The following is a 288,358-nucleotide window of genomic DNA, read 5'->3' as shown; positions in this document are numbered from 1 at the left end:
CGCTGCAGAAGATGTAGACGGAGCTGCCTCCTGGTCAGACTTTGAAGGCGTGCACACCACTCACCGCTTACGAGTATATTTCTTGCCAATGTCCAGTCTCTAGATAACAAGATAGATGAGATTAGGGCAAGGGTTGCTTTCCAGAGAGACATCTGGGATTGTAACATTCTCTGTTTCACGTAAACATTGCTCTCTCTGAATATGTTGTCGGAGTCGGTACAGCCACCGGGATTCTTTATGCGTTGCGTCGATGGAATCTTTCTGGGAAAAAGGGCGGGGGTGTATGCTTCATAATTAATGACTCATGGTGTAATTGTAACAACATACAGGAACTCAAGTCCTTTTTTTTCACCTGACCTAGAATTCCTTCATCAAATGCCGACCATATTATCTCCCAAGAGAATTCTTGTTGGTTATTGTCACAGCTGTGTATATCCCCCCAACAAGCTGATACCACAACCGCCCTCAAGGAACTTCACTGGACTGGAAACCATATGTCCTGAGGTTGCATTTCCAATCAACATATTCATTGTAACAGGGTAGCCTAGTGGTTAGAGCGTTGGGCTAGTAACCGGAAGGTTGCAAGTTCAAATCCCTGAGCTGACAGGGTACAATTCTGTCATTCTGCCCCTGAACAGGCAGTTAACCCACTGTTCCTAGGCTGTCATTGAAAATAAGAATTTGTTCTTAACTGACTTGCCTAGTAAAATAAAGGTAAAATATTTTTTTTATTTTTTTTTAACTCGTGCGGGCAATACACTGGATCAGTGCTATTCTAAATTCTGCAATGCATACAAGGCCCTCCCCCACCCTTCTGCAAATATGACCATGACTCCATTTTGCTCCTACCATCCTATAGGCAGAAACACAAACAGGATGTACCCGTGACTATGCAATGCTGTTCTGACCAATCGAAATCCACGCCTCAAGATTGTTTTGATCACACAGACTGGGAATTGTTCCGGGCAGCCTCAGAGAATAACGTTGATTTATACGCTGATTCGGTGAGTGAGTTTATAAGGAAGTGCATTAGATAATGTTGTACCCATTGTGACTATTAAAACCTACCCTAACCAGAAACTGTGGATAGATGGCGGCATTCGCGCAAAACTGAAAACGCGAACTACCGAACTTTAACCATGGAAAGATGACTGGGAATATGGCAGAATATAAACCTTGTAGTTATGCCATCCAAGGCAATAAAACAAACAAAATATTGGTATAGGGACAAAGTGGAGTCGCAATTCAAAGGCTCAGGCACGAGACATATGTGGCAGGGTCTACAGTCAATTATGGACTACAAAAGGAGAACCAGCCACGTCACGGACACTAACTGACGTCTTGCTTCCTGACAAAGTAAACACCTTCTTTGCTCGATTTGAGGATAATACAGTGTCACCGACGCAGCCCGCTATCAATGACTGTGGCTCCCCCATTCTCTGTGGCCGATGTGAGTATGACATTTAAACATGTTAACCATCACAAGGCTGCCGGCCCAGACAGCATCCCTAGCCGCGTCCTCAGAGCATGCACAGACCAGCTGGCTGGTGTGTTTAAAGACATATTCAATCTCTCCCTATCCCAGTCTGCTGTCCCCACATGCTTCAAGATGGCTACCACTGTTCCTGTACCCAAGAAGGCAAACATAACTGAACTAAATGACTATCACCCAGTAGCACTCACTTCTGTTATTATGAAGTGCTTTGGGAGACTAGTCAATGATCGTATCACTTCCACCTTACCTGCCACCCTAGACCCACTTCAATTTGCACACCTCCCCAATAGGTCCACAGACGATGCAATCGCCTTCACACTGCACACTGCCCTATCCCATCTGGACAAGAGGAATACCTATGTAATGCTGTTCATCGACTGCAGCTCAGCATTCAACACCATAGTACACTCCAAGCTCGTCATTAAGCTTGAGAGTCTGGGTCTCAACCCCGCCCTGTGCAATTGAAGGAAACAACATCTCCACTTATGTGATCCTCAACACTGGGGCCCCACAAGGGTGCATGCTCAGCCCCCTCCTGTACTCCCTGTTCACCAATGACTCCGTGGCCATGCACACCTCCAGCTCAGTCATTAACTTTGCAGATGACACAATAGTAGTGGGCTTGATTACCAACAATGAGGAAACAGCCTACAGGGAGTGTGGTGTAAGGAAAACAATCTCTCTCAACAAAACAAAGGAGATGATCGTGGACTTCATTAAACAGCAGAGGGAGCACACCCCCCATCCACATTAACGGGACAGCAGTGGCGAAGGTGGCAATTTTATGTTCCTTATCGTACACATCACAGACAAACTGAAACGGTCCACCCACACAGACATTTTGGGTGAAGAAGGCTGAAGAAATGTAGCTTGTCAACTAAAACCCTCACAAACTTTTACAGATGCACAATTGAGAGCATCTTGTCGGGCTGTATCACCTCTTGGTATGGCAACTGCAAGGCTCTCCAGAGGGTGGTGTGGTCTGCACAACGCATCACCAGGGGCAAACTACCTGCCCTCCAGGACACCTACAGCACCTGATGTCACAGGAAGGCCTAAAAGATCATCAAGGACAGCAACCACCTGAGCCACTGCCTATTTACCCCGCTACCATCCAGAAGGCAAGGTCAGTACAGGTGCATCAAAGCTGGGACAGAGAGACTGAAAAACAGATTCTATCTTATGGCCATCAAACTGTTCAACAGCTGACACAGAGACGCTGCTGCCTACATACAGCCTCGAAATCATTGGCCACTTTAATAACTGGATCGCTAGTCACTTTAATAATGCCACTTTAATAATGTTTACATATCTTGCATTACTCATATCTCGATAGTGTATTTTATACCATCTATTGCATCTTGTCAATGCCGCTCTGTCATCTCTCATCCATATACAGTTCATATACATATCCATATACAGACAGACAAAAATGAGAAAAAAAATCCAGAAAATCACACATTGTAGGATTTTGTTATGAATTTATTTGCAAATTATGGTGGAAAATAAGTATTTGGTCAATTACAAAAGTTTCTCAATACTTTGTTATATAATCTTTGTTTGCAATGACAGAGGTCAAATGTTTTCTGTAAGTCTTCACAAGGTTTTCACACACGGTTGCTGGTATTTTAGCTCATTCCTCCATGCAGATCTCCTCTAGAGCAGTGATATTTTGGGGCTGTTGCTGGGAAACACGGACTTTCAACTCCCTCCAAAGATTTTCTATGGGGTTGAGATCTGGAGACTGGCTAGGCCACTCCAGGACCTTGAAATGCTTCTTATGAAGCCACTCCTTCATTGCCTGGGCGGTGTGTTTGGGATCATTGTCATGCTGAAAGACCCAGCCACATTTAATCTTCAATACCCTTGCTGATGGAAGGAGGTTTTCACTCAAAATCTCACGATACATGGCCCCATTCATTCTTTCCTTTACACGCATCAGTCGTCCTGGTCCCTTTGCAGATAAACAGCCCCAAAGCATGATGTTTCCACCCCCATGCTTCACAGTAGGTATGGTGTTCTTTGGATGCAACTCAGCATTCTTTGTCCTCCAAACACGACGAGTTGAGTACTTGCTTAAGCAGGGGGACACGTCTGGCACTGCAGGATTTGAGTCCCTGGTGGCGTAGTGTGTTACTGATGGTAGGCTTTGTTACTTTGGTCCCAGCTCTCTGCATGTCATTCACTAGGTCCCCCCGTGTGGTTCTGGGATTTTTGCTTACTGTTCCTGTGATCATTTTGACCCCACGGGGTGAGATCTTGCGTGGAGCCCCAGATCGAGGGAGATTATCACTGGTCTTGTATGTCTTTCATTTCCTAATAATTGCTCCCACAGTTGATTTCTTCAAACCAAGCTGCTTATCTATTGCAGATTCAGTCTTCCCAGCCTGGTGCAGGTATACAATTTTGTTTCTGGTGTCCTTTGACAGCTATTTGGTCTTGGCCATAGTGGAGTTTGACGGTTTGAGGTTGGGGACAGGTGTCTTGTATATTGATAACAAGTTCAAACAGGTGCCATTAACACAGGACAGAGGAGCCTCTTAAGTTACAGGTCTGTGAGAGCCAGAAATCTTGCTTGTTTGAAGGTGACCAAATACTTATTTTCCACCGTAATTTGCAAATATATTTTTTCCTTCTCATTTTGTCTGTCATAGTTGAAGTGTACCTATGATGAAAATTACTGGCCTCTCATCTTTTTAAGTGGGAGAACTTGCACAATTGGTGGCTGACTAAATACTTTTGCACAACTGTATTATGTAACTGGGAGTCTCGTGAGTGCAAACATCTTAAGATTATCAAAGGTAAGCGATTCATTATATTGCTTTTCTGACTTTCGTGACCAATCTACTTTGACTGCAAGCTATTTGTAATGTTGTCTGCTGAGAGAGATGTCCTTACATAAACGCTTGGTATGCTTTCGCCGAAAATCTTTTTTGAAATCTGACACGCCAGGTGGATTAACAACAAGCTAAGCTGCGTTTTGATATATTACACTTGTGATTTCATGACAATTAAATATTTTTAGTAATTTATTTGATTTTTGGCACTCTACAATTCAGCGGATATTGACAAATGATCCCATTAACGGGATGGGTGCATCAAGAATTAACGTCTGCTAACCACGTGTATGTGACCAATAAAATTTGATTAAACTTGGTAAATACCAACCTGCTTGAATTTACCGAATTGATCCCGAGGGTTGTTCATTGTTTGACCAATTCAGGGCTGTAATGGTTTTCTTCTGGGGAAAGAGAGGCGATCCAAAACGCAGCGTGGTTACTTGTAAACATCTTTAATAAGGATGAACAATCTACAAAACAAGAAATGTGAAAAAACCGAAACAGCCCTATCTTATTACCTTCAATACCATTCATTCTTTACAACTCATAATTTTCATACATACTCCAATAATGGTATTTTAATTTTAACAAAACAAAAACCCCAAACAAAACCTCAGGGGAGCATCTTCCCTACCCGTCACCCTACAAACTACCTTTCCCTATCTCCCCGTCCCTAATCTATCCCCTTACAAATCTAAATGACACCCAGCACTAAACCCCCCCTTCCACCTCTCCCGAGCAGCATGCTGCCCCCACTTCCTCTCCTCCCTCTTCATCCTGCCCCTCAAATCTCCTTCCACCCTCCTCACTATCCCTTCCACCCCCCAATCTCTCCCTGTCTTCACTATGTTCTGCCTGGCTTCCCTCAGCCCCCGTTTAAAGAGACTCACGAGAAGCCAGAGCAAAAACCTGTCCCTATCCGTCCCTCTCGCTCTCCCTACACCTCTCTCTAACCTGGCCCACGTCAATACAAAATCCCCCCGTACCAAACCTAACAACACCCGTGCCCTAGCCCATACTACTCCGGCAAAGGCACAGTCCCAAAAGACATGGAGCACAGTCTCCTCCCTGCCACAAGAGGATCTTGGACAGGTGGGGGATTGCACCAAACTATACCGGTACATGATGGAACATACCGGCAAGCACTTATGGAGGCTCAACCAATTCAGGTCCCTGAGCCTGTTGTCCAGACCCCGCGCCTGCACTCCCTCCCAGACCACTTCCGAGATGCCCACTACAGGCGCCGGACTCCCTGCCTTTCTGACCTCCTCGTACAGGTGCCTGTGATCTAAACCTACTCAGGCAACTTCAACCTCAGGGTGGGCACACAGCCACTTGGCCGCATGACCAAAGTGCCACGGCAGCTGTTCCGCCCGAGGACCCGTGTTAGACCACACCATTATGCTTCTCGCCTGATACAAGAAGAACACCCGCAGGAGGTAACCGGACGGGTGTATCACTGTATGAGCAAGCTCCGTTAACAAGAAAAAAACAAAAATTGCGTCCAGCTTGAGGGGGAAATGTGGTACCCCCCTACCTCCCTCCCCGATGGGACAGAGCATGCGTGCCATGGCGACCCACTCGCACCTGCCACTCCACATGAACTGAAACACAAGCCTCACTAGAGGCACATCCGTTCTACCGCGCCATCTTCCGAAAAACTTGACGGAAGACTTTGCATGGTTCAGAACCGCTCCCGACGCTCGGGTGAAATCCCCAAAGATGGCAAGGGACCTTGTCAGGCACGAGTCCTTGCACAGCAGCAAGGAAGTGTCGTCGGCGTACTGCGTCATCTTAAAACACAGCCCACCACTTCCAGGGATCAACAAGCCTTCCACCCCTGTGTCTGCCCTAATGGCAGCCCCCAGAGGCTCCATGTACAGAACGAAGAGGATAGCCGAGAGTGGGCACCCCTGCCTGACCCCAGACGAGAGGTCCAAAACATCACCCAAGTGACTATTTACACTAACTCGGCACCCCGCTCCGACATATAATGTACGAATCCATCCTATGAACTTCTCCCCAAATCCTAATCGACCTAACACTCTGAATAAAAAGGATCTATTCACGCGATCAAAGGCTTTCGCCTGATCTAGCGCTGCTACCATTAAAGGCAGTCCTCTATCTTCAACCCAAGCGATGGAGTCCCTGATTAACTGTAGGTTCCATCTAATAGAGCGGCCCTCTACCCCGCACGTCTGATCCTCGACGACGTAGGGAAGGGCTGTGCACAACCGGTCTGCTAAAACCTTTGCAAGTAGCTTGTAATCTACACACAGCATGGTCAACGGCCGCCAGTTGCCAAGGTCTGTTACTTCCCCCTTCTTATATAAAAGTGACAGCACACCAACAGCCATTGATCCCCCCCGGGACCCCCGTCTCAACGATGGCCTTCGAGACTTCGAGGACCACTGGTCCAAGTATACCCCAAAACTTGAGATAAAACTCAGCCGGCAGCCCATCCATCCCAGGCACCTTCCCTTTTCCCATCCTCCGAAGAGCGCTCTCAACCTCTTCAAGTGAGATCTGGGCCTCCATCACTTCTCTAATGTCCTCCGGCAACCGCCTGGACAAGTGTTCTAAAAACACATTTCCCTGCTCTAAATCTATTTCCCTTTCCTTAAATAAACCTTGGAAATGATCAGTTGTCACCCTGACCATATCCTCTGGTTCTCTAACTATACTACCATTTTCTTCCCTAACACCATGCATTACCTTCCTACTCTGTCTGGCCCTAACCGACTTAAAGAACATAGCAGAACAAGTCTCATTGTGTTCTAGAAAGCCACTATGCGCACGCTCCAGAAAAGCTCGAGCCTTCCGCTCCTGCAACTCCCTGAGCTGCGCCTTTAGGGTTGCGGATCCCTCCCAGTCAAACAACCCGCCGAGGTTGCCTGCCTCGTACTCGAGTTCAATTAACCTTTGGATACGATCCTTCCAAAAGTTTCCCGTCCTAAAGGCTCCAACTCCTTCTCCTTCCAAGCAAACCGAATCGTGTTGGCCTGCCCAATCCCAGGGACCGACCGTGTTGATGTATTTTGCACCATCTCCGTAAGGAGAATGGCACTTGTTCTCTTCTCTTCCAAAACAAGGAAAAAATAAAAACCAAAGTGACTGAGCCTATACTGGTGCAAAGTAACACAGAGACAGGAACAATCACCCACAAAACCCAACACAAAACAGGCTACCTAAATATGGTTCCCAATCAGAGACAATGACTAACACCTGCCTCTGATTGAGAACCATATCAGGCCAAACATAGAAATAGACAAACCAGACACACAACATAGAATTCCCACCCAGCTCACGTCCTGACCAACACTAAAACAAGGAAAACACACACGAACGATGGTCAGAACGTGACAAGGGCCCTTTCCTTGCGGCTTATTGCCAGCTCTTGTCTCTCTTGAGAATATTTCCAATAGACTAAACTGAGCCACAGCAGAGACAGAACATATTCCCAAAACACACTCTCCACAGAGGTTCAGTTATCATAAAGCTGCCCTGCAGACAAACGGAGAACAAGAACTATCAGGAGATGCTCTGGGATGTGACTTGGTACTATAGTGTTACTGTTTATCAAATGGCACCCGATTCCCCATAATGCACTCCTTTGTGATATTCTAAGATGACATCGTTTGTCAACCATTATGCCCTGTTGGCTGTGACTTGTAAGAGTGCTTTGATTTGATATTCATCGAGTGAGCAAGCCATTAGTATTTGCCTGCATTCACTACTGCCACAAGCATCTGCAGTGTTCCATACACGAGGGTACAGACAACAACCTCTTATTATCTCTGGATGAGAGCTCTCAATAAAGATGGAACACTGAACTGAATATATAATATCTCTGTGGGCAAACACTGTGGGGCCATACTTGCGAACATAAGCAACCATTTCAATTTAAATGGGTCCTCCAGCTCAAAATGCGTATCAGCCAATGAAAGGCATTGATTTACTTGCATGTGATAGAACGCATAATTGTAGCTGGTCCCATCAGATAACATGGCACACGTTAGCACATAACATGGCACATGTTAGCTCTATGCTAACTTTTTCATTAGCCTATGAAAGATCTTAAACTTTATATCCACCAACCAATGGCATTTCTTAAAATAGGTCAACCCTAGCCTCTAGAGAGAATTTAAACCTACAAATTCAAGGTTTACTTGTTACATTGGTGTGTAACAAAATGTCATGTGCCAATATTGAACTGATGCATCCTTGACTAGGCTACATTTTCACACATGACAAATTCCCACATTTTTGTTGATCAATTTCACACATAAATGAGGTCCTTACAATGTGTAAGTTTATTGTACATCATTAAATCCATAAGGCTCTTCAATTTTTTTAAATCAAATAGTAGCCATATCATTATCATCATCGCTTCTCTGTGGTACTTGATACACCCCTCGCTTTTTGGTTGAGGAAAACACTGTTCACTGCCAGTCCTTATGCTCAATTCAAAACGCATGTGACGAAGTGGATGATTATAACAATGCATAGCGTTTAGCATGCATGTAAGTGTACCCTACAAAATAATATCATAATGGTAGCCAACTGTCTTCCAACATTAAGACTGTTGATTTTGAGTCCTGCAAAGTTCTTTAAAATAACTACAATACTGCCATCTGTAGGATGATAACGAGAGTGCACATTACCTGATGTACACTTTGTAATGCTCATGTTTTTTTTCCGTAAAATAACGTATATATGCTGAAGTAGATGATTAAAAATGCCTTCATTTAGGTGTACACATCCATGTAATATAGCCTATTCAATGTGATTATTAGACAACAGAAGTGTGTTTGTGTGCAAGGTTGAAGAAAGAGGTAGCTCCTTTATTAAATTTATTCATAATCTTCATTTTCAAGCTGTTGGCTCTAGGCATCCCTTTTCAACACACTAACAGTGCTTGGCTTAGGCAGGAGCTCACTGGAACTGAGTACAGGCACCACAAATTTGTGCAGTTCCTGCACCTAAATATAAAGAGTACCGGCACACAAAATAGATACCGGCACTTATTTTAGTCCGAGTCAAGAACTCCACACTAACATAATGGATGGGGCGAGTGGACTCATCCGAGATTCGAACTCTTCCACCATCTCTTCCCTTCATCTGCGACAATTACATGGACTAGGCACTTTACACAGAGAGTAATTTGACCAGTGGGTCAAATACATGTGATAGTTGCTTTGATTATCAGAACATTATTTTGGACTTAGGTATGTTAAGGAACATGTCCAACTACTTCAATTATTTTAATTGGCTGATGCACTTGTGCCAGGATATAATCAGTGCCACCTGTTGAAGTTAGCATAGGGCTAATGTGTGGGACAAGCTACAATTGAGAATTTGTCACAATAAATCAAATCAAACTTTATTTGTCACATGCGCCGAATACAACAAGTGTAGACCTTACTGTGAAATGCTTACTTTACAAGCCCTTAAACAACAGTGCAGTTCAAAAAGAGTTAAGAAATTATTTACCAAATAAACTAAAGCAAAGAATAATTAAAAAGTAACATAAAAACGAGGCTATATTTATTTCACCTTTATTTAACCAGGTAGGCAAGTTGGAAACAAGTTCTCATTTACAATTGCGACCTGGCCAGCATACAGGGAGTAGCAGTACCGAGTCAGTGTGCAGGGGTACAGGTTAGTTGAGGAAATTTGTACATGTAGGTAGTGGTCAAAATTAACGATTTTAATTGGCTAATACACATTTTGAGCCGGAGAACCCATTTAACTAAATGGTTGCTTATGTTTTCAAGTATGGCCCCAGTTGACTCGGAGGAGAGAGGGGTGATGAATGTGTCAGTCATTGTCATTTGTTCTGTATATCACACTTGGACTATAGTTTTTTTTTTTTTTTTGTAAATCAGCTTGAATTGGTATACTTTCAACTTTTAGCTTTCCCTTTAACAAACAGTACAGCACGTAGATGTTATGTTTCAGTAACCCCTGCCCTAACCCTTCTCTGTTTGCTCTGTTTGCATGTTGTCTGCTGTCCTCCACAGATCCAGACAGAGCTGCAGAATGAGAACCAGAGACTGAAGGACGAGAACGGAGCCTTAATCCGGGTCATCAGTAAACTGTCCAAGTGAGAGGAAGAGGATGATCCAAGAATCATTTCCAATTTTTACCCCAACTACACCATCACCAACCACCAACCACCGCTACATTCAAATCATGACAGGAATGACAGATGGGCGCCAACTTTAAATCCGTTTTTGATGCCCCTTTCACTTTTCTCCTCTGTTGATGGTTGTATTGTACACATAGTTCACACACAGCATATTAGCATATATTATTTTTAAATGTATTTATGGATTGTTATAATGCATACTCATATCGTCACAGCACATTATACTGTACGGATGTCTACGAAGGTTTAATCTATGAACTGGTGTAACAGTTGGTATATTATGATGTTCTATGTAACTAAGTTACATTAAGTTACATTTCATGTTTATTTTTAAACTGCACCACCTGAAAAGTCTCCTGAGCCTTGTATAAATGATTTATAATCCTTTTCGATGCTGCAATCCAATGCAATCTCTTGTATTCACTGTCATCAAATGGTCATGTGTGGTAATGCATCTTACTGTAGGCCTCTGCGGTAAGATGCATGTATGCATGATCGACAACCAGGTTTGGTACACATTTGTAAACACTAATAAAGCAGGTAAAGATTATATGGAGAGGTGAAATTGAAAATGTAATACCAAGACTATGTTGTTTGCAAACGACACAAGACGAGCATACTTAAAAGACCTTTATTTCCTATGATAACATATAGATACGTCTGTGGAGACATTCCATGTTTTGGTTCCCTTGAGGTTCTTAATAATATCACATTGACTGATATATTGATACAAGAGCTGGAGGATATGTAGTCTTTTTGCTGGACAACAACATGTTTGTTGGTAGGGAAATAAATCATGCAATCCACAAAAGGCACAACTACTGACACACACACACATACGCACACCTCTACAACGAGACAAAAAAAAATCACGTTCAAGCATTTCCCTTGTCCATGTTGTTGAATAGTATAGAAGGAGAGGAGGGAGTGAGGAGGAGAGGCAGAGGGGAACAGTTCTTTGGAAGTTGTGAAGTATGGTGGCCATGGAGGATCAAAACGCTATGCATAAAGAGGAACCCTATTTCTTTTTTTTAAGCAGCAAGGTTGGCAGTATTGCATTGCGAATGTAGCTCTGCTCTGTTTGGGTCCGCCCCATACTCAAAAGAGTTCCATAGACCCAGGAAGACAGGGATTTTGTTGCCTGCATTGCAGTAATTTGAAAAAACCCACTCAGTTTCTGTTGTTCACTGAGAGAATGTTAGAAGAACACAGGCGCTATTGGTCCTATTGCAAATACAACTTTTAAAAATGGACAGAATAATGGTCTATAAAACAATCATAATCAACCCAAGCATACTCAATAGGAGGGATCCGGAAAACATGTGAGGAAGTAACAGTATTCATTCATCACCACAATTAAACTCATAATTTGAGTAATAACTGCATAACTGGAATGGAGGTTATACTGTATGGGTTTTATGGGTTAAATAAATCAGATGTATACTTGCGATCGGTGTATTAAAGAGCATGGAGAAATGTACGTAATTTTGCAATCGAGTAACATTTCACTATTTTTCTGCTATTGGCTCTTTATGCTAACATAAAACATTGTTTTGCATTCCATGTGCAAATTATACGACTGACTGAAGGTTCATTTAAACTTTTTCCGAACATAGGTATGTATTTGATCATCCCAAAAAGCCAAGCAGTCATTGGATTTAATACATGCCGAGGCATGTATATCTTACAATATTAACTCAAAGTCATGCCAATAATGTTGGTAAACATAACCACTATTATCATGTTAAGTACCTATATATAAGCAAAACACATATTATATAATGTGAGGTGAAAATCCAACAGAGCTGGCACAGGTGATTTTATAGAGGAACAAATCTAATATAATTCACATATAAATATACTTATTCCGTAGATCATTTTTAAGCTATTCTGTCATAGGAAAGTGATAAAGTCTGAACCAGCCACTCTGTTAATATCTCTATAAGGTTTTTTATATGAGTAGCAATATACCTTTGCTCAGAGTATAGATACCTAAGAGGTGTTTTAGGTTTGGTTACTAACCTCACAGATGAGCTCTAATGTTTCAGTGCTCAAGTTGTATGGCTTTTCTTCTTATTTTGATCAACATACTAAAAAAAAGACACATTTAACTGTTATATTAAGCATTGAATGACAGCAAGCAGAGGTCTACTCAGGGTACAAATATATAAGAGGTATTGAAAGAGGGCTACAAGTCCATGCTTTGACTTCTATGCGGTGAGTTATGAACCTGTCACTAAACAGTCTAAGGAAGGTCTAGTACTTGAACTTACATTTGTGTAGTACCGTCATCTGACTTAGTAATGGGCCAATACTGGCCAACACAACACAACAGATACAAAGTATGTTTGATAAGGCAGTTATTACAACCTCTGGCAGGATAAATGAAGGAAACACTTGTGGTACATATAATTACAAAGCAAGAGAGCTAGTGAATGTTGTCCTGTTGCAATAAATACACAATGAATCATGGCCATAAAAGACCATGCACACATACAAGTGAATGCAGGACATGTTAGTAATATTGCATTTGTACTTGTAGTATATAGTAAAATATTTAGGGTTGACCACAGTAGACAGATTGAAAGGATTATACAATTAACACATACTAAAAACAAGCATGCAACATTTTTGGTCTGCTAAATGAATACCCACACAGTAAAAATCAACACTTGAATTCCAGGCAAGAAAATAGCCTCTAAAACCCATATAACTATGCAGACATACGTTGAGTCCCATAGCCTTTAGGGAAAATACATCAAATGTACAGTCAATGCATATTTTCTCTCCGTTTTATTATCAAAAATGACATTGGACACAAACACAATATAGTTATGATTCCTCTTTAAAACATGCTGATATTTACAACATTGTATAAGATGCATGCTGTATTAACACATTTGCTCAATGCATAATGTTTACAGAAGGAAGAGAGGGGGGGGGGCAAAACTACAATGGACTAATTAGCATCCTAACGTTCACCCTCCTTTCAGTTTGATCAGCTTATATACAGTGGCCTCTTGGACATCAAAATCATAGGATGTCTGAACGAACAACGCCCTTGGGAAAAACAGGTTTGAATAAACAGCAGACAATACACAATGTTTCTGTAGTTTGGCATCAAACAGTAAGGGTTACATACTAAGCAGGTTGCTGATGAGCGTGTGGTGCAAAAGCCAAAGGCCAATTGACATGAAGATTTGCACAAGGCATAAATCATGCTTACTTTACTCTCGTTTGTTTCATGCAAAAGCTGCATTTGTATGTACCGGTTGCTTGACGAGTACCTTTTCATCATTACAAATTGAGCATCCAAAAAACGGAATGAATAACCACGCCGCTAGATTCATCCTCCGCAGAGAGAAATGGACGCCGGGCCTTTCATGCAAAAACACATTTCAACTGAGAAAACATCCCCTCCAGTATGTTTGTATCAGTCATTTCAGAGATGCACTGTGATTTACAATTCACAGGCAGTGGCTGTAACAAGCAGATGGTCCCATTTTATAACATATGCCCCTTTCATCTTGATAGCACTAATGCCAAAAATGAATTCACAACAGTGTACAGGGTGTAATGTTGTTTTAGTAGAATATGATTCATTGTTTTTTCTTTATTTTCTTGAACATAAATCCTCAACAATTTGTATCTTTGACTTAAATTAGTAAAGGGTCAAATGTGTTTTCAACGACAGAGATAAACGATTTCTTAATTTTTACCTTGGCCATGGATAAGTAAAGACGTTTACATCCAAGTGGTCAAAAAAAGGTCTGCAACACATTGGCAGTTTCCTTGGACTGTGTCATTATGACTTTTTCCAGGTATACAGTTTATCTCAGTGCACATTAAGTTGAGAGCCTACTGTACTTCACCAAACTGTTTAATCAAAAAAGGCACCCATGAACCCCTCCCAGACTGTGTATCAATCCGAAAGCCATAACTGCATAGAAATGATGTTTGATTAACTGCAAAGTCAATTTTTTTGCCACAATATGGCTCTCTCATATGTATGGGAATACATATAATAATAATAATAATACTACTACTACTAATAATAATAATAATAATAATAAAATTGGAATAACAAAAAAAAACATTGCATTGTGAAGTTCTGTTAAAAAGATATTCTGGAATGAATTGCTGCCATTGTATTAACTTTATACCATCTCACCTAAACCCTTTACATAAGAAGATTTCAAACGGTTCAGTATGAGACATTTACTCATTCTACAGAAAGATATGGCACACTTATGGTTTGAGAACAAGATATATGCTATTAGGAATCGGTTTGGCATGGTTTATGCAGAGCAGAAGGTGCATAAGTAAAGCATGCATAATGTTCTAGCAACTAAATGAAGAAGCTATAACCATCCCTTTCATTGAGCCATTCTCTAAGCGTTCATTATCAGCATCTAAGCATCTGGTGCTAAAAAGCATGCTGAAATGAAACACAGATCCATTTATCAATCAATCAATCAATCGTTCAATCTCCCTCTTCTCACAATACACTAAATATGTGAAATGCTATGATGTTGAAAAAGTGTTGTTTATGTTCTTCAATTTAACTATGAATAAGCTGATATTCTAGATGTTTCTTTTTTTTGTTCAGTGTTTCAAGTTGACATGACAGAATCATGTGCAAGTCATGAGTTTCATGCAGTGTAGGAGGGTTGGGGAGGGAGGGTTTCTGAGTTGGTTAGTTGGTAATCAAATCGGCCAAATTAAGTTACTTTTTTGCATTTAAACCTGCCAGCGCCGCATCTATATCCTCCTCCTGTTGTAGTGGATGCCACTGGGCAATGGGACGCCTGGGGTTAGAGAGCATGTCAGACCAATGCTTCAGACCAGGGCCCGTCGCCTTGCTTCCCACAAATATCTTCCCAATGGCGTCATTCTTGCCAATCTTGTCATAATCAAACACTGTCACCACCACCAATATTTTCTGAGGAAAGAGAGAAAAAAAGAGGAAAGAGAGAAAAAAATGTTTATAGTAGATTGTGCACTCACATAATCAAGTAACCATTCATATTCAAGCCTCATACAGTAGGTATTAAACCACTAGGTCTTTAAATAGGGCTTAAGATTTTCTTTCAAAATTGGGTTGCTGTAAATGTGGTTGTAGGCATACAGTAAAAAAACACCACTTCAACAAACTGTATGAAAAAATATAAATCCTTTGCTCGTCAAATATGTAAAGCCTTCTATACCTGCATCATGTCCATTGGGATCTCAAAGCTGAAGGACTCGTTGTAGTACGGATTCAGAGTGTTCTTCTTCACCGTGGTCTTCTTCTTCTTCAGTTTCTTGCCGCCCTGCAGCAACGCGATCTTCACGTAGGGATCTGCAAAGAAAGACCAACAGATATTTAATCACTCATTTCATGTTTCATTGCATTGCTTCGGTAGAGCAAAATTGTGAGGTGATTATGAGTTGCTTGCTAATTAGAAAAATAACTCAGAGAGCTCATTAATGTAACACACAGTAATGCAATGTCTGCAAAGAAATCAGAGGCCCTGCATCACTGAGATGTTTAATTAATGGCAGATTGGCATGCCTGCTCGATTGGAAAGGATCTATTGTTATGTCCAGTGGTTTGCCCTACCAGACAGTCCACCCACAAGATTGTTTTTAACAGCAGACACACTAGACATTTTTGTTCCCAAAATAGTACCAAAATAGGGTTATTTGAATGGTGACCCTTTTTGGGGCTTTTTAGACTACTTTCTTGAAGGTGCTATGTAGAACCGCCTATTAAAGGTTCTATAAAGAATCAGTTCTATCATGGGACGGTTTCGAATAGCATAATAAACATTTCACCTCTGTAACAGTTATCTACAGGTAATTAGTATATGATATGCATGATGATGATCTGTTTTTAACATTGTTATGCTACCGTGTTGTAGTATGGGGTTGATCATGCTGAGTTACTCTCACCTGGGAGTTGTATCAACCTGACTCAACCATGTCAAATGATGAAGTTAGTCCAAAAATATAAACTCGAATATACTTGCAGACCCTTCTCACTGACGGTATCGGACTAGCCACCTCAACAGAACCCATGAACATAAACACACAGACACAATACAGGTAGAATAAAACAACAAAATAATAGGTACCACACAGTAAGTGAAATAATGCAACATAAAGAACAGGAATTCATAATTACCCAGAACCATCTAGCGAAGGACAGCTTCAACATTGTAAAGATCAATTTGGAAGGGAAGGGTTCGACACAGAGAAAGGTTCTTTGAGAAGACATGGTTCTACAGAGAACCATCACTCACTGCAAAGAACCTCTCAAGAACCCTTTAAGAATCTCAAGAGTAAACTGTACGTCCAGTGGAAGTCTTAACGTACCAGACAGTCCACCCACGTCCATCTTCTTGAGGTTCTTTGCCTCCAGGATACAGACAGTGAGTTTGCCAGCGGTGGGCACGTAACGGAGAGAGATACAGATGTCTCCCAGCTTCTCAGGCTTCATGGAGATTAAGGACAGAGAGAGGGCAAGCACAGAGAGAACAACGACACAGAAAGGGAAAGACAGACAAAAAGATATGAAACAATTGTCAGAGTTTGGCAGTTGTTACTTCTGATGGGGCAACACTCCCGTCCAACGATTACCTTAGTTCAATCAATTAAAAGATAAATCAACTCATAAATTATAAATAGCGTGAATAGATTGTTTCTTTTCAGCTCATACCTCCTCTTTGTCTGCACTCTCTAAATCCTTCCATTCTTCGATGGGCTGTCCCAGGTCAATGGTGTTCATCGGGATCTTCACCTCTCCAATGATGTCATGCTTGGAGAATCGGTCGTAGTCAAAGACTGACATCACCAGGGTTTTCCCACCGAGCTCATCATACGGTAACTGATGAAGGAACACATCAACGACAACAACACCACAACACAACAACAACACAGCTTAATTATTAAGTCTGAATGTAAAACCACATGTCCCTCTTCGTAAATGTCCACACTTTATGTCTCACTATGTCCACACTCACAGTATGTGCTGTCAATAAAACATTATTATTATGATTAAATTTTAAAGTAAACATAAACATATATTATTTGGTGCCATGGGCTGCTGGCAAGACATTGATTGCCGATACATTAGTAATACAGAACAATGGCAGCCAACATACACAGAGTTTTACAACACAGAATAGGACAGGCAGAAAATGGGTTAGGCTGGATTATAATGTGTAGCTTTGTTTTCACTTGGAAAACATCTAAGGAGAGATAATTTATTCAGCTCTAAAGCATTAAAGCATAATTATAGTATACCATATGGGATCTGTCGATTCTATCCAGCTCTTGCAGACCAGGAGTATAATACATTATAGCATGTTTAGACATTCCTTTTCCTGTGGTAAATTGGCTCAATGACAAATATAAATAAAAATACATTCTAAAGAGGTTTTATTTGAGTTGCGAATTGCTCTTTCATTCCAATTAAATTATTCCTTTTGAATTCAATTACAATTGGCCAGACCACACAGCATTTTAATTAAAATCGAAGTAAAGGAAGTAGAGCTTTATTCAGTGAAACTCATGTGGCATATTTATTCTACACATACCAATACCATATAGCACAAGGTTTAAAATCTCCTAAAACAATTTTAAATAAACAGTGGTCTGGAAATATTCTAAAATCATGTTGTGGGTTGTCTATAATGATTCATAATTCCCTTAATGTCTTTAAATAGCAGAAAAATATATATGCATTTCCCAGAATGCTAATGCATCAAACACTGCAGTATAGAAGGGAACAATCTAACATCTGGGTCATTTCACCAATTTGGTGCCTTTTGAGAAGTGTAATTTGGTCCCCAAAAACATTTTATTTTATTTAACTTTCTGTCATAAAGAGCATAAAGAGCACAGATTCAACTTAATACAAAAATGCTACAGTAAGAGAATAGTAAGTGACAAATAAAGTAACAGGGTTGACTGTGACAGGGTTGACTGTAACAGTGTTGACGATTTCATCTTAAATAGGCCATAAATCCCCTTGTGACGGGGAATGGGAGCTTGTTGTGTGCAACGGGGAGGGGCAATTGGATGCAAGCTTATATTTGTATTTATTTATCGTTAAAACATTTCTAGCCTGTCTATCTATGGGTAACAGGTTTGACGTGTTATGCTCGACCCGCTCATTTTTCCAGCACAAAACATTAGAAAAGGACTAAAAAGAGTAGAACCAGCTCACCTGCTTTTACACTATGATTTTACTATTAGACGTTCAGTGTTTCCGTAAAAAAAAAAACTACTACCATGTTAAAAAGAGAATTCAGTTCTCGTAACAGGGTTGACCGTAAAGCGCAACTGAAGGCAATAAACAACTTCTCTGATAGAAAACGGCCTGTGTGTCATCAATATAAGTCAGAAACATTTATTTGAGTGTCCAAATTGACTACAAAGTGTAAATAGGATCGTTTTGTTCATAAAGACAGCCTCATCCAAAACAGTGTTTAATGAGCAACAGACTGAACACATGCGGAATCATTCGCTCTTTGAAGCTGGAATCTGTAGCGGTGAAACCGCCACGTCCGTTTGCGATATTACAACAACAAAGACGTTACTTCAAACATCATTGCCCATGCGGAGTACTTACTAGGATTTTTTTCTAACACGATGCTGGATGATCATTTCCTCAAAACAAAAGAATAACAATTGCGCCTGGGACGGTCAGTGGCACTTTTTCACCTATCGTGGATCTGCCAGTGAAATCCTGAGAATGAGAATTTCATGTTTCACGTCTCAGTTCAATTGGTTTGAACTGCTTTGAATAAAATTATACACTCGGTGTACAAAACATTAAGAACTCCTTCCTAATATTGAGTTGCACCCCATTTTGCCCTTATAACAGCCTCAATTCCTCTGGGCATGGACTACAAGGTGTCGAAAGAATTCCACAGGGATGCTTGCCCATGTTGACGCCAATGCTTCCCACAGTTGTATCAATTTGGCTGGCTGGCCTTTGGGTGTTGGACTATTCTTAATACACAATGGAAACTGATGAGCGTGAAAAACCCAGCAGCGTTGCAGTTCTTGACACACTGAAGCTGGTGCGCCTTGCACCTACTACCATACCCTGTTCAAAGACACTTCAATATTTTGCCTTGCCCATTCACCCTCTGAATGGCACACATACACAATGTCTCCATTGGCTCAAGGCTTAAAAATCCTTCTTTAACCTGTCTGCTCATCTTCATCGACACTGATTGAAGTGGCGTTAACAGGTGAAATGAATAAGGGATCATAGCTTTCACCTGGATTGACCTGGTCAGTCTGTCATGTCTATCACTAATGGCACCAGAGGAGATGGCTGCCGTTTTACAGGCTCCTATCCAATTGTGCTATTGTGCATGTTGTTTTTGCATTATTTGTAACTTATTTTGTACATAATGTTACTGCCACTGTCTCTTACGACCGAAAAGAGCTTCTGGATATCAGCACAGTGATTACTCACCTCGTAGTGAGCAAATATTTTTTTAGCGAGTCGGATGCAAAGGATTTACTTCAGACACCGGACAAGGCCCAAATCCCCGCCATTCGCAGGAGAAAGAGACAGAGATATCGGGGACGTAGTTTGGAGTAAGGATTTGACAGCAAATGGGTAATCCACCTCTACCATCAGTCCTATTAGCCAATGTGCAATCATTGGATAATAAAATGGATGAGCTCCGATCAAGACTGACATACCAACGAGACCGTAATATCTTATATTTCAACGAGTTGTGGCTATAAGACGACATGGATAACACGACATGGCTGGGTTTTCCATGCATTGGCATGATAGAACAGCTGCCTCCGGTAAGACAAGGGGTGGCGGTCCGTGTCTATATGTAAATAACAACTGGTGCACGAAATCTAATATTAAGGAATTCTCAAGGTTTTGCTCGTCTGGGGTAGAATATCTCAAGATAAGCTGTAGACCAAACTATATACCAAAAGAGTTTTCATCTATTTTTTTCGTAGCTGTCTATTTACCACCACAAACCGATGCTGGCACTAAGACCGCACTCAAACAGCTGTATAAGGCCATAAGCAAACTTGAAAATTCTCATCCAGATTGCGGCGCTCCGAGTGGCTGGGGACATTAACCTCTTTGAACTCTAGGGGCGCAATTTCATTTTTGGATGAAAAACGTTCCCGTTTTAAACAAGATATTTTGTCACAAAAAGATGCTCGACTATGCATATAATTGCTACTGTTCGAAAGAAAACACTCTGACGTGTCCAGAAATACAAATATCTTCTCTGTGCGTGCCCTTTAACGTGAGCTTCAGGCAAAACCAAGATGACATGGCATCCAGGAAATGACAAGGATTTTTGAGGCTCTGTTTGTCATGATCTCCTTATATGGCTGTGAACGCAAGAGGAATGAGTCTGCCCTTTCTGTCGTTTCCCCAAGGTGTCTGCAGCATTGTGACGTATTTGTAGGCAGATCATTGGAAGATTGACCATAAGAGACCACATTTACCACGTGTCCGCCCGGTGTCCTGCGCCGAAATTGGTGCGCAAAAGTCACCTGCCAGTATTTTTCCAAACAATACACAGAGTAAAGCAAGCTTCCACGAACTGCATGTCAATGAAGAGATATGTGAAAAAACACCTTGAGGACTGATTCCAAACAACGTTTGCCATGTTTCGGTCGATATTATGTAGTTAATCCGGAAAAAGTTTTACGTTGTAGGTGACTGCATTTTCGGTTCGTTTCAGTAGCCAGGCGCAATGTAGAAAACGGAACGATTTCTCCTACACACAGAAGCTTTCAGGAAACACTGCGCATTTGGTGTGTAACTGAGAGTCTCCTCATTAAAAACATCAGAAGCTCTTCAAAGGTAAATGATTTTATTTATTTGGTTATCTGGTTTTTGTGAAAATGTTGCGTGCTACATGTTATTCAAAATGCATTGCTAGCTTTGCATACTCTTACACAAATTAGTCCATTTCTATGGTTCAAAAGCATATTTTGAAAATCTGATGACAGTGTTGTTAAGAAAAGGCTAAGCTTGAGAGCAGATGCATTATTTTCATTTTATTTGCGATTTTCAGAAATCGTTAACGTTACATTATGCTAATGAGCTTCAGGCTATAACTGTATACAGGGTTTTTTCATAGCCAAACGTGAACAAAACGGAGTGATTTGTCCTACACAAATAATATTTTTTTGAAAAACTGCACATTTGCTATGTAACTGAGAGTCTCCTCATTGAATACATCCGAAGCTCTTCAAAGTTAATGATTTTATTTATTTGGTTATCTGGCTTTTGTGAAAATGTTGCGTGCTACATGCTACACAAAATGCTATGCTAGCTTTGCATACTCTTACACAAATTAGTCAATTTCTATGGTTCAAAAGCATATTTTGAAAATCTGAGATGACAGTGTTGTTAAGAAAAGGCTAAGCTTGAGAGCAAACGCATTATTTTAATTTTATTTGCGATTTTCAGAAATCGTTAACGTTGCGTTATGCTAATGAGCCTGAGGCTTTAGTCACAATCCCGGATCCGGGATGGGGAGTTTCAAGAAGTTAATGCAGGGAAACTTAAATCCGTGCAACCAGAGGAAAAAAATAACTCTAGAACACCTTTACTCCACACACAGAGATGTGAACAAAGCTCTCCCTCGCCCTCCATTAGGCAAATCTAACTATAACTCTATCCTCCTGATTCCTGCTTACAAGTAAAAACAAAAGCAGGAAGTACCAGTGACTCGCTCAATACAGAAGTGGTCAGATGACGCACATGCTAAGCTGCAGGACTGTTTTGATAGCACAGAGTGGAATATGTTCTGGGATTCTTCCGATGGCATTCAGGAGTATACCACATCAGCCACTGGCTTCATCAATAAGTGCATTGACGACGTTGTCCCCACAATGACCGTACGTACATACCCAACCAGAAGCTATAGATTACAGGCAACATCCGCAATGAGCTAAAGGGTAGAGCTGCCGCTTTCAAGGAGCTTGATCCTGACCCAGACGCTTATAAGAAATCCCGCTATGCCCTCCGACGAACCATCAAACAGGCAAAGGGTCAATACAGAACTAAGATTGAATCATACTACGCCGGCACCGACGCTCGTTGGATGTGGCAGGGCTTGAAAACTATTACGGACTATAAAGGTATTCACCATAGTGCCCGCAATGCTCATCACTAAGCCAAGGACCCTGGGACTAAACACCTCCCTCTGCAACTGGATCCTGACGGGTCGCCCCCAGGTGGTAAGGGTAGGTAACAACACATCTGCCATGCTGATCCTCAACATGGGGGCACCTCAGGGCTTCACGCTCAATCCCCTCCTGTACTCCCTTTTCACCCATGACTGCATGGCCAAGCACGACTCCAACACCATCATTAAGTTTGTCGACAACACAACAGTGGTAGGACTGATCACCAACAACCATGAGACAGCCTATAGGGAGGAGGACAGAGACCTGGCAGTGTGGTGCCAGGATAACAACCTCTCCCTCAAATTCATCAAGACAAAGGAGATGTACATGGACTACAGGAAAAGGAGGGACGAGCATGCTCCCATCTCTGGAGACTGAAAAGATTTGGCATGGGTCCTCAGACCCTCAAAAATCTCTACAGCTGCACCATAGAGAGCATTACCGCTTGGTATGGCAACTGCTTGGCCTCTGACCGCAACCCACTACAGAGGGTAGTGCATACAGCCCAGTACATCACTGCCATCCAGGACCTCTGTACCAGGCAGTGTAAATGGAAGGCCCTAAAAATTGCCAAAGACTCCAGCCAGCCAAGTCATAGACTGTTCTCTCTGGAAACTCACGAAAAGCAGTACCGGAGTGCCAAGTCCATGTCCAAAAGGCTTCTTAACAGCTTCCACCCCCAAGCCATAAGACTCCTGAACAGCTAATTAAATGGCTACCCATACTATTTGCATTGACACTCCCCCCATTTTTACGCCACTGCTACTCTCTGTTTATTATCTACGCATAGTCACACCTCTACCTACATGTACATATTACCTCAATTACCTATACTAACCTGTGCCCCCCGCACATTGACTCAGAGATGGCCGCCTCGCTTCGTGTTCCTAGGAAACTATGCAGTTTTTAGTTTTTTTACGTGTTATTTCTTACATTCGTACCCCAGGTCATCTTAGGTTTCATTACATACAGTCGAGAAGAACTACTGAATATAAGAGCAGCGTCAACTCACCATCAGTACGACCAAGAGTATGACTTTCGCGAAGCGGATCCTGTGTTCTGCCTTTCACCCAGGACAACGGAATGGATCCCAGCCGGCGACCCAAAACAACGACTTCGTAAAAGAGGGAAATGAAGAGTTCTTCTGGTCAGACTCCGGAGACGGGCACATCGCGCACCACTCCCTAGCATACTTCTCGCCAATGTCCAGTCTCTTGACAACAAGGTTGATGAAATCCGAGCAAGGGTAGCATTCCAGAGGGACATCAGAGACTATAACATTCTTTGCTTCACGGAAACATGGCTCACTGGAGAGACGCTATCGGAGTCAGTGCAGCCAGCTGGTTTCTCCACGCATCGCACAGACAGAAACAAACATCTTTCTGGTAAGAAGAGGGTTGGGGGCGTATGCTTTATGGTTACCGAGACGTGGTGTTGAAACAACAACATACAGGAACTCAAGTCCTTCTGTTCACCTGATTTAGAATTCCTCACAATGAAATGTTGACCGCATTATTTACCAAGTGAATTCTCTTCGATTATAATCACAGCTGTATATATTCCCCCCCAAGCAGATACATCGATGGCTCTGAACGAACTTTATTTGACTCCACATATCCTGAGGCTGCATTCATTGTAGCTGGGGATTTTAAGAAGGCTAATCTGAAAACAAGACTCCCTTAAATTGTATCAGCATATCGATTGCGCAACCAGGGCTGGTAAAACCTTGGATCATTGCTATTCTAACTTCCGCAACGCATATAAGGCCCTCCCCCGCCCTCCTTTTGGAAAAGCTGACCATGACTCCATTTTGTTGCGCCCTGCCTTCAGACAGAAGCTAAAACAAGAAGCTCCCGCGTTGAGGTCTGTTCAACGCTGGTCCGACCAATCTGATTCCACGCTCCAAGACTGCTTCCATCACGTGGACTGGGATATGTTTCGTATTGCGGCAAACAACAACATTGACGAATACGCTGATTCGGTGAGCGAGTTCATTAGAACGTGCATTGAAGATGTCGTTCCCATAGCAATGATTAAAACATTCCCAAACGAGAAACCGTAGATTGATGGCAGCATTCGCGTGAAACTGAAAGCGCGAACCACTGCTTTTAATCAGGGCAAGGTGACCGGAAACATGACCGAATACAAACAGTGTAGCTATTCCCTCCGCAAGGCAATCAAACAAGCTAAGCGTCAGTATAGAGATGAAGTAGAATCGCAATTCAACAGCTCAGACACAAGAGGTATGTGTCAGGGTCGACAGTCAATCATGGATTGCTCCCAGGCAGACTAAATAACTTTTTTGCCCGCTTTGAGGACAATACAGTGCCACTGACACGGCCCGCAACCAAAACATGCGGACTCTCCTTCACTGCAGCCGAGGTGAGTAAAACATTTAAACGTGTTAACCCTCGCAAGGCTTCAGGCCCAGACGGCATCCCCAGCCGCGCACTCAGAGCATGCGCAGACCAGCCCTGTGCAACTGGGTACTGGACTTCCTGATGGGCCGCCCCCAGGTGGTGAGGGTAGGTAACAACATCTCCACCCCGCTGATCCTCAACACTAGGGCCCCACAAGGGTGCATTCTGAGCCCTCTCCTGTACTCCCTGTTCACCCACGACTGCGTGGCCACACACGCCTCCAACTCAATCATCAAGTTTGCGGACGACACAACAGTGGTAGGCTTGATTACCAACAACGACGAGACGGCCTACAGGGAGGAGGTAAGGGCCCTCGGAGTGTGGTGTCAGGAAAATAACCTCACTCTCAACGTCAACAAAACTACGGAGATGATTGTGGACATCAGGAAACAGCAGAGTGAACACCCCCCTATCCACATCAATGGGACAGTAGTGGAGAGGGTAGTACGTTTTAAGTTCCTCGGCGTACTCATCACATACAAACTGAATTGTTCCACCCACACAGACAGCATCGTGAAGAAGGCGCAGCAGCAGCCTCTTCAACCTCAGGAGGCTGAAGAAATTTGGCTTGTCACCAAAAGCACTCACAAACTTCTACAGATGCACAATCGAGAGCATCCTGTCGGGCTGTATCACCGCCTGGTACGGCAACTGCTCCGCCCACAACGCTCTCCAGAGGGTAGTGAGGTCTGCACAACGCATCACCGGGGGCAAACTACCTGCCCTCCAGGACACCTACACCACCCGATGTCACAGGAAGGCCATAAAGATCATCAAGGACAACAACCACCCGAGCCTGTTCACCCCGCTATCATCCAGAAGGCGAGGTCAGTACAGGTGCATCAAAGCTGGGACCAAGAGACTGAAAAACAGCTTCTATCTCAAGGCCATCAGACTGTTAGACAGCCACCACTAACATTGAGTGGCTGCTGCCAACACACTGACTCAACTCCAGCCACTTTAATAATGAGAATCGATGGGAATTGATGTAAAATATATCACTAGCCACTTTAAGCAATGCTACTTAATATAATGTTTACATACCCTACATTATTCATCTCATATGTATACGTATGTACTGTACTCTATATCATCTACTGCATCTTTATGTAATACATGTATCACGAGCCACTTTAAACTATGCCACTTTGTTTACATACTCATCTCATATGTATATACTGTACTCGATACCATCTACTGTATCTTGCCTATGCCGCTCTGTACCATCACTCATTCATATATCTTTATGTACATAATCTTTATCCCTTTACACTTGTGTGTATAAGGTAGTAGTTTTGGAATTGTTAGTTAGATTACTCGTTGGTTATTACTGCATTGTCAAAACTAGAAGCACAAGCATTTCGCTACACTCGCATTAACATCTGCTAATCATGTGTATGTGACAAATAAATTTGATTTGATTTGATTACCGATACCCCCTGTATATAGCCTTGTTACTGTTATTTTATTGTTGCTATTTAATTATTTTTTATTTTTTATTTTCTTATATTTGATTTATTACTTCAATTCATTTTAGTAAATACTTAACACTTAATTTTCTTAACTGCATTGTTGGTTGAGGGCTTGTAAGTTGAGGGCATTTGTTGGTTGAGGGCATTTCACTATAAGGTCTGTTGTATTCGGTGCATGTGGCAAATACAATTTGATTTGATTTGATTCTAGTGATTTGTACACTGATTGTACTTCCTTTAAAACAAATGTAACTCAAATTCTCCTTCCTGTGGGGTGTGGTCAATACAAATTAAATTTATATTCATTGTTTGAATTTAATTATATTCCTGAAATTCCAAATAAACCCCAACCCTGATTCTAAAGGCATGCATAGGATGTCATATATTGTAAATTCTCTTAACTCTTCATGGTCTCTAGTCAACCTAGGTCCAATATTACCAATTTGTATCTTTTGTATCTAGGTCTCTACATGACGGTTATGCTAAGAGAATAGACAGTGGTGGTAAGATTGGAAACAGTGCTTTCGCACTGACCCTGAGAGTCATGTGGAGTCTCCGTGGACCTCATTAAGTAGTACAGAAAGCTGAAGTTTGTACACAGGCTCGAGGATACATAGCAGGCAGGCAGACATGGCAGACCAGCACTGCTCTACAATATCATGTGAACACAGCAAGTCTTCACAATGAAAAATAAATGTAGGCTTCAACCACAGTCTTAATTTTGGAAAATGGATACCATGTATGTTTACAACACTAAAACTGTTACATTACATTTAGTTTGAGACTCTGCTGTCCTAGCCTGACAATATCGTATCAGCATTATAGTTTGGCAGGATGATTGATGCCTTTTCCATTCCAACTAACTACTGTACAGTTCTGGTACAGAAACTGTGCTATGGACTTACCTTGAAAACAAATGATTCATTGAAGACAGGGTTCAGGTTTTTCTTTTGAACCTTGGTGTCAAACTTCTTCTTCTTGTCTGGGAGGACATAGACCTTAACGTACGGGTCAGAGGTGCCTCCGCTGTCCATGGATATAAGATCTGCAGCTTGGAGTATTCCCACTGTGAGCTTTGAGGGGAGGGGCACAGGGGGCAGGTGTCAGAGACAGCACTGAGACAAACCAACAGTATCAGGTGGCAATCTCAACATGTATTCATGTACTTATGTGTGCCGATGTGCTGAGACAAGCCAACAATGTCAAGTCAGGTGAAAAACCTAAATGCGTTCATGTATTAATTTGTGCCAATGCACGCTTCCTGTCACTGCTGCAGAGAAATGCTGCAGTCTTGTTACATAAGCTTGTGGTCTGCAAGCTGACAACCTAAAACTCCAGCAATAATCACCACAGCTCTCTAAGATGACCAAGACTAGATACAAGCTACCCACACGAGAGCTGCCAAATGTATTTGCTGCAATGTCATAAGAAAGTCACAGAATATAATGTTACAGTAGTTTTGCATCTTTGAAAAAAGGGGTGCCGGTGATAAGTGTCATCGATTATGTTTCAGTTGATTGATTCAGTTAGAAAGAAAGGACTTGCTTTAATGTACATTCTGATCTCAAGCCCTGATCCTGTGTCAGTGACTCATAAGGGACATCCTTGTTTCAGAATGACTCAGCATTTTCTTTCCTCTTGGATGTCACAGTGCCAATGTCCTGCATAGCAGACATACTCACTGTCATACTGACTCTAGCCATTAATTCCCAAAAATGCTGAATATACTAGATACCCTCTCATTCCCAGAACCCTGATCCCGATTCACCACTCTCTTGAATATTTAGTTTAATCAACCATAATTCCAACAATTGCCAGCTGTCACTCCTCAAAAGTGTCGCTGTGCAATTCTGCTGATGTTTTTACATAGCAGCAGTTTTTTTGCTAAGCTTATATAAGAATCAGTCCTGAATTAATTGTCAACTCTATAGACACTTTAGTTCTGAGAATTTACACTGTATCAAAGTCACTTTCCAAGATCAACAGAGAAAATACAAGTGTGACTTGTACTAAGCCGAGTCATTTAGTGTGCCTTGCTTTAACTCATTCACCACCAAGACTGCCAGTCTATTCTATGGATAGCCATAAATCTGTAATTTAGACTAACTACGCCTTCAACCTCTAGAATTGATGGAGTCTTACTGATAGACTGACAATGCTACAAATATTGTAATGTGATAAAACAGTCTAATGCAGGTTTTTCTGAGCAGTGCCAGCGACGATTAAAAGGGGAACATGTCGGCCACTGACTGACCTTATTGTCTTGGAAATCATAGTCAAGTGAGTACTGCAGTTTGCCGAGCTTCTCCTCCTCTTTCTCCTCTTCCTCTTTCTCTTCCTCCGTCAGCCCTGTCTCACCTTCGTCATCGTCGTCGTCCTGTTTCTGCAGTGGTGGAACACAGGACACAGGGATCAAGAGATGAGGGGCCAGGGTTAAGTTGTAGCAGCCAGAAGGAGGGCGCCCCCAGCCCACCCACCACAGACAGCATGCCACAGACAGACAAGTGGACCTCCAGGAGGCCTTGTGTTGCGTTGCTTTGCGCTGCATAGCACCAGGGTTTGTTGCATTGACTTGCATTGCGTAGCACCGGGACCTGCTTGTTTTTTGCTCCCGCTTACCTGCTCCTCACCTGGTGGCAAAGTGGAATATACCATCCCGTCTCTAATGCCATCGAGGACTCAGGAATGATATTTGGTAGCTTGAATTCAAAATGTCCTTTGGTGACACAATTGGTTTACCCTGTATTTTACTTCTCAAAAAGACGCTTACCCTGACGTCTTTCCCAAAATATCCCAAGGAAATAGCTAACCGAGAATCCCAAAAGCAGAGCCTGCATAATCTTAATTGCTTCCTTGTTATTTCATTTATGTGTCACCAAGGAATGTTCCTCTCAAGTCAGGTCACCATTATTCCAGCCAAATGGTAGCTACAGGATTAGATAAGGGCATAGCCGGCTATGTGGATAATGTAGAAACAGTATTTCAGTGAGATTTCAGTTATGGTAACCCTGTTTCTGACATGTTCAAGTTTGCATGACTGTTTCATCTGCAAAACTGTGTTTAAAAAATAAAATTGTTCTCACTCTTCATTGAGTGACAAAGTAATTGGGGTGCAGATGAAACATACTAAGATTGAAGATTGATTGGTCATTCATGTATTACTGTCGTCCTCATGTCCACAAACAGCCTACCATGCCCTTTGTCACATGCATACAGTATATTATTAGTGTTAATCGTGGGTTGCGTTTAAACTATGTTCAAAACTTTCCATAGTGTGGTTGAGTTTGTCATAATAAGCGATGCATTATTTCAGTCCTTTCAGTTCTCTCTCTCCGGGGTCTATTTAGCAGACCATAGCTTTCTCAGTTACATTCTCAAGCCATCATTACAAAACATGTTAGAAAAGCAAAGAAGAAACGACTTTCATTCCATGAACCCCCCCCCCTCATCATCATCATCATCTGCCCATGGGCCAGAGAGCATCACCACGATCCTTCCACCTACCGTAAATCAGGGGTCCATCACAGTCAAGAAACACGGTGCACACATAAGACACCGAGCGAGAAGGAGGAGAGCAGAGAAAGGAAGAGGTTTGAAGTTACGACACACCAGAAAACAAACACTGTAGGCAGTCAACAACACAGACGACACTAGGATGATGAAAAAAATGACACACATTGTCTGTTTATTAAGAAAAAGTCCTACTTCCAGGACCATCTTTCACCATGTGGAGACAATTAATTGATTGTTTTAATTAACTGGTGCATTAGGGCCATCTCAACAATATCAGATACATTCAGCCTGGAATTAAGCAGGAGCTCTTTTCCTCCCCCCTGTTTATTCTGCTCTGTCTGAGATGTGGCTCCTCGGGTCCATAGGCACCATATCCATTGTTCTTAAGCATTGAGGCCAGCTTACCCTACAGAAGTAGGGTCTTAATTTGATTCTGTAGCAGTCATCCGCTTATTGGAATGTCACGTATGGCACGGCTCCATTACTTTCTCTACCCATTACCCACTGATTACCTAGTCCCTTCCCCATAACAAAGTGTGTAATTTTTCAATGTATGTCACAATGATGTGGGGAAGAGTGGGGTAAGTTGAGCCAAAGGGTTAGTTGAGCCACCCCTTGTTTCTAGGAAACCACACACAAAATGAATCACATGACCACATTTTTAGGAAGAGATCATAAGTCTGTCTGTGAAGGAAGAAGCCACATGGACAAAAATTGTTATCAATTTAGGTTAAAAAAAGTCAAATTACTTTGTTGTTTTCTTGATTCTTGTATCTAAACCAAAGTAGATGTTTTTAAGATTGGTTTGTACATCAGTTGGGGTCTCTTTATGCTACAATATGAGGTCCTAATTCTAGCATGAAATTGCATCCTTGTAGCTGTGTGGGCAATAGTCAAAATGTTTGCCTTGTGGTAAGTTGAGCCAATGGCCATGGGGTAGGCCTAAGTTGAGCCAATGACCACCATACCCCATACAAATTATGATTGCATTTTGCCAGTTGTATGCATTATATGCATAGTATTTTTGCAATGTGTCATGCATATGAACTCAAGATAGTGAATTTTTGTGGTTACAGTCAGAGCAGACATCACCATGTCCCGTGTATGCAAATGGAAAAACAAGCAGAGGTATTAACCCCCTTAAAGGTTGTTGAGAAACCCATTCGAGCAGTAGCAAGAGAACACACATTTGTGTGTTCGAAGAGGTACATCGAAGAGGTACATTAACAAAAAAGAGAACTAACATGTACAGTACCTGTGCAAAAGAGAGGCAATTATATAGTATCAGAGTCTGAGCATGCTAAACATATCAAGAATCTCGCGGATCAGTTTCATTGGGGTTAGAATCCTCAAATGCAGAGAACTTGCCTATGAATTGGCACATTGAAAAACATCCATGTCCTCGACAACTGGTCAAGAAATGGAAGGATAAGTGACATTGAACAATATACCACACCCACATTCCATTAATTAAACTTTGACAAACCAGCGCCATCACCCATTGACACGGAAAACACCATCACCCCACTTACCCTAAGGCGGCTCAACTTACCAAGAGACCACATTTTTTCGGGACAAGGAATGCTTTCAAAACTGTTATGTTTACATGAATTCTGATTATTTCCAGGGATACACAACATCCTGAAATATATCTATATATTTGATAGAAATAATACTACATTTCCCTAGTAATGCTGAGTGTAAAACATGGCTCAACATACCCCACTCTCCCCTACAGCACACTTTTTAAAATGATGGCAACAACAATATCAAGAGAACAGGTAGGATAGGGGGTTATCGACATGTCTCCCTAAAAATGTTGTAAAGTGCTGTTGATGAAAGGTCAAAGGTTTTTACTGATACACCAAGGAATGCTTAATGACCATTTGTTGTTGGTCCAATCGACATAGATATTGACAGAAATGTTCCTGAGTCCCTTCAACAAAAGAAACAGTTCCATAGTAAATAAAACAGAAAGCTTTACTGGTATGTAGTGTGTAGTTTAGTAGGCTAATAACTCTTGGGAGATACACTACCTGATCAAGAGTATGTGGACACCTGCTTGTCGAACATTTCATTAATATGGAGTTGGTCCCCCCTTTGCTGCTACAACATTCTCCACTCTTCTGGGAAGGCTTTCCACTAGATGTTGGAACATTGCTGCAGGGACTTGCTTCCATTCAGACACAAGAGCATTAGTGAGGTCGGGCACTGATGTTGGGCAATTAGGCCTGGCTCGCAGCCGGCGTTCCAATTCATCCAAAAGGTGTTCGATGGGGTTGAGGTCAGGGCTCTGTGCGGGCCAGACAGTCAAGTTCTTCCACACCGATCAAGACAAAATATTTCTGTATGGACCTCGCTTTGTACATGGGGGCATTGTCATTCTGAAACAGGAAAGGGCCTTCCCCAATCTGTTGCCACAAAGTTGAAAGCACAGAATCGTCTAGAACGTCATTGTATGCTATAGCGTTAAGATTTCCCTTCACTGGAACTAAGGAGTCTGAACCTAGCCCGAACCATGAACAACAGCCCCAGAACATTATTCCTCATCTATCAAACTTTACTGCCAGCACTATGCATTGGGGCAGGTAGTGTTCTCCTGGCATCCGCCAAACCCAGATTCTTCCGTCGGACTGCCAGATGGTGAAGCATGCTTCATCACTCCAGAGAACGCGTTTCCACTGCTCCAGAGACCAATGGCGGCGAGCTTTACACCACTCCAACCGACACTTGGCATTGCGCATGGTGATCTTAGGCTTGTGTGTGTCTGCTATGGAAACACATTTTATGAAGATCCCGAGGCAGTTTGGAACTTGGCAGTGAGTGTTGCAACCGAGGACAGAGGCGTTACGCGCTTCAGCACTCTGCGACTTGTTCTGTGAGCTTGTGAGCCACTTCGCGGCTGAGCAGTTGTTTCTTCTAGACTTTCCCACTTCACAATAACAGCAGTCACAGTTGACCGGGTCAACTTTAGCAGGGCAAAAATTTGATGAACTGAGTTGTTGTTAAGGTGGCATCCTATGTTTTTCCTATGGAGATTGCATGGTTGAGGGCTCAAGTTTATACACCTGTCAGCAACGGATGTGGCTGCAATAGCCGAATCTACAAATTTCAAGTGGTGTCCACATACTTTTATGTACATATAGCGTTTGTCTGTCAGCTATGCCAAAGTCATTTCTGGTCATGTTTGTCTACTCTCATCATCAAAAAATAAGTATATTGTTGCTTTTTACTAGACAGATGAAATAAGAACCCTGAGTGTGATATAAGTTATGTCTTTGGGAGTTGCCTGTTCTTAGTGAACTCAGCTGAGTTTATAAGCGGAGCCTGAAGCACCATACCTCATCCCCTTTCATGTTCTTCATGTTGAAGCCGTCCTTTCCCTTCTTGCCCTTCTTGTTCTTCTTCTTCTTGCAGCAGCACTTCTTTATAATGCAAAAGCAGCAGGTGAGGATGAGGAGGGCGGCCACCACAGCAATGGCTATGATAGCCCAGGAAGGGACTGCAACACAAACACACAGTATTGGTTAGATTAAGCTCCTTTGAGCTCTTTTTCACCTTGGGCTTTTCTGTTCCAGCATTATACCATGCATATTACATGAATATGAGTCAGAAGTGGGGGAAAAAACAAGGAGGACTTACGTGGGATCTTATCGATCTCGTTCAAGAATTTGCTCTTGATCTCTTCGAACATGTCATTCTTGGACTCTGTACCGTTGCCTGGGGGTTCAGCCACTGTGGTGGCGATTGCTACGGCTGGGGCCGCGGTCATGGTGGCACCGGTGCCCGTGGGCTCTGGACCCACCATGGCCTCAGGCTTATTCTTAAACAAGTTCCACTTCATCGTCAATGACTAGGCCACACACACAGTCCCTGGGGCAAGGCACAGACACACAGAGAGGGACCGTCAGTTGTTATCACCAGCAGCACAGGCAATGAAGTGCGTAACCTTTAATATAACACACACACACACAAATGCATAAAAGTAACAAAATGGATGATATCCCAGGTGACTCATTGTGACCAAACTCAATGCCTTATCGCTGTGTCAGACATTAGAACAGCACATAAAATGACAAGGCTGAAGAGGTCCATAGGGAAAAGGACTTAGTCCACATCTCAGGATAAAAATAATTGTGTATAATATGCCAGCCAGTAGGCCTGCATCCTTAATGTGCTATGAATTCCTGAATAAAATTAACTCAGAGATGAAAAAGCTAATCTCATTTGTTTGAGAAATGAGACACAGTATCTTAAAGATCCAATGCAGTCATTTTTATCTCAATATCAAATCGTTTCTGGTTAACAATTAAGTATCTGACTGTGATTGTTTTCAATCACAAATAAACAAAAAAATATATTTTTTGCAAATATAAATTTCTCAAGCAATACTTTTTCTGGGACTGTCTGTGAGTGGTTTGAGGGGTAGGGGAAAACTGAAGAAAAAAAGAGCTTTTATTGGCAGAGAGGTTTGGAACTCGCTTTCTTATTGGTCTATTAACTAATTGACTGCATGGTGATGTTACCAGGTAGGCCAAAACTCCATCCCACCCAAACAGGCTGACATTTCAGATGGTCTTTTCAAACACTAAAATGGCAAATATTGGAAAGCTTCCGCGGTCATCCCACAATTCAAACGGGGAGACACTCTAGACTCAAACTGTTATAGACCTATATCCATCCTGCCCTGCCTTCCTAAAATCTTCGAAAGTCAAATTAACAAACAGATCACTGACAATTTCAAATCCCACCTTACCTTCTCCACTATGCAATCTGGTTTCTGAGCTGTTCATGGGTGCACCTCAGCCACGCTCAGGGTACTAAACAATATCATAACCGCCATCGATAAAAGACAGTACTGTGCAGCCGTCTTCATCGACCTGGCCAAGGCTTTCGACTCTGTCAATCACTGCATTCTTATCGGCAGATTTAATAGCCTTGGTTTCTCAAATGACTGCCTCGCCTGGTTCACCAACTACTTCTCAGATAGAGTTCAGTGTGTCAAATTGGAGGGCCCGTTGTCCGGGCCTCTGGCAATCTCTATGGGAATGCCACAGCGTTCAATTCTTGGGCCGACCCTTTTCTCTGTATATACAGTAAGGGAAAAAAGTATTTGATCCCCTGCTGATTTTGTACGTTGGCCCACTGACAAAGAAATGATCAGTCTATGATTTTAATGTTACGTTTATTTGAACAGTGAGAGACAGAATAACAAACAACAAAATCCAGAAAAACGCATGAAAAATTGTTATAAATTGATTAGCATTTTAATGAGGGAAATAAGTATTTGACCCTCTGGAAAACATGACTTACTACTTGGTGGCAAAACCCTTGTTGGAAATCACAGAGGTCAGACGTTTCTTGTAGTTGGCCACCAGGTTTGCACACATCTCAGAAGGGATTCTTTTCCCTTTAAGAGTGTGCGCCAAATCTCAGCTCATTACCTGTATAAAAGACACCCGGGAGCCAGAAATCTTTCTGACTGAGAGGAGGTGAAATACTTATTTCCCTCATTAAAAAATGCAAATCAATTTAGAACATTTTTGACATGCGTTTTTCTGGATTTTGTTGTTGTTATTCTGTCCATAACTGTTCAAATAAACCTACCATTAAAATTATAGACTGATCATTTCTTTGTCATTGGGCAAACGTACAAAATCAGCAGGGGATCAAATACTTTTTCCCTCACTGTATCTATGATGTCGCTCCTGCTGCTGGTGATTCTCTGATCCACCTCTACGCAGACGACACCATTCTGTATACATCTGGCCCTTCTTGGACACTGTGTTTAACAAACCTCCAAACGAGCTTCAATGCCATACAACACTCTTTCCGTGGCCTCCAACTGTTTTTAAATGCTAGTAAAACTCCATGCATGCTCCTCAACCAAATACTGCCCACACCCGCCCGACTAGCATCACAACTCTAGACAGTTCTGACTTAGAATATGTGGACAACTACAATCAAATCAAATTTTATTTGTCACATACACATGGTTAGTAGATGTTAATGCGAGTGTAGCGAAATGCTTGCGCTTCTAGTTCGGACAATGCAGTAATAACCAACAAGTAATCTAACTAACAATTCCAAAACTACTGTCTTATACACACAAGTGTAAGGGGATAAAGAATATGTACATAAAGATATATGAATGAATGAGTGATGGTACAGAGCAGCATAGGCAAGATACAGTAGATGGTATCGAGTACAGTATATACATATGAGATGAGTATGTAAACAAAGTGGCATAGTTAAAGTGGCTAGTGATACATGTATTACATAAAGATGCAGTAGATGATATAGAGTACAGTATATACGTATACATATGAGATGAATAATGTAGGGTATGTAAACATTATATTAGGCAGCATTGTTTAAAGTGGCTAGTGATATATTTTACATCATTTCACATCAATTCCCATTATTAAAGTGGCTGGAGTTGAGGCAGTGTGTTGGCAGCAGCCACTCAATGTTAGTGGTGGCTGTTTAACAGTCTGATGGCCTTGAGATAGTAGCTGTTTTTCAGTCTCTCGGTCCCAGCTTTGATGCACCTGTACTGACCTCGCCTTCTGGATGATAGCGGGGTGAACAGGCAGTGGCTCGGGTGGTTGTTGTCCTTGATGATCTTTATGGCCTTCCTGTAACATCGGGTGGTGTAGGTGTCCTGGAGGGCAGGTAGTTTGCCCCCGGTGATGCGTTGTGCAGACCTCACTACCCTCTGGAGAGCCTTACGGTTGTGGGCGGAGCAGTTGCCGTACCAGGCGGTGATACAGCCCGCCAGGATGCTCTCGATTGTGCATCTGTAGAAGTTTGTGAGTGATTTTGGTGACAAACTGAATTTTTTCAGCCTCCTGAGGTTGAAGAGGTGCTGCTGAGCCTTCTTCACGATGCTGGCTGTGTGGGTGGACCAATTCAGTTTGTCTGTGATGTGTATGCCGAGGAACTTAAAACTTACTACCCTCCCCACTACTGTTCCATCGATGTGGATAGGGGGGTGTTCCCTCTGCTGTTTCCTGAAGTCCACAATCATCTCCTTAGTTTTGTTGATGTTGAGTGTGAGGTTATTTTCCTGACACCACACTCCGAGGGCCCTCACCTCCTCCCTGTAGGCCATCTTGTCGTTGTTGGTAATCAAGCCTACCACTGTTGTGTCGTCCACAAACTTGATGATTGAGTTGGAGGCGTGTGTGGCCACGCAGTCGTGGGTGAACAGGGAGTACAGGAGAGGGCTCAGAACGCACCCTTGAGGGGCCCCAGTGTTGAGGATCAGCGGGGTGGAGATGTTGTTGCCTACCCTCACCACCTGGGGGCAGCCCGTCAGGAAGTCCAGTACACAGTTGCACAGGACGGGCTTGATGATGAACTTGGAGGGTACTATGGTGTTAAATGCCGAGCTGTAGTCGATGAACAGCATTCTCACATAGGTATTCCTCTTGTCCAGATGGGTTAGGGCAGTGTGCAGTGTGGTTGAGATTGCATCGTCTGTGGACCTATTCCAAGCAAATTGGAGTGGGTCTAGGGTGTCAGGTAGGGTGGAGGTGATATGGTCCTTGACTAGTCTCTCAAAGCACTTCATGATGATGACGGAAGTGAGTGCTACGGGGCGGTAGTCGTTTAGCTCAGTTATCTTAGCTTTCTTGGGAACAGGAACAATGGTGGCCCTCTTGAAGCATGTGGGAACAGCAGACTGGGATAGGGATTGATTGAATATGTCCGTAAACACACCAGCCGGCTGGTCTGCGCATGCTCTGAGGGCGCTGCTGGGGATGCCATCTGGGCGTGCAGCCTTGCGAGGGTTAACACGTTTAAATGTTTTACTCACCTTGGCTGCAGTGAAGGAGAGTCCGCATGTTTTCGTTGCAGGCTGTGTCAGTGGCACTGTATTGTCCTCAAAGCGGGCAAAAAAGTTATTTAGTCTGCCTGGGAGCAAGACATCCTGGTCTGTGACGGGGCTGGTTTTCTTTTTGTAATCCGTGATTGACTGTAGACCCTGCCACATACCTCTTGTGTCTGAGCCGTTGAATTGAGATTCTACTTTGTCTCTATACTGACGCTTAGCTTGTTTGATTGCCTTGCAGAGGGAATAGCTACACTGTTTGTATTCGGTCATGTTTCCGGTCACCTTGCCCTGATTAAAAGCAGTGGTTCGTGCTTTCAGTTTCACGCGAATGCTGCCATCAATCCACGGTTTCTGGTTTGGGAATGTTTTAATCGTTGCTATGGGAACGACATCTTCAATGCACGTTCTAATGAACTCGCACACCGAATCAGTGTATTCGTCAATGTTGTTGTCTGACGCAATACGAAACATATCCCAGTCCACGTGATGGAAGCAGTCTTGGAGTGTGGAATCAGATTGGTCGGACCAGCGTTGGACAGACCTCAGCGTGGGAGCTTCTTGTTTTTACAATTACCTAGGTTTCTGGTTAAACTGTAAACTCTCCTTCCAGACTCACATAAGCATCTCCAATTCAAAATTAAGTATAGAAACAGCTTCCTATTTCGCAACAAAGCCTCCTTCACTCATGCTGCCAAATATACCCTCGTAAAACTGACTATCCTGCCTTCACTGGTCTCCCCCAAAGCCAACACTTACTTTGGCCGCCTTTCCTTCCAATTCTCTGCTGCCAATGACTGGAACGAATTGCAAAAATCACTGATGCTGGAGACTGGAGATATCTCCCACTCTAACTTTAAGCATCAGCTGTCAGAGCAGCTGACATATCACTGTACCTGTACACAATCCATCTGTAAATAGCACACCCAAATCCCTCATCCCCATAGTTATTTATTTATGCTCTTTTGCACCCCAGTATCTCTACTTGCCCATCTTCATCCGCACATCTATCACTCTAGTGTTGATGCCAAATTGTAATTCATGGACTATTTGTTGCCTCACCTCCCTAATCATACTACATTTGCACACACGGTACATATATTTTTCTATTGTGTTATTGACTGTACGTTTGTTTATCCCATGTGTAACTCTGTGTTGTTGTTTTTGTTGCACTGCTTTGCTTTATTTTGGCCAAGGTGGCAGTTGTAAATGAGAACTTCAACTGGCCTACCTGGCTAAACAAAGGTGAAATACAAAATATATAAATAAATGGAAAATATATTACATGAAGGTCAATGGAATCAAATTCTATCAAGAAGACCCTCAGTCCCTTGTGAAAGTCAATATCAAACATTACAGAATTACATCACAGTCAGTTAGGGATTAAACACAAATTTATGGTGGGAGTTAATACAAATTCTACTTGAAGTGGAAAATGTGCTAGATGAATATGGCTCACTATTCAAAATTAGTTCCAAAGAGGGCTATCTTCCAGTTATAATGAATGATCTGTTACCTCTGAAGACTTAGGTGATTATAAGTGTCTTCTGAAACAATGATCTCCACAAAATTGAAATGAGGCACTTGTGACTGAAACCTCCTTCTTTCTAGCAAATCCTAATAGGATTAGCATGGATACTGTACTGAAACAATTTACACTGTGAGTAGGTGAGATGGAGAGGCTGATTGGGAATTATCACCTTTGAATGCGTATTAGACCAACGGTTATAGCCTCCGGTTATTGCCAAATGCTCTCCCAAAAGTTCTCAGTAGTTGCCATTATCGTGTAATGATTCATATTTACAAAATGTATAACTGAATGACTTCTCAAGTCTAATAAGGGACATTCTCATTACAAGTATCAACAATGTGACGGATGAGATCACTGTGCAAATACAAAGATATACAGTGGTGTAAAGTAACTAAGTAAAAAAACGTTTAAGTATTACTTAAGTAGTTTTTGGGGGTATCTGTATTTTAAATATTATATACTATTTTTTAACATTTACATTTACTCCATTACATTTCTAAAGAAAATATGTTCTTTTTACTCCCATTCATTATCCCTGACACCCAAAAATACTGTCAAATTCACGAGAACTGTCATGCCCTGCCCGTAGATTGCTTTGTATGTTTCTATTTTTGTTTGGTCAGGGTGTGATTTGGGTGGGCATTCTATGTTTGTATGTCTAGGTTTTTGTATTTCCTTGTTTCGGCCTGGTATGGTTCTCAATCAGGGACAGCTGCCTTTCGTTGTCTCTGATTGGGAATCATACTTAGGTCGCCTGTTTTGCCACCTTAGGTTGTGGGTAGTTAATTTCTGTTTAGTGTTATTCACCTTGCAGGACTGTTTCGGTTTTCCTTTTTTGTTGTTTTGTTTATTCAGTGTTCAGTGCAATTATTAAAGATGAACACGTACCCTGCTGCATTTTGGTCTGATGATTCCTCTTCCAATGAAAGCCATTACAAGAACACGTGGTCATCCCAGACTCGCTAAACACAAATGTTTCATTTGTAAATGATGTCTGAATGTTGGAATATGCCCCTGGCTTTGTTAACATTCGTTTACAATTGTGCCATCTGGTTTGCATACTATAAGGAATTTGAAATGAATTATAGCGTTTACTTTAACTTTTGATAATTAAGTATATTTAAAACCAAATACTTTTAGACTTTTAATCAAGCAGTATTTAACTGGGTGACTTTCACTTACACATACAGCATCTGTCTTCTTTAGGGATTTCTATACACTACAAACATACTGACAAAATCAATTCTCCTCTCAGGCCTTAGCAAGCTTCATATAATTCTGTGCCAGTTCTGTGTTGCTCTCATGGGCAGAGACAGGAGGGAAGAATAGGGAATGTACATTAGAGTCTGACAAATTATGTCCCAGAATTCAGAGCTACACCCTGGTCACTCTCAGGGGTGATACCAGCATATGATTAACATTTACAGATCACGTTGATACTCTTTGTGAGTCATGCTCATCTTTGATTGGGTAGGGCTGAGCAATGGCACAATAGAATGAAAAGGGTGCCTCTAACCTAGAGCCGGCCACTCAACAATGTGTAAAATAAAGAGCTATTTGTTCCCAAATGGGCATTGTTCGGCTCTGTGTCCCTATTGTCCCTATTCTGTTGTTCTCCCAGGAAAGGATATCTAAGGTGAAAAATGACACAGGCATAATCCTCTATTCTGCACATATGGAATTGGTTGTAGATCCGTTACTCACAAAATCAATAATGGCAGATGACGAGAAGAGAGTAGATTTGCAACTCACAAGACAGAGGCATCTCTTAAATCCTATTCGTCTGGTAATAGGTTACCCCGATCCATCTCTCCTGACATCTACAAACACTCTCTGGAGAATTCGCTGATGCAAAATACCATTATTGGAGAATGATGGTTTACAATATTTTCATACACAGTGAAGGAGTGTTGGTTTGTAAACTATTGAAAATGGATAGAAACTAGATATAATATATGTATACAATGGGGTTGTAATGGTAGTGGTGTGTGTGGGGGTGTTTGTGAGTGCGTGCGTGCGTGTGTATGTGTGTGCTTGTGTCAAATGAAATGTTGTTCTATTCAAGTGCTATTCAAGAGCTTTGGGCTGTTTTTCTGCAAAGGGACCAGGACGACTGATCCGTGTAAAGGAAAGTGTAACGGTTCTCGTCTGGTGAAGGAGAAGCGGACCAAAATGCAGCGTGGTATTTTTGATACATGTTTAATGATGACGAAAAAACACGAACAATACAAAAACAACAAACAGAACGTGAAAACCTATACAGCCTATCTGGTGACAGGAACAATCACCCACGAAATACTCAAAGAATATGGCTGCCTAAATATGGTTCCCAATCAGAGACAATGATACACACCTGCCTCTGATTGAGAACCACTCCATACAGCCATAGACTTTGCCAGATAACCCCAATAAGCCACACACCCAACACCCCACAAAACCCCAAGACAAAACACACCACAATAAACCCATGTCACACCCTGGCCTGACCAAATAAATGAAGACAAACACAATATATTACGACTAGGGCATGACAGAACCCCCCCCCCAAGGTGCGGACTCCCGGATGCACATCAAAACAATAGGGGAGGGTCCGGGTGGGCGTCTGTCCATGGTGGCGGCTCCGGCGCGGGACGTTAATGTCTTAATCCCTCCTCCTCGCGTCCTATGATAGTCCACCCTCGCCGCAGACCATGGCCTAGTAGTCCTCACCCAGAACCCCACTGAACTGAGGGGAAGCTCGGGACTGAGGGGAAGCTTGGGACTGAGAGGAAGCTCAGCACTGAGAGGAAGCTCAGCACTGAGAGGAAGCCCAGCACTGAGAGGAAGCCCAGCACTGAGAGGAAGCACAGCACTGAGAGGAAGCTCAGCACTGAGAGGAAGCCCAGCACTGAGAGGAAGCCCAGGCAGGTAGTTGGATCCGGCAGATCCTGGCTGGCTGGCGGTTCTGGCAGATCCTGGCAGACTGGCAGATTTGGAAGAGTCTGGTTGACTGGCAGATCTGGAAGAGTCTGGCTGACTGGCAGATCTGGAAGAGTCTGGCTGACTGGCAGATCTGGAAGAGTCTGGCTGACTGGCAGATCTGGAAGAGTCTGGCAGCTCTGGCGGCTCCTTGCAGACTGGCAGCTCCTTGCAGACTGGCAGCTCCTTGCAGACTGACAGCTCTGGCTGCTCCATGCAGACTGACAGCTCTGGCTGCTCCATGCAGACTGGCAGCTCTGGCTGCTCCATGCAGACTGGCAGCTCTGGCTGCTCCATGCAGACTGGCAGCTCTGGCTGCTCCATGCAGGCTGGCAGCTCTGGCTGCGCTGAACAGGCAGGAGACTCCAGCAGCGCTGTAGAGGAGGAAGGCTCTGGCAGCTCTGAACAGGCGGGAGACTCCGGCAGCACAGGAGAGGAGGAAGGCTCGGGCAGCGCTGAACAGGCGGGAGACTACGGCAGCGTAGGAGAGGAGGAAGGCTCCGGCAGCGCTGGAGAGGCGAGGCGCACTGTAGGCCTGATGCGTGGTGCTGGCACTGGTGGTACTGGGCCGAGGTCACGCACAGGAAGCCTGGTGCGGGGAGCTGCCACCGGAGGGCTGGTGTGTGGAGGTGGTACTGGGTAGACCGGACCGTACAGGCACACTGGCGCTCTTGAGCACTGAGCCTGCCCAACTTTACCTGGTTGAATACTCCCGGTCGCCCTGCCAGTGCGGCGAGGTGGAATAGCCCGCACTGTGCTATGTAGGCGAACCGGGGACACCGTGCGCAAGGCTGGTGCCATGTAAGCCGGCCCAAGGAGACGCACTGGGGACCAGATGCGTAGAGCCGGCTTCATGGCATTTGGCTCGACGCTCAAACTAGCCCGGCCGATACGCTGAGCTGGAATATACCGCACCGGGCTATGCACCCACACTGGAGACACCGTGCTCACCACAGCATAACACGGTGCCTGCCCGGTCTCTCTAGCCCCCTGGTAACCACAGGAAGTTGGCGTAGGTCTCCTACCTAGCATCACCATACTCCCTGTGAGCCACCCCCAATACATTTTTGGGGCTGACTCTCAGGCTTCCATCCGCGTCGCCGTGCTGCCTCCGCATACCAGCGCCTCTCAGCTCTCACCGCCTCCAGTTCTTCTTTGGGGCGGCAATGTTCTCCAGGCTGATCCCAGGGTCCTTCTCCGAACAATTCGTCCTCCCATGTCCATTCCTCTCTTTGTTGCTCCTGCCTGTTACCACGCCGCTTGTTCCCGTTGTGGTGGGTGATTCTGTAACGGTTCTCGTCTGGTGAAGGAGAAGCGGACCAAAATGCAGCGTGGTATTTTTGATACATGTTTAATGACGACGAAAAAACACGAACAATACAAAAACAGCAAACGGAACGTGAAAACCTATACAGCCTATCTGGTGACAACAAACACAGAGACAGGAACAATCATCCACGAAATACTCAAAGAATATGGCTGCCTAAATATGGTTCCCAATCAGAGACAACGATACACACCTGCCTCTGAATGAGAACCACTCCAGACAGCCATAGACTTTGCCAGATAACCCCACTAAGCCACACACGCAACACCCCACAAAACACCAAGACAAAACACACCACAATAAACCCATGTCACACCCTGACCTGACCAAATAAATGAAGACAAACACAATATATTACGACCAGGGTGTGACAGAAAGAATGAATGGGGCCATGTATCTTGAGAATTTGAGTGAAAACCTCCTTCCATCAGCAAGGACATTGAATATGAAACGTGGCTGGGTCTTTCAGCATGACAATGATCCCAAACATGCCGCCCAGGCAACAAAGGAGTGGCTTCGTAAGAAGCATTTCAAGGTCCTGGAGTGGCCTAGCCAGTCTCCAGATCTCAACCCCATAGAAAATCTTTGGAGGGAGTTGAAAGTCCGTGTTGCCCAGCAACAGCCCCAAAACATCACTGCTCTAGAGGAGATCTGCATGGAGGAATGGCCAAAATACCAGCAACAGTGTGTGAAAAACTTGTGAAGACTTACAGAAAACGTTTGACCCCTGTCATTGCCAACAAAGGGTATATAACAAAGTATTGAGATAAACTTTTGTTATTGACCAAATACTTATTTTCCACCATAATTTGCAAATAAATTCATTAAAAATCCTACAATGTGATTTTCTGGATTTTTTTCCTCATTTTGTCTGTCATAGTTGAAGTGTACCTTTGAGGTCATATCCCATGCAGTTGTCATACCAAGTGGTGATGCCAGTCAAGATGCTCTCAATGGTGCAGCTGTAGAAAGTTTTGAAGATCCGAGGGCCCATACCAAATCTGTTCAGCCTCTTGAAGGGGAAGAGGCGTTGTTGTGCCTTTTTCATGACTGTGTTGATTTGTGTGGACCATGACAGTTCCTTAGTGATGTGAACATGAGGAACTTGAAGCTCAAGACCTGCTCAACAACAGCCCCGTCAATGTGGATGGGGGCATGCTCGCCCCCCCATTTTCTGTAGTGCATGATCAGCTCCTTTGTCATGCTGACATTGAGGAGAGATCTTGTCCAGGCACCACATGGCCAGGTATCTGACCTCCTTCCTGTAGACTGTCTCATCATCTTCGGTGATCGGGCCTACCACCGTTGTGTCATCTGCAAACTTATTGACGGTGTTGGGGTTGTGCGCGGCCACGCAGTCGTGGTGGAACAGAGAGTACAGGAGGGGACTAAGTACGCACCCCTGAGGGGCCCCTGTTTTGAGGGTTTAGCATGACGGATGTGTTATTGCCTACCCTCACCACCTGTCAGGAAGTCCAGGATCCAGTTGCAGAAGGAAGTGTTTAATCCCATGTAATTAGCTTAGTGATGAGCTTGGATGGAACAATGGTGTTGAACACTGAGCTGTAGTCAACAAACAGCATTCTCACATAGTTGTTCCTCTTGTCCAGGCAGGAAAGGCCAGTGTGGAGTGGAATAAAGATTGCTTAATCTGTGGATCTGTTGGGGCAATTTGGGAATTGGAGTGTGTCCAGGGTGTCAGCTCAGTCATATCCTTACATAGTCACTCCTATCATTGAACATCCTTACCCCCCTTTGACACCCAGGTGGCGATACGCATCTCTGTGTGCTGGCAGATATTTCAACTTGGATGTCAGCCAACCACCTCAAGCTCAACCTTGACAAGACAGAGCTGCTTTTCCTACCGGGAAGGCCTGCTCGCTCAAAGACCTCTTCATCACTGTTTACAACACCACAGTGTCGCCCTCCCGGAGTGCAAAGAACCAGGATGTGACCCTGGAAAACACACGGTTGTTCTCTGCAAACATGAAAGCAGTGATTCGCTCCTGCAGGTTCAGGCACTTGTCCTCTCCCATCTGGACTACTGCAACTCGCTGCGCACCCCACTTGTGCCATCAAACCCCTTCAACTTATCCAGAATGCTGCAGCCCACCTGGTTTTCAACCTTCCCAAGTTCTCCCATGTCACCCCGCTCCTCTGCACACTCCACTGGCTTCCAGTCAAAGCTCGCATCCACTACAAGAACATGGTGCTTATCTACGGAAAAAGCAAGAGGAATTGCCCCTCCCTACCTTCTGGCTATGCTCAAACCCTACACCCCAACCCGAGCACTCTGCCACCTCAGGTCTCTTGACCCCTATAGGAGGGCAGCTCCTGCTCCACCCAGTTCAATCTCTTCTCTGTCCTGGCACCCCAATGGCGGAACCATCTTCCCCCTGAACCTAGGAATTATCTTCTGAAAATAACTGAAACCCTAACTCTTCAAACATTAAATATTCATCCTACTTACCTGGTGACCTCCCAGCCATCCCAAATAATAGTAATAATAAGACATTTAATAAACCTGAACCAACACTTGCACTCGCTTTGGATAAAACCGTCTGCTAAATTACTAAAATGTATATGTAAAGATGGTGTTGATGTGAGCCATGACCAGCCTTTCAAAGCATTTCATGACTACAAATGTGAGTGCTATGGGGGGTTTGGCATTTAACAGGTTACTTTGACATTTTTTGGGGACAGGGACTATGCATCTAGATTTTACAGACTGGGTCAGGGAGTGGTTGAAAATGTTAATGAAGACACTTGCCAGCTGGTCAGCGCATGCTCTAAGTACGCCTCCTAGTAATCTGTCTGGCCCTGCGGCCTTGTGAATGTTAACCTGTTTAAAGGTCTTACTCACATCAGCTACGGAGAGTGTGATCACACAGTTGTCCGGAACAGCTGGTGCTCTCATGCATAGTTCAGTGTTGCTAGCCTCGAAGCGTGTACATAAGGTATTTATCTCGTTTGGTAGGCTTGTGTCACTGGACAGCTGCTGGGTTTGCCTTTGTAATCTGTGGTAGTTTGCATGCCCTGCCACTTCCGACGAGCATCAGACCCAGTGTAGTAGGTTTCGATCTTAGTCCTGTATTGACTCTTTGCCTATTTGATGGTTCTTCGGAGGGCATAGCGGGATTTCTTATAAGCATCAGGATTAGTGACTCACTCCTTGAAAGCGGCAGCTCTGGCCTTTAGCTCAGTGCGGATTTTGCCTGTTATCCATGGTGTCTGTTTGGGATATGTACGTACAGTCACTGTGGGAACAATGTTATGTGCCTGTATGTATCTTGTTGTCTGTGTGTGAGAGGCTCTCCAATGCAGCAAGCTTCCCAGAGGCAAGGCAATTGGGCAGATTTGGCATACATGGCTGGCAAACACAGAGCTTAACCCTGATTACATGTGTCCTCACTGGGGACAAACAGACACACACAGGCCTACAACAGTTATTCACTGACGCTAGATCCAGACAGCCTAAGATAACCATGTGCACCCCATTTTGTATACATTTTACCATCAAGAAGAATATTACATTGTCAAACCAACAGCTTTGTGTAGTCTTGTTTGGATGTAAAGAGATGCTTCAATGCAGCTGACATATTATAACATATATGATTCAGAATTGTTGTGTTGTGTTGAACTGTACAGTTCTTTACCTAAGATACCAAGCATAAAGGCAATGGTATCTGTGGGAAATTAATTGTCTAGAGTGGCAACAGTCAGTGAAATGATCGAAACATGGGTCAGCAGCAACAGCGAAACAGTATTCTGTCAAGTCTGTGGCTGGGATTCAATGCAAGGTGCCTTATAACACACGGCTAGAGGTAATTTACGTTTGAGCCGACATATTCACCACCAATGCAAACGGCCCAGAAAATGCCTTTGAAAGCCGCATCGTGGGCTGTATAGTGTGCTGCTCTATAATGCACCTTGGATTGAATTCAGGACTGTGTCTTCATTGACCTATAGTCCACAAATCAATAGACTGTGCATCTTCAAAAGGTGCAGTGTAGTGTTCTAAAAAGCTTAAAATAGCTCGAGGCTATACGATACCCCACTCCGCAAGACGTGGTCCATTCAAGGCTACTTGTGAAACATTACAGGAGACAAACTAGTTGTTGCTGAGCAAATCAAATCCAGCTGAATTGCCTCTGTCTGATATCCAGTCACTTTACAGCCGGCCTGAGGCCATGGTAGCCAATGGAGTTTGGGATCTGACCAATCAAATGACTAATTGTTTTACTTTACAGATAGAAGGAAAATGACTAATATCGACATAGCTGCTTCCACCATGCCCTCTCTTGTATCGATATATGACAATCTGAACAGATAAGGAGAATTATATAACAAATTAAAAATTATTACATTAAATTATTCCTGCCAAACAAATGGACATAATACATCACAACTGATCATAACAGTCCTAACAGTAATTCCCACAGGCTATATTCCAAAACTGTATAATAGCTTACTGTCCTTGTCTCACTCTCATCTTGTTCAGTGGCTGTAAGGCAAAAGAGACAAGAAAGAGACAAGAAGAGAAAGCTATCCATTCTATCTAGGTCAGTAGTATCTACCTCAAGCCTGCAGGTACTGCAGGTACACTTACATTACAATTTCTGCATCTCTGCAGCTCAGCACTGGACAGCTCCACTTAGTTAGTCGCAAACCTGAAGCCCCAGATACACACCGATTTTCAGATTCCTAGGACAAATCTTCAAATGACAGAACCATTGTCATTCTGATTCATTTATAATAAAGAATGTACATTATGAAAGTTGTCCCAAAATGACCTGAATTGCTATATCATCTGCTGGTTATCCTTAACAGGGAGGAAATGAGAGTGCGGTAGAAAGTCTTACCAGTCTAATGTGATATTCGCACTGCCTGGGTGACCCATCCAATAATCAGGCTCGTAGGGCTAACGTTTCAGTGTCGTGGTAACATCCCCTGAATTCTCCCATAAGCAGAGACTGCAGTCTCTCCTCTCACTTCTCTCCACTGCAGCAGAGCAGGTCAGTACTCTCCCTCTCTTTCTAGCCCTCTTTCTCCTGTACACACCGTCTCCCCCTTTCCCACTCTCAATCAAATACCCCCCTCTGTCAATTCTCTCCTCCCTCACCGTCTCTCTCTCAACATACACAATCTCTCCAAATGTCTCTCTATTTCTCCCTCCCTCTCTCGCTCTCTCTTTCTCTCTCCTCATTTGTGATGCTGCTCACACAGTATGCTACGCATCGGTCTAGCATCTGATGGAATGGCCATCGTAAAGGATCAAAATGCAAATCCACTTGTCTCTGTTCTTAGGGGTTGTGGAATGGCTCACTGATTTACTGATAGGAGAAAGGGATCGAAGAGGGAAGAAAAGAGCAGCATGGAAGGAGAGCGACAGAGACGAGAGGAAAAAGAAGAGAGAGGGGAGAGGGAGGGAGATAGGGGTGAGGATATAGGGAAAGAGAGAGAGAATGCGGAGATGAGGGATGTGGTTACTGCATCTTTTTGAAAAGGGTGCTGTTTCTAAACTATTTAAAGTTACACTGAAGTTAAAAGGGTAATACCATGCACTGTACTGTGTATACCAATATTTCATCTTCAGCATACGACCATGAATAAATATTCAGTCCTCCATCTGTAGTGTTTGATATGCCAGACTAGGAGTATAAAATCACTCATTATAGGCCAAGAAACCCCTTTTACAGTACCTTTAAAGTACCAGTCAAAAGTTTGGGCACACCTACTCATTCCAGGGTTTTTCTATATTTTTACTATTTTCTACATTGTAGAATAATAGTAAAGACATCAAAATTATGAAATAACACATAAGTAATCATGCAGTAACCAAAAAAGTGATTAAACAAATCAAAGTATATTTTATATTTCAGATTCTTCAAAGTAGCAACCCTTTTCTTGTTTCATGTTTCTGTGGCTGTAAAGGTAATGGTATTGTAAACATGTCACCTTAACGTTGAACTCTCAAGTTATTTAAATGCGCCTTGAGGTTATTGTCCCCACAGTACATGACAAGAATAGGAGTAAGTAAGTCTGCCCTACAGTATGTGAGTCAAGATTGTGCTTAAACTGATGGTGAATTACATTTTGTTTTGTAACACAAGGCAGTTTTGCATACCTTATCCACTCATCCATTTAACTCCAGCTGAAATAACCATTGCAACATATTGTGTCCTTTCATTTGTACAACAAAGTGGCAACATAACAGCAGTATTCATGTTCTAACAGATGCTGCCATTTCCTTGCACTCTCATCCCCTCTAGTTTGAGTCAAATCCTCCATCAGCATTCCAGTGAGGTCTTCTTGGTGGAAGAATTCTATTTCTGCTCATTTCCAGAACTCTCACAAGGCGCCTCCTGAAAGAATACCATGGCTCCATCCGCATTAGTGTGGAATTGAACAGCTGGTGAAAGCCAGGCCACTTAGCGAGCACTGCTATGTCGCTGCTATGTTTCAGCATGTTATGACTCATTTTCACCAGATGGGGGCAGTAGTTAACTCACAGCTCACGCTGCATCACTTTATGTTAATCTGCTCTGTGCATGGTCGGTTATGGCCTTGGCTGGAGGAAGTAATGAGTTGTTGTTGTGCTGCGTTCCGATTCACTAAACCTTCCCTACTCCTCTTCAGCTCCCTACCCTCACTCCCTACCCACTTACTCACCCCCCCCCCCTCATTTATTTAGAAGCATTGGATTGTGGTTTTGCCCTAGCACTGCACAGCTGATTCAAATAATCAAAGCTTGATGATGAGTTGGTTATTTGAATCAGCTGTGTAGGGGTAGAAGAAAAAAAACAAATTATGCACCCAGGGAGGGCCCCAGGACCGAGTTTGGTAAACCCTGTTTCGAGGGAGTTCCCTTAACACTAGTCTGTTCCTTTTAAATCGATGAGATGGAGTGCACACTTTGGGGAGGAGGGGAGGAAATCAGGCCTCAGCCAGGCTCTGGGTAGAAGTTGGCCATAGGCACAGTTCTAGGATCAGTTTACTCTCCAATCTTAATCGTGATCCGTTAGAGGGGATGTGTTTAACACCGGTCTAGGAACAGTTTACTCTCCTATCTTAAACCCAATCCATTAGAGGGCGAAATGTTTAACACAGATCTAGGATCAGTTCAGTCTCCTATCTTAATACCAATGCATTAGAGGGGGAAACATTTAACACAGATATAGGATCAGTTCAGTCTCCTATCTTAATCCCAATCCATTAGGACAGGAAACATTTAACACCAATTGCGGCACATCATTTGAAATGTGAAGCAAGTTACAGGATGTTCTCCTTACTATGAACAGTTTCATTTAGACACTTGTCAAGAATGTATTGCCTTCAAATAGCCTAATGTATAGACAAGGGATGAGCAACTCCAGTCCTCAGGGACCTGAATGCTGTCAAATCAAATCAAATTATATTTGTCACATGCGCCGAATACAACAGCTGTAGACCTTACAGTAAAATGCTTACTTACAAGCCCTTAACCAACAATGCTTTATGAGTAAAAAAAAAAGATAAGTAAAAAATAGAAAATAGAAAATAAAAGTAACAAATAATTAAACAGCAGCAGTAAAATAACCATTGAGGCTATATACAGGGGGTACCGGTACAGAGTCAATGTGCGGTGGAAACGGTTAGTCAAGGTAATTTAAATAATATGTACACTACTGTTCAAAAGTTTGGGGTCACATAGACATGACATTGTTTTTGAAAGAAAAGCAAAGAAAATGTGTCCATTAAAATAACATCAAATTAATCAGAAATACAGTATAGACATTGTTAATGTTGTAAATGACTATTGTAGCTGGAAATGGCTTATTTTTTAATGGAATATCTATAGTACATATCAACAACCATCACTCCTGTGTTCCAATGGCACGTTGTGTTAGCTAATCCAAGTTTATCATTTTAAAAGGGTCATTGATCATTAGAAAACCCTTTTGCAATTATATTAGCATAGTTGAAAACTGCTGATTAAAGAGGCAATACAACTGGCCTTCTTTAAACTAGTTGAGTATCTAGAGAATCAGTATTTGTGGGTTCAATTACAGGCTCAAAATGAAGATTTTTCTTCTGAAACTCATCAGTCTATTCTTGTTCTGAGAAATGAAGGCTATTCCATGCGAGAAATTGCCAAGAAACGGAATATATCGTACAACGATGTGTATTACTCTTTTTACAGAACAGTGCAAACTGGCCCTAACCAGAATAGAAAGAGGATTGGGAGGCAGGTTCATTAAACAGTACCCACAAAACAGCAGTCTCAACATCAACAGTGAAGAGGCGAATCCGGGATGCAGGCCTTCTGTTGGAGTCGTGCCTGGCCATGCAGTCATGAGTGAACAGGGAGTACAGGAGGGGACTGAGCACGCATCCCTGAGGGGCCCCTGTGTTGAGGATCAGCGTGGCAGATATGTTGTTCCCTACACTTACCACCTGGGGGCGGCCCCTCATGAAATTCAGGATCCAGAGAGAGGTGTTCAGTTCCATGGTCCGTAGCTTAGTGATAAGCATTGAGGGAACTATGTTGTTGAAAGCAGAGCTACAGTCAATGAATAGCATTCTCACATAGGTTTTCCTTTTTTCCAGGTGAGAAAGAGCAGTGTTGACTGCAAAAAAGATTGCGTCATATGTGGACCTGTTTGGGCGGTATGCAAATTGGAGTGGGTCTACGGTTTCTGGGATAATGGTGTTCCATAAACTAGTCCGTTGAGAAAGGCTAAAAGTATTGTCTTTGTGATAACAGCAGGAAAATATCATATTAAATGCAAGCATTTTTTTTCAGAAGCTAATTAGAACAAAGTGTCCACTCGGGATAGTTTTATCTAACAACCTGTTTTATCTCTATCACCTTGTTCCAGTCCTGCACACATTGAATTACCATGGGCGGAATTCAGACCAGAGATAGGAAAGTGTATATGGAACATTATTACCTCTTTGTGCCCTTCTTCTGTACTCGTATTCTGAGCCAGCGCCAGCAAGGTACGCATTTGGGACGGAGATCAAATAAATGGACGTGAGAAGGAGGTGTATCTACAGACACGTCGTATTCTGACCTTGATTTAATTTCCTCATAATTTCGTCAACTTTACGCTTGAGGAAGTGATGAATAAGGTTGAGCAACCTGTCGGTTCAAGTGGAAAAACATCTAACAGATTTTTTCCCCCATTCTCCATTCACTGTTATTTACAAATTGATAAGGGATATTGATAAGAGCTACGGTAGATCAATTAGTAATCAGTTTGGATAAGGGGATTGTAAATATATATAGTAACACTGTTTTAGATCTATTTTACCTTATGGTGGTTGGAGACAAATGTGAACCCAGTCACATGGCAGCAAACTGAAGCCTATCAACATGACAGGTAGGGGGGACTCTAACCCTGACGCTGATAAGAAATCCGTGCTATGCCCTCAGATGAATCATCAAACAGGCAAAGCGTCAAGATTAAGATTAAATCATGCTACCCTGGCTCCGATGCTCGTTGGATGTGGAACGGCTTGCAAACTATTACAGACTACAAAGGGAAGCATAGCCGCGAACTGCCCAGTGACACGAGTCTACCAGATGAGCTAAATTACTTCTATGCTCGCTTCGAGGCTAGCAGCACTGAAACATGCTTGAGAGAATCAGTTGTCCGGACAACTGTGTGATCACTCTCTCCGTAGCCAATCTGAGTAAGACATTAAAACAGGTCAACATTCACAAGGCCAGACGGATTACCAGGACGTGTACTCCGAGCATGTGATGACCAACTGTCAGGTGTCTTCACTGACATTTCAACCTGCCCCTGACCGAGACTGTAACACCAACATGTTTCAAGCAGACCATTATAGTGCCTAAGAACAGTAAGGTAACCTGCCTAAATGACTACCGACACGTAGCAATCACGTCTATAGACAGGAAGTGCTTTGAAAGGCTGGTCATGGCTCACATCAACACCATTATCCCAGAAACCCTAGACCCACACAATTTGCATACCTCCCCAACAGATCCACAAATCCTCATGGGTGTGGGCTCAGTCCCCTCCTGTACTCCCTGTTCACCCATGACTGCATGACTACAAAACCATAATTGAGTTTGCTGATGACACAACAGTGGTAGGCCTGATCACCGACAACAATGAGACAGCATATAGGGAGAAGGTCAGAGACCTGGCCATGTGGTGCAAGGATTACAACCTCTCCCTCAACATTATCAAGAAAAAGGAAATGATAGTGGACTACAGGAAAAGGAGGTCCGAGCACACTCCCATTCTCATCAACGGGGCTGTAGTGGAGCAGGTTGAGAGGTTCTTGTTCACATCACCAACAAACTATCATGGTCCAAACACACCTGGACAATGGTGAAGAGGGCACAACAAAACATATTTCCCCTCAGGAGACTGGAAAGATTTGGCATGGGTCCTCAGATCCTCAAAAAGTTCTACAGCTGCACCACTGAGAGCATCCTGACTGGTTGCATCACTGCCTGGTATGGCAACTGCTCGGCCTCTGACCGCAAGGCACTACAGAGAGTAATGCGTACGGCCCAGTACATCACTGGAGCCAAGCTTCCTGCCATCCAGGACCTCTATACCAGGCGGTGTGAGAGGAAGGCCCTAAAAATGGTCAAAGACTCGAGACTCCGGTCATAGACTGTTCTCTCTACTACCGCACGGCCAAGTCTAGGTCAGAGAGGCTTCTTTAACAGCTTCCTCCCCCAAGTCACAAGACTCCTGAACAGCTAATCAAATGGCTACCCAGACTATTTGCATTGCCCCCCCTCCCTTTTACACTGCTGCTATTCTCTGTTTATTATCTATGCATTGTCACTTTAACTCTACCTATGTACATATTACCTCAATTACCTCGACTAACCTGTGCTCCCACACGTTGACTCTGTACTTGTTCCCCCTGTATATAGCCTCACTACTGTTATTTTACTGCTGCTCTTTAACACAATTTTATAAATCTATTTTTTACTTAACACTTCTTTTTCTTAAAACTGCATTGTTGGTAAGTAAGCATTTCACAGTAAGGTCTGTTGTATTCGCACACGGTTACAAAGGTTGATGTCGGACGGCAATAGAATGTTCATGACGTCTCTGGGACAAATGTCGATCGACGTAGTATAACCCAGCCTCGTAATATAACCCAGCCTTAAGTATGGAAGTCTTTGGTTTAGTACATGGCCTCACATGTGACTCCTTAAAGAGACAAGTGGGGCGAAGGCTTAAGAAGGTGTGAACAATGCTTCATGGGTGTAAACAAAGAAGAGCTCTCCAGAAGGTTTACAAAAACTTTCAAAGCAGAATTACTTTCCCATTATTCCTCAACTGTAGTAGTGTATGATATACCATTTTCTAGCTCTGAGTCTCTACTTTTCTCCAATGTAAAAACACCATTACAAATTTTGCTACATAAGACCGAATCAAGCCGGTCAGTCACAAATGTCCATTCATTATAATCCACATAATAATTCACATTTCCTGTTTCTGCAGGATTATTTTCCTGCTGTAGTAAACTGGCTCAAATTAACATATATCTGTAATTGAACAACTGCATGGCAACTTTCAAGATGAATCATACAACTGTATTTTTTGATTCACCCAAATATTTTGTGTGTAAAGACTCTCTCAACCTGTTTTTTATGAAGTAGGTTACGTTGCTAAATAAATACGTTGCTAACCCTAAATAATCCACAAGATAAGATTCATTTTTTATCTACTAATTGGTGCTGAAACTGAGATGTGCATAGGCCTATATTTTGATGGCTTTCCTTAATTGATCCCAACCCTTTAAATTCTGAACCTGTTCTCTCTATATGTTATAGTCTGTCAAGAAAATTCAAACTAAAAGGTACACAATATTTAAAGGGATGGCTTTAGATACATGTACTGAAAACCCCATTGAATGAAAACTCCATGAGGAAACCTGTTGGCAGCAAGTAGGAGTGTTTTCAGCGGTTGAATTCAATTTACTCAGTGCGCAGGAAAGACATACACTTCTTAAATCTGAATCAGGCCCCATGTGAAGAGGCCATTTTCATGATCTGTTTAAAAGTTGCTTTTTATTTTGTGCCTATTGAACAGGGCCATGCTTAAAATCTGAAGCCAACAGACTACAGAACAACACCAACCCAAATGCAGAGAAATGGCTGACCAGAGGAGGCTTTTTAGATGTCACTTGTCTAAAGTTTGTGGTGGATGGATTATTATCCTCTGTTCAAACAGACCAATAGATCTAGAGAGAGAATGGGGGTATATAGCCTGTATGTTACATACATCAAAACTGGATCAATATAAAGGACCTTGCTCATAAAGAAGAGGGCAGTTTAATCATGAGTCATGACTGAAGATTTTACAGCAGACATGCGTCAACCATGATCCAGTACACTCTTAGAAAAAAGGGTTGCACAAGGGTTCTTCGGCTGTCCCCTTGAAAAACCCTAGTTGGTTTTTAGGTAGAACCCTTTTGGGTTCCATGTAGAACCCTCTGTAGAAAGGGTTCTACATGGAACCCAAAAGCGTTATAGCCTGGAACCAATAAGGGTTATTTAAAGGGTTCTCCTGTTGGGACAGCCGAATAACACTTTTAGGTTCTAGCTAGAACCTTCTTTTCTAAGAGTGTACATGGTAGTGGGTGAGTTAGTATGTTCTACAGATTGTGGCAAACAACACCGTTGCTAATGAAGCTTTATTGAAGAATGCAATATTTTGGAGCAGATTGTTCATGGGCTGTTCAAAGAATACACTAACCCCATTATAGTAATTAACCTAATTTAGATTACTTGATGTTACCAATCAACATCAAACAACAAATACAGTATGCCTGTAAGATGAAGTCAGAGTGATGACGGCAACCAACCAGATTCAACCAGTCATCATTATCGACTCAGAAGCTCTAGTATGATGGTGCCATTTGACATGAAATTCTGCAAGGTCAAAGTGCAGCTGCCGCGGCAACCCAGGAAGCATAACAGTGGTCTGGAGCTCGTTAATTATTTATCCCCAAGGATTCCCCTCCCCTCTCTGCAGTATGGGATGCCGCCCGCCTCCCCTCCCTTGGCCCCGGCCCCCCTTCTCTCCTGCTCCTCCAAACCAAACCAAATGCCCTGCATATATCTGTAAGAGAAACTCAGTCAACCTGGACCTGAAACCAATGTTTCATCTCCGCATGAGCGGTTCGGTTATGCCCTGGGAACTGCTGAGCTAAGACAAGATAACAACCAACCAAAATCAAAGCGACAAATAATAAACCCAGACCGAAGTGGCAATGTGTGGTGGTGCTGAGTTGCGTGCGTAGTACAGGGTGCTTGTAGTTGTCAATGTTATTTGGGCCACGTTTCACTCCCCTCCGCTGTGACTGCAAAGAGGACAGGGAAAAGACGGCATCCTCTCCAGCACCTGCAGGCAGCACTGCAATGCAGGGGTTTAACATAGAAATATGAAGCTAGAGAGCACACAGGCAAAAGGAGTCTGCCGATTGCTTCTCTCCACTCCACTCTGTCTCTTCTCTCTCTCTCTCTCTCTCTCTCTCTCTCTCTCTCTCTCTCTCTCTCTCTCTCACACACATATTGCACAAACACACACACATGCAGGAATGGATGCAATCACACACACACACACACACACACACCCACACACACACACACACACACACACACACACACACACACACACACACACACACACACACACACACACACACACACACACACACACACACACACACACACACACACAAGTTCAGCCCCTCTGATTATGTTCCTTGCTGATGTACTTGACAAGCAAGAGTGTTTCTATCTCTGTGATAAGAGCATGCAGGGCAAGCATTTTGTATTGTGCACGAGTCCTAAAATGGCCACATTATGTCAGCAGGGGCTGCTAGCAAAACAGAGAGAGAAAAAAGAGCTGAAGCATAAATGATGCTGCTCATTTCCAGAACGTAATTCCTGGCTGGCAAGAACCACTCTGGTTAATTCTTATTCAAAGTATACAATATACTGTATATTAGGCAAATAAAGCTCTACAATAAAGTTCCAAAATCAACTAATGCTGAGATATATAAAGATGGAGTTTGATACACACATGGATGAGCTCACAAACACACTTCTCTCCAGCTGGGCCCCTCATAATGCTGACAGTGAAACTGCAAGACAGCCAAGAGCAAAACTAGGGGGGTGTGGTCTACAAATGGTAATAATGAACAGATAGTTCCACAGTGAACCCGCAGCAGTAGTCTCAGTAGTAATATACAGTAGCATTGTAGCTAGCTCTGGAATGACTGTGTTTGACTGATGATATCATTGTTACAGTTTGGCCTGAAGCTGATACAGTAGACTATCCTGAACAGACAAACTTGTAGCAGTGCCGTAGGTCTAATTAACAACAGTTACTCTCAGAGAGATTATACGATGCTTATGATCGCTGCATTCATAAACAGACAGAGCATGGATCAATTGGACCAATGCAAACATCAACACACAAACACAGTTACTAAGTCTAGATCTCTGATAGATGGCAAATGAGCAAGCTCACATCAAATCGATATCCCGACCTCACCAGGTTTACACCAATATCTGATAATAAAGTAAAACTAGAAAAATACATTTACAGAAGTAAATGTGGTGGGCTTGTTAGTCTTGAAGTATCTATGGTTGTGAAATAATAGTATTGTGGTAGAGGTAGTGCTGGAAGTAGTAATTGCAGCATTATCAATGGTAGTAATAGGATTTTCATAGGCTGTGTGTTAGTTATAGTGACCTATTTTGGACTGGCTTGTAGGTGTGGCATTATTATAGTGGGTTATAGTGGGCTAGTTTAGTAGGCTAAGGTGAGTATCATCATAAGCCATATACATGTGTTTTTATATTTTCGTTTGAACATTCTGAAGGTTTTGTGGCAGTGATTTTAGTTTAGAATGTTCAAGCCCACATTCCACCATTGAAATGAATAGGGACACAATTTATAAAGTAGGAATGGTAGCTTAAAGCTGTTGAAGCTACTTAAGTTGAGTCAGTCTGTACATGTCAGCATTGGGGTGGTGTTTGCAGCTGAAACAGATGAAGAGCAGTGGTTTATCCCATTTGCCCTTTGAAAGCTATGGATCTTTTATGCAAATTGTACATGATTAGTGTTCAAAATGTTATCAAATACACTCTTTCAGACCAGTCTGCTCAATTTAAAGTTTGAATGGCATTTCTAGCTTAAACAGCTGAACACTGCTAATGACCAGAATTTTTCCCATTCAAGTCTATGACACCGGAAAGACATTAAGATTATGCAAATACAGATGTAGGCTCTTATTTTGATCACCCTGTAGCAGCAGAACTTTTGCTCCATTTGCAGGAAATGTAAAATTTGTAGTGTATTTGAGGCTTAAAAAGGCTTCTGAAGTTCCATTTTGAAATTTCAGACCCCTACAAAAATGACCAATTATAATCCAAATAATAATTTTCATTTAATGTTGCAGCATTATTGTTTTCCTGCTGTAGCAAACTGGATCAAATTAACCCTGGGAGGGTCTTGTTTCGCATTCATGTGTGTCACGCCCTGGTCTATATTTATTATGTTATCTTCATTTATTGGGTCAGGCCAGGGTGTGACATGGGTTTATTTGTAGTGTGTTTCGTCTTGGGGTTGTGTGGGGTGTATAGATTAGTCTATGGCTACCTGAGGCGGTTCTCAATCAGAGTCAGGTGATTATCGTTGTCTCTGATTGGGAACCATATTTAGGTAGCTTGGGTTTCACTGTGTGTTTGTGGGTGATTGTTCCTGTCTCTGTGTTTGTTGCACCAGTCAGGGCTGTTTCGGTTTTCGACGTTTGTTGTTTTGTATTGTTCATGTTTTTTCATCATTAAAGATGTATCGAACGAATCACGCTGCATTTTGGTCCGATCCTTGTTCCACCTCTTCGTCAGAGGAGGAGTTGGAAGAAACCCGTTACAATGTGCTTATTAAATATTGTTGGTAATACATTCTTCTTTTTTTAAACAATGGCAACGCTACAATTTCTCTCTTCGAATTTGAAAAGCCATAGTCCCATCAAACGTTAAGGCTGTCTTGATAAGAGCAAGGAACCATATTGATATAGCAGTGCTCCAAGAAACACACCTGTTCCAAAAGGACGCACATAGAATAAAGAACTATTTCTATAAACTGGCTGACTCCATTTTGCTGATCCCTGCCTACAGACAGAAACTGAAACAAGAAGCTCCCACGCTGAGGTCTGTCCAACGCTGGTCCGACCAAGCTGATTCCACAATCCAAGACTGTTTCCATCACGTGGACTGGGACATGTTTCGTATTGCGTCAGGCAACAACATTGACGAATACGCTGATTCGGTGTGCGAGTTCATTAGAACGTGTGTTGAAGATGTCGTTCCCATAGCAACGATTAAAACATTCCCTAACCAGAAACCGTGGATTGCTTGCAGCATTCGCGTGAAACTGAAAGCGCGAACCACTGCTTTTAATCAGGGCAAGGTGACTGGTAATATGACCGAATACAAACAGTGCAGCTATTCCCTCCGTAAGGCTATCAAACAAGCTAAGTGTCAGTATAGAGACAAAGTAGAATCTCAATTCAACGGCCTCAGACACAAGAGGTATGTGGCAGGGTCTACAGTCAATCACGGACTATAAGAAGAAATCCAGCTCAGTCACGGACCAGGATGTCTTGCTCCCAAGGCAGACTAAATAACTTTTTAACACTAGCATTGAGTGGCTGCTGCCAACACACTGACTCAACTCCAGCCACTTCAATAATGGGAATTGATGGGAAAGGATGTAAAATATATCACTAGCCACTTTAAACAATGCTACCTAATATAATGTTTACACACCCTACATTATTCATCTCATATGTATACGTATATACTGTACTCTATCATCTACTGCATCCTTATGTAATACATGCATCACTAGCCACTTTAACTATGCCACTTTGTTTACATACTCATCTCATATGTATATACTGTACTCGATACCATCTACTGTATCTTGCCTATGCTGCTCTGCACCATCACTCATTCATATCTTTATGTACATATTCTTTATCCCCTTACACTGTGTATAAGAAACTAGTTTTGGAATTGTTAGTTAGATTACTTGTTGGTTATTACTGCATTGTCGGAAATGGAAGCACAAGCACAAGCACAAGCATTAACATCTGCTAACCATGTGTACGTGACAAATAAAATTTGATTTGATTTGATTTTATATCAGCCACCCAAAAAGGTGTAACCATTATGATACATAGGAAACTCAAAATCACCATCTTGAGTAAAGATGAAGACACAGAAGGCAGAATCACTTTCCTTAAATGTATCCATAATGGAAAAAATATTGCCTTTATTAAAGATACACTAAGCAGAAATTGCTCCACCATTTCCTGGTTGCTAAAATGCAAATAGTTTGCCTAATTTTAGTTTATGTCACAAAAAAAGCAGTAAAGTGCAGAGAATCATTGTATCATCTAAACCGCTGTGAAATATATTTTCCATAACCAAAGATATTGTACTTTCAGCTGTTTGAAGCTGGTGTACAAAATCGAAAGTAAAAGATGCAAAATGAAGCACTGCAAGCATAGAAATAGTGCACATAGAACAGATCTACTGCTTCATAGACTTGCTTTCAATGATAATTACATATCCATAACACATAACACATAACACATAACCCAATTTGGTTGGGTTGCCCAAAAAGTTACATATTGCAGCTTTAATGTGTATGCTCCAAATTCATAATGTTCTATTACATTTTTTGATTCTCTGAACAGCATATTCTTAGAATTAACTGAATTCCATCTGGTTATTGGGACAGACATGAATTCCATTTTGAACATATGGGCCAAATCTAATACGACCAACTACAATCCACATGCAACCAAGGCTCTCCACCATATCCTCTCCGATTAATATACTCCCAAAATCATATTTTTTTGTGTATTTATCTCACGATGTAGAAAAAGCTTTTGATAGACCAGAGATATGACCATTCTATCTGTCTTGGAATATATGGGAATAGGCTCCAATTTCCGAATAGGCTCCGTTAACAATCCCTAGAAGCAGCAGACAAGGCCTTTCTATTTAATTATCTATGGAACCCCCTGGACCAGGCAATTTGTCAATCGAAGGAAATAACACCAACTTCCCTAAACTCCACTGATCACTTAAACTCATTATACTCAGAAAATATTTTACTGTACGCATTGAAGATCATAGTTAAATTCAGCTTAATCTCAAATCTCAAATGTATCTAACCAAATCAGCCCTGATGTCTCTCAAGACCCCGAAGGAGGACTCCATCACTACTTATGGAATCCCAATTGTTTCCCATTTTAAACATTTGGGAATATATATATATATATATATATATATATATATATATATATATATACACAGTATATCACAAAAGTGAGTACACCCCTCACATTTTTGTAAATATTTGAGTATATCTTTTCATGTGACAACACTGAAGAAATGACACTTTGCTACAATGTAAAGTAGTGAGTGTACAGTTTGTATAACAGTATACATTTGCTGTCCCCTCAAAATAACTCAACACACAGCTATGAATGTCTAAACCGCTGGCAACAAAAGTGAGTCCACCCCTAAGTGAAGATGTCCAAATTGGGCCCCAATTAGCCATTTTCCCTCCCAGGTGTCATGCGACTCGTTAGTGTTACAAGGTCTCAGGGGTGAATGGGGAGCAGGTGTGTTAAATTTGGTGTCATCACTCTCACACTCCCTCATACTGACTGGTCACTGGAAGTTCAACATGGCACCTCATGGCAAAGAACTCTCTGAGGATCTGAAAAGAAGAATTGTTACTCTATATAAATATGGCCTAGGCTATAAAAAGATTGCCAAGACCCTGAAACTGAGCTGCAGCACGGTGGCCAAGACCATACAGCGGTTTAACTGGACAGGTTCCACTCAGAACGGGCCTCGTCATGGTCGACCAAAGAAGTTGAGTGCAATTTACCCCATTCTACCCCACTTCATTGTGACATACATTGAAATATTACACACTTTGTTATGGGGAAGGGACTAGGCAGGCAGTGGGTAATGGATAGAGAAAGTAATGGAGCCCCATCATTTGTGGCATTCCAATTAGAGGATTATTGCAACCGATGTAGGATCTTAATTTGAGCTAGTTTGCTACAGCAGGAAAATAATCCTGCAGAAATCAAACATTTTATTTTTCACGTGCCAAATAGAACAGGTATTTCACCTTACAGTGAAATGCTTACTTACAAGCCCTTAACAAAAATTATGTTTTATGAAAAATACCTAAAAATGTAAGAAATAAAAGTGACATAACTAAAGAGCAGCAGCAAAATAACAACAGCGAGGCTATATACAGGCAATACTGTATATACAGGCACCGATTAGTCAAGGTAATTGAGGTAATATAAACATGTGGGTAGAGTTATTAAAATTACTTCTGCATAGATAATAACAGAGAGAAGCAGCAGCATAAAAGAGGGGGGGCAATGCAAATAGTCTGGCGAGCCATTTGATTAGATGTTTAGTAGTCTTATGGCTTGGGGGTAGAAGATGTTTAAAAGCCTCTTGGACCTAGAGTTGGCGTTCTTTTACCGCTTTCTGTGGGGTAGCAGAGAGAACAGTCTATGACTAGGGTGGCTGGAGTTTAGAACATTTTTAGGGCCTTCCTCTAAGGCAGCCTGGTATAGAGGTCCTGGATGGCAGGAAACTTGGCCCCAGTGATGTACTGGGCCGTAAGCACTACCCTCTGTAGTGCCTTGCGGTCGGTGGCCAAGCAGTTGCATTAACAGGCAGTGATGCAACCAGTGATGCTCTCAATGGTGCAGCTGTAGAACCTTTTGAGGATCTGAGGACCCATGCCAAATCTTTTCAGTCTCCTGAGGTGGAATAGGTTTTGTCGTGCCCTCTTCACGACTGTCTTGGTGTGCTTAGACCATGATAGTTTGTTGGTGATGTGGACACCAAGGAACTTGAAGCTCTCAACCTGCTCACTACAGCCCCTCAATGAGAATGTGAGCGTGCTCGTTCCTACTTTTTCTGTAGTCCACAATCATCTCCTTAGTCTTGATCCCGTTGAGGGAGAGGTTGTTGTCCTGGCACCACACGGCCAGGTCTCTGACCTCCACACCTATATGCTGTCTCGAGGTTGTTGGTGATCAGGCCAACCACTGTTGTGTCATTGACAAACTTAATGATGGTGTTGGAGTCGTGCCTGGCCATGCAGTCATGAATGAACAGGGAGTACAGGAGGGGACTGAGCACGCACCCCCGAGGGGACCCAGTGTTGAGGATCAGCGTGACGGACGTGTTGTTACCGAACCTTACCACCTGGAGGCGGCCCTTCAGGATGTCCAGGATCCAGTTGCAGAGGGAGGTGTTTAGTCCCAGGATCCTTAGCTTAGTGATGAGCTTTAAGGGCAATATGGTGTTGCATGCTAAGCTGTAGTCAATGAATAGCATTCTCACATAGGTGTTCCTTTTGTATAGTTGTGAAAGGGCGGTGTGGAGTTTGATAGAGATTGCATCATCTGTGGATCTGTTGGGGTGGTATGCAAAATGGAGTGGGTCTAGTGTTTTCAAAGCACCTCATGGCTACAGACGTGAGTGCTACTGGTCAGTAGTAATTTAGGCAGGTTACCTTGGTGTTCTTGGGCACAGGGACTATGGTGGTCTGCATGAAACATGTTGGTATTACAGACAGAGAGAGTTTGAAAACGGCAGTGAAGACACATGTCAGTTGGTCAGCTCATTCTCAGAGTATGCCGCCTTGTGAATGTTGACCTGTTTAAAGGTTGACCTGTTTAAAGGTCATTGACAGTGATCACACAGTCGTCCGGAACAGCTGATGTTCTCATGCATATTTCAGTGTTACTTGCCTCCATGCAAGCATAGAAGTAATTTAGCTCGTCTGGTAGGCTTGTATCACTGGGCAGCTCTTGTCTGTGCTTCCTTTGGTAGTCTGTCACAATCTCTGCCACATCCGATGAGCATCGGAGCCGGTGTTGAATGATTCCATCTTAGTCTTGTATGTACACCTCGCCTGTTTGATGGTTCATCAGAGGGCACAACAGGATTTCTTATAAGCTTCCGGGTTAGAGTCCCGCTCCTTGAAAGCGGCAGTTCTACCCTTTAGCTCAGTACAGATGTTGCCTGTAATCCATGGATCCTGGTTGGGGTATGTACGTACAGTCACTGTGGGTAAGAAGTCATCGATGCACTTATTGATGAAGCCATTGACTGATGTGGTGTACTCCTCAATGCACCGGAGGAATCCCGGAACATTTTCCAGTCTGTGCTAGCAAAACAGTCCCGTCGCTTAGCATCTGCTTCATATGACCACTTTCTTATTGACAGAGTCACTGGTGCTTTTTTGCATGTCAGCAGGAATCAGGAGGATAGAATTATGGTCAGATTTGCCAAATGGAGGGCGAGGGAGAGCTTTCTACTCTTCTCTGTGTGTGGAGTAAAGATGGTCTAGAGTTTTTTTTCCCCTCTGGTTGCACATTTAACAAGCTGTTAGAAATGAGGTAAAACGGATTTGAGTTTCCCTGCATTAAAGTCCCTGGCCATTAAGAGCTGGATGAGCATTTTCCTGTTTGCTTATGGCGGTATACAGCTCATTAAGTGCCAGCATCGGTCTGTGGTGGTATGTAGACAGCTACGAAAAATACAGATTCAACTTCTCTAGGTAGATAGTATGGTCTACAGCTTATCATGAGATAATCCATCTCAGATGAGCAAAACTTTGATACTTTCTTAGATATCATGCACCAGCTGTTGTTTACAAATATACATAGACCGTCAACCTTTGTCTTACCAGAGGCTGCTGTTCTATACAGTCGATACAGAGTATAACCCGGCAGCTGTAAGTTATTAATGTTGTCGTTCAGCCACGACTCAGTGAAACATAAGCTATTACAGTTTTTAATGTCCCATTGGATATAGGTGATTTTAGTTCGTCCAATTTATTATCTAGCGATTGTACGTTGGCCAATAGTACGAATTGCAAAGGCAGATTAGCCAATTATCGGCGGATCCGGATTCCTCTTCCATCTTTTTCTCCTGCAAATGACGGGGATGAGGGTTTGTTCGGGTGTCTGGAGTAAATCCCTCTCGTCCGGCTCATTAAAGAGAAATTCTTCATTCAGTTCACTGTTCTGATTTCCAGAAGCTCTTTTCGGTCATAAGAGTGTAACGTCTGCTTCCATTCAGCGCATTCTCGGAGTACACGTCCTCGGAGTAAACCGTCTGGCCCTGCAGCCTTGTGAATGTTGACCTGTTTAAAAGTCTTACTCACATTGGCTGCGTAGAGCGTTATCACACAGTCGTCCAGAACAGCTGATGCTCTCATGCATATTCCAGTGTTACTTACCTCGATACAAGCATAGAAATAATTTAGCTCATCTGGTAGGCTTGTGTCACTGGGTAGCTCTCGGCTGTGCGGCCCTTTGGAGTCTGTCACAATCCGTGCAACAGCTCACTTCCCAGCCCACCTTCCAGCTTACACTCTCAAACACATAGATCCCCTGAACCCAGCTCACTCTCCAGATCTCAATCACCTGAATTCTGATCACCTGTTCACACACCTGTATGTCGTTACACACACTATTTAGTTCAGTTCTTTGCACCCCATCATTGTGATGTATTGTTTCTTTTGACACATTCTATTCAGAGCGCTGCTAATTTCCCTATTAGTCCTCCCGTGTATTGTAGTTTTTGGCCATCCTCACTAACGACACCTTTTTGCCTATTCCCTGTATGTACTTTTGCCTGTACTTTTGCCTTTCCAGATTTCCTGTCATCAACCTATTGCCGGATCTCCCGGACTACGTTATTAGCCTTTTCCCTGCCTTTACTGTTACCCTTTTGGAGTCCATGTGTATGACCTTCTGCCTGCCCCTGGACCCAGCTACCTGCCTCCTCCTGTGGTCGTTTACTAATAAACACCTGCTGAGCCCTGCGCTTGAAACCAGCACTCTTTCTCCCATCATACTCATTACAAAGAGATGGTAGCAGCAACATTATGTACAAAATAATCTGAAAAATGTGAGAGCCTATAAAACGGCAGGCATTTCTCCGGTGCCGCTCAAACATATCTGCAACAGGAAATGTGAATGCTTGTGTTTCTAGCTCCAACAGTGCAATAATATCGAACAAGTAATATCTAACAATTTCACAACAATACACACAATACACGCAAATCTAAGTAAAAAAATGGAGTTGAGAATATATAAATATAAGGACGAGCAATGTCAGAGCGGCATAGACTAAGATACAGTATATACATATGAGAAGAGTAATGCAAAATACATAAACATTGTAAACATGGTGATCAAGTTAAGACTACATCTGTAGGGTAGGCTGGCCTCAATGCTTAAAGATAATGGATATGGTGCCTATGGACCCGAGGAGCCACATGTCAGACAGATCAGAATAAACGGGGAGGATTGTGAAAAGTGTTCCTGCTTAATTCCAGGCTGAATGGGTCTGATATCATTAAGAGTGCCCCATCCACCAGTGACAGTTAATTAAAACAATCAATTAATTGTCTCCACATGGTGAAAGATGGTCCTGAATGTTGGATTTTTTTTTACAAACAGGCAATCAGTGTGTTATTTTTCATCATCCTAGTGTCGTCTGTGTTGTTGACTGCCTACAGTGTTTGTTTTCTGGTGTGTCGTAGCTTCAAGCCTCTTCCTCTGTCTGCTCTCTTCCTTCGCCTTCTGTGTCTTATGTGTGCACCATGTTTCTTCTTCTGGGGTTTGACCGACAAGCAGCTCTACACTCTTAGAAAAAAGGGTTCTAAAAGGGTTCTTCAGCAGTCCCCATATCAGAACCATCTGTGGAAAGGGATCTTCAAAAGGTTATCCTATGGGGAAAGCCGTAGAACCCTTTTAGGTTCCAGCTAACACCCTTTTTTCTAAGCGTGTAGTTTCCAGGGGGGGGTGGGAAGGGGTGGAAAACATGATTTCCGAGAGTGGGGGATAGGGGATTTGGATGGAGACATGTTGGCTGGATGAGGTTGGGTTGGGGGAATGGGATAGGAGGTTGGCAGTGGAGGCCCACTTCTTTTTTGGTTTATTTTCCTGTTTATACTGAATGTATTAGTTCTTTCAAATATGATAAACATTTATTTTATTTTCTCTCATTTTTTTTTATCTTCTTTTGAGTGGCAACCCAATGCATACACAATTAATAGAATATATATGGAATTATATGAATTAATATATGCTTGTGTGAATTGGTCTATATGGATAGTCCTAAATTGAAATGTTTCTTACAGAAGAAATATGAAATGCATATGCATAAGCATGGCAGCAATTGAAAGGATTTGGAGTTGAGGGTCAAACATTACACTGTTGATTTTTATGTGCATTTTACATTTACTATACTTTTTCCTGTATTTGTTGGTAACAAAATCTGAAAATACATTCAGTAACATGATAAGAGTATTCCTGAAAAATGTGGGGTAGTTACAAGGGTTTGAGTGAGAGAAATAACTAGTGTTGGGAGCTGTCCCCGTTTTGGTGCTGCAGGTGGTAGCGGAAGGCGAATAATAATAATAATAATAATAATAACAATAAGTATGAACATTTTATAAAATTAGGTGCCACTCCAGAATCTCCCAGAAGTGTTCAATTGGGTTGAGATCTGGTGACTGAGACGGCCATGGCATATGACTTTCATGCTCATCAAACCATTCAGGGACCACTCGTGCCATGTGGATGTGGGCATTGTCATCCTATATGGGCCAAAGTAATGGCCTGATCAGCATTTTTATACATGACCCTAAGCATGATGGGATGTTAATTGCTTAATTAACTCAGGAACCACACCTGTGTGGAAGCACCTACATTCAATATACTTTGTACCCCTCATTTGTTTACATAATTTTGGCAGTTACCTATACATGCTCCATTCCCCAACTGTAGTTACATGTATTGACCTTACAGCTCTGTTATAATTAACAGTGAGATCAATTGTGAAATAAGAGGAGTCGTTTTTAATTACTCTTTCACTAAAACATATTTTATATATAAACTGACCTCCGAAACATCTAACCACTGGGAAGACTAAATTAAGATACAATTATGTGAAATAGAACATACTCTGATCATTTAAAGTAATAGGTGTATTTATGGGAATTCTACAGCATGGGTTCTTGCATTCCTGAATTTCTTTCACATCATCAACAGAATACTATGCTAGTCACCGCCTGGTGACATAAATAGGGCTATATTTGGGTAACATAAAATAATGTTTTAGTATAAAAACACTAAGACTTCTGTAATCGCAGCAGTAAAACACTGTCGGATGCACAGTAAAATATCGTACATGTGTTTTGTAGATAGCACTGCATTGTAGGTAAAATGCTGATTTTTTTTGTTGTTGTTTGTTTTGTTATTAACTGTCATTGGAAGCCTTCTGTAAAAATGACTCTAACATACTGTATTTATTAAGCCTACTGTAGATTCAAATTATCAGTTTCAGGTGCTAACCTCATGCTGTAAGGTGAGACACATGAAACTCATCTTCATGAAACTCATCTTCTTGAAGCGGCTGTGAACTGGAATAGTATTTTCAGCAGCTGCTGTGTAGGTACCATGACTTGTTTATAAGTATCTTTATTGCTAGCCAACGTTGAATTACTGCATGTTTTCTTAGCTAACCTAACTAGCAAGCTGGCAAACCTTTGCTAATAATAATTCTTGTTTGGGATAGGGGGCAGTATTTGGAAATTTGGATGACTGAGGTACCCAAAGAAAGATTTATATGGAAAACACTCAAAAGTTTCAAAAACTGTTAAAATAATGTCTGTGAGTTTAACAGAACTGATATGGCAGGCGAAAACCTGAGGAAAATCCATCCAGGAAGTGGGATATTTTTGATGTGGGTACTTTTCAATTGAATGCCTATACAGTCTGTAATGGGTTAGGACCCAGATTGCAGTTCCTATGGCTTCCACTAGGTGTCAGCAGTCTTTAGACATTGTTTCATGACTGTTTTCTGAAAAATGAAAAAGAATGAGACTATTTTGTAAGTGAACTGTAGAATGAAGCAGAGCTGGTTTGCGCGCCCCTCATTGTTTTTCCTTTCTATTGAATTCACTATTGTCCGGTTGAAATATTATCGATATTTAAACAATAGAAAACCTAAGGATTAATTATAAACATCGTTTGACATGTTTCAACAAACTTTACCGGTAATATTAGGATGCATTCTTCTGTATGTTGTGACCGCCTTTGAGCCATTGGATTACTGAACAAAACTTGCCAACTAAACAGAGTTTTTGGGATATAAAGAGGGACTTTATCGAACAAAGCAAACGTTTATTGTGCAACAAGGACTCTTGTGACTGCAACTAGATGAAGATCATCAAAGGTAAGTGATTCATTTTATCGCTATTTCTGACTTTCATGACTCCTCTACTTGGCTTGAAAATGTTTGTATGCTTTTGTAAGCGGGGAGCTGTCCTCAGATAATCGCATTGTATGCTTTCGCCATAAAGCCTTTTTGAAATTTGACACAGCGGATGGATTAACAAGAAGTTAATCTTTAAACTGATGTATAACACTTGTATATTTTATGAATTATGTGTACTTCTGTATTTTGAATTTGGCACTATGCAATTTTAACCGGATGTTGTCGAAGTGGGTCGCTAGCGGAACGCCTATCCCTAAATTAAGGTAGGCTACAACGCAAATTGCCATAGAAAATAAATTGAGCACTTATTTGTGGCGGTTATGTTTTCACCATTACTACAGAGAAAACAACTTTTTTTCTGGCAGTTCAAAGGCATAACATGCTTTTTTCTTGGATTGACGGGCCGCATCTTACACATAAACCATGTTGTGGGCGATTAAACTACTTGCGAACCACTAAAGCCATTGTGAATGACCAGTGGACTGGTGTTGTATCAGGTGCCTCCCAGCTGTAGGGTGCTTGTCACTGCCCAGCTGTAACACAGTGTAACACAAAATTCCCTCCCATGATTATATTTCAAGTAGGATAGCAGTCTACATAATAAATAACTAATATTGGTAGCCATCTAGATGTCACTGTGATACAATCTACTTAATGGGGAGAGCAACAACACCAGGACACAGTGTCAGCCGTGACCGGGAGACCCATGAGACCCATGAGGCGGTGCACAATTGGCCCAGCGTCATCCGGGTTAGGAGAGGGTTTACCCGCCCGGGATGTCCTTGTCCCATCTCTCTCTACCGACTCCTGTAGCGGAGCGGGCGCATGCATGGTCGCCAGTTGGATGGTGTTTCCTCTGACACATTGGTGCGGCTGTCTTCCGGGTTAAGCGAGTAGTGTGTCAAGAAGCATTGCGGCTTGGCAGGGTCATGTTTTGAGGATGCATGGCTCTTGACCTTCGCCTCTCCCGATTCCGTACGGGAGTTGAAGAGATGGGACAGGACTGTAACTACCAATTGGATTTCACAAATAAAAAAATAAAACTTCCAGATTATGTCAGAGTTTTCCAGTTATCAATAATGACAAAAATACAGCATCATGCCTGCTGAGTAAGGCCCTACATTTTTCCTGTCAGGTAAAATTGTTCAGGAAAAACTGAGGGCCCTTCTGAAAACTACTGAGAAAAATCAGCTATGAATCTGGTTTACGCCTTACGTCTATCCCCCTTAGTTTGAGGGATAGACGTCACCACAGGTGTCAGAGCAAACTCTTTTAACCTCTCTGGGCAACCCGACACGCAAGCGTCCCACCTTGCCAACAATAAATGCAAATGCGCTACGCCAAATGCTAATAGCACTTGTTAAAACTCTAACGTTCATTAAAACTCACATGCAGGGTACTCAATTCAAGCTACACTCGTTGTGAATCTAGCCAACAAGTCAGATTTCTAAAATGCTTTTCGGCAAAAGCATGAGAAGCTATTATCTGATAGCATGCAACACCCCGAAATACCAGAAGGGGACGTAAACAAAAGAATTAGCGTAGCCGGCGCTACACAAAACGCAGAAATAAAATATAAAACATTCATTACCTTTGACGAGCTTCTTTGTTGGCACTCCTATATGTCCCATAAACATCACAATTGGGTCTTTTTTTCGATTAAATCGGTCCTTGTATACCCAAAATGTCCATTTATTAAGACCGTCAGATCCAGGAAAAACACCGTTTTTAAACCCAACGTTATTTTTTAAAATTAAAAAAGTTGTCTATAAACTTTGACAAAACACTTCAAACTACTTCCGTAATCCAACTTTAGGTATTAGTAAACGTTAATAAACGATCAAATTGATCACGGAGCGATCTGTATTCAGTAGCAACAAGTTTGGAAAACGTAGTAGACTTTTCCGGTTGCATTTTTTCCAGCTGTGGACCAGAAGACCGGATGTGCCTATTGCTCAGATGACCAAGGATTTAGTTGCATCGAAATCACAACACTGGCGACATCGTGTGGAAGCTGTAGGAACTGTCATCCCATCCTTAACTATTATTCCTTCCAATAGACAATACAAAGACTGGCGGATTGATTTTTTTCTCCGTCGATTTTGTGACCAGGTTTCCTTGCGATTTCGACCATGGAACACGTTCTCTTAGAGTCACAGACATCATTGAACCAGTTTTAGAATCTTCAGAGTGTTTTCTATGCACACATACTAATCATATGCATATACTATATTCCTGGCATGAGTAGCAGGACGTTGAAATGTTGTGCGATTTTTAACAGAATGTTGAAAAAAGTAGCCCGATCTCTAACAGGTTTTAATCATAACGTCAACTGAACAATACAGAATGTGGGGGCGTAACATGATCCCAGGATCAACCACTGTTACAATAAAATCTGGCATGACTGTCCTACTGTACAGTACAGACTGTGGCCCAAGCATTGTGAGCAGGTGGTTGAGCCAGAGGAGGGCAATGATGAGGGTGGAGTCTGTCCAGGGTCAGCTGTAGCTCACATCTCAACAAGAGGGACACTGGGGAGACCCCTGTGGTTGAGTGGAGCGTGGCACCGTAGTGCTGCAATGTTTGGAGCAGGCTGGTGCGAGTTTGGCCCTGATACAATTATTGAGCCGGTGGGCTCGGCCACAACCTGGTTGATTATAGATATTCTTGAGTGGGACTACATGGACTTCTCCATGTAAAGATGTTCCCAGGGGCAGGACAGACAGTCCACTGGCTGCAGGGGGGAAAGGGGCGGGGGCCTTGTTTTCTTGCTAAGGCAGGTGAGGCAGTCCCTGACCAGTCCCTGACCAGGGCCTCAATATCCCTGTCAATGCCTGGCCACCATACTAGAGCCTGCCTATACCCAAGTGTTCTCCATAGCAAGCACAGACGCACAAGGAGACCTTGGGACCACAGTGCAGAGCCCTTGCGAGACACAGGTGTCGTTCCAGCAGGACAGCTCCTCTGGGACAGTTCCTCTCGGGCCAGCTCTGTCTGATGAAGGTCACCAGCTTGGAGAGAGTAGATTCATCTGCTGATGCCTGCTGGAGCCCCTACAGTGATACAGTGGAGTGTAAAGGTTCTGGACGAGGTTGTGCTCAGCCTGGTCATGTCCATGAGCCAAAGCTGAGGCTCTGTTTGAATGGAGGGGGAAAGGAGGTCCGCCACAGCGTTGTCACGCTCTGGTGAACTGGAGGCGGAAGTTGTAGAGCTGCAGACGGTCCGACCAGCAGTAGAGGCGGCAGGGTTTGTGTTCTGTGCCAGATGTGGCCAGAAGGGTGGTGAGCACTTGGTTGTCTATCTGACGTGTAAATGCACATCCGTATAGGTAAATGTGCCACCTTTCACATGACTAGACGCATGCTAGAGCTTCATGGTCACCCACAGAATATCTCTGCTCTGTGGGGCTGGGGGCTCGGGAGGATAAGCCGATCTGTCTTTCCTTTCCTTTTGTAGCTGGGACAGCACTGCTCCTACAACAACTGCAGAGGTGTCGCACGTGACAAGGGTGGTGCTTGGGAGGTCTAAGTGGGCCAAGACCGGTGATGAGGAGAGTCACAGTTATGTTGTACCACTTTTCGCACAAAAGTACCTTCATCTCTAGGAGACAGAACACGTCTCCTTCCTGAGCAGTATGACAGCTGTGTGGTCCCATGCCATTTATAGTTGCCTACTTTTGTTTGCACAGATGAACGTGGTACCTTCAGGCGTTTGGAAATTGCTCCCAAGGATGAACCAGACTTGTGGAGGTCTAAAAAATTTCTTTCTGAGGTCTTGGTTGATTTCTTTTGATTTGCCCATGAAATCAAGCAGAGGCACTGAGTTTAAAGGTAGTCTTTGAAATACATCCACAGCTACACCTCCAATTGACTCAAATGATGTGAATTAGCCATTCAGAAGCTTCTAAAGCCATGACATTGTCTGGAATTTTCCAAGCTGTTTAAAGGCACAGTCAAATTTGTCTATGCAAACTTCTGACCCACCTGGAATTGTGATACAGTGAATTATACGTGAAATAATCTGTCTGTAAACAATTGTTGGAAAAATTACTTGTGTCATGCACGAAGTAGATGTTCTAACCGACTTGCCAAAACTATAGTTTGTTAACAAGGAATTTGTGGAGTGGTTGAAAAGTTTTAATGACTCCAACCTAAGTGTATGTAAACTTCCGACTTCAACTGTATTGGTCAGTGAATCAGGAAGTTTCATGAAAACAGGTTAATATGCCCCAACAACATTAGACAACCTTTCTGAAAGTCCTTAATCTGCTGAAATAAGTCATTAGAATCAATGATGAGAGAACAAGCAGATTAACTCATACCTGACATCAACATGGTGGTGTAGCAGGAAGCTCGGAATACCATGAACCAAGAGGTTCTGAGTTCTAATCCCAGCTGAGGACATTTTGTGTAATAGTTACTGTTTAAATAAACATTCACAATGTAATCATGTGTGTCAAATATGTAAGTTGTTAAAACCTCTTGAAACTCTAGGGGCGCTATATCATTTTTGGATAAAAAGACGTTCCCATTTTAAGCGCAATATTTTGTCACAAAAAGATGCTCGACTATGCATATAATTGGTAGCTTTGGAAAGAAAACACTCTGACGTTTCCAGAACTGCAAAGATATTTTCTGTGCGTGCCCTAGAACGTGAGCTACAGGCAAAACCAAGATGAAACGGCATCCAGGAAATGAGCAGGATTTTTGAGGCTCCGTTTTCCATTGTCTCCTTATATGGCTGTGAATGCGAGAGGAATGAGTCTGCCCTTTCTGTCGTTTCCCCAAGGTGTCTGCAGCATTGTGACGTATTTGTAGGCATATCATTGGAAGTTTGACCATAAGAGACCACATTTACCAGGTGTCCGCCCGGTGTCCTGTGCCGAAATTGGTGCGCAAACCTCAGCTGCAAGTATTTTTCCATGGAATTCAGAGAAGAAAGCAGGCTTCCACGAACGATATATCAATGAAGAGATATGTGAAAAAACACCTTGAGGATTGATTCCAAACAACGTTTGCCATGTTTCGGTCGATATTATGGAGTTAATTCGGAAAAAGTTTGACGTTGTTGGTGACTGAATTTTCGGTTCGTTTCGGTAGCCAAATGTGATGTACAAAACGGAGCGATTTCTCCTACACAAAGATGCTTTCAGGAAAAACTGAACATTTGCTATGTAACTGAGAGTCTCCTCATTGACAACATCCGAAGCTCTTCAAAGGTAAATTATTTTATTTATTTGGTTATCTGGTTTTTGTGAAAATGTTGCGTGCTAAATGCTACTCAAAATGCTAAGCTGGCTTAGCATACTCTTACACAAATTAGTGAATAGCGATGGTTCAAAAGCATATTTTGAAAATCTGAGATGACAGTGTTGTTAAGAAAAGGCTAAGCTTTAGAGCAGGCGCATTATTTTCATTTTATTTGCGATTTTCAGAAATCATTAACGTTACATTATGCTAATGAGCTTGAGGCTATAACTCTAAACAGGTTTTTTTCATAGCCAAACGTGAACAAAACGGAGCGATTTGTCCTACACAAATAATATTTTTTTGAAAAACTGAACATTTGCTATCTAACTGAGAGTCTCCTCATTGAAAACATCTGAAGTTCTTCAAAGGTAAATTATTTTATTTGAATTATTTTCTTGTTTTTGTGAAAATGTTGCTGGCTGAATTCTAGGCTTATAGCTATGTTAGCAATCAATACTCTTACACAAATGCTTGTTTAGCTATGGTTGAAAAGCATATTTTGAAAATCTGAGATGACAGTGTTGTTAACAAAAGTCTAAGCTTGAGAGCAAATATATTTATTTCATTTCATTTGCGATTTTCATGAATAGTTAACGTTGCGTTATGCTAATGAGCTTGAGGCTATAAATAGAATCCCGGATCCGGGATTGCGCGACGCAACAGGTTAACAGTGTGTATGAGTATTCCTAACCTTGCTAACAGACAAAAAGCTATGCATGGATCAGTGGTTAATCAATCAGGGCGCTAATTTATTCAGTAACTAGATGTGATGTGTAATGAAACATGACACAAATCTTCTTGGAACATTCCAATGAAAAGGGTCGAGAACATTTATATGTTGTCACACCCTGACCATAGTTTACTTTGTATGTTTCTATGTTTTGGTTGGTCAGGGTGTGATCTGAGTGGGCATTCTATGTTGGATGTCTTGTTTGTCTATTTCTATGTCTGGCCTGATATGGTTCTCAATCAGAGGCAGGTGTTAGTCATTGTCTCTGATTGGGAACCATATTTAGGTAGCCTAGGTTTCACTGTGTGTTTGTGGGTGATTGTTCCTGTCTCTGTGTTTTGCACCAGATAGGGGTGTTTTCGGTTTTCGCACATTTGTTATTTTGTTAGTTTCATCGTGTATAGTTTCTTTATTAAAATAAAATGAGTAACAACCACGCTGCATTTTGGTCCGCTCCTCCTTCCCACAACGAAAGCCGTGACATATGTTCTGTTCTGAGTATGTTTGGTGGGACGTTGATGGAATATTCTCCTAACCCACAGAGAACTGGACACAGGAATGTTCTCATTTAACGTGTCTAGGACAAAAATACTGTACTCTGAGAATATGGCAACTATGTTCTGTTTATGTTTGGTGTAAAGTTGATTGGAATATTCTCCTAACCGCCAGAGAACTGGACACATGAATGGTCTCGCAACGTTCCCATGATATCTTAAATTCTGAGAACATGTTAACCACATTCTGGTTCATTTCTATTAGACATTAGGGAACAGTCTCTTGGAAGCATTCCTTGAAAATCACAGGAATATTCATATGAAAACATTAGTTAATGACCTAATGAGACTCTTAAGGGAACGTTATCTTATGTTGTGGGAACGTTTGTTTGTCTGCTGAGGCTGTGGTTGTGCCAACTACAATGCCTATACAGATTATGTCCAATCGCAAGTCTTTCTGTGGCATGTTGGCAACTATGCAAATTATGTATTTTTTGTAGTAAAAAATGCTAGCGCAAGCACAGAGGAAAATCAGAAAGTGTTAGATCAAAAATGTCATTTCAGCAGCCTGACATCCAGACGTACAAAGGCAAGGACAGCAAAATGTGAGTGACACAATTTATTACATGACAAGGACCCGGGGCTGAAAATAAAATATGTTCCTGTGCTTGTCTGCAGTTGCGATCTTCAAGATACATTGAAAGACAGGGAACAGAGCCAACAGTAATGTCACAGATCTAAAAGTGGACTACCCTGTGGAGTCAATCAAATATGTTGTGCCAGACCAGACATTTTAAATAATGCATGCCATGACAATTTACAATAAGTTATTTGGGCTTGCAAAATACACCATTATCTTCTACCCCTTTATGATATTAATCTAGATCATGTATAATGTGCCTTACCACCCACTCCAATGTTATTTAGAAGTGTTAACATTATAGTTACTGTATTTCAAACCTGATATAGCAGCCTTATATTTACTATCCAGGTTGGATAAAGCTAGTCAAAATACTTACTCAAAAAACTGGACACTAATGATATCAAAACAAACTAACCAAAACCATTGGAAGAAGTCACATTTCAGATTTAAAAAAATAGTTGCCTCCAGTAAATAAATCAGTTGGGTCAAGGATTACAGATGGGAAATGATTATGAGCATGATTCATATTCAGTACTATTATTATAGATTGTTAATGTCTTGGGACAGGATCTGTCACTGTGAGAGGATGACTGTAACCTAAGTACATGGCTTCCCCCTGGACACAGTCTCACAGTCCTTCTGTCCCATCACCACCGCAGAGCCTCTGTCTCCTCTACAGTGTCTTTCCAACACCGCTGAAGGTTACTCAAATTAGGCCAGTCAGACGTTTTGAAGTCTTTCTCATTTCTTACCCTCTTGGCTGCTCTTACTCCCCCCTCCCCCTCCCCTTTCTCTCTTACAGATACTCTGTCTCTCTCTCACATGCACAAACACACTCCACTTTCTTTCTTTCTCTCTGTCTCTCTCTCTCTTGCGCACATGCCCTCCCTCTCATGCACACTCTTATACAGCCACTCTCTCACTCCCTCTGTATCTCTCTCACTCTCTCTCTTTTAAACACACACATACACACATACACACACACACACTCATTAGGGGTTCACAGCAAAGCTCATTAGGGGTTCAAAATGAAAGCTACCGATTGGCCTATAGTGGGCTCTGTTTGAAGCGGTCTCACTTAAATCCTCATATCCTTCACCACGTTTGACCTAAAGAGTTGAAACTTTTTATGTAGGTGTATTTCCTCATGCTGAAAAAAGTTGCCTCAAGGACCCATAAGGTCTCTGGATAGATTTTCCTCCATCAAGAAAATTCTAGAAAACCTTTGAAAGCATATTCTCATGAACCATAAATCCAGTATGTAGGTCCATGGTACATCTCTTAACTAAGTTTAAGAAACGCTGAGGGTTAGTTAACTTCTTGGATATAGGGGGCGCTATTTTAATTTTTGGATGAAAACCGTTCCCGTTTTAAACAAGATATTTTGTCACGAAAAGATGCTTGACTATGCATATGATTGACAGCTTTGGAAAGAAAACACTCTGACGTTTCCAAAACTGCAAAGATATTGTCTGTGAGTGCCACAGAACTGGTGTTACAGGCGAAACCCAGATAAAAATCCAATCAGGAAGTGCCGCATTTTTTGAAACCGCCTCATGCCAATGACTCCTTATATGGCTGTGAATGGGCCACGAATGAGCTTAGGCTTTCTGTCGCTTCCCCAAGATGTCGACAGCATTGACGTATTTGTAGGCATATCATTGGATGATTGACCATAAGAGACTACATCTACCAGGTGGTCACTTGGTGTCCTCCGTTGCAATTATTGTGTAATCTCCAGCTGCAGTATTTTTCCGTTTGCTTCTGATGAGAAACCAACTGTCACGACTGATTATATTATCGAATAGATATGTGAAAACACCTTGAGAGTTGATTCTAAACAACGTTTGCCATGTTTCTGTCCATATTATGGAGCTAATTTGGAAAAAAAGTTTGGCGTTGTAGTGACTGAATTTTCCGGTCTTTTCTTAGCCAAACGTGATGAACAAAACAAATAATATTTTGGGGAAAAAATGAACATTTGCTATCTAACTGAGAGTCTCGTCATTGAAATCATTCGAAGTTCTTCAAAGGTAAATTATTTTATTTGAATGCTTTTCTTGTTTTTGTGAAAATGTTGCCTGCTGAATGCTAGGCTTAATGCTATGCTAGGCTATCAATACTCTTACACAAATGCTTGTGTAGCTTTGGTTGAAAAGCATATTTTGAAAATCTGAGATGACAGTGTTGTTAACAAAAGGCTAAGCTTGGTGTTTGAATATATTTATTTCATTTCATTTGCGATTTTCATGAATAGGAAACATTGTTATGGTAATGCGCTTGAGGCTATGATTACGCTCCCAGATACGGGATTGCTCGTCGCTAGAGGTTAATAGAAGGCTGATTTATTTATAAATCAGGAAATCTGATTGTAAGAGTCCATTTTACATACTTTATAAATCACTCCAAAATTGCCTATCAACTTGAATCTGTTTAGGGCCATCCAAAACATTACCATGATGAACCACATAAGTTTGGCATTGATGTCTTAAAAAATGAGGACACTATTACCAATTCACTTTTTTGACTATGCAATGCTAATGCTTAGAATAATCCCCCAAAAATATTATTCTCATGGACTGATATTTGGACTCTTCACAAAAGTCTTTAAAGAGTTTGAGAAAATAATGTTGATGCATTCAAAGATGGCCACATTATACAAGTAGATCAGTCTTTCCCAAACTCGGTCCTAGGGTGCACATTTGATTCAGCTGATTCAAATAATCAACTAATCCTCAAGCTTTGATTAATTGAATAACCTGTGTAGTGATAGGCTATAAAACTAAACGTGGGGTCCCGAGGACCGAGTTGGGGAAACACTGCAGTAGATTCATATGAGCAAATGTGCTAATATGCTCAAATATGTGAAAAATACTTCAACAATCTTCTCATGAACCATAGGACAAAATTACAATTACAGCACTAGACTAAACTTCACTTGCATAATCCTTGTGGTATTGAAAGATGCTTTCACTGATTGCACATAAATAAAAATAGTTCCTACATGATAGATTGCTTGCTTAGTTATCCAACTGATCTTGTGTCCTTTCTTTCATCATGTGAACCCCGTTCATTGCTGCTCACAGCTATATATCTTTTTTTTGCTTACTGCTGGTACCTACAATAGCTTGACCGAATAGTGCTGGTTTGTTGAAACAGTTAGAGACCGACTAGGGGAGAAGATAGAGGAGAGAGAGAGAGCTCAGTCTTAATTCATCAACCTACACAGAGAGCAGAGCGTGTTTCCCCATTCAACGGATCTGGGGCAGCTTGACTGAGCACTGAGGGATAGGCCATCCATAAGGGACACAAGTTCACTGACAAATTAACCGATCTTGTTGCACCCCATTTTCTCTGCCCTCTCAACAATTTCAGTGCAGATTTTAATAGATTTGAAAATGTAAGTGTTTTAATGTGATTTGTTGGTATTTCTAAGGTTACTGGAGAACCATTAGACTGAATCATCTAATGTTGCAAAACAAGGCACCTGCATCAGCAGTTACATCATCAGCAGGGGGCCTGAATCATGTTTTAGGAACTTATATAAACCAAACAAAATTTAGGACCAAAAAGGAAATGTGATGATCATGTTCTAGAACCTGAGATGTGTCAATAAAAAAAGGCATATTTTATTTTCTACTACAGCAGATCCCCAAGGCTCACCATTAGGACGAGAGTGGAAGAGACATTGGCATCATTAAGGAAGGCTGATTCTCAGCATTCCCTCACAGAAGCAGAATATTCTCACTGTCTCTTCAAGCTGTCCCTGTTCAGGACATAGTACATTTTCTTAACAACATTCAATATAGAATGGATACATTCTCAATCCCACTAAATAATTTGAAGAGATTATGTATGATGGTGCTACATTTTGTCTCTGTGTTTCATAATTTTCATTAAATTTACAAGAGGTTGAATGTATCTCACCGGAGAAAGCATGCGAGCAAGTGAAACAACTCCACTCTGTCCTTGTATGTGTAGGCCATCTATCTGATGCTGTCAGGTCCAAAAGAGAATGACATTGTTGCCGCCCGTAGCATTCAGTGCAAGGGAAGCCAGTGAGCAATTGGCCTCCTTTTGATAAAAAAGGTATAAAATAATAGCCAATCAGCATTGAGCTTAACTGGTTGGGCTAAACTGTGAATGGTCCTGGCGCACCAAAAAAAAGGAATGCCATTTTGGATTTGCCGTCAAATCAAATCGCAATGAACGCATTTGTCATTGACAAACAACTTGAATTGTGGCATCTAGTTGTGTTGTTGTCCTCCGGTGGCTAGCTAGCTAGCAAAAATTGTCCCTTTCCTAAATTAGACATGGATGGAGATAAGGATTTGGACTTCGTGGTTTTACTTAATTCTCCATACTGGCCAATGGTTATAACGACGATTCTGATCTAACCATCAATTCATACGTTGTGCTCCTGGCCTGAGAGGATGGAAGTTCAATATGTAGCTAGACGTAGCTAGACGTTGCCATTAACGTGCTTGGCCATGCTCTAGGTCATGTAACTGTTTGTCATACGCAATATGTTTTGTGGACTTCACTGGACAGAGGCTGCTCTCCGGTTTTGTGCTGAAACAAAGGTGTGGTTGAATTTATTCTGCTACTGTGTCTCCTTATTGTCTCAGACTGTCTGCCTATACATCACTGTCACAGGGCATATGAACTAACAGGTTATAGAGCAAACAATGCAATTATCACAACAGGGGTTGTAATATGGCTTTTCTGTCTGGCTTCCCAGTGATTTTACACACGCACCGCTACTGCTTTGTACTCACATTGTAGTGATGCACCAGTCTGGAAGAGAAGGTCTGGTTTCTGAGCCATAGGGAACGGTAGTGTTGAACTGTCCTTTTATGTATCAGAAGAGGGTCAATGTTATATGATACCGTTTTCGATTGCACTTTGTCCTTTTACACGGCTGCATGCATTGTTCAATCACTTAATCATGGTTTCACACATCATTGATGAAACTTTAATGAGATATTACCTCCCCCCCCTCATGCACCAAATCAGATGTAGTAAAGGACAGGGAGGGGGAAGCCCTTTCTGCAATAGTAGCCCACCTAAATCAGCAGAGTTCGTGCTGATGTGGACTTAACTCAGCTATGAGAATACTCAGGTATACATCCTCCTCTCTCATCTATTTAGCTTCTAACTCTGCTATCATACAACATACAACATAGGCAGTGTATGGCTCTAACAGTTAGGAAAACAAACACAGAGAGGATAAGAGATGCAGGCCTACACAGTCACTGTCCAGGCTCTCATCAAACATATTAATTTGCCCCAAATTACACTATTCAGTGGGGAGAAAAAGTATTTGATACACTTCCAATTTTGCAGGTTTTCCTACTTACAAAGCATGTAGAGGTCTGTACTTTTTATCATAGGTACACTTCAACTGTGAGAGACGGAATCTAAAACAAAAATCCAGTGGGTAAATTTGGGTAAATTTTGTCATCGACTGAGGGACCTTACAGATAATTGAGTACAGACATGAGGTAGTCATAATTAATATGCTAAACACTATTATTGCACACAGAGTGAGTCCATGCAACTTTTGTGACTTGTTTTGTGACTTGTTGAGGACATTTTTACTCCTGAACTTATTTGCTTGCCATAGCAAAGCAGTTGAATACTTATTGACTCAAGACATTTCAGCTTTTAATTTGTATTTAATTTTTTTTTTAAAACAACGAGTCCATTTTGGACTCTGGCAGCTCCTGACAGACGGGCGACTCTGGCAGCTCAGGACAGACGGGAGACTCTGGCAGCTCAGGACAGACGGGAGGCTCTGGCAGCTCAGGACAGACGGGAGACTCTTGCAGCTCAGGACAGACGGGAGACTCTGGCAGCTCAGGACAGAAGGGAGACTCTGGCAGCTCAGGACAGACGGGAGACTCTGGCAGCTCAGGACAGATGGGAGACTCTGACAGCGCTGGGCAGGTGGGAGCACCTGTAGGGAGGAGACGGAAAGACAGCCTGGTGCGAGGGGCTGTCACCGGAGGGCTGGTGCGTGGAGGTGGCACCGGATAGACCGGACCGTGAAGACGCACTGGAGGTCTTGAGCACCGAGCCTACCCAACCCTACCTGGCTGAATTCTCTCCGTAGCCAGGCCAGTGCGGCGAGGTGGAATAGGGCTATGCTGGCGAACCGGGGACACCATGCGACAGGACTGGTGCCATGCACCCCGGCCCGAGGAGACGCACTGGAGACCAGATGCGCTGAGCCGGCTTCATGGCACCTGACTCGATGCCCACTCTAGCCTGGCCGATACGAGGCGCTGCCATGTACCGCACCGGGGACACCGTGCGAATCACGGCATAACACGGTGCCTGCTCGGTGCCTCTCTCTCCACGGTAAGCACAGGGAGTTGGCTCAGGTCTCCTACCTGACTTAGCCACACTCCCCGTGTGCCACCCCCAATAAATATTTGGGGCTGCCTCTCTGGCTTCTAACCGCGGTGCCGTGCTGCCTCCTCATACCACCGCCTCTCGGCTTTCGCTGCCTCCAGCTCTGCCTTGGGGCGGCGATACTCTCCAGCCTGTGCCCAAGGTCCCTTGCTATCCGGAACCTCCTCCCATGTCCAGGAGTCCTGAAATCGCTGCTGCTGCCCGTTACCACACTGCTTGGTCCTTTGGTGGTGGGTGTTGTCTGTGATTTATTTAGAATTCAAGGCACACTTAACCAGCATGGCTACCACAGCATTCTGCAGAGATATGCCATCTCATCTGGTTTGCGCTTAATAGGACTATCATTTGTTTTTTTCAACAGGACAACACACCACCAGGCTGTGTAAGGGCTTTGACCATGAAGGAGAGTGATGGAGTGCTGCATCGGATGACCTGGCCTCCACAATCACCCGACCTCAACCCAATTGAGGTGGTTTGGGATGAGTTGGTGTAATGGATCCTATGTGTAGCTGGTGTAGAGAGTCAGGCGCAGGACAGTAGATATGAGTAATCAACGTACTTTTACTCAAAATATCAAATGTACAAAGTTGTAGAAAAGGCCCACATAGTTGGTGGAATAGTCCTTTAATTCATTGCCATTTACTCAGCTGGGCCAGGGGCGCTTTAATTAGGTCAGGTGGAAATGTCCGACAGATCTCAACTCCATAAAAGGAGGAAATTGCCATCGCCTGATCTCGCTGCTTTCTCTTCCTTAACTCCATCTGATCCAGAAGTTCTGTGCGTCCGTGAATCCACACTACTCAGTAAATATACCACTTTATGGTTAAAGGAATTCCTGCCTCAGTCTCATGCATTCCTCTGTCACCTGACACGTGACCACCTGTTCACCTTCACTGTCAGTCATCCTACCTGTCCAGCTACCCACACAGATTCCACTAATCTTTCAATGGTCCTTCGAGCTGGATGATGACTGAACCAAAGACAGGTGGAAAGGAAATGGAGGCGGAGAGGAGAGAATTGTCTCCACTGGAAGGAAGAAGGGAGGAGGAGAGAGCAGCTGAGGGAAAGGTCTTGGAACAAAGGAAATATCCAGGAGCTAAGCCTAAAGCAAGAAAGGCTTCATCCTCAACCACCAAGGGTCATCTACTGGAGTGATTTGACCACTGTATTGACCTTGCTCAAGTCGGAGTCCTGCAGGTATAAGGTGTTCGTCGGAACTCGCATTGAGGAAATCCAAGACATAACAGAAGTCCAGGACTGGAGGTATGTTGATAGCATAAACAATCCTGCTGATGACATTCCTAGAGGTAAAACCCTTCAGGAACTGGCTCAACCCCATCGCTGGAGCTTGGGAACACCATTCTTGTCCCAACCAGAGAACGAGTGGCAGACAGCCCCCAGGCGTACGGCCCCTCCGCAACCAACTGAAGCTCATGAGTTAAGGAGGTCCGCCCAATGCTACAGCATTTCTTCGGAACCAACAACGGCTCTCCCTGACCTAACACAATCCCAAACACTGCCGGATCTGATCACCCCCACAAACCAGACCTCAGATTGGGTGGCTTCTATACCCACCTCCCTTGCGGCTGGGATGCTGCTCCTCCAGCAAGCACAAGCGGTTAGCTTCCCTGAGGAGTTAAAAGCTCTGAAAGCCGGTAGGGAAGTGGCTAATGACAGCCATCTTCTCTCTCTTGCCCCGGAATATGATCCAATCCTTGGAGTGATCAGAGTCGGAGGGAGGCTGAGCCAAGCAGAGGTTTTGGACCCAGATGCTATCCACCCAATTATCCTTGACTCCAGACACCCTCTTACTAGGCTCCTCATCAAGAGTTTTGATGAGAGGCTTCTCCACCCAGGGCCAGAGAGGGTCTATGGGGAGATGAGGCGGAAGTACTGGATAATTGGAGGATGAGGAGCCATTCGTAAGCACCAATACGCCTGCGTAGAATGTCAGAGATGGCGGGCCGGAGCTACGGTGCCCAAAATGGCAGATTTACCCCCTTCTCGCTTGCGCCTCCTTAAACCACCCTTCTGGTCAACAGGAGTAGATTGCTTTGGCCCCTTGATGATCAAGTTAGGTCATCGTGTGGAAAAGCGCTGGGGCATTCTATTCAAGTGTTTGACAAGCAGATGTGTCCACCTGGACCTACTGGAGAGTTTGGATACTGAAGCCTTCCTCATGGCCCTACGGCGGTTTAACTCCCGACGGGGGAAACCCTACGAGATCCTGGCTGACAGAGGTACAAACTTCAAGGCAGGAGAAGCCAGGTTGGAGGAAGCCTTCCAAGCCGTGGAACCCAGCCTCCAGGATCAGCTGATGGACCAACAAATCTCATTCAAATTTAACCCTCCAGGCGCTCCTCATTTTGGAGGGACATGGGAGCGAGAGATCAAATCTGTAAAGACGGCCTTACGAGTCGTACTAGGGGACCAAACTGTCACTGAAACTGTCTTGAGGACCGTCCTGATAGAGGTGGAAGGGATTCTGAACTCCAAACCCTTGGGATATCTCTCTGCAGACATCGCTGACCCCAATCCGGTTACACCGAATATGCTCTTGATGGGACGCCGAGATGCGTCACTTCCTCAAGCCATGTATGCTGATACCAACCTCGTAGGCAGACGCCGGTGGCGACACAGCCAAATCTTAGCTGACCATTTTTGGGCCCGATTCATTCGGGATTAGCTACCAAGTCTACAGCACAGTGGGAAATGGTGGACAGAAATGGCCAGCCTAGAAACTGGCCAAGTAGTAATGATGGTGGACCCTCAGCTGCCTCTTGCCTCCTGGCCGGTGGGCCGTATAACTAAGACCATGCCTGGGACCGATGGTTGTGTTAGATCAGAGGAGATCCAGGTGAAGAACCGGACATATATCCGGCCAGTTGCCCGACTAATTCCTCTCCCTGAGATGACAGAGGACGGGGAGCAATGAGCCTTTTGAAAAGTGTGGAATTTAACAAATTTCCGGGGTGGCTGTAGAAAAGGCCCACGGAGTTGGTGGAATAATCCTTTAATTCATTGCCATTTACTCAGCTGGGCCAGGGGCGCTTTAGTTAGGTCAGGTAGAAATGTCCGACAGATCTCAACTCCATAAAAGGAGGAAATTGCCATCGACTGATCTCGCTGCTTTCTCTTCCTTAACTCCATCTGATCCAGAAGTTCTGTGCATCCATTAATCCACACTACTCAGTAAATATACCACTTTATGGTTAAAGGAATTCCTGCCTCAGTCTCATCCATTCCTCTGTCACCAAACACGTGACCACCTGTTCACCTTCACTGTCAGTCATCCTACCTGTCCAGCTACCCACACATATTCCACAAATCTTTCAAAAGTAACAAATACACGCACACCATGACAGATCGAAAATACATTAAACAATCACTCACAAAAAACCATGGGAACAGAGGGTTAAATAATGAACAAGTAATTGTGGGATTGAAATCAGGTGTGTAAAACAAAAACAAAACAAATGGATAATGAAAATTTGATCAGCGGTGGCTATAAGGGAGGTGAAGTCGACCGCCGAACGCCGCCCAAACAAGGAGAGGGACCGACTTCGGCAGAAGTCATGACAGTTGGACTGCAGAGTGAAGGAAAAGCAGCCAACAAGTGCTCAACATGTTTGGGAACTCATTCAAGACTGTTGGAAAAGCATTCCAGGTTAAGCTGGTTGAGAGAATGCCAATTGTTTGAAAGCTGGCAAAGGGTAGCTACTTTGAAGAATCTAAAATATATTTTGATTTGTTTTAAGAATTTGTTGGTTACTCCATGATCCCATATGTGTTATATGATGTATTCACTATTATCATATAAAATAGTAAAAATAAAGAAAAACCTTTGAATGAGTAGGTGTGTCCAAACTTTTGACTGGTACTGTATTTAAACCACTTCCATATCCAGTAGACTTCCATTGATTTTTTAAAAACTGGTACCGGGCTACCTTCAGACAAGTCTTGTGATGCTTATGGCTGTCCTAGAGCAAACGTGTACAACAGATGTGTTCGTGAGAGTATCACATGATACAAAGACAGCGACACAGCAACTTTGAGAGGGAAGTCAAATCAAATCAAATCAAATTGTATTTGTCACATACACATGATTAGCAGATGTTAATGCGAGTGTAGCGAAATGCTTGTGCTTCTAATTCCGACAATGCAGTAATAACCAACAAGTAATCTAACTAACAATTCCAAGACTACTGTCTTATACACACAAGTGTAAGGGGATAAAGAATATGTACATAAAGATATATGAATGAGTGATGGTACAGAGCAGCATAGGCAAGATACAGTAGATGGTATCGAGTACAGTATATACATATGAGATGAGTATGTAAACAAAGTGGCATAGTTAAAGTGGCTAGTGATACAGGCAGTGGCTCGGGTGGTTGTTGTCCTTGATGATCTTTATGGCCTTCCTGTAACATCGGGCGGTGTAGGTGTCCTGGAGGGCAGGTAGTTTGCCCCCGGTGATGTGTTGTGCAGACCTCACTACGCTCTGGAGAGCCTTACGGTTGTGGGCGGAGCAGTTGCCGTACCAGGCGGTGATACAGCCCGCCAGGATGCTCTCGATTGTGCATCTGTAGAAGTTTGTGAGTGCTTTTGGTGACAAGCCAAATTTCTTCAGCCTCCTGAGGTTGAAGAGGCGCTGCTGCGCCTTCTTCACGATGCTGTCTGTGTGGGTGGATCAATTCAGTTTGTCTGTGATGTGTATGCCGAGGAACTTAAAACTTACTACCCTCTCCACTACTGTTCTGTATGTGGATAGGGGGGTGTTCCCTCTGCTGTTTCCTGAAGTCCACAATCATCTCCTTAGTTTTGTTGACGTTGAGTGTGACGTTATTTTCCTGACACCACACTCCGAGGGCCCTCACCTCCTCCCTGTAGGCCGACTCGTCGTTGTTGGTAATCAAGCCTACCACTGTTGTGTCGTCCGCAAACTTGATGATTGAGTTGGAGGCGTGCGTGGCCACGCAGTCGTGGGTGAACAGGGAGTACAGGAGAAGGCTCAGAACGCACCCTTGTGGGGCCCCAGTGTTGAGGATCAGCGGGGTGGAGATGTTGTTGCCTACCCTCACAACCTGGGGGCGGCCCGTCAGGAAGTCCAGTACCCAGGTGCACAGAGCGGGGTCGAGACCCAGGGTCTCGAGCTTGATGACGAGCTTGGAGGGTACTATGGTGTTAAATGCCGAGCTGTAGTCGATGAACAGCATTCTCACGTAGGTATTCCTCTTGTCCAGATGGGTTAGGGCAGTGTGCAGTGTGGTTGAGATTGCATCGTCTGTGGACCTATTTGGGCGGTAAGCAAATTGGAGTGGGTCTAGGGTGTCAGGTAGGGTGAAGGTGATATGGTCCTTGACTAGTCTCTCAAAGCACTTCATGATGACGGAAGTGAGTGCTTCGGGACGGTAGTCATTTAGCTCAGTTACCTTAGCTTTCTTGGGAACAGGAACAATGGTGGCCCTCTTGAAGCATGTGGGAACAGCAGACTGGGATAGGGATTGATTGAATATGTCCGTAAACACACTAGCCAGCTGGTCTGCGCATGCTCTGAGGGCGCGGCTGGGGGTGCCGTCTGGGCCTGCAGTATTGCGAGGGTTATCACGTTTAACTGTTTTACTCACCTCGGCTGCAGTGAAGGAGAGGCTGCATGTTTTGGTTGCAGGCCATGTCAGTGGCACTGTATTGTCCTCAAAGCGGGCAAAAAAGTTATTTAGTCTGCCTGGGAGCATGACATCCTGGTCCATGACGGGGCTGGTTTTCTTTTTGTAATCCGTGATTGACTGTAGACCCTGCAACATACCTCTTGCGTCTGAGCCGTTGAATTGAGATTCTACTTCGTCTCTATACTGATGCTTAGCTTGTTTGATTGCCTTGCGGAGGGAATAGCTACACTGTTTGTATTCGGTCATATTTCCGGTCACCTTGCCCTGATTAAAAGCAGTGTTTCACGCTTTCAGTTTCACGCGAATGCTGCCATCAATCCACGGTTTCTGGTTTGGGAATGTTTTAATCGTTGCTATGGGAACGACATCTTCAACGCACGTTCTAATGAACTCGCACACCGAATCAGCGTATTCGTCAATGTTGTTGTTCGAAGCAATACGAAACATATCCCAGTCCACGTGATGGAAGCAGTCTTGGAGTGTGGAATCAGATTGGTCGGACCAGCGTTGGACAGACCTCAGCGTGGGAGCTTCTTGTTTTAGTTTCTGTCTGTAGGCAGGGATCAACTAAATGGAGTCGTGGTCAGCTTTTCCGAAAGGAGGGTGGGGCCTTATATGTGTCGCGGAAGTTAGAATAGCAATGATCCAAGGTTTTGCCAGCCCTGGTTGCGCAATCGATATGCTGATACAATTTAGGGAGTCTTGTTTTCAGATTAGCCTTGATAAAATCCCCAGCAACAATGAATGCAGCCTCAGGATGTATGGATTCCAGTTTGCAAAGAGTCAAATAAAGTTTGTTCAGAGCCATCGATGTGTCTGCTTGGGGGGGAATATATACGGCTGTGATTATAATCGAAGAGAATTTCCTTGGTAGATAATGCAGTCGACATTTGATTGTGAGGAATTCTAAATCAGGTGAACAGAAGGACTTGAGTTCCTGTATGTTTTTGTGACAACACCACGTCTCGTTAGCCATACGGCATACGCCCCCGCCCCTCTTCTTACCAGAAAGATGTTTGTTTCTGTCGGCGCGATGCATGGAGAAACCAGCTGGCTGCACGGACTCCGATAGTGTCTCTCCAGTGAGCCATGTTTCCGTGAAGCAAAGAACGTTACAGTCTCTGATGTCCCTCTGGAATGCTACCCTTGCTCGGATTTCATCAACCTTGTTGTCAAGAGACAGGACATTGGCGAGAAGTATACTAGGGAGTGGTGCACGATATGCCCATCTCCGGAGTCTGACCAGAAGACCGCTTCGTTTCCCTCTTTTACGAAGTCGTTTTTTGGGTCGCCGGCTGGGATCCATTCCGTTGTCCTGGGTGAAAGGCAGAACACAGGATCCGATTCGCGAAGGTCATATTCTTGGTCGTACTGATGGTGAGTTGACGCTGCTCTTATATTCAGTAGTTCTTCTCGACTGTATGTAATGAAACCTAAGATGACCTGGGGAACTAATGTAAGAAATAACATGTAAAACAAAAACTGCATAGTTTCCTAGGAACGCGAAGCGGGGCGGCCATCTCTGTCGGCGCCGGAGGTATTGTCCATCCATCCATCCAAGTACTTTTGGGTGTCAGGGAAAATATATGGAGTTAAAAGTACATTATTTTATTTAGGAATGTAGTGAAGTAAAAGTAGTCAAAAATATAAATAGTAAAGTACTGATACCCCAAGAAACGACTTAAGTAGTACATTAAATTATTTTTACTTAAATACTTTACACCACTGAGAATAGGCCAATGCATTAGTCCAAAACCTGCTTCAGGTTTACAAAAACATTGTTGCCTTAAATTGGTTTATCATGTGTAAGAGAGCCATGGGGTCATGTTCTTTCAAGAATTTTAGCACACTATAAAACATTATACAGTACGTATGTACTTTCTAGAAAGTGCTACAGAAATGTCTACCATGGGCACATGAAGACTTCACAGGCTAAAATATAGTTTTCAGACTCACAATTGAAAACATCATCAGTCTCATCCCACTGTGCACCAGATGTCTCATTAAGGATGTAGCGTCTTCTGGGAAATATAATTTTAGAATTTCGTTTTGTTCCCACTTATTAAGCAAGGCAATCTGATGAGACACCCCACTGAGACTGAACATCCTACTGTATCACTGTCCTCCAAAACCACAACACATAAACACCGATTTACCATTATATTGCCTATCAGAGTCATACAGACACACATGGATGCACCCGTCACTGTTTGAGAGGATCCCAATTCCACCCAAAAAGGATTATAGGGCACTACACAATTCCATTTCATGAGCCATCAAGCAGACTCCTCTAAAACATACAAAACATCTCTCCTGAAGAGAGAGAGCGAGGAGCTCAGAAACATGTGTCAAGGCTTTTCAGTGTTGATTTTAGCATGTAAATCTTTTAGCATGTGACTCAAAAACATTTTTTTATGCATGCCATCAAATCCACAACACAGTACTTAACAATACCTGAATTTCACTATGACAGTGACACTCGGTGCACACACTGTTAGGGCATACATAAAGTTGTCCCAACAGCAGAGCTTTCTTTTCAGCACCATGGAGTGAATCCTTACCACCACTACACCTGGCTATCAGCGGAGCCTTGTCTGGCAGTGAAACAGTTCATTCAGCCTCATTTGCTGCCTTTTAAAAAAACATAGCTGATATGGCTGACTTGCTTAAACAAATATGGTTTCTACTGACAATTGAGATGGACAAACAATGGCATAAGGGAACGATAAGAGTAATTTTGCGGACGACACAACAGTGGTTGGCTTGATTACCAACAACGACGAGACGGCCCACAGGGAGGAGGTGAGGGCCCTCGGAGTGTGGTGTCAGGAAAATAACCTCACACTCAACGTCAACAAAACTAAGGAGATGATTGTGGACTTCAGGAAACAGCAGAGGGAACACCCCCCTATCCACATACAGAACAGTAGTGGAGAGGGTAGTAAGTTTTAAGTTCCTCGGCATACACATCACAGACAAACTGAATTGATCCACCCACACAGACAGCATCGTGAATAACCCTTTTAGGTTCTACTGTATAGAGGCCTGTGGAGATACAGGAATATTTATTAACGTATATTTTTATGTTGAGTAGGAAAGAAACAACAATTGACCTCAACTTGCAAAAAATATAGTTGAATTACAGGCCTTACTATAATGTTGCATCTTCCCTTTTGAAGTTCATCCATTTTAATCCAGTTAAACCCCAAACTTTTCTCTCCCTCTTACCCCACCAACCCAAAATAACCCTGACTCCATCTCATTGATTTATAAACGAGTGGTCTTATCACCATCGGCACTGGTACGTATCTCAGTATCCTCCCTCATGACGTGGCCAACTCAGCACTATTCCACTATATGTGCGTGTGGCTGTGGCTCCTCTGAATCACCTCTGCTATGCCAAGAGGAGGTGGACTCCTCTGCATCTAAACCAGGATAGTCTCTGTCCAGGCAGTCCTGTCCACATAGTGCCCCTGAGGACTGACAGGCCTGAACATCACCTGATAACTCAACAGCACCATAGCATCTTGGAAACATATTCACTTCTCACTGTGGATGTTGCTGCCTTTCAATACAATCATCTTAATCTTGATTTGTAATATAGATGTTCTATCCTTATGCTTATGACTCATGACCAAGGTATGCTTATAAGGAATATGGAATTGCTCAGCTCAGTTGGTAGACCATGGCGCTTTCAATGCCAGGATAGTGGGTTCAATTCCCGGGACCACCCGTACATAAAATGTATTCACGCATGACCTAGTCGCTTTGGACAAAAGTGACTGCTCAATGAAATATATTATACTGTATATTATTATCAGATATGAGATCTATAAACTGCTGCATTTTCACTGAGTTCCACTTCACCTTACAAACAACGCCCTTCAGAGTGATGCTGATGCGGAAGACTTTGAAATCAGCCCAAGAAAATTAACGCTTTTGTGGAATACGCAGTCAACACAGGCAGTGATGCTGCAACGCCTACAGGTACAAGCTACATTAGGTGGAATGGGCCAATGTGGTTGATTTGGTATGAGAAACCTAGCTTTGACAGTTACGATAACTTTTAAACCATGATGGTACAGTGTAGCAGCTCTTCAGTGCATGGGCCCTTCCAGAATAGCTTGTTCAGCAGAATTGACCTTGCATGTGCCTCTCCAAGCATTGTATTGTACGTAATACTGGAAAAGGGCTGTTCCTCTCAGGATGAATAAATAAACTGCTGCCATAATCTCATTTGATCAACTATCTACCTTCCATGTTCTCCAACTGTTAGGATAGCAATCTAACAGAATTGTATCAACATTATGTCAATCTTATATCAACTTGATATCAATGGATTAATAGAACCTGGATTGGTTGTTTGTCATTTTCTCTCGGGTAAAGCAGTTTTATTGCAACAATGTTGAAAAGGCATTTGAAAAGCATTGAGTTGTGACTAAAACACACTCCACCGAACACTCTGGTTACAGTTTAATCAGCATACCTGAAGTGGATTGCATCCATAAGGTGTGAAATATGTTGTTTCAATGTTTTCTAACGTGAATATCCCCATCCCAAGTTCGACTCTTTCACACACATTTTCCACTATTATGTAAGATGATACTGCAGCACTGTGTGAAGCTACGCACGAGGACTTGGCACAATGCTGAGAGAGAAAGTTCCTCTCTGGCAGCTTCCCTTTCCCTGAAGTGTCTCTCTGTGCATTAAAACCATAGGAATTTACAACTGGGGAAGATATTATCATCTTCTATAATTACTCTGAGCCTTTCCTTCTCCCACCGCAGTCCTCTAGATAGGCACTGTAATGAGGCATGGTATGGCCGTGACTAAATTATACAAGACCACTGCATTCATCACTGATCATCAAACATGTACATACAGTAAGAAAGTGCACATTACCTGTATCGGAGAGGGCTGCGGTCTCCTGAAAACGAGAGACCGAGGGACTTCTCTCTGTTGCACCTGCAGGACACTTGAGATATGGTCTTAGAAGAAAGGGGGAAAAGTATTATCTTGAAGATTAATCGTTTTTTGGTTTACCCCCTATGAAAACAATTAAGCCTATTGTAACTGCTCAGTCCCTGCAGTCACCCCTGGGGATCTCTTCCCAAAAGCCCTCTTCACACACACTCTCTCACACATACACACACACACACACACACACACAAAAGAGTTGTGGTAGGGCCTGTGCTGCTGAGTTAATCAGTGGGGGAAATGAAAAGAAACACACACGCACATTAACATTCTCACCACACTGCAAATCAGCACCAGCATCAGAGCTATGTGCTGTTTCACTGCTGTATTTCCCGGCACTGTAGCCTCATTGGCTGAAGAGCTACTCAATAAAAATCCTACTTGTCATCAATTGGGTGGTGGGGCTTTTTTATGGCGCACTCTGTACTCTGCTCCTCCTCCTCCTCTCTGTCATTTTTTTCTCTGTCCAGTACACGCAGAGGGGAATGCTGAGCTTTGAAAATTATATGAAGGGTGAAATGGAGGTTGGAGGGTTGGAATGGAGAGGGAGAGTAAGGGAGCGAGGGAGGCGTACAAGCTGAGAGAATCGATAGGCAGGGAGGAGCGATGTGCCGTGCAGACACTGAGCCTGGTACAATGCAGGGGCTCAGAGAATCTGGCCGTATGTGCTGCTCTCTCCTCCCGACAACGCTGCCTCTATACAGGACCAGAGTGCAGTGAGGTGTGTGAAGCGGGAAAAGGGGGTGCCAATCTCCCAGGGTTGGCTCTGTTGCAGCAGAGCAGTCAGGAAGTTTGTCCAGGCAGCGGCCGTGACGCTACAGCAAACTCTGCTAGAGGAAAAAAAGCTATACTGTCTCTCTTTCTTTCTTTCATGCAGGTAATATGCACCTAGTGAATTATTTAAGATGCCAGAGGGAGGGTGGGGTAAGCTACATGGATGACAGCTTTGCACACTCTTGATATTCTCTCAACCAGCTTCACCTGGAATGCTTTTCCAACAGTCCTGGAGGAGTTCTCACATATGCAGAGCACTTGTTGGCTGCTTTTCCTTCACTCTGCTGTCCAACTCTTCCAAAACCATCCCAATTGGGTTGAGGTCGGGTGATTGTAGAGGTCAGCCGATGCAGCACTCCATTACTCTCCTTCTTGGTCAAATAGCCCTTACATAGCCTGGAGGTGTGTAGGGTCATTGTCGTGTTGAAAAACAAATGATAGTCCCAACAAGCGCAAACCAGATGCAATGGCGTATCTCTGCAGAATGCGATGGTAGCCATGCTGTTTAAAGTAATGATGGACTGTCGTTTCTCTTAGCTTATTTGAGCTTTTCTTGAGATAATATGGACTTGGTGTTTTACCAAATAGGGCTATCTTCTGTATATATCTTCTGTATCTTCTACCTTGTCACAACACAACTGATTGGCTCAAACACATTAAGAAGGAAATAGATTCAATAAATTCACTTTTAACAATGCACATCTATTAATTGAAATGCATTCCAGCTGACTACCTCATGAAGCTGGTTGAGGGAATGCCGAGCGTGTGCAAAGCTGTCATCATGGCAAAGGGTGGCTACTTTGAAGAAAGTCAAATATAACATATTTTTTGATTCGTTTAACACTTTTTTGGTTACTATATGATTCCATATGTGTTGTTTCATAGTTTTGATGTATGAATTTGATTCAATTTAAAGACAGTTTTTTGTAATTTGGCTCTGACTTAACCAATTTAAATGAAGTTTTATTTGTGTTAGGGTTATGGACAAAAATAGGGGGTGCCATGTCATCTACCAAAACATCATAAAGGAACTCACAGACTGCATATTGATCTTTATCAATGTATTTATAATAGCACATGGATAATAACTAAAACATATTGCCTCCATATAATAATTGGTTGAGAGGCCCTACATGTTCTTCTGCACTTGATATAGTAGCCAGTGCCCCAGCTGTGGTGTGCTTTTATGGAAGATGAATACAGAGACATTGGTGTGACCGCCAGTTTCGCCATTAGACTTATTGCACCATCTGGGCACAGTGCCAGAACCTTAAACGAATAGCAGCCAGACAGACAGGCAGGCAGCCTTCCATGTCCAGGATGTAACAGGCCATTTAATTTCCTTTAGTGATACCCTTGACGCAGGAGCCATCAGCCCTGGCCCACTGCATTACCAGTGATTAAAACAATGCAGCCCAGTATTACAGAGCTACAGCTAAACCAAAATTAAGTTCCCATTCCACAACTATGGTCATAGGCCTACCTCATTCGCTGCACTGTGAGTCTTGAACTAGCTTGTTTCTCATAGTTTAGTGAAGAAAGAGCACTAGTGCACACCAATTTAGTGAGTGCTTCACTAATGACTAATTAATCATGTAGCCCTGCCTTTAAGACACTGGATGGACTGCAATCGATCTGCATTAAGATTGTCACTGCAGTTTGATAGATAAAACCATTTGTGTACCAAACCTTTGGTTTATGGTTTCTGTTCACATAGGATAGTGAGAGAGCGAGAGAGAGTCTCAATTGCATATTCCTTGTGTCCTCTCTCCTTGCCTCATTCTCAAAACCCATTGGAGAAGGTCAGGATCTCTGGCTTTCTCATTCAATGGGTTTTGAGAAGGAGGCGAGGAGAGGGGATGTGAGTAGTATGCACTCGGCAAATACTGGTTGCAATGAATAACAGTGTAACGCTCGTCGTTGTATGAAGAAGGAGTGGACCAAAGCGCAGTGTGGAACGTCTTCATGATAATTTATTTAAACTGAACACTGAGACAAAGTAACAAAATGGCACAAAACGAAACAGTTCTGTCTGGTGCAGACACAAAACAGAAAACAACTACCCACAAAACACAGGTGTGAAAAAGCTGCCTAAGTATGATTCTCAATCGGAGACAATAATAGACAGCTGCCTCTGATTGAGAACCACACCCGGCCCAACACAAAGAAATACAAAACATAGAAAATTAACATAGAATGCCCACCCAAATCACACCCTGACCAAACCAAAATAGAGACATAAAAAGCTTTAAGGTCAGGGCGTGACAAACAGGAAATAATAAAATACAACAATTGATAAAGAAATAAACTGGAAATGGAAGACAAAAGTACTCAAAAGCCTGAAATAAGGCAGGAATAAACATGGTAAAGATGTTAAAAAAAACACAGCAAACAGAGTACATAGAAGGCACAGCATGTGGGTATGTATGGGTGTATATGTGGGGGGAGTGGGGTTGTGATGGAAGAGGTGTTCGTGTTTGTGAAAATGGTTGCAAAAGCCAGAGCCAATGTGTGTCTGCGAGCATGAGTTGTGGCAGAGTTTTCAACTTTGTGCAGATATGGGATATACATTTTAAAATAAATTACAAATACAGTTTATTTATTTATGTATTGTCTTGTCATGATGGAACAGTCTCCAACCCTGTATCCTAGACACCCACCCGAGTGACCCACACACTAAGGAGGAGTCCTTATCTGTTTTATGGGCCTACTGCAAGTAGCCTATATGTAGCCAAGACAGAAAGACAAACATGGTCAGAGACACACTAAAGCAGCACCGCCCCCTCAAGAGTCTAATCCTGTCTGGCAGGGTTGGTCCAACAATGCCAAAGCACCTTGATGGGTGAGAATAATATACAACGAATCTCTCAAAGCTGCTAATAAGAACCTTGACAAACTTTTACCTAGCTGGTGGGAATTCTGGTGGAGTACCCCCACCCAGGTAGTGGCCGTGCTGGCAACACTAGCTGCAGTAACTCACGGGGAGGGGGTCACACTCAGACAATCGAGTGGGCAAATTATTGTGGCCCTGGTGGGACAAAAAAACAGAATGGTCTGACTGCTCAGAGGTGCTTGGGAAAATGGTCACAACGGGAGACCAGCGTGTGTGTGTTTCGGGTGAAAGGGGTGTATCCAAGCTCCATCAGCTAGGACTAGACATTGGTTAATCAAATCTCCCCATTCTTGCTCAATTTGGCATGCCTTCTCAAACAGCTACAACTGTATTCGCATTCACACATCAAGTCTTGAGTTGGGCTCAGGGTTGGAACAACTGTTGAACATCTGAGCTTGTGTATGTTTGTGAGGGAGGGATGGGTGGGTGGGGAGAGTGTGTGTTTGTAACTTACATCTGTTCTTATAGGGCAATGATGCTAAGGACAGTATAGGATGAATCACAATTATTTGCGAAAATAATATAATTGTTTGGTGAAAATGTAATTTTTGTCATGTCAATCCTAGTTATAGGTAACAATCCTTTGTTAGAAGTGCCTACATTATTATGCATATTGTTCATTAATTGTGGAAATAAAATAAGATATGTAAGAATTGTTTATTCTACAGTGTATAAATATATTTTTATTTTTATTTTCAGCAAACTCAACATGTGTAAATATTTGTATGAACATAACAAGATTCAACAACTGAGATCCCTCACCCTCCAACAGGTCCCAGAGGTGCTCAATGGGATTGAGATCCGGGCTCTTCACTAGCAATGGCAGAAAAATGACATTCCTGTTTTGCAGGAAATCACACACAGAACGAGCAGTATGGCAGGTGTCATTGTCATGCTGGAGGGTCATAACAGGATGAGCCTGCAGGAAGGGTACCACATGAGGGAGGAGGATGTCTTCGCTGTAACGCACAGCGTTGAGATTGCCTGCAATGACAACAAGCTCAGTCCGATGATGGGGTGACACACCGCCCCAGACCATGACGGACCCTCCACCTCCAAATCGATTCCGCTCCAGAGCACAGGTCTCAGTGTTACGCTCATTTCTTCAACGATAAACACGAATCCGACCATCACCCCGGCTGAGACAAAACCGCGACTCGTCAGTGAAGAGAACCTTTTGACAGTCCTGTCTGGTCGAGCGATGGTGGGTTTGCACCCACAGTCAACATTGTTGCCGGTGATGTCTGGTGAGGACCTGCCTTACAACAGCCCTACAAGCCCTCAGTCCAGCCTATAGCAGACAGTCTGAGGACTGATGGAGGGATTGTGCCTTCCTAGTGTAACTCGGGAAGTTGCTGTTACCATCCAGTAACTGTCCTGCAGGTGTGATGGGGCGGCAGGGTAGCCTAGTGGTTAGAGCGTTGGACTAGTAACTGGAAGGTTGCAAGCTCAAACCCCTGAGCTGACAAGGTACAGATATGTTGTTCTGCCCCTGAACAGGCAGTTAACCCACTGTTCCTAGGCCATTATAGAAAATGAGAATTTGTTCTTAACTGACTTGCCTAGTTAAATAAAGGTAAAATAAATAAAAATGTTCAGTTGTACCGATCCTGTGCAGGTGTTGTTACACGTGGTCTGCCACTGCAAGGACGATCAGCTGTCCATCCTGTCTCCCTGTAGCGCTGTCTTAGGCGTCTCACAGTATGGACATTGACATTTATTTCCCTGGCCACATCTGCAGTCCTCATGCCTCCTTGCAGCGTAAGGCATGTTCATGAAGATGAGCAGGGACCCTGGATATCTTTCTTTTGGTGTTTTTCAGAGTCTGTAGATAAGACACTAAAGAGGCCTAAGTTTTCATAACTGTGACCTTAATTGCCTACGTCTGTAAGCCGTTAGTGTCTTAACGACCGTTCCACAGGTGCATGTTCATTAATTGTTTATGGTTCATTGAACAAGCATGGGAAACCGTGATTAAACCCTTTACAATGAAGATCTGTGAAGTTATTTGAATTTTTGCCAATTATCTTTGAAAGACAGGGTCCTGAAAAGTTTCTTTTTTGCTGAGTTTATATTATGAAAAAATAGAATTGAAACTTGTAACTCATTATGGTAAATAAGAATAGACAGTTATAATTGTAATGGATTAGCAGATAATAAGAAAAGACGATCAGTATTTACATTGCTAAAAAGAGAATGAATATTTTGGCAAAAAAAACTGCATGGAGCCTTCACCGTGCGCTGCCACTTTAAGAGCGCAACAGCAGTCAAGAGGAGAAAATAAAGATCGCTTTTCTGGCTCTGTGTGCAGCTCTTTGCAGAAGTCTTGTTGATTTTCAGCGTGTTCAGTTTGTAAAGTGTTTATGTCAATCACCAGATATACCTCTCTAGGTTGTGGTTGTAATCTTTTGGGACCGCTCCTGTCAATGATTGCATAGATTAGTAGCAACATTGTTGCCAAGCTTTGACAAACAAACCAACAGGTGTATCAGACGTACAGACAGTGCCACTGTAAGTCTAAAGTCAACAGCTAAGACTCTCTCTCCCCCCCTTTAAAATTCCAGGGTTTTTCTTTATTTTGACTACTTTCTATACTGTAGAATAATAGTGAAGACATCAAAACTATGAAATAACACAACTCCATATTATGGCAAGAACAACTCAAATAAGAAAAGAGAAATGACAGTCCTTTACTTTAAGACATGAAGTCAATCAATGCGGAAAATGTCAAGAACTTTGAAAGTTTCTTCAAGTGCGGTTGCAAAAACCATCAAGCACTATGATGAAACTGGTTCTCATGAGGACCGCCACAGGAAAGGAACACCCAGAGTTACCTCTGCTGCAGAGGATAAGTTCATTAGAGTTAACTGCACCTCAGATTGCAGCCCAAATAAATGCTTCACAGAGTTCAAGTAACAGACACATCTCAACATCAACTGTTCAGAGGAGACTGTGTGAATCAGGACTTAATGGTCGAATTGCTACAAAGAAACCATTACAAAAGGACACCAATAAGAAGAGACTTGCTTGGGCCAAGAAACATGAGCATTGGACATTGGACCGGTGGAAATCTGTCCTTTGGTCTGATGAGTCCAAATTTGAGATAAAAATTTTGGTTGTCTTTGTGAGACGCTCAGTAGGTAGACGGATGATCTCCGCATCTGTGGTTCCCACCATGAAGCATGGAGGAGGAGGTGTGATGGTGTGGGGGTGCTTTGCTGGTGTCACTGTCAGTGATTTATTTAGAATTCAAGGCACACTTAACCAGCATGGCTACCACAATATTCTGCAGCAACACGCCATCCCATCTGGTTTGCGCTTAGTTCAATTATCATTTGTTTTTCAACAGGACAATGACTCAACACACACCTCCAGGCTGTGTAAGAGCTATTTGACCAAGAAGGAGAGTTATGGAGTGCCGCATCAGATGACCTGGCCTCCACAATCACCCAACCTAAACCCAATTGAGATGGTTTGGGATGAGTTGGACCACAGAGGAGAAGCAGCCAACAAGTGCTCAGCATATGTGGGAACTCCTTCAAGACTGTTGGAAAAGCATTCCCGATGAAGCTGGTTGAGAGAATGCCAAGAGTGGGCAAAGCTGTCATCAAGGCAATGGGTGGCTACTTTGAAGAATCTAAAATATTTAAAAAACATTTTTTTACCACCTGATTCCATATTCATAGTTTTGATTCATAGTTTTGATGTCTTCACTATTATTCTACAATGTAGAAATAGTAAAAATAAAGAAAAGCCCTTGACTAGGAGTATCCAAACTTTGACTGGTACTGTATATTGGGGATACAACCATCCCAGCTCTACAGATTTTGCTGCAAAGAGACAGAATTAATCATGTTTTGGTACTGCACATATGTAGTTTGTTTTTGGTGGCAGGTTCAGGAATGGCTGAAGAAATGCAACATTTACCTCAAGCTAACTCTGCAAGAAGCACTGCAGGCTGATTAGAAAATGAATTGTCAATCGATCAATAATATGATAAATGTTTATCTGTAATTTACAATCTTTAGAAACTATGAGAATAGAAAGGTTCAGAACTTTTGTGAAACATCACAGTTGCAAGATATATGGGAAATAGAAATCGAAACTGGATGGTGTTCAGATATAAATGGGAGTGGTTGGTGTGGAGCTGAAGGGTGGGAAAAAAATACTAAAAACAAGATAACTCATGTAAAATATACTGTCTGTAATGTGTATATGGTATGTATAAACTGGAAGTGGAAGCCTAAGTGTTATTGTTGTTCATCCGTTTTCTCCAATTAGGGGAGAGATGGTAGGGTTAGGGAAAAATAAGGAAAACACATTAAAATACATATATTTAACAAGAAATATATGGGGGATTGGAAAGGACGCAGATAATTACACTAATAGAAGCCACAATCTGCAATATTAAAGTTGATCTACTCCTTACATTTATTATTTTTAATGGTTTTACACGTCATTTCAACCCAGATAGTCCAACTTTTAACCTTAAAAACATGGTGACTTCACGTTAGTTGACAATTCAACCAAACGTAAATCAAAACTAGATGTTGCACTGACTTCTGTGCACCGTGGGTTCACTATAATAGAAATAGCCCATACCTTTGTCATTTCCAAGTAAGGACACTAGAGGGAGCTGTTGTTGAGTGGTTCTCTTGTACCAACCATGCCTTCAGACACTGGTCACCTCTCTCTCCAACTCTCTTAAAGACATAATGTCATCCAGCAACCATATCCAAATGCTTCATATTGTCATCACTGGCAACAATCTACATATCTCTGGCAACACAGCCTCTTATCACTATGCCAATAACTCCATGACTGTGTGAGGATGAGACAGTTACATAGCCCGCTGGAGGGCCAGTCATACTGTTGCGACACTTGTACCTTTTTGTGTGTGAGCCAAAGTGCCCAAGTGTGGACACACTCTTCTGCCTCTTAATTTAGCAGGGGTGTTGTTGCCCTGTTTTCTTTTTTTCAGTTCTGTATTCTTCTTGGCTGGATTCATAGGAGAGTAATCGAGTGCCAGGACAGTATGTAGACTGATACCTGATCAGCTTGGATTCAACCCATAAAATGCCACTGTAATATCAGATCATATCATGTGATAAACAAGTTAAAGAGTGACTACTGTGTACTGCACATACACATACTGTATATTATACAAATACATTACAAAATCCTTGTAAGGAAATAATCTGCTGGCCTTGCCATAACTTTTCCTCTTCCACAATAAGTACAGAATGTTTTCGATCGACCCATTGTAATTTTTACTTCAGGTTAGAGAATGTTTATTCGATTGTAGGTTTATTCAACAAAAGAAAAGCATTAAATCAAAATATTGTAACACATTCCGAGGTTTTACATCTTTAATCTCCAATCAGTAACAATCGATTTGCTCTATATAATGGAGACCTATTCAGAATTACAATGTGACAGACAGTTGTTGACATCTGAGTTGGTTGTGGACATGGATATGAACTCTATACCAGAGAGTACTAAGGAAGAAAAATAAATAAAGGCAACAAAATCAAAATTTTCATAAATATAGGAAAGGGTAGGATACAGCGGTTGTAGACATGAACCATTTCATTGTTTGTTCTCTCCAGTCAGTCATATGTACATGTTTTTTTCCAGCATCCAGAACCATCCTATAGAAAAACAAGTGGCATATATAACTTTAAAACTCACCGAAAGTTATTTAATGTCTCGACATATTTCACATCAAAAGAGAGAAAGTACAGTTTAGAGCTTATAAAGACCACCTCACCTTTTTGTAAAGGCCTCATTCCGCTTGCTTCTAATTTGGGACTGTAACAGATGTAAAGAACAGGTGTCAATTCACATGCCATATTTAACCAACTGTGGTGGTTAGAACTGCAGTAGCAGGTCTACAAAATGTATATTCCAAGAGTTTAACATAAAAAATAAAAAATGCAGCCAGTCTAAAATATATATATTTTTTTTTTGCAAGTGAAAAGAGCTGATTGAATCTCCACGGGGGATACTCAACACCTTGGTGGGTGAAAAGCTGCTAGAAATGCTGTGGATCCTGGTAGTAAATTGCAGTGTCTTGCTGGTCCCTAATGGGCCCGCTATGCCAAGTCAAGGAAATGATGTCGTCCCCCAACTGAGTGCAACTCCACTGTATATGGAGCCATTACAGGACTAATTCATGAGCAGCAGATAGGACTAGCACTCAGACCCTTGCAATTGCAGAGGCCACCTTCCACCTCCCACTTTAGGGCTCACCATGTAAGGTCAGCCTTGGAGAATATGTACGTCACACCAGGACTCAAATAGACTTTGGTACATATTAAAATAAATGTTGGTGCAACATTTTAGGTGATAATATGGGTACATATAAACTCTCTCTCCAATAAGACCAAAGTCAAAGCAGATGAAATGCCAAGATGGATATTTATTTATTTTAATAAAGATATTAAAGAAGTATATTTTGTTACAAAGTGGCCTTTTATTTGTTGATTCAGTCAACTTCTGAATTCGGGCCTTGTAAATTTAAGCCCATTTGCCACATGAAACCTTATTCATGCCAATAAGAGTGACTGACCTGTATGCATGTGCATTTACTGTTCCTACTCGTCTTTGTCAGTGTCTGCATGCAAAGGCTCTGTTGAGGTAAATAGAATTAATTTAGTCATCAAGAACAAATGGCAATATTCCCACACAGCCTGATTTCAAATACAGCAAATATCGAGTGTCTAAATTTGCATGGATAATGAATAATATATAACACCACTAAAAGTAGAAATACATTTGATTACAAAAGCATGGTCTATATTATAGATGATCTCGCTTCATACTTTGCGAGACTTCTTCCTCGGGTAAAACCATGTATGAGAAAGCACTTTCCCACTAGGTACAGACATCAATTCAACTTTTATCCCACGTTGATTTAATGTCATTTTATTGAAATGGCGTGGAGACAATGTTGATTCAAGCCGAGTGTGCCCAGGGTGTTCGAAATTAATTTACTTTTACATTTGATAATTTAGTCATTTAGCAGCAGCTCTTATCCAGAGAGACTTACAGTTAGTTACTTAAGTTGAGACAACCACATACCACAGTCATAGTAAGTACAATTTTCTCAACAAAGAAGTTATCCTACTAGAAGAGACAATACGAGCAGGAAAATACACAAAAAAAAGACACCACAACAACTTACTTTTGACCTCCAGCTTGCAGCCGGTGTCGACCTTCCCCAGTGTATTCTCGGCTCTGCAGACATACTCACCACCGTCGTATGGGCCAGGCTTACGGATCTCCAGGGTGCAGATGCCCCCTGTGCTGATCATCCTGTACTTGGGGTTGTCCATGTTGTTGAGAATCATCTTGTTCTTCATCCACAAGATCTTAGGCTGCAATGACATATGTGATTTATACGTTTCATATCAATTGTTTATTTCAACTCTCGTGTACTTGGAGCATGTATTACTATGCACGATACTTAAATCCTACAATGATCAGCGCAACACAAAGGGGACATACACTACATGGCTCGTCAAACATCACATTCCAAAATCATGGCCATTAATATGGAGTTTGTACCCCCTTCGCTGCTACAACAGCAGTTTGTACCTCCTGTGCTGCTCCACTCTTCTGGGAAGGCTTTTCACTAGTTGTTGGAACATTGCTGCAGAGACTTGCTTCCATTCAGCCACAAGATTACCATTCAGCATTACTAAGGTCAGGCACTGATGTTGGGCCATTAGGCCTGGCTTGCAGTCGGCATTCCAATTCATCCCAAAGGTGTTCGATGAGGTTGAGGTGGGGGCTCTGCACGCCAGTCAAGTTCTTCCACACCGATCTCGACAAACAATTTCTGTATGGACCTTGCTTGGGCATGGGGGCATTGTCATGCTGAAACAGGAAAGGGCCTTCCCCAAATTGTTGCCACTACTTTGGAAGCACATATTCATCTAGAATCTCATTGTATACTGTAGCGTAAAAATGTTCATTCACTGGAACTAAGAGGCCTAGCCCGATCCATGAAAAACAGCCCCAGACCATTATTCCTTCTCCACCAAACTTTATAGTTGTCACTATGCATTGTGGCAGGTAGCGTTGTCCTGGTATCCGCCAAACCCAGATTCTTCCGTCGGACTGCTAGATGGTGAAGCGTGATTCATCACTCCAGAGAATGCGTTTCCACTACTCCAGAGTCCAATGGCAGCGAGCTTTACCCCACTCCAGCCGAACCTTGGCATTGCGCAAGGTGATCTAACGCGTCGATCACACCGACAGCGTCATTTTCGTTTTGATACACCAGAATTACATTCATTTCCAATGAAACTCTACGTTTGCCTTGTAGCATTGCATTGCAGAGGCTGTTGCAGTGCGTTCGGTGCGGTGCATAAATTGGATTTATCGAATGTATGCATCAAATGTTGAACTTTTTGATGCATACATAGCCAGATGATGCTGCATACTATTTTGCGCAACAACGCTGTCGGTGTGTTCGAAGCGTTAGGCATGTGTGCGGTTGAATGGCCATGGAAACCAATTTTATGAAGCTCCCAACGAACAGTTCTTGTGCTGACGTAGCTTCCAGAGGCAGTTTGGAACTCGGTAGTGAGGGTAGTGAGTGTAGCAACCGAGGAAAGATGATTTTTACATGCTACGGGCTTCAGCACTCAGTGGTCCCTTTCTGTGTGACCTACCACTAAGCTGCTGAGCCGTTGTGGCTCCTAGAAGTTTCCACTTCACAAAACAGCACTTACAGTTGACCGGGGCAAAAAAATTGACAAACTGACTTGTTGGAAAGGTGGCATAACAGTGCCAAGTTGAAAGTCACGGAGCTCTTCACTACAGGCCATTCTACTGCCAATGTTTGTCTATGGAGATTGTATGGCTGTGTGCTCAATTTTATACAGCTGTCAGCAACCGGTGTGGCTGAAATAGCTAAATCCACTCATTTGAAGGGGTGTCCACATACTTTTCTAGTGTACCTCTATGATCAATCAATTAAATGCCCCTATAAAGGAAGGAACATCATGTAGGCTTGGCTATGTTGGTTTCTAGGGGAAAATTAAGCCCTTTTTTTGACGGTAACATACAGTTGAAGTTGAAAGTTTACATACACCTTAGCCAAATACATTTCAACTCTGTTTTTCACGATTCCTGACATTAAATCCTAGTAAATATTCCCTGTCTTAGGTCAGTTTGGCTTGCCACTTTATTTTAAGAATGTGAAATGTCAGAATAATAGTAGGGAGAATGATTTATTTCAGCTTTTATTTCTGTCATCACAATCCCATTTGGTTAGAAGTTTACATACACTCAATTAGTATTTGGTAGCATTGCCTTTAAATTGTTTAACTTGGGTCAACCTTTTCAGAGAGCCTTCCACAAGCTTCCCACAATAAGTTGGGTGAATTTTGCCCCAGAGCTGGTGTAACCGAGTCAGGTTTGTTGGCCTCCTTGCTTACACATGTTTTTTCAGTTCTGCCCACAAATTTTCTATTGGATTGAGGTCAGGGCTTTGTGATGGCCACTCCAATACATTGACTTTGTTGTCCATAAGCCATTTTGCCACAATTTTGAAAGTATGCTTGGGGTCATTGTCCATTTGGAAGACTCATTTGCGACCAAGCTTTAACTTCCTGACTGATGTCTTGAGATGTTGCTTCAATATATCCAGATCATTTTCCTCCTCGTGATGCCATCTATTTTGTGAAGTGCACCAGCAAAGCACCCCCACAACAATGCTATCACCCCCGTGCTTCACGGTTGGGATGGTGTTCTTCGGCTTGCAAGACTCCCCCATTTTCCTCCAAACATAACGATGGTCATTATGGCCTAAGAGTTCTATTTTTGTTTCATCAGACCAGAGGACATTTCTCCAAAAAGTACGATCTTTGTCCCCATATGCGGTTACAAACCGTAGTCTGGCTTTTTAATGGCGGTTTTGGAGCTGAGCGGCCTTTCAGGTTATGTCGATATAGGATTCGTTTTACTGTGGATAAAAATACTTTTGTACCTGTTTCCTCCAGCATCTTCACAAGGTCCTTTCTGTTGTTCTTTGCACTTTTCGCACCAAAGTACGGTCATCTCTAGGAGACAGAATGCATCTCCTTCCTGAGTGGTATGACGGCTGCGAGGTCCCATGGTGTTTATACTTGCGTACTTTTGTTTGTACAGATGAAAGTGGTACCTTCAGGCATTTGGAAAATGCTCCCAAGGATGAATCAGACATGGAGGTCTACCATTTTTTTCTGAGGTCTTGGCTGATTTCTTTTGATTTTCCCATGTCGTGCAAAGAGTCACTGAGTTTGAAGGTAGGCCTTGAAATACATCCACAGGTACACCGCCAATTGACGAATGATGTCAATTAGTCTATCAGAAGCTTCTAAAGCCATGACATCATATTCTGGAATTTTCCAAGCTGTTTAAAGTACATTTAGTGTATGTACTGGAATTGGAATTGGACTTAGAATTGGAATTGTGATACGGTGAATTATAAGGGAAATAATCTGTCTATAAACGATTGTTGGAAAAATGACCTAACCGACTTGCCAAAACTATAGTTTGTTAACAAGAAATTTGTGGAGTTGTTGAAAAACGAGTTTTAATGACTCCAACCTAAGTGTATGTAAACTTCCGTCTTCAACTCTGTATTCAAAATTCAAGATGGGGGAAAATTGCTAAACAAATCCTTTTATCATAATCGAAAAGATTATTTCCTTGCAATTTTCTATTTTGCTATCAATACTTTCGAGTTCATGTTTTGCTTTAAAGTGCCAATCTTTAATTGAAACATTAACAAGCGTGTTCTGTACACTGTTCCGCGAATGTCCAGCAGAAACGTTACCTTTTCCCGCATTTCGTTTTTTTAAATATGGTCACCCTAATTCCACTGGTGGAAATATTGCTACTGCAACATGTTAACACCATCTTTTCACATGTGAGAATAACATCATTTCAACCCCACATGTGAATCTGCAATTCCACAAGTGAAAGTGAGATTTTCATGTGAAACGAAAATGTGATTTTCACATGTTAATGTTTTCACATGTGAAAATGCAATTCTACATTTCAAAGTGAGATTTTTTTTTCAAATGTGAAATTTGCAGTTTTACATGTTAACTTTCACATGTGAAACTGAAATTCACGTGAGGTGAAAACATGTTGTTCTCCTCAAATGTGAAAAGGTGATGTTAACATGTGAAGTCTAAATGTAATATTTAGATTTAAGCTCAACATATGAAACTGCAAATTTGACTTGTTCTTTTGTAAAGGTCAGTGTAAATGCCCCCCATGATCCCCTCAGGGTAGGAATGAAACACATCTGACCCCTCCACCCCCTCCTCTCTGCCACACACCCACTACGGCCCAGTCGGCTAGGAGTCCAAGGTTCCGCTCAGAGTGAGACTATCATAACCTAACCCTATACGGAGCTGCATGTTCAACTCCTGAGTGACACAGCGGTCTAAGGCACTGCATCCCAGTGCTAGAGGCGTCACTACAGACCCTGGTTCAATTCCAGGCTGTATCACAACCGGGTGTGATTGGGAGGGCGGCAAGGGTAGCCTAGTGGTTAGAGCGTTGGACTAGTAACCGAAAGGTTGCAAGTTCAAACCCCTTAACTGACTTGCCTGGTTAAATAAAGGTAAAAAAAAAATGCTGCTCTGCTGTGACTGGCAACCCAGTGGATCTGGTGGGAGGTGAGGGGACAGCCTGAGCTGGAGGCTCAGACATCAATCAATCAATAAATTGTATTTTATTAAGGCGTTCTTACTTCAGCAGTTGTCACAAAGTGCTTATACAGATACCCAGCCTAAAATATGCAGGAGGCTAACATAGAGACTAAAAAACCCTCCTTCCATAGACTATGTGTGTCTGTGTCTGTGTGTGCACATCATATAACTGATGCAAACAGTAGAATCAGATTTAAAACAGTTAAAAATACACCTTATGGAACAGTGGAGTCACACACACGTTTACACATTCACATAAGACATGCACTCTACACACACGTACACATGGATTTTGTAGTGTATTTATGTGGTAGTAGAGTAGTGGCCTGAGTTCACACACTTAATGTGCTGTGGAAAGTGTTAATGTAATATTTTAAATAATATATCACTGCCTTAATGTTGCTGGACCCCAGGAAGAGAAGCTGCTGCCTTGGCTAATGGGTATCCTTAACAAATGCAGTTCTGCTAGCCTAGCCGACAGGTGTCCATTTCATTAACAACCTACAGTTATAACCTCATTAAGAACCGAAGTTTTACCTTGGGGCATCCCCTCACAGAGCACAGCAGCTTGGTGCTGTAGCCAACAGTGGTGGACCTGTCGTTCAAAACAGTGGTGAACTTGGGAGCCTCAGTGAAGTCATGCTCCACGAATGGGGTAGGTTTGTAGTCAATAACTGAAAAATAATGAGACAAGCATGGATTAGGTTCTAAATGGGGGCAACTACAAGAAGACTTTATTGTTCCACTCCTTCTAACATTCTCTAACGTTGTGGGGGACCCGTTTAAAAAAACATGTCAAATAGCTGTTTTCACATGTTGAGCTTAAATTTCACATGAAACCGTATTTTCACATTATTACTTTTAGAGTTCACAAGTTAACACCACCTTTCAGATGTGAGAAGAAAAACATTTTCACATCACATGCAATGTGAATTGCAGTTGCATATGTGAAATTTGCTGTTTCACGTTGTAAATATGTAATGTGAAAATCGGATATGCAGTTTTCACTTTGAAAAGCTCACATTCAAATGTAGAATTTCAAGTTCACATCAAAAAAATCTATCACGTGAAAATTTAATTAGAAGTTTCACATGTAAAAAACAATTACGTCAAAATCCAACTTTCACATGTGGAGTGAAATAATGTTTATTCTCCTCACATGTGAAAAAAGTGGGGTAATATGTTGCGGTAGAAATGTTTCCACATATGGAATTGCTCATTATTTAATGGCATTCTGTGAATAATAATTCAAGTGTGTTAAACGGTATAATTTCTTATTCTTGAGCCATCAATTCGGAGTGTTACAGCTGCAAACACACGCCTCTCTCCTTCATACATTGATCACTGATCGTTGGAAGAAGCTCAGTGAAAAGAAACTAGCGCTCCGTGTCTCCTTATTTATCCTTTTTAACATGTCAAAATTAGCACTGCCAACGTTAATCAGTTAACCAAAGTCATTAACTGAAATCATTTTTGTGCTCAATTTTCTTATTGCAATGTCTGAAAGCGTTTAAAATACACTGAAAACATCCAAAATACATGAGTCTCTATAGCTAAAGTCAGCAATACGATGTCAAAACAAGTTGACTTTGAGGTTAAACTAAGTTTGTTAAACAATTTACCTGATTTTGTTAACCGTTACTTTGGATAAAATCAGAACAGCAATGTTCATGTACTGCTATTTGTATAAACAAAAATCTAAAATTACAACTCAACTTGAGCAAACTATGAATCACAACAAATCCTGTGATAAACTCGGTTACAGTTTTTTGTTATTGTTGATACCTATGGTTGACAAAATGTGAAAAGCGGACATGAGTCGGTCATGGTTGCTAATGGTCACGTGATGAGGTAGCCCCGCCTACGACTTCTAAATAGCGTTGGCCCTCATGGTCAAATGGTAGACATTGGCATCTCCCGTTGGACACCTGGGTTCTAATCCTGCCAGTTATAAAAGCATACATGTGAAACTTATATAATCACATGTGAAACAGGGAAATGTGTCTGAGTCATGTGAAAATCCATTTTAAACTTCACATGTCTGAAAACAATGTGTCTGCTTTGCCCACATGATTTATTATTTTTTTTACATATGATTTGTTCACGTGACTAATTCACGTGAAACGTCATACGTGTCCGAAAACCCTGTATCTGACTCATGAAAATGGAATGTAAATATATATATATATATATATATATATATATATATATATATATATATATACACAGTACCAGTCAAGTTTGGACACACCTACTCATTCCAGAGTTGTTACTATTTGCTACATTGTAGAATAATAGTGAAGATATAAATACTATGAAATAATACATATGGAGTCATGTAGTAACCAAAACAGTGTTAAAGAAATCAAGCCACCCTATGCCTTGATGACAGCTCTGAACACTCTTGGCATTCTCTCAACTAACTTCATGAGGTACTGTAGTCACCTGCAACGCATTTCAATTAACAGGTGTGACTTGTGTGGAATTTCTTTCCTTCTTAATGCATTTGAGCCAATCAGTTGTGTTGTGACAAGGTATACAGAAGATAGACCTATTTGGTAAAATACCATCTAATGGCTAGAACAGCTCAAATAAGCAAAGAGAAATGACAGTCCATCATTACTTTAAGACATGGTCAGTCAATCTGGAAAATTTCAAGAACTTTAAAAATTTCTTCACGGGCTGTCGCAAAAAAACATCAAGTGCTATGATGAAACTGGCACTCATGAGGATCGCCACAGGAAAGGAAGACTACAAGAAACACGAGCAATGGACATTAGACCAGTGGAAATATGTCCTTTTGTCTGATGAGTCCAAATGAGATATTTTTGGTTCCAACCGCCGTGTCTTTGTGAGATGAATAGAGGAGGTGTGGGGGTGCTTTGCTGGTGTCACTGTCAGTGATTCATTTAGAATTCAAGGCACACTTAACGAGCATGGCTACCACAGCATTCTGCAGCAATACGCCTTACCGTGCACTTAGTGGGACTATCATTTGTTTCAACAGGACTATGACCCAAAACACACCACCAGGCTGTGTAAGGGTTAATTGACCAAGGAGAGTGATAGAGTGCTGCATCAGATGACCTGCCCTCCACAATCACCCAACCTTAATGCAATTGAGATGGTTTGGGATGAGTTGGACCACAGAGGAGAAGCAGCCAACAAGTGCTGAGCATATGTGGGAACTCCTTCAACTGTCACCAAGGCAAAGGGTGGCTACTTTGAAGAAGCTAAAATATATTTTGATTTGTTTAACACTGTTTTTGGTTAGTATACGACCCCATATGTGTTACTTCATAGTTTTATGTCTTCACTATTATTCTACAATGCAGAAAATAGTAAAAAATAAAGAAAAACCCTTGAATTAGTTTGACTGGTATATAACTGGTATATAAATATATATATACCGTATAAATAAATAAATGTTATTTTCACGTGTGATTTTCTCATGTTTCTTTTTGTAAGGGACTTTTTTTTAAATGGTGGTGTGGAGAGTGTCTCACCCTCCTTCACAATGGTGGCTTCTCCCTTGGTCACGGCACATTCCTCACTGAGTCCGCACTTGTTCTCTGCAAAGATCCTGAAGGTGTAGGTGTTGCCCATAATGAGGTCTGAGATAGTGGCGTTTAGTCTGGTGTAGTGCTCCAAAATGTTGAACCAGTCCTGGGCAAGAGACCATATGAGTATTAATAACATTTCAATGGCTTGTTATTACACATATTGTATTTTTTTTTGGAAGACAATTTTTTGGTGTAAAGTACACTGAGATGCACTTTTAAATAACATTTTGGGGGATTGTATTTGATTACAGGGAATATATTTGGTGCTGAATCAATGGGAATAGTGTAGATGAGAGGGCTACAGAAGTTGTGAATGACTCAGTATGTCATTCACTATGACACTGTATGGTAAGCAAGAGGGTTTCTCACCCCGGTCTTCTTGTCAGCTTTCTGGACAGTGTAGCCTGTGATCTCTGTGTTACCATTATCTTTGGGTACGGTCCACTCCAAAGCAACGTTGAATCCCCAGACATCCACAATCTTAATGCTGGCTGGTGGCCCGGGCAACTCTGTGGTAGAGCAAGCACCGAGATACATTGTTCAATATGGATTGCATCATTAGTATCAGTAGACTCACAAAAAACTTAATCACTCTCCAGATCAGTTAAGACCTTACCAGAAACAACTCCTGGCCCTAGTGATGACCAAAATATACCTACAGTTGAAGTCAGAAGTCTACATACACCTTAGCCAAATACATTTCAACTCAGTTTTTCACAATTCCTGACATTTAATCCTAGTAAAAATTCCCTGTCTTAGGTCAGTTAGGATCACCACTTTTTCATCTGGATCTTCACAATTAGCTAACTAGCTAACCGCAACCCCGGATGACTACTCCTGGCTAGCGTTTCCACCCACTTAGCTGGAAGCTAGCCCGGCCAGAACTCCTGTGCTACCACTGAAGCATACTCCTGGGCTACAATATCCCGACCCATGACCGGTCTATTGATGTCACCGCATGAAGAGGCATAAACAGACTCAACCCCTATCGCGACGTCCCCCAAAGGCTAACTTTCTAGCCCTTGCTATCTGCTTGCTTGCTAATTCGGCCTGCTAACTGCTAGCTTGTTTAGCCCCGGCCTACTAACTGTTAGCTTGTTAGCACTGGCCTGCTAACTGTCTGAATCGCCGCGTCCCCAGCCAGCCCATCCACTCACTGGACCCATATTTACTTTCAATCACTTTTCGATTTTTAATTCGATTATATAGAATTTTAGAACACATTCAAGAACCTCCAGAAGCCAACCAGCTAACTAGCTACAAGCTATTTAGTCATTGTTAGCCACTGCTCGCGGCTTTTACCTTCTGCACAGCCAGTAATGTCATACTTTCCAGGTCCATACCCAAACAGTTCAAACTACTCATTTTAAAAATTACTCTCTCCAGAAATAAGTCTCTCACTGTTGCCGCATGCTACCGACCCCCCTCAGCTCCCAGCTGTGCCCTGGACACCATTTGTGAATTGATTGCCCCCCATCTAGCTTCAGAGTTTGTTATGTTAGGTGACCTAAACGGGGATATGCTTAACACCCCGACAGTCCTACAATCTAAGCTAGATGCCCTCAATCTCACACAAATCATCAAGGAACCCACCAGGTACAACCCTACATCTGTAAACAAGGGCACCCTCATAGACGTCATCCTGACCAACTGGCCCTCCAAATACACCTCCGCTGTCTTCAACCAGGATCTCAGCGATCACTGCCTCATTGCCTGTATCCGCTACGGACCCGCAGTCAAACGACCACCCCTCATCACTGTAAAACGCACCCTAAAACACTTCTGTGAGCAGGCCTTTCTAATCGACCTGGCCCGGTTATCCTGGAAGGACATGGACCTCATCCCGTCAGCTAAGGATGCCTGGTCATTCTTTAAAAGTAACTTCCTCACCATTTTAGATAAGCATGCTCCGTTCAAAAAATGCAGAACTAAGAACAGATATAGCCCTTGGTTCACTCCAGACCTGACTGCCCTCGACCAGCACAAAAACATCCTGTGGCGGACTGCAATAGCATTGAATATTCCCCGCGATATGCAACTGTTCAGGGAAGTCAGGAAACAATACATGCAGTCAGTCAGGAAAGCAAAGGCCAGCTCCTTCAGGCAGAAATTTGCATCCTGTAGCTCTAACTCCAAAAAGTTTATTTGACACTGTGAAGTCCATGGGGAACAAGAGCACCTCCTCCCAGCTGCCCACTGCACTGAGGCTAGGTAACACGGTCACCACCGATAAATCCATGATTATCGAAAACTTCAACAAGCATTTCTCAACGGCTGGCCATGCCTTCCTCCAGGCTACTCCAACCTCGGCCAACAGCTCCGCCCCCCCGCAGCTACTCGCCCAAGCCTCTCCAGGTTCTCCTTTACCCAAATCCAAATAGCAGATGTTCTGAAAGAGCTGCAAAACCTGGACCCGTACAAATCAGCTGGACTTGACAATCTGGACCCTCTATTTCTGAAACTATCTGCCGCCATTGTCGCAACCCCTATTACCAGCCTGTTCAACCTCTCTTTCATATCGTCTGAGATCCCCAAGGATTGGAAAGCTGCCGCAGTCATCCCCCTCTTCAAAGGGGGTGACACCCTGGACCCAAACTGTTACAGACCTATATCCATCCTGCCCTGCCTATCTAAGGTCTTCGAAAGCCAAGTCAACAAACAGGTCACTGACCATCTCGAATCCCACCGTACCTTCTCCACTGTGCAATCTGGTTTCCGAGCCTGTCACGGGTGCACCTCAGCCACGCTCAATGTACTAAATGACATCATAACCGCCATCGATAAAAGACAGTACTGTGCAGCCGTCTTCATCGACCTTGCCAAGGCTTTCGACTCTGTCAATCACCATATTCTTATCGGCAGACTCAGTAGCCTCGGTTTTTCTGATGACTGCCTTGCCTGGTTCACCAACTACTTTTCAGACAGAGTTCAGTGTGTCAAATCGGAGGGCATGCTGTCCGGTCCTCTGGCAGTCTCTGTGGGGGTGCCACAGGGTTCAATTCTCGGGCCGACTCTTTTCTCTGTATATATCAATGATGTTGCTCTTGCTCGGGGCGATTCCCTGATCCACCTCTACGCAGACGACACCATTCTGTATACTTCCGGCCCGTCCTTGGACACTGTGCTATCTAACCTCCAAACGAGCTTCAATGCCATACAGCACTCCTTCCGTGGCCTCCAAATGCTCTTAAACGCTAGTAAACCAAATGCATGCTTTTCAACCACTCGCTGCCTGCACCCGCATGCCCGACCAGCATCAACACCCTGGATGGTTCCGACCTAGAATATGTGGACATCTATAAGTACCTAGGTGTCTGGCTAGACTGTAAACTCTCCTTCCAGACTCATATCAAACATCTCCAATCTAAAATCAAATCTAGAGTCGGCTTTCTATTCCGCAACAAAGCCTCCTTCACTCACGCCACCAAACTTACCCTAGTAAAATGGACTATCCTACCGATCCTCGACTTCGGCGATGTCATCTACAAAATAGCTTCCAACACTTTACTCAGCAAACTGGATGCAGTTTATCACAGTGCCATCCGTTTTGTCACTAAAGCACCTTATACCACCCACCACTGCGACATGTATGCTCTAGTCGGCTGGCCCTCGCTACATATTCGTTGCCAGACCCACTGGTTCCAGGTCATCTACAAGTCCATGCTAGGTAAAGCTCCGCCTTATCTCAGTTCACTGGTCACAATGGCAACACCCACCCGTATCAAGCGCTCCAGCAGGTGTATCCTCCAATGGACTCAAATGATGTCAATTGGCCAGTCAGAACTTTCTAAAGCCATGACATCATCATCTTTTAGAATTTTCCAATCTGTTCATGGGTCACAGTCAACTTAGTGTATGTAAACTTCTGACCCACTGGAATTGTGATACAGTGAACTATAAGTGAAATAATCTGTCTGTAAACAATTGTTGGAAAAACTACTTGTGTCATGCACAAAGTAGATGTCCTAACCGACTTGCCAAAACTATAGTTTGTTAACAAGAAATTTGTGGAGAGGTTGAAAAACAAGTTTTAATGACTCCAACCGAAGTGTATGTAAACTTCTGACTTCAACTGTCTTTTTTGACAGGCTAATGCTGTGTCATCATCTGTTTTGGAAATGAAAAGAAGGTTGGATAGTCTAATAGAATTTGACTGACCAATAATCTGGATGATGATAGCAGCTTTGTCCTCAAAGTCGTCCACCTTCACACACATTTCGTATGAACCAGAGTCCCCCCTCTCTGCTTGACGGATGAACAGGATGCTGTCTCTGTCAGATGTACGGATGTTGGCCCTCTTGGAGTCGAGGGGCTGTCCATCCTTTAACCAGCTAACCACTGGCTTAGGTTTGCCCTAGGAAAGTAAAGAACACAAGGCTCAATCAATTGCCTTAGCTTCCATCTGTATGGACACATGCTACAACATCAAGTCATTTCACATCATTAGTGCCAGGAGTCTTTTCTGACCATGTGAAAAATCTCTAGCCCATAGTTGTAGCCTATAGCTAGGGCCCAATGGTTTTGGTCCTGCCCAGGTCATGTGGTTTAGACACTCCCAGGCCTTCCCATCTCATAATGCAAACTCACAGAGTAGGGGATGACAAGGTTGATCTTCTCGCCGACTTTCTTGACATACCTCTGCCTCAGGAAACGAGGCAGGCGGACTTTGGGGCGAGCTACAGACAAAAAAAAATAGTTTACGAATAATAATATTCAACCTGTTCAAATAAGTAAAATGACTCTGAAACTGTTACCCACACAATGGATAGGACACTTCAAAGATACTTCAGAGCGAGCAATTGTATGTGTATCTGAAAGAATAAAAATCAACTTCCTCAAAACCTACTCTGTACCTTCAGCTTCGAGACAGATTCTCCTGTACTCCAGTCATCCAGACCAGATCTAGTTTGGTGGGAACCAAACACCTGCTGAGTCTAGCGGAGTGTCACTCAACAGAGCTCTAAATTGGTCCCATCTGAACTCATGCCATGTCGCAACACATGATGTAGATCTACAGTTACCCCAGCCCACACTGTTAAACAGGCTGCAGTAAGAATCACACTCAACTGTACTGTAGATTCTCCAAGACCATAGGGTTCCCCACAAACACACCATTCACAGCCAACGGCTTACTGTGTTAAAACATGGATAGAATGGTTGACATTTGTAAATAACTCATATTCATATAATTGCACACCTGCACCCATACAAACCTATGCACTAGTGCTCTAGGCAGAAATATGTGCTGCTATCAGAAAATGTATGTAAAGCAAAACAATCAACCAACTGGGGAATGAACCTGGTAGAATTAGGTGTGTTTCTCTGTGGAGTGTCCTGATTTGACGCTCCTTATGCGGCGAGCAGGTCAAAAGAGAACTGCCTTGTCCCCGTCAGAGTCTGTGGCATGTTTCAAAATAAACACAGGGTCCCTGGTCGTCTCAAAGGACTTAGATGGCATACGAGATGTTAGATCCCTCCCCTGGCCCCACCCCCTCTGTGTAGAGTGGACACTTTGGAATGTCCCCCATCCCCACCCCCTCGACAGATTGCACTTGTTTCCATCGCTCTTACATGGGTTGGCTTGACACCTCTCCAGCACGCATTCGGACCGGGGAGTCAACTTGATGCCAAACCTTCCGAATTGAATCCGTGTTAATAGCAGACACATCCCAACTATTTTTCCAAGGATTTGTGGGAAAGTTAGCGGTCGTTCCATTGTGTGGTAAACCAGATGCTTTTATTGGTGGACCAATGGCTAAGTTTGACAGTGGGATTGTGGTACATTGACTGTGACACTCCGATTGGGGGTCGGCCAGTCCCTGTATAAGTCCTTGGGGTTCAGGTTTCATTCCCCTCCACTAAAATTCTCCATTACACATTTGCTGATCCTTGCTTACATAAATAATGTTTTAATCAACTCTCAGAAAAAAACAAAAACGTAGGTCTACCAATTACTTTGGTTTTGATATAACTATTTTACCGTATATTCAGAACATCGGACTCTGGATAAAACACAAAATCCAGGGCCACTGTATACAGTACATTCACTTGCTTCCAGGATGATTGCTGTAAATTAAGAGGCTTGACTCACCATTAACGGTTGTCATTGAGGAAAACAAAAAGTAGACAAAGTAAGAAGACACAGGTGAAAACATGCACCCAAAAGGTGTCGGAGGTAGTATATTTATCCTTTTACAAATGGGGAGCTTAGACCGAGGATCTCTACCCCACTCTTGGTGGCAACAATCTGGGAAGGCCACAGTTACTAACGGGCCAGGGATGCGACAACAGCCGTTGGATATCTGAGATTGAAATCAAGCGGAGCCGTTTCTCCCTAGCTGTTTCAACGTCAGCTCTTTTAAAAGCCATTTCAATGATAAAGACTGACACCGCCCACCGCAAACAGTTTGGACTTGCTGTTATTGCCGTACCAATAATACAATACTGTCTACTTGAAGTCCATGGAAGAAAACCCACACATCTGTCTGCTGGTTGGAAGAAATGGACCATGGCATGCTTCTGAAGTACAGTAGTTAAGGGCTGTTTGTGAGTGAGGACTATTGTCCAGGCTTTGCTTACCCCCAACCTCCTTGACCAGAACAGGGTCAGCGATGGTAGCAGGGGGGCTGCGGCCACCAGGGTTTACAGCAACCACCCGGATCAGCAGACGGTCGCCGGTAGTCTGGTTCTTGATGACATAACGGCAGGACACGGTCAGATCCTCGTTGGCTACTTTCCAGTCTTCAGCTGTGACAGGAAAGTGAACAAACTTAGTACAATATAGAACTGTGGCAGGAGAGTTAGAACAAGGAGGACAAAATAGAACTGTGGCAGGAGAGTGATCAGAGTGAGGACAATAAGTATCAGCTAATAGCTCAGTTCATGAGTTGTGTCATTTTATTTGACAGGACCTTCAAGGTACAACTTAGGTTCAGACAATGAGCAGACAGCAAGGTGAAAGAGGCAGGGACAATTAAGAAACACTGAGACAGATACTGAGAATCTTCCTTCTTCACTGAGTGAAAATGTAAACTACAGGACACATATTTCAATAAATAATATTTCTAGTGGTGACTGAGAATCAGGGGAAGTACTTGGATGGAAAGGATTGTCATGACTTATCTTCCTATCTGGGCCCAAAAACATATTTTTAAATTGAAGAATTAAGGAGATTCATGAATAAGAATATCATACGTTCAAATTTTCCAGGTGCATTATTACATTTGCAAGGTGAAATGTGCAGGTGCATTACTATGATTTCTTTTTGACTTGAGTCTGTTACTGACATTAGCAGAAGGTTGTGATCTAAAAGCAGGCACCAGCTAGTCCATGGCACCGCCAGTAATGCCTCTCTCCTTATAGGGAGAGGTTAGGTACAGTATAAATCATCTAGTGACATGCAGGGGACAGGTGCAACTGATAGGTCTGACCAGCTCAAATAATATTATTTCAAATGGCAACAGCTTAAAGTGGAATGCAGCCACATCGTTATGGTGTTAGGTAAAACAAATCGATAAACATGTTTCTAAGGTTGTGGTTAATTCTCTATTTTAACTTACAAGCATATCAGTGATGTACAACATCCAATGGGACAACATAACATTCAAAGAACTTAGTAGTCAAATAGTAGCCTGGTATCAGATGGGTCATGCCCATGACCATAGGAGTTGGCGAGACTGCACAAACAGATCTGTGACGAGGTTAGTTAAGGTAGTGGGCTTGAATAACTTACTTCCCTCCTTGGTGATTTCCACAGTGTACCCATCCAGGCCAGAGTTGGCTGGAATGGTCTTTGGAGGCCTCCAGGTGATGGTCACTGAAGTGTCGCTCTTGTCGTCCACTGTCACTTCCAAGGGCTCACTGGTGGGCTCTACAGTTGGGAAACGCAAACATAATTCAGACAACGCATTGTACAACTGGGAAGTGAGATTAAACATTAGCCCTATTGAATTATACATTATCAATCAAAAACAAAGTAATGTGGCTCTATTTAGTTTGGAAATGCTAACACAATTCAGACAATGTACAACTCGAGTTGCAAGAGGAAATAGTTAGCATAATTGGGTTATCATGTCAACGGAAACATGGCATGAAGGGCTTCACATTGTTTAGAAATGCAAAAATAACGGAGACATTGTACAACTTGAAACTTGTAGGACACGGTACTGGGTTATCAATTATTATTTTGAAATGTAATAGGAGAATTTGTGAAGAGCTCCGTAATGGTTTGACCAATCTTTCCTCTGACTGTCGAGTTGGTTTACCTTTTGGGGGGGGGTGTCCCTCTACGGAGGCTGCGTCGGCAGCAGCGGCTGATGTTAAATATGCATTTACATAAAAGGTCAGAGGCAGTAGGTATGAGAGCAGTGTTCTAGAATCCATTCCAATGCCATCTCTTACTGAACTCCTCTTTGTTTATGCAGTAGAGAGATGAAAACATTCTTCACCTATTCAATCTGCTAAGGTGCACTAGGCTTTAACTAGGGCCTGGAGGGTTCCCCTGGTCAGGTCACATGGACAGGAAAAACCTTTGAATGCATTATATGTATACCTAACTAACTATACGTTCTCATGATCCCATATTGGAGTGGATTGGAATTGGACATATTCAGATGTGAAAGTATAATTGATCCATTTCACATGAACAGGGTTTACTCCTTCAGCAGCAGGGGCATCTCCCTCTGTGGTTGAGGCACCTGTAGCTGCAGCAGCATCAGCTAGTGTTTAATGTTAGAGATTCATCTAATGAATTAGTTCAAATAACATAAGAGCCTGGTCCCAGATATGTTAACTCTTATGATAATGACCAAAGGAGTTGGCAAGACAGACAGCACAAACATATCAGGGACCATGAAAATAAGGCCATACCTTCCAGGATGGGCAAAATGCCCAATTATCATTGAGATCGTCTCTTTTTTCCATTTAACTAGGCAAGTCAGTTATGAACAAATTCTTATTTACAATGACGGCCTACCCCGGCCAAACCCTAACCCGGATGATGCTGGGCATATTGTGCGCCGCTCTATGGGACTCACAATCACGGCCAGTTGTGATACTGCCTGGAATCAAACCAGGGACTGTCGTGACACCTCTAACATTGAGATGCAGTGCCTTAGACCGCTGCCCCACTCGTGAGTTAGTGCTGTTAGCCAAAAGTGATTTGCCATCATTCTAAACAGGAAAATTCGTATTAAGTGGCATATGATGAAGTCCCTTGGCTCCTTATGGATTGGTAGTGAGCCTATTACCATCAGAGTGGGACACAACCTCAGCATCAGCAGCGTGGCTGCCTTCCTCTGCAGCAGTGGAGGTGGATGCTATTAATTAAACATTAGCAAGGCGTTTAGAGCAAAAGCTGACTTTAAACATTTCAAAAGATGTTACAAAATGAAAAGATGTTGCAGAATGTTATGTGGATAGGAAGTACCCGTACACGAGTAGAGATCAAGAACTTACAGTAAAAGAGGTTAAGTAGCCTAGTCAAAACAAACATCTGTTATTCTTGGCTTTACCCTTGGATGGTGCCTCAAGCGTAGGCCCAGCAAAGAGCTTATTGCAGACAGATAGAGTCCTTCATTTCATCAGCTGTCCGCAGGTGAAGAAGCCAGACTTGGAGATCTTGGCCTGGCGTGGTTACAAGTGGTCTGCAGTTGTGAGGCTGGTTGGGTGTACTGCCATATTCTCTAAAACGATGTTGGAGGTGGCTTATGATAGAGAAAAACATTCAATTCTCTGGCAACAGTTCTGGTGGACATTCCGGCAGTCAGCATGCCAATTGCACGCTCCCTCAAATCTTAAGACATCCGTGGCATTGTGTTGTGTGACAAAACTGCACATTTTTATTGTCCCCCAGCACAAGGTGTGCCTATGTATTAATCATGCTGTTTAATCAGCTTCTTGATATTCCACACCTGTCAGGTGTATGGATTATCTTGGCAAAGGAGAAATGCTCACTAACAGGGAGGTAAACACGTGTACACAATAAGCTTTTTGTGCGTATGGAAAATTTCGGTGATCTTTTATTGCAGCTCATAAAACATGGGACCAACACTTTATGTTGCGTTTTATATTATTTTTGTTCAGTATAGTTTTAAACATATATGATGTAGTGAATGCACTCTAAATCAAGTATGCCTTGTCAGCATTGTGATGCATGAATTACCCTCTGGCTCAGCAGGCGGCTCAACAGGCACCTCAGGTGGGGAAGGAGCCTCTTCAGCAATAGCAGCTAACGTTAAAGGTTTGGTAATATGGTATGTTAGTTTGCTAGCTGTTGACTGTAGTTGTGTTATTCCTGGATGGATTATTATGTTTGAAGACACACAATGTAAGCTACTTCCTGAACCATTAGAGAGTAGCCTACGGCCGAGCACAATGCTTTATCCAGGGGATCAGGGTGCGTGCAAAGATACACAAAGGATAGAACTATGGTGTCCGCTGAATCACCATTAATCAATAGCTCATATACAGTATACAGTGATATATCGAGCAGTTGCAATACTTGACTAGGTAGTCAGGCTATCAAGAGCCTTACGCCAGTGGATCCTAAACTGTGGGGACTTTCAAGAGTAAGTTTAAAGACGGACTGAGTTCCACCACCACAAAATTGTTCCCTGATGCAAGAGGGGGGGGGCCTCGAGTTTGGGAACCCCTGCCTTACACAACCACTTGCACGACACATTGTAGGCTTGTCGTCATAGAGCCCACAATGATTCTTCTGCAAAGTCTTCTGTAATGAGTCTTCAGGCCTATCTCAAAAGTAGGGGCTTCAGTGCTTTATCGATTTCTCTTATAAATCAATCATGGACGAATGTTGCTTATTTTTGTTTTACCAAATAATGTGGAAGAACAGACTCTCTCGGAATACACGTCACGTGAAGGAATATTTTTGCAGGGATTTTGGCGGTGCGCAATGGGAGTTAGTTACATTTTGGACCAAAAATGGTAAGGCTATTTATAGAAGGCTCTTGGAGAGACCCAGTGGCAAAGGGACCGGCATAAGATCCATGACCTCCATTGAAGTATTGGGTAAATTATAAAGACCCATTAACAAATCATGTCAATGTTTAGTTTTAGCACTCCTGGGAACTTATGAAAATGTTAAGTATGCCCCTTGCGCACCAAACAAACGTCACCATGGCTCATCCATTCAGAGAGGAGATCAATGACATAAATGACAAAGTAGCCCACGTGTTTCTGCTAAAAGCCCAACCGAGGCTCATTTCATGGAGCATTATTGCATTACCATTTGGAGGAGGGGGTGTGGGTGCTTTGGGCTGCTCAGGAGCGGGTTCTACGGGAGCCTTTTCTTCGGTTGGAGCAGCCTCGGCAGGGGCAGCCTCGGCAGGGGCGGCTGCTTCGGCAGGGGCAGCCTCTGCCGGTGGAGCTTCGACCTCGACAGGGGGAGCAACTTCAGCAGGAGCCGCCTCCGCGGGTGCAGGGGCAGGGGCAGGTGCTTCCTCCTTCTTAGGAGCAGGCGCTTTCGGGGATGCCTTCTTGATAGGGGCAGGCTTCGCAGGCATGGTGGCAGTTTCTGCTACTCCCAAAGTCAGTAAGTCCTCAAAGAGTCATCACTTTAGAGGGAGTGGCAGGCTATATAGACAGTGGTCCCAGACTCCACCCCCTAAGGAATTGTCTGTAACAGATACTTGACTGAATCTTGGACCTTATTATAGACCTAGTAGGGACATCCCAACACTTTCATTACCCCGTTGAAGTTTAAATGTTAAAATGGTTAAAGTTACGGTTCAGGGTAGGGACATACCAAGGATTCCGAATAGCACTAACTCTAGTAAGAATAGGGACAATTAGGCACGAGAGGGGGTCCAATCCGGCCCATGGTTGGTTTGTTAAAAATATATCTATATATATTTAAAATTCTGTGTGGGGGGGTGAACTAAATATATTTACAAAATGACTAAAACCAAATCAAAACTATGTTGAACTGATAATGGACCTACTGTACATCCATACAGTTTCTTGACTGTTTCCAGCTAGCTAATAATCACTGAAATGAAAGCTAGACAGTCAGGGATTATTATATATTCCAAAAACGATAGAGAACCAATTTTCACAAATTTTGACGGCAAGGAAATATAACCACTTTTCAGTGTGGCTCTTCGGACCTTGATAAAGAACGAATGCTGCCCCTGGGGGCCAAAATGAGTTTGACGCCCCTAGGTGAGCAGGGAGTTCACCCTGTGTTTCACTCCGTTTCCAGTTCACTGCTGTGTTTGTTCTGATAAATTACTATGATATACACAGATATGATGGTTAGGCCACAACCCAAAAGCACTGAAACGCTCTTAAAGACCTCAAGCACACTTTGATTGCAAAATGGTATTCATCATTTTAAAAGGAAGTATTTTCGCAGTTATGAGACAAAACATATATGACATGATTTTATTGACTGGAACGAACAGCGATAGGTGGATGAAAATGTCATTTCAGAAGCATGCCTACCTCTCCATGAATTGCGCTCAACTCTGGAGTGATAAGTTATTAGTCTTGTAATAGGCCTTTATGGAGTTATTTGTTTTCCTTAATGATTGTTGTCGCATACAGTATGCAGAACTATGTACAAATGTTTACAATTATGAAATCCTGTACAAAATAGATAAATGAAATTTTACAAAGGATTCCTTAGAAAAAGAAATATCAAATATCAGCATATTAAAAAGAAAAAGCATTTTCTATGTAGAATGAACCCCTATCAATACGTTGATGCTATTACATATTTTGTTCACACACTCATTTGGCATGCATTTACAACATTTAAAAATCCATCACATTTGCCCGTCAGTGACATTAGATACCATTATTACAGTTTTTATATTTTTTATTGTGAGTCAGTAACAAGCTTTGTAAAATAATTATGACTATTCAGCAACCTGTATTGGCCTTCATCGAGTGGAAATACTTCATTTCCAAGATCTTCAGATTTGTTTAAGATTTTTTGAAGACCCTGATATAAAAAAACGTTGATTTATCTTGGATTTTCTTTTTAAATCAAGTTTTTATGTTGAACTATGATCTTAGATAATCATTTCAATTGTGCCCAACTGCAATACAGGCCTAAACCTTTGGACAACAAACTCTATAACCTACACATTATATCCCTCATGTGACCAACCTGAGTTCAAACCCAGGTTTCCTGTGTGCCACAAGGGTATGTTAGCCCACTGAGCTAAAGCCCAAGTTTTCCCCACCAATTCAAGGTCAGGTGGTGTCTTGTGGGACCAAGGTTTGACACAAAGCATCCCTTCCATTGTCAAAGGTTACATACTCACTCTGTCTCAATGCAACACTTGCATCAAAATTCACATTAAGGCATAGTCAAACCCTGCCTGGAAAACTATCTCATAATCGTCATTTGGTCCAACTTACTGCAAGACTGGGGCAAGACTGGGTTTGTTAGCTTTCAGAACAATTTTGACCATTTTCTTTTCTCTAATTGCCAACACCAGTAGAAGTTGCTGCATAGTCCTGATATAAAAGATAGTTAGCAAAACACACAGCACGACAGCCACAACGACCAGTGAATGAGATGAAGAACGAGCAGAATGGCATTTGTTTGCTTGCATACATAGATACGGAGTATAATATACTCTTCGAAATGGTAAAACAATGCAGAGTTGTTAATGAGGCTAATCATTTAGATGACAGAAGGTTCATATGGGTCTAGTAGGCTGAGTTAACACAGGCAGCCCAACTCGGATCTTTTTCCTCTTATTGGTCTTTTGACCAATCCGATCCACTCTTTCTACACTAATTAGGCAAAAAGATTAGAATTGCGCTGCCTGTGTAAACGCTGCCATGGTGTCATTGTGAAATGGATTGGCCAAAGGGGCATCTTTTCACACATATGGTTATTCAAGGATTCCTTTCAATTTGTAAAAATGTGACCACACAAGGCAGCAAAAGCAATTCGCTTCAAGTCATCAGATGGAGTCGTTTTACAGTTTGATGGAAAAACATACCAAAAAACTGAAGTAAAAAGGGAATGTACCATGTTTTAACTTCATCGCGGTGGTTTAGTTGCACTGTGCTTAATAATGACCTTGTGACAAGTGTGCACCATTTCTTTCAGTTGTGATAACCGTTGTACAAAGAAAGCAATCTGACATTAAATGACACTTTATACACAGGTGACTTATGATAAAGGGATTATACATCATCAGTGTGAAGAGTCCCAAAACACAGACTGATTCTCCTACATTGTTTCAGCATCAGCCAGTATGGCCAGTTGTATCTTTTGAGAGCACTGCCGTAACCCACTATACTCTAAAATGACCTCATTATACAAAGATGTACATCGTCTTTGACTTCTATCTTGTTTTGATCAACCGATCTTTCTATGTTCCATGTCTCCGAAGTGGGGAATGGTCCTTGATCATTGCTATGCGAAAAGATATGATTCTTCTGTTTTATGCTGTGTGTCTGAACGGTCATAACCTAAAACCAAAGGCGAGCAAAGCAATAGTACCAGTCAAAAAGAGGGGAGAGCACCATTGGTTGCTACAGTAGATGAAAGACTGTTATTAATAGCAGAGTTAAAACTGTGTCTGACGAGAAGGATTTGTGGGGTGCAAATAATTATGTTCAACTCACCCCGGGGTCTTGGTAATAGGCCCAAATACATGTTTTCTACAAGGAATGAGACCGTAGCTTTGGGAAAAGGCTATATTCGAAAGCACCTAAATGATCTGCGATGTTATACGGCTACCAAATTGAGTAAAAGATCCACGTGTACATTATTTTTGTAGCACTTTTATGCTCTGACCCCAAACTAGACTGTCAACATGCAAGATAACAGTAAAGTATTTGGATCAGCATATTAGGTTTTTGCGCCATGCAACTATTGTAGATAAAATAACTGAAATCGATATTGGAAATAAAGCATTGAGCAAAACTATACCGAATCATGTCGTGGAATAGATTAGACCATACCTCACCATATTCAAAATAAAAGCCAAGCAATATCTGAGCTACAAGCAAATAGTAGTTGCTTATGCGTTATTCCCCCCCCAAAATAACTTTCTTAGTAATACCTGATTTTATATGTTGGTAGTGCTGGCGTGGCCTTCTATCTTCAAACGGATAGTTGGATTTCAAATCTACGGCTGTATGTCAGTTCAGTCAAATGAATTCAAATGTATGCTGCTTGCAAGTAAATGAGGAACTAGTACCACAGAAGCTGAAATTTAGTATGTACTGATGACATCTTTAAATGTGTTGGTCAGAGTGGACAGCATTTGTCATTTTGCAATGAATGATAAGCAAAGATATTAACCATAAGGAAATAACCATGTGTCCGTGTGCTGCTCTGTTCAACCCTGTTTTCTCACTTGACCATGGAAGCCTGATCCCCACCATCTAGACTACCTGGAACACATTGTTTATCCCTCAAATATAGTTAAGTGACATTAAAATCAACCCTGAACTACCAACGGCTCCCCACAGTTGACTCGCAAAAAAAAAAATCAGCTGGCGGGTGGAATGAACACATTTCCTATCAACAGTTGTGATGGTGGAATACACCATCGTGGAAACAGGTGCTGCCCGTGACTGAAATCCCCAGTCTGGAAGGATTTTGGAGTCATTGTGGACAAGGACAGGTATTTGTTTATGTTAATTCAGTTAATATAAGTTCATTATTACAATAATTCAGGCTTTCATTTATTTAGACCATACGCAGGCCATATACAGTTTAGTCCTGTGAGGCTGGTAAACGTTTGAGTAGCCAATAGCCTACTGAATGAATGTAGGCTATTTTTGCAGCCTACAGCATATTCAGTTATGGGAAATGTTTACTTACGTTTGAATGTAAAGGTATTGTTTTGTTATGTCGGCTATAGGCTTTCGTCAAGTAAGAAGAAGGCTAATTAAATAGGATCCTATTCAAAGCGATGTGAGTTGTCAATGTGCCGCATTGCATTGTGAAAATAAGAACATAGGCCTTAATTCATGGCATGGTTTCATTTTATCCAAACATTGAACAGACAAATGAATTCCTGCAGGGAATGGGAATAGCCTGAGGGTAAATGTGGAAGACACACCTCAGTTGAATGCATTTTTGTACAACTTCCTAGGTATCCCCCTCTCCCTTACTACTCTGGAGTCATAAAAACAGTCAAACAAATTGATTTGGAGTGTCATGGATCGTCTCTCGGAAACAACTCTATGCAGAGGAAAATCTGTCCCGATGTCGGATATCGGGTGAGGCTCGGAAATGATGTGGACGGGGGGCGGGTGCGGCTCCAAAATAAACTGACCTGTGCAGGACTGCACTGAACTATGCGTGGGGGGGCAAAAAGTCAATGTCCTGGCACTCACTACTCTGCTCTGAGGCGATGGTTATGAAGCAAAGCACCACTGTTGTATACTGCTGTTCATCTTGAGGTTATCATAAGGAATATATTTATTAAGGCATTCAGTATGTTTGGTCACAGAGTCAAAAACAAGTTCACCTGGTTATGTATAAAGAGTTGCATATGTCTAAGATTTGGCCTTCAAAGATTGATAGATGGATATGTATTCAGGACCAGGACTATACAACCTGACAAGCCATACAACATGCCGCCATACTCTTTCCAATAAGCCAAAAACGGGGTCTCCAACTGACTTAATTGTACATGCACACTGCAGGCCATGTTGCTGTTGCTGAGCAAAAGTTGACAAGCAAGAATGGTGCTATTTTGTCATTTGAATTTGCTGTTGGAAGAATCACCTGCTTAGACCAATGAGAGATGAGGATTCATTTCTAAAGTAAGAGTGATACTTATTATCTCGATAATTAGCACCTGTTACTATCGAGGGTAGCAGTGATAGAGAGAAGGCTTCAGTAAAGAAAGAGAGACTTTATACTGTGTATTGTGAATATAACCTCTATTTCAAGAAATCAAAAATGTTTTCTCTCGCTATAATATATGTTGGTATGACTTGGCATGATTGAATACAATTTCAAAACATCAAAACAAAATGGCTTCTCATTCAACCATATGTAGTGTGATTGTTGTTTGCGGAGATTAAAGATAAGGTCCAAAAGGAGCAGAAAACTATATTGGAGTTTTTGTTCCTGAATATTATGAACTGTGTATACTAGAGCTCACATAGGGGTACATATTTAGGGGCTATTTGAAGGGCTAGGTTTTGAGTCTACAGTTGAAGTTGACGTTCAAAATGTAGGGAGGCTGGGGTCCATTGTTTCTCTGTCCGGAGATTCAATGCAGTTGGCTGCCTCTTGCAACTTCAACAACATAGCCATCTGGAATAACAGACAGAGGGGGAAATGGTCAGAACAGGTGAAGCATTTCAAATTAACTCTATATAATGTACAGTATTGTGACAACGATGCCTTCCAAGGACATACAGTAATAGAATTGAGATACAGATGAGGCCAGAGAAGGCCTTACAGCAGGGTTGGGAATCAGGTACCACAGGCTTTTGCTCCAGCCCAGCTCGTGCTATGCACACCTGATTCAACTTCAAATTTGACCACTATCACAGTAGGTGAATCAGGTGTATCGTTGCTGGACCACAACAAAATCATACACACACACTGTGGGACCTCCAGGACAACAGTTGCATACCCCATGGTACAAATATGGGAAGTCGAGTGTCTCACCAGAGGGTCCAGGGTGTCCATGGAGCTGGGTGGGGTCTCCTTATTAAGAGGCCTGGCTGAGGCCTCGCTGGGCTGGCCTGGGCCTCCAGAGGTCATGCTGGGGGGAGGCAGGTGGAACAGCTTGGCCTGGTCCTGTTGGGCTGAGGGCCAGGGAAGGGTGCCCCTTACCCACTCCACTGGGTCCTCCCATACCGCCTTCTGACCATGCACCTGTGGCACAAAGCCACAATACGTCATACTCCGAGCACATTTAACATTTTAGTAATTTAGTAGACGCTCTTATACAGAGAGACTTACAGTTATTGCATTAGACAGGTGAGACAGCTAGGTGAGACAGCTACAAATCACAGTGATAGTAAGTCAATTTTTCCTCTAAGGAATTTATCAGCAAAATCAGTGCTAGTTTGAAAAGATAAGTGTGAGTGTTATTCCTTGCAAGATCTTTGCTCCATCCATTTACTTTACCTGCAATTCACCTAGCCTGGTCCCAGATCTGGTTGTGCCGTCACGCCAAACGTTTGACGTGACAATGACCATAGGAGTTGGCAATGCAGCACAAACAGATCTGGGACCAGGCTATAATTCATCTACCAGGACAGTAAAACCTGTCTGACCTTAATGCCATCCTTGGCTCCTTCCTGCAGGTAGGGGATAATGGAGAGGTTCCAAAGGTCAATGAACCAGGAGCGGAACTCCTCCACAGTCACAGGACAGGACAGGAAGAAACACGGGCCTAGAGAGAGGGAGAGCGCAAGAGAGAGAGAATAAATAATATTAATGACCACATCAAATCAAAATACACAGTCTGTGGCCATGGACAAGAATCAGATCTCTAGTAACTACTTATATCACTTTATTTGGATAGTATGTAGATTTAGATCTGTAGATCATCCACAGGGGACTATCCAATTAAAGTGTAACCTAACTTTATATTTGTGTTTTATTTCCCAGTTATAACAGAATGTTTTCCTACCGATGAGGAAGTCAGAGGTGCTGTGTTTCTCCAGGAAGGTGTGCAGGTGGTACCACAGCTTGGGCACCCAGTCCAGCACCCTGAGGAGGTCCTCGTTGGCCAGGCTCCGCTCGTCCTCCGCCTCCATCAACTTCCTGTGCAGGTAACGCACCAGGAAGCCATTGGCTGGCTCCACATTATTAGAGAAGGTCACCATTCTTGGGGTCAGGAGAGGGTCAAAGGTCAGGTCATACTGTATGTATCAAAGTACTTTTCTAATATATACAGTGCCTTCAGAAGGTATTGACACCTCTTTTTTCCAAATTGTGTTGTGTTACTGTCTCAATTTAAAATGGAATTAAATTGAAATTCTGTGTCACTAACCTACAAACAATACGCCATAATGTCAAAGTGGAATTACGTCTTGAGTCAATAACTATTCAACGCCTTTGTTTTCGCAAGCCTAAATACATTCAGGAGTAACATTTGTCTTAACAAGTCACAATAAGTTGCATGGACTCACTTTGTGTGCAATAATAGTGTTTAACATGATATTTGAAGGACTTTCTCATCTCTGTAACCCACACATACAATTATCTGTAAGGTCCCTCAGTCGACCAGTGAATTTCAATCACAGATTCAATCACAAAAAAACAGGGAGGTTTTCCAATGCCTCATAAGGAAGGGCACATATTGGTAAATGGGTTAAATAAAAAAGGAGACATTCAATATCCCTTTGAGCATAGTGAAGTTATTAACTACACTTTGCATGGTGTATCAATACACCCAGTCACTACAAAGATACAAGCCTCCTTCCTAACTCATTTGCCAGAGAGAAAGGAAACTGCTCAGGGATTTCACCATGAGGCCAATGGTGACTTTTTAAAATAGTTAGTTTAATGGCTGTGAAAGGAGAAAACTGAAGATGGATCAACAACAGTGTGGTTACTACACAATAATTACTAACCTAAATGACAGCGTGAAAAGAAGGAAGCTTGTACAGAAAAAAAAATATTCCAAAACATACATGCTAAAGTAAAATTGCTAGAAAATTATGTCCTGTTATGTTTGGGGGAAATCCAACACAACAAATCAATGAGTACCACTCTTCAAATTTTCAAGTACACTGGTGGCTGCATCATGTTATGGGTATCCTTGTCATCAGCAAGAACTATGGATTTTTTTTTCATCATAGCGCTTGACGGCTTCTGCAAATGTAGTTGAAGGAATTTTCAATTGCAAAATCATAGAGGAAAACCGGGTTCAGTCTGCTTTCCAACAGTCGGAAACAAATTCACCGTTCAACAGGACCATAACCTAAAAGACAAGGCCAAATATACACTGGAGTTGCTTACCAAAATGACATTGAATGTTCCTGATTGGCCTATTTACAGTTTTGACTTAAACCGCTTGAAAATGTATGGCAAGACTTGAAAATGGCTGTCTAGCAATGATACACAATCAACTTGACAGAGCTTGGCAATTTTTTTTAAGAATGTGCAAATATTGTACAATCCAGGTTTGCAAAGCTCTTAGAGACTTAACCAGAAAGACTCTAACATGTTTAGACTCAGGGGTGTGAATACTTATTTAAATGAGATTATATTTTCAATGCCAATGTAGACATTTAAAAAAAAAATCACTTTGTCATGATGGGGTAGTGTGTAGATCGGTGAGAGGAAAAATATATTTAATCAATTTTGAATTCAGGCTGTAACACAAAATGTGCAATAAGTCAAGGGGTATGAATATTTTGAAGGCACTGTTTTACATCGCCAATTTTCTAACCACTGTCCATATTCATTAGACTGACAACATCCCAGTTTAAATATGCATCAAAGCATACTTTAGATGCATGACAGGGATATATTGTAGCCTTAAATAAGATGTTTTAAGGCTAGGTCAGAACAAAAACCTGCACACAGAAAAAAAACACACAAAACAACTTGATTTGTCTCTTCATTCACCTGAAGCTGAGGTGCAGGCCATGGTTCGGGGTCATCTTCACCGGCTGGTTGGTAGTTCCAATGATGTAAGGACTGAAATAAACACAGAATCATCACAGTTCAGATTAGAAACAATAATGTACTAGATGTTTGAGAAAAGGTTCCATTTCAGTGTTAGTCTGCTCACCATTTGTGGTATTTGCAGGTGAGGGCCCCGTTGACAAGCTCGCTGATGGAAGTGGCATCATGTATATCATCCAGGATAACCACCAATGGAATTTCTGCGGTGCTGGTTTCCCGGTCAATCTGATTGGCCAGATTGGACAGGCAGAGCTGGAGATCCTGTTCAGAGAGGAGTGAGAGGTAATGTTATTGATGTATGGTGATATTAAATCACAAACCCGAAACCAGATGATTGCTTTCTGTTGGTCTTGAACTGTAAGGTGTACAGCCTTTTATGCCAGCCCAACACTAACACACCTGACAATTAGAGGTACATGTTTAGTTAGTGCTATTTTAACTCTGCATATTTTGTTGTGAGGACACAGAATCAATAGACCATTTGTGACCCGATTCAGGAAACGAGGTGTATGTCGCAAGACTTCACTGGAGAGCCACTTGAATGTAAAACATGTTTTTTAATCAAATGTGTTTTTTGGCCTTCTCAAATACAGTAACTTTCATGTGCCTTAATAAGAAACTTTTGTGTCATCTGTAAATACAAAAAAATGTTAAATTACGAGCCTAGTTGATTTAGCCAAAGAAAAAGACAGAAACCTTCCCGCTACCCATGATTGTCTGAGATAATGAGTGGGCTGGACATGCTGAGAGATAAGTTTGATTGGTCCGCGGTGTTGCATCTTGTGTCTATAAAATGAGCTGCTCGTTATGAATAGATAATCCTTTCTACTGCAGTTTTTTCTAAAGATATAATGTTAGCCATGGAGAACTGCAAATATGTTGCTACAGCTCTCAATAACATTGCTGCCCTGAATTTATCAGGTGCTACCGACGCTATCGACAACGGTCAGTGAGAAACAGTTGTGATGGGCTACTTTATGGATGACAATCGTGCCATGTTGACTCTTACTCAGAAAATTAATCAGACCGATGAGGAAATCCCTGATTTAGGTAAAAACATTTTAGTTAAAGAAGACATTGTAGAGTCTTCTGATTACAGTGATAGGGAAGAAACGGCGATCAACATTTGTCACGGAAGAAGTTTACTGAGTTTTGAAATCAGTGGAAGACAACGGGCCAAACACCCTGGGCAAACTACACAGAAATTACACAGGATGTCTTATTTTAATAAAAGGGGTTACAGTCTGCCGTACAGTCTGCCGAGTAAGAATCTAGCTACAGTTTCAGATATTATAAGTTTCTCATTTTGTCAGAAAGTTGTTTTCAAGTTAAAGTTTGCTGTTAGCTAGCCAGCTGGAGTTCGATGGTTAGCTTGCTAGCTAACATTGAACCTATTTGGTTAACTTTAACAAGGTACTGTATGACAATTGGTTTGTATTGCTAGTAATGTTACTCTATGGATTGGGATCATAGTTAATTTTTTAGCTAGCCAAAGTTAACATGACATGCCCAAACAAAAGCCCCCAAATTAAAGCTTGCTGTTACCTAGCTAACATTAACTGAAGTTAGATGGCTGGCTTACTAGCTAACATTAACTTACGTGTATGAAGTGTGTGTAAAGTTAGTGATGTTTTCTCAGAATGCCATTTCGCATTGTTAGGTATAGCTTGATGCTAACTAGCTCACAATTAACCTATTTGGTTAACTTTAGCTAGCTATGACCATCGGTTTGTATTGTTAGTTAAAGCGTGCTGTTAGCTAGCCAGCTGAAGTTCGATGGCTGGCTGGCTAGCTAACATTACGTGTATGATCTGTGTAGTAATATTATCTCAGAATGCCATTTCGCATCTATTGTACAATAGTGCTAAAATATTTGTATGTGGAATTTGTCTTTCAGCATCAGTAGAACATGCCTGACTCTCCTACACCAGTCATACAGGGAGAATAGTCAAATGCCTCCCATCAAAAAGAGATCTGGCCCAAGCAAGCAAAGGCAGCAGAGCAGTCATCAACTACATGCACCATTTCTTCACCAACTACAGAGTTGGAGGAAACATGTGTGGATCTGAATTGTGATAACTGCAGTGGCCAAAACAAGAACACGTTTGTGCTCTGGTATTGTGCCTGGCAGACCATGCAAAAGCTCCACCACAGTCTGGACCTTCACTTCCTGATCACAGGCCACACCAAGTTTGTCTCTGACTGGTGCTTCGGCCACAGAAAGCAGCACATCAGAAAGACTAGAGTGAACACTTTCTCTGAGATTGCTGGTGTCGTGAAGGACAGCACTGTGACAGGGGTCAACATCCCACAGCTGGTTGGACTGGAGGATGGTACGGTGCTGGTGGAAAGCTATGGCTGGCAACAACTTCAGGCTTCTGCCACAGATCAAGCAGTACCAGTTGTTGTTATTCCCTGTTTTACAGCTTCGATGCTCTGGAGCCTGGTGTTGTCGCTAATGAGCATTCGGACTGTTGGGACCGGGTTTTATCTGCTGCGCAACGCTGACATCCTTCCTCTAAAAAAGTGTCTGCCTGTACAAGCACCACCTGGACAGGACACAGCTAGGCAAACTATTTTTTGACAAGAGATGGGAGTTTTGCGACGAAGAGGCTATGGACATCACATGCCCTGCACCAAAGTCAAGGGCAGGACAGAAACAGTCTCTCTCTAAACACATACATTGCTGCTACTATTTTTATTTTTCTGTCCTGCTGCTCAGCCACTTGACCCCTGATTGTATGCATATAAATACCTCGTTTATCACTGATATTGTTATTAATATTGTTCTTGTTCATGCTGTATATTATTTGATTTATATTGACTATCTATTTCTGATATTTCTACTATGCAAGTAACCATTTGGCTGTACCGTTTACACCTACTGTGGAGACCCATCCACTTAGCAAGACTTAGCAAAATATTGATATATAAAATTAATATTGATATGTGTAGTCGTAACATGATTTTGTGACATACCACAACCTCATGTGACCATATCAAGTGTCCACCACATAAACAAACGGTGCATGAATCTGTTTTTGTACTGTACATGTGCACCTCACACAGGTTTACTATGGAATACTATGGAATACTATGTGATAAGTGTGTGTGTAACAGTATATAAAGTATGCTAATGTCCTGGTGTGAAGGCATTTGGGCAGTGGTGTAAAGTACTTCAGTAAATACACTTTAAACTACAACTTAAGTATTTTTGGGGGGTATCTGTACATTACTTTACTATTTAGATTTTTTGGCAACTTTTACTTTACTACATTCCAAAAGAAAATAATGTACTTTTTACTCCATACATTTTCCCTGACACACAAAAGTACTTCTTACATTTTGACAGGAAAATTGTCCAATTCACACACTTACCAAGAGAACATCGCTGGTCATCCCTACTACAACCGATCTGGCAGACTCACTAAACACATGCTTCGTTTGGAGTGTGCCCCTGGCAATCCATCAATAAAAATACAATTGTGCCCTCTGGTTTAATATAAGGAATTTAAAATGATTTACACTACCTGTCAAAAGTTTTAGAACACCTATTCATTCAAGGGTTTTTCTTTATTTTTTTTACTATTTTCTACAATGTAGAATAATAGTGAGGACATCAAAACTATGAAATAACACATATGGAATCATGTAGTAACCAAAAATGAGTTAAACAAATCCTAAATATATTTAGATTGTTCCAATAGCCACCCTTTGCCTAGACGACAGCTTTGCACACTCTTAGCATTTTCTCAAACACCTTCATGCGGTAGTCACCTGGAATAATTTTAAATTAACAGGTGTGCCTTCTTAAAAGTTAAGGTATTTGACCCAATCAGTTGTGTTGTGTAAAGGTATGGTTAGTATGCAGAAGATAGCTCTACTTGGTAAAAGAACAAGTCCATATTATGGCAAGAACAGCACAAATAAGCAAAGAGAAATGACAGTCCATCATTACTTTAAAACATGAAGCTCAAGCGCTATGACGAAACTGGCACTGATGTGGACCGCCACAGAAAAGGAAGATTCAGCGTTACCTCTGCTGCAGAGGATAAGTTCATTAGAGTTACCAGCCTCAGAAATTGCAGCCCAAATAAATGCTTCACTGAGTTCAAATAACAGACGCATCTCAAAATCAACTGGGTAAACAGGTGATCTGCGCATGAGTGGTTCCCACCGTGAAGCGTGGAGGAGGTGGTGTGATGTCGTGGGGGGGCTTTGCTGGTGACACTGTGATTTATTTAGAATTCAAGGCACACTTAACCAGCACACTAAACCAGCTACCACAACATTCTGCAGAGATATGCCATCTGGTTTGCATTTAGGGGGACTATCATTTGTTTTTCAACAGGACAATGACCCAACACACCTCCAGGATGTGTAAGGGCTATTTGACCAAGAAGGAGAGTGATAGGGATGACCTGGCCTCCACAATCCTCCGACCTCAACCAAATTGAGATGGTTTGGGATGAGGGTCCGCAGAGTGAAGGTAAAGTAGGCAAAAGTGATCAGCATATGTGGGAATTGCTTCAAGACTGTTGGAAAATCAAGTGAAGCTGGTTTAGAGAATGCTAAGAGTGTGCAAAGCTGTCATCAAGGCAAAGAGTGGCTACTTTGAAGAATCTCAAGTATAAAATAAATTGTTATTTGTTTAACTTCTCTGGGATAGGTGGCAGTATTTTCACGTCCGGATGAAAATCGTTTCCAAAGTAAACTGCCTGCTACTCAGGCCCAAACCTGAGATATGCATATTATTAATAGATTTAGATATAAAACACTCTGAAGGTTCTAAAACTGTTTGAATCATGTCTGTGAGTATAACAGAACTTATTTGGCAGGCGAAACCCCGAGGACCATTCAGATTCTTCTTTTTTTTTAGGTCACTCTCTTTTCAATGGGTTTTCATTGGGAATCCAGATTACTAAGAGACCTTCTTGCAGTTCCTATCGCTTCAACTGGATGGCAACAGTCTAGAAATTGGTTGAGGTTTTTCCTTTGAGAAATTAAGAAGTAACACTGTTCAGAATGAGGCTCGAGGGAAGTGTACTCTTTGTTAGAGGCGCGTTACACTTTGTTTTCCTCACAGATCATCCTGTCTTCAATTTTATCGATTATTTACGTTAAAAAATACCTAAAGTTGTATTACAAAAGCAGTTTGAAATGTTTGGACAAAGCTTACAGGTAACTTTTGAAGTATCTTGTCGTCACGTTGCGCAAGTTGGAACCAGTGTTTTTCTGGATCAAACGCGCAAAATAAATAGACATTTTGGATATATATCGACAGAATTAATTGAACAAAAGGACCATTTGTGATGTTTATGGGACATATTGGAGTGCCAACAGAAGAAGCTCGTCAAAGGTAAGGCATGAATTATATCTTTATTTCTGTGTTTTGTGTCGCGCCTGAAGGGATGAAATATGATGGCCTGTGTTAGTTTGCTTGGGTGCTATCGTCAGATAATAGCATCGCTTGCTTTTGCCGTAAAGCATTTTTGAAATCTGACACGTTGGCTGGATTCACAACGTGTAGCTTTAATTTGGTATATTGAATTTGTGATTTCATCAAAGTTGAATTTTTATAGTAATTTATTTGAATTTGGCGCTCTGCATTTTCATTTGATGTTGGCCAGCTGGGACTCTAGCTTCCCACATATCCCAGAGGTTAACACTTTTTTGGTTATTACATGATTCCATATGTGTTATTTCATAGTTTTGATGTCTTCACTATTATTCTACAATGTAGAAAATAGTAAAAATAAAGAAAAACCCTTGAATGAGAAGTGTGTCCAAACTTCTGACTGGTACTGTATATATTTCAAGAGCCAATTTTTTTCCATCTTCGTAACATTGCAAAATCTGAAACTTCTGGTTTAAAAACGATGCAGAAAAGCTAATCCATCCTTTTGTCACTTCTAGATTAGACTACTGCAATGTACTAGTCTCCGGCTACCCGGATAAAGCACTGAATTAACTTCAGCTAGTGCTAAATACGGCAGCTAGAATCTTGACTAGAATACACAAATGGTATCATATTAGCTCCCCTCTCTCCACTGGGATGATATGCCTCTGGCCCTATTACAGGGGCTGAGTCACTGGCTTGCTAGCGCAATCCCATGCTGTCCCTAGGAAGTGTGCATCTGGTCGTGCCAGGCTCTGTTCGCTATACTAGCCTTGAGTGGGGCTATATCCTGTCTGGTTGGAAATGTCCGGGGGTATCACCGGATGCGGCCACAGTCTCCCCCGATCCCCTCCGTCTCAGTATCTATGCTGTAATAGTCTATATGCCAGTCTAATAACTCTTTCTTTCCCCTCTCTACTGCCTGGCCTGATGACTCTTGTCTGTCTTCATGCATAGTCTACCTGGCCATGCTGCTGCTCCAGTTTCTGCTGTCCGGCCTGTGGCTATGGAACCCTGACCTGTTCACCGGATAAGCTACCTTATCCCGGACCTACTGTTTCGACCCTCTATATCGCACTTACTGTCTCGACCTTTGAATGCTCGGCTATGAAAAGTCAGCTGACATTTACTCCTGAGGTGCTGACCTGTTGCACCCTCTACAACAACTGTGATTATTATTTGACCCTGCCGGTCATCTATGAACATTTGAACATCTTGAAGAATGATCTGGCCTTAATGGCCCTGTACACTTATAATCTCCACCGGGCACAGCCAGAAGAGGACAGGCCACTCCTCACAGCCTGGTTCCTAGGTTCCTGCCTTTCTAGGGAGTTTTTCCTAGCCACCGAGCTTCTACATCTGCACAGCTCTGACACACACACACACACTTACTCCACCAGACGTGCCACCAGAGGTCTTTACACAGTCCACAAATCCAGAACAAATTAAAGAAAGTATACAGTATTATATAGAGCCATCATTGCATGGAACTCCCTTCCATCTAGTTTTGCTCAAATGAACAACACACCTGTTTGTTTTTTAAACAAAGCAACACCTTACGGCACAACGCCTCTCCCCTGTTTGACCTAGATATTGTGTGTATGTATTGATATGTCGGCTATGTGTGCCATTTAAAAAAAAATGATGTAGTTCTGTCCTTGAGCTGTTCTTGTCTGTTCATGTTCTGTATTATGTCATGTTTCATGTTTTGTGTGGACCCCAGGAAGAGTGGCTGCTGCCTTCACAACAGCTAATGGGGATCCTAATAAAATACCAAATTGCTTGCTCTTTGAGGTTTTAGGCTGGGTTTCTGCATAAGCACTTTGTGTCATCTGCTGATGTAAAAAAGGGCTTTATGAATACATTTGATTTATTGGTTGGCAGAGAGGTTTATCGGTCTATTAACTTACTTTCAAACAGCTCTTACACTAAAAGGCCAATATCATTTTCACAATTTCACAATATTACTCCAACCTCATAGGGTGGAAATATATTTAAAACACAAGTAAATCACATTTTTGACTGCACTGGGCCTTTAATAATCAGCTGCTCAGCCCATAGCTCCTCTCCAGAACTAGGAGTGAGGATGGCACACACTATCCTGTCCCCACCTTGCAAGACTGGCGGTGCATGTTGAAGTTGACCACAATTCCGTCGTTGAGGTCTCGACCGCTGCGGTCCACCAGGTACTCTGCCAGGCGAGACGTGAGGTAGGTCTTGCCGGTGCCGCTGGGCCCAGACATGATGAGGCGGCGGTGCTTCAGCAGCAGGCTGATGTAGTGTTGGGTCATGGGCTTGGGGATGAGGGTCTCAAACACCAGGCTGTCCACACACTTCTCCTTCAGACCTGCAGGATGTAGATTTGAAACGTTTAGTGTTCGGAAGCTTTATTGTCTGTTCAAGGTAAACACACTGAATTAAATGTAACACTAGAATGGACAAAAGTAAAAATTGGCCATTTTGGCCCGGAATTATAGGGATTATATGGGTAAACATTTCAAACAGTATTTCTTTGACAACACATAGACAGGTCAGGTACAAGGATTGGTCGGGTGTAGGGCGTTCCAAACAGCCCTCCATTCAGCTGCTCACAGAGACATACTGTACATGAAGTTAAACCAGGGAGTAGTTAAATCAGGGAGTCCATCCGTGTGCATGAAAATGTTCTGCTTAACGATTTACCGCATCATATGTCTCCCTTCATAAACAACTTGGAGTGCAGAAAGAATGTTCTGTAAATAACTCCCAGATCAAGAGCAAGGAGTATGTGCTCCTCCTCTTCCCTCTCCATACCTTCTCCCCCCTACCTCCTCCATGCCCTCACCCTACAGTGTGACATATCACCACCCACATTTATAGTGTGTGTGTGTGTGTGTGTGTGTGTGTGTGTGTGTGTGTGTGTGTGTGTGTGTGTGTGTGTGTGTGTGTGTGTGTGTGTGTGTGTGTGTGTGTGTGTGTGTGTGTGTGTGTGTGGCCTGAGCCAGTTGGGTCGGACTGCCTGAGCTGTCTGACACACAAGCTGCAGCGGGATCATGTTCCTCTGAACCCTCGATTGCACTCCCCTGCTTCTTTCCCACCCTGGCCTACGGCATTCCTGCTTAGCCAGGTGGAACAGACAGCCTACCCAGCCTGCACCTCTTCATTGGTTTAAAAACTCAAATGGGGTTCTAAACTGACATGGATTACCCTGAAATGGATCTATGTACACTACTGTTCTAAGGAAATGCGCTCTAAAAAAAAAAAACGACATCGAACCAAGAAAGCTAATCTGCTAATGGCCTGTCTGAGTGTGTGTTTTCCTCTGGAACTTAGCAAGTAGAGAGCTGTAGACACCACAAATCAGTCTCAGCCTGGCCCTAAACCTCTCCGCTACAGGGTGCCAGTAGCAACAGTCATGGGAATTGTTAAAATGTTTAACAAACTATTCTAATAAATGCAACAGTTGGACAATGGATGAAGATACTCCAAAATGTTTATTTATGATCCTTCAGATATCGACTGAATTATCTTTGTTTTCTATGTTCTATGTTTTCCTCTGGATCTCCGAGGGGACGGAGGGAAGCCACACATTCTCTTATATAGCAAGTCGGGAGCAGTACAGTGCCATTCAGAGTTAGAAAGTTGATTGTATTGTAATACGTCTGACAATGTAAATGTACTTCTAATCCGTCTGTCTGCATAAGACATGGCATAATAGGGTGTAGCCAGATACCCAATGGGTTGGACGGGACTTCTCGTCAATTATCTTGAAAAAACCATGTACTTAAATAAACAGAAGAATCAACCAATCCTCCACCCGTATCACAATGGGAAGGTCAAATGCTTTATATTCTAAATGTTGTGAGTGCAAGGGCAACAGAGAGGCTTGCCTCTGAAGCTAAGCAGGGTTGGTCCTGGATGGGAGACCAGATGCTGCTAAAAGTGATGTTGGAGGGTCAGTAGTATGCACTCCTTCCTCTAGTCTAAAACAAATATCCCGATGCCCCAGGACAGTGATTGGGGACATTGCCCTGTGTAGGGGACCTGACTCTCTGTGGTCACTAAAGATCCCATGGAACTTATCGTAAGAGTAGAGGTTTTAACCCCTCTGTCCTGGCTAAATTTCCAATCTGACCACCATTTTTTTCCTAATCAATTTTGAATTCAGGCAGTAACACAACAAAATGTGGAATAAGTCAAGGGGTATGAATACTTTCTGAAGGCACTGTAGACACCACAGATCTTAGCCCAAAGTCAGCTCTCCGCTACAGGGTGCCAGGGGTCAGAGAGAGGTCAAAGACAGGGGCGCGATAGATTTGAATCAATAACGAGTCAAACAGAAGGACTTATGAGACTTCACAGCAGGGTTGGTGTCAATTCCATTTAAATGCCAGTCAATTCAGAAAGTAAACCATTGAACATCATTTGAATGGTCAGTCTACTTCCTGAATTGAAATGGATTTGAACCCAAGCCTGCTTCACAGCCAATCATCCATCCTACTTAATATTCTACATCATATCTTAGTATGGAACATAACAAGCAGTCCAAATATCTGGTTAACGTCCACAGCATGGGTCATAAATCATGATATCTCTAAATAAAACATTCCTTTCATCATTGTTCAGTGCGGAACGGGAGATCTGAAGAGAGTGGACAGAAATTCCCAGAGCAGACGAAAGGAGGCGAATGTCAGGCAGACGAAAGGAGGCGAATGTCAGTTAGACCAAACATACACGGTCTCGCGGCCAAAAAACATGTGCTACAATGACCTTTGGGGTGAACATTAACTCCATTGACTGTTGACCCCAAATATATCTAACACAAGCTAGACACGAGCTGTCTTTTACAATCGATGATCAAAGAAATGGCACGGAAAAAACTAACTTGCTGTGATAATCAGTTAATAGTACATTAACAAGTACCCTCTCCCTCAGAGAAATATTTGTCTATATCAGAAATGAAACTGCAGATTGTAGCTAACTTTTATAACAAGTTTTCTGATCGTCACATTAAATAGATACAGTGATAAAGGGCATCCTTATATTACATACTGGCCCTAAATAATGGTATATTTCCAGAAAATGACCATTGTTCATAATTATACCATTATGATCCTAGTCAGGTACTGACCTTTGAGTGTGACAGTGATGCCACTGGGCCCCTTGGAGACACAGCGTGAGGGCTGGCTCTCTGGCAGCTCCCCTCCCAGCACCCTCCTGATGTGGTTCATACTGTAGCTGTAGACAGAGTCTGTAGTAAGGCCCAGGCTGGAAGTGGGGTCCACCTTGGCTATGTACACCTAGGGGGAGGAGAGAAGGGGGAGGCGAGGAGACAGGGGAGAGGAGATGAGTGGGGGCAGGGGAGAGGAGACATGGGAGATGACAGGGGAGAGGAGGAGAGACAGGGGAGAGCAGAGGAGGGGAGGCAGAGGAGGGAAGAGGAGATTAGGGGAGCATTAGTGGTGTTGGGGAAAAGCAGACTGAGAACTTACAGATACAGATTAAACTCTAGCCAAAACCATGTCTTAACTGAGAAGAAAAGTGGCCCTGTATTTATGCGTGTTCTGTTTGTAGACATAACCCTACACAGAACCCTACACCCTACCTTGTCATTTAAGTTTAAACAAATAACATTTTTAGGGTACATTTGCATCGACAATATATCCACCTTTGAATGTAAACGTGCTTTCTCACAGTTGAGGTGCCTGTTGAGACTCACCTTAAAAGCCTGGCCAACAGCCGAGTCCAGCATAGGCCAGTCCATTCTGCCGTTAACCCTCACAGTTCCGATGAAGAAGTCCTGCTGTTTCACCTCCTGTTGAACGAGGACAGGAGCAGTGGAGAGGTTAAACGGTTCACCATCATACTTATTGTAGAGGCCAGCTGAACCGAACAAGTCTGGCTCATACATAAATCATGAATCGTATAAATAGACTCACATCTTTGAAGACGCGCAGATTGGCCACGCGAACCACCACTCTCATGCGAGTGTCGTCCCTGGGAGCGGGGAGGCTAACGGTGTCTGTCTGGAACACTTCTGTTTCGACAGAGAGAGAGAGAGAGAGAATGGTATGGGTGGTAGTCAGCCGGAGAGACACTGGGTCAAGGAGTAATCTAATGAGTGTCCTACATGCATGTCATAATTACAACATGTCAAACACATAAATGTGGGTACACAATGTCCTTGTGTTCTGTTAGACAGTTGTATGTTTACTTATCACTGAGTTATGACCCTTTCACCCTGCACACTAAGGAGGGTTATTTAGCTGAAATGCTTCATGATAATTATCCCTTGTCTCCTTGAATTCATGAAATTCAGTCTTAAGACTTGTTGAGTGATGACTGCGTTCCTCTAGTTACTGACACCAGGCCTCACCAGAGGGGCTGCCCTCTCCCAGACTCATGCTGAAGGTCTTGGTCAGAGACATGGCAACAGATTGGCGTGGCGAGGCAGTGCCGAGTGATGCCAGGCCGGACGACTGGGAGGTGGAGGTGGAGGGACCACCTGTCTTCAACTGGTCATTCTCTGCCTTCAGGTTCTCCACTGTCATCTGCAGGCAGGAACACACCGTGTAGGATTAGGGTGATACTTACATAGCTACTTAATGAGGGGACTCCTGTAGGGCTGTAATGGGGTCAGGGTCAGAGTTCAAACCACACAAACCAGTTATAGGTTAGTGCGGTTTGACCTCTGACCCTGACCCCCTCACGTTACAGTAGACGTAACATTGGGTAACACAAAGACACACAGACACATGCAGGCATAATCACACACCTCGAAAACACACAAGAGTCCTGCACTGGTCAGTTTTTTGGAACCACACCTGCGCCACATCAATTCCAATATGACATCAGTACAGATTTTTCTACCCAAATTGACTTTCTACCTGAAAGGGGATCAGTGACCCGCTGAATAACATACATTTATATCAGTGTTTTTATGCGCAAGGCTAGTCAGGGAAAGGACACTTGGCAACGTATTCTCCAACGAGGGGGATGAAACGTACGTTTAAGCGCCACACAAATAATGGAAAGTACCTTGATCCCACTGTGTGCGTAACTGGTAGCCTATATGCCTGCCTCACCGCTCACAGGATGGAATTTGTAACACATTGCAACACAACATGTAAAAAAAAAAAAATGTTTTTGACGCAGTATCATTCTGAACCGTGAGCCGAGCCGTGGGTGTCCGACCCGTTGCAGGACCTCTAACACACACACACACACGCACACACACACACACACACACCTGCATGTTGTTCATGGCCTCCTGCAGCTGCTCCAGCTGGTGGGCGGAGCTAAGGGCCTCCAAGCGGATGTCTGTCAGCTTTCTCTCCTTCTCCCAGAGGGCCGAGCGCAGCGTGGTCACCACCTTCTCATCCTCCGGGGGCTCCTCTCCTCCTTCGCACAGTCTGGAGAAGAAGAGAAGAACACACCTTGCTTAGACTGAAAAGAGGTGGCAGGTACCGCCTCAATTCCACTGAACTGTGTGATAGAGATGAATAAGAGAGATAACGGTACATGACATTCATACACGTGCCATTTGGTGCCCATTTGAAATATGTTTCTTAAGGAAGCAAAACATGATTCAGACTGGAGGGGCACCGGAGGAATTGACCATACCCAGAGGAAGACGCAGAGACAGAGGACCTCATCATGGAAATGTCCCCATTTCCATCTCCCTCCCCATCCCCATCCCTGTCCACGTGGTGGATGGGGATTTTAGGAGAGGAGGGTGCCGAGGAGTCTGGCGTGGCGATCTCTTCGATGTCGGCGTATGACGCCGAGAGCTTGGACCCCTTCTTGCTGAACGCCTTGTTAAAGGAACTCCTCAGCTACACAGAGAAATACATAGACAGCAGAGGTGAGAATGAAAGACTGGTGGGGCACCCCGAGAGAAGCACAATGAACACGTACAGTGTTGTGACTCCTGTGACCATCCCTGTATTTGCTGATGCATTCGACCTTTGATGCGTCTCAAATGGCACCCTTTCCCTCTGTATAGTGCACTACTATAGGGGGAAAGGGTGTTATTTGACACGCACAGCTATTCTTCATCAAAATCACAGCAGGGGTCTTTTTGTGTTTATTTGGACGTCATTACTCGGCTTTGATTTGGACACTTGAATATATAGCCAGTAGAAAGAAAGAAAAACACGCTGTCCTCAAAATCCACAACTCTCCCGACCCCTATGCTGGTGTCATCTTTTTTCTTTGGTGAAGCAGGGTAATGTGAGACCGGTGTTGTCCTCTATTCTGTGGTGAAGCAGGGGTAAATGTGAGAACCCAAGGCTAATCGAGGGTGGGGGTAAATGTGAGAACCCAAGGCTAATTGAGGGTGGGGGTAAATGTGAGAACCCAAGGCTAATCGAGGGTGGGGGTAAATGTGAGAACCCAAGGCTAATTGAGGACGGGGGTAAATGTGAGAACCCAAGGCTAATCGAGGGCGGGGGTAAATGTGAGAACCCAAGGCTAATATCGAGGGCGGGGAAATTTCATAAAGAATTCCAGTCAACTCAAAAAAAGTAAACCAAATTCCAATTCCAAATTGTCCCAACTGAAAAGCATTGAATAGAATTGGAATTCCAGGTCTACTTCCTGAATTGACTGGAATTGAAATGGAATTTACCCTAACCCTGCAGAACACTAGTCATGGGACGCAGTCCTATGGACGTAGACCACGCAACATGAAGATAACCTAGCAGATTAGTCTGTAGGGAACGGAGCACATAGAAATAAGCATCTGGCGATGAGACAGAGACGTTCACTAGACTTATGTTCACTAAGTTATGTCCAATGAGGAGGAAGGAAGAGAGAAAAGAACTGCCCCATGGTGGAAAAAGCCGTGAGCGTTGTACAGACCGTACAGATTTGAGTTGTTGCAAGAATCATGACCAAATGATTTTTGTGTTTATGTTCACTTTGTTCACAGTAGAACCCTATATGAGGAATTATCCACATTTCTTAAGTGTCTGTACTGTCTGTACAGTTTAAACAAAGGAAGTGCTATGATTCGATAATACATACGCTTTAAAAAAAAATTGTGTTGAGTTTGACGTTTTGTCATGATATGTCAAATGTGAGGACTGCTGTACCACAACAAAACAACAGGAAATGGCTGGGGTGACTATATCACAAAAAAAAGTTTATTTTGTACTCTGGCAAAAAAAATGTCACTGTCATTCACTAACTTTCAGACAAGCTTTGCACGAAATCAAAACTTCTCAGGACACTAAACAAAACAGAATTTGAAAACAACATTTGCCGTCGTCTGATGATCCAATTTACTTTGTCATTTCTGAATCATTTATCTGCATTATATTTACCGTAAATGGTATACATAAAAATGTATGCTACCGTAAAGTACAGTTAGTGAATGAAGTGGATCTGGCTAGGTTTAATATGGGATGAAAAACCACACAGCTTTTCCAAATAACTAACAAGTATGACTCATCAGTGCAGGGAGGGAGAGAGAGGGGGGGGCTTGGGGCTCTTACAATATCCACTACTCACCTCAAAGACCTGAATAAAATACAGTAGCAGGGAAGCATGAGAAAGAGATCAGAGAGGAGTCATACTTCATATCAGATTTGGAGAGAGAGAGAGTGAGAACCCATACATGCAGGAGACAGACACAGAGCGAGTGGCTGGATGGTTTCTCTCCTTTCAATGCAAAACGTAAATTAGGATTCTAAAATGTAGCAATCCTATTCTATGCCAATCTCATAACTTCATGATGTTGCTATTTTATAGGCTCTTTAGAATGTTTATGTTGGTTTATAGCACGTGTAAAACATGTTATGTGGAGTTTATGAATGCTTGATGAATACATACATTAGCTAGATCAAATAAAGTGAAGTAAAGTTACCCACTTTGCTTGTTACTAGCCAGTCCAGTGGTAAACTCTTGGTATAGTGAACTCCAGGAACTCAAATTGTAGGTTTTCGCAACGTTGGACACCAATAGGCCGATCAAATCCCATTGATCCAAAAATCCAGACCGTTTTGACAAGACAGTACCACTGCCCTGATCCTAGTTAAAGGGTTCTCTCATAGAACCAGAAACCCAATTAGAATCCTGACTCTCATTCCTTATTATATTTAGACGGTTCTATGCCCTCACCCAGCTCTTCTTCTTCTTCTTGGCCTCCTGCTCCTTCAGACTGCCCATGCTGGAGTGGCTGGTGATGCTGTTCAGGCTGGAGATGCTCTCAGAAGAGTTCTGCCTCTTCATCTGCAGCTCTGGAGAGACAAGAGGAGCTAGTGAGGGGGAGTGAAGAGAGAGAAAAAACGTTCTAGAGAAGAGAAGATGAGCTAGTGATGGCAGTGAAGAAGAGACAAACTGGTCTGGAGAAGAGAGGAAATGGTCAAAGGGATTATATTGAAAGAACGTTAGACCCTTGGTTGGCTCCCTACCTTTGGGAGGGATGTCAGGGTTGCTGAGGGCCACATGGATTATATCCTGTGCCTCTGTGTTCTTCGTCTTCAGAATCTCTATGGTCTCCTTCAGATCAGTCAGCTCAGAGTCCTACAAGGAAACAGGACCAGTACATTACAACTGTCTGTTGCCTCTAGGGTTGCAGAATTCTGGTAACTTTCCCCAAATTCCCAGGTTTTCCAGAAATCCTGGTTGGAAGATTCCCGGAAGCAGGAAATCGGAGAATCCTCTAACCAAGATTTCTGGGAAAACCTGGGAATTTTGTGGAAGTTACAGGAATTTTGCAATCTTACTCTGATGTTGAGAGGACTCCCTATTGTATATCTTCTGGGCTAATGTACCCCGTTGAGCAGCTGACAGCAGTCCTACATGGGGGGACTGACTCTGGTGTGTCTATGGTGTCTCAGACCTGAAGGATTGTGCTGAGTGGCTGGTGAAAACAAGACCTTAGCACCATGTCAACTTTTGACCTAGATTTAACTTCCTGTCCTCCTGACAGTCTTTGTCCTCTGCTCTCCAACAGCATGATACAGTTAGACGATGCCAGGGCTTTGGGGTGGTCATGCGGCTAACGCTCAAGGGCATGTTGTGGTCCAGGATGTTAGCCTTGACTGTCAAAACACACTGAGGAGATCAGACTCTGTCTACACTCTACGCTCACTTTGCGCTCAGCCTTCTCATATAACAAAAGTCAAATTGTTTCATTTGTTTGAAAAACTATTGGTTAAACATGAATTCTCCAGATGCATTGTTTTGATGAAATTCTCACAACTTGAAGCTCTGTTTGCTAACAACTAATTATGGTGAACTGGAAAGAGCGCTGAATAATAAACATATCTTCTGGACACTTATTTGACATTGATTGGAAATAGCTGGACAGTAAATGAATAGCGCAGAACTCTGCTCCATTGAAGATTTGGAAAATAATTCCCCCCCCCCCCCCCATCGTGGAAGGATGTAAGAGAGGGCAGAATAATGCAGCTGCATTTACCGGTACCTTCTGCTCCTGGCTAACCGACAGGCTCTGCAGACGTGACGTCATCAGTTGCAGGCTCTGCTCGAACGCTGCTACCAAATTAGCCTTGAGAGAGAGAGACAGAGAGACAGAGAGACAGCGAGAGAACACAGAGATGAGTCACTGCCATTTAGAGGCCACAGGCACCACAGGCTCACTGCACATCAAGCAAATGGCTTTCTCCATCTGCCAGGAGGAGGGAGGGGTGAAGGGATGGACAGCTGTGGAGGATGAAAGGAAGGGAGGAGAGGAGGGTGGGGTGTGAGTGAGTGAGTGAGTGAGTGAGTGAGTGAGTGAGTGAGTGAGTGAGTGGTGACTGGAGTATGGCACTGGGGCGCAGGCCTCTCCAACCTGATGTAGCATGGGAGACCGTTCTGAACCCTCACAGTAGTGAATGTGACTCTAATGTAATAGAGTAACAATAAACCTCAGCCGTTTGAACTTATATGGTATGTGTATGCATCTTGTAACAAGGCTACCATCTTTACATTCTCTTACATTTCAACATGAGCTACTGTTTACATGGCAATTTCAAAGTACAGAGGCTTATTTAAAACTAAAACTACAGATATGCCATCATCCACATGATTCAAGGTAGGTGTCGAGGCCTGGCTGGCGTCGCCACACGGCGCCTAAAACAGGAACCTCAGCACCAGGTCAGCCTGTTAGCCTGCGGAACGGGATGGACGGTCAGAGTGAGAGAGAGAGACAGTCATGCGACAGCGAAGGACGGAGGAGGGGATCTGGAAGCAACAGACAGTCCAACAAACCTGGCCTAGCTGCTACACCCAGCATCCAGAGGTGTGGGTCAGCGGCCAGCAGGCAGGGGGCAGCAAAGAGTCCAGAACCAGCGGTCAATACAGCCAACAGTGGAGGAGAGAGGGACAGTGGCGTTAGGCCGGGATCACACTCCTCGCATGCACCCACACATACAGTATGTGCACGTGCACACACACATGAACGCACACGTACATCCACACACACACACACACACGCAACCTAGACACACACACAGACATTGGGCCAGAGAGCTAATTACAGTAATAATAAATTACAGTTAATAGCGACATCGTACAATTTATCACATAATAAAGAGACAATAATCCAGTGGGTAAGGGATGGAGCAAAATTATAATTTTTCCTACTGTGTAGGTTTTTATCAATTGTTTTATAAATACTCTTTATGCATGTATTAACACTGAACCAAGGTCTGTGGTCATATCACACTCAATCATGCAGTAGCAGTAACACACTCAGGTTAGAGGGTTAGACCGGGTTAAAGGGTGTTGCCAATGGACAGTGTTAGTACTGTAGTGGACTCGACTTTCTTTGCTTAAACAGCATGCAATATAGTCATCAAGTGCAGTTCCTGAAAAGAGCTTTGGTTTTAGATTGGTCGACACCTCCCAAGATTTCATGTCTCTTTCAGCATGAACACACAGAGTACATGGCAGTCAGTCGCTCACTCTCGTAACACATCAAATATATGTAGCATCTAGTTGCCGGATTGTTAGACTGAGGTGTGAGAAGCAGGGGCAGGGAGGGGGGGGGGGGAGGGTGATGGGGTGAGGGGCATATGGGGTGGGGAGGTATAGTGCAGAGAGAATAAAAGGGGTTGTGGCAGTACAGGGGAGAGAGAAGAGATTGTTGGGGGTGCAGCGTTGATGGTTTACCCCCTGTGGGCCCAGCCTGGCCTCAGAACTATACGCAACATACTTTACGTATTTCTGAGTACCTCCAAGATGTATGATACCTACTAATGGTCTAGTTACTTTAGACAGAAACGAAAGTAGAGAGCTTGCTCGGGGAGGATAGGCGAGCGTGATCCGTGACCGCCTAGCAATCCAAAGGTTGTGTGTTCGAGTCGCGTCGGGGACAACGGTAGCATTTTCGCTAAGCCTTCCACTAACCCTTATTCTAAAGTTAACCCAATTCACCTAACATGCTATGTAAATTAACCTAATCTTTGTCGTTTTAGATCCGCCAACGTTTCACGTAAATTATTCTAACCTTTGTTGTTAGTTCACCTACCCACCAACGTAAATTCTCCCCATAATTCTCCTTTGTTGTTATGACACAACAAGAAAAACTTGGTCACAGAGAAAGACCTATCCTGCACATCCACCATTAAGTGTGATAAATTACATCCTAGAATTCATATGCTATTGCACGACAGGGCAAGACGCATGATACTATACGTCCTTTAATTCGTATGATATTATAAGACGACTATTCCATTCATAATGTTAGCTCAAGTAACATAATATATCATACTAAATAGAGTCTCACATATTTACGTACAGAATAATACAAATTGCCCTGAGACCATGTTATGCCTATGGTTCATAAATCTCCACCAGCATCGCTGGCTGTACTGGGTATGGGTATGGAGCGGGAGCCAGAGCAAGCCTCTAGTAGGCTAACCATAGCTGGCAAGGGCCAAAGCCAGCTTTAACCAGCACGACGTACAGCTATGACCAGGCCAAGGTGGGCATTTATCCCATGTAGAACACTATAGGTTTATGTCTGCCTACCATCTAGAACACTATAGGTTTATGTCTGCTTACCATCTAGAACAACATAGGTTTATGTCTGCCTACCATCTAGAACACTGTAGGTTTATGTCTGCTTAGTAACCACAACAATGAGGTCGCATGACCGGGGAAAACTCTTGACCCAAGCTTTAACCAATGCTAGCTTAGTTTTAGCTTAATTTTCATTGATTGGATTTCGGTCTGCGAGTTAGATTGCGTTCTATGCACTGGGCATAAATCTATCAAAGCCAGCACCATATCTGATCTCACCCTCTCCACTATGCATGCTTTCCTATCGTAGCTCAACATCAGTTTAAACAATGCCTAATGATCCAGGCGCTTTAAAAATCTTCATAAAAATATCAACATTTGTCTGACATGGTTTTTGTGTTGGTTTGTGCATTAAAGACCTCATCACAATGTCTGGCACCCAGAGACAGGTTCATATTATTTAGTCTTATTAGTCTTAACAGACTTGGATTCAGTCTCATTCAGCTTCCATCCATCATATGTCCCAACACAGACCATCTACATTTTTTTATATTTTTATATTGAAAGCAAACAAATGGATCCTGCTACCATGGTGTGTGAGACAGAGGTTGAAAGGGTGAGAAGCCTGTTCTACATACGTTGGCAGACAGCTGGGTGGTCAGGTTGGCCACTTTTTCCTGGGAGTTCTCCAGCTCGCGTCTCAGCTTGCGGATTTGCTGCGAAGAAGACAATAACAACAAGGTCCTTCAGAAAGGCAGAGCAGGCAAAGATCACACCTTGTCATTTACGGACGGACGGCCTGACAATTGACTTACTTCTCCACGTCTCAAAGTGCCTTACACTGTATGGTAGTACATGGAATGAGTTATTGGCTGGGTAAGGTGCAAGACACTAAGTAAGCTCATGGGAGAACATGAAATTATAAAGTAGTAACAATAGAAACAATGGTTGCTGGACAGCATGCCACGATACTCTGAACATGCTAAATGAATTACAATTGTTTGGGGGAAAACAACGCTTCTGATCCCCGAAGCACTGCTGAACGGGTGGAGGTGAGCGGTACGGATGGACGAGAGCAAACGAGATGATATTTGGGAGATGAAGACAAGGGAGAGTTGAAGAGCAGAACGTGTTAGCCTTACCTCTCCTTGTATCCTCTCCTCGGTCTTAGAAAGCACAGTAGGACAGAAAGAAGGAATGAGAAGAAAGCACATAGAGTGAACTTGGGAGTAGTCGAGGTCACGGTGGGTTGTGGTAGTCTAATTGTAGATCTGGCCTAAGGTACAATCCTGAGTTTATATATAGAGGGCAGGAGATTCAGACTGCATCTTGTAAGCATTCAGCAGGGTAAAGGCAGGATTGAATACACCCTAAAATAATGATTGTATATAAGGATATACTTAATGTGTGTATCAGTAGCAGTCAAACCACAACTTGGATACCTGGATAAACAGGTAACTGCCAAAATAAAGGAAACACCAACATAATAGGGCATTGGGCCACCGCGAGCCACCAGAACAGCTTCAATGCATAGATTGGCATAGATTCCACAAGTGTCTGGAACTATATGGCTGGTATTTTGACCAAACAGATCAGCTCTGAAAAATATGTGTTGCGACAAGTTCTGGGGATCTATTTTCGGCTGGCGGCAAAAAGGTGTAACTTTTAAACGCACGCTAGTTCGTAAGGGATGGATCAGAAAGAGGAGGGTTTAGTATTTTGTTAATCTAGTCCAGGGGAGGGTCACGTCATTTGCAATTGACGAAATGTCAATATTTCTCAGTGTTTTAGAATGAGTTGCTTATTGGGATATATATCGATGTGTTCCCGATGCCGCCCATAATCTGATTCTCCACTGGGCAAGCGATATCAAGTGTGCCTTCAGGCTCTTCAGTCTGGTCTCAATCAAGTTATCCATATGGGCTAAAGCAGCACAGAGCAAAGTTGTATTTCTAAGATATCTGCTGGGACGGTGTAAATAAAAATAGGATACACTACACACTGCAGTGAATATTCCGATGCTGAGCCCCAGCCTGCTCTGCTCTTGCTGATCAAAAGATTTTTTTGTGTGCTGCCTAACCAATGGCTGTACCTATGACGGCAGTCCAGGAGGACAGTCAAAGGCTTTTTCCCGAATGTTTTTATGTATTAGGCCTTGTCCCAAAAATGCAGCATCTTGCGTGTGGGTCTCACCTACAGCTTATGTTTTGTTCCGTTTGGAAAAGGAGAGCGCGAAGAGGAGAAGGAGGACCGAAGGTCAACTTTGATATTCGAGTAACTTACATTGTGTGGCTGAAACTAAAAGCAGCAACCGTGGCACAATCAATTGGAAATGGACAGCTCATGGTGTTGATTTATGTAGACACAATTCATTTCAACCATCTTAATTTTAATGAGACTAACAAACAACAAGAGGGCTATTTCTTTGACAGACGAAATGAGGCTATGGGCTGCTATATCCATAGACTTGTCAGTCAATTCCTCCACCAACCACACACTCTTTAAATAGACTACCTCTGCGTCAATGAAGGGCTGTTAAGTTAAAACTAAGACTCGAATTGGGGGGGTATGAGAGGGTATGCCATAGGTCTACCATTTATTAAAGAAAATGGCACAAAGCACAGGCCTACCCAATGTTAGCTTAAGATTTTAAAGAACATAAAACGGATCCAATGATATAAAGTGATCTATAATAGTGCTTTATGCTAGAAACAAGATGTCAAATATCTGGGAAAGACATGATTCTGATGCATATGGGGATATCATTGTTTAGTTTCTTTGACATTCAGAGGCTGACCTCCACCCTCTATTGCTGAGGAGACCAAAAATAGACTTTGCTTGGGAAGTAATCAAATCCGGTCTCTATCAATTTATTAAGCTATTCACTTTCTGTACAATAGATGTTTAAACCCAGACAGCTTGTAGGGAAACACTTGTGACCTTCTCTCGTTGGGTTAAGCCACAGAAGAAGAGTAGCCAGCAGGTAAAGTTGACATTTGTTTTGCATCGGTAGGCCTACTCTGTCGGGTGGAAAGGCGCTCAGATTGCTAAGGACGTCTCAGATTGAATTATAAGGACCGTTTCGTTGCAAACAAGACACACTGACTTGGCGTTGGAGAAATATAATAAGATGAACACATAGGCCTATGTCTCTGTCCATTCTTAGCCTGTCATTTTTGGTCATTTGTGTGATATTAAAACAATTCTGCTAACGTACAATTACGCAAAATTGCATTAATTGTTTATAAGAGGCCATTTTTTTCCTCGGACCTACAAATACGATGATAGATTCATGAAATGCTTTTACTCTAAATTCGATTTTTCCACCTCTACTCTTGTCCACGTTGGTCTGCAAACCCACAACCTTCTGGCCTGCAGCCCTGCACGCTTCCAAAATTCCTGCGTTGCCATGTAATGCTAACAGGATGAAAGACAGTTTCTAAAACTGCATATCTTAGGCTCTGGTCTGTCCAAGAAGTGAGGGTAAATGGTAGACATGTTCTCTGCTATCCACTTTGTTTGAATTATTATTTTGGCTATAGGGGTCACTTTTTTTCTTCTTCAAGTGTTCATGGAGGGTTTAAGAAAAATATACTTGCTGAATGAAGGGCCATTCGTCTTCATTTCAGAAAGGTACGATTTTCTCCACGTGACCCTTATTATAAATAACATTCACTCACTAAGTTTTATTTATATTGGACATTATTTTTATCCCGCTTCTGTGAAAGGTATGGACTCAATCTGGCATGGAACGTGTCAGTGACTGTAGGAAGCCTGTTTAGGAACATCCAGTTATTTAAATATACTGTTTATTGTGTTTTATTGATCATTTTGTATTTTACACTTTCCTCTGTTGGACCTAACTTTCAAATCGTGGGAATTCCGATCGCTGTCCGTGGTGCTGAATCCACTTGTAGGCTATATTTGCCTGTTTGCTTGTTTACCTTTCATGTGGCAGAGTCACTACTGGCCATATCAACGAAGACGGTAGGCTACAGCTATATATTTGAGAGCAGTAACGGTGAGTGGACATTCCCCCTTTCTCTATATATTGGATATTTTCCAGCTCCTGTGAAAAATGTGGAAGTGCGTAAAACCCTCCATTGTCTATGTTGTCTTAGGCCTAATTAGTATATTCCCATGGGGAGCAATTTTGGTGCCTGTATTTAGACATAGCATATTTGAAACAAGTTGTTGTTTTGTTTTATTAGAATTCGATTCTAATTATTCACTGCCGTTTTAGGTCTTATCAAAAGTTAACTTAATCGTGCTTATTGACAACGCTTGGCATGTCCATAGCTCAAATATAATGCATTTTAAGGTAGGCCTATATCAGTGTGAATGCTATGTTAACAATATATTTCTATATTGTAGCCATTCAATTACTGTTCAAAAACAAATATGGGATATATATATATATATATATAATATATTTTGTTATTTTGTTTCTGTAGGCTATTTAACAAATGTCCTTGCTATAATTGATCCTCGGGACGTCCCTAACCTCATTGAAGTTTACATTTAACATGGTTTGGTCAAGTTTAGGCTATAATGGACAAGGATACTAGGCTATATCAGACTATCATTCGATTTGGAGTTGATGACAACGCAATACATAAAAGATAAAAAATATTTTACTATTTACTTATGATTGGTCAGTAAGGGCTCAAGCCTCGACAAACTTCAACTTGCTTATTTCTCAAAACCTAGCCCTTTAAAGCCACCGCCAGCGCCTGCGCCTATAATTCTGGTTGAGAAAATAAGAAACACCCCCTAACCTATAGCTCTACCTCCAACACTTAAGATTTACCATTGCGTTAGGTTTGTTAAAATACAGCCCCTGATGTGATTGGTCAAAAGACCGATTAGTGGTACAAATATTGGCTGCCTGTGTAAACACAGCATATTGGTGGGATGCAACACCATTCTTCCACTTGAAATTCCATCATTTGGTGTTTGTTGATGATGGTGGAAAACGCCGTCTCAGGCGTCCTCCAGAATCTCTCATAAGTGTTCAATTGGGTTGAGTACTGAAAACTGAGACACACATGCACACACACCCTTTAAAATCTCCTATGATCCTTTAAGACACCTCTTTCAAAGTCATTGAGATCTCTCCTTCTAGACATGGTAGCCCAAATAATGACCCTACACAGGATGAGATGTTAATTGCTTAATTAACTCAGAAACTACAGCCATGTGGAAGCACCTGCTTTCAATATACTTTGTATTCCTCATTTACTGATGTGTTCTCTTGATTTTGGCAGTTATCTGAACGTAAACAATGGCCAAATTTGGAAAAGGAGAGAAAACCCAATGTTCTGAGGTAAAATGTTGTCTTTGAACAAGGTTTCAGCTCTGGAATGCCTCAGTGGCAGTTGGCACAACATCTCACCTCACTTCAGGCATGTTTTCAATCAAAGACAGAAAAACTACACGGCTGTATTTGTACAGTTGGCTAGCCAGGCCTGGCACTGTTCCGGTTACATCGCACACATTCATGTCATTGTGAAGGGTTCAACAGTTATATCATGAAAGTATGTCCTGTGGGCACACAACAGCTGAGCACAATACCTATTTCTGGATTACTCAAAAATTATATTACTCACAGAGGAATAGTTTGATGAAGCGTTGGATGCCAAGGACAGGACAGAGCCATGGACTAAAAGAGGTAGAAAAAGAGAGAACAAACACATAACATGGTTTAGTACTGAAATATGCCATATCCATACTTTACAGAATATGCTAACAATATGACTAATCTATCATTGTTCAGATTTTTAAACACAACGTTATATCCAGTAAACCTGCTACTGTGTGTGTGTGTGTGTGTGTGTGTGTGTGTGTGTGTGTGTGTGTGTGTGTGTGTGTGTGTGTGTGTGTGTGTGTGTGTGTGTGTGTGTGTGTGTGTGTGTGTGTGTGTGTGTGTGTGTGTGTGTGTGTGTGTGTGTGTGTGTGTAGATTTACAACAAGGTATAAATGACAGTTCACTTGTGGCAGTATATAAGTACTTCACAGAAAACAGCATAATCCAACGCAGACAACATTGAAGAAGAGATAAATTACTTCAGAGAAGTGATAGAGACAAACTGGGTCACCTCATTATACCTTTACATAACTCTAACATGGAGGTACTCAATCTCTCTCGCTCTCTGCCTCACCCTCTGCCCCCCTCTCTCTGTACTGAGAACACAGCCTCAAGGACACTACTAGACTCGAGGGTTGTCTAGGCCGGGCCCTGAAACATCAGGGGAATGTTCAGGTTCCCTAAAATATACTCAGGGACTAAAAAAACTTAACACACTCAAATGGCAATTGGAATTTCAATTCATTTCCTGAGTTTAACTTTATCAACTGAGGGCCCCAGTGGTAGACTGACAACCCAAAAGGAACTAGCGTTAGAAATAGAGCCATAGTGGCTAGCCATAAAAAAGGAATGATATATCTGTATACAGGTGTCTTACATGTGCTAGCTGTCTCACAGTCATCCACGGGCTCGCGGTCACGGAAGGATCCAGAGCGCATCATGCTCTTGGGCCGGTCGGCCAGCGACATGCTGCTGCCCAGTGGAGAGGAGCCGTACAGGTCGAAGGCCGCGTCATTGGTGGGGATACTGTTGGAGCGGGTTATCCTGGGGACACAGGCACCGCTCGGGATGGGGGAAACTGGGAAGACAGGAAGGTTGGCATGGGTAAGAGGCAGACTGACACAGTACAATGAGGCAAGTAAGTGCACCCACATACTCACGCACTTACACATACCTGCATGCATACGCACGCACACACACACACACACGCACACCCCTGATGAGTCAGTGTAAAGAGACATTCAGTGTCCACAACAGTCAAGATGATATATACAATTGATGACAGATGTATAAAATCGAACACACAGCAATGCGATCTCCATAGACAAACATTGGTAGTAGAATAGCCTTAATGAAGAGCTCAATGACTTTCAACGTGGCACCGTCATTAGATGGCAACTTTCCAAGAAGTCAGTTTGCCCTGCTAGAGCTGCCCTTGTCAACTGTAAGGGCTTTTATTGTGAAGCGGAAACATCTAGGAGCAACAACGGCTCAGGCGCAAAGTGGTAGGTCACACAAGCTCACAGAACGGAACCACTGAGTGCTGAAGCGCTTAAAAATCATTTGTCCTCGGTTGCAACACTCACTCACTGCATCTGCAAGCAACGTCAGCACAAGAACTGTTCGTCATGAGCTTCAAAAAATGGGTTTCCATGGCTGAGCAGCTGCACACAAGCCTATGATTACCATGCGCAATGCCAAGCTTTGGCTGGAATGGTGTAAAGCTCAACGCCATTGGACTCTGGAGCAGCGGAAATGCGTTCTCTGTCCGATGGGATGAATCTGGTTTTGGTGGATGCCAGGAGAATGCTACCTGCCCCAATGCACAGTGACAACCTTAAAGATTGGTGGAGGAGGAATAATGGTCTGGGACTGTTTTTCATGGATCTGGCTTGACCCTTCAGTTCCAGTGAAGTGAAATCTTAATGCTACAGCATACAATGACATTCTAGATGATCCTGTGCTTCCAACTTTGTGGCAAAAGTTTGTGGAAAAGCCCTTTCCCTTTTCAGCTTGACAAAACCCTTGTGCACAAAGTGAGGTCCATACAGAAATGGTTTGTCGAGATCGGTGTGGAAGAACTTGACTGGACTGCACAAAGCCCTGATCTCAACCCCATCGAACACCTTTGGGATGAATTGGAACGCAAACTGTGAGCCAGGCCTAATCGCCCAACATCAGTACCCGACCTCACTAATGCTCGTGGCTGAATGGAAGCAAGTCCCTGAATGGAAGAAAGTCCCGCAGCAATGTTCCAACCTCTAGTGGAAAGCTTTCCCAGAAAAGTGGAGGCAGTAAAGGAGGAACCAACTCCATATTAATGCCCATGATTTTGGAATGAGATGTTTGATGAGCGGGTGTCCACATACTTTTGGTCATTTTATATATATATATATATATATATATATATATATATATATATATTATTGTCAACTGTAAGGGCTATTTATATGTATATATTATGTCATAGTGTTGATGTCTTCACTATTATTCTACAATGTATAACATAGTACAAATAAAGGTTTTTCATATTTTAGATTCTTCAAAGTAGCCACCCTTTGCCTTGACGACAGCTTTGCACACTCTTGGTATTTTCTCAACCAGCTTCTGGAGGTAATCATCTGGAATGCTTTTTAAACTGTCTTGAAGGAGTTTCCACATATGCTGAGCCCTTTTAGCTGCATTTCCTTCACACTGCGGTCCAACTCATCCCAAACTATCTCAATTAGGTTGAGGTCGGGTGATTGTAGAGGCCAGGTCATCTGATGCAGCACTCCATCCCTCTCCTTCTTGGTCAAATAGCCATTACACAGCCTGGAGGTGTGTTTTGGGTAATAGTCCTGTTGAGAACAAAAAAAATGAAAGTCCCACTAAGCGCACACCAGGTGGCATGGCATATTGCTGCAGAATGCTTTGGTAGCCATGCTGGTTAAATGTGCCTTGAGCTCGAAATAAATCACAGACAGTGTCACCATCAAAGCACCCCCACACCATAACACATCTTCCTCCATTCTTCACGGTGGGAACACCACATGCGGAGATCATCCGTTCACCTAGTCTGAGTCTCACAAAGACACGGCAGTTGGAACCAAAAATCTCAAATTTGGACTCATCAGACCAAAGACAGATTTCCGCCGGTCTAATGTCCATTGCTCATGTTTCTTGGCCCAAGCGAGATTCTCTTATTATTTGTGTCCTTTAGTAGTGGTTTCTTTGCAGCAATTCAACAATGAAGCCCTGATTCACACAGTCTCCTCTGAACAGTTGATGTTGAGATGTGTCTGTTACTTTGAACTCTGTGAAGCATTTATTTGGGCTGCAATCTGAGTTGTGGTTAATTGCAGATTTCTGTGGCGGGTAACTCTAATGAACTTATCCTTTCTGCAGCAGAGGTAACTCTGGGTCTTCCTTTCCTGTCACGGTCCTCATGAGAGCCAGTTTCATCATAGCGCTTGATGGTTCTTGCAACTGCACTTGAAGAAGCTTTCAAAGTTCTTGACGTTTTCCGGATTGACTGATCTTCATGTCTTAAAGTAATGATGAACTGTCGTTTCTCTTTACTTATTTGAGCTGTTCTTGCCATAATATGGACTTGGTCTTTCACCAAATAGGGCTATCTTCTGTATACCCTACCTTGTCATAAATTCCACAAATTAACTTTTAACAATGCACACCTGTTAAAGGAAATGCATTCCAGGTGACTAACTCATGAACCTGGTTGAGAGAATGCCAAGAGTGTGCAAAGTTGTCATCAAGGCAAAGAGTGGCTACTTTGAAGAATCTAAAATCTAAAATATATTTTGATTTGTTTAACACTGTTTTGGGTACTACATAATTACATATATGCTATTTCATCGTATTGATGTCTTCACTACTATTTTATAATGTAGAAAATACTAAAAACGCTGGAATGAGGAGGTGTACTGGTACTGGATATACGTATATACTGAACAAAATATAAATACAAACCAGCAGGGGGATGTGTCTGAATGAGAGTTTAGAGTTAGACAGAGTTTGTCAGTCAGTCAGCTGGAGGACAGTTGATGAACGAAAGTAAACTGAGACTCACCCACGTTAGTGAGGTGGGCCTTGCCAGAGGAAAGATGGGGCATGTGGGTGGGAGAAGGCAGCTGAGGGGGGCTCTCGCTCTCTGTAAGGCTCACTGCCGTGTGGGAGTGACGCCTCTCCTTTCCCTCCGACTGACCCTCAGACGGACCAGAGCTGTAGCGACTGGAGCAGGACAATTAAGAGAGCAACAATTAAACATGCGCCTCAGACGATTAGAATACTACATAATTTGATACAGCAAATGTCACGGGAAACTATGACAAACTTACTTGACATACCCTAATCCTTTCTTAGGTAAGGTGTTCCTGTCCGTTTGCAAACTGGTAGAGAAAGAACACGAAGAAACCAAATTTGACCCTTTCTGCTATCAAACAATTCATGATAAAACAGTGTTAAACCTGTAGATTTTTTTTTTTTTCAAATCACAAAATCTCTTGCAATTAATAATTTCTCTGTTGCAGTAGAAAGAAGGTAGCATAGTTTGATCATTCTATGTTGCTACATACAGATACTGACTGCTGCGCTAGTGACTAGTGAAGACATCCCCCACAAGCAGAGGGTTACCCAACCCATGCCACCCCATCATCAGGGTGTTGCTCCAGTCGAGACCCACCTGTCTGGGAGATTGAGGGAGGTCCTGCTCCCAGCAACCCAGGTCCCTGTGCCCCTCACCTCCTCCCTATCCCTGTCCCTGTCTCGGGACTCTGCCCGGATATATCCTCCACTGGGAGGAACACTCATGGTGAGGGGAAGGGACTCCATGCTGCGGTGCAAGCCAGATAGTTTGGGGTACAGCAGCGGAGAGCCCCCCAAGGACAGGGTCTGGCTGGGGTAGCAGCTGGGGGAGTCCAAGTGCAGGACGGGTGCTGGGCTAGGTGTGAGGCCCCGGGGGGCCGGGCTGCGTGAGCCAGACCCGGCCAGGTCCTGGAGCTTAGAGTAAGGGGGCACTTTAGGAGGCAGGTCCTGGATGGTCACGCACGAATCTAGGCTATTGGAGTTGACCTTGTCCAAGTGGGCAAGGCTGGGCGGCCGACCCAGAGACTTGCAGCTCAGCATCCTATGAATTAGACACGAGACACAGAATGTCAGATCCAGCACCATACAGCACCGGGACGGATCCAGAGACCCTACTGGTCTGGTCCTGTTCTAAGACATGAGTGCAAAACATAAGAAGAAGAATGACAATTACTTGTTTTATTGCGGTGTTGTTCTCTTATGTCTATTTTAAGTGGGTAAGAAAACATTACACAGCAACTCTTCATAAAATGACAGCTGAACAAACTGAGTCGATACTAACACTACATAGATGATTCTATAAACACCATACCACAGCAAAAGGAGTGGTATTATTTTAACGTACTGTAGGACTTGAACAGTGTGAGAATGTATCACGGTGGTGAATTTACCTCTGACTGGTGGGCGAGGAGAGCTCGGGGTATTTGCTGCTACTGGCCCTCCGCAGTCCCTGCAGTTTGGTGCTGGACTCCCCTGTAGAATCCCCCAGACAGTCTTCCATCTTCAGGGAGCCACACAGGGAGTCCATATCAGACGCCACAGCCTTGGCCTTAGCTCTCTCCTTCTCCTTCTCCCGGTCTGTCTGGTTGACAGGGCCTGTGCTCCCTCCTCGACTGGCCCCCTTAGTGCTTCCACTGCCGGGCTCTTTCCTCTTGGGTCCAGGGCAGGCCATGGAGACAGGCTTCAGGCTCATCAGGCCGGGGTCGATGCTGCTGCTGGCAGGCCGGGCCGACCCAGGACGGCCGATCAGGCTGAGGGTGCTGGACTTGGCAGGGCGCGGCAGGCTTCGGTACTGGAGGCTGTTACGGGCGTTGGGCCCCAGGAAGCCCCCCTCCTCACTGCCTGTGGCGTCAAAGCTGTTCTTACGCCCCCCTTTTCCTCCTACTCCCATCGGCTTCACAGGGATGCCAGAGGACTTGGGAATCTTGCCCACGGTGGCAGAGCCACTAGAGATGGTGCTGCCCCCTGCTGTCATGACGGTGGCAGTGCCGGTAGTCGGGGACTTCTTGTAGCCGAACGAGGCCCCGGCGGAAGGCTTGACCAGGCCTGACGGGGGCTTTCGGTGTTCCCGGTGCTCCGGGAGGTGTTCTCTCCCGGCGTCGGAACGGGAGCGCTGCAGCCCAGCAGCCTTCACAGACATCTGGGTCTTGTCCACCGCCTTGTGGTCGCTCTTTGGTGCTGCAGTCAAAAGAGATAAGTATATAGTTTAGATGAGATTACATTACAGAGTAGCAAGCTGTGATAATGAGTGCTGCTGAAACTGAACATAACCGAAAATATCAAAAGAGTGAAAGCATCAGTGAACTGACTGGATGTCGATGACACCACTGTGACGAATGTTGGATGAATCAGAGGAATCAGTCAGACTGGAGTCATGGATGACCAGAACCATACAATATGGCTAAATGGCTAAATTTGGACACAGCTGCATTTGGTCACAGCTGCAGATAACTCGTGTTATTAGAGGAGAGTCAACTTTATAAGCAAGAAACATCTGTATTTACTTACAGATGGTTTATATGAAGAGGTCGAGTCACCGACATACAGACACACAAATCTATCTAAGGTATTGCAGACCGGTCTGTGTGACAAACTGGGCCCTTGACCAAGACGTGGAGAAATGCAACGCCCAATAACTTTGGCGACCTGGCCAAAATGAGGGGGAAAAAAATGGTTGTTTTTATGAAATGGCACTCTGTGGATTGTGCATTCACATTATTCTGGCAACTTGTCAAGGACAAGTAACTCACATTGACATGCTTAACGCTTTTCAGAATATAAGTACATCAATTATTGCTCTTATATTCACAGGCGCATGAAGTAACAGTTCATGTCACTCAGTCAGGGAAAGGGAGAAATGGAGATAGCGAGTTGACAAAGCAAACACTAGTAAAATAGCTCCCAGTCTTTCCCACGTAGAAAAGCCTCACTTGGCAGCCATCATTGGAATTCAAGATGCAATCAGACATGTAGAGCAGCATAATTGATTGGGGGGGGGGGGTTAAAAACAAAATAGTCTGTGTATGAATATCTTTAGACTCCATTCGTATCCCAGAGAATGATGCCAGAAAACATAATGAATCCTTAGTACCTCCTTAGAACCTCCTTATAATCAGCCACATTAAACCAGCTAGATAAGTAGTAGAGGGTAATGCATCAGTCGGGACATTTTACTACAGTCAGGACATTTTACTGCAGTTTGAATGTTTCCTTTATCGTTCAATCATGTATATCGCGTGGGATGACAGAACACCAAACACAACATTATTGCTGTGATCAGACGGATGAGTCACTAGACAGCATTGCAGTCTGCTGCATGTCATTACTAAAAGAAAAGGAAGTTTCCATGAAACTGGCTTTTGGATTGGATAGAAAGGTAAGGCACACGTTTCACTCTGAAAATATTTATTTCATTAAAAACTACGAATCGGTTATTGCTGCCTCAATGGCAGCAGTCATACAGCAGCGGATCCAGTCTTAAAAGACACCATTCATTAAGATATGCACAAACACACAGTGGTCATTTGAAATGCCGTGCTGCACTGTACCGTGTTTGTTGCTGTTGAAATGTACACTTTCCACTGATACTGCCCATGAAGCTTCATTAAATATCCATAGTCTTCAAATTCAGGTAGAGCAAACATATGAAAATATGTTCAAAACCTGAAAATGCTTCACAAGACAGTGGTTCTCTGAAGCCAGTTTGTTTTTTGACAAGACACATAGGAAGACGAACCAAGAGGGAAATCCACAAAGAGGAGCCCAGTTCTGCATGGAACACACTGTACAGTATAATTTCTTCTCAGTGTTCCTGTACAGTACTACAACCAATCAAACTCTGGCACAGAGAGCCAGACTGCCTTGCTACATTTCAGTTGATATCTGCTGGCTGTGGCTACTCTCCAAACCAGACTTGGTTTTTCATGTGTTATCCATTTAGGGGAGGTTATGGATGACAAGGATATCTTGCAAAACAAGTTAACAATCCTGTTTTCTCCCCATGTTTCCTCACCATTTATATATCTACTTTAACACACTCTTTATTAGCGCATGAAGTAAAACCCCTTATAGTCTTTCCTGTATAGCGCTCACTTGGAGTAATGACGGGTTACTTAATCATCAAACTGCTAAGTTACTTCCAACTCAACAGGACTGGACCCCCCAAAAATGTGTTTAATGTATAGAGAAATGTGTGGATGTCTGAGTGTGAGAGGTAGGTCAGAGAGAGAGAGCGAAAGAGAAAGAAAACAAATGATCCCATCTCACCTGCCACTTTCAGGACGCTTTGAGAGGTGTGCGTGATGGGTGAGGTCACGCCCACAGGGGGGTTGCGTCCCTTTTTAAAGTTCCCTGGCTGACCCAGGCTCTGGGGCTTCCTCAGTTCCCCCTTGACCCCCACGTCCTCACTAGCACCCTCCATGGGTCTGGAGGACTTCCTCCACTTGCTGGGGGTCTCGGTTTTGAGGCTCCCTGTCTCGTAGCTGCTCCCGTCCATCTTGCGTGCAGCCTTGGCATCCTCGCTGTACCAGGACAGGCCACTCTCCACCAGGGAGCGCTTCTCAGCATCAGTGCGGAGCTGCATGAGGACAGGGACATTACCAGCAACATGAGGTACTTTGCGAATGGAAGTATTTATTTTATTTATATGGTCACAACACAGGAGGTTGGTGGCACCTTAATTGGGGAGAACGGGTTCGTGGTAATGGCTGGAGTGGAACTGGTGGAATGGTATCAAATACAACAAACACATAGTTTCCAGGTAATTGATGCCATTCCATTTGCGCCGTTCCAGCCATTATTATGAGCCGTCCTCCCCTCAGCCTCCACTGGGTCCCAATGGGAACCAAGGGGTTAGTCAATTCCATGTCAGTTTGGTCAATGAAGAAGATTCGTCGAAATTCAGATTTCGGAATTGAAAAGTGCCATTTATTTATTTATTTTGAAATGAAATTGAATATTTGGGGTCACGTGAGAAACACCCAGGTTTATATGTGTGTGTGTGTGTGTGTGTGTGTGTGTGTGTGTGTGTGTGTGTGTGTGTGTGTGTGTGTGTGTGTGTGTGTGTGTGTGTGTGTGTGTGTGTGTTGTGATATTGTCTTTGTTATCTGTGGAAGGCCCTCAGTAATCTCTGCTGTTCAATCTGAGTGTATGTCAGCATTCCAGAGGGAGAGCAAGTGGGAGGAACGGATAAGCCTATACTGTATAACACCAGAGATTTACCGAAGTCACTATGTTATGAGCTTCAGAGACTTTCACCCTAGTAGTCATTGTAACTACAAAGGATGCATCATGACTCATGTGTCCCTCTTGAATCCCACAAATGTTGGTGCGTCGAGTATTGACTTGGCATTTTCAAGGAACATTATAGTACATACTTGTGACATGCATTTTGGGTGACATGTGCTACGTGAAAGCTTGGTAAGTCTGGGCTGATTTACTCTGTTCCAAATGCATCCAGTTTTTCAATGCCCTCCTCTTCCTAAGCGGGGAAAATAAGTGGCTTGTCTGCAGGCTGCAACCCTGTTACGTAAGGACTACTCCTTCATCGTATCCGGGGGGCAGGCACATTATTAACTGCCCAATTAAACTAGAACCAACAGAGAATAATTCACTGTGACTTTTCCTTACGATTATATTCTGCACAGTGGGCAAGGCCGGGGGTGGCCAAAACAATATAGTACCATGCTGTCGGGCACAACGACTGAGTCACCTCAGCTATTCTCTTCGTTAAGCACTACCAAAACTCATTCATCAAAACAACAATGCTGTTTCACCTAATCCGTCCCTCTGCTGAAGTCTTTGTTAATACAAGGTTGACACTGCTTTAGCGTATAAGTAACGACAGGATGAAACCAACCAAGCCATGACAGGGAAATACTGTAGCGAGCCATCATCCAAAAAAATATGACCACAGAAAGAAAAGAAAAAACAAAGACTGTGTTTATAATTCTAGACAGGTGCTACACTGGAAAATGTACTGTGGGACTACTGTATGTAGCTGCTTCGAGAATTGGGCGCAGTGTGTCTTGGCAGCGCACCTTATAATGTAATATGGTCACAGATGGCTCAGTCAGCTATACTAATCCCCATGCTTCATCAATATGCTCTCTCTTGGACGAGGAGGAGAACAGAAGAAAGACGCAGTGTTGCCACAGTAACACCAGAAGTGACAAGCCCATCTGAGAAGCATTTTTCACCTGTGGATAAAGTGGAGAACCTCCATACTTGTCACGCCAATGAAGAATGAAATGTGTACAGTATTCTCAAACCGTAATTAATTACTGAAAGTTGACATTTATCATTTGTGGCGTGAGGATTAGTGAAGGGGTTTCTAAAGGGCTATTTGAAGTGCCTGATGAAGCAATAGCAGTGGCTGTTTTTCCCCCTGAGATGTCACCTACCAAAAGTTGGTCAACTATCTACAAAATGCATTTTAAATCCAGTTCAGATTTCCACTGACTGTAAGTTGGATGCATGATGTTGCAGTGTTAAATGAAATGGAAAATATCACTTTGATTTCAAATGAGTGGCTAATGGGGCAAACCGTTGCAGTAAACAACTTTGAGTGGTGCACAATGACACATCAGCTTAATCCATTTCAGATGTAATGACATTGCAGTGTCTGTCGTGTGAACTGCTTCTTTGGGACCCAAATGACTCAGGCAGATTTGACACGCTTCTGCAGAGGGTGAATAACAGACGTAGGCAGGCAGGCAGGCAGGCAGGGGGACAGTGAGAGGGGGCAATGAATGCAGTGTCAGTCTGAAATATTGACTTAAACATTTAAGGACAAAGGACTTAACTAACTGTGTTCTTCCAGAACTTAAACAGAAAAAGTTGTTCCCTTAAATCTATTAGAGTATGCTTTTCTCAAAACACCAGTATCTGCTTACTGTGTGTGTGTGTGTGTGTGTGTGTGTGTGTGTGTGTGTGTGTGTGTGTGTGTGTGTGTGTGTGTGTGTGTGTGTGTGTGTGTGTGTGTGTGTGTGTGTGTGTGTGTGTGTGTGTGTGTGTGTGTGTGCAGATAGTACGGCTACATTGTCTGTAAACAGAAGTACATAAACATAGCTACGGCTGCTGTGATTGAATGTGGCCTTTACTCACCATGACAGAGGAGTTGCGTCTGGAGCCGAGGGGCGTGGTGGGCAGGGAGTTGAGGGAGGAGCTGGCGTTGAACTCCTCAGAGCTGAGGTTGTCTACAGAGCCATCGCTGAGCCCACTGCTGATGGAGCTGCTCTCATCCCAACTGCAGAAAAAAGGGGTCAAAGGTTATAATAAAGAAGAGCTTGGGACTGTAGAAAGTACTAGTTACTGTGTATTAACAGCGACAACGCTGTCTGACAGCAACTGTGCAGTTACAGAGGAGGTTATCGAAGGAGAAGACATAGGTAGGCCGAAATTGGCAACAGCTTTGACATGTCCATCTGTCCTCCTGAAGGGATATCATGGTAACTGCCAGCGCAGGGTTGGGATCTCTAGCTACAAGCTGTTTTATCAGGCAAGGGATGCCTAACAGAGATGCTTTGATTCTAACAGCACAACTCTCTTTACTCTCTCATGTGCAACACATCCTCTTAGTAACAAACTACAGCTCCATGAGCGGATTCTTCGACTGAAGTTTCCTCAGCACGGGACGTGTCTGTTAAATCAAGATGACCGGTCGAGGCCGAGGGCGGCAGTGGGTTGACAGGCAGCTCAAGGTCTTGGAGCTGGGGTGGCGTGTTCCAGGGAGCGATAGAACAAGGGAGCAGGGGAAGTAGAGGAGAAGGGGAAATCACAATGACAGCTGCCTGAGGGTCATGGTTGCCACCCAGCCGCCCGTCTGCCTGGTCTGTTTCACCCTGGGACATACACTGCTGGAGAGGCCCCTACGTGAGAGGAAGGGGGAGGGACACGGATGACCAGTCACAGTGTGGCACTGTGGCCCAAAAATCTGCTTCTGGCTCGCAAGAGAGCAAATAAATTCACAGACCAAATGCATCCTCTGAATACATTTGAATAGGAGTTCATTTGAATCTCACATGCCAAATATACACATCATTGCATGGAATTTAATTTCAGGAGGGGTGGAGTATGTCGTCGAGAGGACAATTGTCACGTAAGGTTCAGAGCAGGACAAAACCCTGTCGAATTTAAAGCAGAGACTTTTGAAATGGAGGGAAGGGGTTCTGAAGACAGCTTTGTATGCCTTCATGGTTTCAATAGAAATATCTCCAGAGTGCTGTAATGTTAAGTACTTCTTAGATTTACATAATTATTATGCCACCTCTCATTAGTTTGGCAGAGGTAAGTAGCAATCCATTTTTTTTAATCCAGATACAAACGTGGCATAGAAAAAAGGTAGATACAGTAATAAGACCCTTGGAAAGCTGAGTCATTCCTAACTTCTCTTCCCTTTCTGTGCTGCCCCACTGACTTGAAATTGCTCTTTGTGGGTTTCTACTCTGCAATTAGCAAGGCGATGGAACATGGAATAGTGTATGTGAAAAATAAAAAAAAACAGGGAGAAGAAAATGGCCCATAAAAAGTCTGAAGCAGAGGAGGAAATTGGACTTAAAGGGATACAGTGCATTTGGAAAGTATTCAGACCCCAAGACTTTTTCCACATTTTGTTACGTTACAGCCTTATTCCAAAAAGGATTACATCATTTTTCCTCATCAATCTCCTCATCAAAATATCCAATAATAACAAACTGAAAACTGGCTTTTAGATTTAAAAAACAAAATGCTATTAAAAAATATGTTTAAAAAAATATTCTGACCCTTTGCTATGAGACTCGAAATTGAGCTCAGGTGCGTCCTGTTCCCATTGGTCCTCCTTAAGATGTTTCTACAACTTGTCATTATGGGGTATTGTGTTTAGATTGATGAGGAGGGGGGGGGGACTATTTCATCTGTAACGTATCTAACTTCATCTACTTCCCCAGAGTCAGATGAACTCGTGAATACCATTTGTATGTCTCTGTGTCCAGTATGAACGAAGTCAGAAGGTCGTTTCTGCGAGAGCCAATGCTAACTAGCGTTAGCACAATGACTGGAAGTCTCTGGGTATCGGCTAGTATGCTGGGGAAGGGAAAGGGCCTCATTGCCATAATCCCGAAGGAGCCCTTTAAGTCACATGGCTATGGAGGAGGGTGTCCAAAAAAAGGGCATTGTTTGAGACCTAGAATCTAACAGTCACTGGAATATTTAACTATATCATTTTGCTCTCTGAAAGGAACTGCTACCACACATGTACATCATTATCATAACAGGAGAAAGTATATGACATGTTGTCAGCCACAAAATCAACTAAAGTGTACTAATCGTGCATTTCTCAGAAGCGCCAATCACCCTAAGTGGTTTTAATTCAATCAACAAAGTAGTTCATTTATTTCCTATCCCTATCCCTTAACAGGTAGACAAAACAGACTCTCCATCAATCAAACACACACAGAACTGTTGGCCAACACAGAGACAGGGTGTTGAGTGATGTTTTAATTTGCGGTTGTGGAGCTAAGAGTTTTAAGACGGATCTTTTGCTGGACTGCAGTGCTCTTCGTAGGTGGTTGTCAAACACTAACCCCTCAGGATAGTTCGGGATTTTGGCAATGAGGCAATTTTGGCCCTTTATCTACTTCCCCAGGGTCAGATGAACTTGTGGATACCATTTATGTGTCCGAGTGCAGTTTGAAGGAAGTTGCTAACTAGCAGCATCCACGAGTGGGGAAGTTAGATAAACGGCCACGTCCCGAACTATACCTTTAAATAAGTCCCGTACCCCCACAGAAATTAGTGCCAATTATCAGTTAATATCCTTTCCAAAACTCTTTAATATCCTTTTAATCTAATTTCAAGACTTGTATGAATGCATCCCTCTGACCTATTAGCCACACGTCTAGCCAGAATTGAGAAAAGAGATATCAAAGATTGCAAGATTGGGAGTTGATATGTTTAATGCTAAGCAGCGTTTTGTGACGCGCGAAGGTTGAAATGGACTTCTGGGTCTACGAACTTTATACGAACTTTATACAGAGGACTGAGGTGAGCCACATTTGTCGACACTCTAAGCAACAATGCTATAAACATTTAGTAGTCCGTGGTAGTCTTTTAACAACCACAAACCAGCAGGGATTTTATCACGAGGACAGCAGGGATCTTAGCTCACAGTAACACTAACACACTTGGCTACATTCTTTTATGAATTGTTGTCTAAGGAAAGGTTCCATCTTTGATTTTACATTGGGATTCACACACTTGTGAAACCAGCATTTTTGGTACTTGATCACATTTTATGAGGCAGAGCATTTTTCAAGGCATTCAGCGTTCTGGACTTATTAAAGTGATTAACAGATACCTCGGATATTCACATGAGTCTGGTGTGTTCGATCAAGTCACACCTTTCGTCAGTCGTTTGTCCCTGGACACTCATGATGAAGTAAGACAGGGTCATTCCTTTGAATGTCCCCAAGGGGGTGGCAAATCCAAGAGAGACATGGAGGGAGTGTTTTATAGCCTGTTGTCCAGGGATTATCAAGTAGATTCAGCTGCAGGTCGTTTTTTCCCCTTGAGTGGATGGTCAGGGGGCCGGAACATAATTACATATCATTTGTAGACTACAAATTGACCACAAGAAGCCTAAACAGATATAATATTTGGTTAAAACATAATCATTTCAAACCTTGTTTACATTTGTATACGACCACGTCGCTCTATAATGCTTGGGAATAGAGTTCCAAAAAATAATTCACTTGGACCTGATTTCCTGATTTTTTAACAGTCTTTTATGTCCAACAATGAAAATGTAAAATATATATACACTGAACAAAAATATAAACGCAACATGTAAAGTGTCGGTCTCATGTTTCATGAGCTGAAATAAAAGATCCCATACATTTTCCACACACACAAAAAGCTTATTTCTCTGAAATTGTTCAGACATTTGTTTACATCCCTGTTACTGAGCATTTCTCCTTTGCCAAGATAAAGATGTTTAAACAGCATGATCGTTACACAGATGCACCTTGTGCTGGGTACAATAAAAGGCCACTCTAAAATGTGCAGTTTTGTCACGCAACACAATGCCACAGATGTCTCTGAGGGAGCGTGCTACTGGCATACTGACTGCAGGAATGTCCACCAGAGCTGTTGCCAGATAATTGAATGTTAATTTTTCTACCATAAACCGCCTCAAATGTTGTTCTAGAGAATTTGGCAGTATGTCCAACCGGTCTTACAACCGCAGGCCACGTGTAACCACACCAGCCCTGGATCTCAATATCCGGCTTCTTCACCTGCGGTATCGTATGAGACCAGCCACCCGGACAGCTGATTTTCTGTACAAACTGTCAGAAATCGTCTCAGGCTAGCTCATCTGCGTGCTCGTCATCCTAACCATGGTTTTGACCTGTCTGCAGTTTGGCGTCGTAACTGACTTCATTGTGAAAATGCTCACCTTCGATGACCACTGGCATGCTGGAGAAGTGTGCTCTTCACGGATAATCCCGGTTTCAACTGTACCGGGCAGATGGCAGACAGTTTGTATGGTAATTTGACTGCTCAGAGATACTGTGACAAGATCCTGAGGCCCATTGTCGTGCCATTCATCACCATCACCTCACGTTTCAGCATGATAATGCACGGCCCCATGTCGCAAAGAACTGTACACAATTCCTGGAAGCTGAAAATGTCCCAGTTCTTCCATGGCATGCATATTCACCAGACATGTCACCTATTGAGCATGTTTGGGATGCTTTGGATTGATGTGTACAACAGTGTGTTCCAGTTCCCGCCAATATCCAGCAACTCCGTGCAGCCACTGAAGAGGAGATGGACAAAATTCCACAGGCCACAGTCAACACCCTGATCAACTCTATGTGAAGGACATGTGTCGTGCTGCATGAGGCAAATGGTGGTCACACCAGATACCGACTGGTTTTCTGATCCATGCCCCTAACATTTTTTTTAAAGGTATCTGTGACCAACAGATGCATATTTGTAATCCCATCCATAGATTAGGGCCTAATGAGTTTATTTAAATGGATTTACATGTACTGTAACTTAGTAAAACCTTTGACATTTGTTATATGTTGCATTTATATTTTTGTTTGGTGTATAGAAAAAAAAATGTGTCTCAGAAAACTTGGAGGGGGGGGGCAAATAAAACCTTTGGCCTGTGGGCCGCCAGTTGGGGAACCCTGCCATAGTCTGTTGATATTGCAACATGGGTCTACTTTGGAGCTTACATTTCGGAAGTGGAATTCAGACAAGGGAGGTGGGAGGAACTGAACCATGTACATACTTCATACATCGGGGTGGGAAATTGGCCTTTTTGTTTTCAGTGGCACTGCTCCAAGCTTACCGGCTGATTTATGCCTTAGTGCTATTATTTGAATTTCTGTCCCTGAGAAAATGTTTAAGTTCGAACGATTGAGAGAGGGGCTGTGTGGTGGGGGAAGAGGGAAAAAACATGATCTACATTCTACACTCCTCCCTGGTGGAGCACAAACTGGGACCAGCTGTGTGCAACAAGATGACTCTTACTTATTGGACCCCAAAGCATGTCAATATGTAAAGTACTATAGATCTGCATGGCTACGAGACCATCTGACTGCTAGAAGGCAACTTTCTTCATAATGTAGAGATACTTAACCTAACAATGACGTCACTTGAGTCAATCAATCACAATAGATTATATTATTGTGCCGAGAAATGTGATTAAAGCACAATAAAAGCCTTCTGCGCTATAACGATTTATTTAAACTGTATTCATACAGCCGTGACTACAGAAACAAACAGCTTAATTGGTCATACAGAGAAAGACAAAACACCACCTTGAGACTTTGATGTCATTCCTACCAGGCTGATAAGTGTCCCATTTAGATAAGCATCCAGCCATCACACCTACTAAAACAACATGGTACTTTCTCCACACACACACACACACACACAGGGACACACACCATCTGACCGAGTTTAAAACCACTGCTGCTGCACACTATTGGAGTGTCCCACGTTTGATATGATTGTGATATGACCTTGATGAAGTTCTTGACAAAAGCATTGTCTGAAATGTATTATTTATTACAATATATGACTGCCTTAATTTAAAAAAATCTAATTAACACTAATCCATCTTGTTGGAAGCCCAAACACCATTATGAGAAGACCAGCTGCCACTGATGTTATCCAATTACAGCTGACACTTTTATTTACCAGGTAGTTTACTTTTAGAACTTAAAGGCGGGATGCAGGGACCAGGTAGCCAGTCATGATTAAAGAGACAATTTTAACTTCTGACACAGTGAAAACATACTAGCTTTGTAAAGTAGACATACACGCAAACATGTGGGACATGTTACCCTATAGACGTTACGGGGTAGTAAAAGGGCCATCGACCATTCATGGTTAAGTCTTCGCACAAGACAGTATTCAACATCCAGACGTGTGCCAAATACTTTCAAATACTTTAGCTGTGCTTGATTTAGTTAGCCCAGTATATATAGAACTAATGCAATTGTCCCAAAAGTGCAAACTCCAAGCAAAATCAAGTGCACCTCCAATACTTTCAACAGTATCTGTGTCCCTGGTCTGATGACAACAACTATGGGGCGGCAGGGTAGCCTAGTGGTTAGAGTGTTGGACTAGTAACCGGAAGGTTGCAAGTTCAAATCCCCTAGCAGACAAATCTGCCGTTCTCCCCCTGAATAGTGTCTCTAGGACGTGATTGAAAATAAGAGTTTGTTCTTAAATGACTTGCCTAGTTAAATAAGGATTAAAAAATATGACTGGGAGAAAGAAAGAAAGGAAGGCAGACAGCACAGTTAGGCAAAAATATAGTTTGTGAATCTTGGGAGCTAATACCTGTGGCTGAAATCTCAAAGAATCTTCTATTACCCAGATAGCTGTGGTACAGTTGCCGCAATTCCATCATGGAGGGTGCTCTTTTAACCAATCCCACAATTGCTTGTGACAAACAAGTGCCAAGTCCCTATCTAACAAGACCTCAGTGTTTGCCAAAGTATAAAGCTTTGCTTGATAAGCAAAATGTTGAGTCACACTGCTGTAGCTCCATTTGAACCACCATGTAGCCTAGCCTACTGAAAATGTCAGTATTTTGATTATATAGCCTATAAGCTAGTAAATGTTGCCAAACACTATTACATTAGCCAGTAAAAAGTATCAAGATTAGGGACGCTGCTGTCGATAGATAAAATAAATGGATGATGGATCTATTATTTTCAACATCAACACTTGAAACTCTACATTTCAGTTAATTTATTCCTATAAAATAATTACATTCACTTTTTTAAGAAGAACAAAAATACACTATAAAAGTCTCTGCAATGTGTTTTTTTATTGAATTTAAAATTGTACAGTACTAATTTTCATCATTTCATTCGGTAAACTACAATGTTAACGTTACATTCTAAGCATTTCGTTGTTCAACTCTTGAAGTTGTTTTCTCTGTTTTCAAATTCCGCGTGTTCACTGTATTCAGAATCATTTACAGAGCTACAGTATATCGTCTGACAGTGATACACGCAGATCAGTATCGCCGCAGATCTCTGCTTAGCGCTTACCTTGGACTAAAATGTATCGTCTTTTTCGCACAGGGCGCCGTCCGCTGGCGCTGCCCCATTGGCGGCACTTTCCCAATTAGCACACGTCCGCTCATATTCGCGCAATTCTGACATCAACGAGCATTTTTACAATTATTTCCCGTAGTTTCCATGTAGCCTCAAGGAACGCTCCATTCAAATTCTGATATTCACTGCAACAACCTCCGATTCCCTGTTCCCCCAGTAAGGACTGCGAAACCGTTAGGAAACACCTCCAGAAAGTGACCCCCACCCCCTACTCTCCCTCTCCTGATGGCTAACAGCTGTTGTTCAACTGTTCCCAAAACCTCGCATGTAACCCACATCATATCATCGACACCACCATTATAGCTACATGAATAAACGAATTGTTCAATGACCCTGGAATTATTACCCTCTTTGGGATTATGTGGATAATATATGGAGATTGCATGGAAATGACAAGATATCATGTTTAAAATGACAGTGAGTTAAATGTACAGGGAAATAATACATAGAACGTTTGCAGAATTCATCTGGAAGTTTGGGGGAACCTTGCTTTGCTGTAGGTTACATAAACCAACACAGCACCAGCTTAAAACATGCACATAGAGGATGTTGTTTTTCTAAATGTTCTCTCTGCATTGTTGGGAAGGGCCGATAACTAAGCGTTTTCACCTGTGAGTCTACACCTGTTGTTTTACAAAGCATGTGAAAAATAAAATTTGATTTGACTTGGAAAGCTAATTAATATAACCTAAAAAAAATGTTCATACACTCTCTCTGGGCATCTCTCTTCTCTACGCTCCAACTCCTGCCAAATGAAAGCATTGGAGCGGTAAGGGACACCGCCTCACTGTCTGCCTGTCTGTCGTCCGGGAGGCCAGCTTGACTGAGTGTCCTCCCTGCTTGACCTTCAGTCAGAGGACCACCGGGGAGGAGAGATGATAACATAGAGCAGCAGCTAATGTTCACTTAGACATAGACCGGTACACTACGGCAATAAATACACCCATTGTGCTTCTGTGGCTAAACGCATATTGCTCCATAACCTATTCCTTTTAACTATTTTTTTATAACATTATTCACTTGCTGAGATCAGAGTGGAATTTAAGTCCTGGCATAGGCCGGGTAGACTAGCCTGCATTAACTCTGTGAACTGAATGATTCACAAGGCTTAGACAACCACAACACAATCTAGCCGGGACCTCCAGCAGGGCATGAGGAACCTCGGAAAATGTTATTCTGGTTCCTCCCCACATTAGTAACAGAGCGCTCTCACCGTGATGTCATCGGGTCAGAGGAGCATCCAACCACTCTGGGAGTTTCACTGTGTGGGCCAAGAAGGTACCTCCCCCAACCAGAGCAGACCAAACCAGCACAGGCCTGAAGATTCAAGGCTAATTGGTTCAATCTGAATGGTGCTGTAAATTGTCTTTGTGTCATGGATCTGTACTGGTCTGATGGTCCAATACATGGCAATGTGGAAAGAGTTGCTTGAAGCAGACTCTATCAAAGGGTACTGGTGTCTCATGACCAAAGATGGTCATAGCTAGGCTCAGGAGGCAAGATGATACATTTTAAAAATGTGTATTTACATTTGTTTATTTACATGTGTTTATTTACATTTGTTTTTATTGTGACACCCTTTGAAATGTTACACATAGAAGGAACAAGAGTATGTAAATACTGTATATCTAGCCTGATCCTAGACCACCCTGACCGCCGCATTCTCATTCTGTGTCAATTCGCCTCATCGCTTCATGTATCCGTGTAGCGAATCCTTTATGTGAGCTCGCAAGATCAGGCTGGCTGGCGAGGCTAAGATTTATCTGCCATGGTAGTTCCTGAGTTGAGTCAGACCAAACAACAGCCAGTGATCTGTTATCAGCAAGCACCAGCCACACAACAGGCAATGGGAAGATTTCTGTCCCGAAGAGAAAGCAAATGATATGCCCCAACCAGATGGACTGTGGTGATGATACTCAATAAAGACTGTTGTGTCTTCCTGCGTCTCCTGATACTCGTAACCTGATCTTTTGAATACAAACGATGTGGCAAACAGTCCGTTTACAGTTTCCCTGTTACCGCTTTTCTTTGTTCAGTGAGAGACCCACATCCCTTTCTCACCAATAACACCTGTAATTGAATTCAATGGAGCTTAATAACGATAATAAGTGTATTTGTGAAGTGCTTTGTAATTATTGTGCTTAAAGTGAATGCCATTCCCAGGAAACCAATTTCCTGCTGCCATTGAAATGAACTACAGTATATCAGGCATTTATACAAATTCTGTACACATGTGCTTTACATGTCCTGCCTCCTGTGTATCTGACCAATTCAGAGTGCTGCTAAACATGCGTCACCTATCCCATACGTAACCTTTACTAAGCAGTAATTACTAGTATAGCCATTACCTACTGACCGAATGTCTTGCGTCTGAAACAACCATCCCCAAAATGTTTGCTTAGGTCACGACTCACCATTCAAGAATATAGCATTTTCGGATGGGACATGTGCAAGCTGTTTAAAACACTGATTTCCACTGTCAGTGTGAATGACTGCGATGACTGCACACTGCAGGCAACGGCGGTAACTCATGACATGTGCTGCCCTCTCTTTGCTGTGGTTAACTGCCGTTGGCTGCACGGCAGCAGACCCGACCAACAGGAAGCTGCTTTCATGCTCTGACCTTTCACGGCTGTGGTCTTTATCAGTAGCTGTCAGCTCTTTCTGCCGGACCAGTTAAAAGGTAACGAGCAAAGATGTCTGGCCGGCTTAACATTTCTGCAAGTCCATGTTCGAGGTTTAGTTCAAATCGGTAGATACACCCCCTGCCTGTCATGTGTAAAAATAAAAAAGACGTCCGTTTATTTTATTATAAATGAGAGGGGTGGAGGGATGGAAGGAGGGAGGGAGAGGAGGACGGGGGTGGGGGGGGGATAGATAGAGCCCTGCACCACCCTCCCTCAGAATGATTATTTAATACGAAACCAGAATTGGCATTGGCTAAGGTAGTCCATAAAATCAGCTGAAATATTCATAGGTGCCAGAGGAATCTCTTCATCCACATGGTAGGAAATAAGGTAAGTATCCAGAGGCAGTTGTTGAAAGCTATATCCACTTTATAATCATGACAGGCATCCACTGCTCTTGGACAACCCATTTGATTACCCAGTGGAACAACATTCATGCATTCAGGAAGAAACTTCTACTTGAAAAGGCTTGACTCAATAACCCAGAAAATCAATCAATAATGACTACCAAGGCTAGTGGTGTAATGACACAATCCTTCCAGTAGAAGGCACAATGAGCCCAGATTGAGGGAGCCTGCTATGGCATGGACAATGGCAAGGATTGGCAGAATGACTTGGGTGTCATTGCTGCATTTGTTGGCAGCTGGTGCCTGACCACTACAGTCTTTCTTGCATTCTGTACATTGTATTCTATTTGTGCACACTTTGTCCACATACTTTCATCAATCAATTTATATTCAAGAGCTTTATCATGAAAAGCAATTTATCTGAAGCAATGCCTTATAGATGCATTATAGAAGTCTCTAAGCAGCTCTCTGAGGTTCAAGCGCAGTGTCCGCTGGCACACTGTGCTGTCCAGTCAGTTTTAACCTCATCACTTTATCCTCTTATTCAATCAGTACATGAAACAGAGAGATTCGTACAGTTATTTTGATTTTGTATTGAGCTTGACCCTGGCAAAGCTAACAGGATTGTGCTGCCATCAGCAGCATTGCAAGGCGGTACAGCACGGAAGCTCCAGTAACACTAGCAGTAAAACAGTAATGGCTCTGAGATGCATCGTTGAGTCCATCTGAGACTGGAGCTCTGTATATCCACGTGAAAATGGACTCCCTCTGATCGTTGGGCTGGAAAACATCAGCCAAACTAGACCTCAGACAGGACGGGAGGGTTCCCTTACCAAACACCACATCACAGGGGCACACCAGGACACCTAGCCCTGATATGGTTGTAATGGAGCCTGCCTGCCGTGAGTGATGACATGACATCATGGACATGATACAGAGATGTTCACATGCCCCCAGGGCTATGGTCATCTACTTAGGATGCGGCAGGAGTGGTTAGAGCATTGGACTAGTGACTGGAAGGTTGCAAGTTCAAACCCCCGAGCTGACAAGGTACAAATCTGTCATTCTACCCCTGAACAAGCAGTTAACTCACTGTTCCTAGGCCATCATTGAAAATAAGAATTTGTTCTTAACTGACTTGCCTGGTTAAATAAAGGTCAAATAAAAAATAAAAGATACTGGTCTGTTTATCAGACATGTATGTGGAGGTGATACTGTAGTGGTGGTCTTCTTGATTCTGTCTTCTACTATTGACCCCTGTGTGTGTGTGTGTGTGTGTGTGTGTGTGTGTGTGTGTGTGTGTGTGTGTGTGTGTGTGTGTGTGTGTGTGTGTGTGTGCGCGTGCGTGTGCGTGTAAGGGGAGGGCCTCCTCTGTTCACATGTGGCCCAAGACCCCTCGGGGTTAGGGTATGTAGAGTAGAATGATCCCCTCCCTCTTCACCTTACCCCTGTACATATCTACATTTATTGATCCAGTATCTATGTACATTGTAAATATGGTACTGGAAATACTATATACATACTATGCTTACTTACTTTAGCGTGTTCTTGTTATTTTTTATATATTTTGTGATTTTGTTCTACTTTATTATTTTTAGTTTACATTGTTATTGATTACTACATTGTTGGGGTTAGTTTGCAAGTAAGGCATTTCACTGTACTTGTGCATGTGAAATTAAAACCTGAAACTTGAGCCATGGCCCATAAAGGGTTGACCCCGAGCAGCGGTCCTACTAAACCGTAATCCCTGCAGGGCTTTTGGAGGGTCCAGCCAAACAGGCCCAGACCTAATCAATCTGCACATGGCTTTATGTGTGTCAGGAAAGCACTATGCTAGGCTGGTCAGGAAAGCACTATGCTAGGCTGGTCAGGAAAGCACTAATCTAGGCTGGTCAGGAAAGCCAAGCAGGGACTGACTGTGGAGTAGAGTCCAATGTATGCAGGAAAGGGAAATTGAAGGCAGACTGTTCCGTTCTTTGTGGACCAGTATTAGATGACTAGAGGCAAATACTGTACTGTATGCACTCAAGTATGGGTGTGTTGATTGTGCAATTTCCATTAAAATGAGCCATAGTGTAAATGGTTACACACACACAGAGAGAGAGAGAGAGAGAGAGAGAGAGAGAGAGAGAGACAGAGAGACAGAGAGACAGAGAGACAGACAGACAGACAGACAGACAGACAGACAGACAGACAGACAGACAGACAGACAGATTTCCTAGCATGTGCAAAGCTTTTTCACCATTGCCATGGAAATGACATTACCAGAAGAGCAAACTGAAACAATGGATTAGCTAACATGAAGGACTCCATTCTTTGTCTTAACTCAGTAATGCATAGCACATACTTAATATGCATATCTTTGGTCAGACTCTGAATAGTGTTGTATCTTAAACAGCATTAAGCATACTGCATGATAACCTAACCGAGCATGATGTTGTTCAACTTGTTCTTCAGAAACAACACATATTATGGAAAGAGAGGGATTACATTCTAATGACCCTAACTCAAACAGAATGACCACTTGCAAGCCTTTGTGCCGTAATCATTGATAGGTGATCTGAAACCCTTAACAAGTATGTCTGCCATGGAAGGATTCAAAGGGGAGTTCTAACAATAGGTACGAGACGCAGACATCCATTGCCTAGTCTCCCACTATACCATTTCATGTTTGGACGCAGAGCAATCTTCTTAAATCTGTCAATATGAAGCCCTTTCATCCTCCACACACACATTAACCACACACACGTGCACGAATACACACAGGCTGACTCCAGCACACTGACTCGTCAGTGGGTCAGAAGAGGAGGGTTGCCATGGCAGCATATCCCGATCCATGTGCCGCATGATGAGAGGCGTGTTGCTGCACCAGCCTTTCCCTTCCTTTTGCCTGCACTGCTTAGAACACTGTTCAGTGCGCACACACACACACACGCACGCACACAAACACACACACACACAAACACACACAGTCCATCACCCATGTACCACCATGTTCCCACATACATTACCTCACCTTGCAGCACAGTGGAAAGAGGGGGGCCATAGATAGCCTAGTACTCAGCCTACTACAGTACTCCCATTCCACATGGTACTGTAAGCTACTCACCCTGTAGGCATCTCCATAATCGATACCTCAGCATGCAGTCAAGCGCTTTATAGCCGTTTCAGTAAACAGGTTGGAATCTGAATCCCCCCCCAAAAAAAAATTCGGAGTCATTTGTTTTCTGTCTGAGTGTCTAAATAAGCATTCAGTAATGCTTTGAGTTACTCAACGTCTGCCAGGAAAATATGGTAAATCCCTTGGTTGCGATAAACAGAGAGCATTCTGGGCGGGCCTCATTTAGCGAAGTTCCATGTTTGCATGTCCTTTTTAACGCAGTAGACCATTCGCTCCGTCAAAGAGCGAATGACAAGACAGATTATCCTCCTGTGAAACGACGGGATTGGACATGAGAAAGTAGCTATCGGGCTGAAACAGAGCACTGATGCTGCCACTCGATGGGTCTAAGGGTGTAACCGTAGATGACGGGTGAAAAACTCAATTCTACATTTGTGAAAATGGCACTGAATAGTGGGACATTTATCATTTCTTTTTTCAGGTATAGCAAATCGAAACTATATTCAGTAATATCGTTATTACAGTATTGACATTATTACAGTAATGTCATTATTACATTATTACAGTAATATCATTATTACAGTAATATCATTATTACTCCTAACCCAATGTGTGGAATATGATTCAGGGAGACCTGGTTAAAACGGCTGCCAATGTTACAATACGATACTGCTGATGGTCATCCTCCATTATTATGTGGTGTGAAGAGTGTAACTACAGAAAACTACGATTCTGTCATTTTAAAGACATTATGATTCTACCATACAGATTCTAACAGATGGTACATTACCCTCCTTCCTCCAAAATGGGGCCTAGTCAGAATGTTCAGATGGAAACGTATTGTGTAGAACATACATTATTCTCGGCCATGGGGAGTAAGCCATGGAGCCTTTCAGCTCTATGCATCATATTTCTATCTAAACATTTCACCCTCTTCTGAACGCACTGCACACCGGGTTACCCCAGCACATAGTACAGCATAGACTAGCTGTGGATATCATACACAGCCCTACATTACTATGTGTTTTGATGTTGTTAATGTAGCAATGTAATCAATAGTCATTAGGCCACCAACAATGGGTTGCAGGTTCAAATCACTCCATAGAATCCAAAACCCCCGGAAGGACCACACACAGTGGCTTGGTCTAAACGTGTTGTAACGAGCCAAGATTAGAGCGTCTGGTTTGATAACACGTATGACAAATTGCCTCAATTAAGTCAACGATTTAACATAACAGCCAACCAGGAATCAGAATACAGAGCCATCTGAATTATAGATGTGGCTATAATATTATACTACAGGACCATTTTAGCTCAACATTCCCATTTTATCCATGGCAGTCAAACCTTCCTTCGGATATGCTTGACAGTATTCTATGGCTTCCATTCAGATAAAGGAGAATGTATTAGGGATGATGGCGAATTCGGTGGAGAAATGCTCCGTCTCCCCACAGTCGCACTGGAGCTGGTTGCTATGGAGATGCAGGAGGGGCTTGCAGAAATGATCTATTTTCAAGAGACTGTAGATGCTAATGGTTTCCAATGAGCTGAACTGTGTGTGTGTGTGTGTGTGTGTGTGTGTGTGTGTGTGTGTGTGTGTGTGTGTGTGTGTGTGTGTGTGTGTGTGTGTGTGTGTGTGTGTGTGTGTGTGTGTGTGTGTGTGTGTGTGGAGTGCTGTCAGAATCTGGGATTATTTTCACATTGACTGTACGTACAGTAGCTCTCAGATAAAATTAATTAATGGTTACCAACAAGGACAGCATTGTTGCTAAAAATGCAAATGTATTCAGAAGTAAGATGAGATATGTAGTATGGAGGAAACTAGAGCATGAGCCGTCTCTTCCGTTTTTAAGACCTGGATTAGCCTTGCTGCATACCGGTAGTTATTCATACTATAAAACGCTATTATAGATTAGCCCTTTGACAGTCAGTGGCATAGCACTATTCCTATGAGAATGAGGGGTTTATCCGAATCAAGGGCATTTCCCGCTGAACTCACAGACAACACATCTGCACAGTATGTATGTATCTTTTCAGGCGGTTTTAGCATTCAAGCACAAAAATGTATCAAAGGACATGCTCCAAATTCAGTGTCTTCAAAAAGTTTTCACACTTCTTGACTTTTTACAAAAAAAATTGTGTTACAGCCTGAATTTAAAATGGATTAAGTTGAGATTTTACACACAGTACTCCATTAATGTCAAAGTGGAATTATGCTTTTAGACACTTTTTTTTTTTTTTTTTACAAATTAATAAAAAATGAAAAGCTGAAATGACTTGAGTCAATAAGTACTCAAAGCCTAAATACGTTTAGGTATAAAGATTTGCTTAACAAGTGACATAATAAGTTGCATGGACCTGTTTAAAATGTTAAACATTACATAAGTTATCCCTTTTAGATAATACTATAGTAAATATATTAATGTCACCAAATGTATTGAAAAACACTGTTTTGCAATGAATGTCTACTGTAGCCTCAGCAGCACTCTGTAGGGTGCACCATGGTGTAGCTGGAGGACAGCTAGCTTCTGTCCTCCTCTGAGTACATTGACTCAATGCAAAACCTAGGAGGCTCATGGTTCTCATCCCCTTCCATAGACTTACACAATAATTATGACAACTTCTGGAGGACGTCCTCCAACCTATCAGAGCTCTTGCAGCATGAACTGACATGTTGTTCATCCAATCAAAGGATCAGAAAATGAATCTAGTACTGAAAGCATAAGCTACAGCTAACTGTAGCACATAAAATGTGGTGAGTCGCTGACTCAAAGAGAGAAAGACAACAGTTTTCTTCCAAAATGAAAGAGAAGCAAGAGAGAGCTATATTTCGTAGTATATACATTTTTTACTTTCACTTACTTTGCTAGTCAATTGCAGCTAGCTAGTTTAGCCTACTCAAACACCAGACTCAAACAGAGAGGGATGCTATGTTAGCTAGCTGGCTATGGCTATCCAACACTGGAACTCTTCCAACTCAATGTAAGCTTTTGGTTTTAAAAATGTATTGCCACCGGGACCTGCCGGTGTAACTGCTAAACTGCTTGCTGCTGACTGTACACTGTACTGCATGATTGTAGCGGTTTACTAACATGTTAGTTCTAGTAGCTATGTTGACTATGACATGACAATGATGTAGGTTGTGTGTAGCAGTTAGTGGTCATGATATGAATGTTTGGCTTGGGAAGGTTTTTTCGCCTGGTCACAGACAGCTGATGTGTTGTGCACTGAAGTCCATAAGCGAAGGGAAAAGGTGAGAGTCAGAGAGCACGTAGATATACAATGAGCTGTTTGTTTGTGGCTGCTATGAAGGTGAACTGTGTTTGCGGGTGATCAGGGTGGCATAGTGGATAGAGCGTTGGACTAGTAACCGAAAGGTTGCGAGATCGAGTCCCTAGGCTGACAAGGTAAAAATCTGTTGTTCTACCCCTGAACAAGGAAGTTAACCCACTGCTCCTAGGCCATCATTAAAAATAAAAATTTGTTCTTAACTGACTGACTTAAATAAAGGTTAAAAAATCCAATTGTACTGAAACTGTTGAACAATGCTTCTTAAAATGAAGCAACTGGGATAAACATTGAACTGGGTGAATTAAATATGAATAACAGTTCAACTGTAATAAAATGCTGTAAAAGAAATAAGGCCATGTTCATTAAAAAAATGTATCATCCGCTCTCATCTTAAACGGCACCGACCGCCACTGCATACAATTAACTCTAAAGGTCCTTCAGTCAAGAAGTGAATTTCATACACAGCTTCAACTACAAAGACCATTGAGGTGTTCCAATGCCTCACAAAGAAGGGCACCTATTGGAATATTGTTTTTTTTAAATGATATTGAATATCCTTTTGAACATGGTGAAGTTATTAATTACATTTTGGATGATGTATCAATACACCCAGTCACTACAAAAATACAGGCATCCTTCCTAACTCGGTGACGTAGGAAACCACTTAGGGATTTCAACATGAGGCCAATGGTTACTTTAAAGTAGTTCAAGAGTTTCATGGCTGTGATAGAAGAAAACTAAGGAAGGAAGGATCAACAATATTGTAGTTACTCCACAATACTAATCTAAATGACTAAGTGAAAAGAAGGAATGCTATGCAGAATTTTAAAAAATAAGAATCCTAGAGGAAAACCTGGTTCGGTCTGCTTTCTAACAGACACTAGGAGACAAATTCACCTTCCAGCAGGGCAACAACCTAAAACTCAAAGTCAATTATACAGTACACTGGAGTTGCTTACCAAGGCAACATTGACTGTTCCTGAGTAGGCAAGTTACAGTTTTTCCTTAAAAAGACTTGAAAATCTATGGCAAAACATGAAAATGGCTATCTAACAATGATCAACAACCATCTTAACAGAGCTCAAAGAATGTATAAAAAACAATAGTGTGAAAATATTGTACAATACAGATGTGCAAAGCTCTTAGAGACTTCCCCAGAAAGAAGTACAGCAGTAATCACTGCCAAAGGTGATTCTAACATGTATTGCCTCAGGGGTTTGAATACTTGAGATATTTATGTTTTTCATTTTCTGAAAACATGTTTTGACTTTGTCATTGTGGGGTATTACATGTGGATTACGTGTGAATTCTTTTTTTTTTTTAATAAATGTTAAATTCAGGCTGTAACAACAAAATGTGGAATAAGTCAAGGCACTGTACTGTATACATTTTCTCTTAGGGATTTGGTAGTTATACTATCCCTTCGTTATATTCTGACAGATAAAATACATTGGGGATCTCGATCCAAGCGTATGGTTATCAAAAAGACGCCAGTAGTCCTGTCTCTGTGTATGGGCTGACCTGGGAAGAGGTGGCACACCACAGGAGGTACAGGGTTTCTCATCATGGTCACCTTAAATAGCTCACCTAGGGATTGAGGACACAGGTGGCCCAGTGCTGAGCACTCACTATGAGGCATTTTTACAATCACCAGACATACCATCATACTCTCACTCTATTTCTCTTCAATCTCATTCTGCTTCTCACTATGCCTTGTCTCCGTCTATCACACTTCTCAATATTTACACTGTAGTCTCTCATAGGCAGAGTGGACTGATTACCCAAGCGGGCCAGTCAGTCAGTGCCCCAGAAGCTGCAGAGTAAATCCCAGTAGATGTGGAGCAATGATAAAGTCGCTCACATCACACCAGAGAACTGGCCTGGATTCCCTGCCTCTGCCTCTCCTCTCCCTGCCTACTGACTGTCAACTAGGGAGAGGGAATTAGAAAGAGAAAGAGAGAGGTGGGGGGGCAGAGAGAGAGATTGAGAGAGCGAAAGAGACTGTTAAATGAGTGTTAAATGAGGCATGAATGAGGCATGAAAGGAGAGAATGCTGTGGCTCTGCACCTGGGATCACTTGACACCTTGACCTGGGATCAGACTGATGCCCTACCACAGCATTGATCGGTAGGCTACTGTTACTAATGCGCAGTTAGTTCGTTAGTGGGTTTTAACTGTAAAAAAAAGTAGGGTAGTACTTTAAGCCAATGTCATTCTGTACTTCAGTCCTTTCTGCTAAGTTGTTGGTAGCACAAAGTGACTTGCCAAATCCCATTTAGTGGGGAGGCAGGCACTGACTCGAGGGGCTCTGTGTGCGTTTGTGTCAGTTACACCCTCCTCCGTCTCTGCAGTGGGATGTGGGTGTGAATGAATGCCCACTGCTGTCTTTGACACAGCCAGCTCAGCAGGAGGGCTGGTAATGAATGTCATTACTGCACAACTCAGACGTGATCTGCACTCATTTAGATCAATTTAGAGATCCACTTTTGGTTTTGCTGCCATTCGGACATCTTACTTTTCTACAAAATGGAAGATTCCAAGAAAGATAAAATCTTGTCTTGTTTCAGCAGATAATTTCCCAAGTTGTTGGAACGGCTAGGAACAGAGACGGAATATTGAAGCTGCAAGTTTGGAAATATCCTGGACTCTAGACTCTTGTTTAGAGTCTAGTGTTTGCACATGTTTATTCACTAGTTGCCATCAACACACACACACACACACACACACACACACACACACACACACACACACACACACACACACACACACACACACACACACACACACACACACACACACACACACACACACACACACACACACACACACATACACACACACACACACACACAATGTATTTCACAGGACAATGAGTTTCAGCAGAGGGGGATTCACATTAGTAGCTAGGTTTCTATCCAATTGGCAACATATTTCCATGCAAATATAAAATAAAATGCCTTAAAAAAATATGCACATTTTCCCAGCAGATATATGTTTCCATCAAATTGACTTGTTGCAAATAAAAGGCTGTGTGTGATGACTTAGTGGACATAAAAATAACTTGTACGGTAAATTCCAATGAACCAAATAAAAAATACTAGTTAAATGGGTTTCCATCGCATTTTCAACTCTACTGAAGGTTTTACCAAGAAACATGTTGTATTATATAGCGAATGTGGATCTTTGCTGTTTCCATCAGGCCTGTCGTGAATTTTATTTATCCGACATGTACTTTAATTGCATTAAAAGGTTGGATGGAAACCTGGTTAGTAAAACCAGCTATCGATGCTGAGAATAGTACCTGATGATTCACATGCAAGTCGCTACTCATCACAGCTAAACCTTCCAAAAAATCCTACGGGAATCCTGCAGGACTTTGCTGATCCACCTCAGCAGAATCAGTCTGAGATGAAGGCGACATGGTTGCTGCATGAAGCATGAATCCATAATAGACGCATTCAGGAACAAGCGAGTTACACTAGACAAGACTGCAGGGCTCCAGACTAACATTTTACCCTGGTGGCACTAACTTTTTCAAAGAAAAGTTTAAAAATTGCAGCGTCACATAGTAGAATACATTTGAGTCATCATCTTATTAAGTAATTAATAATGTTTTATTAGGAATGTAATAGACTACTGAGATGGTATTTTATAATATTCTAACATGTCCAAGCAGGAATGCATAATTCAAACAATTTGATATATCATGAATTTTGGGTTGACAATTTTTCTTTTATTTTACTGTCAAAATAGGGCCCCAGAATTTTCCGATTTTTTTTTGTTCAATAGAGAAGAATTTGCCTTCATTTTTAGGTGCACAAATATTATACACAGTATAGGCATAATTCAACAGGTGCTAATTCACCACCTAAACCAATGGAAACTCAAAACACATTAGCTAGAACGGTAACTCTAAATTTAACACCTATTGTAGTCACCTTGTATTAATCGAACACTAAATGTAAATGTCCTAAAAAAGTGCACTTGCAATGGCCAATGCGCAATTTCGCCCGCTCTGTATTTCAAAGCCATATTAGATATCTTGACTGAACCAGGTTTTCCATACCTACAGAAATCTGAGACCCTCATCTCCTTATAATAGACAACTTGAACTAGTTGCATCCAAAGTAGTTTTTTCCACGCAATTGCATTTTGAAATGTTATACAATCACAAGGGGCACACAATGTGGGAGAGAGAGAGTATGAGATGCTGACATTACAGCAGCCGGCCCCAACGAAACAGACAGGCACAGCGGCAAGGCAGACACTTTTATTACAGGAGTCGTGAGAATACTGCACTTTACTGTTTAACAAATTAATGGTTTTATTCGCTCTAAAAATAGGACGTTTTGATGTAGATGACGAGGTAGAATGTGCAGCTCGCACCAGTGTAACCAATTCAACATTTTACTCGCACAGCCAAGAGAAAGGGTCTCAAAATGTGACTAAATGGTCACAGTCTGGAGCCCTGGACTGCTGAGGACAGCACTGTGAAAGGGTTACTACAAGCACAGTGCATCCAAATCCATGCTTGATTGATGCTTGATTTATGACATACCGTAAGTTGTAGGACCAAGTGATAACAGCCATCCATAGACAATATCAAAGATCATTTTACAGTAGGATGCAAAGTGAGTCTTACTGAAGAACTGGATCCAAAGCCTGCACAAACACCCAGTAGCTCCCCACAACCAGAGTAGAATAACCCTGAGTTGGACAATAGAATAACCACAGGTGTCAAACTCCTATCACAGAGGTCTGAGTTTCTGCAGATTATCACTCCTAACTTGTACTTGATTGATCAATTAAGGTCACTGATAAGTTAGGAACTCCCCTCACCTGGTTGTCTGGCCACAAAGAAAGAAAAAAAACTGAAAAAAACAAACAAAAAAACAGCAGGCTCTTGGCCTGCAATGGAATGAGTTTGACACCCCTGCTATATCCCCTTACCCATTGGCTAGGTTGTCATCGTCATCCTCTGGCATGCTCTTTCCCAGCAGGTCGCTGTCGCTCAGGTAACCAGACTTGAGGTCAGCATCGTCCACATCCAGCCCTTCGATGAGCTCTATTCTGGAGGAGTGGCTGAGACGGCTGGAGACTCGGGCAGGCATGGTGTGGGCCGTATACTGGGACCCGGCCTTTCCCCCATGGTACACGCCGCTGCCCGTGGACGAGGGGGCGTCTCCAGCCTGCAGCCGGGGGCTGGACTGGCCGTGGCGCCAGGAGAGAGGAGACGAGCGATTGGACAGACTGGACATGCTGCGGGCGTTGGTCTCGTCACTGTCATAGCAAACATTACTGCTCTCCAGACAGCTGGGGAGAGAAGAAGAAGAGAGAGAGGTTATAGTATTGTAGAATGAGAGGACAGAAAGGGAGGTCGGAAAAACTAAGAGTTTGAGGGACATATAGAGAGAGAATTAGAGAAAGAAATTCCATTTCCTGTTTCTCACTCTCTGTCATTGGGCCTTTCAAGAAATCTGTCTTGACATATAGTCTCTGCTGACCCAGATACAGCTGTAACATTCACTCTCAGCCTTCAGCGACCACAACAAAGAATGGGTGGCATCTCAGAACTCAAGGGCATCTCGCTTGCTTTAGAATAAGAGCAGAGCATCATTGTGTGAACAGAGGAAAGTATTTTGTCCCCTCTCTCCCTTTGACGGGATCGTTCATAACCCTCAGCATTATGTTCACAATATCATTACCAGCTGGGACTTACAGACCCAAGGTAATCAGCACATAATCACACACCGCCAACATCATTTAAAAAAAATGTTTGCTCGGGCCAGGAGTTTTTCTTGACGACATGACCTGACCAGGGAAAACTCTGGGCCATTGTGTCAGCCAGTGAAAGATGAACCAAAGTGGACTAGAGAGAAGTTCCAGTTTAGACTAGAAGGTTATTCTAGTCTGTTGTCAAGGTAAGAGGTTAGACTAGAGAGTTGTTCTAGTTTAGACTAGAGAGTCGTTCTAGTTTAGACTAGACAGTACTTCGAGTCTGTTGTCTAAGTGAGAGGTTAGACTAGAGAGAAGTTCTAGTTTAGACTAGAGAGTAGTTCTATTCTGTTCTCTAAGTTGGTCAGGTTTTACAATGCCCTCCCGATGGCAAGGAGCTTCTGCTGAGTCTGGCGATTACATAACCAGATGCACCAACCAGTTCAGATGAATAATGCAATGCCTGCCTGAGACCACGTGGGTGTTTTTTCCTTCTGCTATTTCTGTACTTCTATAGATGGATAATTCATCAACAGGGGCTGTTAACTGTTACTGCCTCAGGAATACATTCCGACGCCCACAATGCTTCAGTGGAATGATACATTAGCTCACAGTAGGACGGTACTTCCTTGAGAGTTTTGAAATGTAGTTTATCTTCAATTTGTAAGATAGTTTGAATTCATGGATGCACATCAAACAATCCCATATGTTAGGGTATATGTTTGGGAGTTATGACAGGGAGCTGAACTAGTGACAGAATTACGGCCGGTCAGAGAGCTGTTAAAAAAAACATGCTGTATACGCAGTGAGGTAAAGTCATCCGAAACTTATGATGTATTAGTAGTACTGTATGTGGATGTTACTTACAGTACCTACAGTCCATTTGTTCTTTAGAGCAGGGCTCTCCAACCATGTTCCTGGAGAGCTACCATCCTAGGTTTTCATTCCAACCCTAATCTAGTGCACCCGATTCTAATTATTAGCTGGTTGATAAGATGAATCAGGTTAGTTACAACTGGGGCTGGAGCGACAGCATACAGTAGGGTAGTTCAGCAGGGTACTTCTCCAGGAACAAGGTTAGAGAGCCCAGCCCTAGAGCAGGGTTTCCCAAACACGGTCCTGGGGCCCCCACCCTGGGTGCACATTTTGTTTTGGCCCCTAGCACTACATAGCTGATTCAAATAACCAACTCATCATCAAGCTTTGATTATTTGACCATGGTGCTTGCCTACGGAGCTGTGAGGGGAACGGCACCGCAGTACCTCCAGGCTCTGATCAGGCCCTACACCCAAACAAGGGCACTGCGTTCATCCACCTCTGGCCTGCTCGCCTCCCTACCACTGAGGAAGTACAGTTCCCGCTCAGCCCAGTCAAAACTGTTCGCTGCTCTGGCCCCCCAATGGTGGAACAAACTCCCTCACGACGCCAGGACAGCGGAGTCAATCACCACCTTCCGGAGACACCTGAAACCCCACCTCTTTAAGGAATACCTAGGATAGGATGTAATCCTTCTCACCCCCCTTAAATGATTTAGATGCACTATTGTAAAGTGGCTGTTCCACTGGATGTCATAAGGTGAATTCACCAATTTGTAAGTCGCTCTGGATAAGAGCGTCTGCCAAATGACTTAAATGTAAAAATGTAAATTTGAATTGGCTGTTGAGTGCTAGGGCCAAAAACCTAAATGTGCACCTGGAGGGGGGGCAGGACTGAGATGCTCTAGAGGTTTGGTGGCCAAGGTCGAAAAGCATGAGTTTTTAGATGGGTGAAGTTGCTGAGGTGTCTGTCAGTCTCCAGAGGCCAGGGCTATGGAAATTCAGAGCTCATATCTGGGATGGAATCCCTTAGGACATGAACACCACACACATCAAAGAGAGACCAAACGGCATAGGGGAACATTGGTAGGCAGAGCACATACTGTTGAGCTGGAGATAAGAAGCAGGCAAAAATGGTAGATACACAGGTTTGGAATGCAGAACAACTTTTTGTTAATGAACGATTCGGTTTCTGCCCAGGTTCTTCAATATTCCGTGGTGTTATTCTCTGATGCTTCCTGTTATTGTCCGTGTCTCATCATGATAGAAGCCGTCCGAAACTAAATACTCGACAAAGGGTTTCCTGGAATGTAATGGTCATGAAACAGAAACAGTCTGTTTCAGAGGGATTGACCAGATATGTTTAACAGGTGGCAAGTTGCCAAGAAGACATAAAGGAGGGCAGTTGTGTAAACATGATTGGGTGTACTCTATCGATCTGTCCATTGTGTTTCGTGAGTGTGTCTGAGTATACTACATTTCTCAAACAAATCCATAGCTTTCTTCTATGTCTACACGTACAGCATCTTGCTGAACCAATGAAACAACATACAGTTGACAGGTAAGGTGTGGGCAGCAAGTAATGTTTGCGCAGATGGAACTTTAAAAGAAAGACAAATACGGAAATAAAAGGATACTCTTGGTTTCGAGAAAGCCCTTTAACGTTGTGCCCCGTTCACACCAGTACGTACGTAGCATCAGAAGCACCCCAGTATTGCCTACCATAATCTATAAACTCAATGTACGGTAATGGACTCACCCATGGCTGAGCTGGGCTCCCCGTAGACTGGACATGGTATCTTCCAGGTTCTGTCTGAGGTCAAGGACGTTCTGCACCGTGCGTTTCCTCTGAGACTCTGGGTCTGTGGGGACATCACATCAGTCACTGTGGTCAGACACACAATGCAATCACATATTCCATGTATCACTGTCAGACTGTTGCGTCTTATTCCCTTGAGATATCCCAAAGATTTTCCTCTCTGCAACTAAATATTAAAGTTCCTGTGTGAACACACTGTTGTGACTGTGGACGGGTATTGTGTAGTGACAGGTGTTTTGCTGGTGAGAAGCATCCATGCTGCGTTCACATTGTTAGGAAGACAAATGTGACTCCCTGGGCTCCCTCACCATGGCAACGCTGCTCTAACCCTCCTACAGGATCCTGACATAGTACAGATCTAACTGTGGAAACACCCCTGTTTTGGATCTTGACGTGGTACAGTCCTAGATGTAAAACACTGATGACAGTGACTGGGACTGTGAGTGGCCACCAGGGGGATGCTTCTGACATTCTATCGAAACTTCAAACTCCATAGCCTCCCAATAGGGAAGACATGCATTCTCCTCGATGTGTGTGCGTGTTCCTACGCACATTTATGCAATTATAGAATAACACAATCACAACATCGCACATACATTCAGTCACCCCCCTCTACCCCTGCACATACTGTATACACACACACACACACGCTCACAATAATCCATAGTAAATCATAGCAAAACAAAGGGAAATGTCATGATGGATGATGTGAGTCCTACACGGACAGCGGACAAGACATGACCACCCTATCCTAAATCAATAACACGAAGCCACGCTATCTGTCTCATTTGTGAAAATGAGTGAATGGATTTCTGTGTGACCATGATGGTGAAGAAGAGAGATGTGGGAAAACAGGAATGCTGTTTTCTACTATACAGCACAATAGCTACAGGCAATAGCCCATAAGAGGTGAAAACAATGATCATCCACTGCATTAACTGAAGGTGTTGGCTGAGTCAAGCATTAGCAGAGGAAACCCATCTCAAATAATGGGCCATACTCATCAGTTATTCGCTGTGAGGCAATTCAAGGGAATAAGACACGTGGAGAGGCTGTAAATTAGCGAACAGCCTTAAATAAAAATGTATGGCCTTTCGTACCTCTTTCACTATCATGAAAAGGTGGATATAGAAACATGGCTCTACTGTTAATGTTCTGAGAAGTGCTATTGTAAGCTAAAAGTATGCTCTCGTTCAGCGGCTTTAAACTTGTGTAATTGCACTTTCTTGTCCTTTCAGCATCAGTAGATTGAAAATAAGGACCTCTGCTGCTCACAGTATTTCAAACAGTTTACACTTGAACTCGTATCATAATCTGTTTACATCAGCTCAAACTCAAATCTCATTCAAAACCAGTCTTTGCCAGAAGCTGAACCATAGCCTTGTCCCAGATCTATTTGTGTTTTTGCCTAATCCATTGTCATTGTCAAGCCAAACATGTATAGCATGACAATTCCACAAGGAGTTGGTAACAAAGGGGAAACATACTGGCACCCAGGCTCGCTGAGCCATGCACCATTCCTTCATATTTAGCCTACCACCACAGCAGACACACCCTTTAACAAGGCTCCTTTAGTTTGACTGAACAGGGAGAGTCATTTATAGCTTAATCCTAGATAACGCCTGCTGATACAGTATATTGGATCTACACCAATCTATCAAACATATATGTTTCTAAAAAATGGTGATTATGATCTCAAAGAGAAATCTGGCTACCTTTGAGAAAGCTATTTATAGTTCTGATATCACCGGTCAGTAAGAAGGCAACATCGAAATGTATCGGTCAATTTCCATACGGTGCCATTTGAATGAATATCTTACTAACCATAAAATGTATGCGTGTCATCAACCACTTCACAACCTCAGAGCACCACTGGCGTGGAACTACCGTAAGGATGCGGTCTCCAGCATACAGCTACATGGGAAACATCCTTATCTTTGTAGTGGCAACCACCACTACAAAGATATAGACCGAAAAAACCGAAAGCTGAGCCAGCCAGCAGAGCTCATAGCAGACATGCATGCAGGCGCTGCACCACATGTGCTGCTGAGGAAATAGGTCTACATGGTAAAAATGATTGGCAGGTCCCTGGTGCCCTGCACTGAGAAGAGGGACAATGTGCTGTAGTTCGAACAGGAATCCTCCTCACTCGCAGACAGACAGAATGCTTAAGCAGATCTCAATGGAAAGACCATGGACATTATGAACACTTTCAATCTCAGAAAATGTTTAAATTATATGTTTTTTGGGGGGCAGAAATAACTGACATGTTTCTATCTGTTCAGCTCTCTTTTTTCTTTACCTTTTTTTTAACTAGGCAAGTCAGTTAAAGAACAAATTCATATTTTCAATGACGGCCTAGGAACAGTGGGTTAACTGCCTTGTTCAGGGACAGAACAACAGCTTTTTACGTTGTCAGCTCAGGGATTTGATTTTGCAGCCTTCCATTTACTAGTCCAACATTCTAACCACTAGGCTACCTACCTCTTAGGTCTGACAGACAGGGTAAACTTGTATAGATTAGTTAATCGAGACTGATTTGGCAGTCTGGAATCCCTGTTTGTTCCTTTAAGGTCCAGTCAATAAATTAGTCTATTCACTGAGAAGACGATAGAATGGCAGTGAAAGGACTATAAATTGTCTCCCACACTAAAATACCCCACTTCAACTGTACAAACAGCCCAAAGGATAGGTGATAACCAAATGGTAGGGTCCAATCTCACAACAGAATGGTGCCTTCTCCCAAACACGAATGAGTGCAAAGGTCGAGAAATCCTACAGCAAGAAAATCCCTTTCATCTATTTAATCTGTGTGGACATGCATAGTTTTCTATTGTTAGTTATATCCAGTAGCATGGGGGAGAGAATGTAAGATATGCTCCTACTGGAGCAGCATGACCAGTGATTCCAGATGAGTTTGCCTCACCCATTTCACCCTACAGACAGTGCCTTCAGAAAGCATTCATACCCCTTGACTTATTCCACATTTTGTTGTGTTACAGCCCAAATTCAAAATGGATTACATTGATTTATCTCAACGATCTGCACACAATGCCCCATAATGACAAAATGAAAACGTGCTTTTAGACATTTTTTGAAATGTATTGACAATGAAATACAGAAATATCTCATTTAAGTATTCACACCACTGAGTCAATACTTTGTAGAATCGCCTTTTGGCAGCAATTACAGCTGTGAGTTACCTGGTATGTCTCTAAGCACTTTCCACACCTGGATTGTGCAACATTTGTCTATTATTATTTTCAACATTCTTCAAGCTCTGTGACATTGGTTGATCATTGCTAAACAACCATTTTTTCGTCTTGCCATAGATTTTCAATAACTCATCCACTTCACTGTCTTCTTGGTAAGCTCCAGTGTAGATTTGGCCTTGTGTTTTACGTTTTTGTCCTGTTGGATGAAGGTGTCTGGTGGAAAGCAGACTGAAACAGGTTTTCCTCTAGGATCTTGCCTGTGCTTAGCTCTATTCCGTAAAAAAAAAATATCCTGAAAAACTCCCCAGTCCTTAATGATTACAAGCATACCCATAACATGATGCTGCCCCCACTACGCTTGAAAATATGGAGCGTGGTACTCAGTCATGTGTTGTATTGGATTTGCCCCAAACATAACACTTTGTACTCAGGACAAAAAGTAAATTGCTTTGCCACATATTCTTTGCAAACATGATGCATGATGCTTTATTCTGTGAAGGCTTTCTTATTTTCACTCCATTAATTAGGTTAGTATTGTTGATTAACCACAATGTTGTTGATCCATCCTCAGTTCTCTCTTATAACAGCCATTAAACTCTGTAACTGTTTGAATGTCACCATTGGCATCATGGAGAAATCCCTGAGCGATTTCCTTCCTCTCCGGCAACTGAGTTAGGAAGGATGCCTGTATCTTTGTAGTGACTAGATGTATTGATACACCATCCAAAGGGTAATTAAACACTTTACCATGCTCAAAGGGATATACAATGTCTGCTTTTCTTTATTTTTACCCATCTACCAACAGCTGCCCTTCTTGAAACCTCCCTGGTCTTTGTGGTTGAATCTGTGGTTGAATCTGTCTTTGAAATTCAACGCTTCAGCTGAGGGACCTTACAGATAATTGTATGTGTGGGGATACAGAGATGAGGTAGTCGTTCAAAAATCGTGTTAAATACAGAGTGAGTCCATGCAACTTATTATGTGACTTGTTAAGCACATTTTTACTGCTGAACTTATTTAGAGGAGTCACAGGCTACTTAAAGAAGTGGCTCGGAGTTCCACGATGCCTTACCACCATAGGCCTCTATGGAGATGGTGTCCTCAAGTTGCCCCTCACCAGTCTAACAGAGGAATTCAAGTGTGCAAAAACCAGGCTCCAGATGACACTGAATGAATCTCGAGACCCAGTGGTGAGCAATAACGCGCCGACCTTGGCAACTGGGCGCAAATGGAGGCCAGGAAAAGCAGTCCAGGAGGCAACAGCAGCCCTCAGACATGCTGACATTGTGGGTCATGTTCAGCAAGGAAGAGGAGGCCTTGGGCTAACTAGCCGTGCTGCTTGGAGTAAGGCCACTGCACCAGAGCGGCGGAAGATGGTAGTTACGCCATCAGGAGGAGGCTGCAAGGAGGGCCAAGGCAGTCTCTCTTGCCAAACAGGGACAGTGGACTCGATGGGACAGTGTGGAGAAGAGGAAGATTGGAAGGATCTGTGGGCCAGCGAGGCGGTTGAGCTTTTCAATCAGAGCAACATATGACGTCCTTCCAACACCAGTTAATCTTCACCAATGGTATGGTGAAGATCCGGACTGTGCCCTCTGTTCCATGCCAGCCAAACACTTGGCGTCACAACCAAGTCCTTAAAAACCTTGCGTCCGCCCTGGAGGACAAGCGAGCTGCCACCAACTCCCTACCACCCACAGCAGCATCACACTCCTTACGGACAAACTTTGTCCGCGAAGGGGTTAAACCACCGAAGAGCGGCTCTACACCATTAGAGCGAGACCAGCTGCGCTTGGCCCGCGACTGGAAAATGCTAGCTGACATTGGCCGGCAACTTGTGTTTCCTCCGGAGATCGCAACCACCACCCTAAGACCTGACATGGTGCTCTGGTCCCGTTCACTCAATAAGGTCTTCATCATTGAGCTCACAGTACCCTGGGAAAACTCAGTAGATGAGGCTTATGAGCGAAAACATCTGCGCTATGCTGATCTAGCTGCCGAAGCACGGCATCATGGCTGGAACACAGAAGTCCGACCAGTGGAGGTGGGCTGCAGAGGTTTTGTGGCAACATCTACAACCAGACTGCTTAGAGACCTGGGAATTAAGGGCCAGAGCCAGCGTTCGGCAATCAAAGCTGTATCAGAGGCGGCAGAAGGCAGCAGTCAGTGGCTCTGGATGAAGAGGAAAGACCCCAGCTGGGCCCCGAAGTGAGTGGGCCAGGAGGTATGCGGTCAACAATGCTTGACTCAGGGAGGAGGACGCCCCTGCCATGCATAGTCCCATGGGATGTTGGCTATCAACAACAAGGCAACTCCTATGACTAATTGGGAATGGGACGCAAGCGTAGGATTGATCACCCTGTCGCTGGCCGCCTTTGGGGAGGGTGTATAGTGTGAAAGGCCGAAACACCCTAGGAACCAAAGGTACACTACTGACGATGCGCTCCCCAAATTTCACCACGTTCACTGTTTATTAACTCTTGGAAGTGCTTGCACAACGGATAGTAACATCTCATCCTGTGTTCTTGGAATCAGGCTTGCCATAACAAAGGGGTTGAATACTTGTTGACTCAAGACATTTCAGCTTTCATTTTTAATTAATTTGGAAAACTTTGGAAAAACATTATTCCACTTCGACATCATGGGCTATTGTTTGTTCGCCAGTGACAACAACAAAAAATCTCTATTTAAAATATTTTACATTCAGGCTGTAACACAACAAAATATAGAAAAAGTCAAAGGGTTTGAATCCTTTCCGAAGGCACTGTACCTACAGTATTTGCCTGCTACTCTATGGCAGTGTATGCAGCCTATTGTCACAGTCATGGTGGGCTTGCACAGTTCACATCTAATTACTGCAGAAAGACTTGTATGCTGCATCCGCTTCATCTGCTAGTTCTCTTGTCGTCGTTGTAGTAACCCAGAGCTATGCTTACTACCCTGCCCTGCTCTCCTCGTGGACATGGCTATTGAAGGAATACGCACTCATATTCAATCTGCCATTGAGAACGAGTCAAATTCCATCTCCCTTAGTTGTGTTAGCGTGCACTCCTTCTCCACCCCCCCCCCCCCACCCCCCCATTACACTGTATGGCCATTTTACAATATAGTTGAATATAGACAATTGCCGATTGCTATTGAGGTTCCCTCCGCATTCTCGTCCATTACAGCTGCACCATACTGTACAATAGAGGCTATGTATTGGGTGAACCAAAGTCTATCTCCAGCTCTGTCTTATGGTGAGAGGGTTGGACTGTGTGTTTCTGGTAGTGGATAGAGGTCGCATTACACAAACTGACTTCATAAATAAGTCTATTATGACATCCAGAGGACAACTGTAACACCGAATCAGAATGAAGTCATAAGATGTGTCCCACAAATAGAGCCTCTATATAGAGGAATAAAAACAGTCTTTTCATTAATGCTGTTGTGAGCAATAAATCAAATTAAAAGTGGGCTGCATTATGCAGACTATGAATATGTGTATCTGTCCAATAGATGGGTTAGCTGAGATAATCACAAAAACAATTTTATTTTAACTCGGCAAGTCAGTTAAGAACAAATTCTTATTTATAATGATAGTCTACCCCGGACAATTGTGTACCACCCGATGGGACTCCGAATCACAGCCAGATGTAAGCCTGGATTTGAATAAGGGACTGTAGTGACACCTCTTTCACTGAGATGCAGTGCCTTAGACCGCTGCACCACTCGGGGAATGCTTCAATGGGGCACAGGTCCGTGTGTTATTTGTGTTTTTAATAAAAATTGGAGACGAAATATAGTTAACATGTCAACAATCTTCGAAGCCAACCCGTCTGTTTGGCCCCATAGTTGCACAAGGGTCAGTTTTGTTGCTAAACAACCAACCCGTCTATAAGGATAGCTATTGTATGATACCATGCCGAAGGGAAGGAACATTTACTTAAAGAAAGACTGGCACAAAAGCATGTTCCAGTATAAAATACAGTTCTGATCAATGTAACCGCTGCATAATGGAGTAAGATAACCATTTTTGAATAAAACAAAAATACCGACTGTATTATGGCACATAAACAATTGTATAATGAGACAGGAAATCAAGGGAATACAGATATTTTGGCGATTCATTTAAATATGTGAATTTTTCGTGCCTGCTTTCTTTTCTGAGTGGTGACTTTGTTTACATGATCTAATCAAACATCAACCATTTTTTCTATTCCACGAAGGGGAACACTTACTGTACATAAGTAGACCGTTTTTCATTCTGTCTTGTCATGTAGTTGCCATGTAAATGTGTTTCATCCCCATTGGTATTTACATTTTAATTAACACGCGGGTCAAAACCTTTTAGTCCCATGTCTACGATTTCCGACGATACCCCCATCCTTTTGAAATAACGTTTCACACTTTTCACCGATAGTAAAGTCCAGGAGAAAAGATGGTTTGCACAGGTAATCCTACTGCATATATTGTCAGTTTCTCTTTTGAAAGCAATCGGTGAAGTGACAATTAGTTAACAAATGGATTATTCACTTCTCAAACACTGCCAACTGAAAGCTAAACAGAGCTACATTGTCAGGTGGCCGTGGGTTGAGCCTTGGTACTCACAGACAATTAGCTAACTACCGCCTAAATGGGCTGTCTGTCAGGCCTACTGTTCGTCAAATGAAAATTACTCCTGCAAACGCGCACATTTATTTGTTGACATTTTGGTCAAGTTTCCCTTTATTGTACATTTGCAGAGGCAATCGCCTGTCGATTTTTATTCCCAGTTCCACAAAGAGAAGTAGTCTGGTGTGTGTGTATGTGTGTGTTAATATTTGCTCTGATGGGCAGTGGGGAGGCGAGTCATGATCTCATATGACTCCTTATACTGTCTGAAGTTCTGCCTGTTTTTCTGGCAACATTTGCATTCATAAAACAAAGCTGTTAAATCAATGCAATGTTGTCTCATCAGGGATTATTATGTATAATAACAAATCATTCATTAAGCAGATGTTTTAATTGAGAGTTCCTCGTTTTAAAATAATGTGACACTTAAAATCTCCTTTCCTTAATAAATCTAGGAGGATGTGAACATTTCAGAAACTGCCTCTAGTGGTTCCTACGCAACCAGACAGACTATAAGATGGCGTAGCAGTGCAGACGTGGTTTGTTGTTTCTCCCGTGTACATTTAGTATTTTTCATCTTTTTTTGTATATATTTCAATTTATTTTCAATCTCTTTCCTATTTTTAAATTAAATATACCTCCTGGCAACCAGCCTCACCCAATGTGATACGGATCCGCTACTTTTTCAACCTTAGTCAGAACCTCCATCAGATGCTAGCCATCAGAAGCTAACCAGCTAATTAGCAACTAGCTATTTAGTCATTGTCAGCCACTGCTAGCGGCCTTTACCTTCTGCAGAGACTCCAGCCGACTTTTAGCCTGGATAATACTTGCCAGCCTGCCAGTATCGGACTATTTGTCTCCACTACAATGCCGGACTCTTGCCGTAAGCCCTGAAACATTACTTCTGATCATCACAGCTAGCTGCCACCGAGTGGCCCAGCACCGAAGCTAGCTCTGAGCCAGACCCACCTTCCGGCCTGCTCAGTGATCACTCGGCTACACAGCTGATGCCTCCCGGACTCCACCCCAACACGACTAGAATCCACCACTATTCCACCGGATTCTTGTCGTAAGCTCTGGACCTTTGCATCGGATCATTGCCGCTAGCTAGCTGCAATAGTGGCTAACGCCCCTGTTCAGAAGCTAGCACCAGTTAGCTGCAAGCCATGCACATCTCCCAGCTAGCAAACAAAATTACTACAGCTACAATACCTCTTTCACCAACTGGCCTGGACCCTATGTCAACATGGAGCCCCGCCGTTCCACCAGGACTGGTCTGCCGATGTAACTCCAACCGTTGTGCCCTCAACCGGCCTTTGCCGGACGTCGGAGCAGACGCTTCTATTAGCCCCGGCCAGCGAACTTTGAACGCTGTGTCTCCCGCTTGCTAGCGTAGCAATGACTACCCAGCGGCTTCCCTATTTCATCTATTGCTGTTCACTGGACCCTATGATCACTTGGCTACATAGCTGATGCCTGCTGGACTGTTTATTAATCACAGTACTACGTTTTGTTTATTTTTGTTTATCTGTCGGCCCTAGCCTCGAACTCAGGTCTTGTGTGTACTTAACTGACCATCTCTGCCCATTCATCGCCATTTTACCTGTTGTTGTTGTCTTAGCTGATTAGCTGTTGTTGTCTGAACCATTGTTGTCTTCGCTAGCGCTCCCAATCAACACTTGTGATTGCTTAATGCCTCGCTTTATGTCCCTCTCAAATGTCAATATGCCTTGTATACTGTTGTTTAGGATAGTTATCATTGTTTTAGTTTACTGCGGAGCCCCTTGTCCCACTCAACATGCCTCAGATACCTCCTTTGTCCCACCTCCCATACATGCAGTAAACCTCACCTAGCATAACTGCGTCCAGAGATGCAAACTCTTTTATCATCACTCAATGCCTGGGTTTACCTCCACTGTACCCTGAACCTATCCTACCATGCCCAGAAATCTGATCCTATTATTCTCTGTCTCTAGCGCACTAGACGACCTGTTTTGATAGCCTTTAGCCGTACCCTCATCCTGCTCCTCCTCTGTTCCTAGGGTGATGTGGATGTTAACCCAGGCCCTGCGTGTCCCCAGGCACTCTCATTTGTTGACTTCTGTAACTGAAAAAGCCTTGGTTTCATGCATGTTAACATCTGAAGCCTCCTCCCTAAATTTGTTTTACTCACTGCTTTAGCACACTCCAACAACCCTGATGTCCTTGCCATGTCTGAATCCTGGCTTAGGAAGGCCACCAAAAATTCTGAGATTTCCATCCCGAACTACAACATTTCCCATCAAAATAGAACTGCAAAAGGGGGAGGAGTTGCAATCTACTGCAGAGATCTGTCATACTTTCCAGGTCTGTGCCCAAACAGTTCGAGCTTCTAATTTAAAAAAATGAATCTCTCTAGAAATAAGCCTCTCACTGTTGCCGCCTGTTATAGGCCCCCTCAGATCCCAGCTGTGCCCTGGCCACCATATGTGAATTGATTGCCCCCCATCCATCTTCAGAGTTCGTTCTGTTAGGTGACCTATACTGGGATATGCTTAACACCCTGGCAGTCCTTCAATCTAAACTAGATGCCCTCAATCTCACACAAATTATCAAGGAACCCACCAGGTACAATCCATAAACATGGGCACCCTAATAGATATTATCCTGACAAACTTGCCCTGACATTATCCTGACAAATACACCTCTGCTGATTTCAATCAGGATCTCAGCGATCACTGCCTCATTGCCCGCATCCGCTATGGGTGCGGGGTCAAACGACCACCCCTCATCACTGTCAAACGCTCCCTAAGACACTTCTGCAAGCAATCCTTTCGAATCGACCTGGAAGGATATTGACCTCATCCCGTCAGTCAAGGTGCCTGGTCGTTCTTTAAAAGTAATTTGCTCACCATCTTAAGCATGCCCATTTAAAAAATGTAGAACTAAGAACAGATATAGCCCTTGGTTCACTCCACACTTGACTGCCCTCGACCAGCACAAAAACATCATGGGGCGGACTGCGCTAGCATCGAAATAGTCCCTGTGATATGCAACTTTCAGGGAAGTCAGGAACTAATACACACAGTCAGTCAGGAAAGCAAAGGCTAGCTTTTTCCAACAGAAATTTGCATCCTCTAACTCCAAGAAGTTTTGGAATACTGTACAGTCCATGGAGAATAAGAGCACCTCCTCTCAGCTGCCCACTGCACTGAGGCTAGGTAACACTGTCACCACGATAAATCCACGATAATCGAGAATTTCAAGAAGAATTTCTCTACGGCTGGCCATGCTTTCCTCCTGGCTACCCGAACCCCGGGCCAACAGCCCTGCAGGTACTTGCCCAAGCCTCCCCAGCTTCTCCTTCACACTAATCCAGATAGCAGATGTTCTGAAAGAGCTGCAAAACCTGGACCCCTATAAATCAGCTGGGATAGACAATCTGGACCCTCTCTAAAATTATCGGCCACCATTGTTGCAACCCCTATTACCAGTCTGTTCAACCTCTCTTTCGAATTGTCCGAGATCCCTAAAGACTGGAAAGCTGCCGCGGTCATCCTCCTCTACAAATGGGGTGACACTCTAGACCCAAGCTGTTACAGACCTATATCCATCCTGCCTTGCCTTTCTAAAGTCTTCGAAAGCCGAGTTAATAAACAGATCACTGACCATTTCGAATCCCACCGTAACTTCTTCACTGTACAATCTTGTTTCCGAGCTGGTCACGGGTGCACCTCAGCCACGCTCAAGGTACTAAACGATATCATAAACGGCATCGATAAAAGACAGTACTGTGCAGCCATCTTCATCGACCTGGCCAAGGCATTCAGCTCTTGTCAATCACTGTATTCTTATCGGCAGACTCGACAGCCTTGGTTTCTCAAATGACTGCCTCGCCTGGTTCACAAACTACTTCTCAGACAGAGTTCCATGTGTCAAATCAGAGGGCCTGTTGTCCAGACGTCTGGCAGTCTCTATGGGGGTACCACAGGGTTCAATTCTCGGGCCGATTCTTTTCTCTGTATATATCAACAATGTCGCTCCTGCTGCTGGTGATTCCCTGATCCACCTCTATGCAGACGATACCATTCTGTATACATCTGGCCCTTCTTTGAACACTGTGTTAACAAACCTCCAAATGAGCTTCAATGCCATACAACACTCATTCCGTGGCCTCTATCTGCTCTTAAACGCTAGTAAAACTAAATGCATGCTTTTCAACCATTCGCTGCTCGCACCTGCCCGCCCAACTAGCATCACTACTCACTACTTCCGACTTAGAATATGTGGACAACTGCAAATATCTAGGTGTCTGACTAGACTGTAAACTCTCCTTCCAGACTCATATTAAACATCTCCAATCCAAAATTAAATCTAGAATCGGCTTCCTATTTCGCAACAAAGCCTCCTTCACTCACGCCGCCAAGCATACCCTCGTAAAACTGACTATCCTACCGATCCTCGGCTTCATTGATGTCATTTACAAAATAGTCTCCAACACTCTACTCAGCAAACCGGATGCAGTCTATCACAGTGGCATCCGTTTTTTCACCAAAGCCCCAACCACCCACCACTGCGACCTGTATGCTCTCGTCGGCTGGACCTCACTACATATTCGTTGCCAGACCCACTGGCTCCAGGTCATCCACAAGTCTTTGCTAGGTAAATCTCCGCCTTATCTCAGCTCACTGGTCATGATAACAACACCCACCCGTAGCACGCGCTCCAGTAGGTATATCTCACTGGTTATCCCCAAAGCCAACACCTCATTTGGCTGCCTTTCCTTCCAGTTCTCTGCTGCTAATGACTGGAACGAATCGCAGAAGCTGGACACTTATATTTCCCTCACTAATTTTAAACATCAGCTATCTGAGCAGCCAACCGATCGCTGTAGCTGTACACAGCCCATCTAAATAGCCCATCCAATCTACCTACCTCATCCCCATATTGTTTTAATTTACTTTGCTGCTCTTTTGCACACAGGTATTTCTACTTGCACATCATTATCTGCACCTATATCACTCCAGTGTTAATTTGCTAAATTGTAATTACTTCGCTACTATGGCCTATTTATTACCTTACATCCTCATGACATTTGCACACACTGTATATAGACTTTCTTATTTTCTATTGTGTTATTGACTGTATGTTTGTTTATTCCGTGTGTTTTTGTATCACAATATGATACTATATGTATTGTAATTCTTACGATACCATTTGACACTGCAATTTTATTTCGATTTGATGTTCCAAACATACTGCTCAGTATATGTCTGCTGCAGAGAGACAAGCGAGAGCATGAGAAAATTCGATTTGATCAGTCGTGGAAATAAAAGTGATGAAAACATGTTGGCTCACTATTTAAAAAGAATATGGAGAACAAGCTATCGGATGAAAAATATCAGAGTTTTGGCGGAGGTACAGCCGACTAGCTCTAGCTAACGCTACATAGCAAAGCTACTTTTAATTTATTTTTTTTAACAAATTGATACTTGGAGTCAAAGTATCTATAAAATATTTTCCCAAAATAATATTGCAATATGTAATTGTATCGATTTTCCCCTGATCACTAGTAAACACACATACACACAAACAACGGACTGTCAATGTTCAGAATGGGATTGTTGACTGACACTGTTTACTTGTGTCCAAGCCTGACGAACACGAGGGTTCGACGTCCCGTCCTTATGAACTAATAAGGCACGGAAAACAAATGAGATCAGTAAAAATGTGTCCATTAATAAAATATGTCTCTAACTTGGCTAGCTGGTATGTCAACAAAATACAGGCTACCTCTATGTGACTAGCTGGAACGCTCATTGACGGGCTTGTTCATAAAAGCTTTTGATTTTAAAATAAATCAAATCAAATCCAATTTTATTTGTCACATACACATGGTTAGCAGATGTTAATGCGAGTGTAGCGAAATGCTTGTGCTTCTAGTTCCGACAATGCTAGTATATCAATGAAGAGATTCCAAACAACATAAATAATATATGTGACAGAGCTGTGTTGTTTAAATCAGTCTCTGGGCTCTATGATTCAGGGCAGAGCTCACTGTCATTAGTCTTGAACCCCCTGGGAGCAATCGCCAGATACAGTCAAAGTAGTGGCCTAATAATCTCAAACCATCTTTCAGTCCCATCTTCAATTACCGGCCATCTCAACATGGTTTTTGTTAGAGTGGACCAGAGAAGAGCTGACCCTTTCAGGGGCCTGCAGAGAAACAGACCCCCAAAATGAGCGTTCTATGAAACCATAGCGAGGGTATGGGACTTGAAATTGGCAATTTAATAGGGCAGGGGTTGGACACAATTGAAATTGAGGTCACTGATTCAGCAGCTGATGCACAAACTGAAGTACAGTGGGATATGTGCCAGCCATGTATGACTGTCAGAGAAAGACAAGGTTTGGGCGGGATATTTGGTTCTTGGTCCTAATCTGTGCTGTTGTTTCTGATCAATGTCAAAGCCAATTAACCCAACACACTAATCTAATGCACTCAGTTGGGATGATGACATTCATAGCCAGAGGCCAAAAAAAGCACAGTAGGCAATCCAGGGATCAACCTATATCACTGGTCAGTATAAAACCTGACTGAAAAATTACGTGAAAAAGAGAGATATCCTGTTCAAAATGTGCTGTGTTTAATCCATTATATCTACACATTATATCATCTCTATCCACCTGGTTGTAACAAAGAGGTTGTCGTTCTACTGAGATACCCACGGGAGAGGGAGAGAGAGAGGCCCAGCCATGGCCATTTTCTTTCCCATAGCAGACAGTGTGGGCACCATCTGCCAATGGCCACGGATGAATGGGGCTGGGAGGAGGCTAAATATGTGTCTCACAGTGGGCTGAAGATGAATTAAATATGGCTTGGTTTATTTCCCAGCTCCTATTTTCTGGAACTATTCACAGATTTCCCTGCATGGAGCATACAGAGGGCTACACAATCACTAAGGACATAGCTGGTTAGTAGACCCGCTGCAGCAGACTAGCTGAGATGGAATAGAGATCAGCGTGTCACTGGCTAGACCTGGGTTTTCTTTTTTTCTTTCATACCATTGAACAGCCAGTGCTAGATAGTGATTGGGGAAAAAAATCAACACAGTTATATATTGCAATTTTACTTGGACAATATTATATCAATACTTTGACTCCCAATTATCAATTTGCTGGCAATTCCCAGCCCTAATGCTATAGAAAACAACCTTATACACACAATCCATGACATCATGCTTCACATGCCAGAGATAGCGTAGCCAGTAGGATGTTCAAAACAATAACCTACATGCATTGCAAACAATAGAGGCATTGTCCACCACCACCCGTCGTGTGATCCCAATCCCTGCTTCACAAGAATGTGGAAACAACGTTAAATCAAAACGCAAAAGCTGGGGCGGAATTCAAGAGAAAGCGTTTCAAATGCATGCAATGTGAACACTGAGAGACGGTGTAAAAACCGTAGAGGCTTTTTTCTGAATCGATGCTGGGCCAGATTAGCTCCATTCAGGGACAATGAAGTCTGCAGCAGCAAGCAGGTGTTAGCGACAGCTGTAGTAAGGGGCGTGCTGACTGCGTGAGGCATCGAGAGGAGACAGTGAGGAGAGAGGGGCGTTTCTATTTGTTGTGCTGAAGAAAGCAACAGGCTCGACAGGCAGGGAAAAGGTTTCGCTTGGTTTTACTCACCCAGCATCTGGCTGAAAAGAAGTTGCTCCAGGTCACCAAGGACAGTCACTACCAGCTCTGGATCCACCTTGAGGAAGGACTGGCTCCCATCCCCTTGGCCCTTGGCCCCTGCCTCACCAGAAGCTCCCGCCACTTGCTTCTTGTTGACAGCCTTGGCCTTGCTGGAGAGGATCTCATCATCAGATTTTCCATCCTCAGGGGCCTTACTCAGGGGCTTCACCTCTGCATAGGGACCCCTAGGGATCCGGCTCTGACCGGGTCTGACCAGGCCAGAAGGAGCCGCCAGTGGGCTGAAGGGTTTGGGTTTTCCCTGGAAGAGAGAGTGCTCTGACTTGGAGAGGTTGCGTGAGAGTGGCGCGCCACCTCCTCCGCCACTGCCACCCCCTCCTGCCAGCTTGGGCTTGCCCGTCTTGAGATGCCCGGCTCTAGGCTTGGCCATGTCATCACACCACTTGGGCTCGTAGAGGTGCATCTTCTTCTCTGCATCGGTGAGCACGGCCAGGTTGGTCAGGGACCTCTGCTTGCGAAGGTTGGAGGACACAGGCAGCCGCCCTTCAGAGCTACCTGCACGGTACACCCTCAGTTCCCCTCGCTGGGCACTCTGGGGCATCCCCGACTTGACCCTCTTGGCTGCCACGCCAACAGTTTTGCCCTCTGCTTGGCCGTACGTTTTGGTACTTTCCGCCCGTTCCATCTTTAAATCTCCTTCTCTGCTTCCTTTCACACTACTTCTGAGCATGCCTCCTGCATGAGAGCATTGAGAAAAGCATCAGCGAGGAGAAAAAAACAGTATTCCTCTCGGTCCCCTTGTCCTTGTCAAGAGAAAACAGAAAAAGGCAACCACAACACAGTTCTTGGATCTTTGGTCCTTTTTTCAGACAGATTATAATTATTTTCCTCTCCTCCTTCCCCCTCTCTGTCCTCATGACAGACTCTCCCTTCTTTTCTCTCCTTTCTTTCCCTGTCCTCTCTCTCTCGTTCTCCCTGGCTCCGTTTTCTACTCCTCCCTTCAGCAGAGCCTCCTGCCGCTGAAGCGCGCAGCAGCAGAATGACAGTAGCAGCAGACGCAACAACAGCCCCTCCCCCCTCCTCCCTCTCTCATCCCTTGTACCGTTTAAAGACACTTTGCTCTGCCTCAGCAGCATGTGTGAAATGTAAAGGGAGCGATGAGAAATGATAAGCTTGGCATTTTTAAAACTGGACAGCATAATGATTTCTTTTTTAAATCACAGGCATGTTTTCACACGCCCTTGCCTCTCTCCCTTTGTTCTTCCCCTCCCCCCTCCCTTCACCTCTTGGGTCAGGCACGTTCATCGCACACACAATTATGCATGATTTGCCTGTGTGCTGGGGAAATGGATTGTGCAGTCAGACACATTTAGGCACATCGTTTACTCAGTGCACAAAATGAACAGGGTTAACAGCCCGTGAGGAAAGCTGTGTCCAAAAGCCCACAACAACTGGAACATCCAACTTAGCTGTTTATCCTGTCTGAGCTGCCTTATTATCTAACTCTAACCCTGATTTAATCATATGCTTAAATCTACTGAGTGTTATTGACTTTTTACTTAAATGGGACCAATCCAATGATGTGTACAGAAGAACAATGCTGTCCAATAAGTTTCAAAGTGTGTCAATACTGTATTTTCATATATATATATATATATATATATATATATATATATATATATACAGTGCCTTGCAAAAGTATTCGGCCCCCTTGAACTTGGCGACCTTTTGCCACATTTCAGGCTTCAAACATAAAGATATAAAACTGTATTTTTTGTGAAGAATCAACAACAAGTGGGACACAATCATGAAGTGGAACAACATTTATTGGATATTTTAAACTTTTTTAACAAATCAAAAACTGAAAAATTGGGCGTGCAAAATTATTCAGCCCCCTTAAGTTAATACTTTGTAGCGCCACCTTTTGCTGCGATTACAGCTGTAAGTCGCTTGGGGTATGTCTCTATCAGTTTTGCAAATCGAGAGACTGACATTTTTTCCCATTCCTCCTTGCAAAACACCCAGGTGGATTGTATTTATCATCATTAGTCATTTAGGTCAACATTGGATCATTCAGAGATCCTCACTGAACTTCTGGAGAGAGTTTGCTGCACTGAAAGTAAAGGGGCTGAATCATTTTGCACGCCCAATTTTTCAGTTTTTGATTTGTTCAAAAAGTTTATAATATCCAATAAATGATGTTCCACTTCATGATTGTGTCCCACTTGTTGTTAATTCTTCACAAAAAAAGTTAAAAAAAAAAGTTTACAGTTTTATATCTTTATGTTTGAAGCCTGAAATGTGGCAAAAGGTCGCAAAGTTCAAGGGGGCCGAATACTTTCGCAAGGCACTGTATATATATATATATATATATATATATATATATATATATATATCAGTGTAAGTATACATATATTATCAGTGTAAGTATACACTATTACTGTACAAACATAATTTGGAAGTCATAATTTACTATCGGAATTAACATCTAGAAGAAATTTAGAAGAAAAAAAATTCTGCCAAATAATATCACTCGTGTATCAAAATTATTGACGGTAAATCAAATCAAATTGTATAAGGTCGCGTACACAGTTTCACACAATAGGAAACAAGCTTGTCAGAGCAGCTTGGGAGTGAGGTCATCATCAATAGACTAAACTCTGCATGAGGGAATTGCTTGGGACGAGCAAGAACAAGTTTCAAATAAACAAAACAAAATGCTGATTTTGGCAGGTGTCTATGGAGGTTTTCAGGTCCTTTTTCACTATACAGTATCTTGCCAACAGCCTAAATGAGTGTCACTGGACCAAACAATTGTCATCTTTCCCCTTGCCAGCCAATCAGAATGAGTTTTTGCCAACAAAAGGGCTTTATTACAGACATAAATACTCCTCAGCACCCTCAGATTTGGAGGTCCTGGGCTGCCGTGGTTACACATGGTCTGTGGTTGTGAGGCCGGTTGGACGTCCTGACAAATTCTCCAAATCGACGTTGGAGGTGGCTTATGGTAGAGAAATGGACATTCAATTCTCTGGCAACAGCTCTGGTGGATATTCCTGCAGTTAGCATGCCAATTGCATGCTCCCTCAAAACTTAAGACATCTGTGGCATTGTGTTGCGTGACAAAACTGTCTGCAGCACAAGGTACACCTGTGTAATGATCGTGCTGTTTAATCAGTATATTGATATACTACACCTGTCAGGTGGGTGGATTATCTTGACAAAGGATAAATGCTCACTAACAGGGATGTAAACAAATGTATGAAATACATTTGAGAAAATAAACTTTTTGTGCATATGGGACATTTCTGGGATCATTTATTCAGCTTATGAAACCAGAACTTTACATGTTCCATTTATATTTTTTCAGGGTACTAAGAAATTAAATGGTGGAATGGTAATTACAGTTAACCTATTTATTCATTTTTCAATAAATTCAATAAAACAAGTGCAACCTGGCGCCATTTGATACCACAATTTCCCATTGAATACTAGGAAAATACTGTAAAATAAAGTGCTAGCACACTATGGAAAGAGCTGCAAGCAGCATAAGCACTAAACCCAGGTAACAGCATCCAACCCAGACTCATAATGTCTTATAGTATGTAAGTATAGCACTGGAATTACTGCAAAATGACTGTCTGCTTCACCCCTCCCCTTAGAACAAGAGGACATTCATTGACTCTAAATACTGCATGAGGGCTGCTATACTAGCTAGGTGGCTTTCTGTTCACAGAGACAACAGAGCTGGGAAATACATGCCTGTTTATTAACCTCTATACCTTCTATTACAGTAAAATAGTACAATATAGTGTGCATACATACTGTATGCACAATTATGTGTGTTGACATACAGTATGTGTGTAATGTGCCCGCTTGAGAAATCAAAAAATAATTTCTAGGTTGTGCTCAAAAGCAATGAAACACAATTTATCTTAACCAGAAGAACCAATAACCTCTTGGGAACACTATGGTTCACTTTGCTTTGATGCAATGCAACGGACTAGTTTGTTACGATGCCTCAAGGGCCATTTCTCCTTGCTCTCCCACCGTGTGCCTACACACTCCACTGGCCTGATATGTGGGTCCCGGGGCACCTGGGGTTCTTCTGAGACCCATGGAGTCATTTGATGTGGCTTAGCAAGGGGGACTGAAAACAATGTCATGTTTTGTTCTTGCTTGTCACAAGCGATGCCCCCATGCTGAGTTGAGTCCATTGATGATGACCTCACTCCCAAGCTGCTCTGACAAGCTTGTTTCCTGTTGTGTAGATATTTTGTGGATGGGAAAAAGTTGATCACAATATTTTGAAAATATTTTTGTATGAGCATATTTATGAAATGTAGCTGGAAATATTGTAATTGCATCAAGTCATTTCTGCCTGAGCAGCCCTATTGTATAACCAACATATCAACTGTGCATAAGTCCTTATAAAGATAATGTTAGCTTACAAAAGACCACACAAAGTATCAGAACGTACTCAGCCAATGATACGGCGAACCCATTTCCTGACTGTTCTCAACTGATTTAATGAACTAGGAGAGAGACAACCTTCCTCAGGAGAGATGAGGGTGAAACAGCATCCAGCCACTGCTTTCCCACAGATCTGGAGACAATTCCGAATGTTTATTTATTTATTTTATTTCACCTTTATTTAACCAGGTAGGCTAGTTGAGAACAAGTTCTCATTTGCAACTGCGACCTGGCCAAGATAAAGCATAGCAGTGTGAACAGACAACACAGAGTTACACATGGAGTAAACAATAAACAAGTCAATAACACAGTAGAAAAAAAGAGTCTATATACATTGTGTGCAAAAGGCATGAGGAGGTAGGCAAATAATTACAATTTTGCAGATTAACACTGGAGTGATAAATGATCAGATGGTCATGTACAGGTAGAGATATTGGTGTGCAAAAGAGCAGAAAAGTAAAGAAATAAAAACAGTATGAGGATGAGGTAGGTAAAATTGGGTGGGCTATTTACCGATAAGACTATGTACAGCTGCAGCGATCGGTTAGCTGCTCAAATAGCAGATGTTTGCAGTTGGTGAGGGAGATAAAAGTCTCCAACTTCAGCAATTTTTGCAATTCGGTCCAGTCACAGGCAGCAGGGAACTGGAACGAAAGGCGGCCAAATGAGGTGTTGGCTTTAGGGATGATCAGTGAGATACACCTGCTGGAGCGCCTGCTACGGGTGGGTGATGCCATCGTGACCAGTGAACTGAAATAAGGCGGAGCTTTACCTAGCATGGACTTGTAGATGACCTGGAACCAGTGGGTCTGGCGACGAATATGTAGCGAGGGCCAGCCGACTAGAGCATACAAGTCGCAGTGGTGGGTGGTATAAGGTGCTTTAGTGACAAAACGGATGGCACTGTGATAAACTGTATCCAGTTTGCAGAGTAGAGTGTTGGAGGCTATTTTGTAGATGACGTCGCCGAAGTCGAGGATCGGTAGGATAGTCAGTTTTACTAGGGTAAGTTTGGCGGCGTGAGTGAAGGAGGCTTTGTTGCGGAATAGAAAGCCGACTCTAGATTTGATTTTCGATTGGAGATGTTTAATATGAGTCTGGAAGGAGAGTTTACAGTCTAGCCAGACACCTAGGTACTTATAGATGTCCACATATTCAAGGTCGGAACCATCCAGGGTGGTGACACTAGTCAGGCGTGCGGGTGCAGGCAGCGAACGGTTGAAAAGCATGCATTTGGTTTTACTAGCGTTTATGTACTGGCCAGCAGTGTGTGTGTGTGTGTGTGTGTGGGGGGGGGGTGTGTGTGTGTGTTTACATGTGTGTCTGGTTGTGTGTGCATGTCTATGAGTAAAGAGTCTAGGAGGGGATAGCTACACAGCTGCCGGTAGTAAATTTCCCTAGACAATCTGTGTAATCATGTTGTGGCGACTCAGCTGCTATGGGGTGCTGCAACATATGATGATGCAACACATAAAAGATGTAGAGGAACGTCCAAATGTTCTCACCCAGTGTGCGTGTGTGGTCAAAGAAAAACAGAGTGATCATTGATATCCTACCATAAAAATACATCTTGTTTAAATCACTAATTCAATAATTTTGCTGAGCGGAATATGAGACCGAGGGTCCACGATATTGTAAAAACCTGAATTAAATAATAATCTGTGGGTTTTTTCCCCCCAAACTTCACTATATGCTGAATATTAGTGTATTCCTGCTGAGCTCAATGGGCTGGAAACCTGTAGAGGAAGGCTGAAGCAAACTGCTAATCCGCCATTCTCGTTTCCAATCTCATCAAAGTGATTATCTTACCTCCGTGTGTTAATGTGGGAGCATTTTGTCTTATGCCACAGATATAATACTATTTTTAGAGTATCATGTTTCACTGTATTTTTCCTGGACAAACCGACCAAAAATGTCAAAATGTTTACAGGCTGTTTCAACAGAAGTTATTCTTAATGAGCAACTGAATGCAAAAAAAACGTATCTTTTTAAAAATGGCCTATGTGGCATTGATATTAGTCAGAAACATTTATTCCACCGGAAAAATGTGCTAAAAAGTGCAAGTAGGATAATATTGGTCATAAAGTCAGTATTTTCCAAAAACAGAGTTGTGTAAGATTTATGTAACTGAGGTCATCACGATTTACACAAGCGTTGGTTTTGGATTACAATCATGCCCACTTGCCCATGCTGTTTGAACTCTATGCAATCGTATAGCAGAACCTGACCGTGAGACAAACCTGCCCCCATTACGCAGCTCCTTAGGCTTGTTTACTTAAGACAACATGTTGCCAATGTTCTGTTGAAAGAACACTTGGCCCCTAAACCCTTTCTGGAGTGGCCACTTGTTGATGTGTTTGATAGTGATCACTCGAGTCTGCCACTGTTTTGGACAAAATGAGAATTGAGACGATACGCACTTGAATCCCAACTGCCACAATAGAAGAAAAAACATTTGAGAGAATCGTCTGTGCTGCCACGACCTGTTTTGTAACATGATTCGCTATGAAATACTCCCAGATATGCTCTTTTTTTTAACTTGAGAAATACTGCACCAAACACCTTAGCAAGACTTAGCAAAACTGCGCTCCTCGGAGATCTCCTCAGTGAAAACTTCAAACTCAATAACAGATTCCTAGATGAATCTTAGATTCATTCGGACTACTTTGACGAAGGGGTAGTGGCTATGTTGTTGCTACTCCAGAAGGACAAACAACAGTAACTGCCACGGTACGATATAGGGAACATAATACACCCAAATCGAACCACACCCCCAAGACCCCCAAAATGAGCACCAGAAAAAGAATTGGTGCATTCAGCCCCCTTCTGAGCGTCATTACTCACAGTCAATGCTGGTATAACTGCAACCAGCACAGCAATCAGATCAGAGTTACATATCCTTTCTTTCTTTAGATTGTTTGTTTGCTTGTTTTGTTTCACTAATGAAACCACACACTGATTACACTGATGAAGTCACACAGAGAGCATTTATCCATATGAAATAAACAGATAACCCGAGCATCCCTCTCTCCCTCATCAATAGTGTCTAGGACACAGTGACAGGTTGGAAGTGGCCCCCCAGGGCTGTCCCGGGGGGATGAGAGGCACTCCCTGACAGGAGGCGATAGTTGATCCCCAGATCAAATCACTGGGTCCCTCAGTCTGACATCTGTCCATTCGGCCCTGAAGACCACTCAACCATGCAACCTGCCACCACCCTCTCTCAGAGGAATAAAGTGAGGGGCGGCCACAGCCTCTCTAAGTCATCACAATAATTAAGAGACTACTTTGAAGGCTTTTATAGTGAACGCAGTTTTATGAGGTACTTTTGTCATTATCCGTGCACTGGGTGTTCCTAAACAGTACTAATCAGTACAAAACTTGGACACAATGCCCCCCTATCTTTATTACATTACCAGTGACCTTTGCATTCTCCTCTTAGGCCTGTGGTAATTGTAGGTTAACATTGTGGTTTGTTGTAGATAGGAATGTTTGTAAATGAATAATAATGGCAGAATGACTATTCTCTAATTGTCAACCATTAAGTAACTTCTTACTAAACATTTTCACAGACATGAACAGACATTTTCACAGACATGTCACTGTGAAATCGAAAAGGCTCCTATTCAACATTTGATGATGCGAAACGTACAAACACCTGCTGTACTTGTCCACGGGCAGTGGAGTTTAAAGTTAAGAGTGGCTTTTTAAGCCGTTTTCATATTTTGTACGGGATTTGAGAGTGATTTTTAACAGTCAGGAAAACGTGTTTTCCCACATGTGTATTTATTATTATTGTACTGACAAGACAGCAGCAGTGCCATCCAGTCGTGACAAACTGCTGGAGGAGATCCTAGATCCTGATGTATCAAACAGGTGGAGTAATGAAGCTTTTACTGTACTGTACATTAGCAGTCACTGTAGTGAGAACTAGTGACACGGGCTGAGTTGGGCATTTTAACAGTAGACTATTATAATATAGACTTCATATGCTGTATGTGTCTGGCAGTCTGCCCTGTTTACTGAAAAACAACTGCATGTTGTATACAGTATCATATTTTGCCGTATTGCCACGACTGACAAAAAAATACAGGGGGTGATTAAAATGTTAGTAATGTAGCGATGTGTTGTTTTAGTGTCATATGTTGAATAATGTAAAACATTATGTTGAATTGACTTTAGCCAACTTTAGGTCTTCTCCCTGAAGATTTTCTCTACCTGCAAGACAATGGGTCATAAAAAAGCTCTATATCTGTCCCTCTTATCCTCCTCTCTGCCCCGCTCTGGGCTCAGCTACTTCACAAGGGAGGGAAAGTATCTTTAGGGAAATAGTACCCAGGGGGTGAAGTACATTTTAGGGAGAAAGTACCTATTCAGTACCGGAATTGGGACTTGTGTGTCCCAGTCTTCATATTACTTTTGCTTTGGTCTTTCAACAACATGTGGTAGGAAACAGCGCAATAGCCGCTCGGAAAGGGTCAAAATCTGTAATTCTGCCTCTGAGCAAGGCACTGTTCCCCGGGCGCCGAAGACGTGGATGTCGATGAAGGCAGCCCCCGGCACGTCTCTGATTCAGAGGGGTTGGGTTTAATGCGGAAGACACATTTCAGTTGAAGGCATTCAGTTGTTCAACTGACTAGGTATGCCCATTTCCCTTTCCATTTTCTAACTGCAACATGAATAGGTTATATCAGTAGCCTATATCCAAGGTACCCATCGCCCCTAATCTTCATTGGATGCACTCATAAATGTTCTTCTACTCACATGTGTTTCTAAGAATGTTTCTAAGATATGAAGATATGATTCTCGAGCATTGGTCAAACAACCAATCATACAGTGACTCTGGTTCTGTTCCTGTGGTTTGTCCAGATTGCGTTCTCTTTTTGAGTGAACCAAGGTGCATTTTTTAGTGCGTTGTTTAGATATTGTTCACACCAGTCCAAACAAACTGAACTAAGGTGGTAAATGCACCAGAGTTCAGAAAAACCACTCCAAACCAGTTCGATGTGAAAGCCCCGTTAGTCACAGAAAAAGGCACAAGACTTTAGAGAGCTAGGTATTGCCTAAACACTAGCACACTGTCACGCCCTGACCTTAGAGATACATTTTATTTCTCTATTTGGTTAGGTCAGGGTGTTATTTGGGGTGGGCATTCTATGTTGTGTATTTATATGTTGGCCTGATATGGTTCCCAATCAGAGACAGCTGTTTATCGTTGTCTCTGATTGGGGATCATCTTTTGGCAGCCCTTTTTCCCACTTTCTGGTGTGGGATCTATCTTGTCTACATTTAGTTGCCTGAGGGCACAACAGTAGCTTCACGTTTCGTTTGGCTATTTGTTGTTTTTGTACAGTGAGTTTCGATTTATTAAAATTATGTGGAATTCTACACACGCTGAGCCTTGGTCTCATCATTACAATGAGCGTGACACACACTTAAGCTTACTGTGTGCTTGCCAGTCGAAACTGTCAAGGCTCAGGAGAAGACCCAGATGCAGACAGTTTCGAAGTAACAAGGGTTTATTACAATGACGGGGGGCAGACAAATGACAGGTCAAGGGCAGGCAGAGGTCAGTAATCCAGAGCAGAGTCCGAAAGGTACAGAACGGCAGTCAGGCTCAGGGTCAGGGCAGGCAGAGGTCAGTAATCTAGGGTGGTGTGCCATGGTACAGAACGGCAAGCAGGCTCAAGGTCAGGGCAGGCAGAATGGTCAAAGATAACTAAAAAACAGGAACTAGAGAAAGACAGGAGCACGGAAAAAACACTGGTAGGCTTGACAAAACAAAACAAATTGTCAACAGACAAACAGAGAACACGGGTATAAATGCACTGGGGATAAAGGGCGACACCTTTAGGGGCGTGGAGACAAGCACAAAGACAGGTGAAACAGATCAGCCGTGTGACAGAAACAAGTTTGTGTATATATTATAGTTTGTTATGTTTTTGTATGTTTTTGTATGTTTTGTTTGTTTTGTACATTTTTGTATGTTTTGTAAGTTTTCTTGAGACTAGTCGAAGTTCGGTAGCCAAAGTATACACCCTTTCGTCAGTGATTGGTCAACAGTAGGGATTATTCAATAAAGTGTTTGTTGTCATTCAACAAAAGACAACTAATTTTCATGTAAATTTTGTTCACTTGAGAAATACTGCACCAAACATATTGGTTAGATGTAGAATTGTGCGACTAAGACCTCTGCCAAAACGTTAAATATGAATTTCACACATTAATTCAGACTATAAAACAGTAATATTGTTGCTTCTTGTTTTCCAAGTGTAGGTATTTTAAGGGAGTATGTGAGCACAGACATTCACACCACCTAACCGAGCTCTGATAGGAGCAAACCGAACCTATGCATGCGGACGCCTAAGCTAACCTTCTTCGAGGAAAGAAGAAGACGGTCAGAGCCCAGCCTCCGCAACTCAAGGAATTAGCCAAAAGAAAGAGCAACCAGGGACACAATCCTGAGGAGACAAGAAGAGAAACAATCAAAGGCTACACAGCCATCTTCCCCTTTGTTCTTTTCTATGTGGTCTGAGCAACAGACTTTGCTCATTCACTGAGTATGACATCTTAATATTCTGATATATCGAGGTCTTTACTTCGCATCTTTCACCCTGTTCCCTACCCTTTTCCATGATCATTCTCATTATGTTTGTAAATATTTGGATTACTTTGTATATAATTGATGTATAATGGAATTGTGTTGTCTTCTTACTCAGGAAGAAGTGAGCTCAAATTGACGAGTAAAGAACTCATACCTTCAGATAAACCCCAATTATATCACCAGGTTATTGTTGAACTAACGCATAAGTCAGGTCTTCATAGAAGACCAATTTTGTCCAATAACAGGCTGGTGCTCCGATTTCATAGTAATAACTGGGCACACTTCACTATGTCAGCATTAACACAATCCAGACTGTGCATTGTCAGGGTATTGCCACACAACTCAATGGTGTGGGAAGGCTGGAGGGAGTGACTTCAACCACTGAGGTGTGTGGTAATTACCTAGCAACGCACAGACGGGGGTGTGTTAATGTGCTTATAAATAAATGGTTTGAAACATTTTATTTGTGAGAATTCCCTCTGAAAACGACTGTTTGTCGCTAAAAAAGCCAGCAGTTTCTGGTTGCAGCAGTGTGGTTAATTTCTGACATGAATGTATCCCCCACTACTTCTCTGACTGTTGCCATGTCACTAAGCGACATACAACAAGTTATGTCGATGATGACAGAACGATAATATTGGTCTCAGTATGCCTTAGTAGTAACGCCATAACTGCTACATACTCACTTGGCTAGCCAGCTATAGAGTAGCAGGGACAATTAGCTGCCTCTTCCTCTCTGTTGGTTGTTACACAACCTGGCTAAACTTCTTGTCACTTCACTTGCTAGCTAACTAGTGCACTAACATTAGCTAGCTACCTACAGTACAGCAGTGTTACGTCAGAGACTTGACAGCAGAAATGAGAACAATCTCCATATTCCTAGCTATTTTGCCTTCAGATACTATTCATACCCCTTGATTTATTCCACATTTTGTTGTGTTACAGCCTGAATTCAAAATTGATTAAATATAGGTTTATTTCTCACCCGTATAACACAATGCCCAATAATGACAACATAAAAACTAAATACAAGAATATCTCATTTACTGTACATAGGTATCGACACGCCTCAGTCATTACATTTTAGAAACACCTTTGGCAGCGATACAGCTGTGAGTCTTTCTGGGTAAGTCTCTAAGAGATTTGCACACCTGGATTGTGCAATATTTGCACATTATTCTTCTTAAAATTCCTCAAGCTCTGTCAAGTTGGTTGTTGATCATTGCTACACAGTCATTTTCAAGTCTTGCCAAAGATCTTCAAGCCGATTTAAGTCAAACCTGTAACTAGGCCACTCAGGAACATGCAATGTTGTCTCGGAATCAACTCCGGTGTATATTTGGCCTTGTGTTATAGGTTATTGTCATGCTGAAAGGGAATTTGTCTCCCAGTGTCTGTTGGAATGCAGACTGAACCAGGTTTTCCTCTAGGATCTTGCTTGTGATTACCTCTGTTCCATATCTTTTTACTCCTTGGTCCTTGTCGATGACAAGAAAAACGATAATATGATGCAGCCACCACCATCCTCTCCGGCAACTGAGTTAGGAAGGACGCCAGTATCTTTGAAGTGACTGGGTGTACTGATACACCATCCAAAGAGTGATTATTAACTTCACCATTCTCAAAGGGATATTCAATGCTTTTTTATTTATTTAACCAATCTACCAATAGGTGCCCGTCGTTGCTAGGCATTGGAAAAACATCACTGTTTTTTTGTAGTTTGAATCTGTGTTTGAAATTCCCTGCTCGACTAAGGGACCTTACAGATACTTGTATATGTGGGGTACAGAGATAAGGAAGTCATTCAAAAATCATGTTAAAGGCAATTGCAACTAATTATGAGACTTGTTAAGCCACTTTTTACTCCTGAAACTTATTTAGGCTTGCAATAACAATGGGGGTTGAATACTTATTGAATTAAGACATTTCAGCTGTTCATTTTGTATTAATTTGTGCAGTTGAAGTCAGAAGTGTACATACACCTTAGCCAAATACATTTAAACTCAGTTTTTCACAATTCCTGACATTTCATCCTAGTAAAAAATCCCTGTTTTAGGTCAGTTAGGGTCACCACTTTATTTTAAGAATGTGAAATGTCAGAATAACAGGAGAGAGAATTATTTATTTCAGCTTTTATTTCTTTCATTACATTCCCAGTGGATCAGAAGTTTACATACACTCAATTAGTATTTGGTAGCATTGCCTTTCAATTGTTTAAATTGGGTAAAATGTTTCGGGGTAGCCTTCCACAAGCTTCCCACAATAAGTTGGGTGAATTTTGGCCCATTCCTCCTGACAGAGCTGGTGTAACTGGGTTAGGTTATAAGGCCTCCTTGATCACACATGCTTTTTCAGTGCTGACACAAATGTTCTATGGGATTGAGGTCAGGGCTTTGTGATGGCCACTCCAACACCTTGACTTTGATGTCCTTAAGCCATTTTGCCACAACTTTGAAGTATGCTTGGGGTCATTGTTCATTTTGGAAGACCCATTTGCGACCAAGCTTTAACTTCCTGACTGATGTCTTGAGATGTTGCTTCAATATATTCACACAATGTTCCTACCTCATGATGCCATCTATTTTGTGTAGTGCACCAGTCCCTCCTGCAGCAAAGCACCCCCACAACATGATGCTGCCACCCCCTGCGTCACGGTTGAGATGGTGTTCTTTGGATTGCAAGCCGTTCCCTTTTTCCTCCAAACATAACAATGGTCATTATGACCAAACAGTTCTATTTTTGTTTCATCAGATCAGATGACATTTCTCCAAAAAGTACAATCTTTGTCCCCATGTGCAGTTGCAAACTGTAGTCTGACTTTTTTTATGGCGATTTTGGAGCAGTGGCTTCTTCCTTGCTGAGCGACCCTTCAGGTTATGTCGATATAGGACTTGTTTTACTGTGGATATAGATAATTTTGTACCTGTTTCTTCCAGCATCTTCACAATGTCCTTTGCTGTTGTTCTGGGATTGATTTGCACTTTTCACACCAAAGTACGTTCATCTCTAGGAGACAGAACGCGTCTCCTTCCTCAGCAGTATGACAGCTCCATGGTCCCATGGTGTTTATACTTGCGTACTATTGTTTGTACAGATGAACGTGGTACCTTCAGGTGTTTGGAAATTGCTCCCAAGGATGAACCAGACTTGTGGTGGTCTACAATTTTTTTCTGAGGTCTTGGCTGATTTCTTTTGAATTTCCCATGATGTCAAGGAAAGAGGCAGTGAGTTTGAAGGTAGGCCTTGAAATACAGCCACAGGTACACCTCCAATTGACTAAAATGATGTCAATTAGCATATCAGAAGCTTCTAGAGCAATGACATCATCTTCTGGAATTTTCCAAGCTGTTTAAAAGTTACAGTCACCTTAGTGTATGTAAACGTCTGGCGTACTGGAATTGTGATAATAATAATAATAATAATAATAATCTGTCTGTAAACAATTGTTGTAAAAATGACTTGTGTCATGCACAAAGTAGATGTCCTAACCTACTTGCCAAAACTATAGTTTGTTCATAAGAAATTTGTGGACTGGTTGAAAAACAAGTTTTAATGACTCCAACCTAAGTATATGTAAACTTCCAACTTCAACTGTAAATATTTCCAAATCCTTAAACCATTTGACATTACAGAGTATGGTGTGTAGGCCAGTGACTCAATATCTAAATGTAATCCATTTCAAATTCAGGCTATAAAACTATAAAACTATACCTACAGTATGTGGCTAGCCAGCCACAATTTGCAGGGCAAATTGTCAGCTATTTGTGTAGTGCTGCTTGATTGACGATTGGTTGGCCCACTTAATGTTAGTTAGCAAGCGTGCATGCTCACTGCCTAGACAGCAACCTACTTGCTACGAAGTTACTAAAAAACAAACCAACAACCTAACAAACTGAAATTGGACGCATTCAAAATGCAGGACCGACGAGGGTAAACTTTACTACCTAGCTAGAATGAATTAGTTTATGCAGAAATTTATTTTTTGCAGAATCTTAAGGTGAGTGATATGAATACTACGGTCTGTCTGTGTTACAAAATGTGTTGCAGCCACGAGCCAAGTTTAACATGAATCTTTTCATTTTAACGTAAGCTTCATTAAAGTTTGTGGTTACCACTGGCTTTGGATCTGAGGTGAGATACATTTTCTGCCATGTTTTGTTTTGGTCAGGGCTCAGAGTTGGCACATTGATATTTTGAAAACTGGCACTACTTCAGCGATTGACGAGGCTACTTCAGACAGTGCAGATTACAGGGAATTGTCAATGGCTTGGAACCCCATTTTAGCCAATCAGATCGTAATGTAATGTAGCTAATCATGGTTGAATCATCTGTCAAAACATGATCAGGGGCAAGGATTGATTCTCAGCAGAGTGGAATTCAAATAGATTTATGTTGAAAAGGAACATGGAAAAACCACATGGCAGTGGCATAGTCGTAATTTGAACATTAGGACACATTTTGGCGGCGGGGGTCTGTTGGAATGATGAAACATCCTCACCAAAGACTGAACATTCCATCTTTTGTGTGTGAATGTAAATGTGTTTAGTGTTTGTTAAAGGGCCCTGTTTTCAGTCATATTTCATATCCTGTTATAGTTTGAATGTTTTTTCCATCATTTCACCTGCAGCAGTTAAGTGTGTCAATTGAATGTGTGAGGTATGTGTGTAGAATCAGGATTAGCTAATTGTGTATTGTAGGCCCCTCCAATTTGAGTTGATTGAATACAGGTGTATATGTGTTTGTGGGGATGGTCAGTGGGGGCTTGACTGTCCTGCTGGGAAGTTGGCGATGGCATAAATTGATTTTGTTAAGCAGTGGCATGTATTCATGGAGGCCAAGAGAAGCAAGGCTTCCCCAAAAATTGACCAAGATCTTTTTTTTAATCATAAAATAATTTATCTTTAGTTTCTCTGTGTTTAATAATTTTCCTTAAATTCGCAAGATGCTGAAAGTATCTCACAGGAGAAATCATCCTAGTGAGCGAAACAGCGCCCCTCTGTCTGATGCTTAGCATTGGTAAGGAAAGCCAGTGAACATTTGGCCTCTCTTGACAAAAAAAGTATACAAAATGTGCCAATCAGCTTTGAGCTAAACTGAGCGAGCTCAACTGTGAATGGTCCTGGCGCACCAACATAAAGTGTTAAGGGAAGCCAGCTTGTATTTTGGCATCACTCCTATCCAATCCGATTGAGAGCATAGCATACGTCATTGACAGAAACTTGAATTGTTGCATCTCGTTGTGTTGTTGTCCTCCGGTGGTTAGTTAGCTAGCTAAAATTGAGACTTTCCTAAATTAGTCATGGAAGGATATAGAGATTTGGACTTTTGGTTTTACTTAATTCTATGTATTGGCCAATGATTATAACGACGATTCAGATCCAACCATTCATTCATACGTTGTTGTGCCCCTGGCCTGAGAGTATGGAAGTTCAATATGCAGCTAGATGTTGAAGGCTAATGTTAACTAGCTAACGTTGCCCATGGATGGAAGTTAGGCTAGCGAGCAAGCATTTTAGCCAGGTAGGCTAGGACAACAACAAAACAAAAGTGTATACTGTATGACAGAGTGATAGATAATTTCGTCAACATGAAAGAGAGGAGGATGGCATTAGCGATTCTCTACAAGTAGGGTGAGTCAACATGTTTTTCTACTTGTACGAACATGTACGCACACACACACACACACACACACACACACACACACACACACACACACACACACACACACACACACACATGCAAACACGCACACAGAAATCATAACCATGGACGGCCACAGCATATGCTATTTAGCTTATGTTGATTGGACTGAATTGTTTTTGCTATCTTTTAGTTGTCACTGTATTAGATTAAGCAGAGGTGATTTGATGTTGTTGAAATGGTGCTGGAATAGTGGTGTCAGCTATCATCATTCTTTGCGACTTTGCGATAACTCTGTGGTTCTAAATCAGTAGTTGTTTCCGAAAATGTTGGTAACAGTAACTTGCTTGACCATGCTGTAGGTCATGAAACTGTCTGTAACTGTACATGCAATATGCTGTGTGGACTTCACTGGACAGAAGTTGCTTTTGTGATAAAAACAAAGATATGGTTGAATTTATTCTGCCACTGTGTCTTCGTATTGTTTCAGCAAGCAACGCAATTATCACAACACATAGGTTTGGGGGGAGGGCTTGGCTTCCCCAGTGATTTGACCCACGCACCGCTACTGTTGCTGAGTTAGAAACAAGAAGTGCGTTGAGTAGGGTTGGAGAAGATCAATGGAAAACAGTTGCGTTGAGGAATAGAACAAAAAAGAAGTGGTCTAAAATTGAAGTGGATGGTACGTGTAATGCAGGCAAGGATATGTGTCCTGTTTGGATGAAGTTTTTTGGATAAGGATGAATATCTGGGAGACCCGTATCAGGTCTCGAGGAAGGTCAAACGGGTGCTGGGAAAAGTGGAGTCAATTTGAGTGACCAGAAGTGGGCTTGTTCTGATTAATTGTATTTCTGAGGAACAGGGAGAAAGTGCAGTGGGAATCACAAGAATCTTGACATCCAACGTGTCGTGGTTTGAACTTCGGAGCAGGGCGCTTGCTAAGGGAGTCATCTCCGGGGTGTCGATGGTAGTTGAGGGTTAGAGCTCTTGGAGTGCCCTGTAATGTTGAAGGAAGTTGAGGTGGTAAAAGTCAGGATGGTCCATCAGATCTCCTATGTGGAGGCAACCAAAAGAGTTGAGAAAGCAAGTGACAGTGTTGAAGATATGGTCGCGGATGAACCGCAGCCCATGAATGTTTGCCAAGCAAGAGAACCGGATATGCTATGTGTTAAGGTGGATTTTGTAGCGGTCATTGCAACTGCGAGATTATTATGAATAATGAAGAGATCATTACAAATGTAATACATTATTATTACTATCTGTTAACTGTACGGCACAAGTATCAAAGAAAGGAAAGAAGTTGGTCATCATTGTGGCTGCAGCTGAAAAGTATCTGGGACTTCAGGAGTTCACAGTGGAACACCCCCCTGAAGGGGGTACTAAGAGAGGCGGAACTAGGTACCTTGACTGACGTTGACATCATCGAATCATCTCCACCATTTCCTGTTCCACCACCAAACAACCTATGCAAACAGTCAATCCGGACGCTTGATCGAATGACACATACAGTTAGTAAAAGAGGAAAGACAGAAAGTTGTTGTAGAAGGAAAGAGAAGACCAGGAATAAAGCTAGCTGAGGAAGAGAGGGTTGGAGGTTGGAAATGGCAGCGAGTAGTGCGGGAGAAATTGAGAAAAAGTTGGTGAAGCAACAGCTGGGCTGGAATGCAAACAATCTGGGCGTCAGTTCTGATGGTATGGAGCGGGAGGATGAGGTTCAAAGACATAGGAAGAAGAGAGTTCATGGTACAGAAAGCAATGGAGAGTCTAGTAAAGAAAGCATAAAGAGGGTCATGGTATGAAGCAAGACTAATGATGTGTTGGAGAGGAAAGTGGTGATAGTATTTGATGAGACCACAGGGCCTCACTTACACCCAGTCCGACTAACTAACTGCCATAGAGAAAGAGGTAGGTGAAGTCAAATGAGCTTGGTTCATTGGAAATGGTAGATTGCTAACATTGTGCGGTTGCCAGGCTCAGCAAGAGAAGATTCTGAAAATGGAAAAGCTTAATGGGAAGAAGATTAAAAGCCATGTCCCTGGTGCTTTTACGCGAGTGTGTAATCCTAAGGGTGGAGATGGATGTGAGTCACCCTCGGGGTCCCAAAATATATGTCCACAGATGATATTAAAGAAAATGTGAAGGGAGGCAGAGTGATTGGGGCCAAAAGGTTGATCAGGAGGAAAGAGGGTCAAAGAAGTTAAAGCCTATCAACGATGCTGAGGTTTTGAGAAGGTCTTGCTGGGAAAAGTACAGATAGGATTCATTAGTTTCAATGTTAGAGAATTTGTCCCATATGCACTGCAGTGTTTTAAATGCCAAGGAATGGGACATGTCACTGCTCAGTGTAAAGGGGGGGGGGGGGGGGATATGTACCAAGTGTGGAGGTGCACATGATTACGATGAATGTGGAAGCAATGTGAAGGTTAAGTGCTGTAGTTGTGGGGGAGAACACAGTGCAGCATTTGGTGGATGCCAGGTACAGAGAGAGGCTAGAGAGGCTCAGAGATATAGGACCAGTCATGATGTAATCGTATGCAGGGGCCGTAAAACAGATTGGTAGAACTACAGTGCGGACTGATGGAGTTTACATAGATGCACCTGTAAGTAAGCGGACCTACTGTTGGGGCCCTTCTGATGGCCCCGGCATGGTTTGGGGGCCTGTTCAGAAATCTTGTGGTCATGAATGTGCCATGTCGAAGGGCACATTGCTAATGAATAAAGTTGACTTTATAGCTTTTATTTTGGTAGGGTTATCAGTAATTCTCGGGTTGTGGAAAGTAGAAATGCCAGCTTGAAGGTTATTGCGGAGACAGCAAAAGAGATATTGGGGGTAACAGATGTTACTGTTGAAATGGTTGTTGACATGCTGAACAATTCCAAGGGTGGAGTGTTTCACCATGATATAGATAAGGTTGAATGGGGTTGGGAGGGTTTTTTGTGGGAGGAGGGAGGGTGTGGTAGAAGTTAGGGATTTATTTGGTCTCAATTTTTTGTTTTTATTATGGTAGTACAGAATTATGCTGATTTTGATTGATCGTACATTCCAGCAGATAGGCATGCACTTAAACTATTGTTTGCGGACCGCCATGATATCATAGAAGCAAAAGCAGAAGGATAGAGGAGAGCGGAGAGCATATCTTCGCTAGATTTTATGCTCTTACATTTTTGTACTTGTAATACTTGCTTTTAGCTCAGCCTGATTTTAACCCATCGGTGTATTTATTGACAACACATAAAAATGTTTGGAATAAAACTAAGTCCAGACTTAAAGAAACCTTTTTATGTGCACGAGGTAAATGCAAACTTCGTCACACATGGGGTCAGAAGTGGGATGATTTCCCGAGCTACAATGAGAAGACAAAGGTTTTATGGAACAGTGTTTTAAATGATGGTGTGGAACAGGCTTAACCACAGGCGGTGAGCAACTGGATGAAAACCTGGAGGCGTTTGTGGTTGCTGGATTGGAGGGACTTTCCGCCGGGTGGTGGAGCGTGGGTGGAGCACAAATGGGGAAGTGGTTCGGGAATCCGCAATGCTGAAGTGAGCCATGGGGAGAGCCGCTGTCACAGCTTTATGAGTGGACGTCAGATGGACCAAGGGGACACGTTCCAGGGGCTCCGGAGGGAGGCAGCCTAGTGCCTATTGAGATGCTCAGCTCGAGAACCAAGGTAATCTGTTGGGGTTGACATGCCTTCTGTCTTTTAGAATCCGAGAGTGAAATAATTACACACTCGTCTCTAGCATGTAGGCTCACCATTCCCGAACAGTCCCAACACAAGTCAAGGGCGCTGTACTGCAGCGCCAGCTGTGCCACCAGAGACCCTGGGTTCGCGCTCAGGCTCTGTTGTAACCTGCAGCGACCGGGAGGTCCGTGGTGCGACGCACAATTGGCCTAGCGTAGTCCGGGTTTGGCAGGTAAGAATATCCTTATCTCATTGCGCACCAGTGACTCCTGTGGCGGGCCTGGCGCAGTGCGCGCTAACCAAGGTTGCCAGGTGCACGGTGCTTCCTCTGACACATTGGTGCTTCCGGGTGTGTCTGATGTTGTGTTAAGAAGCAGTGCGGCTGGTTGGGTTGTGTATCGGAGGACGCATGACTTTCAACCTTCGTCTCTCCCGAGCCCGTACGATGAGACAAGGTAGTAACTAAAAAAAAAACAATTGGATACCACGAAATTGGGGAGAAAAAGGGGTAAAATTCACACGAAAAAATGTACTTTGCCTGTTGTCCGCTGATTTTGGCCCTATGTCGGTGGTAATCTGATAACAGGGAGGTGTTATCAACGCAACATTCAGTTTTTATTTCCAGTTTTTATTTTCCATACTGATGAAATTCGCACGTGACAAACACTTACTTATGGCCGAGCCGAACCGAAGCCACAGACCGAACGGCAAACACTTTCAGCTGGTTGCGAGGAAATGTGATTCAGCGACTACATTCGGTGATATTCGGCTATTGCTTATGTGTTGTGAATCGCGTGCAATGCGTCAAGATTGAAAATATAAGCGACAGAACCTGCAAAATTATGTAGACAACACTTTCCTGTGGATACCCCATTGCCACATCCTACCACCAAAAGGACCAACAGCATGTAGAACCGGTAAAGGAAGTGTAAATAGGTTATTCAACATTATGGCTTGTAAAGACTATTGCGTCTCTAATAGGGCAACTTTGGTAAGATTTGAAAATCAATGGCGTAACCATGGTAACAGTCTGATGTTTAGGCAAGAATAGGTAGTGGTCTGCCAACGGACCAATTTGCATGTTTTTCAATCATTTCACCTGCAGCAGTTACGTGTGTTCATTGAATGTGTGAGGAATGTGTGTAGAATCAGGATTGGCTAATTGTATAGAAATACAGGCATATATGTGTAGAGAGGCAGTTGGAAGCAAGGATAGAGGAGAGCGTGTTAGAAAGAGTTTATGCTCTTAACTTTTTGATCTTTTAATCCTTGTTTTAGCCTGATTTTTAACCTGTCATTGAGTACTGGTGATACAGTAACTCCCCATATTATTGTAATGGTGAGAAGTTAGCATGTCCTGGGGGTATGATATTTGTGCGTCTTACGTTCTCACTCATCATCATTCACGATTCATTCAGGACTCGTGAATAATTCATCGATTCATCTGTAATCACGGTAGCATCCGCTCTAACCACTAGGCTACCTGCCACCCCCTGTCTGAGCCAGAATGGCCTATAGGGGCAGGAGCCTACAGTATCTTCTGTTTATGTAATGTGAAGCCACTTGATGTACTGTGCCCTCAGAAAGTATTCACACCCCTTGACATTTTACACATTGTGTTCTGTTACAACCTGAATTTTAAATGGATTAATTTGAGATTGTGTCACTGGCCTACACACAATACCCATAATATCAAAGTGGATTTATGTTTTTAGACAATTTTACAAATTAATCAAAATGAACAAATGAAAAGCTGAAATATCTTTTCAAACCCCTTTGTTATGGCAAGCCTAAATACGTTCAGGAGTATTTTTCAGGAGTAACTCAGTTGCCAGAGAGGAAAGAAATAGCTGTGATAGGAGAAAACAAAGGATGGATCGATCAACAACATTGTAATTACTCCACAATACTAACCTTAATTACCCCAAAAATTGGCAAATATATTAACTTGAATACAAAGCGTTATGTTTGTGTCAAAAACAACACATAACTGAGTACCGCTCTTCATATTTTTAAGCATGGTGGTGGCTGCATCATGCTATGGGTATGCTTGTCCTCAGCAAGGACTAGAATTATTTATTTTTTGTTGTTGATAAAAGCACAGGCAAAATCCTAGAGGAAAACGTGCCAGACACTGGGAGACAAATTCACCTTTCATCAGGACAAAAACCTACATTATAACATAAGGCCAACTATACACTGGAGTTGCAACATTGATTGTTCCTGAGTGGCTTAGTTACAGTTTTGACTTAAATTGGCCTGGACATCTATGGCAAAACTTGAAAATGGCTGTCTAGCAATGATCAACAACCATCTTGACAGAGCTTGAAGAATATTTAAAAGCATAATGTGCAAATATTGTACAATTCTGGTGTGCAAAGCTCTTAGAGACTTACCCAGAAAGACTCACAGCTGTATCGCTGCCAAAGGTAATTCTAACATGTATTGATTCAGCGGTGTGAATACTTTAGATATTTCTGGATTTTATTTTCAATACATTTTCAAAAAAAAAAACGTGTTTTCACTTTGTCATTATTGGGTTATTTGTGTAGATTGGTGCAATTATTTTTTAATTCCATTTTGAATTCAGGCTGAAACACAACAATATTTGGAGTAAGTCAAAGGGTATGAGTACTTTCTGAAGGCACCAGAGCCTTATCCCCAATCCATGTCCTTAATGCTTAATGCTGAGCGCCAAAGAGTCTTTTGTGAACTCGGCTGGGGATCGAAATCCCAACAATCCAGTCTCAGGGCAGACACTTTAACCACAAGGCCACTGAGATGTTTTGAGATGGTGTTTATGTGTCAAAAATAAAAATCGTTCAATAACCTCTATGAAAACATTTGTATGGCCAAAATTGTATTATTTGATATAGACAAACGTTTTCATGTTTTCATGAATGTTTCGGTTTAAGTCCATAACTTTGCCTGTGACAGGGACCATAGCTTTTTTTTTAATTCAAAACACATACTACTTCCTTAACCCAGAATTGTTTTAAGATAGTAAAAACATGGACAATCAGGCTATTTGATTCTCTATTTAGGACACCTGGGGGTATTAGAAACAAATGTGAAGAAAAAAACATTTGATGAAGAGTTTGAATTAAGTCTTACTGCCATTACTTAAATAAATGAACTAAATAACATATCTAGATATGCCAAAATGTCAGTATGAAGGATTTATAGCTTGTAGTGACTGAACTGCAACAGAAAGGTATTGGGATCATCTGGTAAGGTGTGTGTGTGTGTGTGTGTGTGTGTGTGTGTGTGTGTGTGTGTGTGTGTGTGTGTGTGTGTGTGTGTGTGTGTGTGTGTGTGTGTGTGTGTGTGTGTGTGTGTGTGTGTGTGTGTGTGTGTGTGTGTGTGCATGTTGATCTGCACTGCTTTCAAATGTGATTTTTTTGTCACAGTCCCTTCTAATGTCTCCTGCACTGCCTGTGAGTGTCGTAGAGGGAAACATGTTAGGGCCAAAAATAAGAGCTTAAATACATGTAAAAAAAATGTTACAAATGTTTCCTAATCTTTCTTATATCTCTCAGATGTAGGACAGACACAAACATCCTTTAGATATTTTTTGGGGGGGACTACCTGTTGTTCCATGTAGTGAATCTGTTGGTCAATGTGTTTGTATGGGCTAATAGCAGTAAGGCGCCCCCCCCAAAAAAAATGTTTTATCAAATAATGTATTTTAACTATTTGTTTGATACTTCAAGGGGTCTTAAAATTCTAAATCAAATCCTAAATTAACGATACCTAAGTACAATGCTTACCATATGTTCGACTATTCCTGGTATCATTTTCGCAGCACTGCAAAATCATTTCCAAAGTTAAGTCTGTTTCTTTATACATGTGGCCTTCAAGGCCCAGATGAGAACTCCAGAACCGAGCAGATACATTTGTCAGGGGGAATTGTGGGATGATGCCAAGCCTTTAGACGCAGATAAGTGGCTGAAAACGACAACAAAAAATACCTAGAAAGCCTGCTCCGATAACCATCTACAGCAGGAGGACTAGATTTGGTACCAAAACCCCTGTGTCTAGAGATTTATGTAACACCTAAGCCTTAATCTTAGTGGTGTAGGACAGGGGCAGTAAAACCCACAGACATACAGTATCCTCAATAAATTGGCAAAAAGAAAAGGATGTCCAAGAGATGTTTTAACGGAAGTTGAATTTACTCAACAAAACCCGTTTGTTTTTAAATCATTTATTCTTGGTTGGATTCCAAGTGTGGCAGAATACTTTACCTAATTGGCCCTCCTGTAATATACTGTAATGTGACTGGGGCAAGACATGCAGTGAATGAATGTGACTCACCCAGGTCATCACAGCACACCTCCATGGAGTCAGAGGAGCAGTCACTCAGGTCCTCCAGAGAAGAGGTATCGCCATCCTGGGCCTGCAACCTACACACACACAGCATGACCGTCACTTCACAGAATGATACTACATCATGCACAGGCAATACGCCTAATTATATGACTTGAATACAGAAGTCAGCTTTGCGTGGGAATTACACCTAATTGATATGCAGAACAAATACATGTTCAATGATCATGCTTTCTGTCTAGAATGTATTCCAGGACATACAGCCAGTGAGTGTACAGTAGAGTAACGGTGATGTTATCCGTCTAAAAATGTGAAACACTGCCATCACCTGAACGTGAAAGGTGCCACAGTGGCCATGTTGACTTTGGCTGGCTCAATCCCTCGGCGTGGCACACTGACTGTCTGACTGCCATCACCACCACCCTGGCTCTGATGGGACTCTCTGGGTTTGTTGGTGGACATATCTCTCTCAGACATGCCCATGCCTTGGCTGGAGAGCTTTCCCGGTTCCCTACGCTCCTGGCATGTATGGGTGGTCGTCAACACAGAGGTGATCAGGTTCCCGTTCCCTGCTTTAGTGTGGGAGAATCTACCCCGGCTTTGGCCTGAGTGGACATTACCACCAGAGAGCTTGCACAAGGCATCCTGTGCGTCTCCATTGTCATCCAGACTTCTGGGGCAAACCTCGCCTGAGGTCCAGTTCCTGTTGGCGTTTCTCCTGACGTGAAGTTCTCGCAAACCCTTCTGGGATAGCGCGCTGCTGCTGCGGAGGTCAAGGGTGTCCTTGGAGCGTGGTGGTGGAGCTTGCCTCTTGGGGACCTGGGGGCTGCTGTAGGCTGACCGGCTGCCTGTGCCTCTCTCTGGGGCATAGGAGGCTCTGGAGGGGGGACAAGGGGAAGAGATACCACCCTTCTGCTGCAGCAGGTGGCTCTTCAAAGCTGCACCTCTTTGCAGCTCATTTGAAAAGGTGGAGGAGGAGGAGGAGGGATGCCTTTTGGCGCTGAGCTGAAACTGTGCTGTGGAGTTATGGTGCCCGCCGCCCCCTTGGTGTTTGGGGTCCAGTCTGGAGAGGGGGATCATGCTCCGGGGTAGGGGGATACCAGAAACCAGACCTGAGCCTGGTTGGGCCTGGGACATGTTCTTAATGTTCACACCGCCGCTCATGGTCAATGAATATCACTGGGACAGTTTCTGAAAGAAAAATAATAAATAAATGACACACCGCTCTCCGTATTTCATATTTACACTTTTTCTCAATCGCCTACACCAATTTTATGGAACAATTGTTGTGGATTTTCAAAACAGAGTCCACAAGACACAGAACTCTGTGGGTTTTTCGCGTTTTGAAAATGTAGCTACCTTCTTAAAACATAAATACATCGACATATATTGTCAGAATTGCTAATATGAATGAGCACGACTTCCTGCAAAAACATTCACGCAACCATACTTATCTCTTGAGTCCAAACAGACAAAACAGAAAGTTAGTCTGGCTTTTAAAAATCTTAGTAGATCAATGGATTTTCTTAGCAGTTACTAAATCATGACGATCAAAATTAGGAGTACAACTTCACAAAAGTGCAGAATTATGAGAAATTGCTCTCCTTTTTACGTATATTTGACCGAACAATATCATACACGTCAAATATTATTCCTGATAAACAATTTTTTATAAAAAAAAAGAATAATCACATTGGGTGGAGGATTCTGTCATCAGTGCCATCTCAATCCAATTCCATGTATTCAGTGCAAAGGCTGGTTTGCTCACAGTTTTGTAGACTTTCCATTGGAGCACAGAAACACAATCCACAATAGAAAAAAGGAAAGGTGAATACAAAGGAGGAACACAACTGAAATGAATGTACAGGCCTCAATTCACACCAAAGCAAAGCTCTATAATGGAAGGTCAAAATGTTGGCGATAATGACTGAGTAGTAACCCAAAGTTACTTAGAAGGAACCCAACGTCGTTTACTGCATGTCCACAGTATTGTAAAACATATTGTAGACATTCCCCTTTGCCTTTAACTTTCCATATATTGTACATGGTATGGCACTGATGGGGTGATTTAGTAGTATTTATATATTGCCGAAAACAGTGTGCAACACAATTGCACACATTTCTCTTGCAATGTTTTAATGTTCTGTGAACAAAACACTATACAGTGGATTTTTGTATTAACTGATGACATCTGTTTCTGTTTTTTTTTTGCAAAAGGTCTAAGATATTGCAAGTCTGGTACTAAGGCGAGAAAATGATCAGAAGTTCTGTAGGCCTATTTGAGCATTTGATCATTGCTGTTCTGATATAAATAACTTTTCAACACAGATCCCAAAATTGCTGGAATGCGATTGAGAAAAAATGTTAGCGTTCATTTCCATTTGTATAAGACCCAGTGAAAATCATCAAAACTGTTGTCATGTTTCAATTGATTGATTCTAAGTTGTTGCCTTTTTCATGGTATTTTACTTCCAGACTGGCACATATCAGTAGCTAGCTTACTGTACACATCAATATGGAATCAATCTGAAAGAAATTGAGCATTGTTTTAAAGCTCGATGTGTGTGGTCCTGCTTTGTGGGAGACTAGGGAGAACACACGCATGTGTCTGTCTGAAATAAGAAGTTATACAGTGGATCATATTCTTGCAATCCGTAGGAGACGGAAGACACAGCATGCTTATTGTAACATTTGTTCCACTGTATACTGGACAACAGATGTGCATACCAGGCTGTCTGTCTGACAGAGAGAGGGTTACACTCTATAGATTTACTGTATTTCCCCTTCAAATATCATTTAAACAGAGACTTACGAATGCGTGGGGGTGTGGGTAAGATTAGAGTGTCATGAAAGTCAATTCAAATCTATCTTTGTTAGAATGATCTATATCATCAATATTACTTGTTAAGTTTGAAGCAGCTTTGCCACAAACATATTCCAACATGAGACTCTCCCCTCCAGTGAACTGCATGCTGGGAGAGTCTGTAACCGACTGACACCATTTGGCACACTTAGCAGGGCCGCCGGCCCTTTAAGGTGGTGCCAGCAGCACCCCACCCCAACGTCTGCTCTGGTCCCTTGGACATGCTCCACCACTCCTCCTCCCTGGGCTTAGCGAACCATGGCCTCCCCATCAACACCCAGCCCCTATCTACCACCCTCATATCACAACAAACCAGCACCAGCTATCTGTACCGTGGGGTACTTGTTGACGTGGTGTGCTACAGCTGCACATTAGATTGCCAGAGGCAATCACTTCTAAGATACTCAGTGAAGTATATAATTGGACATGTAGATGTTTTATCCCTATTTACCTCCCTTGCACAACACATGGCACCGTGTCTCTGTTCCAGATTAACCACTCAGTAATCACTGGAGTGGAGATAAACAGAACAGGGCCAAGTTTCCCGACAGGGGTGGAATTTAGGCTTATGAGTGTTCTAACGATGCATCTTTCATACAACAGCTGAAGATGTAACATGCGTTTCCCTTAAACACCTCGCCGAGAGAACGTTCGCTAGGTGCGTCCGTTGAGGCATGTGTTGATACGGATTGGATCGAAAGAAAGATAGCACTGCCCTTGGATCAGCGTTCTCCCTATCCAATTTTGTCCTTAACATTAGAATTATTCCACAATCCTGACGACGGAACAGCTCATATACACACACACACTATATATACAAAAGTATGTGGACACCCCTTCAAATTAGTGGATTCAGCTATTTTAGCCACACCCGTTGCTGACAGGTGTATAAAATTGAGCACACAGCCATGCAATCTTCATAGACAAACATTGTCAGTAGAATGGCCTTACTGAAGACCTCAGTGACTTTCAAACGTGGCACCGTCATAGGATGCCAACTTTTCAACAAGTAAGTTAGTCAAATTTCTGCCCTGCTAGAGCTGCACCGGTCAACTGTAAGTGCTGTTACTGTGAAGTGGAAACGTCTAGGAGCAGCAACGGCTTAGCCACAAAGTGGTAGTCCACACAAGCTCACAGAACGAGTGCTGCAGCACGTAGCGCAAAAAAATCTTCTGTCCTCGATTGCAACACTCACTACCAGGTTCCAAACTGTATCTGGAAGCAATGTCAGCACAACACTGTTCATCGGGAGCTTCATGAGTTCCATCGAAAGGAAATCTTTACGCTTCAGCATACAATGACATTCTAGACGATTCTGTGCTTCCAATTTTGAGGCAATAGTTTGGGGATGGCCCTTTTTATTATTATATATCTGTTTACCTTTAATTTATTAACAGGGCAAGTCAGTTAAGAACAAAATCTTATTTTCAATGACAGCCTAGGAACAGTGGGTTAACTGCCTTGTTCAGGGGCAGAATGACAGATTTTTACCTTGTCAGCTCGGGGATTCGATCTTGCAACCTTTCGGTTACTAGTCCAACCCTCTAACTACTAGGCTACCTCCTTTTTCAGCATAACAATGCACCCGTGCGTGAGGTCCATACAGAAAGTGAGGTCCATACAGAAATGGTTTGTCGAGATCGGTGTAGAAGAACTCGACTGGCCTGCACAAAGCCCTGACCTCAACCCCATCGAACACCTTTGGGATGAATTGGAACGCTGACTGCGAGCCTGGCCCATTCGCCCAAAATCAGTGCCCGACTTCACTAATTCTCGTGTGGCTGAGTGGAAGCAAGTCAACGCAGCAATGTTCCAACATCTAGTGGAAAGCCTTCCCAGAAGAGTGGAGTCTGTTATAGCAGAAAAAGGGGGACCAGCTCCATATTAATTACCCTGATTTTGGAATGAGATGTTCGACGAGCAGGTATTTTAGTGTATATAGGCCTTGTAGGAGAGCAGCAGATGTTGCCACATACACGCATGCGCGCACGCACACACACACACATACACACACACACACACTAATTAAAATGAATCTGTTTGGCATTAATAACAGTGGAGTGACACATCTCCTCCTACGAAGGGTCAAAGCAAAGGAGTAAAACAGAGAGTTTACTATTTTAGACATATAGTAGAATTTGTACAATTGTAAAACAGTAATATGAATCTGATCTGAAAATAGCTCAATAGGCTGAAATAGAAAGTTATTTTCTTACCTAACTGCAGACTTCCTGTTCCACGCCAGCCAGAGTAATTCCTCCTAAGCAGTCCTGCATATGTCAGTGTTCCATACCAACTGCTAACCACTGCAATGGGATAAACCTATAACGCAGTTGAATGCAATTTAAGACCCACGTGTTGCGTTAAAGAGAGTGTGTGAGTGTGTGGGTCAGAGGATGCTGGACACAAATGAGCCAATGGAATCACTAAGAACGAGGCTTGAATATATTTTAACAGCCTGTTTATGTTTAATGTATTTTCTTCTGCACTAACCCCCTCTCCTCGCTGTCATTCGCTCTTATTCAATCTCTTTCATATGCCCAAATTCCGTACACAACACACACGCACACATACAGTGATTCATATTTTTGTGTGACATCATGTCAAGCTATCCCCTGAGTTCATGGTTCCTCACTGTTTGAATTTGACATTCAGCACAGCTCCTTCCAACGGGCAAACATCAAACCACACATCCAGCATTACTGCCCCAGCCCAGTAAACATACCAACAATCAGCCTGTATTGAACCATGCCACTGGGCACAGATGTCAATTGTACCCAGTGGTAATGTGGAACATCTATTCCACATTGGCTCTACAGAATTTCATTGAAATGATGTGGAAACAATGTTGTTTCAACCAGTTGTGTGCCAAGTGGGATGGTTTTTAAATATACAAATCAACTTCCAATAGAATTACTCAATGTTCTCTCTAAAATACACAAGGAAAAATGCAATTTTAATAGCTGGTTGCAGAGAGACCTTAAAATTCAGGGCCTTGTCTTACTACCCAAAGCTGAGGACATTTCGAGGCTAGTTCTGCCTACATCTCTTCATGTCGAACCTAAGACTTGTACTGCTCTTGATTAAGTCGTGTTAAAATTCAAATGGAAAAACAAAACAGAATATTAAAAAAATACAAAAACTATTGTGAGGTGATATTCAGATGAGGGTTGTATAATGTCCTGGATTTCCAAACAGTCATTCAGATCTTGAAGATCAACGGGATTGAAAAGGGTGCAATTAGAACTTCCCGTGGTTTTATATTCCCAATGTGATATTTGAAAAGTGTAGTGGTCTTCATTTTTTGCTCTCTTGTAATCCAAATGTTTATAAATCACCCATGAAAGTGGCTAATTTTAATAAACAAGCATCCTGACAAAAAAACATGTCTGCTTTCGACCAGTTGCTTGTAGCTCTTCAGTTCAATAGCTAATCCCATCGTTTGAAATGGACCAATACAGGAAACTGACCCAATCTGACCCAATCAGCTTGCATCAATCGAATTCTACATTACAACCAGTTGATTAAGTGACGTCTGTGGCAGCAGGCTGAACAAAGTTGTCAAACTGTGAATTTCAGTTTCAAGCATAGCTGAGTTTCAAGCAAAGCTGAGTTTTACACCATAATGATGAGTGTGTCACAGCAATTTAAGTCCATTAATAAAACTGGATTAGCAACATCTTCCCCATTGATACTTTCCAGAGTCACACCTAACTGCCCACTAGAGCTGACCACCAGGTGATAGGTGAGCACCACTTCATAATGACATTGTCTACTAGCGTTATATAACAGTTCCGTCTTGATCCATTACCTAAGTTGTGATCAGAGTCCCAGAGACTGGGGGACTATGTGTCCGTGCAGAAACGCATGCACGGACACATAGTCAGACACTGACACACAAACCAACATCCACCCACACACACAAAGCAACACACAGTGACACACATTCGCCCCCACACACAGACAGACAGGTGTGTGTGTGTGGGGGGGGGGGGGGTCAGAGGCGGAAGCATCGCAACACTGTGTCTCGCCTTACATTTGGCTCAAGGCCCCCAGTGAGAAGACAGTGGTTGAGTGGGGCTGAGACGCTGTATCTCCATGACGGCTCACTGCTCTGCTTTGTCTTTCAACATGGCCTCCAGCAGAAAGGCATCAGCTTCCTCTATATCCCTTTCACATCTCTGTCTCGTGATAACCATCGCTCGAGTGATTGGAAAATTAACTTGTTGGAAAGAAAGAAGTGCCGGCTGTGTGTTTCACATACTTATCTACCAATTATCATAATTCTGGTCTAAGTGTTACTGTAATAGGATCATTGGCATCTATTGTTCTGCTGTTTAATAATCATGATGCGGATTTACAGATAAAGCTCAAAATGATGAAACAGGATCTAGAATCGGATTAATATTCCTTATGTTCACTAACCAATAAATAGCTAGGGCTATAATAGGGTTAACACAATGATTCAGTTTGTCTGCCTGCAAACACAGGAAGCGCTTGGAGCATAGTTGTGCATACTTGTGTTGTTGTACTTAACGAGGTTAGCCTTTTTGAGATACAACTTGCATTTCCCAAGAGAGACCTACATTGTTGTATGTACAGTGCAATCGGAAAATATTCAGACCCCTTGACTTTTTCCACATTTTGTTACGTTACAGCCTTACTCAAAAATGTATTAGAACAACGACAACAAAATATCCTCATCAATCTGCAACACAATGTCCCGTGATGACAAAGCGAAAATAGGTTTTTAGAATTTTGTGAAAATGTATTAAAAAAATTAAAAACCGAAATACCTTATTTACATAAGTATTCAGACCCTTTGTTATGAGACTCAAAATTGAGCTCAGGTGCATCCTGTTTCAAAAGATCATCCTTGAGATGTTTCTACAACTTGGTTTGAGTCCATCTGTGGTAAATTCAATTGATTGTGCATGTCAGAACAAAAACCAACCCTTGAGGTCAAAGGAATTGTCCGTAGAGCGCTGAGACAGGATTGTGTTAAGGCGCAGATCTGGGTAAGGGTACCAAAACAATTCTGCAGCATTGAAGGTCCCCAAGAACACAGTGGCCTCCATCATTCTTAAATGGAAGAATTTAGGAACCACCAAGACTCTTCCTAGAGCTTGCCTCCCGGGTGAGTAATCGGTGAGTAATCGGGGGAGAAGGGTCTTGATCAGGGAGGTGATCAAGAACCCGATGGTCACTCTGACAGAGTTCCAGAGTTCCTCTGTGGAGATGGGAGAACCTTTCAGAAGGACAACCATCTCTGCAGCACTCAGTCAGGTCTTTATGGTAGAGTGGCCAGACGGAAGCCACTCCTCAGTAAAAGGCACATGACAGCCCGCTTGGAGTTTGCCAAAAGGCACCTAAAGACTGTCAGACCATGAGAAACAATATTCTCTGGTCTGATGAAACCAAGATGGAACTGTTTGGCCTGAATGCCAAATGTCACATCTGGAGGAAACCTGGCACCATCCCTACGGTGAAGCATGGTGGTGGCAGCATCATGCTGTGGGGATGTTTTTCAGCCGCAGGGACTGGGAGACTAGTCAGGATGGAGGGAAAGATGGACAGAGCAAAGTACAGAGAGATCCTTGATGAAAACATGCTCCAGAGAGCAGACTGGGGTGAAGGTTCACCTTCCAACAGGACAACGACCCTAAGCACACAGCCAAGACAACGCAGGAGTGACTTTGGGTCAAGTCTCTGAATGTCCTTGATTGGCCCAGCCAGAGCCCGGACTTGAACCTGATTGAACATCTCTGGAGAGACCTGAAAATAGCTGTGTAGCAACGCTGCCCATCCAACCTGACAGAGCTTGAGAAGATCTGCAGAGAAGAATGGGAGAAACTCCCTAAATAAAGGTGTGCCACGCTTGTAGCATCATACCCAGGAATACTTGAGTCTGTAATCGCTGCCAAAGGTGCTTCAACAAAGTACTGAGTAAAAGATCTAAATACTTATATAAATGTGACATTTCAGTATTTTTTATTTTGAATACCTTTGCAGAAATGTCTAAAAACCTGTTTTTGCTTGTTCATTATGGGGTATTGTGTGGAGATTGACGAGGAAAAATGTAAATGTAATCCATTTTAGAATAAGGCTGTAACACAACAAAATTTGGAAAAAGTAAAGTGGTCTGAAACCTTTCTGACTGCACTGTATGTGTGTTTATGTAAGCTAATTATTTACAATAGTGTAAAATAGACCAAATTGAAAAGAACTCTGTCCGTTCTCTCTGTGCTGTGGATAAGACATAGCAGATGATACATCTAAATCCACAGAGGGGAAAAAGAGACATGCCATGAGACTCAAGACAGGCCAAAGTGTATCACCAGGATCACCCGTCCACAGCTGGGTCCCAGTGTTCCCATCACTGCCACCTAGATAACAGATACTGGGAGACCAGTGTGCCAGCCCTTCCGTTTCCCAGAACAGATCGCTACTAATCCAATTGTGCCTCATTCACTCAAGCTAGTCAAGCTCAGTCCTCAATCCGTCATACATTCTAATGCAATTACGGCAGCGATGCAGCAGGCACACTCCTGAAGGAATGTGTGTGTGTCTGCATGTGTGTGCGTGCATGCAGACACGCACTTCTAAAGAAGTTTTATTGCTTCTTTAATCAGTACAACAAAATATCAATTAGCCTTTAAAAATGATCAACTTGGAATAGCTCACACAACGTGTCATTGGAACACATGAGTGATGGTTGCTGATAATGGACCTCTGTACGCCTATGCAGAAATTCCATTAAAAAAATCTGCCATTTCCAGCGACAATAGTCATTTACAAAACGAACAATGTCTACACTGTATTTCTGATCAATTTGATGTTATTTTAATGGACAAAAAATTTGCTTTTCTTTCAAAAACAAGGACATTTCTAAGTGACCCCAAACTTTTGAAAGGTAGTATAGATTGGCTGAAACTGGCATCTTATGAAAGCAAGTAGAGTCACTAATATAAACGAGAGCTGCAACTATGCTTCCCAACATGTCGTCCATTTTGCTGTTGAAACATTGTCGCCCTGCAACATTCAGCCATATAGAGACACACATGTCTATCTAAGCAGTTATCACAGCTAATTAGTTCATGATTAAAAGGGTTTCAAATCCATTTTAAACACTAAATACTGAGTGGAATTCTAAGCTCCCACAGCATATGTTGGATTAGTCCTGGAACTTTGTCTGCCATAGCCACTGCAGGCTTTGGGAGGGTGAGTTAAGAAGGGGAATTTATTCCTTACTAGTCACTTTAAAGGTCTAATCTATCCAGCCCTGGGCCATGGTGATGATATCACTGCCACCCAGCTGAGCTCATGCTGCAGGGCAGTTTACAGGGCAGCAACTCATGTCCAATAATGACACAGACTTTTAAAGGTCTCTCCTACAGAGCGGACATGCAGCCTCAGTCAACTACGTATCCCTCAATCCATTAAGCAAGGAAAGGTATAGGTGTTATTATTTCAGTTATCTAACTTAAACAGGAATTTAGAGACACCGGTGACCTTGTTCGTTGTCCATTGACTCGTTTTTCCACAGTTATTTTCCACTTCATCACAAACAAAGTCTGTTTCAAAAGAAGACTTGCCAAATCCAAAATGGCCGAACTTTAAAAGCAGTAGTCAGAGGAGAGAAAGTACACCCTGCCAGTGCCAACCAACCCTGTGACATACCACAAAAACAAGCAAGACCACTGCAGTCAACATGTTATGTAACTGACACAGTTCTCAATTGAACTCTTACTATTACTGCAGTAATGGATGACGCTGTAGTGCAGTGAGTGCAGTGAGCATTGATGCTGCAGAGAGTGTAGGCGTGGGACCATCGTTCTGTGTTGCTTAGCCTACAGATCTGTATGTGGGCTGACAAGTAGGTCAGTAGAATACAGAATAGTACAACAGTGTTTTAAGGAGCACTGGAGATTGAATACCTGCCGTTCTGCATCTAGTTTACCTTATAAGGTGCAGTCGCAGTGAGATTCAGTTCACACATATCACATTTAAACATGTGATCCTCTCTATGCAGGTAGAGGTGGATGAGACTCTCCCTGGTTGTCTTGAATTATTGCCTCAGAGTTTCCCTTTGAGTAATGCTACAGTTCATAAGGAGTTTATGCATTCAGTAATCCTACTGTCATGTCTTCCTCTTCATCGTCATGCTGGCAAGATCTCTACCATCTTGATCAACTGTCAGACTGCGTTATGGACATATAACTTGCCCCATTCGGAGGTGTGCCTTGAGAACTAAGCCGTCACCTCTGAAGTACCTAATAAGATGGACTGGATGTGATAGAACACACCATTCTTGGAGGAATCCACACACCCGTTCCCAAGCTGCTATCGCTTCTGCCGCAGATATTTCCATATAATACTACCATGTTATTATATTGAGGGGTAATGTCTAAGACTAGGTTATACATAAACATCCTTCACTTCACCTCACCACCACAAATTCTCTGATTTGTAACCCGAGCTATTCTAGCTGGTCAATGAGAAGTCGATGGATGTGTTTCAAGTGACCCCTATTCCCTATATAGACCACTACTTTTGACCAGAGCCCCGGTCAACGGTGGCGGACTACATAGGGTGCCATTTGGGACACTTCCTATGAGAGTTCCATGAAAAACACCACATGCCAAACAGATTGAAGGTTCCAAGGCAAACACGTGTCCAGACTCTGGGTTTGTCAGGGTGGAAAGACTACCACTGGAGCGTGTCTCTGGACCAGACGGCCCAAACCAGAGTCCACATTGGCCCGGACACACAGGGTGTGGCGGTGAGCATCACTGAGACGTGGCAGTCAGAGAGGCTAATGGAGACCTTCGTCCGTTATACAAATTATACACTTAGTAGCACCTTGTTTGCCGCAAACATTCAGAAACTACATTTTCAGACATACGTAGATGAAGCATACAGTTTAGTTTGCCCTTGAGGGAACATCTTAGAAAGTATACACTGAGAGTACAAAACATTAGGAACACAGGCCGTAGACTGACCAGGTGAAAGCTATGATCCCTTATTGATGTCACTTGTTAAATCCACTTCAATCAGTGTAGATGAAGGGGAGGAGAAAAGTTAAAGAATGATTTTTAAGCCTCGAGACAATTGAGACATGGATTGTGTATGTGTTCCATTCAGAGGATGAATAAGGCAAGACAAAAGATTTAAGTGCCTGTGAGAAGCATTGGAGTCAACAGGGGCAGCATCGCTGTGGAATGCATTCAACACCCCGTGGATGTCCCGACGAATTGAGGCTGTTCTGGGGGCAAAAAGGGGTGCAACTCAATATTAGGAAGGTGTCCCTAATGTTTTGTGGATTCAGTTTATGCTTGAAGCAGCATAGCTTGCCTCTGCAATACACTAGATGTTGTGTTACCACAGGTTGCTATTTCAGTCCAGTCCTCCCATAATCACAGTTGACATTGAGATTACTTCAGAAGTTCAGAAGAAGTGCAGTGAGATGTCTGTGCGTGTGTGTGTGTGTGTGTGTGTGTGTGTGTGTGTGTGTGTGTGTGTGTGTGTGTGTGTGTGTGTGTGTGTGTGTGTGTGTGTGTGTGGACGTGTTTAACTATAATAGTAAACAATCCAAATATTTTAACCAATTGGGGACATTTTGTTAGTCCCCACAAGGTCAAATGCTATTTGTAGGAGGTTTAGGGTTCATGTTAGAATTAGTTTTAGGGTTAGAATTAGGTTTAGGAACTAGGGTTAGTTTTAGGGTTAGAATTAGGTTTAGGAACTAGGGTTAGTTTTAGGGTTAGCGTTAGGAGCTAGGGTTAAGGTTAGGGTTATGGTACAGGTTAGGGTTAGGGAAAATAAGATTTTGAATGGGACTGAATTGTGTGTCCCCACAAGGTTAGCTGTACAGACTGTGTGCATGGGTGTGGTCTGTTCCACTGGGGATGACATCAACAGCCATTAGTGGTATTCCCTTGCAGCATTCCAGGGCCAGACGCCTCATATCACATGGTATTGAATTATGTGTGTGTAAGGAAAAGGTGAGTCTGAATCATGACAAATGCTCACAACATCCACAGACACGCACACATACACACACCATATGACTACTTAGGCTGAACAAAAAATATAAATGCAACATGCAACAATTTAAAAGATTTTACTACGTAACAGTTCATATAAGGAAATCAGTCAAATTAAATAAATGCATTAGTACCTAATCTATGGATTTCACTTGACTGGGATAGAGATATGCATCTGTTGGTCATAGATACCTTTAAAAAAAGGTAGGGGCGTGGCTCAGAAAACCAGTCAGTATCTGGTATGACCACCATTTTCCTCATGTAGTGCCACACATCTCCTTCACATATAATTAATCAAGCTGTTGATTGTGGAATGTTGTCCCACTCCTCTCCAATGGCTGTGTGAAGTTGCTGGATATTGGAACGCACTGTTGTACACATCAACCCAGAGCATCCCAAACATGCTCAATGGGTGATGTCTGTGAGTATGCAAGCTATGGAAGAACTGGGACATTTTCAGCTTCCATGAATTGTGTAAAGTTCCTTGAAACATGTGACTGTGCATTATCGTGCTAAAACATGAGGTGATATCGGCGGACGAAAGGCACAACAATGGGCCTCAGGATCTTGTCAGTGTATCTCTGTGCATTCAAATTGCCATCGATAAAATGCAATTGTCTTTGTTGTTCGATGCTTATGCCTGCCCATACCATAACCCCACTGCCACCATGGGGCACTCTGTTCACAACTTTGACATCAGCAAACTGCTTGCCCAAACAACACCATACACATGGTCTGCGGTTGTGAGGCCGGTTGGATGTACTGCCAGATTCTCAAAAATGATGTTGGTGGTGGCTTATGTAGAGAAATTAACATTCAGTTCTCTGGCAACAGCTCTGATGGACATTTCTGCAGTCAGCATTGCCAATTGTACGCAACCTCAAAACTTGAGACATCTGTGGCATTGTGTTGTGTGTCAAAACTGCATAATTTAGAGTGGCCTTTTATTGTCCCCAGCACAAGGCACACCTATGTAATGATCATGCTGTTTAATAAGCTTCTTGATATATCAGATATATGTCAGGTGGATGGCGTATCTTGGCAAACGATAAATGCTCACTAACAGGAATGTAAAAAAAAATGTGTATCTGTGCATATGGAAAATGTCTGGGATCTTTTATTTCAGCTCATGAAACACTGGGTCAACACTTTACATGTTGCGTTTATATTTTTGTTCAGTGTATTAAGTACATTCTCAGTCCATTTGATATGGATCTGACAAATCCTGCACATAATTAATCTCCCTTCCTCTTCCTGCTGTGTCGAACTGATCCATTTAAATTTGTTACATGATTACATTTGGCTTAGCGTAGCAGAGATTACTATACGCTTGGTTTCCGTTTGGAGAGAGGCATTCGCCTGACTGAAAAGAATGACAGAGTTTTACAGCAGATCAGACTTCCCACTCGATGCAAGATTATTAACAGCCAGAGAGTGAGCACATTTGTTTTTGTAACGGCCCAGTTCTGGCGCCCACTGAATATTAGGGTTTAGAAAATGTCAAATCTATATTTCAACCCCTCCCTCAGCCCCTCAATGGGGTTGCCCAATGACAGCCACAACCAGTGATTCAATCTCTGACAATGAAAACAAAAAGTCAAGCATGACATAATGATACATCCTATACATAAACATGACCGATGTTACTGTATGCATTAGACTACACCCCTATCCTCACATCTTGACTCCACCCCTACCCCCACATCTTGACTCCACCCCTAACCTCACGTCTTGACTCCAGCCCCTACCATTCACATCTTTACTCCAGCCCTAACCTCACATCTTGACTCCACCCCTAACCTTACATCCTGACTCCACCTTTACATCTTGACTCCACCCCTAACCTCACATCTTTACTCCACCCCTACCCTCACATATTGACTCCACCCCTACCCTCACATATTGACTCCACCCCTACCCTCACATATTGACTCCACCCCTACCCTCACATATTTACTCCACCCCTACCCTCACATCTTAACTACACCCCTTAATCTCACGTCTTGACTCCAGCCCCTACCATTCACATATTGACTCCACCCCTACCCTCACATCTTGACTCCACCCCTACCCTCACATATAGACTCCACCCTACCCTCATATATTGACTCCACCCCTACCCTCACATATTGACTCCACCCCTACCCTCACATATTGACTCCACCCCTACCCTCACATCTTGACTCCACCCCTAACCTCACATCTTGACTCCAGCCCCTACCATTCACATCTTGACTCCACCCTTACCCTCACATCTTGACTCCACCCCTAACCTCACATCTTTACTCCACCCTACCCTCACATATTGACTCCACCCCTACCCTCACATATTGACTCCACCCCTACCCTCACATTTTGACTCCACCCCTAACCTCACACCTTTACTCCACCACTACCCTCACATATTGACTCCACACCTACCCTCACATATTGACTCCACCCCTACCCTCACATATTGACTCCACCCCTACCCTCACATATTGACTCCACCCCTAACCTCACACCTTTACTCCACCCCTACCCTCACATATTGACTCCACCCCTACACTCACATATTGACTCCACCCCTACCCTCACATATTGACTCCACCCCTACCCTCACATATTGACTCCACCCCTACCCTCACATATTGACTCCACCCCTACCCTCACATATTGACTCCACCCCTACCCTCACATATTGACTCCACCCCTACCCTCACATATTGACTCCACCCCTACACTCACATATTGACTCCACCCCTACCCTCACATATTGACTCCACCCCTACCCTCACATATTGACTCCACCCCTACCCTCACATATTGACTCCACCCCTACCCTCACATATTGACTCCACCCCTACCCTCACATATTGACTCCACCCCCCTCCACCCTCACATATTGACTCCACCCCTACCCTCACATATTGACTCCACCCCTACACTCACATATTGACTCCACCCCTACCCTCACATATTGACTCCACCCCTACCCTCACATATTGACTCCACCCCTACCCTCACATATTGACTCCACCCCTACCCTCACATATTGACTCCACCCCTACCCTCACATATTGACTCCACCCCTACCCTCACATATTGACTCCACCCCTACCCTCACATATTGACTCCACCCCTACCCTCACATCTTGAATTTGTTGGATGTTGTCAGTAACCAGGTTTCCATCCAACCTTTTTATGCGAGTAAAGTACAGGACTGATGGAAACAGCAAATTTGTCTGTGCAAATTTGTCTGTAAACTTTCCAAACGTCGACAAAATACGCTAGACAAGGTGGGATCTCTTTGTGTAAGTAAAATGTATTAGAGTCACGTGATGATATGTTCTAGTCAACACTACGACTCTGGAAAGCATGCAGTTTATTAGGCTACATATGAAAGAAGTTATGAAGAATTTCACAGGGTGGTGAAAATGCATGGTGATGAGCTTGATGCTCCTTTCAATTAAATATCAATGTTCTTGATGATCGACATGATGATCGATGCTGACATGATGATCGATGCATTGCCGCAGTTTGACAAATATAAATAATCTCTCTCTTATCTATAACAATCTCATCATGTAGGTAGCCTACTTACACTGTATCTGCGAGCTGTTGTCTAAAGCACCCGTGCCAAAACAAGAGTGTGCTCATTCGTTAGATAATGCAGCATTTGTTGTGACAAAACAATCAACAGATTTGAAAATTTGATGGAAACCCATTTAACTTGTTGCGTTTTTATGGGGTCCATGTTTTTAACTGCAAAAGTTATTTTAATGTGCACTAAGTCATCACGCAGAGTCTTTTATCCGCAACAAGTACATTTATGGAAACACATATCTACTTGTTTTATTTTAACATGAAAATCTGTGGCCAATGTTGCTTGTCTAATAACAAGATATTTACCAAACAACAACACATGTGTATATTCCAAGGCTACCCTTAAGACTCCCTGTAGCCAGCGTAACAACAGGCGCCTAAAATGGAATCAGACTTTCTCCAGGGGAATTAGTTCTGCTCGGCCATGTCCTCAGCTCTTTGTCTGTCTACAGCTGAACTCATGATGGCCATATGACAACCCACTGGTGACCCCAGGCATTGTCTGAGGTCTGTATGAGAGTGCGAAAGATGCTGTGTGCGTGTGCGTGCAAGTGTGCGTGTGTGTGTGTGTGTGTGTGTGTGTGTGTGTGTGTGTGTGTGTGTGTGTGTGTGTGTGTGTGTGTGTGTGTGTGTGTGTGTGTGTGTGTGTGTGTGTGTGTGTGTGTGTGTGTGTGTGTGTGTGTATTTTAGATTAGTCCTCAAGTCTGTAGTCCAAGAAAGATTTCATATACATAATGACTTACAACAGAACCCTAAAGTGAATCCAGGGCTGAAAGAGAACAGAGCATCATTTATGTAATGGAGTAGATCTGGCTTAATCCTCCTCCCCATTCTTCATGTCCAAATTGAAATAATATGTGTTCTCCTGAGTTCTAAAATACATGTGGAATCATAGCTCTATTCTGCTTACTATCAGCAGTTTGTATCCTCCCTCTTTTTTTCTTCATGGCCTAATTCATCATACTGTATTCATAACAGGTCTCACAGGGAGGGAAGCATTTTAAAGTTGATTCTAAAATCGAAAGTTATTCATTTTCCTAGTCAGGCCAAATAGAGCTGACTCACTGGGCACACTGGTACGATGCTATCGCCCCCTATTGGCCAACCCAAATTTTCCATTTTCTTTTCTCCAAAAACACTACAGCACTATAGCGCGTAGATTGGATGCAACTGGATGAATCTTGATGAAAGATAATGTTGGTGAATGTCTGTCTGTCTGTCTGTCTGTCTGTCTGTCTGTCTGTCTGTCTGTCTGTCTGTCTGTCTGTCTGTCTGTCTGTCTGTCTGTCTGTCTGTCTGTCTGCCTGCCTGCCTGTCTGCCTGCCTGCCTGCCTGCCTGCCTGTCTGTCTGCCTGCCTGCCTGCCTGCCTGCCTGCCTGCCTGCCTGCGATGGAGCAGTGACTGATGAGGAACCATAGTGACATCATGGGCTGGATAAAAGCAGTCTACCGTCTTCCCTGGATAATAATTGCCTCCTAAAATAATAGAAAAATAATAATGTTATTGTTCTATCTATAATAAAGCTGTGCTTGAGAGTAGTCTTTGCCTAGACGTGGATTATAGACTTTCATTCTTGTTATTTTTGAAAGCCACAACTTCAGGAGAACACCTTTCTGGGATAGAATATTTGAGAAATAAGCTACTGGAAAGAAGTATAGGGCGCTGAACCAACGTGAGTCAAGGGTCAACCTAAACATCTGTAAGCATCATTGGAAAAGAAAAGGCGCAATGCTGGCTCACCATTAAAAACGACTGTTTTTATTATGCAAGTTTAAAAGATTGACGTTTCAACCTTCAAAGCTATTGTTCATAGCTTGGACTCGTTTTTTTAAGCTGTTATGTTAGGCCAGCCTTGAGGAATGAGGATAGCTTATTAACCATTACCCGCATGGATCATTTCTCTCTTAATAAGCTTAAAATGTTTTCAACTTGTCATTCTATTTTTCTATAGGCTACTGATATTGTTTGTTCTCTCTCGTTATTAATCCCCTGGCTACCTTACATTTTTAGGTTATTCAAATAACTTTTTGAACTCCGTTACATTCATTGTTTTTGATCGGGAAAAAGCCATGCATACAACGATGAGCCATAGCCTTCCTATTCACATAGCATATCAAATGGAGAGAGAAGGGAATATAGGCTGTCTTTTTAAAACAACTAAACACAAGATAGTTAAGGAGTGTCTGTTTGTTTTTTTAAATGACAGGTTTAGCCTGAAGTCCGAGAGAGAGAGACTCCTTTCTTTACTGTAGAGTGCCAGTCAAGTTCAAATAGGCTAAACCATCGTCTGTCACGATGTCGTCCCCATCGAAGATGGCTGTCAATTATCGTTGATTGAATATGCTACGGTAATATCGCTCAAGCCTATATTGACACATACTTTAGGTCTAGGTTTAGGATGTTGTGTCATGTCCATGCCTCCAAGGCAGTGGTATTTTGCTAAGCTCTACATAATAGTAACATCTGCTGCTTTTCAAAGCCTCACAAACTCAGAGAAGCCCTTATGCAGTGATATCAGAAATATCAGACAAAACACCTTAAACTTACCTCCCCTTTAGCACCTGAAATATTGGTTCTGAACTAACCTGTCAGTCAGGTGCAGGGTTGCTGTGACCCTTAGAGGTGCAGACAGCTGACAACACACTGACGTGAGAGCCACTCTTCAGGTATGCCTCACCAATGCCTCTCTCTTCATCATCCCAACAGCTAATGGACGCACCAGCTTTCTAATGATCTAACACTGCACTTCAATCCAGTGTGTCCTCACTAACGACCCCGTTACTCCACTAACGCCTCGGTCAATACAGGTCAAAGGAAAACACTGCAGTCACCCCGACCCAGTGGTACAGCAGTCAGGAACATATTCGTTTGGCTCTCTGTCCAATGTCTGGATCTACGAGGATGTCCGTCTTCTGCCTGCGTAACAATGCTCCGTCCCGACAATTTCCCTGCTGCAGTTTGTACCTACAGTACACTCTGCAGCAAAGCTTCCCTACTCTCTGCAAATGGACCCGCTGGCCTCGGTCCAGCTTTTAACAATCTACTCTCTAATACACAGTACATTAGCCTACAGCAAAGGAATGCAAAGTTTTACCTGCTAGGGAAAGATGCTCTTAGATGTGGTCTGTGTCCATTTTCACCTGTGACTGAAAGCTCTGTCAGCCACAGAGGCACTTACTCCTCTGTGAGTCCGGAGTCACTGAAAGAGCCGGCAGAGCGGAGAGAACGGAGGCAGGGCTGATTCTCATTGTCGCTGTATGTTTGTATTTTGCTGCCCGCCGGGCACACACTCATCATCACGGCCCTCACTTTGAATTTGGGCCAAATGGGGTGACTATGAGGCGTCAGCGCATAGGAGTCATTTTCAGAGGCAGTGATATAGTGCCAACAAAAGCGTACTGTACCACACCATGTCATATTCAGCACTGGAGGGAGGGGGGATCTACATGCCACATGGTGTCTTAGAGGGGAATGTTTAAGAGTGGATTACGGAATCATGGAAATATACTGAATCATGGGTGGTGAAAAAAAACAACACATTACAGAACAGGTTTTGTCACACACAAAAAGTAGGATGTTATGGTTAGCATATACTTAACTCAGTATCATAGGTGTCATTGTGAGCAATCCCAGAACAGACATACAGTATTGTGGCGAAGGTGATCAGAAAGTGGGTCAGATAGTTAAATGGCTAAAGGCCAAATCTTTATCAGAGAGAACAAGCATTGTCTACATGAAAATCGACTGCTTTGTGGGTTGACTAACTTTGAAGGAGGATAAATGACAGCGTTAGAGATGCTGCGGTAATTACTGGGCTCCTCTTCCTCTTCTGCTTTGGAGGAGAAGTGAGTCAGGACAAGAGCAGTGATTAGAGTCAAAGCTATAAGGGGGAGTACTCACGCTGGGAGACAATGCTTCAACATCAAAATGGAGGACAAGTGAGAAAGTATAGCCACGACTCTTCTTGCTTTTACATGATAGCCAACCTACTGTATTTCACCCATGTATAAGAACAAGCATCCACGCACACACACACACCCCGACGCACACTAACACACACACACACACACACACACACACACACACACACACACACACACACACACAATCTTGTACGGCGAACGAGTTGCCTTGATCAAATCGAGTTGTGTTTACAGGCACAGCACAGGAAGGAAACAGACTTGGTAGGCTACCAAACTCAGAATAAACGACACTCATCAAAAGCACCTACTGAGCTGAGACACAGAAAGGTGTTCTATCACTGTCACACCTTCACCTGCTGACACAAGCCGTAAAACGACCTTTAGTATTCTAAACAACTAACTCAAACAGTCACCTTGTAAGAAATGAAAGACAATGGTCGCAATATACAGGAAGTAGTGTCATTACTGTCTTCCACAGCAAGGTTAAAAGTAAAAGACGGTGTCATATTTTGACGCTAACTCCTATTATGTCATGCTGTATGCCTTGTATGCCTTGTGTCTATATCAAAGTAAGAGTCCTGTCATCTTATCTGGATTGACAAAGGCCCCCCTTAACCAATGGATTTCTAGTCCTTTAACATTCCAGAGAGAGAGAAAGAGGGTGTGTCTCAAGAGGCGGTGATGTTCAAAAGGCAGCTTTTGTCCTCTCACAAAGCAGAAGAGGCCCTCTGCTGGTCTGAGAGTGAAACTGCTTCTCTCCACACCCGCCACACCACACTGCAGCAAAAAAAGCCATCATCATATCCTCTATTCCAGGTATTCCCAAACTGAGGTGTGCGTTTCACTGCCAAAAAATAAAATGAAACCCTCTTGTGTTCAGCAAAATAACAACACAACTAGGCAAGTCAGTTCAGAACAAATTCTTATTTACAATGACGGCCGACCCCCGTCCAACTTGTGCGCCGCCCTATGGGACTCCCAATCAAAGCCAGACGTGATGCAGCCTGGATTCAAACCAGGGACTGCAGTGATGCCTCATGCACAGAGATGCAGTGCCTAGACCGCTGCGTCACTTGGGAGCCCAAATGCTGGTGGCCTCGTCAGATAATTAACATCCAATCACATTAACCGTTACTCTCTCACAGGAAACCTTCACTCTTGCGCAGACATTTAGAAACAACCATTTGAAAAATAAGCCACGGGAGTTTTTAGAGCTAGAATAAAGACGATTTTCGGGTACAAGACGTGTACAAAAGGAAAAGATACCATTAATAAAAGGGGGCTAGAAGTGTCTTATATGGTGAGCTACCGAGTGGCTAGGACAGGCAAGCCCCATACGATTGTGAAGGACTTAATTGTTCCTGCTGCTGTTGATATGGCTGGGACAATGCTGGGGAGAAAAGGCCAAAAACAAAACTACAGACAATAGTGACATCAGTGACATGGCACTGTCATGGCACTGTCAGTGACATGGCAGGAGATTGTTTTAAAGAATTACTACTTTGCATACAAGCCAGTGAATTCTATACAGTTGGATGAGTCAACAGACGTGGCAGGCCTGTCACAGCTCCTGGTATATGTCCTTTACGTTTATGGGGGGGTCAATTAAGGAATACATCCTCTTCTGGAAACCAGAACAACATGAGAGGATTGGCAGAAAGACATAGTGGAGTGGTATATCTCGTGGTGTACTCTCGTGTATTTTCTGCATTATGCAATGATATGGGCAGAGACCATGTAACGGTTTTACAACATACAGAAGTGCGCTGGTTATCAAAGTATTGACACATTTTTCTTCAGAAAAGTTTGAGCTCTTTTCTGTCTGCATTAACAAGGACAACACACAGGTCTTTCCATCATTGTATGATTTTGTGTGTGCAAATGAACTCAAGCTTACGGTCAATGTCAAATGTGATATAGCGAAGCACCTGAGTGAGCTGGGTGCGCAATTACGCAGGTACTTTCCCGAAACGGACAACACAAACAACTTGATTCGTTATCCCTTTCATGCCCTACCTCCACTTACCAATATCTAAACCAGAGAGCCTCATTGATAATTGCAACAAGCAGTTCTGTGAAAATGTAACTTAATCAGAAGCCACTGCCAGATTTCTGGATAGAGCTGTGCTCAGAGTTTCTTGCCTTGGCAAATCACGCTGTTAAGACACTGATGCCATTTGCAACCACGTACCTATGTGAGAGTGGATTCTTGGCCCTCACTAGCATGAAAACTAGATACAGGCACAGACTGTATGTGGAAAATGATTTAAGACTGAGACTCTCTCCAATACAACCCAACATTGCAGAGTTATGTGCATCCTTTCAAGCACACCCTTCTCGTTAACCTGTGGTAATTTATTCACACTTTTTGATGAACAAATAAGGTTTTATATGTAAGATGGCTAAATAAAGAGCAAAATGTATTATTATTATTATATTATTATTTGTGCCCTGGTCCTATAAGAGCTCTTTATCACTTTCCATGAGCCGGGTTGTGACAAAAACGAATTCTTATGTTTAATAAATGTATGTAATAAATGTATAAATGTATAATTTGTGTGTGGCAGGCTTACAATGATGGCAAAAAACAACATTTGAGAGTGCGTTGACCCTGGTGCTAGAGGGGGTATGCAGCTGGAGGTTGAATGTTTGAAGAGGTACGGGTCTACAAAAAGTTTGGGAGCCACTGCTCTATTCGGCTGAGGTTTATTCAGTAGGAACTAAACGTAAGGAAATGGGTCGAAACTGGGAGAGACTACCTAAATGTGTCCAATTAGAAACGCTTGTTTTTATTGTGAAACCTTTTCCTTTGTAAATGTTTTGCTACGTATGCACTAATTAATAACCCGCTGACTACACAAAGTTGAGCTATGACGCAATAGAGTCGCTGGACAATAGACGGGTTGGTTGCTTAGCAACGAAACCCACGTGTAAGCAGCTATGCGGCAAAACAGACAGGGTTGGTTTAGACTTTTGAGAACATGTCAACTATATTTAGTCTCTGATCTGATCTGTTTCACCTGTCTTTGTGCTTGTCTCCATCCCCCTTCAGGTGTCGCCAATCTTCCCCAGCCTGCCCTGACCCTGAGCCTGACTGCCGTTCTGGATGTTTTGCAACCTATCTGGTTTACTGACCTCTGCCTGTCCTTTTGCCTGTCCCTGTACAAGTAATATACTTTTGTTACTTCGACACTGACTGCATCTGGGACTTCCCTGAAACGTGATAGTACGAACTGGCCATGACTGACCCAGCAGACTCGGACCAGCTCCGCAACGCCATCTCCTCCCAAGGAGCCACCATCGGAAGGTACGAGGAGTTTCTTTGTGTTCTTATGGAAGGTTTCCAGACCTTGGCCGAATGCCATGACCAAGTGTTGAACACATTGCTGGAGCATTTCTGTGGGTTGTCTGTTAGGCAGCCTACCATGAGGGTAACCTCTTAGCCCCTCAGTAACCGGGTTGTTAGCAGCGCTGCCTCCCCAGTCACCCCGGTTTCCAGGGAACCCAGCTTACCTCCCCCAGAATGCTTCGATGGAGAGTCTGGCACCTGTCGGGCGCTGATGTCTGGGAGGGCCAGCTTCTGCAAGACTACCGCAGTGTGGCAGACTATGCAGTGGATTTCCACGCATTAGCAGCTGAGAGTGCCTGGAACAAGGAAATGCTGTACGACATGTTCCTGCACGGAGTATTGGAGGAAGTAAAGGATGAGCTTGCGGCCCTGAAAGTACCAATGTATCTCGACTTGCTCATCACCTTGACCGTTCGGGGTCAATGGGCAACTACGGGAACGAAGGAAGTAGAGGAGATTCGATTTCACTCGCCCGTCCAAGGGTTCCACCTCTCCTCCGAGGCATCCCGGAAGTCCCTGACGGCTCTGTTGCCAAGAGAACCCAAGGCTACCCGAGTTCCCTCGAGAGTCTCAGTAGACTGCCAATTCACCTTTTCCCGAGCCTATGTAACTAGGCAGAGCTATGCTGTCTCCAGGTGAATGGCTATACAGGTTTCACACTAAGAGTTGCCTGTATTGCAGGACTTATGTTTGGTCATTTTGTCTCGACCTGTCCACTTAAAGATCAGGCTCACCGGTAGGAGAGAGTACTTTGGTGGGCCATACTTTTCCTCTCCCCTTGCTCGCATCCCTTTTCATGCTATTTTGCTGTGGTGGAATCAGTCAAAAACTCTCCAGGTACTCATTGACTCTGGGGCCGATGAGAGCTTTATGGACGCTATTCTGGCTTCCAAGCTGGACATCCCCACTCAGCCCCTCTCCATTCCCATGGACGTTAGAGTGCTGGACGGGTGCTCTTTAGGCTGGGTGACCCACAATACCACCCTCATCAACCTACGTGTGTCAGGGAACCACAGCGAGACGATCCAATTTCTACTCATTAAGTCTCCTCGGGTTCCTGTGTGATTGGGATTCTCCCGGCTCCAGCGACACAATCCTCTCATTGTCTGCTGGTGCCATCGTGGGCTGGAGCCCGTTCTGCCATGTCCATTGCCTGAAGTCAGCGCAGCCTGCCACGGGACGTCTTCCTGGGTGCTCGGAAGTTGCCCCGGACGTCTCCGCCATTCACGCAGTGTACCATGACCTGTGGGAGGTGTTCAGTCAGGCCCAGGCCACTTCACTTTCGCCGCACCGACCATATGACATATGATTGCCATTCTCCCAGGCACCACTCCGCCACGGGGACAAATTTACTCTTTGTCGGGTACGGTCACCAAGGCTATGGAGACCTACATTTGAGGACTCCCTAGCTGTAGAGTTCATCTGTCCTTCTGCCTCCCCACCGGCGCAGGGTTGTTCTTTGTGGAGAAGAAGGACAAAACCCTGCGCCCGTGCATAGACTACTGGGGTCTCAATGACATCACGGTGAAGAGCCGCTACCCACTACCCCTCATCTCCTCAACCTTCGAGCCGCTCCAGGGGGCCACCGTGTTCTCCAAGCTGGACCTATGGAATGCCTACCAGCTGGTGTGGATTCGGGAAGGGGACGAGTGGAAGACTGCCTTCAACATGGCCAGTGGTCATGCCATTTGGCCTTACCAACGCCCCTACTGTGTTCCAAGCTCTGGTTATGATGTTCTCCGCGACATGTTGAACCGGTCCGTCTTCGTCTACCTTGATGACATCCTCATCAACCCCCGCTCTACCCAGGAATACGTGCTCCATGTCTGGCAGGTTCTCCAACCCATCCTGGAGAACCAGCTTTTTGTAAAAGCAGAGAAGTGTGAATTCCATTGAATTCCACCATCCCCTTTCTGGGTTACAGCATCGCTGCAGGGAGTGTACAGATGGATCCCGGAAATGTAAAGTGGTGGTGGATTGGCCCCAGCCTACGTCCAGGGTGCAGCTGCAACATTTCCTGGGATTCTTCAACTTTTATCCCCGCTTTATCTGGGATTACAGCACCCTGTCTGCACTCACCTCTCCCAAGATTCTGTTCACAGGGTGATGTAACCACAGATTTCTTTTCTAATGTGTTATTGACTGTACATCTGTTTATGTGTAACTCTGTTGTTGTTTTTGTCGCACTGCTTTGCTTTATCTTGGCCATGTCGTAGTTGTAAATGAGAACTTGTTCTCAACTGGCTTACCTGGTTAAATAAAGGTGAAATAAAAAATAAATACATTTAAACAATGAGCTCTTGATGTCTCTCAAATACATCATTACAGTTGTTGGTTAGCTAGCTATTTGCCATATTAGCATAGATGTGACATCAGCCAAAACATCTTAAAACAAGACATTGTATCAAGAATAAGATAAAACTAGCTGAGACGAGCCACCTATGATTCTCCACATGGCAGGTTCTTGTCATTGTTGCTAGCTATCTGGCCATCTAGAATCACAACAACACACGACCTTCTGCCCCACTGAATGATTTGCATCGTTTAAGTGACGTTGTCAGCTAACCCGACTATTGAATGAGACAGGGTCCTCCATGCAGCACTATACAAGTCTGTCAACGACCGCTTCTGAAATCAACTAAATGATCTAATTTCCCCACAGAAATGAATCTAACAGTGTTATTATTGGCTCCGCAGATTGAGGACAATTGCATGCATTGATGGAAATGTATCCTAAAATGGATTTCCTTATTTAGACCAATTATCTCTTCATGACATTATCATTACAAATAGCCTATGTGAGAGCGTAGTTAAGTCATACATTTTTTTAAAAGAACACGTTCATTTGTTATTTTAAACACCTAACATTGAAAGACAACTTTGGACATGCAGAATTGAAACCTTAGTTGAAGCAGACCATATGTTCCCAAGGGAACAAAAGCCGTCTTGTTTAAAAGTACGGTATGTGTTGGGAGGAAGGGTCAGCTGATTGCCGAGATGTCCTAACAGAGGAAGACTATAACCTTCTGACTAAACAGCCCGCATGCACATGATCATCACGTCCTGCACTGGAGTCATTATCAGAAATCATAAAATAATGGCAGATAGACCTATATCAATGCTCTTAATGTTTTGAGTTTAAGATAAAAAATATCTATGAGAGTGGAATGCATATTTAATTCCATGTTAGATTATTATTAGATTATTAACACATGGCAGTAATAGGTATCTTTGGACTGCATGCATTAATAAACTACAGATAATTTAAATAGTCTCTATACAATTTTGAAACCACCTAAGATGGCAAATAACCCATACCAAAACTTGTCCAACTAACACCCTGTTCAACTAATGTCAATCGCTACAATGAAGCAACTATCAAATCAAAACTACATTGAAAAAACAATCATGGTCAATGCAATCCAGTGCCAAGCACATTGTCTTGAAGCTAACCTCCCTGAGCGCTAAGCTAAGCTCTGCCTTCCGTACATGAGAGGTTATCTTGGCAAAGCTGCTTTACAAAATAATGCCAGAGGGAGACACTCACCAGAAAGAAGGCTCCTGGTTACCAGTCAAGATCTTCTGGGCTCCATGTAATTAGACTGGACTTGAGCAGATCGGCACTCCCACTCAGGTCTCTCTCATCTATCCTCAATAGGGTTTTCCTGGATACATAAAGGTTTAAAAATGTTTTTGTTTTTTGAATAAAAAATAATCCAATGAGTAATCACAACTCTTCCTCTTCACAATGTAACAATGGACCTTAGAGCATGAAGTTCCTTTTCCACTGGCTTCCTCTCTCTCACACACACACACACAAAGCTCAAACTTACCCCCCACCCCACATGAACACACACACACACACACAATCACAAGTAGCCTACACACTACAAGCCGGAGCGGATGTCCACAGGACAAACAGACAGTGGGCTAGTGTTGGTCCAGGGTCCTAGCTATTTATAGGCTTCTTCAGTGTAGCATGTCTCTTCCTATGAGAGTGAGGAGGCTGGAGGAGGCAGACAGACCAAGCACCACTCAGGGACTCTCTACAGCCTGATGTTCCCACTTCCTTGTATAAGCCTGCCTCTACTCCCCACCAGTTTCACCTCTTCTCAGGCTCTTCGATAGGAGGAAAATTATCAGTATAGTATCTTGGTTTGCCTTACGGGAAGTACTGAGTGAGATCCATAAACAGTATAGGTATTGACTAAGCAGAAATACAAGGGGCGTTAGAATGAGACATGGCTACTTAGCACATAGTCATGTGTCATTGCCATTGATTATAGTGTATATTATGGTTATTGGATACAGTGATGAATGTGCAAAGCTTTATGTGTTTTATTGTAAGAACTGCAACATAAAGTACAAGATTCAAGAAGGAGGGAGCTGGCTATTGAGAGACAATAAATCATAGATAATCATCAAATCAAATCAAATTGTATTAGTCACAATTAGTTATTAAAGTGGCCAATGATTTGAGTCTGTATGTACTGTAGGCATGGTTCATGGTCCATACTGTAGCAATTTCTGTGATTAGAGCACAGTCTGTTGGTAAGAAAGTGGCATTGCAAATTCTCTCGGTTCTTAATAGTTTCATGTGTATTTATCTTATTTCATTAGCTCACTGGTGTTTTCTCAGCCCCTACCATTCATTTCCAAGCCCATTTCCTGTTGTAAGGTTGTATTTTTTCAACCTAGTTCAGGGGTGTCAAATTCATTTTGCCCCAGGGACCGCATGCTGTTTTCAACGATGTCCGGTGAGCCGCACTAAAAATGTGTTCTATTTCCTCGCTGTCAACATATGCAAAAAATAGTCCTCTATCCATCGTTTTAGGAATTTTCAATGCTCCCTGACTGTCTAGCTTTCATTTCGGTGATTATTAGTGAGTTGGACACCGTCAAGAAACGGTATGAATGTAGGTCTACTGTATTATCCACTTTGATTTGGTTTGAATCATTTTCAAGTATTTTGGCTTTGTCGCCCCCCTCCCCCCCAATAAAAATATATGTAACAAAACCAAAAAAACTCTAACCAACCGAAGGACGGATTTGACCCCCTTGTATGTTTGTAACCTCTGACCTAATTGTTAGCTAAGCTATTGTTAGCTTGCTAGCCACATGGTTTCAGTTCGCTAATATAGTGTACCTTTATTTTGTCCAGCAAATATTTGTTTCTTTCTATATTTCATGGAATTTATTTGCTGTTTGATCATCTGAGTGGGTGTGGTGTTTAATATGCCAATGGACATTTGCGAATACCTACGAAGTAGATTTAAAAATTCCTCATTTCATTTTCATATCGGTTGATTATTGTGTTTGTATTCCCGCGTTTCACCAGCCTCTCCAATTGTCTTCTCATTGTCTTCTCTTTGCACCAATAGCCATTTGCTTTTAAACCATGTTTTCCCACGATTGTAATTTCATACACTGCAATATGCCTGGCTGGGCCTCTTTCACTGACATTCGCACCTCAACAATCATCAAGTTGGTATTTGAAATCAAATCAAATCCAATTGTATATGTCTCATGCGCCAAATACAACAGGTGTAGACCTTACAGTGAAATGCTTACTTACAAGCCCTTAACCCCCAAAAAAGTTATAGATAATAATAATAATAATTAAAGAGTAGCAGTAAAATAACAATAGGGCTATATACAGGGCGTACTGGTACAGAGTCAATGTGCGGGGTACCGGTTAGTCGGGGTAATTGAGGTAATATGTACATGTAGTTATTCAAGTTATTAAAGTGACTATGCATTGATAGTAACAGAGAGTATCAGCAGCATAGAAGGGGGGGGGGTGCAATGCAAATAGTCTGGGTGGCCATTTGATTAGCTGTTCAGGAGTTTTATGGCTTAGGGTAGAAGCTGTTTAGAAGCCTCTTAGACCTCGACTTGGCGCTCCGGTACCACTTGCCGTGCGGTAGCAGAGAGAATAGTCTATGGCTAGGGTGGCTGGAGTCTTTGACACTTTCTAGGGCCTTTATTTGCCACACGTGCTGCCAAAATTGTGCGCCCTTCTGGCAGGCTATGTGATTTTTGTGACAAGATTTGCTAACATGGTGGTATACAAGTACATACCCTTTTCCTCTTGGCGCAGTGGTTCTCAATCCTGGTCCTGGGAACACGAAGGGGTGCACCTTTTTGTTTTTGCCTTAGCACTACACACCTGATTCAAATCATCAAAGCTTGATGATGAGTTGCTCATGTCCACCCCTTTGGGTGCCCAGGACCAGGATTGAGAACAACTGCAGTCTTGGGACATCCATTGGGACATCTTCATCTCTGTATATGAGGACAGAAAACATCAAAGAACAGGCTTCATTATACTTCATTATACTATAGAATTAGACAGCACTGAATATTATGTTGCTGTTACCGCTGTCCTTTGTATTTCTCTCTAGGGACAGGAATTACACAAAAGTACCTGCCCTATCCAGAGTAGCTTTCTCTCTCTGTGGATAATGACCCCCCCCCCCCACACACACACAAAATACTAACCTCCCCTGTTATTGTAATGGCGAGAGGTTTACATGTCCTGGGGATATGATATGTTTGCATCTGTAACATTCTGACTCATCATTATTCACGATTCATTCAGGCCTATCTGCAATCATGGTAGCATCCACATAAATGTAGAAGTGTTAAGAAACACATTCTATTCTTATTTTGAATAAAAGTGATTCCAAAATGACTACATTATTTACCATTCATTTCAATTAAGCACAACATAATCTGAAACACAAACAAAGCAGCGAATGCATCCAACAAGTTTTTAGAATCTCGAGCTTGGTGTAATGTTTGCGTGTGAAGAATTTGGGATCAAATACTAAACTGTCCCAATACCTTTGGTCCCCTAAAGTGGGGGACTTTTTACAAAAGTGCTGTAATTTCTAAAATGGTTCAGCTGATATGAATGGAAATAGCATGTACTGTTTGGTTTGGAATTAGGCCCATTCATGTAATTAGCAAATAATTAGTTGATACGAGTAGACTACTCACAGGTATGTTGAAAGAGGGTTTTCCAGGCCTCCCAGGTGGCGCAGTGGTTAAGGGTGCAGTACTACAGCGCCAGCTGTGCCACCAGAGACTCTGGGTTCGTGCCCAGGCTCTGTTGTAACCGGCCGCGACCGGAAGGTCCGTGTGGCGACACTCAATTGGCCTAGCGTTGTCTGGGTTAGGGAGGGTTTGGCCGATAGGGATATCCTTGTCTCATTGGGCACCAGAGACTCCTGTGGTGGGCCGGGCAGGCTAGCCAAGGTTGCCAGGTGCATGGTGTTTCCTCTGACACATTGGTGCTTCTGGGTTGGATGCACGCTGTGTTAAGAAGCAGTGCGGATTGTTTGGGAGTTGTAGCGATGAGACAAGATAGTAGCTACTAACAGTTGGACCCCACAAAATTGGGGAGAAAAAGGTGTACAATTTTAAATAAGAGGGTTTTCCTGGTACATTGGCTGCTTTAGGCATGTGATTGTTTTATCAAGGTACTGTGCCTGTTTGTCTTGTTACATAATTAGATTTGGCCCTTGCCTAGATTGTGGGCCACATTGGTATGCTCTGTTTGACTATGCTTTAGGGCAGTGGTTCCCAAACTTTTTATAGTCCCGTACCCCTTCAAACATTCAACCTCCAGTTGCATACCCCCTCAAGCACCAGGGTCAGCGCACTCTCAAATGTTGTTTTTTGACATCATTGTAAGCCTGCCACACACACACTATACGATACATTTATTAAACACAAGAATGAGTGTGAGTTTGTCACAACCCGGCTCACGGAAAGTGACAAACAGCTCATACAGGGCCAGGGCACAAATAATAACATAATAATAATCAATCATTTTGGTCTTTATTTAGCCATCTTACATATAAAACCTTATTTGTTCATCAAAAATGGTGAATGACTCACCACATGTTAATGAGAAGGGTATGCTTGAAAGGATGCACATAACTCTGCAATGTTGGGTTGTATTGGAGAGAGTCTGTCTTAAATCATTTTCCACACAGTCTGTGCCTGTATTTAGTTTTCATGCTAGTGAGGGCCAAGAATCCACTCTCACATAGGTACGTGGTTGCAAATGGCATCAGTGTCTTAACAGCGTGATTTGCCAAGGCAAGAAACTCCCGAGCACAGCCCTATCCAGAAATCTGGCAGTGGCTTCTGATTAAATTACATTTTCACAGAACTGCTTGTTGCAATTTTCAATGAGGCTCTTATTCAGCCAGCAGCATACCACCCTGCATACCACTGCTGGCTTGCTTCAGAAGCTAAGCAGGGTTGGTCCTGGTCAGTCCCTGGATGGGAGACCAGATGCTGCTGGAAGTGGTGTTGGAGGGCCTGTAGGAAGCAGTATTTCCTCTGGTCTAAAAAAAAAAATATCCCAAAGCCCCAGGCCAGTGATTGGGGACACTGCCCTATGTAGGGTGCCGTCTTTCGGATGGGACGTTAAATGGGTGTCCTGACTCTCTGCGGTCATTAAAGATCCCATGGCACTTATCATAAGAGTAGGGGTGTTAACCCTGGTGTCCTGGTTAAATTCCCAATCTGGCCCCAAACCATCACGGTCACTTAATAATCACCAGTTTACAAATGGCTCATTCATCCCCCTCCTCTCCCCTGTAAATATTCCCCAGGTTGTTGCTGCAAATGAGAATGTGTTCTCAGTCAACTTACCTGGTAAAAAACGGATAAATAAATAAATAAAAATTCAGATATCGGTAAGCGGACTGGAGGCAGGGCATGAAAGGGATAACAAATCCAGTTGTTTGTGTTGTCTGTTTCGGGAAAGTACGTGTGTAATTGAGCACCCAGCTCACTCACGTGCTTCGCTATTTGACATTGTCCGTAAGCTTGAGTTCATTTGCACAAAAAAATCATACAATGATGGAAAGACCTGTGTTTTGTCCTTGTTAATGCCGACAGAGAAGAGCTCCAACTTCTTAATCATAGCCTTAATTTTGTCCCGCACATTGAATGCAGTTGCGGAGATTCTGTAAGGGATTTCTTCCATTGACGGAGAGGCAGACCAAAGCGCAGCGTGGTTATTTTGATTCATGTTTTAATAAATCATTTCACATGAACAAACCTACAAAAACAAGAAATGTGAAAACCCTAACAGTCCTATCTGGTGCAAACACAGAGACAGGAACAATCACCCACAAACACACAGTGAAACCCAGGCTACCAAAGTATGATTGTCAATCAGAGACAACTAATGACACCTGCCTCTGATTGAGAACCATACTAGGCCGTAACATAGAAATACCCAAAATATAGAACAAACAAACATAGACTGCCCACCCAACTCACGCCCTGACCATACTAAATAAAGACAAAACAAATGAAATAAAGGTCAGAACGTGACAGTACCCCCCCCCCCCCCAAAGGTGCTGACTCCGGCCGCAAAACCTTGACCTATAGTGGAGGGTCTGGGTGGCCGTCTGTCCACGGTGGCGGCTCTGGTGCAGGACGCGGACCCCACTTCACCATTGTCTTAGTTCGCCATATCGTCTGCCTCCGTGGCTTTCTAACCATGGCCACCCTTCTCAATGACCCCACCGGACAGAGGGGCAGCTCGGGACAGAGGGGCAGCTCGGGACAGAGGGGCAGCTCGGGACAGAGGGGAAGCTCGGGACAGAGGGGCAGGCGCCGGGCAGGCGGGAGACCCCGGCAGCAGTGCCGGGCAGGCGGGAGACTCCGGCAGCAGCGCCGGGCAGGCGGGAGACTCCGGCAGCAGCGCCGGACAGACGGGACCACCTGTAGGACGGAGACAGAGAGACAGCCTGGTGCGTGGGGCTGCCACCGGAACCACCAGGCTGGGGAGACCCTCAGGAGGCTTGGTGTTAGGAGGAGGCACCTGAAGGACCGGGCTGTGGGGGAGCACTGGAGCTCTGGTGCACAGCCTTGGCACCACTTTCCCAGGCTGGACAACCACTCTAGCCCGGACCCTCCAGAGTGCAGGCACAGGTTGAACCGGGCTGTGGGTAAGCACGGGAGATATAGTGCTTACTACGTGCACCTCTCCCTTTGGCTCCACTCCCACATTTGACCGGCACGAGCGGAGCGCAGGCAGAGGACGCACTGCACCCTCCCAGCGCCCCGGAGACACAGCACGCAGAGCCGGCGCAGGATACCCTGGACCAAAACTGCGTACCGGCGACCAGACCCGCTGAGCAGGCACCATACGCCCTGGCTCGATGCCCGCACTCGCATGACACTCTCGGGGGGCTGCCCTATAGCGCACTGTCTATCTCCTCCCAAGTTGTGTTGTCCGCTTCACTGCATAACACGGTGCCTGACCAGTAATGCGCTGCTTATAATAAGCACGAGGAGTGAGTTCAGGTCTGCTACCTGGCTTAGCTCCACACCTCGTGTGAACCCCCCCCAAAAAATGTTTGGGGGCTGCCTCTCGTACCTGTTGCACTGCCGTGCTGGCTTCGCCAACCTCATTCTCCTGTAACATTCCTTGCACTGCTCCATCGAATCCCAGGCGGGCTCCAGCACTCTCCCTGGGTCGACCGCCCACCTGTCTATCTCCTCCCAAGTTGTGTAGTCCAGATTCTGCTCCCATGTCCCGAAATCCTGACCTCGCTGTTGCTGTTCCTGCTGCTGCCTCTGTTCCTTCTCCTGCTGCTGCTTTTTCTGCAGCTGCTGTTTACCACGCAAACACAGAGACAGGAACAATCACCCACAAACACTAAACGCTAACACAACTAATGACACCTGCCTCTGATTGAGAACCATACTAGGCCGAAACATAGAAATACCCAAAATATAGAACAAACAAACATAGACTGCCCACCCAACTCACGCCCTGACCATACTAAATAAAGACAAAACAAAGGAAATAAAGGTCAGAACGTGACAGAGTCCCTGTAATCCTAGACTCAGATCATTCAGGCGAGAAAAAACATCACCTAGATAGGCCAGTCATGTGAGAAACTCATTATCATGAAAGTGGTCAGACAAGTGAAAATGATGGTCAGTAAAGAAAACTTTAAGCTCGTCTCTCAATTTAGAAAAAACGTGTCAATACTTTGCCCCTTGATAAGCAGCGCACTTCTGGTTATCAATGTAGAAAATACATGAGAGTTCAGGGGCCTTGCAAAGTTAACCAATTTCACTGTTCGGTCCAAAACATCTTTCAAGCTGTCAGGCATTCCCTTGGCAGCAAGAGCCTCTCGGTGGATGCTGCGGTGTACCTAAGTGGCGTCGGGAGCAACTGCTTGCATGTGCTAGGATGTCTTCCTTAACTGACCCCCAATAAACGTAACGGACATATACCAGGAGCTGTGCCATGCCCGTCATGTCTGTTGACTCATCCAGCTGTAACACATATAATTCACTGGCTTGTATGCAAAGTAGTAATTGTTTAAAAACATCTTCTGCCATGTCATTGATGTGTCGTGAAATAGTGTTGTTTGATGATGGTATTGTCTGTATAGTTTTTTGGGCCTTTTCCCCCAGCATTGTCCCAGCCACATCCGCAGCAGCAGGAAGAATGAAGTCCTCCACAATAGTACAGGCCTTGTCTGTCCTAGCCACTCAGTAGCTCATCATATAAGATGCTTCTAGCCCCTTCTTATTAATGGTATCTGTTGCTTTTATAAAAGTCGTCTTTATTCTCGATCAAAAAACTCCTGTGTCTTATTTTCAAATTGTCATGTTTTGTTTCTAAATGTCTGAGCAAGAGTGAAGATTTCCCGAGAGAGTGTAACGGTTAATGTGATTGGATGTTAATTATTTTACTCGGCTACCTGTATTTGACATTGTGTTGTTATTTCGCTGAACACTCGATGGTTTAATTTTATTTTTGGCAGTAAAACAAACTCAACTCAGGCAAGAAAAAAAACTATACATGTACTGTTTGAAAATGTGAAGATATTTTTTTTCTCTAGCAAGGTGGGGCCATTTTATTTCATTTTTAAAAATGTGAATAGCATTTTTATTTGGCGTACCCCCGACTTCATTGCGCAATAGGTATTTTAGATAGCGGTAGGTATTTTAGACTCCTGGATGGATTTTAGAAAGCAATCTGGTGCCCGACGGCAGAGTTGATGATGTGGCACACAACCATTTGTTGATGCATGCTACATCTGAGCAGGGGAACGCGACACATTGTATCATCGCTCTCTCAGCATGTTTGTCCCATTGAAGTACAAAATAACAGTTTGTCCTAACAAAAAGAATGTATCTAGGCTAGGTAAAATTATTTTGCTCTCAAAGCTTCAAACTCCCCCAAAATTGTAGACCTATTTAACTTCAGCTTTGCCTAATGGCCCCACCCCTGGAGAAAGTGAGTAATCCTTTCAGTAAACACGTTCAGTCTGCAATGATCATAACAAACACCTTATAAGGCATTGTAGCCAAGACACAAACTTCACAGACTGGGGAATGTCACAGACAGATCAAATATCATACTGGCCAACAATCAGAAGCTGTTTTATCTTTAATCAATGCAATACAATGTTTTGCTTTGCATATCATATCTCTGGGTCAGAAGTCCCAGACAGAGGCTATCTTGGATTGCTGGTATGTTATTACGTTTAACCTCCTCTTTCCATCACCACCCTCCCCTTTCCTCCCTCACTTTCTCCCTCTATCCCTCTCTGTCCAGCCTCATTTACACCTTGCACTAATGTGAATTTGTGATCTGATCAATATGATCCAATCACTATCTGATCAAGGTTTGTCGCATCTACACATTGTATTAAAATGTGTCTCTTATCCATCCACTGTGTCCACATTGTGACCAGATTAGCTAATGCCTCCCTGTATGCAAATTATTTGACAGATATTCTTAAAAAATATGACTTTAAGACAATTACTGATGCCATAAGTCAATGGTGCTACCTTTCAATGATTTTAGAGGCCGGTATCATTATGACTTAAGGGTTGTTCCACATATTAGGTGCCTTTTGAGGAGTGTAACTTGGTGAAAAAAAATAAAGAGCAATGTTTTCCAATCTCAAAAAAAAATGCTATAATATGTGCCCATTAAGTGTAACAGGGTTGACCGTAACAGGGTTGACCGTAACAGGGTTGACGATTTCATCTTAAATCAGCCATAAATCCCCTTGTGACAGGAGGAACTCCCAGAGGGACATGTTAAAATGGTGAATTCTGGCACTTTAGTAAGTCTTTATTCATGTAAAAAATATATATTTATTGAATTTTCCATGTGGTCTATATTAGAGGACACTTCATTTCATGAGGCTTTTAAAATTCTATATTAGTGCCCAATATCTACTTAAAATATCTAAGTCTGGGTTTACATAGGGATGCAAAAGGCACTTATTTTGTGCAATGACCCTTAAAAAGATCTCAATCGGATCACAATGGCTTTGTTTACACAGGCAGCCCAATTCTGATATTTTTCCACTAATTCATCGTTTGACCAATCACATCAGATATTTACACATCAGATTATTTTCAGAGCTGGTCTGATTTGTCAAAAGACCAATTAGTGAAAAAAATATTAGAACTGGGCTGCCTGTGTGAATGCAGCCAATGTGTCTTTTAATTGTCTACACCTGTGGACAAGATCATGTTAGCACCAGGTATAAACAGGGCTTCTCTGGCTCTCAATTTGTTTTCTCTCTCTGCATCTCGCAAACCCTTTTAAAGCGCTTTCCTTTTTTGTCCTCATCGCTCTACATCTCTTTCACAGTCTATGTGTGTACCCAGCAGACTCCTCCCTAAGTCCCAGCTTGGTTTGTTTCTCTGAGTTCTTTTAGACTGAAGCCACTCCAGAACTCCACTGTCAGAGATCACTCTACAACCAGGGAGTTTCAGCCACCAACACTACACAAGGTAAGATGGGACCATCTCAACACCTACCAGCTACTATAGCCACTGCTTTCATAATGCATAGTATACAGTAACAGGCCACAGAACACTTTCAAAATGTTTATTACTATCCAAGAATGGACATTCTTCTGCTTTTTCACTTTAAAAGTGCAGGGCAGATCACATCTGCTCTGCCAGACACTTACAGGGTAAGAAGGGTAAAATAAGCTGTTGTAAGTAGGGAATTGATTGCTTAGTAGCTTGATTGTGTGTGATGATGATGACCGCAAGTCTTGGATCATGATGGCTGACAGAACACATTGTTAGATGGAAAATCACCTAAATGTTTTGGCTGGGTACATTCATGGTTCTATTTCCTGAGCATCTGCAGGAAAGGAGTCACAACTCCGGAAATGAGTAATGTTTGTGACCAGCTTCCTATGCAATGTGTTGCTCAATTATATTTTTTCAAAAGTGATATTCTGTCTAAAGCTGCCTGACCTGTTCAGTGACTACAGTCATAAAGTGACTGTTAACATGTAGTCGAACTGCATTAACATTTTGGTCATTTAGCAGACGCTTTTATCCAGCGCAACTTACATGGACAATTAGCGTTCAGTGCCTTGCTCAAGGCACATCTCGTCCACTCTGGGATTTGAAAGTGTAATTTTGGTTACTGGCCCAATGCTCTTCACCACTAGGCTACCATAAAATGAAGAGACTTTCCTGTTTAATCAAATTGCAGATTAGCACCTTCTGTCTTGGTGACCTATTTCAACAAGAGCTTGAAGTACAACACACATCCAACAGCAATTTATTTAAATTCAACAGTAAAATTGATAAGTTGGGTTAAGTCAATAACTATTCTGAATGAGTGTTCTGGGACCTCACTAGCCTCAGGAGGAACTTTGAATTTCATGAATAGGAGAATAAACAGTTGAAGTACCTGCATGTACTGTAGCCAAACCCAGCAGCAGTTTCAACTCAAAGGCCATTCCTTTATATTTTTGAGTACATTCCTAAAATACCCTTTAGTCTAAATGTATGGTACCCACAGAGAATACCCAGGCTCTATTGTGTAGATACTATTCTCTCATTTGTAAAGTTCTTGATTACATGACCAGAACCCTAGTTATAGTCCATAACTGGTTGTACTTTTTTGTTTTTTAAGTCACAAGGTCTAGAAAAACCTCCCATTGTATACACAGCTTCATGCATTTCTCCTACCATCCAATGCGTGTCAGGAACTGTAGAAGCATACTTTATTTATATGTACGGCACTCCTCCCATTCAGTGGGTGTCCCAACAGAAGGAACCACATGCCTCCCATTTCTATGTAAGGAACTAACTCTCCACTGTAACTCCGCAGAATGCCTTTGGGAGGAGGAAATAAGTGTGGCTGCTGCCAGAAGACTGTGTACTTCGCTGAGGAAGTGCAGTGCGAGGGGAAATATTTCCACAAGTCCTGCTTTCTGTGCAGTAAGTGATCCGCGTGAGGTCATCACCATTCTTTCGTAAACCACATTGACGACTAATGTACCAATTATTCTGAACTGACATTAAGAGCTCATGATGGAATGTGAAGTATTTGGCACTCGGAGGAAGCGGAGAATCCAAAGGTTCTCGGTTCTTGCTAGCATGTCCTTATTTGGAGAGGGAGAAATGGCTCTGTCACAGGCCTTGTATGGGAGAAAAGGTACCAGAGTGATCTGGCTCAGATGAGTGTTTGTTAGTTAACTATGCACCTCTCTCACACCCAGAGTCAGAACGTCAAATGTTAAACTAACACTGTGGTGATACCATAATGTCTTTGCAGTGACTCAGACTCTAAAGAGTTAAATGTCTGCAACTACATGGCCTGTTGCTGATAAACATAACACAATGACCTCCAATTGGAAGACTGTTAGTATTGGTGTAGCTTCTAAACTGCTTGTGTTGCTGATATGGCACAGCACTGACCAATCAGTTCAATGCCACTAAATCTGTCTGCCTCTCCCTGCCTAAAATATTCTGCTCTTAGTGGCATGTAAGAAGAACCTGGACAGCACAACGGTGGCCTGCCATGTGGATGAAATCTACTGCAAATCCTGCTACGGCAAGAAGTATGGGCCAAAAGGCTATGGCTTTGGTGGGGGAGCAGGCACCCTGAGCATGGACACAGGGGCACATCTTGGAATCCGACCTGAAGAGTAAGGAAGTAATCTTAGAGTTGTATGTACACTCCATACTAATAGGTCTACCAGGGCTTTTTCCACAGCACTGCTGATATTCATCATTCCCTTCTAATAAGGGGCTGATTTAAAACCTGGGAGAACATTACATTAATTAATAAATTAGGGATAAAGGAAAACCTGCAGACCTTGAGGACTGACTAGAATGCTATTCTATGTAGTTTAATCACAACAAATCTAACCACAGTGCATAGTGTTAGTCATTACATATCCAGTAAGACGGTCCGTTTGTTCATCAACAGGCAGGCAGCCCACCGCCCCACCAACAACCCCAACGCCTCAAAGTTAGCGACTAAGTTTGGCAGCTCAGATGTGTGCCCGCGCTGCGCCAAGGCTGTGTATTCTGCCGAGAAGGTGCTCGGAGGTGGAAATGTAAGTCAGCGTTTTGGGCTGATCTTGTCTTTTGAAAGGGGGAGAGCTACATTATGGGGAATCCACTGAACATCATGGGGCGGTTTCCCGGACACAGATTAAGCCTAGTCCTGGACTAAAAAGCACTTAAAGGAGATTCTCCATTGAGCTTGCTGTCCAGGACTAGGCTTAATCTATGTCCGGGAAACCGCCCATATATTTAACAGCACTAATGGCCATACTGTGTCAACGGCTGCTGTGGCAGTGGATCAACTGAAATGCATGATTAGGGATATCTTATCTGTGTTCAAATAGTGTAATGTGAAGGAGAAATACCAGGTATTGTTGACATACTGTATCTGTGCAGCCCAGTGCTGAGACAACACTTTTCCTAATCTGTCTTTTCCAGTCCTGGCACAAGAGCTGCTTCCGCTGTAGCAAGTGTGGGAAGGGGCTGGAATCAACCACTGTGGCTGACAAAGATGGAGAAATCTACTGTAAAGGTGGGTGTACTATTTCTGAACTTCTACTGTAAATGCAGCAAAACAGAATTTAAATAAACTAGAGAATGCAAATACTGTAGCATCTGTTATCAATTTATCTCCCTTTGTATTATGTACATTATATCAAGTATACTACCTTTTCATCCACAGCATGTTATGCCAAGAATTTTGGTCCAAAGGGCTTTGGTTTCGGCCAGGGGGCAGGAGCTCTGGCGCATGCTCAGTAGGGCTCAGACCTCCTCGGACTCCTAAACATTTGGACTGCAAATCCCTGGATTCCCCAGTCAACCTGTGTTTAATCGTGCTATCTCATTCCAGCTACTGGCAGAGGCTCACGCAGTGCACTTTACACGTATGTGCTTACCTTACCAGCGGCGTTAGCTGCTCATGTTTTTTCTAAGATGAGGTTAATACTCTGCATGATACATCTTTTTGTAACCACTGAGAGAACCAAGATTTACCAGCTTGTTCATTTTGGCCTAATAAACTCCTTTTTGCAATTTGAATATACACCAAGTGAGCCAGTTTTTATTGACGGTAAGATGGACACACCCTGGTTTTGTTTGGCAGTTGGTGAATTTGCTTAATGGGGCAATTTATCAGAGGCAGAGTGAAAGAAGAAAATCATAAAGTATTGTCGTCCAAGGCTATGAATTCTGAAGACTTGCATTGATCTTATCATATGAAATGTACTGTATCAAATACTGTGCACATTAAAAGGTAACAAACTAAGAGGAAGCATTGAATTAGAATATGGGATCATTGTTTGGGAAATAGGCTTGCATGACAACCGCATCTGGCAACAAACCCGATTTTGAAATCTTCTGGACATCAGAGCAACCTAGAGGGAGGTGCATATGATGGGTAAGCTATATAAAACCTTGCTGAGAGTAACTGACAGTCTCTTAAAAGAGAATTACTATTGGAACTAACATTTAAGTTTAGTTTGTTGGCACAAGATGGCGGGAAGATCTGTGCATAATTAACAGTATTACAGTTAACAATGTATGCTTAATCCAGTAAACTAATGTAAATTATTTATCCACAGACAAGTGTAAAACTGACTCAAGCCACGCATTCTGTAAATGTTAAAGTCCCAAATGTATGGGCAGAGCTAGAAAGTTGTCTGTCAGAGGTATTACAATTTAAACTTTCAAGCCGTCTGCATATTTCAAGACATGACGTATGGGCGTGTTGCGAGATGCCAATAGGCTGGGTGATTCACGACTCCCTCATCTTGAAAACACTTATTTAACCTGGAGATCAATGTGCCATAACTAATACAATGGGAAAAATCAAATGATTTAAAATAGTATGGGTGATGAGAAATTGGTACCGTTTAAGGCCATGAGTCAACCATTGTCATTTGATGGGGGGAAGAGCTGTCTGGGTTAGTTATTAGAACTATTTATACCCACTACAAAATGCAACTGGGTCACTATAGAATTCCACTCATACAAAAAGTGGAATTCCTTTTCAATTCAGACAGTGGTTGCATTGCAAGTGTTAATATTTTATTTGAATTATAATTGGAGGGGAATTCAGACCCGAGATACATGGAACTTAATTCCCTTTTCTCACTTCTCTCTTCAAGCATTCTGACAACATAAGCATGAGGAAATGCATGTGCCAGCCATTTGTTTGTGGTGGAGATGACAGAAATGGAGGTGTGGCAGATCTGTTTACCATAGGATAAGCTATATAAGGACAGGACCATTGTAATAGGACAGTATCAAACATGTTTGACTCCGTTCTATTTATGCCATTACAATGAGCCCATCCTCCTATAGCTCCTCCCACCAGCCTCTGGTGTATACAGATAAATGTTCTGATCTTGACATGTGCTGCGTTCATAAAAATGTGGGATGGTGGTATTTACCACACAATTGGGAAATCTACTTGAACACTCCTCCAACTGGTAATTAGTGGGAAACTTGTTTATCGTCCCTGCGCTCCAGTTTCTTCCACATGCTGATGTCAAATTACATCAAACAGCACTCTCTGCAGTTAAATGCAACAAAAATTCATTATAAAAAGCAAACTAATATGATTTTAACTAACATTTGTTTACAAGCATGATAGTTGTACTGTTTGTGGTTGATGCAGCTTGTTGTGCATTATCCAATCAGCAGTTCTCAAATAATAAAGCATGTGAATGCATCCAACTGGTATTTCTTACTTTCCCACATGGGTATGAACGCAGCATTAATTCCACCACCTTTACACAAGGTCAAGCGAACCTGTCTGTTGCAAGTGGAAAAACTTGTTTTTTTCTGGTAGAAATAATGGCGTTCTCCATGCACTGTAATTGATTGATAAACGCTAGCTAAATGGGTAATCTGTTTGGATAAGGGGATTGTAAATATAGGCTAAACGACAATTGGATATATTTTACCTTGTGATCTCTGGAGATACAGTAGAGTATGAAATGTGCCGTTACGCAGAATTGAAAGTATGGCCTTATAATTTGCAGGGATTACATTTAAAAACACAAATGGTATGACTAGTAATACTTCACATTTGTATTATCTAGAGTGTTTAAATAATGGAATTCGATTATTTAATAAGTACTTATCAAATTAGTAATTGAAAACTATATCAAATGGTTTTAATGATACGCACCGACTTTTCCTATAACGCAATGAACAAATTCAGTTTGCGCCTGTGACAGTTATCGAGTGCCATGTGTTCGCAACCAAATCTCATGGTTTATTTGAATCCTTTTTACGGTAATTTAGCTAACAGAAATTGGAAACGCAACACCCAAACCTCAATCGCCATGTTTTTCAAAATGTCCAAGAAATGATTCCAGTGGGCACGTGACTTGAATCTGCTCTGTGATTGGATGATACAGTCCGCAATTCTGTTCGGGATATGTAGTTTGTTTGTCCCCTAACGCTGGTATGTACTGTATACAGTATTGTACCCTTGACTCTTCCTTCATTTATCAGTTTTTTTAAGCAATTTAAGTTATTTTGAATGAATGGTTCACCCCAGAGATAATTGTACCTCTTCAACATTTGGAAACCATGCTACCAACATGTTGTTGAAATGTGTATGCTAAAAATAAGTCGGTGCTCCAGTTTTCCAAAACCATAACAGAAGAAAGAGACACCACCCATCTGAGCCCTATTAAATTGATTCAGTGCGTGCAAAGGAGCCACACCCGCTACACGCAATAGTGCCTCTTCAACCTCAGGAGCCTTAAGAAATTTGGCTTGGCAAAAAAAAAAAAAAAACTATTTGATTTTGACAGAGATGGAATCCATACCTATGACAAAGTTTTGCAACGGTTTAGTCATAATCCTCTCTGTGTACATGGGCTGCTCGTTTCCATGCAACCGTCAAACAAATCGACAGCACTTTGGTTGATCCTGCTGCCATATATAAATCGAAATTAAAATCAGCTGTCATGCGATGCATCAGTAGGCCTAGTTCTCAAGTGACAGAAATCACAACTGACAGTCTCCGTATTGCCTTGTACAACAGGCAACCATAAATGGGAGATAGGCCTACTTGCTTCTAGACAACAACAAAAAACAGCAGGAGCATAACAATCCATTTAAATTTCAGGCCTGCAAGTTTGCAGCAATTTCACATTTTATCCAGGGGTGCAGAGAAGATATAGCAATTGTATAACTCATTTCATGCAATTTTTCGTAGCGGCCGCAGCCCCCTAAATGGTCGCTTATGTCTAGGGCTGGCCCTGCGCACATACACAAAAGCGAACCAAGCACTTAAGCATCCGACAACCCAATCAGAGTGGTAGAATCAGATGGTGATACACTGGTCTATGTATAGTTGGCAGGACCCTGCTATTGTGTGGTGGATATGATTGCATTCCTTTCATCAACTGCGGGGCTTAACATTGTCTGCAGTTAATATTCTAATCAGGCCGCGGGGGCCTGCTGTTCTCAGGGGGTAGTGTGTGTCTGCAATACCTTTCTCATTACCAGCCAACAGAGATCTGAAATACAGGGTGAATACAGCCCAGGGCCAGCTCCAGGCATAAGCGAAATAAGCGGTCGCTTAGGGCTCCAGGACGCTAGGGAGCCCCAGACCAACAAAAGTACTCAGTCGGGTTCTCAACTTACTGTTGAGAGTTAGAATGGTAGAAAACACAAGGTGCAAGTTTGAAATTTGATTGTGCATCAGCAATTTTTCCCTTGTGTCAGTAACTGACCGTCACTCAATTAGCCATGTCAGCTAACAATTTTCAGATTGGTAAATTAGTCTAGCCAGCTATCTAAACTTGTTATCATGGCTGAATAACGACCGGGCAAATGGCCAAAGGCCCTGACCTCAAGGGGGCCCTCCATTGATTTTGTTAGTCACTCTCACTCGGATATCATTAACATAAGTAATGGAAATAGGTGTAGAATTTTCTCTACACCCCATGGCAAAATATGTACAATTGTATGAAATGTGTTATAAAATTGCTAAATGTTCTCTTCACCCCATGGCAAAATGTGTAGAATTGCAGGAAATTAACTTTAAAACTAACATGTCTGTCTGCCGTCAAGAGGGGGCCCACTAAAATGTTTTGCCCGCGAGGTGGGGGAGGGGAGGCAACCAAATCTCGCTTAGAGCCGGCCCTGACACAAATGCTTGCAAAACCAACCACCTGGATTGTTTATCAAGGCTCCATCATAGTCAGAAAATAGTAAAAAGCAGTTCCTCCACTTGGTATTCATCGCTGGCTGTTGAAGTTACTGGCACTGTCCCCAACCAACAGTAAGACTGGGTAGGGTCTTCGCAGTAAAACTGACATGATCCTTTGTAGCTCAGTTGATAGAACATAGAGCTTGTAATACCAGAATAGTGGGTTCAATTCCCAGGACCACCCATACATAAAATCTATGCACACATGACTGTGCTTTGCTTTGGATGAAAGTGTTTGCTAAATGGCATTATATTATTGAGATACCTGATGAGGAAAGTGTCTGTCCCCACCTGGCACAACACACAGCCCACTAACACAATGTGTGTTATCACTGAGCAGCTGCTGGATCATGACCTATGGTACCAACACCACTGGAAAGTTCAGCATCATAAGCATTGGATAAGGGAGACCACTAGGGTGTGTGTGTTCTATTTAGGGATCCCAGTGACGGGCAGGAGGGACAATGGGAGGCTGAGTTAAAAACTCTGGTGCATTCTTCTTCCCATCACTCTGAGCCTCTACAGGACATCTCCAACCTCAGCAGAGAAAGGTAAGACTGGGCCCTCTCTACATGTGATATTGTGTAGACAATGCTTAGAGCCTTTCTGTATTTCCTGAATTTGAAGTTTTAGGGTCTGATAATTGCGGAACATTATTCATTGTAATATTTGTTATTATCTGTGTATTTCCGTATGTATTTTTTAAAACTATTGAACTATTTTGAAAACATCTCACATACTTTTGGATTCTATTTACAGATGCTCAAAATTAAACTGTAAATCAGTAGCCAATCTAAATAAACATTTTAGGATAGGGCTATTAGAAAAATCTGGACTCAATTTATGTTTTCCGTCTTTTATTTATTTATTTATTTTACAATTTGTTAGTTTAGAAAATGTATTTATCAATTTCGGTTTCCAACTTATTTGAGTTTTCTAATGTCTCTTTTGTTTTATTCAATTGTCTTTTATTTTGGGAAATAATCTTTTCTGAGATTGTTTTACAGGTTTTTCTATGTTTTACCAGTTATTTCTATAAATTATTCCACACTGGTTTTCATTTACTAATCATATACACTGGATTCCCATTTAAACTGGACACTGCAACATTCCTTTATGGAATAAGGAATTCTAAAAAAGAACTTACCAAATCCAGACCTCCTGGTCTATTTGTGGAGCATTATCCAGTGAAAATAAGCAGGAGAAAGACATGATCGTTATCTGTCTGGAATAGTTACCATGCCAGGGCTGATGCACGTCTCTCCCCCTGTCTGCAATCACTTTCTTTTGGGGGGTGCCACTGTCAGCAGAGAGAGGCGGCAGGGGGATGGGTCGCAGGCCCAAGGCTTCAAGCCAGAGGGTCAGATGTAGAAGTGGAGACTGGTGATGTAGACCACTTGGAGCCCTGAGCGACCACTTGACCTGCTGATAATGTACTGTAGTAGATGGAGAAAAACAACCCATGGCTAGATACTAAACAACTATGACCAAATGGAAACATGCTCTATAGTTCATTTAGCAAAAGAAGGAATGAATAATAAAAAAAAGCTATGATTTAGCTGTTTTTCAGTCATATTACATGAGTATGATAGTTACTTTTCATTAAGTTGACAATACACTGTAGAATAATGCAATTACTTTGTGTTGCATGTCAGTACATTGAAAGCTATGATGATATATCAAGGGAAGTGAAATGGGAGACATAAGTACCATATGCGTACAGGTGCAAATGGTTTCTCTTGTCAAGTTCTTCAGAAACGTAGGTCTTATTTTTGTCTTCTAGGGGAATCTACATTGCCAAGATGCCAGAGCAAGTGTAAGTGTATTCTTTTCCAGTGAACCCCCTTCGTCAAATCAAGTCAAATCAAATGTACTTATATAGCCCTTCGTACATCAGCTGATATCTCAAAGTGCTGTACATAAACCCAACCTAAAACCCCAAACAGCAAGCAATGCAGGTGTAGAAGCATGGTGGCTAGGAAAAACTCCCTAGAAATGCCAAAACCTAGGAACAAACCTAGAGAGGAACCAGGCTACGAGGGGTGGCCAGTCCTCTTCTGGCTGTGCCGTGTGGAGATTATAACAGAACATGGCCAAGATGTTCAAATGTTCATAAATGACCAGCATGGTTAAATAATAACAATCACAGTAGTTGTCGAGGGTGCAGCAAGTCAGCACCTCAGGTGGACTGGGGACAGCAAGGGCTCAGGTCCTCCGAGAGAGAAAAAGAAAGAGAGAAAGAGAGAATTAGAGAGAGCATACTTAAATTCACACAGGACACCGTATAAGACAGGAGAAGTACTCCAGATATAACAAACTGACCCTAGCCCCTCGACACATAAACTACTGCAGCATAAATACTGGAGGCTGAGACAGGAGGGGTCAGGAGACACTGTGGCCCCATCTGATGATACCCCCGGACAGGGCCAAACAGAGATGGGATGGGTCAGACAGCGCATGCCAGTTATCTTTAGAAACACTAACAATGACTGCCTAATAAATTATGTGTGCCACATTAGGAAGTATTTCAGATACTTGATCTCTTATGCTAAATTATATTTACACCAAAATGTGTTTTTTTCTTTACAGACAAGAGGTGAGATTTCTCTAATTCTATTGCATAAATGCCAATAAACACGGATTAAGTGAGACATTAATTCTACTGTCAATCTATGACTAACTTAATCAAATTGATTCATCTTTTTGAAGCGAAAGTCGAAGATCTCGGCCTCCCGTAAGCTCATGCTAAAGGTGAGTTGATAGCCACACTATGACCACAGCAATAACACTTGACTGTTTGGCAACTACCTCAGTCGTATGAGGCCATACGTTTGAAATATTTAAATGTGTTTTCAGAGCTTAATGGTGGCCAAGGCGAAGGAGGAGATTGAGCAGGAGATTGTGGATAAAGAGGAGGAGAAGGAGAGGTATCTGGCAGAGAGAGCACCCACCTTACAGACCGGTGGCATGTCCTTTGCTGAGCTCCAGGTACTCCCATCCATACACACATTCAGTAAACCTATTGACTACATTGACCTGGGTACTAATTCATTACAAAATTCAAATTTCCCCAACAGGAGTTATGTCGGGAGTTACATGCCAAGGTTGACGTGGTGGATGAGGAGCGATATGACATTGAAGCCAAAGTCATGCACAACACCAGAGAGGTACAGTGCCTACTGTACCTCTGCCGCTTTAAACATACCTTCTAAATGTGGTTCATACTGTATATCCACGACATGGTCGACTCCAAGAGCTAACTTTAAAGATGGTGTAATCTGAGATACCTTTTGTTTAGCCCATAGAGAAAGAAGCCATTTTAGTTGTATCTCTAGGATGGGGTCTACCTCTTCTTTCAACCTGTCCTGTAGATCAAGGACCTGAACATCAAAGTTTTGGATCTGAGGGGGAAGTTCAAGCGGCCGAGCCTGAGGAGGGTAAGGGTCTCTGCTGACGCCATCTTGCGCTCTCTCCTGGGCTCCAAACACAAGGTCTCCATGGACCTTCGGGCAAACCTCAAGTCAGTCAAGAAGGAGGACACAGAGAAGGTAAGTTGAGTTTTTCCTGGTAGATTTTGTGTGTCCTCATAAGATCAAAGGCAGCAGGTAATAAATAGTGTGATGCAACGATGCGTTTTGCTAGGTTTGTATAATATACTGCCTGGAGCTTTATTTAAATTGTCAATATTTCCCTCAACCGGTGGTAATCTATACATCAATGACAGGAGCTAACAGTTTGTTCTTGTAACTTGAAGCTGACCAGACTGATATACTGACACACTGACATCCTACTGACATGGTAGTGACTGCCATTGTGTGTACGCTCTGCAGGAGAAGACAGTGGAGGTGAGTGATTGGAGGAAGAACGTGGAGGCCATGTCTGGCATGGAGGGAAGGAAGAAGATGTTTGACGCAGCCAAAGGCACCCCTCAGTAGACAGAGAGGAGAATACTCTAAATGTTTCCTTCATTTCTATTCATCCTGAACATTCAAAATGTGTTAATGGTTTAAAGTCTTGTTTCAGTGGCACTACAATGCTTCTGTTTATTGTTTAGCAAGGCTTACACAGTACGAGCTGTATGCTGCTACAATCACAATGTTCTGCTTCATCGTCACTGTTGGCCTGAGAAGAAATTTTAGAGTAAATGATAGTTCATGCAATTCCACTCATTTTGACATGGGGCAGAGAAATAATTTTGCCATTTAAAATTTTAAAGCTTATTTGCTTGCCTGACACCTGAATTTAATTCCGCTATCAATCGCGTCATACATTGTCTGAGACTAGAAGTCGATTGTGCGGATGCCAAAATGAGGGGCGTTGTAGAAAACAAATTCATCAGGGATTGGATCATCTCCAACCAATCAGAGTATCAACGTTGACAAGGTCATCATGCAGGGGAGTTTTGGCCCGACACTTTCTGGGACCAATCAGAACGGTCAGAATGTGGTCGCATTCTACAAGACGTCAAGGAGGAAAGCAAATCTAGACTCATCGTGAAGAAGAAACGCTAGTGGGTGTGACGCTTGGCCAGAGGGATGTGGATGGGTAGTCAGGCTACTAATGTGTTGCAATTCTACACATTTTGCCATGAGGTGGAGACAACGTTTTGGTGAATGTGAGATAGTGAGAGCGACTGACAAAATCATTAACTGGTTACCAATGTAATTAGAGCAGTACAAATAAAAGTTTTGTCACATCTGTGATATATGGTCTAATATACCACGGCTGTCAGCCAATCAGAATTCAGGGCTCAAACCACCCAGTTTATAATGGCCAACGGGTGGGTCTAATCCTGAATGGTTATTGGTTAAAAGCGCATTCCAGCCAGTGTCAATTCCACAAGTTACCACCGGCTAAATCTGTGACGTTAAAATGCCTATTTACTCTGTTCCATCTGACTGCGCAATCCACTGTCTCATCAGCCCAGCCAGGAAAGTTATAAACTTGATCTCCACTATAAATAGCATCAAGACATTATCTCATGTTATTTTATACTAACATTTAGTTTTCAACAGTGGGGATTTGTATAAACCTTGCTGTCTGTCTCTCCAACATTTGCAACACTGTTTCAATATTAGAATTCAATTTCCAGCTGTCCCATAGTAATGAACGTGTAGGGGTTGGGAGTCGGGACAGGACAGACAGGCAGCGTTTCTCAGCCAGTCGAAATCATGAATCAACTGGCATAATTTTAATGGATAAATACAAAGAAATGTCAATTGAAAAACATTTACATTTACATTTAAGAAGGTCAAACAAATTGAAGTGAAGCTAGTTCGCTGTCTTTCCAGCTTCAGTTAGAACTTATTGTGTTAGCTGTGTTGGCTAGCTCCTCTGAACAACAGTGTCCTGACGAGAAAGCACATTTTGTATGGCAGGCGAACTCATGCCTCATTAGCTCATTGTTAATCAAATCAAATCAAAGTTTATTTGTCACGTACGCCGAATACAACAGGTATCGACCTTACCGTGAAATGCTTACTTACATGCTCTAACCAATAGTGCAAAATACGTATTAGGTGAACAATAGGTTAGTAAAGAAATAAAACAACAGTAAAAAGACAGGCTATATACAGTGGCAAGGCTATAAGAGTAGCAATACCGGTTAGTCAGGCTGATTGAGGTGGTATGTACATGTAGATATGGTTAAAGGGACTATGCATATATGATGAACAGAGAGTAGCAGTAGCGTAAAAGAGGGGTTGGCGGGTGGTGGGTGGCGGGACACAATGCAGATAGCCCGGTTAGCCAATGTGCGGGAACACATGTACATGAATGTATAGAAAAAGTGACATATATATGCATATATGTTAAAACAAGAGTAGCAGCAGCGTAAAAAGAGGGGTTGGAGGGGGGCACACAATGCAAATAGTCCAGGTAACCATTTGGTTACCTGTTCAGGAGTCTAATGGCTTGGGGGTAAAAACTGTTGAGAAGCCTTTTTTTCCTAGACTTTGCACTCCAGGACCACTTGACATGCAGTAGTAGAGAGAACAGTCTATGACTGGGGTGGCTGGGGTCTTTGACAATTTTTAGGTCCTGACAACACCTGGTGTAGAGGTCCTGGATGGCAGGCAGCTTAGCCCCAGTGATGTACTGGACCGTACGTACTACCCTCTGTAGTGCCTTGAGGTCGAGCAATTGCCGTACCAGGCAGTGATGCAACCAGTCAGGGTGCTCTCGATGTTGCAGCTGTAGAACCTTTTGAGGATCTCAGGACCCATGACAAATCTTTTTAGTTTCCTGAGTGGTAATCGGCTTTGTCGTGCCCTCTTCACGTCTGGCAACGAATATGTAACAAGGGCCAGCCAACAAGAGCATAGAGGTCGCTGTGGTGGGTGGTATATGGGGCTTTGGTGACAAAACAGATGGCACTGTGATAGACTGCATCCAGTTTGCTGAGTAGAGTGTTGGAGGCTATTTTGTAAATGACATCGCCGAAGTCGAGGATCGGCAGGATAGTCAGTTTTATGAAGGTATGTTTGGCAGCATGAGTGAAGGATGCTTTGTTGCGAAATAGGAAGCCGACTAGATTTAATTTTGGATTGGAGATGTTTAACATGAGTCTGGAAGAAGAGTTTACAGATTAGCCAGACACCTAGGTGTTTGTAGTTGTCCACATATTCTAAGTCAGAACCGTGTGGGCAGTGATCGGGTGAAAAGCATGCATTTAGTTTTACTAGCGTTTTAGAACAGTTAGAGGACACGGAAGGAGTGTTGTATGGCATTGCAGCTCGTTTGGAGGTTTGTTAACACAGTGTCCAAAGAATGGCCAGATGTATACAGAATGGTGTTGTCTACATAAAGATGGATCAGGGAATCACCAGCAGCAGGAGCGACATTGTTGATATATACAGAGAAAAGAGTCGGCCGGAGAATTGAACCCTGTGGTACCCCCATAGAGACTGCCAGAGGTCTGGACAAGAGGCCCTCCGATTTGACACACTGAACTCTATCTGAGAAGTAGTTGGTAAACCAGGCGAGGCAGTCATTTGAGAAACCAAGGCTGTTGAGTCTGCCGATAACAATACAGTGATTGACAGAGTCAAAAGCCTTGGCCATGGCGATGAAGATGGGTGCAAAGTACTGTCTTGTATCGAAGGCGGTTATAATATCATTTAGGAACTTGAGTGTGGCTGAGGTGCACCCGTTACCAGCTCGGAAACCGGATTGCACAGCGGAGAAGGTATGGTGGGATTCAAAATGGTCAGTGATCTGTTTGTTATCTTGGCTTTCGAAGACTTTAGAAAAGCAGGGCAGGGTGGATATAGGTCTATAACAGTTTGGGTGGTTCTAGAGTTTCACCCCCTTTGAAGAAGGAGATGACCACGGCAACTTTCCAGTCTTTAGGGATCTCGGATGTTAAGAAAGAGAGGTTGAACGGACTGGTAATCGGGGTTGCAACAATGGTGGCGGATAATTTTAGAAAGAAAGGGTCCAGAATGTCTAGCCCAGCTGATTTGTACGGGTCCAGGTTTTACAGCTCTTTCAGAACATCTGCTATCGTGATTTGG

At 42.9% G+C, this 288,358-nt stretch overlaps 6 protein-coding genes across 18 annotated transcripts in view; 3 read left to right on the top strand and 3 right to left on the bottom strand.

Annotated features, from left to right (window-relative positions):
* LOC135542290 (protein phosphatase 1 regulatory subunit 12B-like) overlaps positions 1 to 10,886 on the top strand; it is a 47,586-nt gene extending 36,700 nt beyond the window's left edge. For both annotated transcript variants that reach the window (XM_064969151.1, XM_064969152.1), the window contains exon 7: positions 10,359 to 10,886. In XM_064969151.1, the coding sequence (XP_064825223.1) occupies positions 10,359 to 10,445 (87 nt within the window). In that variant the 3' untranslated portion in view covers positions 10,446 to 10,886. The remainder of the gene's footprint in view (positions 1 to 10,358) is intronic.
* Positions 10,887 to 11,103: 217 nt separating this feature from the next.
* Positions 11,104 to 94,596, bottom strand: LOC135542288 (synaptotagmin-2-like). Of its 5 annotated transcripts, XM_064969147.1 has the most exons (10): positions 48,590 to 48,769; positions 48,337 to 48,442; positions 33,717 to 33,947; positions 33,416 to 33,576; positions 28,816 to 28,944; positions 27,467 to 27,634; positions 17,187 to 17,354; positions 16,844 to 16,961; positions 15,694 to 15,827; positions 11,104 to 15,428 (listed from the first exon to the last, which is right to left on the bottom strand). In XM_064969147.1, the coding sequence occupies exons 3-10, from the start codon at positions 33,916 to 33,918 to the stop codon at positions 15,213 to 15,215; spliced, it is 1,296 nt and encodes a 431-aa protein (XP_064825219.1). In that variant the 5' UTR covers positions 33,919 to 33,947; positions 48,337 to 48,442; positions 48,590 to 48,769; the 3' UTR covers positions 11,104 to 15,212. The 5 variants fall into 5 exon arrangements, with proteins under 5 accessions (XP_064825219.1, XP_064825218.1, XP_064825222.1 ...); XM_064969146.1 differs by lacking the exons at positions 48,337 to 48,442; positions 48,590 to 48,769 and adding an exon at positions 94,254 to 94,596; XM_064969150.1 differs by lacking the exons at positions 48,337 to 48,442; positions 48,590 to 48,769 and adding an exon at positions 94,254 to 94,596 and having other exon boundaries at positions 28,816 to 28,938.
* Positions 94,597 to 102,455: 7,859 nt separating this feature from the next.
* Positions 102,456 to 124,828, bottom strand: LOC135541156 (myosin-binding protein H-like). The gene is made up of 12 exons (XM_064967271.1): positions 124,521 to 124,828; positions 121,008 to 121,145; positions 119,855 to 120,022; positions 117,863 to 117,951; positions 117,434 to 117,629; positions 113,645 to 113,784; positions 113,219 to 113,378; positions 110,250 to 110,386; positions 105,182 to 105,374; positions 104,567 to 104,626; positions 103,766 to 103,806; positions 102,456 to 103,646 (listed from the first exon to the last, which is right to left on the bottom strand). Exons 1-10 carry the CDS (start codon positions 124,795 to 124,797, stop codon positions 104,592 to 104,594), a joined length of 1,533 nt encoding a protein of 510 aa, XP_064823343.1. The 5' UTR covers positions 124,798 to 124,828; the 3' UTR covers positions 102,456 to 103,646; positions 103,766 to 103,806; positions 104,567 to 104,591.
* Positions 124,829 to 125,663: 835 nt separating this feature from the next.
* nav1b (neuron navigator 1b) lies at positions 125,664 to 263,130 on the bottom strand. Of its 8 annotated transcripts, XM_064969137.1 has the most exons (32): positions 262,860 to 263,130; positions 235,875 to 236,737; positions 235,535 to 235,623; positions 210,809 to 211,552; positions 195,267 to 195,369; positions 191,928 to 192,290; positions 170,009 to 170,150; positions 167,171 to 167,480; positions 164,296 to 165,082; positions 163,503 to 163,946; positions 163,159 to 163,209; positions 162,891 to 163,051; positions 159,699 to 159,899; positions 158,844 to 158,896; positions 154,377 to 154,400; positions 153,873 to 153,950; positions 150,692 to 150,775; positions 149,673 to 149,784; positions 149,380 to 149,498; positions 146,881 to 147,092; positions 146,507 to 146,669; positions 145,634 to 145,808; positions 145,197 to 145,294; positions 144,977 to 145,072; positions 144,389 to 144,557; positions 141,390 to 141,625; positions 133,987 to 134,141; positions 133,821 to 133,892; positions 131,875 to 132,071; positions 131,516 to 131,634; positions 130,902 to 131,111; positions 125,664 to 130,541 (listed from the first exon to the last, which is right to left on the bottom strand). In XM_064969137.1, exons 2-32 carry the CDS (start codon positions 236,708 to 236,710, stop codon positions 130,452 to 130,454), a joined length of 6,693 nt encoding a protein of 2,230 aa, XP_064825209.1. In that variant the 5' UTR covers positions 236,711 to 236,737; positions 262,860 to 263,130; the 3' UTR covers positions 125,664 to 130,451. The 8 variants fall into 8 exon arrangements, with proteins under 8 accessions (XP_064825209.1, XP_064825210.1, XP_064825211.1 ...); XM_064969138.1 differs by lacking the exon at positions 154,377 to 154,400 and having other exon boundaries at positions 150,686 to 150,775; XM_064969139.1 differs by lacking the exon at positions 154,377 to 154,400.
* Positions 263,131 to 272,962: 9,832 nt separating this feature from the next.
* LOC135542284 (cysteine and glycine-rich protein 1-like) lies at positions 272,963 to 276,688 on the top strand. Its single transcript, XM_064969135.1, has 6 exons — positions 272,963 to 273,121; positions 274,467 to 274,576; positions 275,118 to 275,286; positions 275,571 to 275,700; positions 276,089 to 276,182; positions 276,333 to 276,688. The coding sequence occupies exons 2-6, from the start codon at positions 274,468 to 274,470 to the stop codon at positions 276,407 to 276,409; spliced, it is 579 nt and encodes a 192-aa protein (XP_064825207.1). The 5' UTR covers positions 272,963 to 273,121; position 274,467; the 3' UTR covers positions 276,410 to 276,688.
* A 6,869-nt stretch (positions 276,689 to 283,557) lies between these two features.
* On the top strand, positions 283,558 to 285,514 carry LOC135542286 (troponin I, slow skeletal muscle-like). The gene is made up of 5 exons (XM_064969136.1): positions 283,558 to 283,595; positions 283,701 to 283,832; positions 283,922 to 284,011; positions 284,216 to 284,392; positions 284,675 to 285,514. The coding sequence occupies exons 1-5, from the start codon at positions 283,587 to 283,589 to the stop codon at positions 284,777 to 284,779; spliced, it is 513 nt and encodes a 170-aa protein (XP_064825208.1). The 5' UTR covers positions 283,558 to 283,586; the 3' UTR covers positions 284,780 to 285,514.
* The last annotated feature ends 2,844 nt before the right edge of the window (positions 285,515 to 288,358 follow it).

The sequence above is a fragment of the Oncorhynchus masou genome, chromosome 6 (assembly GCF_036934945.1).
Source record: "Oncorhynchus masou masou isolate Uvic2021 chromosome 6, UVic_Omas_1.1, whole genome shotgun sequence".
NCBI classification, from domain to species: Eukaryota; Metazoa; Chordata; class Actinopteri; order Salmoniformes; family Salmonidae; genus Oncorhynchus; species Oncorhynchus masou.
This window is presented reverse-complemented; position numbering and strand designations above follow the sequence as displayed.

What these genes read in the sequence shown, in the direction of transcription:
- LOC135542284 (XM_064969135.1), top strand. Translation starts at nt 274,468, where the DNA reads ATGCCTTTGGGAGGAGGAAATAAGTGTGGCTGCTGCCAGAAGACTGTG. An exon ending in AGGTGCTCGGAGGTGGAAAT is followed by an intron (nt 275,701 to 276,088) that starts GTAAGTCAGCGT and finishes TGTCTTTTCCAG; the next exon opens with TCCTGGCACAAGAGCTGCTT. An exon ending in TGGAGAAATCTACTGTAAAG is followed by an intron (nt 276,183 to 276,332) that starts GTGGGTGTACTA and finishes TTTCATCCACAG; the next exon opens with CATGTTATGCCAAGAATTTT.
- LOC135542288 (XM_064969146.1), bottom strand. Translation starts at nt 33,918, where the DNA reads ATGAAGTGGAACTTGTTTAAGAATAAGCCTGAGGCCATGGTGGGTCCA. An exon ending in AGAACATGAAAGGGGATGAG is followed by an intron (nt 28,945 to 33,415) that starts GTATGGTGCTTC and finishes CCACCACTGCAG; the next exon opens with AAACAGGACGACGACGATGA. An exon ending in AGAGTGCAGACAAAGAGGAG is followed by an intron (nt 16,962 to 17,186) that starts GTATGAGCTGAA and finishes ATCTCCATGAAG; the next exon opens with CCTGAGAAGCTGGGAGACAT.
- nav1b (XM_064969137.1), bottom strand. Translation starts at nt 236,710, where the DNA reads ATGAGCGGCGGTGTGAACATTAAGAACATGTCCCAGGCCCAACCAGGC. An exon ending in GTGGCACCTTTCACGTTCAG is followed by an intron (nt 235,624 to 235,874) that starts GTGATGGCAGTG and finishes GTGTGTGTGTAG; the next exon opens with GTTGCAGGCCCAGGATGGCG. An exon ending in GAGCCAAGGATGGCATTAAG is followed by an intron (nt 131,112 to 131,515) that starts GTCAGACAGGTT and finishes TTTGTGCCACAG; the next exon opens with GTGCATGGTCAGAAGGCGGT.
- LOC135541156 (XM_064967271.1), bottom strand. Translation starts at nt 124,797, where the DNA reads ATGCCTGCGAAGCCTGCCCCTATCAAGAAGGCATCCCCGAAAGCGCCT. An exon ending in TATCATCATCCAGATTATTG is followed by an intron (nt 113,785 to 117,433) that starts GTCAGTCAAATT and finishes GCTCTACCACAG; the next exon opens with AGTTGCCCGGGCCACCAGCC. An exon ending in CTGCAAGCTGGAGGTCAAAA is followed by an intron (nt 104,627 to 105,181) that starts GTAAGTTGTTGT and finishes TTACCTCAACAG; the next exon opens with AGCCTTTGCATGCAGACACT.
- LOC135542286 (XM_064969136.1), top strand. An exon ending in TGTCCTTTGCTGAGCTCCAG is followed by an intron (nt 283,833 to 283,921) that starts GTACTCCCATCC and finishes TTTCCCCAACAG; the next exon opens with GAGTTATGTCGGGAGTTACA. An exon ending in AGAAGGAGGACACAGAGAAG is followed by an intron (nt 284,393 to 284,674) that starts GTAAGTTGAGTT and finishes TACGCTCTGCAG; the next exon opens with GAGAAGACAGTGGAGGTGAG.